The sequence below is a fragment of the Vipera berus genome, assembly GCF_964194415.1.
Source record: "Vipera berus genome assembly, chromosome: 3".
NCBI lineage: Eukaryota > Metazoa > Chordata > Lepidosauria > Squamata > Viperidae > Vipera > Vipera berus.
Window position 1 is genome coordinate 45,232,712 of NC_138204.1, and position 288,358 is coordinate 45,521,069.

Genomic DNA, 288,358 nt, shown 5'->3' on the forward strand with positions numbered 1-288,358 from the left:
GTTAAATTTATAGTTGCATTTATAAATGCTGTAAAGAAAATTGGAAGCTACTTCCTTTTTTTTCTTTTCCTATTTTTCTTTTTCTCTTTTACTTTCTTGTATTTTTAGATTTTTCTTTTCTTTTTTCTTTTTGTACTTTAGGTAAAGGTAAAGGTTCCCCCGCACATGCATGCTAGTCGTTTCCAACTCTAGGGGCCGGTGCTCATCTCCGTTTCAAAGCCGAAGAGCCAGCGCTTGTCCGAGGACAATTCCATGGTCATGTGGCCGGCATGACTAGACGCCAAAGGCGCACGGAACGCTGTTAGCTTCCCACCGTAGTGGTCCCTATTTTTCTACTTGCATTTTTTACGTGCTTTCGAACTGCTAGGTTGGCAGAAGCTGGGACAAGTAACAGGCGCTCACTCTGTTACGCGGCACTCGGGATTCAACCCACCAAACTGCCGACCTTCTGATCGACAAGCTCAGCGTCCTAACCCACTGAGCCACCGCATCCCTATTTGTACTTTATATTAGTTTATATTAGACTGTGTTTTTCAGTGTGTGTATAATTATCTAATATAATTATTAGACATATTGACTGCAATAATGTTCTTCCATCAGCGTAACAAATTTGAAAACGCATGAAATCATTTACTTCTAGACACATCTGTGAAAATAGAACCACTGCCATTCATAACCTATTATATACATATGCACATGTATAAATCATAATATTCAAAAAGAGGCAAATACTGTATGTAGTGTGCATCCAGTCATCTGGGAGAAACTTGGTGGTTATGAGAGAAGGTGAGTGGTTCCTTTCTGACTTGGAAAAAGTTTAACAACACATAGCTGTGTTCACACAGAACATTTAACAGATACATTTTCCTATTATTCTAAGTTTAATTAAGATCTAAAGTAGTTTTTTATGGCTCATCCTGATTACAAACTCAGCTCATTTTTAATTTATGGTTCAGTATATTGTATTAACACAGAAAATAGGTTACCTCAATTAAATATAACCAATTTAAAAACTCTTTCAGTCACTTTTGACTCAGGTTGCTTTACAGAAATCTTGGCAGCTATAATTGGCCATGGAACTAGGTTAAAGCTGCATCTGCAGTGGTGTATCAAAGTACTAAATTCGGATACCTATCATCATTCAGGTTAAGATTCCAGTACTTCCCAAAATGCATTTGAAACTTTTTGAGTGAAACCTTTTAGTTATAATTGGCAAGTTCATTCATAAAACATAAGTAGCTTTATTTGTTGGTTATGTAGCCTTATTTGCTGTTTTATGTAAATTTGGACCACCAATTCCTTTTTTATTTGACCATCAAATAAGTTCAGGAAAAGTGGAGTCTCTCTGGGACTGTTCTGGGAAAAGGACCATGGAGGTTAGCTCTTTGGAACTGCATTCCTCTTCAGATCCAGGTGGCCCCAATTCTACTGGGATGTAGGACAGACATTAACATCTGGATGTTCAAGATACCATAGAACAGGGGTGTCAAACTCGCAATGTCATGTGACGTGTCGCGACATATTGCAACTTTTTTCCCATTGCCGGCAATGGGGTGGGCACAGTTTCACCAAGATGCATCCAGCCTATGGGCCGGCAGTTTGACACCCCTGCCATAGAAGATATTCCCTATTTACAAGAACCTCTAGTACCAGAAGATGAAGTTATATCAGCATTCCAGGCATAAAGTCAGAAGGCTACAGGAACTGATGAAATATCCATACAAGAATCAGTAAAGGTTCTAACTGAACTACATCAGCCAATCTGGAGAACAACACAGTGGTCAACTGAATTCCAATACTGTACTCAAAAAGGGATGCAGTGGCTCAGTTGGTTAGGACACTGAGCTTGTTGATCAGAAGGTCGACAGTTTGGTGGGTCAAATCCCGAGTGCCGCATAACAGAGTGAGCGCCTGTTACTCGTCCCAGCTTCTGCCAACCTAGCAGTTCGAAAGCATGTAAAAATGCAAGTAGAAAAATAGGGACCACTACGGTGGGAAGGTAACAGCGTTCCGTGTGCCTTTGGCGTCTAGTCATGCTGGCCACATGACCATGGAGACGTCCTCAGACAAGCACTGGCTCTTCGGCTTTGAAACGGAGATGAGCACTGGCCCCTAGAGTTGGAAACGACTAGCACGCATGTGCGGGGGAACCTTTACCTTTACCTTTTTTACTCAAAAGAAGATTTAACTGTGTGCAAACTATTATACAGTGTCCTTAATTTTACATGCTAGCAAAATAATACTTAGGATCATCCAATGCGGATTAGAGCCCTGCATGGAAAAAGAGATGCCAGATGTTCAGGTTGGCTTTTGAAAGGCAAAGAAACACAAGGCATGGTTTGCAAAGCATGCTGGATAACCCTGAAAGCTAAAGAATGCAAAAAAGAAATCACTATAGGCTTTATTGATTATTAGAAAGGCTTTTGACTGTATTCACTTGAAGATGTGGAATACCAGAACATCTCATTGTCTTTATGAGAAATGCTTATACAGATCAGGAAGCTGCAGTATGGGCAGAACATGGCAAAACAGACTGGACCCAGGTTGGCAAAGGAATGCAAAAAGACTGTATATTATTCCCTTATTTATTCAACCTATATCCTGAATACATATTAAAATAAGTTAGAATAGAAATACGGTAGGTAAATGTGGTTTTAAAATTGGAGGAGAAAACATCAATAACTTATGCTTTGCTGATGACACTACTTTGATGGTTCAAAATTTATTTATAAAAATTTTTATGGCTGCCAACTCACTCTCAGTGACACCAGGAAGCTTACAATGCAAAGGATCTGCAAGCTTTAGTAATAAAAGTCAAGGAGTAAAGTGAAAACGTTGAGACTAAAATTATATATAAAGAAAACCAAACTAATGACAACATACAACAAGCAACCTTAGAACTGAGAATTAAGATATTGAAGTGATAAGTTCTGCATTTTAGGACCAACCTTCAACAGCAAAGGAACAAGCAATTAAGAAACACGTCACAGTCTTAAGATTTGATAACACAGCATGAAGGCCTTGGAAAAGTTGCTGTGGTGGGTCTATACCTACAAAGATCAGAATAGTGCAAGCCATGGTATTTCCTATGACATTCTATGGGAGAGAAACCTGGGGCATTGAAAAAGCCAGGATAGGAAGAGTATTGGCACTTTGGTGTTGGAGAATACTCTGGAAAATATTGCGGACAGCTAAGAAAACAAATAAATGGGCAATTCTCCAAATCAACCCAGAGTTCTCACTATAGGCACAAATGACCAGGCTCAAATTGTCCTACATCAAACACATGTGAAGATCTAGCTTCCTGGATCTATCTGATGCTGGGATAGGTGGAGGAAAAGAGAAGTGATGACAAGCAGCAGAATGGATGGACCTGGTTGCAGTGGTGATGTGTGCACTGTTGAAAGACCTAAGGAACAGGTTGGGGACAGATCAACAAGGAAAGGATCAATCAATGTGATTGCTAAGTGTCAACACTGACTAGATCGATCAATCAGTCAACCAAAACCTGACTTTTCAACCAGCTTTGTGGGGATATACAGGAGAATGGCATTACTTCTTTTTACAGTAAAGTATTTGTTTGACAGGATTTTAATATTCTTTGGTGCATAATTGAAAGTTACTTAGTAATGATTTGTTACTATGTTCTAATCTTATTTATGGATATTAGATATATAAGCTGTTTAGAGTGGATGTTGACTGAAGAATCTGCCCAGCAATAAATATATAAACACACACACACAAATATTTTGATGATTGCACATTTGTCTTTATTATTCAGGTTTGTGATTGTCCTCGCAATATGTGTACACCAAGTTGTCCTTGAAAGTGGATTGGATGTGAAAGCTTAAGCAGAACAGTAAATCCTTCTGCCTGATGACAATGTGAATCATAATCCAGATAATCCTGGCTTAATCTGACTTTCTCCCATTTTGGGTCCAGGACAAAACTTCAAGAGGAGCCTTGGTGGCGCAGTGGGCTAATGCCTCCTTAAGTAACACCAGCTGCCTGCAATTAGTGCAGGTTCGCATCCCACCAGGCTCAAGGTTGACTCAGCCTTCCATCCTTCCGAGGTAGGTAAAATGAGGACCCAGATTGTTGGGGGCAATTAAGCTGACTTTGTAATAATGCCTCTTGGGGTGTGTGTGAAAGCCCTAATAAGCAGGCATATACATAGAATGAAGGCTACTGCTAAGCTTGTAAGCCGCCCTGAGTCTTCAGAGAAGGGCGGGATATAAATGGAATTAAAAATAAAAAATAAAAATATTTTAAAAAGTACTGATTTTGATGTATAAAATAATCCTTTTGCAGCCAATGCACATGGGGAATTCCAAAAACAATACAAGGCCACTACCTGACTCAATATTTTTAGCTGTTTGCTATTGCCTTAATAAGTTAAACCTTGACCAATCTAGTTATCAGTGCTAGGAACTAATGATAGTATTGATGGCAGTTGAGATACTTTTAGTCTGTGCAGTCACCTCTCCTTTCATATTTTAGTGATTTTTGTCCTTTGTTCTTATATATATAGCCAACTAAAAATTAGCATGGGCTACAAATCCATGAAATTCCTTCATGAAATTCCAGTCAATACCCATGTGAGGAAAGAGGATTTTTCCAAGGAATAGAAGTGCCGAGAACCCCTTTAATGAAGACTGATGTGTGATAGCAATCACTGTAACTCAACCTCTATTGTTCTTTTAATTCTAGGTGGGAGATTGGCACTGCTCTTGTGTATCTACCTTACTTTTAAGCTGGAACCAAGGATCTGCAAAATTTGTTGTTGTTAGTTGCGAAGTCGTGTCCGACCCATCGCGACCCTATGGACAATGTTCCTCCAGGCCTTCCTGTCCTCTACCATCTTCTGGAGTCCATTTAAGCTCACGCCTACTGCTTCAGTGACTCCATCCAGCCACCTCATTCTCTGTCGTCCCCTTCTTCTATTGCCCTCAATCTTTCCCAGCATTAGGCTCTTCTCCAGTGAGTCCTTCCTTCTCATCAGGTGGCCAAAATATATGGGCCCAAATTCTATTTTGTTCTATAATGGTCCACTTACTGAAGACGTTATCTCTCATAATTGTAAGGTGCATTTCCTACTCTTTCTGCTTCAAGTTGCCTTTGGGTCTTTTGTCTTTGTAAATTAATTGACTGAAAATGTTGGATTGATCCCTAGGAAACAAAGGGAATGTTTATTGTCCATTCTGAAGGCTCTTACAAAGATAGTGATATTAAGTACTTTCAATAGCAAAGCTCTAATTCTCTTTGAATCATTAATGTGCAAATTGTTTTGCTCTTTGGGTTTGAATTTCACTCTGATAGAGTGTCTCAGCTAGATTCAAATGCAGTGAGTGATCCCCAGCCTGAGATTAGCAGGACCTATCACTTTCTGAGGCTTTATAAATAGACAGAATGCTTCTGGTAGCAGATTGCTTGCACTAAATCCAGCATTTGAGACTTCTTACAGGAGGCTGACCTTCTTCCATTCGCCTATGCCATCATATTTAATCTAATAGTGAGTAAAGAATCATCACTAGGTAGGAATGATAAAAAGGATTCACTCCCTACATAACAGAATTCTATATATAAAAATCTTAAATAAAGAATTCAAAGTATACATGGAGCAGGAAGAGAATTAGTATTCAATATTAATTGGTAGAAGATGCAAAGAGAGTCTCTAACAAATATTCAGAGTCAAGTCGTAGGCGGGTGAATACCAAAGGTGAATGAGTGCAGATATATACTCAGAAACGGAGTGATTAGAAATGAGCCTCTCTTAAACTGGGACATCCCATTTTTTAAAAAATGTAAGCCTTCATGGAACCCTCAGCAGTAGCTCTTCTTAAATAATAGATTTGTTGAGTTGGATAATTTAATTTCCTGCCTAATAGAGGATCTGCAATACAGCTATAGTGCTCCCGATCCATTGCTGTTCAACCATTGCTGAAAGACCATCAACAAAGAAGCGCCTGCCACTTCTAAGGCAGCCATTCTACAGTTGAACAGCTCTCACTACACGGCATTCTCTCCTGATGTTTATCCAAAATCTGCTTCATTACAATTTCTACCTATCAGTTCTTGTCCTGATAATTGCAGTCCATCATCTTCTGTGCATTCCTTCTTCCACAGATTCTTTATTCCATTCATCTCTCGGCAAGCAGGTCTGAACCCCATTTTACCACAGCAGTTCCACCTTCTCTTGGTAAGGGAGAACTTTCTTTAAGCAAATTAATCTGTTATAAATACCAACTCCTGGATTAGCTAACTCTGCCGAATCTTTTGCTAAGACTGAAGATCTGCTCTTCTGGGACCCACTAGAATTTTGGTTTGGCCATTCTTGTGTTTCTGAATATTTATCAGTAAACATGCTTTTTCTGCAGAAACAAAGATCCTCTGCCAGGTAAGAATCTTATCTTCCAGAATACCAAACAACTGCTTATCCCCCCCCCAAAAAAAGGACATGGAGTTTCAGGCTGAAGTTAATGTTGGGTTGCCCGAACAGGGCACTTGGGAACCAGCAAAATATCTAATAGCTGATATGTTATGCCCAGCTATCCTCAGCCTGGGAAAAGTTAAACATACCAGCTGGGAATTTCCAGGAGTTGAAATCCACACATCTCAAAATTTCCATGTTTAAGAAACTGTTCTAGAACAGGAGCGTTCAAACCTGGCAACCTTAAAAGTTGTGGACTTCAGTTCCCCAAATTCCTCAGCCACAAGTCTTAAAGTTGGCAAGTTTGGAGACTGCTTGTCTAAAAGATTGTGGCTAACCTTTTGCCCACACACCATTCAATAAATTGCTATGTATTTCTTTCCTTGTAAATAATGGCACTAACAGGCTTAATAAAGCACTTTTCTTATGCCAAAGTTTTGAATCTCATTTTATTTGGAAAAAAAAGTAAATGAAAAAGCACAGTAAATTAATCCAATCCTGCAGGGCTTGCCTGGGGCTCCTACTGAAAAAGAAATATATTATAGTATGGGGCGAGAGGGGTGGGTGGGAAAGATTCAAGCATACATAATAAATACAGTCAAACATTTTCAGAAAAGGACTATGCCTGAGGGTGAGGTTTAGATTTTAACATAGAATATCATGAGAATTCTCCATACATATATTTAAATATATAATGGTATAACTGTTGCGTGTGATAAGAATCCTAAACTAGGGTAAAGTATGCTTCAAAGATATTCAGAGGGAGAGCATATCTCTGGAGAGGACAGCAGTTCCTCCTATTCCTCAAAGCAGCTTCAAGGAGTGAATTCATCCCATTAATGGGGTGACTAAAGAGCTGCCTTTTTTCTTCAGGCTTCTGCAGAAGCCTGCAAAGGGGGTCTGTTTTAATGAACAGAAAAGAAGTATGCTTGCCTGAGGCCCAAAGTAGTTCTTCTGAATCATTTTCACAGCATACACAGATCTATCCTAAAGAGGCAGAAATTTAGGCTCAGTATGTGGCCAGTGCCACATCTAGGGAGTGAAAGGGTAGGGGGGAAACAGTACTCTGAGTCAGCTGAATCTGGGTTGGTACACGAACTATGCAATCTAAGGCCACAAAGAACTATGGCAATCAATTGTTTGCTTTTTTCCCCCCTCCAAGCTTGGAATGATCACTAGCTTTTCTCCCATCAATTTATACTTAAACTGGCTATTTCAAACATTCCAATCAACATATGTATACCATCTAATGTGTATATACATGGCATAGACAGGCCAATAGACCATTAGAGAAGGGGAGGAAAATGGAATGGAGAGTAGAAGTAAGAGACAAAAAATCCAAATATTATACTCTCCTATTGCTGTTGAAAGCAAGGAACAGCACCTAGAAACAGCACCACGAACGTCCTCTAATAAAGCAACTTCGCTTTCCGATTCACACCGTCATTTACTGACAGGGAGAAGTCAGGAACAGTGCAAAATAAGAACCACTGATGAAAGGTCCAATCCTGCACAATTACACTTTCACCACTGATAGTGGCCAACATTTGTTTTATTTTATCGTCCAGGATAGCACTTTTCTTGTCACCAACATCTCCTTTCTACCTCATTCAGCATTCATCCTAACGTCATTTAATATGTTACCCATTCAAATTACAGTATAAAACCAGATCCTTCTGTAACTGATGACAACATATGTACTGATTTCCAGACTTCTTCAATAAAATATACAAATCAAGTAGATGCCTAAATGAAGGTTGGGTTCTTCACATCTCCAGGGCAGACTGATGCTTACATTTGAGGGTGTTTTGTCTTTAGAAAAAAAGGTTCTTAGGAAAGAATCAACACTTAGGTCTCTACAGGGAAAAGAATCAGCCTCGGGCCAAAATTCCATGATGCTATTCAAACACGTGGGTCCCTTTTGGTCTCAGCTGCTTTAAGTAGAATGACTTTCCCATTTCTAAGTGCTAGCAGTGAGTAAAACGCAGGTGCTCAGAGCAGAACCAGGATGATTGTTATTTTGTCTAGAATTATTCCCGGTAGATATTTTACCAAAAAGAATCCAGGAATATTTTGCGTACTAAAGAGCAAATGTGCAGTATGGTTATAGGAAAGAAGACCAGTGAAGAGAGAATAAAATCATTGTTCTGCTAGGGTGAAGTTATTCAGCCTTTAGTAGTCCTAAGGAGAATGAAGTCAAACAGATGAACCCTTATTTATGGTCTTGATCGTGAAGAATGGAAGCAGCGATTGCAAAAATTACACTTTCATAATTTCCCTATGTTATACAGTAAACAACTCCCCTTCTACCTTGTTCACTTGTAGATGAGCATACCTACACAGATGGCAACACTAGCTTTCATTTTCCTATCTACAAGGGCTGTTCAAAGTTCTTGTAAGTGCAAAATAAACAAGGTTTTCAAACAATGTCTACACATGCGACAGAATAAAGTGGTAAAAAAGAATGAGGATAGCTATGCCATGAGTCTGAAGTGTCCACTCTCTTGGGACTCTCCCATCTCATTCTGTTAGATACTTTAGATTCCAACCTTTTAACCCTAACATACAATTAAGTCTCTCTATTGCCCAAAAGAGCAAGTATATGAGAGCAGAATAAGAGCAGATGCTAAAATATCATCTGGCATAAACTCCCTAGTTAAATCAGTACAATTTAAGCTTTCAACTTACAATAAACCAGGATCTGATAGTTTCAGTAGAAAACAAAATGGCATCAAATGAGTTGCAACAATTGCTATCTTTAAATAAGTATTGGAGAACTATTCCAGGACCAGATGATGTGTATCAGATGCTTACCCTTTTGTGAGAAAATGTCTATCAAAGAATATGATTTCTCCAAAGTCTCCAGTGACAGTTGGACAAATTATCTACTGTTCCTAGTTAATGAACGCTGTCGAATTCAAGTGGTGGCTCATTCATTTTGTGCAGATTGAGGGTTTATTGCTATTGGAGCATGTTAAAGCCCTCCATCAAGTGAAGGCAGGTGACTGCTTACTAAAGCTTGATTTTTAAAAAAATCTCTGAAATCAATAAATTAACACATGCACACTTACACACACACACACACACACACACACACTTGTAAAGGTTATAAGTATTTTTAAAGTCCATAGAAATATCAAAGAAAAGGAAAACAAATGAAAACAAAGCCAACCAAAACAGTTGAGTTTGCATCAGAAAGCTCCATGCTTTCTCCTCAGATCCTATTGTCATTAGTTCATAAACCAACCCACAAGGACAACAAATCCATGACATGAAGCAGTCCAGTTAAATATCTGGAATTCAGTTGTCCTATGGGAAAGGAAAGTAAGCTCCATGTTGTGACCTGAATTATCTTGTGTTGTATGTACAATTCTTGGATTGTTTCAGGTTCATGAGTTATAAAAAGAAAAAGACGTTCAGTGTTGAATCTTTGTCTTTGTTTTCATATATGACTACATCGATAAATGTCCCATCGTTTCTCTCCAACGCAGAAGAAAATCAATAACTACACCACTGCTTTTTAGAGAAGACCATTTTGATTGTACATGAATTACTGCCCTCATCATCACTATCCCTTTATCTGATTTAAGGAATGGATAAAATCTGAAATATTGAGCTCTTTATGGGGGTTATTTGTCTTCCCATACTGCCTTGCAAAAGCATTCCAGAAGAGAGGTGTGGCATAGTAAGCCTTTCATAAGCCCCACTGTAATTACTCTCCCTACAGCTGAGACAATGTTGGGTACAACAACAGAAGGCTCTGGAGAGGAAGCAAGTGAGAATTGCACACTCCAAATGGACATAAAACCAACTGGAAGTTGCCTCAGTTTTACTTCCTTTCTACAAGAAACAAACTCCTTCTAGCCGCAGCAACTGACTGTCAAGAAAATCAGCTAGGCAGCAGCACATGTTCCAGAAGATAAGTGATGGAGTCCCAGTGCTTCCAGAGGAGGAAGACAAAAAGCACTAGTAAGGTAGTGCTCAGGAGACGCGTGCGGGTCTTCACCAATGGAGTGATGAAACTAGCAATGGTGGAGACAAACACCAGCAGCACAGCCATTAAGGCCAAGATGACATTGATGAATTTTCCCAGTAGAGCACGGGCATTGGCGTTTTCCACTCCTTCTAGTTGCACCACTTGCTGTTGTTGCTGCTGCAGCTCTAGCTTGGTGACCCGAGTCAGGCAGGACTCCACAGCTTCCTGTGGGGGGAAAAAACAAGGTATCAAAGTTAACGTAGTTGAGAGATTAAGCAACAACGTAGCAATAAGTTTCGCATGCTTATTTTACCTAGCTGTAGTAAAATTATCATTATATTCAGTTCATTGTATCCAGTTATAGCAGACATGTCAAACTCACGACGTCACGTGACGTCGTGCAACGTATCGGGATGGTTTTGCCATTGCCGGCAATGGGGTGGGCGTGGCTTCCAGATGATGCGTCCAGCCTGTGGGCCAGCAGTTTGACACCCCTGAGTTATAGTAACCCATTAGCTGGTAAATTCATAATTGGGCCTGTGGAAAGGCACTATAAGACAGAAGAGTCAGTACTAAGATAAATGGATTCATTGCCTAGTCTAGCATAAATTAACTTTCTATTGATATGGTGCATTTCCTTCAAGGAAAGCCAACAAATTTCACAATGTTCTGGCACCGTGTGAATTGAACAACTATAATATTGTGATACTTTCTATTACGACATTCTGATGTGACCCACAGAATTAGTCACATTAGGAATTTCCACATTTGAAGATAGTACTAAAATGTAACTTGAAAATGAGCTGCATCACCAGTGGATAGGTGGATAGGATATGGACAGGAAACTACCACAAGCCTCACACAAGTGTAAGAAATGCATGTAATTAATGCATATTTTTAGATGGTCTAGTGAAGAGAGTGTGTTGGCTTTCCTTATAGTGAATGTCACTGCTGTACACAATATGGCATTGTAGTTGATGTTGGCATTTCTAAGATGGCAGCGCCTGGATCGGCTGCGGCTGCATTGGCTCTCGAAGATGAAAAGTTTTGGGAGGGATATAAGAGATATAGGCCACATGATCGGGAAGGTTTTAATGTGTTTGAGCAACATGGTGGGACTAAGCAACAAGATCTGACTGCTGGCCCAGCGACGGATTCCATTGCAAATCAGGGCTGTTTCCAAAGGAGGCAGAGGAGGAGAGGTCCCAAAGCTTATGGAGCAAAGGAACTGGATGAGGCTGTTGGCAGGCCCAGAGGAAGAGAGAGAGGCATTTGGAGGAGTTGATGGCAGCAGCAGAGTGCTCCAGGGGCAAAAAGGAGCGAGGCCTCTTTAAGGAAAAGGTGGAAGAGACAGGATCAGAAAAAGGAAAGGAGGAGAGGTTGTCCTGTAGGAATACAAGCTAATTTGAGGGCTAATTTACATGGAGTTCCGTTTCCATCTGTCCTGTTAGCCATTGTTCACTCCCTAGAGACTAAAATGAATGTTCTGAAACTTGAGCTGGCACAAACAAGGAGTGTATATCAGAGGTGGTGACCCTTTGAGAGCTGTATGCAACGGAATTTCATTTTGATGTATGCCGGTTGGTGTACATTCAAAGTGACAATAAAGTTGTTGTTGTTGTTATCCCTGTGCAGGGTTCCACAATACATATAACAGTATCACTCGGAGACACTCAGAGCATGTCCCACTGCCTTCCCATGACTCCTTCTCTTATCAGTATCACATATCAGATGGAAGCAATTGTCTCAGTTGTCCAAACAATGAGATTTCTTTTTCAAATGTTTGATTAGTATAGATGAGAGGATGGGAAAAAGATTAGAGTAACTTGTGGAAGATACTTGACATGGTTATGTACAGCATTCAGAGAGGCCCTCTAAAATCACGGTTTGAAATGATAAGGTAAATCTGTTAAGACGTGGGCTCTGGTGAGCAGGAATGATGACACGAAGCTGAGTACAGGAAAACTCATTCTTTTATTCTTGCTGCAACCGTACTGGGGCTTGGGCCGCAACCAGCCACAATATATAGTCTAGCCCCTAGGTGGCAGCCAATAGGTTTGAACCTACGCTTGCCGCCTGGGGCTGACCAATTGCAGGACCAGAGACGGTCTGTCTGGGTTGCTGGAGAGCCATTAGCTCCTTCAGCAACGCACGTGGTGTAACACCACAAGCCCAATACATTAAAAAATCCATCTCTCAAAGGTTTGTGTAGCCTTTCCCTGATTCTCTGAACATGCCCGTGCATGCATGAAAAAACTGCTGCTGAATCAAAGGAATAGAATGGTAATATCTCACAGCAATGAAAAGAAGAAGATGCACTTCTTTTGAAGCATTTTAAAGAAGATGCACTTCCTTAAAAATTCTGATGAATCTTTTTTAAAAAAACATGTAAGGGAAAAAAATAGAGGCTTTCGTCCATGAAATGTGCACTATCTCCTTAAATATGTCTGTTCTTTTTACTTATTTATTTGCTTGAAGTATTTTGATCAGTCTGAGATGTTCCTTGAATTGCCACATGGGGGCAGAACAACACATATTGGGAATACAATCCTCAATTACTTGCAATTTTATGTAATTTATAAAGAAAGAAGGGAAACATTTTTATACATCAGATTATATATTATTTACACAGAAAGAGAACAGCAGCCAATTGTGCAATGAAGCACAATACAGAGAAAAGAGGAATGGAATATCAACTCTATATCCATCTCACTGGACTGATGATGTTACCTTGCTTGGGAAATGAAATGTCTGCAAGAAAATAATCAAGCTTGGAGAACTCCAAGGATCTCTAATTTCAACCCAACAAATATTTTCCTCTGTTGACACATCTATTGAAATTATCTTCAACCTGCTATACTAACACTTTTGCTTTAGTTTCTACCATGGGATAATGAAATAAGCTCCTAATTGCTCTTTCACTCCATCTTTTTAAAATTTTCACAGCAATGTTTTTTCTCCTAACTTATAAAGAACTTGAGAAGATGTAGAGGAAGTGGAAGGAAGAGGCCTTATACTGTCAGATAATGGCTCATCAGTATTATCAACTTGATATTACATGCCATGATTCCTGAAGATTTCACCCAGGACTTTTTCTCGGGCTTCAGGAATTCAACTGGGATTGTCTGCTTTTCCTCTAACTATGACCTTTCCACAACCTGGCAAAAGAAGATAATTTATTGTAGAGTAATAAAATGAAGTTAAATCCTACAAAAAGTTTGTTCTTTAGATATGGGTCTAATTCAACATTTCTCAAACTTGGCATGCTGACTGTGGAATTCTGGACGTTTGAGATCCACACATCTCAAAGTTGGCAAGTTTGAGAAGATTTTGTCTAATTCATTTTCTTCTAGGATAAAGATGGTTGTTGTTTTTTTCACGCCATTTATCTTTTTCATCTCCAGACAGTCATATTCAGAAAACTCTTTGTGGGTATTTCTCACAGTTTCAGTCCAAAGACTTGGTTGCAAGTGCTGCCGATGTAGCATGCCACCTGAGATTTGTATAGTTACTATAAACTTTTGAAATGGTCAGAGGACATGTGCAGTTAATTCATACAGAATTATACCTCTCTGTGTGTATGTGTGTAGAACTGGTTGTTGGACCAATCACGTAAGCATCCCATGTAAGTCTGTACCTGAATGTCCCTGGCTCTTTCGTAGGACTGGTAAGCCACCTTTTCTTCCATGCTGGCCAGCTCCTGCTTCAGATTGGTCATCTCATTCTGATGAAGCTCAGTCAGGTCATTAAGCTGCTCTTCCAAGCGTTCATATCTGAATAATGAAGATAAGAGAAAACACTCAACCAAGGCTAGTGTAAAGAAGAGGAAAGCTTTAGGTGTGCCTGCAACATTTTGAGATTAACATCTGAATTTTGCTAAGTTGAAAGTAAACCTTCCTTATTTCAAGGAGATTTGCCTTCTAACAGTTATGCACAAGACCTTGCTGTAAAATTTCCAGTAATTGCTCAGGAGTTGATACAAACATGGCTATGAACGAATCATGGAAAACCAGTGCAATGCACATACTTTAAAATACATATATGCGTGTGTTTGCACGTGTGACCTCTCACATTCTGGACATAAACCATTTCAATTCCTCTCCTCAGGATACTGCTATAGGGCATTGCATGCCAAAGCAACTAGACACAAGGGCTGTTTTTTACCATGTAACATCACTCTGCTGAACACCTAATTCACACAGTACTGTCTCATGTCTAAGTATAATTACCCCTTCTTAGCCATATACTCCCCCCGCACTTACGCAAATAAGAAGCTCTTATTCGGGAGTATAGTAAGATCCTGCTAAACTCCTCTCTACCCATTCATGTTTATACCTCTGTTCTTTTAAGAGGTCGACTAAAGTCAAGAAACCCACCACTCCTTACAGCACTTAAGCTGTTGGCTGAACATCACAGCACCACACAAAAGTGGATGGAAGCATGGAATAGCTATACCTCCCAAGATATTTTTGAGCATATTAATCCTAATCATATACCTCCAGGGTTCAATTTACCCTGACACATACCCCGAGATACAATAGAATTAGAACGAGTCATGGGGTGTGTGCCGATTCTTTGTATAAATGGGGGAAGACATCTTCAGCACAATGTGATTGCGGGGCTTCCCGACAGACTATCCAACATATAGTGAGGGAATGCATTAATAGAAAAATACCCAGGAGATTTTAAGGACTTCATCTGCGTAACAACAGTAGCTACTGACTGGATTTCCAAACTCAACATCAAACTCTGAAATGTTATTTCTAGTTTCCTCTTAGGTTTTATTACTGCTTATTTTTAATTGTTTTAACTGTTTTAACTTGTAAATATGAAATGTTTTTAATATTGTGTGTGACCAGCCATACGCTAAATAAATAAATACCCCTTCTCATCTTCTCTACTATCTCCTCTTACTGGTATCATTATTATGATTGTTATTACTCTGTTGCTTGCATGTGCACCAAGAGCTTCTGCACTAGATACTAATTCCTTGTGTCTAATCACACTTGGCCAAATAAGATATTCTAATATGACATATAAACAAGAGGTAACTATAATAAAATCTGCATTGATTGCTCCAGAATCAATAATGAAAGGCTTTCTGGAAAGGGACAAGTCTTTAAAGCCATATGACCCTACATGAGGTAACCTGTTCCATAGGAAGGGAACCCATTATTTGGGCTCTTTTCCAACACACCTCCAGTTTAAGTAGGGATTCCAAGTGGCATTCCCTGATTGTCTGGGTTAAGTAGGCACTTTTGATCACAAAAAGATGATTTATTAGATAAGAACTCCAAGTCATTAAGGGCCTTAAAAATAATGATAGCATTTCTCATTATGCACTGAAATACATAGATGAGGAGAGGTATTCGTTTACAGCCTCTACTTAATAATGTAGATTTGGTAGACTTTGACTATACTGACATTATCAGTGTGATAGAACTCGTTTTAAAGTAGATCCCAAAACCATAAGTAGAGAAAATATGGTTTTCAAGTAGCAAGACTAATGTAATTGCCTTTCTACTTCTTTTCAAGTAATGCTTTTTCTACTTTACATTTTCTTGGCCTAATCCTATAGCCAGCCCTTCACCCTCAAAGTAGCAAATCTCAATAACTGTAGGCATCACATTTCTTTTCAGGAAATGAAAATGAGATGCTTAAGTTAGGTAACTCAAGAGTAAATTAACATCACAAAGATAAACATACCTCATCTCTGTATATCTGATGAGCTATAGTTGTTATAATTATTTATAATAATTATTTAGTACTATAATTGTTATATAATTGTTTAGTATTATAATTGTTATATAGCATTATGTACAACACTTATAAACATGGGCTTCCTAATTCATATTTTCGAGTTCCTTTTCTCCAAAATATAGAAAGTGGGAATAGGAAACTATTTGACTACTTGCTTGTTGGCTAATTATGTTACAACTGCTTCACTCAAGGACTGCTACTATGGTACGATGGTGGTAACAATTTAAAATTATACATCTTAACATCTCATCCTATGCATGCTTATTTGGAAATAAAAAAATAAATTACAAACTTCATAAATTCTTCAATAAAGGGTCTCCTGCACATGACAAGGTGAGATATGTGGCTGCTATACAAAAAGAGAAAAAAGGGGGAAAAAGAATTGTTTTCTTAGTAATAACACTAAAACTGAAAGACACTTCCCAAGGCAAGGCTCTAGTATACTATAATACATATGAGACTGGCTTAAGTTGGCCCAATACACAAGGTTAACTCCCCACTCATCCTTACAGCTCATTTGGGTGACTTTGAACCACTCTCTCTCACAAACCTACTGCACAGAGTTTTATTCTGAAAATAAAATTAGGGGAGATCTCATGCATGGCCCCTAATCTCTGACTCTGACTCTCCTCTCTCTAAAACCTGTTATATCTTCTTTTCAGTACTAAGTAAAGACCATTTTATTTTCTTAAGGTTTCAGACACATGGTAATTCTGATTATTGGCTTATGTTGTGTTTATGACGTTGAGGCTGTTTTGATACTTATATTTTATTTTCCAAATTATTCTGGGAATATATAAATAGGATAAATGAATGGAAAGGCAGTATGAGTAAATTTATAAAAATCCATATAGTTTTAATGTTTTAACATTTGCTAGGGTTTTTTCCCCTATGAAATGTTAAGTCTTTCCTAGTTCCTCAGATAAGACAGATGTTAAGTGAGTGGAAAACAAATGAAGCGGGGGAGAAAGGAATGTCTCTTCTGAAGTCTGCTTGCGGGAACAAAGACTTTTATTTCCATCCCTGCTGTTACTGATAACTGATTTTCAGAATATTTTGGGAAATTTTCCAGTTTGCTTTCAACAGAGCTTAGAGGGAAAAAGCCCAGAATGTAACTGATAACCGATAATAATAAGCAATGAGAACAATTATCTGACTGTCTCAGCATCACATAAACTTTGTACAGTTCCTGACTGCATGCAGATAACATGTCCATTATTACAGTACCTATATATGGACATTATATATCAGTTGACAAAATGCATTATGTTTACATTAATCTACCAATTATAATTCATAGGTAGACCTGTCATGTTTATAGTGGAGGGCCAGAATGGTGACTATAAAAGACCAATGCTTAACTTTCCCTCCCCAACTCCAATTGACCCATGAAAAACTCAAGCTCTGCAACTGCATTCAACCATTTAGATTCATTGGTTCCTTCCCACAACAAAGTCTGAATACATAATCCTTTCTTCGTGGACAAAACCCTTAGAGCCCAGAACAAAAGCCTTCTTGATTCTGGACTTCCCCATCCATGGAAGATAAAAAGCCAACATTGAGTACTGAGCCAGGAATGGATTTCCTTTCATGTATTATAAATAGAAAAATAAATAAATTAATAGGGTGTCTTTCCTCTTGAAGATAATTTGTATAGGAAATTCCAAAAGACTCTTCAAAGCTACCAGCAGCTAGGCAGGATGGATTTATTTAAATCACTGATTTAAACCAGTTTTCTCATTTGCAACTAATCTATTTTCTGAGCAAATAGGAAATAATTTCTCAAAGACTTACTTTAGCAATTAACATATAATGGTTTGCAATACATAGGATGTAAATTCATCTTTATCAGTCCTGCATATATGTACATGACAACATTCTCTCTTGCCTGGATAGAAGAAGTCAAATTTGGTATATTATGTACCTGTTTGGGTTTCTCAACCAAAAGATTTTTTTTTTAGGCTAATGGTGCAAACATATGCATGCTGAGTTAGAAGTAAGCCTCACTTTTCAAGTTTGTTCAAATAATACTTTTATATTATTCCTGGTTCTGTTCCAAGGCTGGCCCTACTATTAGACAGAATGATCCAACAACATAATAAACAATTATTTATGACTGCTTATCCTTGTTATGAAGCCAGAGGTGGAATAGAGTTTCTGGGATTTTCTGCCTAAGGTATATATTTATTTAAATGAGTAGGCTACTGTATCATCTATGTTAGGCAATGAAAAGTTTTCTGTGATCTGCTGTGGACATTTGTGGCTGAAATGTTTGTAAAACTTACTCTGTAAACTACTTTAATATAAATATACGAGTTCTGTTGACTCACTTCCAAGCCTAGTAATCTGATCTAAGTGTCCTTAATACTAGAAAAGTACAGACTGGCAATTAAGAGGAATTTTAAAAATACGTCTCTCTATAACAGGTTTGCCCAACAGGTCAAAACTCTACCTCCCATCCCAAGCCAAGTTTTGTTCACAGACTTAGAAAGTTTCTAAAAGTTGATACAAATTATAATTTTAATACAACAAGAGGGAAAATGAGGCAGAACATGTGGGGAATGGCTGCATTATTTGCATCTTAAATTAGTTTTAAGTGAAATAAATTTAGGTTTAGTCCCTGTCCCTTGATAGTTCTTTGTTCTGACTCCTCCATATTTTGGTCTGAATATATCGGCCAAAGGCAAGTTCAGTTCTTGGCTAAAAAAGCTCCCCAATTCTCTTCTATAAGGTGGAAGATAAAACCCTAAGCTATTACTGGCCACAAGTTATAATTCCTGCTGTAAAATTTACCCTAATTTCTTTGACATGTAGATTGTTGCTTATTTTACTTATTTTACTTATTAAATGCATACATAATCTATACTGTCTGTAAAGTGAGATCTACAGCTAAATTGCTGTACCACGTTCAGGAACCAACATCTTATTATTCTCCATTGCTGTGATTCTGTCACCATAAATGAACAAAAGGGCATTTTTTAAATTAGTGAGGAGTATTTGTCCCTTGGTGAGGAACAGGAAGACATTTAACAAACCTTACCTGTATCGTTCTTCCTGCAAGCACTGAGTCATGTATGTATAGTCTCGTTGCAGCTGAGCCTTGAGTTCTTCCATGGAGTCCTCGAGATGGGATTGAATGTCCTTAATATCTCTCAGGTCTTCTACAATGGTGTCAAAGTTATAATGATGACTGTCCAAGGTGTTAGATTTAGGACTGCCCAAGCCCCCAGGACCAGCCCCAGAATTGCTACCAGCGGCTGAGCCAGATGTGGCACTGGAGCACTCATCATCACTTCCATATTTGGGACTGGATACGAGGGTCGCACTGCCACTCAGAGTCCGTGAGGCCTCTTCTGGGTGTCCATCATCCAGAGTGTCCTTTAAGTGGGCAATGTTATCTGCACTGCCAAATTTGTTGCGTATTAAACTTGCAAACTCACGGGGCTTGGAAACCACAGCTGTGTGTGTTGCTTGAGTAAGGCCTGATAACCCACCCTTGACCCCCACTACCACACCGCCACCAAAACCACTAATACTGGATCGAACATTGGCTCCTACATCCTTGAGACCCTGATGCATGTCCCGGAAGACATCTTTGGGCTGACGCGTTGGCCCATTTTGTTCAATCTCCTTTAATTTTTTGTGGTAATGCTCAAGCTTCTTATGCAGCTGGGCAATGGTCTGGGCTGACTTCTGGTTCTTCTTCTCAAAGACCTGCTTGATACGAGAGGCTTGCTGTTTATCAGCATTATTAGCAAGTTTCAGATATTCAGCCACATTGTCATCTCGAGCTTCCTGCTCAATCTTTATTTGCTCAGTGATCTTAAGAATCTTCTGGTGCAGATGGTCAATGGCAGCTTTTGTCCTCTGTGGGTCAGGGTTGCCATCTGGAACATCAAGACAGATATTGCTTTCTGCATCACTGTGGCTTGTATTGGAAGGCAGGCTGAGTTGGCTCACATCTCCCTTGTCCAACTGTTGTAGGAGGCAGGAAGAGAGGAAAGAACAAGAAAAACGTGAGAAAAGTTTTGAGAAATATTTCTCTTTCTCTGGAACAAACATCAAAATGATTGGATAGAATAGTGCAAGAAATAGTAAGGAGCCACAGAAAATAATTGCAATACTTTCCCCCAATAGTGCCCTCCCAATGTATTAAAACTGCAATATCCAGAATTTCTTAGTCACCTGGAAATGCAGAGAATGATAAACTTAAACACTTCTTGAGGGAACCAGCTGGGAGAAAGTTCAATTAGTTTAAAAAGGAACAATATCTGTTAAAGTATATACGATCAAATAATCTAATCTTAAAAATGGCTTTTTAATCACCCAATTAATAAATGTATATAAAAGTTCTTGCTATCAAAAGTTCTTGCTAAAGTTTTAGATCAAAGTTCTTGATCTATTTTGAATTCTTAAAATTGAGATAACTACAAGTCCCATCAGATAAGAGCAATTTTAAATGCTAGATTTCATTTGTTTTTTCTTTTAAACTTGGAACTAGGGAACATAGAATATTTCCTATTATGGTAATATGACAGAGTCAATTAGCATAGCAAATCCTAGCAAGTTACTTTGTGGAAGATTCAGGTTTAAAAGACATGCTGTGTTTTTAGTTTCAGATTATCAGCTTCCATTCCCTTCAGTTTTTACTGCTAGACAAAAAGCTATAGCAAATTTCCCGCAAAAGGCAAATGTGCCCATGGCCTCTGACTCCAAAACCTGAATGCCCTAATGATTCTCATTAGGATCAACAATTTCACTGGAAATATTAATGACGTTTGCCCCAAGATCTTGACCTATTTTTGTTTATAGACCAATAGATTAGAACTCAGGACTCTGGACTTATGGCCCTCTAAAATTGAAATTGTTTGTACTGCTCACAGCTAAGGAACATCATAAACCTGGAAATAAGGTCAAACATTGTACCAAACTATATACAGACAAACTATGCACGTTGGGTATGCCCAGAGCATGGACTCAGCCTGTTATCCTAGAGCAGTTTTTTTTTCCTGCTGGAACTGAGGAGGGGGTGTTCCTGACATCCTTCAAGGAAGCTGTGGTCTGACCCTTCCTTAAGAATCCATCAATAAAACCTTTTAAAAATCATGAAAGTATAAGTTGTGGGGAGCATATAAAGATCTGCATTAGCCACTCTTGGTGACACAAAATACTTCTAATTCATTATTAGTAGAACTGGACTTTTGTGCACAGACTAGCTTTTGATCCTCACTTTACAAAGTTTTTTGAACCTGAGGTTCAAGGAATCTGTAACTGATGAATACTACTTGCACTTGATTAGAAAATTGGCCCAGTGGAAATGTAACTTCAATGACTACTTAATTTCTATGTCACAAGTTATATAATAAATTTCATACATCCATATGCGCATATGACAGATCTGTAACTGTTATAAATAACTATATAATCTGTTCCCCATTGGTCATTGTTTCAGAAGTATTTCCTTATCTAAACAGAGAAACAGAATGGCCAAGGGCAAAAAAAGTAAGGGGCGCAGAAGTGATTTCCTGCCAGCTTCCTCGTTGAATTTCCTTGTGAAATTCATCATAGCATCAGAAATCTCTCCTTCCCTTCCCTTGGGTGGGGGAAGGATCAAGGGATTGTAAGACTGCCTGGGAAACTGTCGTCAAAAGTTGAAAATGAAGATCATGTGATTGCAGCAGTAGCCCAGCAGTGCAGCAGCAGCCAGTAACACTGAAACAACCACAATTTCCCCAAATTTCATTCCCTCAAGAGTCATGGGTCCCGGATTTTGGGTGCATTCCATAAGTTAGCTCATTTGAGGTACCTTGGTTCAAAAATGGTTTTCCTAGGATACACCATTTCACCCAGTTAAAGTCATGAGAACAAGAGTTTTAATAGTATATAGATTGTCAGCATAAGAAATGAAAGAGCATTATCACTTCACCTTCTACAAACATGGCAACTGAGATGTTTGTTAAAATCAAATCAAAACAAGCCTCAACAGTAAGGAGCTGAAGGACACTTCCTAAAGATTACAATGAAGGAGACTGACCTTGTTTTTCTTAACCATGCAATTATACATCTATCTGTTTAAACAAGCATACAGGTGCTGTCAGATCTCAGGGCACAAATTATGACAGATTAAAAAAACATCATCCAAGAGCAAAATATTATTCGTATTTCAATATGTCTAGAACAGAAGTATCAAACATTTCCAAAAAAGGTGGTTTTTTTGGTGAGAGATAACCCCTCCGCTCCAGTTTTGAACATCAGTACCCATTAAGCATGTGCTGCAGTTTTTTATATACTGAAACACTTTATCTTAAGATCCTGGTCTAAGTTCACATTACACAAACCACTGCAGTTTGGAAAAATTTTTGCTCCTTTGATATTGGTGCTCAGAAAGCAATTAGCTGGCTTAGTTGGTCTAAGATACAGCTCCAAGGGCCTATCGGTGACCCCAGCCAGCTACCCAGCCCCACTGTCTTTCCTGGCTTTTACTGTAACCTTCAAATTACTGTTTCAGTTAATAAAAATAATACTTATACGTATACTTCCTATATTTATTTTTGTCTGCTACTGCATAGTCACCACTACTTTATAGTTATAACAGGCTTTTTTAGTTTCAATATTCACGCAAGGTAAACTTGAACTTATGCTGTATCTTTAGCACTTGTTAAGTGGCGAGGTTCCATTTAATATCAAAAATACTAGATTTTGGATAATAGGAAAACCAAATTTTGTGGATAGTCCAGAAATGCCTATTTATGATAACTCTTCTCTAGGAACAACTGGTTGGAATGCACAAGCCATACAACCTTTACGCCATACCTTACAGAGTTTATCTGGTTCCAGCACTCTCTTCTTTCTCATAGCAAAGCCTCACTGATGAGCAAGAGAAAATCCATGATAATGAGAAACTACCAGGAAACAACAGCTCCAAAAGCTACTATATACTTGTCCAGGTTTTTCTCATCTGTGCTTCACATGTCTACTGATAGGATTTGCTGGGTTACAGAGGCATGCAGGGGGAAAAACACCACCCACATACAGTACATCAGCATACAGAACAACCACAAACTTGCCTCAATCTTATATCAGCACTTTCAAAAAACAAAACAAAAAAAATGCAGACTTTACAAACTTTGCTGCTGGCCTATTCTTAGCTTCCCTGTGTTGCTCTGAGGTTTTCCAGGATGAAGAACAGAGCGAAAAGTTTCTCCTGTGCTCTTATCAATTTACGGGCATTGAACTTGCAGGAAATGAGCTTTTTGAAACTGACTGTTTTGGTTCGGTAAAGATAAAAGTTACAAATGTGAATGAAATCAATTCATTACAGAGTCTGTCCAACTTGGTTTTAATAACTGTGTAAATAGAGTTTACAGAATATGCAGAGACAAGATCATTTGGTTCTCCTTTTTTAACAAGATAGCCTGCAGACCACATGGGAACTGTGAAAGAAATAAGATTCAATCTACTGCTTTCTGATAAATTCAGAGAAGTAATCCTTAATGACAGCATGGGATGAAGATACAAATGTATTGGTTAAACAATTTTGAAAGGGTTGAGCTGTCAAGATTTGAACAACCGTCCAGAGATTTATAAACCAACTTAGCCTTGTCCCAGAATTAAAATAATCATCAAAATAGGAAACCCATCATTGTTGTTGTTGTTAGTTGCGAAGTCGTGTCCGACCCATCGCGACCCTATGGACAATGTTCCTCCATGCCTTCCTGTCCTCTACCATCTTCTGGAGTCCATCTAGGCTCACGCCTACTGCTTCAGTGACTCCATCCAGCCACCTCATTCTCTGTCGTCCCCTTCTTCTCTTGCCCTCAATCTTTCCCAGCATTAGGCTCTTCTTCAGTGAGTCCTTCCTTCTCATTAGGTGGCCAAAGTATTTGAGTTTTAGCTTCAGGATCTGGCCTTCTAAATAGCAGTCAGGGTTGATCTCCTCTAGGACTGACCGGTTTGATCGCCTTGCAGTCCAAGGAACTCGCAGGAGTCTTCTCCAGCACCATAGTTCAAAGGCTTCAATTCTTTGGCGCTCAGCCTTTCTTATGGCCCAGCTTTCACTGCCATACATTGCAACTGGGAAGACCATAGCCTTGACTATAGGCACTTTTGTTGACAGGGTGATGTCTCTGCTTTTTAGTGTGCTGTCTAGATTTGCCATGGCTTTCCTCCCCAGGAGCAAGCGTCTTTTAATTTCTTGGCTACAGTCCCCATCTGCAGCGATTTTGGAGCCTAGGAAAATAAAATCTGTCACTACCTCCATTTCTTCCCCATCTGTTTGCCAGGAATTGAGAGGGCCAGATGCCATGATCTTGGTTTTCTTAATGTTTAGTTTCAACCCAAGTTTTGCACTCTCCTTCTTCACCCACAACAAGAGGCTCTTTAGTTCTTCTTCACTTTCTGCCATTAGAGTGGTATCATCTGCATATCTTAGGTTGTTGATGTTTCTTCCGGCAATCTTAATTCCAACTTTTGATTCATCTAGCCCTGCCTTTCTCATGATGTGCTCTGCATATAAGTTAAATAGGCAAGGCGACAGTATACAGCCTTGCCGGACTCCTTTCCCAATTTTGAACCAATCAGTGGTTCCGTGTCCAGTTCTCACTGTTGCTTCTTGGCCCGCATATAGATTTCTCAAGAGACAAATAAGATGGTCTGGTATGCCCATCTCTTTAAGGACTTGCCACAGTTTGTTATGATCCACACAATCAAAGGCTTTAGCATAGTCAATGAAGAAAGAAGTAGATGCTTTTCTGGAACTCTCTAGCTTTCTCCATGATCCAGCGTATGTTAGCAATTTGATCTCTAGTTCATCTGCCTCTTCGAAATCCTGCCTGTACTTCTGGTAGTTCTAGATCCACATACTGCTGGAGTCTAGTATGTAGAATTTTAAGCATAACTTTACTAGCATGAGAAATGAGTGCAATGGTGCGATAGTTTGAACATTCTTTGGCACTGCCTTTCTTTGGAATTGGAATGTAAACTGATCTTTTCCAATCCTGTGGCCACTGTTGAGTTTTCCAAATGTGCTGGCAAATTGAGTGTAGCACTTTTACTGCATCGTCTTTTAAGATTTTGAATATCTCAGCTGGAATACTGTCACCTCCACTAGCTTTGTTGTTGCTCAGCTTTTCTAAGGCCCACTTCACTTCACATTCTAGGATGTCTGGCTCGAAGTCAGTGACCACCTCATTGTGATTATCAGGGACGTTAAGCTCATTCTTGTATAGTTCTTCTGTGTAATTTTGCCACCTCTTCTTAATCTCTTCTGCCTCTGTTAGGTCCCTGCCATTTTGGTCCTTTATCATGCCCATTTTTGCATGAAACATTCCTTTCATCTCTCCAATTTTCTTGAAAAGATCTCTGGTCCTCCCTATTCTATTGTTTTCTTCTATTTGCATCATTAGAATGTTTTATTTCCCCTGTCAATTATCACTTTATAACAATCATAGGTTTGTAGGACTCCAATTTTAATCAGAGGCTGAATCTAAAAAGATGAATTAATCTGTCTCACTGGTCATTTTATTATCTGGCTCACCCTAAAGCTGATATTGGCCTTGAAGATCTGATGAAGATACTTACCTTCTTCCTGCTGTGAGGCTTCATACGGTTTCTTACGTACGAAGGGGAGAAAAGAGTCTGCATATAGAAGCAATGATTTATCATTCTCTTTCCTAATGTTACTATTCTAAACAATATCAGAATTTGCTTTAACTTTTGAAAAGCATGTGTGTGAAGAAAAGCATGCAGCTGTGGAGTTGGAGGGGACCACAAGTATCTTCTAGTCCAATCCTCTACAATGTACAGGTAAACCATTTACATAACTCAAGAACGCTGAAGGACGTTAACCATACATTCCCCATGCTACATCTGATTCTGCCCTCAAAGAGAGATAAAGGCACTAGTTAGTCTCCAACAACCTTGCACAAAGAAAATTTCACACATCAGCACACTATGTGGATGATTACTAAGTGGGACACAAGATTTTATACCAGGCTAAGAATAACTCCACTGGCTACTGTATTCTCATAGCACATTTCTAAAGATCAGTCATGGCGTATAAAACTGGTTAGCTAAGTATTCAAAATAATTCTTTTTTTAGCATTAACCACCCCAGCCATTAAAACAAATCTTCAAAACTTTGCTTCTTCTGCCAGTTAAGTACGTAAAATTATTCTTGGCCTATTCAAGACCAGAATCTTCTCTCTAGTCCCCTACTACTTTCTCTAGAGTCTTGTGTTTTCTAAAAGTGGAAATAAAAGTAGAAGTGAAATTTTAGAAGATGGAAACTATTGATGAATGAATTTTTGTTTCACTAGCTTTCTTGCTTACAAATCATGTCTGAAGGAAGGAAAGTATACTTAAAGATGGGAAGAACAAGCATGCTGATAGAAGAAATATGTTAAACTGCCTGAGAAACCCCAACTAAGAAAGGTCAATGCCTTGAACTGAGAAAAATGTTTAAGGATTGGAGGGGAGAAGAGACATTTAATTGCACAAGCAAAGCAAAGCAAAACTAGCAAAGATCCTCAAGCTTTTCTCAGTCAGTCTTGATCATCCAAGCGCCTATTAATCAGGAATTGGCTTACTCAGCAGCAGGTTCCAGACACTACTGGTTAAATTAACTACTTTATTGTAGTTAAGAATTAAGCCATATAAACACCATATTCTGTATTTGTTCCCTGCAATATATAGCTACATACACATCAAAGCTTTATACAGATACATAGACTGTGTGGTTTACTTCAGGGTTTAAATTCTAGGATTTTTCCTCCTTCCTTTCTGAGTCAATACCCATTCTTTCAATAGGCTTTGAAGGCACCCAATCCATGTTGGCATAATAGTCCTCTCCACCCTAGGAACTGTGGCTTCCTGTTCATCAACTTCACTCTGTACAGAGATTGTGTCTTAGAATCCTAACACTGAAACTCTGAGAAGTCACAGCCTTCAGTGCTGATTGGAAAGAGCACAAGGGAAGATGGCAGCAAAGGCTTTTCTATTTATTTCCATGGACCATGGCACTCTGTCAGAAATGAGACCCGATACAGGCATGGCTCAACTATCTGTCATATTTCCTTCCCAGGTTTCCCCCCCCAGTCTATACTTTTAATCATCTTGCTTGATGCGGAGTTACCTGAAACAAAAAGTTTTGCAATTAATTGGTAAGTCATTTGGTTGAAAAAAAAATACATTAACTGAGGTAATTTTTTTCACTGAGTAAATCCAAATAATTCATCTACATCGTATCAATTTTGGAGCAAATATAGGTTCTGCCGGACAGGTAATAGTGGGCAGAATAACAGATGGCAGCAATACTTGGAGGGAAGGGAAGGAATTATGGACAACTATAGTTCTGTCAGTTCTGACAGGATCTGAAAAATGAAAACAGTGAAACTGAAAGGGAGAAGCTTACAGCAATTTTAAGGGGGCGTGGGGGGGGGAAAGCACAAGGAAAGGATATTGGTGTATCATAGATAGGGTTGCTAGGTAACAACTGAGAGATCCCCAGCATGCCTTCATTCTCTGATAAAGCAGGGAGACAAAGCATTCAAGGTTTCCTTTGAATTTTTTTTCTTTCCCAGGAGGGCATGGAGAACATGGAAAAGTACATTTTATGAGGAGAGTTTGGAGAGAAAAAGCTGTTCAAAGGAAGAATCACATTATAATATAACTTATAGTTATAATATATATAGTTATATAATATAATATAACTATAATATAATGTTACACCTCTGCTCCGCGAGCTGCATTGGCTCCCAGTTGTCTTCCGGGTGAGATTCAAGGTTCTGGTAATGGTTTTCAAGGCCCTACATAGCATGGGTCCGGAGTACCTCAGGGATCACCTGCTGCCGGCGTCAACTTCCCTCCGCCCTGTGCGTTCCCACAGAGAGGGCCTCCTCAGGGTGCCACCGGTCAGAGAATGTTGTCTGGCGGCCCCCAGGGGGAGGGCCTTCTCTGTGGGCGCCCCGGACTTATGGAATCAGCTGCCGGTTGAGCTCCGGACGGCGCCTGACCTTTGCTCCTTCCGACGCGATCTGAAGACCTATTTATTTGAACAAGCCGGCCTGGCCTGATGGGGGATGTGTTGGGGTTTTTATTGTGGGTTTTTTTTATACTATTATTTATTGTTTTAGCTCGGGCTTCTATTTAATTCTCTTTTAACTTTTGTACTGTGTATTTTATATGTGCCCTGTTCACCGCCCTGAGTCCTTCGGGAGAAGGGCGGTATACAAATATAATAAACTTAAACTTAAACTTAAACTTTTGAAGAGCAAAATTGGGGGGAAAAACCTGCACAAGAGAAGAATGGGTATTTCCATTTTCCCCAATCTGAGTCTTCCAGCTATATTGGAGTACAACTCTTGTCATCCCCATTCAGTATCACGACCGATGGCAATTTTTTAGAGAAGGATGAGTGGATCAGCAATTGCATCTATGTTGTATGCACATATGCATTAGGGTAGTGCCTCTATTTTTAAACATCACAAGTTTTGAAGCTGCAGAACACTTCAGTTTGGATGAGAGATTAATTTTGTTATATTGTAAATATTAATTTAATCCAAAAGTGATAAAAATTGCAAGGTTTAACTACCTTGATCCTATAAGGTGATAAGAATCCTCATTACTCCTAACTGACAGTGGGAAAGAAATATTATTAACAATTCTAGGGGCTTTTAGAAATGCCTCTGCACAAACTTGTCCATACAGTCAATTAACAGTTTTCCCATGATACCTAACAGATACTTTATTATTGTTGTCAAAAAAACATCTCCCTATTCCAGGTCGTTGGAAAGGATTAAATAGGTGGATAAAAATGGCAAATCCAGTCTAAACATGTAGCTTATTTGATTTTCTGTGTTCAATCAAAAACAAAATATTTGCATAAATGCATTCTAAAAAGGTGGGAATGTATGGGTAAAAACAGGGAACAATGTATGCTGGGAAATTGTCTGGTCCACCTTGACTTTTTCTCCATAGAACATTTATAAATTAGCTTCATAGAGATCCTATAAAGATAAGGACCATGCACATACTTGTAAAAATGTGACCCGCAAATCAGCACAGGGATAGTGAGATAAAAGAGCAACTTTGTAATGAGTTGTGTTTCTACTGCAGCATGATTTCTCAGTGCCGAAATAGTATTGTTTCATTACACACATATAGCTAAAATTAATTCCAGTAGCATAGGTTTCCATGGCTACGTAACCTTGCAATGGTTAACATTTTTACCAAAGGAATATTAGTCCTATTTACTTCTAAATAAAAAAACCATGTCGACAGTTATGATAATTAAAGATTATGAGAGCCAGTTTGGTGTCTAGCATCAGCCTAGAAACTGGAAAATCATGAATTCTAATCCCACTTTCAGCACAAAATCATTTGGATGACTTGAGCCAAACACTGTCTTACAGCCCTAGGAAGGAAACGATGGCAAACCACTTCTGAAAAATCTTGCCAAGAAAACTGCAGGGATTTGTCCAGATAGTCACTAAAAGTTTATACTAATTCCATGGAAAAAAATTGTTTATTAAAATTGTTGGTCCAGTTTTTATGCATCATCTACACACTTCCAAGGCAGCTACTAGGGAGAAATTAAAAGGATAATGTATTATTAAAGTTCAAAATAGAAATAGAAAGCAGACCAGCCAGAGACTAGCAGATAACCATACAAATTCGAATGAATTCTGGGATATAATACTCAGCTTGTAGCTCATTAATACAAAACTTTAAGTGTTTTGTTAAACAGTTCATTAAAACAAACATTTTATGAAATCAAGCCCATCTGAAACCAGGAATCCAAATGCATTCCTTTCAGGGATGACTGATATATTTTGACTCTTAAAACATGATCCTCCCCCCCCCATCAGTCTTGTCCTATCTGTTACACTGACTGTATCAGTTAGAGGATCAGCACATTCCAAGTAATGTGTGCAGTTGAAATTGTGTAATAAGATGAAGCCCTCTCAACAGCCCATTATAGGTCGAGAGACCCTGTGATGGGTTAGAAAGAAGTAAAAACAAACTTGTCATTTTTCAACAGATGGTAATTTCCAGCAGAATGGAAAGTGATAATCTCTGGTAGCTGTAGATCATGCTGAGCCTTCAACCCTTTAGGACAGGGGTCCCTAGCCCCCAGTCCATGGACCGGTACTGGGCTGCAGCATGCCAGCAACCAGTCCACACAAACAAGCAAAGCCCTATCCATGGGATGCAGGCAGCACACAAAACCAAGCACTCTCCGGTCCATGGAAAAACCTTTTTCCATGGAACCAGTCCCTGGTGCCCAAAAGGTTGGGGACCTCTGCTTTAGGATCATTTCCTAAACTCATTTACATTGAATGTATTTCTTGCAAACCCAGTTCCTGATTTTGAGTCAAATTTGCAGCAAACTCTCCCCCCCCCCCCAAAGAACTGTGCTCTGCAATAAAAGATCTGTGTTGGTGTCAAAAGCAATGAAGTCATGCCATAGCTCTAATAAACTTGAAATGCCTATATAATAAACTTGTGAGAAGATTAGCAAAATTTTCATTATTGTGCATGAGAAGAAGGCTGGATAATTGTTCAAGGAAATTCTCTATTATTTTTAATAGAAAGCCACTGGGCTCCTTTGATCATGTGGGAAGAAAAAGATGATCCACTCATAGTCTGAAAGAATGAAACACAAATGTAAAACTTCTACTGCAACCATTGCCACTGCAATGCAGACTCACACCAAAATAGTGTGATTAAAATAAAATGGAATGAGTAATACTGACATTAGGACAATTGCAGCATTATACTCAAAAATGGAAGTGTTTTTATGAAATTGCAACCCCCCCGCCCAATAAAAATGATAGAGCCACAGAGTTCCATTGCCACAAGGCAGGAAGCTCAGAAGTAAAAGATGCCAACTTGCAGAAACACATGGCTGAATCTTCAGATCGATTCTGTCTCTAAGCAATCTGGTACCCTCTTGCATTTCAGCTCCCCCCTTTCCATGACAGTATCTATCACACGGGAGACAGCAGGTTTGGAAGGGGGAACCTTCGTAGGGTTGTTGCTATAGGTAAAATAGGAGGAAGGAATATCATTCTGTTCTCTGAAGCACCTGAAGGCAGGACAAGAAGCAGTGGATAGAAGCTAATCAAGGAGAGAACCAACCTAGAAGGACAAATTTCCTGACAATGAGAACAATTAATCAGTGGAACAACCTGCCTCCCAGATGCTGTGGGTGCTCCAACAATGGAGGTTTTTCAGAAGAGATTGGACAACCATTCTGAAATAATATTCCTGTTTGAGCAGGGGGTTGGACTAGAAGACCTCCAAAGTCCCTTCCAATTCTGTCATTTTGCTCTGTTATTCTGTTATTAAGTATGTTCTTTGTCTCGAGTTATTTATAAAAATGTTTAAAGCTGGGATATAAATAAATGCGTCAAAGCAGCATCTGCTCTGCAAGGCAGCTTATTTCTTACCTAGATCAGGACAGTGTTGCCCTTGACAATTTCAGAGAGAATTCTCATTGATCTTTTGGAAACCAAGTTATATTTAATGTCATACTGACATATTCCTTCAGAGCAGTATTCCTTCAGGCAGCATCTATTTCCTGCCTGAAACTGCAGGGGAGAAAAGAAATGAGAACCCTATGTGTATAAAACAATTTTACTACATAATAATCATTTTTAGAGAGTACTTTAGTACTCTGTCTGAAGAGACAGCCCTAACTTTTCAACTTCAAAAGAAATTCAGAGTTGAAATTCCATGCATCCAAATTAATGGATTGTATTATCAGAGTTCAATGATAAATCAAACTGATATCAGACTATGCATGAAATGTATGATTTTGGCAATATATAAATCAAACAAAGAAATAAGATATCTATAATCAGAGAACAAAAAGGACAGGACAGAATGACTTTAAGGCAACAGAAAAATGGCTGCTTGGGATTAAGGATGCTCACTCTCTGTAGGCCTCTGCATTTAGTCCATAGCTGTAACTGCATCAGCCGCTAATGCTGTTGCTAATGCTTAATGCTACCGAGGGCTTCAAATCAGTTCTACTCTTTAAATATATGCATTTTTCAACTTAGGAAAGATAAATACGCATCATCTGCATAACCTTTCTCTTTGGTTTCTTAGTTTCTTTTCTGATTTCCCTCAATCAAAGTCAGGCTCAGAGCACTCCCAAATGAAGTACATAGTATGACCATCAAACCACAAGTCATTATGCAATTATTCTACCTCCTTTCTCATGTTAGTATTTTTTTTGTAAATAGAAGGAAAACAAGAGGCAATGAAAAAAGGGCTATAAATTAAACTGTTACTGCAATTTAAAAACATTCCTAAGGTGGTATAAAATTATTTCAACCCTCAGCCCTCCCACCAGACTTCAAAGATTTTCCCGCGCTGTCTGCATCCATACCTCCTTCACTAGTTCCATCAGAAACATTTTATGCACACATATATAGATTCATTGAGACAAACAGGGACAACTGGGGAAAGCCTTCAAATCGTCTACAGTGAACTTTCTGAAGAATGTTTCTGCACTCATGCCAATGTACTTTGCAAAGTGCCCCTTCTGAATGCTTTGCTCATGATATGTATTTAGAGGTACAGAGAGACAAAGTTTTGAAATCCCTGGAGAAGGAAAAGGAAAAAAATTTAAAAAAAGAACCACTATTCCCTATTTCCATTCCAAGTCCTGTCTTTTCTTCAAAGAAGAGGGGGGGAAAATAGAAGATAAAATGTTTTCTTATAGCACCATGTGTAAAATAGCCAAGAATGATATTCAGATATTGAAACTTTTGCTCCTCCCCAAATGATCTCTGATCACAAGGCAGGCATTTATATACAAGATTATTGAACTTCCTATGAACTCTGACACCTTAGCGGCACTTTTTCACAACAGAAGGAAGCAGCCAGTGGTTTCCTTGCATGGGTGCTGTCTTGTTCACTTTTGCAGAAACAGACATGTCCTTCTGCTAATTTGCCAGACAACTGGACAGCAGTCTGTTTATTTCTATTGGCTACAAACAAGAATGTTATCTCTCTTAGTGCTCAAGGAACATACAAAGCAATGAAGTCCCCCTCCCAGTTGTATTGAATTCCATTGAATTCTAAGAACTCTGCTTATTATAATTAGATTCTTTTAATTGAAAATGTATGGCCAAATCAGAACACATTTAAATGTATGAATAAATCACACTTTAACATTTAATATGCAAGGCATGACTCTAAGCAAATCAGATTATGTATACTTTTTCTTAAAATAAACTATAAAGGATAGTTTAATATTTTCCCTAACATCTTTTTTCCCCTCAAAGGAAAAATACCAGATACTAATGGAAGCTCTCAGATACTTGACTCCTATATGTAAATCAGCTGCAAGTAAAGCTTCATTAAGAAATCTCTTTCTGGATTTTAATTTCTTCCTTCACTTTGGTCATAATTTATTTATTTATTGATTGATTATTGGGACTTATATGCCGCCCTATCTCCCGAAGGACTCAGGGCGGCTAACAACAATAACATACAATAAATACAGAAGTTAAAATAAAAATTAAAATTAAAGGCCCCTGTACAATAAATTAAAATTAAAATTACCGTATTTTCCGGCGTATAAGACGACTTTTTAACCCATGAAAATCTTCTCAAAAGTTGGGCGCGTCATCTTATACGCCGAGTCGTCTTATACGCCGGAAAATACTATTCACCTCTCTGATCTTTTCTGCTGGATAGTGGGATCGCTGGGTGAATGGAGGTAGGCGATGGTGACCCGTGGTTAAGCGGCCAACAGCGAACGGGTGATGGAAGGCAAACTCTTGTCAGATCATGGGGTGGCTGTTGCAGCCGCCGCCATTGCTCTCTCTAGGACTGGCCATGCTGGCACTTCCAATGCTGGCTGTCAGGTCCCCGACGAGAGGATGGGCAGGCGGTCCCCAGAGGCGTGCCGCTCAACAGTAGGAAGGGAGCACCTTTGCTCCCGCCGAAGCACCGCCTGACCCGCGCCAACCAGAAGAATCGCTTGCCCAGTCACAGAGTGTGGAACTGAGAGCAGCAGCGCACCAAGCGAGAGAGCTCAGAGGAAAGAAGGCGAGGCGCCCATTTGGCGAGGAAGGAGCAAAGCTGGGCAAATCACAGAGCAGGCGGAGCAGGGAAACGTTACAGGGGAAAAGGGGGCGGGGTTTAAAAGGCAAGGCGGGCGGGACGTGGAGATGTTGTGTTAGAAGTAATGGAGGAGGCTCCGGGCGCTTTCTGGATCGGATTGTGCGAACTGAGGGTGCCGCTACAGTCCTTGTGTTTCCCAGGGTTGCCTGTCGTGCCAGAGGTATTCCCTGTAGCCCCAGATTCTTTAGCTCCCCACTTTCCTTAATTCAGGTGAATTTTGTGCTCCGTGGAGAAACATTAATATGCAAATGCCGTTTGTTTAACCGCGCAAAACACGGGGGAAACCTTGGTATTTGGGAATGGAAAGGCTTAAGCCTTTTCATTTCTGTTTTATGCACGGGCTGGGAGGGTCACGAAGTTTACCTCTTTTATTTTAGCAACATCGTGGCACTTATAAAAAAAGGGTACTAACGCTAAACGAGTTGTTAATATGCAGATTGTGTGCCAGGAAGTGAAATATTGAGTTATTAGCCCAAACCCTATAATTTAACACGAAAAGTAGGGGGTCGTCTTATACGCCGGGTCATCTTATACGCCGGAAAATATGGTAAAATAAATTAAAAATTAGAGTTAAAAATTAAAAACATAATTAAAATCCCTGTCAGTCCAGGTCAGCCAGGTGGAAAAGGAGTGTTTTGAGGCCGCGGCGAAAGGACTGGAGATCTGGGGCCATCCGAAGCTCAGGGGGAAGTTGGTTCCATAGGGCTGGCGCTCCCACAGAGAAGGCCCTTCCCCTGGGGGTCGCCAGCCGACATTATCTAGCCGACGGTATCCTGAGGAGGCCTTCTCTGTGTGAACGTACTGGGCGATGGGAAATCATTCCCGGCAGCAGATGGTCCTGCAAGTATCCCGGGCCTAAGCCATGTAGGGCTTTAAAGGTAAGTACCAGCACCTTAAATCTCACCCGGAGGGCAACCAGTAACCAATGCAGCTCACGCAGGAGGGGTGTAATATGGGACTATTGGGGTGCTCCCATCACTACACGTGCAGCTGCACTCTGCACCAGCTGAAGCCTCCGGGTGGTCTTCAAGGGCAGCCCCATGTAGAGAGCATTGCAGTAATCTATACGGGGGGTAACGAGTGTGTGGGTGACTGTGCGTAGGGCATCTCGGTCCAGAAAGGGGCGCAACTGGCGTACCAGGCAAATCTGGGCAAATGCCCCCCTAGCCATGACTCCAATATGATCTTCAAAACTGAGTCGTGAATCCAGGAGGACACCTAGATTGCGTGCTCTATGAACGGGAGGTAACATCTCTCCTCCTATAACCAAAGATGGAACCTCTTGGACTAAACGAGATGCCGGTACGTAAAGCCACTCAGTCTTGGCCGGGTTGAGCCGAAGCCTGTTCTTTCCCATCCAAATCTGTACCGCTTCCAGGCAACGGGACATCACATCGAGGACATCACTGGGTTGGTTCGGGGTGGAGATGAAAAGCTGGGTATCATCAGCATATTGATGATACCTCACCCCGAAGCCACGGATGATCTCTCCCAGCGGCTTCATATAGATGTTGAACAGGAGAGGTGAGAGTACCGATCCCTGAGGCACCCCACAACTAAGGGGCCTAGGGGTTGACCTCTGCCCCCCTGCCAACACTGTCTGCGAATGGCCCGAGAGGTAGGAGAAGAACCACCGCAAAACGGTGCCTCCCACTCCCAACCCCTCAAGACGACGCAGCAAGATACCGTGGTCGATGGTATCAAAAGCTGCTGAGAGATCTAATAGGACCAGGACAGAGGAATAACCCCTATCTCGGGCCCGCCAGAGATCATTCACCAGCGCGACCAATGCCGTCTCCGTGCTATACCCGAGCCTGAAACCCGATTGGTACGGATCCAGATATTCAGTTTCCTCCAGGACCAAAGGGAGCTGCCGTGCCACCATGCTCTCAACAACCTTCGCAAGAAAGCGAAGGTTGGAGACAGGATGAAAGTTATTTAAAATAGCTGGATCCAATGCAGGTTTCTTAAGAAGGGGCTTTACCACCGCCTCTTTCAAGGCAGCAGGGAAGTACCCTTCACTCAGTGAGGCATTGATAACTGCTAGGATCCAGCCTCATGTAACCTCCCGAGAGGCATAGACCAGCCAGGAGGGACACGGGTCCAACAAACACGTGGCGGCACTTAATTTCCCCATGATCCTGTCCACTTCATCCGGAGTCACAGGATCAAACTCTTCCCAAATGTTCTCGGCCAAACTCATCGTTTTCCTCTCGTCAGATACTGCCCAGTCAGAGTCCAGACCAGCCCGAATCTGAGCAATTTTGTCCACCAGATATTTACTAAATTCCTCGGCCCGTTCTTGTAAGGGGTCCTCTCCCGTCCCTTGATTTAAAAGGGAGCGGGCCACCCTAAACAGGGCAGCCGGGCGGTTATCTGCGGACACAATGAGGGTGGTGAAGTAAGCACGCTTTGCCACGTCCATTGCCACAAGATAAGATCTAGAAAAGGATCTTAACTGTGTTCGGTCAGGCTCGGACCGACTGGCTGTGTTCTGCTGGACCCCGATTACACCATGGGTCTTATTTGGTGGACTCCCCTGTGTGTTTTCTCTTCCCATCCATCCCAAGAAAGAAAGCCTCAACCGCTTTCCCTTCTGTGATTAAAAATTCAACTCTTTTAGGCCTCTTGTCACTTGGGCCAAAGGACAAACTAAATAGGATTCTTCTCAAATTTCAGCAATTAAAAGAGAGGGAGAGGGAATGCCAGCCATTCCCCTTTCCTCTACTGAGCCTGTAAACAATCACAAAACTAAAGTCCAGCCTTTCATGACAGCTTTGAACCAGCAACCACAAAGTGGTTGGTTGAAGGTAAACAGTAGAGACTGGCAAGGGAATGAGAAGCACAAGAACCCAGAACAGAGGTATTTGCAAAAGAGAGAATGATGCATAAACATGGACCACAGTGATTCAAGAATAGAAAATACGACTTTTGAAGCAAAATCAGAAACCTGAATAGAGAGTGCAGATCAAAGATGGACTGGTGTTGTTATAATCCATTTCTACCATCTCCAAATAGCAGCTAGAGCATCTTCATGCTGGGACAAATGCAGATCTGCCTAAATCAACTAGGGTTTCCAAACACCAACTATTCAACATATAACCAAAAATTATTTTTCACCCTAAATCAGAAACAAGTTGTGGAAGGGGTTTTTTTGAGAGGTAGGGCTGGGGGCTTATGCCTCCTGTTTTGCTGTATTGTTGTCTATGATCCAATTCAGAAGAATAATGAATATTAAGAACACTACCAGTTCATAACAGCCGCATGAATATACACTATGTACAGTACATGTTAACAGTCATTCTTGGATCTTTCAAAGCATATACTCATTGTCACTACATTAATATACAGAATATATACTTGTTATACTATGCCTCAATCTACAATATGACGAGGGAGGGAGAGAGGGAGGGAGGGAGGGAGGGAGGGAGGAAGGAAGGAAGGAAGGAAGGAAGGAAGGAAGGAAGGAAGGAAGGAAGGAAGGAAGGAAGGAAGGAAGGAAGGAAGGAAATTAAGCAGATAGCCTTTGGGGCCATTTAATAAGTCAGTAACCAAATGTTACAGAATGTATAATCACACAAAAGACAGGAACTTCCATGCATTGAATAAGGCTGGCAAAGTATGCGTTAATAAACTTTGGGAAAGAAGTCCACATTTTTTAATAAGATAAGGAAAATAAGGTCATGCAGGGGCACAACAAGTTTGCTTCTTTGCCAAAACATAGAAAATGACATCCTTGCATCCAAGACCATAACTTTGATGAATTTTATTATGGTCCCTCATGGTGCTGTTTCCCAAACATGGCTCCTCACTCATCATGGGACCACATAACCTTACCAAGTCTTATTTTCTCACCTGCTTCCCCCTTCTATTTAGAGATGACTCAAATTATGCTTCTCCTTTGGAAGAGTTCATGCCCAAGAAACACTTTGCCTTACCCAGGCAGAAGGAAGAAGGTTGTACTTACAAAGACTCCAAGGAAAGAGTGGAGCAGCAGTATCTTTTTCTCAGCACAGGAATCAGAGGAATGTGGCATGAGGAGAAGCTTTACTTATAAACTGGTGGCGTAATTGTTGCAGAGGGAAACTCCTCATCAAGTACCAAATTTTCTGTCAACAAACTGCATGGGGTATGAGACCAGCCTCCTGACATAAACTGAGTTAAGGACTAAAAAGCTACATTTTGCTGGGAGTATGCAAAGCATTTCATAAAAGAAAAGGAAGGCATGTGAGGTGAGCCTCTCTCTAGAAGCTCAGGCTCTGAATCAGCAGCCAGTACAATAAGCTCTGGCTAATACGGAGGAGAGCAGCATGAACTCAAAGCCAAAAAGAACATACAATCTCAGGAGGCACAGGGGCCCCTTGTTCCTTCTATTTAGTCTACGCCCTGTCTCTTTTCTCTCAAGTGCATTCAGAGGACAAACATCATCACAACTTAGGTCTGAATTTGGATCGTCTTTCAAGAGAAGAATTCATAAAATAAATTAATCCATTTATTTATTTATGGCAATCACTACAAAGATACGGTAGCATGGGGATCTCTGTTAAATGCAATTATTTGAACAAAATATTCTGGCTTTAGAATATTTAAACTTTTGTCTGTAGTGGATGATCTGGTTCTTGCATTACTGATAATCAAATTGTTTATCTGAAGTAACATTGAACTCAACAATCATCCTAATAAAAGTATAGTCTGAAGAACTTTTCAAATAACTTACTAAGAATCCATGCAGGTAATAATAGTCTCAGTCAAAGATTTATATGAACATAGGCTCCTAGAATTACGGTAGCTTTCAAAGTTTCTTTGTATACCAGGGATAACCAAAGAGACATGATCATATACAAACTGAAATGCTTTTTGCACACTAGCAATCAAGTTGAAGAAACAAACTCTGACTATCATATGTGTAATAACTGTTTTTGGTTAACATACATTGTATGACCATACAATATATTCCGAGAATACATTAATTTTTTTAAAAAATAAATTCCATTGTCAATAGCCTCAGAGAAGTACATTCTCAGCATTCAAATTGCTACCTATTATTATCATTATGAAAATGCTATTTTCCCCCAATGAGATGCAAAATTATAATTTTGAGCAATATCTAGAATATAGATCAATGTCTTGGAGGCTATTCAGGTAGGGAGATGTGTGCATCCTGACACCCAAATACACTTTTTATTAAGAACCAACCTTTCGATCAATAAGCAGTACCTCCAAAAAAGGGAGCAGGCATGCGTTTCAATATATATGGATTAATAAATATTTCCTTTTAATCTTCTCTAATTCATGCTTATTTTGAGAATGATTCTCTTGATGAAGTATCCTCAAAATGTAAGGTTCCAATACAGAAAGCAGACGTTCAACTCAAAAGTTTTTCCAAGAAAAAGAAAAAAGAAAGCTTGTAAACAGTATTTTAATTACTTTCTTAGTTCTTCATTTCTCTTACTGAAATAGAAACTTCCTTTTCATGCTGTTATGCAATACACTTCCTCCTAACTGAACATGTCAAAATTATTATAGTGCAAAATATTATTAATAAGGGTAGGTGGAAGAAAGCCACCATCATTCTAATTTTAAACTACAATCAATTCACACTTGGTTTTGTATTAGTTTGTTTTATATGTGCAAATATAATAGAAATTTAGTATTAAAAACATTGATTTTCTGGGCAAGGCCAAGTGGATAAGCAAATTTTAGCGTGTCATTCATCACCATAGACTTTTTTGTTTAAACTACTAATCACTGGTTCCTGCTAGTTTTCAAACTCAGATCACTCAACAATCATCAGGATGTATTGCTCTTTTGTTGGGGTTTAGGGGAAGCTATTTTGTTCTTCATGATAGGAAATTCCAGAAGCTTCACCATCACTGTTTGTGTATAGTCCAGTCCCATATAGATGATAATTCATGCTTGGACCTGCTGGCAAATCACCACCGCTCACTTTGAAGAAAGTTAGATTACCCGATAAATGCAATAGCTTGAAATGTTTATCTGTCTACATTCCTTTTTATCTGCCTTCACTTCTTATCATCTCAGTTAATTGAAGGCAATGCTAGACAGCTTCCTGTGGTTTGGCGCCACAACACACAACTGGGAGTTCATGAAATTATTATTTCATATCAGAAACCAAGTTTCACTCTGCACAGCGGAGCCTTTCCAGTTCCCATTATCAGCAATGGAACTGTCACATATTTGAATTGTGGGATCAGAGAAGCTTAGACTACTTCAACCTTGCCTTGCTGTGACCAATCAGACTAAACTGAGATTGTCAATTTTTATGGAACCATAGAGCAATAGAATACATGGAGAAATTATCTTTATTTACTCCTATTTACAACTGTTTTCAACACTGAAACCATGTCACCCTGCTGCAATTCTAAGATGAAAGATTACTACTGAAAATAAAGATGTGTTTAGAATAATAGCCCTAGTGTAGTCATTTCAAATACGCTTTCAGGGTAAAGAACTTAAAAAAACCCCCACTATTCATCACAGTAAAGAGATGCCTCTATAATAAGAACAAAAATTCCAAAGCAATACACTATTGGCTTCTGATTTTTCTTTGAATCTTATTAAATTCCAAAACAGAATTCTTCAAATAACCACAAAGTTAACTGAAAGATCCAATCTGGGTTGGTCACCGGGACCTGCCACATTATCCTGAGACATGTATATTCCCCTTCATTGACAAAGGTAATTGTTCAACATGTCAACAAAATCTAATTGTTTGCTTCAGCCTTGACTTTCATTATAGGTAGTCCTCGACTTACGACCACAATTGAGCCCAAAATTCCTGTTGCTAAGCAAGACAGTTGTTAAATGAGTTTTGCCCCATTTTATGACCATTCTTGCTGTAGTTCTTAAGTGAATCACTGCAGCTTTTAAATGAATAACACAGTTGTTACCAAATCTGGCTTCCCCATTGACCTTGTTCGTGAGAAGGTTGCAAAAGGTGATCACATGACCCTGGGACACAGCAACCATCATAAAAACATGACAGTTGCCATGTGTTCAAATTTTAATTCAAATGCTGGGGATGCTGCAATGGGTGCAAGTGTGAAAAATGGTCATAATTCACTTTTTTCAGTGCCGTTGTAAATTCAAATGATCATTAAATGAATGGCTGTTAAGTTGAGGACTTCCTGTATTTTCCTTGGGTTTCTCCTCTGTTATGTTAGAAAAAAGAAAATACATTATCTTAAGGCTAAAATTAATGGCACTTAATGTAGGAAGGGCATAAAAGAAACAGGTGTCATCACATTTAGTTGAAATTGAATAACACACAAAGGACAAGCAGTTCACCACTTGGACTGAATTTCAAAAACTTAAACCAAGTTAGGTGTGGCCAGTCCTTAAATGAGAGACTAAACTGTAGAATAGGGGAAATTATCCCCCTGCTACCCCTCCCCCTTCCAAAGTCCTGGAAAAAAGAAATGGCGATTTATATCTGTAATTGTTGTTAAGAAAACAATACGGGACTCTCCATTTAAAGTTCAGTTCAGTTCCAGGGAAAGTTTATCTTATAATTTTCATATTTAAAATATCCTAATAAATTAGTCCAAACATTTTCAGCTGTCCCCTCTCAGATAACTGGAATTTAAAAACACAGTAGGATTGCGCAAAGATCAAAATCTGAAGGTGATATGAGTTGGAGTATATGTGGACACAGATGTAGCACATGTTGGAAATTCTAAGAAAAGTTGTATCTTTACTGTACTTTCTGCACTCAAAAAAAATGCCCTTGATTTGAGGACAGGTGTTTTGTATGTGCCCTTCAAATTTGGATCTCTCTGCCACCTTCTTTACCATATTTGATATGGATTAAAGCAAAGTTATTCCAGTTTATGTCACCTTATTATAACTATTCTTTACAAGATTATCTTGTTTCTTATATCCCATACAGGAGATATAGAGAACCAGTTTGGTGTAGCAGTTAAGAATCAAGCTAGGAACTGGGAGATTGAGAATTTTAGTCCTGCAGTGGGTACAAAGTCAGGTGGGTGACTTTGTGCCAGTCATTCTCTCTCAGCCTTTGGAAGCAGGCAATGGCAAATCACTTCTGAAAAATCTTGCCAAGAAACTGCAGGGACTACCATATTTTCCAGCCGTATAAGACAACCCCCGACTTTTGAGAAGATTTTCAAGATTTTTCGTCTTATATGCCGGAAAATACTTACATGCCAGTTGCCAAGTGTCCGACACAAGCCCGATTCAGACCCGTCTGATGCAGATGGTGCAAAGCCCTGCCGGTTCCCGCCCAACGCTGGACGGCTCCGCCAGTGCCGCCTCGAGAGGGAAGGGTGTGAGGCGCCTGCCACGGCTCCCCGAGCACTCCTTAGCAGCCGGGGAGCGCGCGCGTGCGCAGGACTGCCCTGCCGGCTCCCGCCCGACACCGGACGGCTCCGCCGGTGCCGCCTCGAGAGGGAAAGGCGTGAGGCGCCTGCCACGGCTCCCCGAGGACTCCTTAGCAGCCGGGGAGCACGTGCATGCACAGGACTGCCCTGCCAGCTCCCGCCCGACGCCAGCCTGCCCTGCTTCCTCCACAGTGAGAGGGGAGGGCGTGCCTTCCTGGGCTCGTCGACACGCCGGAGCTGAAAGGGGCTTTTCCTTCCACCCACCCTTTGGAATAAACGCAAGAGCTCCCGGGGTCTGGCGTTTGCAAGGGGGAGAGGAAGGGGCTTAGGGGCTCTTGGGGGTGGGAAGGGAGAGTCACATTGGAGGGGGGACTGGACTAAGGAGGCTTGAAGTTGCTTTGCAAGAATGGGGGCGCTCGATTGATTTATGTACTATTTTCCGGTGTATAAGACGACTGGGCGTATAAGACGACCCCCCAACTTTTGAGAAGATTTTCATGGGTTAAAAAGTCATCTTATACACCGGAAAATACGGTAGTCCAGGCAATCATCAAAAGTCCAAAACTGACTTGGAGACTAATAATAATGATAACAATAGCAACAACAACAGCCCCCAAACAGAAACTCAGCTGTTTTATTTTAACAAGCTTTGCCATCCTTTTACTAGTTCACACTGTTATTTGCTCACCTCTCCATGAATACTATTATAAATCATTTGTGGTACTTCCAGACTCTGGAAGAAAAAATAAAGAGAATTTTATCAACTTACATGCAAAAGGGGTTTAACTAAATCTGCTTCTATTCATCTTAATTGTAAGATAATAAAAGGAAGGTTAGCGGATAAATATTTTTATTAATTAATTTCTCCCTGTTGTATTTCTTTCACTTTTTGGTAAAGCACTTTTTGATATTTATTAAGAAGCCATTAGATAAATATGATCACAAGTATACCTGCTAAAGACAGATGAAGGACATTTACAACTAAAATCTCAGGTTTTTGCCATATACTAATTTAAGCAAACTCTTGAACTGGAGAAATGAATCATAAACATGTCATTGTGGTTATTTTCTTGTGTACAGCACAATTAATCACTAACAATTAAGTATCCAGTTTTTAATTTATTATTTATCCCTGGTTCTCCCCTCACTTACATTTGATTCCTCTAAGGAGTAGATGGAAAAAGATTATTTTGCTTATAAAATTTAAGGATATTCTAGTTCCGTATTTTCCCCTGAATATATTGCATTATTCATTCTACTTTGTAAATGATTATTAATGTAATAATAATAATAATGATGATGATGATGATTTTTTAATCACAGCCAGGTTATTTTCTCCTAATGAGGATTATGATAGGAAAAAATATCCTTGATTATAGCTGTTATCAAATTATGAAGAAACTATTTAGATAATTTTGGCTATATTTGATGTTGCAAATTCTGTATTTATATTTTAAAATAACCTTGATCTCTGATTCTCACACCCAAGGTAGCCACTAGCATACCTGAACAAAAGCTATCTCTTTGTTTCCCAGAATTTTTTCAGGGGCTGTCATCTGCAGTGATTTCAGCCTTATGCTACTGCTAGCAACTGAGCTACTGTATTCTCTGAAAACCTTTGCTATTTTTATTATAAAATATAAACATTCTTTTCTTGATTATTCCAAAATGACTTGGAACAGATAATCTGGGGAGGAAAACTGTGACATTCATTTAAAGGCTTATTCGTAGACAAGAAAGATACTGTATATCTTTTTACTGATCGTGCAATGATTGCAGTAAAGTTATATATAGAAAAAATATTGCTATAATTAATATTATTATAAAATACAAATACACGGTTTGCATTGTCCATAAGTTTAAAATGAACTACTTCCTTTTACAGAGAAAGAAACTAGTATCATGAAACACTGCCGGTTTCTCGTTTGCTTTCTTGCGAGCCAGCAAGTCTAGGTTATGGGATCAAAGATCTCCTCTCATTTTAGCACTAAGAAAAGTAGCAAGAGAGCTCATATTACCATGATTTCATCCCCTGAATTCTGAACTCTGTGAACTCTGCAAACAAAGGTTTCATTCTGGGGAACTACAGCCATCGTCAAAAACAATAGACCTGAAATAATACAGCATACAATTGGCTAGAAATACAGTGTTTTATTTTAATCCCTATACAACATTGCTATTCTTGAGTCACCACTCAGAAGTAAGTTTACACTGTATGAAATTAACTAACCTGTTCTAATCTGGTAGGTAGAAGCAAAGGCGTCCTTAAACTTAGCTTTTTTTAAAATACAAAGTTTATTCTATTTAATGGTTGAGAAGTTTGAGGCATAGAAAAATTCAATGAGAACTGTTGAAGATATACAAAAATATTTTTGTGACTTTCATATATGTGTCCTTAATGTATAGATATTTGGAAAAAAAACAGAAGCAAACAGCAAATGTACTAATAAAAATCATATATAGATAAGATCTGCACACAAAACCACAATCTAGCACAATTCCAATCTAGAACTCCTTAAATTCCGTTGCTTTGGAAAAGAACAGAAGGTTTCTATTTTCAAGCTATAGTGCTGTATAATATAAAGGATACACTTGGAAATGCTGTGAAATTCTCCACTGTCCTTAGTCCAATATCATGGAGTGCTAGGCCAGGGTATTTTTGCTCTTCAAAATGTCTCCCAAGGAATGTCTTTTGCCTCCACCATTCTTCTTCTTGTCTGAAAATACTCTCCTAATTTAATTCGTTTGCTCTGATTCCTGCATGGTTTGTGAATAGTGCCTCTCAAAAGAGTCCAAATGTTTCAGCTCTCTGAGCCATTTTTCATTCCTGGACAGTTGTCAACTCTGACAAGTTCTTAGTAACCCAATCTTTAAAAGGGTATGAAGAGGCAGAACCCTGAAACCTAATACAGCTAGAAGTCAGCTGGCATGAAGGAACGAGCCACAGTTGCACCCAAATCCCTACCAATGAGAAAATGCCTTGTCAGAAATGACAAGCATTGTCAGTCCTTCTACAGCAACCACTTCTTGTCTGCAGCTCAGACGGTTCATTTGAGGCATCCCAGGATTTTCAAGGATGAGAACTACCCAGTCACTGAAAACCTATGGGACGAGTTTCTATTTCAGCACATGAGCATATTGTGGCCTATCATATTATATCTTCAAGAAATTAGGACACAGGCTATGGTTCTATTTCTTTTCAATTTAGTAGGGCAAAGGTTATAGAACCAGGACTCTGTCAGTTTTTCAGAAACCCAGTTCTATGAAATCTTCCAGATGGATATGGAACAAAGTCACGGAACGAAAATACCACTTTTGTTTCCTAACATTTTTCAGTATTAAGTAAGTACTATTAAAATGACCTCTATTTCAAGTCAGTATTCTTTATAGTGCAATCAAGAGGAAAGAACTGAGATCTAGTCTAGCAAAGGAACATGATAATACATTACAGAAGGCAATTTGGCAATGTAAGTCATAAAGAAGCCCACAGAATTCCACAGAAGATTTCAATTTTCAAGTACTTTAGAAAGGCCAGATAAGAGAAGAGATAGAATAAAAACCTTACTGGAAGCACAGATTTTTGGCTCCTCTTTTCTAGCTGGTTATGATAATAAAATTATAACAAATAACTAGTATATCCTTGCTTTTTGTTCTTCTTCCTTTTTTCCAATCTGTTTCCTTTTTCTTATGTCTTTTGGACTGCAAGCCTAGATGACATTGCTGATCTTAAAAAAAAATCCATTAGGAGTCTTTTTCAGCTATAAAAAGGTCAAGTCTATCAATTCTAGTTCAACCTGTTGCAACTCTATAGAGATATCCATGCACTTTCCTGTATGTATGGATGTGATTTTCCTCTGCCTTCTTGCTGGACATGCCTCAACTTCTACCTTGTGTTCTTTATATTCCCTGAGGACTCTCATCCTGGTATTAACCAGACTCAACCCTGCTTATTTTTTAAGACCAGTCAAGGTCAGTCAGATGAGGCACTTGTAGAACACTGTATAAAATGATCATAACTCTCAGACTTCTATTTTCAGAACTGTTTGTAATGGAAGTCCAAAAACACTTATGAACTCAAGATGGTTATCTTTAAGATTAGGTTACCCAATAAACAAATAATCATTTTTATCATTAAATTTTACAAAGGAAAAGGAAAAGAAAGCAAATACAAAAAAGGGGGGAAAGAAGCAAAAATGGATTTCTATTTCTATTTTTCTTCATAAAATGATTTGGTAAATAGACTGCATAAATGGTAAAAAGGGCTTCATAAATAGACTTGGTAAACAGGATTTCATAAATAGACTTGGTTGGCTTAAACCTGCTCATGCTTCCCCCTGCTGTCTAAAATAAAATGCCATGTTTTCACCCTAGAGCAGGGGTGTCAAGCTCAATTTCACTGAGGGCCGCATCAGCATTGCGGTTGCCCTCAAGGGGCCGGGTGGGTATGGCCAGGGTGGGCGTGGCCTACTGGGTGGGCGTGGCTAGAGTGCGTATGGCCTACTGGGTGGGCATGGCCAGCTCTACATCGTTTGCATCAAGGGTGCCTATGGGGGCCTGGGCAGGAGTGGGACAGATCTGAGGGTCTCTGGCAGAAGGAGGGTCTCTGGGCCAGGGCCAAGGCAGTGGGGGACGTTCCCTCACTGTTTCCAGGATGGCTTTGCGGGCCGCATGAAACCACTTAGTGGGCCGGATCTGGCCCCCGGGCCTTGTGTTTGACATGTCTGCCCTAGAGGCAATGTGATTGCATTTCATAGCTGGATGGATAGCCATCACTTTATAATTGATGGAACATTCTTTAGAGAAGCTGGAGATGAAAAATCAATCTACTTTTTCCACACCATAAGGTAATTTTGAAGGTGTTCATACTGAAGTGCTGTTTTAAATGTGGTCCATTGCCATCAGGTAATACAGGCTTCAAACTATTCTGAAGTTGATTGGATCTTTGAAACTGGATCGATTATGACTTTAGTATCTAAAGAACTTTTAAAGAAAATTGAAAAAAGGAAGAGAGTAAAGCACAGGTGCTGTTGCCATTTTTGTTAGAATCACATTTTACCAGCAAGAGAACCAAAGTTAAACCCAGCTGCAGAGAAAAATAAACTAAACCTATTTTAGGTCTAAATTAGATAAATGCAACTAAATGTTTTATATATTTACATTGCTATTTATAAAATTGAAATAGCAGCCTAGGAGGACTCAATCCCTACATTAAATAGGGATGAAATCAGTGGTGGGATTCAAATATGTGAACAACCGGTTCTCTCTGTGGATGCCAGAAGTCCAGTCTGGGCCGGGGCGACTAAAAATTAACCACTGGTTCTGCGGAAGTGGTGAGAAATGGCTGAATCCTACCAATGGATGAAATATCTTCCCATCTCTGGGAAGAATGCTACTTCACAGGCATCATGATCCTAATCCAGTTTAAAAACAGATACACCAATTGTGTTAGAGGCAAGTTTCATCTGAATGAGTTTTCTAAATAAAGAACTAATCAAGAATATAGGCATGATGTTACTAGTGAGCTTTCAGGAGAGTTTTTTTTTATGACAAATGCATTAGATTAGATCTAGTAATATTTTTCAATGTTAAATCACAATTCATTGTTTTGTTATACACTTATTCGGGTGTACTGGATGGATGGATGGATGGATGGACAGATAGACAGACAGATGGATAGATAGAACACCTAGGGAAACAATGGAAGACTGAAGACACTTCAGTGAATGAACTGGCTCCCCAAATTCCTGTCAGGGTTAAGGAGACAACTTGGGATCCTGATCCTCTTTAAAGTGCTCTTTAAAGACCCTCTCCACAATGAGACCATAAAACAGGGGTTTCTGGCAGATTTTAAGGGTCTGGGTGCTAGGATGATCAGCTTTGTCCAAGTCACACTTTGGAACCTTCAAAGGCACACACCCACTTCCCCTCTCTTCATCACTTTTACTGGAAAAAATGGCTTGTAAATTGCTTTTTAGATACCAAGAACTTTTAGAAGAACAAGAGATTTTTTCTTCAACTCTCAGCAAAAGAAGAGTAAATTTAAGAAGCTAAAGAAAACTTTTTAGATTTGGAAATAAACAGCAAAGTTGATTAGAACACTGATTTTCAAAAGTTCTAAACTACTATGGGGCCAGGTTGACTGGAAATAAGATTTTGAAATAATTATAAGTTTATTTTAAAATGTATTCAAAATATATGATTTTGAATTTAAGGATAAGAAATCATTCCTTGGGGAAGTATTGTGGATTAGAGAAAAACGTAAGAGGAGACCTTGAAGGCTGGTTACTAGAGACAACCAAAAAGAGGTAGATTATAATAAAAAGACTGTTTTAGAGTCCAAAGTTATAAAGAAATCTGAAACAGACACATATAGAATATGAAGGATTGGTTAGAATTATCAAAGTAACAAGCTTCAATTTCTCTATACTTTTGCTTCTTGACCACATAATGAAATAAAGTTAGCTGTTTCCTCAGGTTTAACATCCTTACCCTGAGTAGACCAATAATCTAATATATTATTTCTCAATGACTTCATCTATGCCAGCTGTTCCACCTATTCAATTCCTCAGTAGTGACTTATAAATTTCTTATAAATTTCTCATAACATTACCCAATCATCACTGAAGCAACATGAAGCCTGTCCTCATTACTATTATTTTGGGACAATCATTCTAGGAAGAATGTGAAGAGTTGAGCTTGGATTGTCCTCATTTGATAAGTTACAACTTATCCCAGATCTATTTATTGTGCTGACAGGAAATTATGGGGTGATTGCTATGACATGATGTCATTCCTAAAGGATTGGATGTAAAGTGTACCTTACAGTCTATATATTGCACAAATCCAAATATCATATTATAGGCTCTCAAGTGAATTACTTAGCTATTGAATCAGCATCCCTTTTTTTTATTTTAATTCCATTTATATCCCGCCCTTCTCCGAAGACTCAGGGCGGCTTACAAGCTTAGCCCCAATTTCATCAGAACTTTGCTAAGATAACTAATCTACACTATAGAACTCACCTCCTTTTAGAAAAAGAAATCAAATTATTTATCCAAGCTTTTATAAGTATCTACTTACCACACTGGCAGATCTCTGCCTCTAGTGTGATATAGCCCATCATTTACAAGTGAGTTCTCTAGATACTACATAAGATAAACAGGCCAGACTTTGTGCAAAAGAACGACACATTTGTAACCATAGCTCAAAGTGAGGACAAAGTAATAACAGGCCATTTTAACCTCCAAGGATGTTCCATTATGATCTGAAAATAGCAATTTTGGAGAAAAAGAAACTTTGCCAGTATAATTGAGTGAAATATATTGAAACATAATACCTCAATATATTTCAGCTAATTTTAGAATTTATGAACAGAATAGAAAGACTACAGTAAAGTAGTATTCTTAGGAGATATAGCAAAATAGTTAACAAGCTAATGAAAGTTATTGAAAGCCTCAATGTTCAAGCTTTTATCCTCACATATAGTATCAGTGCACAAACAAATATGCAATACACTTCATTTTTCATATCCTGATGCATGAAATATAAACTAGGCTTATCTTTTTTTTAACTATAAAGTTCCTTAGAGTCTTCTGCCCTAAAATTCATTGTCCTTAACCTTGCATTTAAAGGTACACTGAAATAGATTTAAGTAGCTTCATGGTTTCATTGATGGTTTTGTGGAAGATGTGAACACAGAGCTAGGCAAAGTTCACCTCCTTATGACAGGCTCCACAGATAACTATTCCCAATACTTGGGGGAGGGCCACAGAATTATGGTTACGGTAACTAACAAAAGTTCCCAGTTCAGTCCTTACATCTCCAAATAGAGCTGGGAGAGATTTTTGTCTGAAATTTGTGACCACCAAGTTCAACTGTGATACACAATTCTGATCTAGACAGATCAGTAGTCTCATATTCCAAACTTGGTAGCTTCCATTTGTCATCATCTATTAACAATGCTGGATGGAATTCAAAGCATCCAATGCATCTGTGCAACACAGCATTTAGGAAGTCTAAGGTAGTTTTTATTTTCTTGACAGAAATAGAAAGTCAATATTGGCTAGAATTGAGATGAGGGTGGATGGAAGCTAATTAAAACTTCTTTCTTTCTTTGAAGTGATATTTTGGTTGAATGCCAACTGAAAGTAGTCCTAGTACTTCTACTTTAACAGACACCTATCAAACAGGAATTAAAAGAACTACTGAGAATAATATCAGATGATCAAAGACTGTGAATGAGGTTACCGAGGAACTCAAAATGTCTCTGATTTAAATCCAAATTCAGAGAGGAAAAATAGACATAGTACCTTGATAAACATTTTTGTAATTTAGTTGTGAAATACTATAATAGCACTGGCTACAAAGATTATAAAGGTCAACCACCAACATCAGTGAATTACACACATGGCTGCTGAAATTGAACCACGTAATAAACTGTTGATTTTTAAAATGCTATAGAAAATCAACCAGGATGATCGTTGTAAACTTCTGTACCTTCGGTTAAATTTCTCATGGTTCTATAGGTAGCTCCTGTCTTAGACAGAATGCTGGGTTATGCATGTCGATTGGTGCCCCCCAGGGGGAGAGCGATTGGTGGCCCCCAGGGGGAGAGCGTTCTCTGTGGGCGCGCCAGACCTTTGGAACCGCTTGCCGGTTGAGCTCCGGACGGCCCCCGACCTTCTCTCCTTTCGGTGCGATCTCAAAACCTTTCTTTTTGAACAAGCTGGCCTGGTCTGATGGGTTGGGGCTGGGTTTTATAATCGGTTTTAACTTTTAATATGTATTAATTTATTACGGGCATTGTAGTTTAATTACTTTTTAATTTTTGTATCCTGGTTTTTTATTATGTATTGCCCTGTTCACCGCCCTGAGTCCTTCGGGAGAAGGGCGGTATACAAATTAAATTATTAAATTCAATTATTAAATTAAATTTAACACCATATGACTTTCATTGGTCATGGTTACCATTTGCACTTTTAGTCCTTAAAACTCTGGTCAATGAATTCAAGAGCTTTCTGGGACAACACAATTGATTATAAAAAACCAGAAACATTGTATTAAAACTTTGGACCACCTTTGCCTGATGAGAACCATTTGAGCTGTCTTTGAATAGAAACAAAGGAAAGTTAAAAAAAAGGAAGCAATCTAGAACACGAAGCCATAGCTCTCCTGCTGCAATGAGGCAAATACTGTTAATAGATCAGGACAGCTGCTCTGCCTCCTCCACCACACGAAAGGACAGCCAGCATGCTTCATCACAGGTGCAAATCATCCTACATTCTCAGTATAACCAAACATCCCTCTTCCCACTCTCTCGGTGGGCTGAAAATCACAGCATAGTTAATCTGCTGCCTTGTCTGCTCTTCTTCTGTCTCCATATCTGTACGTTATAGAACAAACACTGCTCGTAGAGGAATCTAATACACATGATAATAATGATGATGAAAATGATATTAACAATACAAATAGCAAACGTCTACCCCTCTTGATTCTACAAGCCTCTTATCCTGCATTTTCAATTAAATTTTGAATCAGTAAACACCAGTTATTTCTTTGTTCCACTTTTTAATCCTCTGCTCTACTGCTTTCTCTTTCCTGCTGCTCCTCCTCCAAGCATCCACATTTTAAAGCCAGAACAAGCTATTTCCAGGAATTTATCCTGGAGTACCGAATGGACATCCAGAAAGAATGCTCACCTGGGCATGAACCATCTCGTGGAATCATGTAGACTGCTCAATCCCAGTGGATGACCTTCTGCCCCTCTCTCCTGTAGCATTACAGATCAGTGCAGCCTGGGGCCACAGCATGCCGCAGTCCCGTCTTGTGTAGGTGAAGGGTGGAAAGGAAAAATGCTGCTTCAGCCATGCAGGCTCTTCCAAATCTACATGGAGAGTGCCTTCATTCAGCATTAATCCAGATACTGTCGCCTGACTGACAGGCAGTGAAGGTTAAGGCCCGAGAGTGAATTCCAATTATTTCCATCCCTTCCTCCTCCCCCTATGACTGTCCAGTGAAATGGATGATTCTGTCTTGGTAATTCCCTCTGTCACTCTTTTCCAAGAAAGTCTGGCAGGTCATCAAAGAAGAGATTAGTGAAATAATGGAAATGCCCCTCTTTGGAGCATTCCTAATTCCATCGCTGAGATTTGAGCACTGAAATCCTCCCTGGATGAGACAGATGGTTCAATTATCTGGTATTGGTTTGATCTCAGTATGGAGAAATCTTTATTCCTCACAACTGTACAAATTCTTCTTACAGGCTGCAGCATCATCTGCTGGCATCAGACAGAAATGCTGCACAACTTCTCTCACTGAAAATCTATTGATGTTAAAATCTTCATATATTTTCAACACACACATATAACTGCAACCATATATGAGGCAAAAATCCTGAAAAGCGTCAGTCAATAAGCTGTGGGTCTTAATCTCATAATATGTGACCTGTGTATGAATAGATTCTTAATATTATTACTGTAGAAAGGCTGCTTTAACAGCTGTTCTAGTAAAAAGATGTAACAAACATTTTCTAATTTAAAAGCCCAGACATAAAAACATAATTTATTATTTAAGTTATTCAATTTATATGGGTGCCAACCTCATTGAAGCAACTCCGGGTGGAGAACAAAGTTTAGAAACAACAATGTAAATAACAATACCCCCCCCCCCAAAAAAACCCTCCCCAAAATCAAAACAAAAGAACGACAAAGTAATAGAAGAGTAATACCTGCAGGACAAAACAAACCATGAGGCTCCATCACTCTCCTGACCCCCGTTTGACCCTATGGAACAACAGCCAGGTCTTAAGTGCTTTCTGAACTGAGCTAGCAGAGTTCAGGCCAATTTGACCTCAGGAGGCAAGAGGATCTAAAGGGCAGATTTCATGATAGAAAAGGCATGCTTCCTGAGTCCTGTGAAATGGCATTCTTTTATTTGACAGGATTTGACAGTATGCCTTTCTTGATGGGGTGGATAGAGGCAAATGGAAAGAGGCAGTCTCTCAAATAGCCTGGCTCATTCCATTCAAGTCTGCAGGACTTAATTAGTGACAAGCACCCAGAAACCTACTGAAAGCCAGTGCAGTATGTGAAGCAAAGGTATCACATCAGCAAATCAAAAGATGCCCATAGTTGCTCATGCTGCTGCATTCTGGACTAATTGCAACTTTCAGATGTTTTTCAAAGGCAGCTCCATGCAGAGTGCATAGCAGTAATCCATATACTGTAGGAGGTTACCAAAGCATGAGTAACTGTGTACAGAGCCTCCTGTAATTGGTCATACAAGTATTTGTATAATGCCATCAGTATACAGTATAATTGGTATAATGTCATCAGTGTACCTGATTCTTTATGAAAAAAGCATGTCCACGTAACAAGTGAAGGATAAGAATAGCTGTTGAAAGTTCTAAGAATGCAGCATTCTAGTGGTAGAATAGCCAAGCAGATATCATTGTACAACAAAACGTAGAACATGAATTCACCCTCCTATTCAGGTTTGCAAGGAAGTATTATTCAGAGTCACATTGCCATTTAATGCCAAAGAATGTGAGCGCCTGTTACTCATCCCAGCTTCTGCCAACCTAGCAATTTGAAAGCATGTAAAAATGCAAGTAGAAAAATAGGGACCACTACGGTGGGAAGGTAACAGCGTTCCAGCCCCTAGAGTTGGAAATGACTAGCACGCATGTGCGGGGGAACCTTTACCTTTACACACACACACACACACACACACACACACACACACACACACACATATATGTATGTGTGTGTATATATATATATATATATATTCCTTGATAAGATTAAAAATGCGAATCCCAGGCATGTTAAAATTAACAAACTAAACGAACACTGGGATGGAATAAGAAAAACTAAAACAGTTTTTATTGCTAAAAGATCAAGCTTTCATTGTCTAACTGCCAACGTCGTCAGGATGGAACACTGGGGTGGGGAGATCGTGTTTATAATTTTTATTTTTAGCAATTTGTCCATTATCTTTTAAAAATCCATACAAACTGGTAACCACTTCTAGGTTTTATGATGAGAAATTCCAATGGTAAACTGTTTACTGTATTAAGAATGGTTGGTTTCTATTATGTTTAGAATTCCTCATCAAGTTCATTAGAAGGTTCTGGACTCATATTGCAGAAGACAAACAAGAGATTTTTTCCTCTTCCCATTCTCTATGCTAGCCTTTTTTTTTTCTCCTAGGACCTCTTTCGACTTTTTAAAATTATGGAGGGGCCCAAATAACATACCTTTTCTTAGTATGTTATGATTAATATGTATCATATTAAAAATTAAAATTGACACTTTTGCTGCTACTGCTGTTTGGTCCATCACTATTGTTTGATGGATTTTAATTTTACATTATTTTTCAGCCAAGGCTGGCAACAATTTTCATCTCAGAGGGTCTTGGGACACCGGGGATCCTGGGTCAACACTTTAAGAAACACTGCTCCATGCCACGCACAATTTTAGATGCTTGGTTTGCATCCTCCTTATTCACTTTGGAGAAAAGATCTTAACTGTGATAATCATTCATTATGTTGTTGTTGTTGTTAGCTGCGAAGTCGTGTCCGACCCATCGCGACCCTATGGACAATGTTCCTCCAGGCTTTCCTGTCCTCTACCATCTTCTGGAGTCCATTTAAGCTCACACCTACTGCTTCAGTGACTCCATCCAGCCACCTCATTCTCTGTCATCCCCTTCTTCTCTTGCCCTCAATCTTTCCCAGCATTAGGCTCTTCTCCAGGGAGTCCTTCCTTCTCATTAGGTGGCCAAAGTATTTGAGTTTTAGCTTTAGGATCTGGCCTTCTAAAGAGCAGTCAGGGTTGATCTCCTCTAGGACTGACCGGTTTGATCGCCTTGCAGTCCAAGGGACTCGCAGGAGTCTTCTCCAGCACCAGAGTTCAAAGGCCTCAATTCTTTGGCGTTCAGCCTCTTTTACGGTCCAACTTTCACTGCCATACATTGCAACTGGGAAGACCATAGCCTTGACTATACACACTTTTGTTGACAGGGTGACGTCTCTGCTTTTTGGTGTGCTGTCTAGTTTTTCCATGGCTTTCCTCCCGAGGAGCAAGCGTCTTTTAATTTCTTGGCTACAGTCCCCATCTGCAGTGATCTTGGAACCCAGGAAAATAAAATCTGTCACTACCTCCATTTCTTCCCCATCTATTTGCCAGGAATATTATGTAATATTATGTAAACATTCAAATAATTTTATTTATGTTTTTCCAACTCTAGAATACTCTTTTTACATCATTATATGTTCCCTGTTTATTATTAAGTAGATATATATGGCTGTCCGACTAACACATGGTGACTCTGGGTGGCATACAACAACAAAATAAAAACCCAGAAATCCCCACCCACAATCAATCAGTTCCAATTAATTCCTATTCCTTATGAATCAGTCCTACCTTTATAAACACTGGTCCAGTTTGCATGACATGACAACCCAGTGCTTTTCCTACCTCTGTTAGTTCACTTGCTTTCATCCTGGAAGATTGTGACTGGAAGAGAGGAGAAGAATATGCAGAAGAGCTCAATGGAATGAGATTATTTAGAGTTAGGGAGAAGAAGGGATATACAAGAGGATGGTCAGTGCAGGAGGAAAAGAAGAGAAAACAAGAAGGAAGAATGATCCAGACCTGGTGTTGAGTGAAAGTAATGACCAACTGATTCTGAGATAATGACAGAAGCATCAAAGCATCATAATGTCAAAGTCCAGTTGCTGGTAAAGAAGTTGGCAGAAGTTAGATTGGCGGCAGCTGAAACTACAGAGAGGTGAAAGTAGAGAGGAGAAAGTTGGACAGAAAAATAAAAAGCACGCAGTGTGATTATCCTCCTTCAGGCTTTTGATTAGAACCAGACAAAAAGCAGCAGTTATAAGTTTAAATAATTGTCATAAATCAGTCAACCGCAATAGCAGTAAATTAGATAAGTCTCTGAATGAAAGTTATGAATAGGCACAAGGTTGCATTCAGCAAAATACTGTGCTATTGCCTACAACACATTAGTCGGATCCTGATCAAGCTTTTGACTGAAAACAGATGAAGACAAAGAGGCTGAGTTACCTAAGACAGAGTCAGTGCCAAAGAAGTCTATAAATTCCACTCCAAAGGTAAAGCTAGAAGTCTACCATAAAGGAATGAAGAAGGATCAGAGCACAAAGGAACGTCAAAATTACAATACAGTATAAAAATTCCAGCTAGTATTTTACTTTGAAATGAGATTCATATGTATAAGAGCATTTATGGCAGCAAAACCTTTCTCTGCTTTCTTAATCCTGTTATGATGAAGGAGACTGGAAGCTTGCATATGTTTCTTTTTTCCTGATGACTGCTGTTTGCTGTTTGACTTCTTAATGCAAGAAATAACTCAGTGATAGCTCATGGAGAGCAGGGTGGATGGGTGGGTTCCTGCTAGACTTGGTGCTTATTTGGGGGCATATGGCATACGATATGAACAGTCATCAGTCCTTTGGCCATAAGTCTTTAAAAAAGGATATGTAAAATGCTGAATTGTTATGGTTGGATCATTTTTGTGTTACGTTGCACTTGACTGGCTTCCTGGATTTCTGTAAGAATGAAGAACATGCTAGGATGTTCTACTCAGGTGCCTGATTAGTAGAATTGAGTTTTAAAACTTTTTAAAGTGTTTGGGAGTTTTCCAGCAATGTAGAAGGTATTTTCTCACATATCTGGTTTATTCTGACAAAAAGAGATTAGAATAGTGAATGAGATTGCCCTGGTAGGGTTCTCTCTAGTCTAGTCCAAAGATTTGCCAGATAAAAGTCATTTAGACCTTGATGACAGTTGGACAGAGCCAAGAGTAATGGTGGGAGCTCAATTTCATGTCATCTGGAATTCTTCTGAACCCTATGGAGTCTGAGGTAATGTTCTCTGCAGAGTTCTGCCATGTCTGAACTGATTTCATGATCAAACGGGCTCCTTTCAGAGCAGTGACATGATAGCAGTGTTCCAATATCTCAGGGGCTGCCACAAGGAAGAGGGAGTCAAGCTATTCTCCAAAGCACCTGAAAGCAGGACAAGAAGCAATGGATGGAAACTAGTCAAGGAGAGAAGCAACTTAGAACTAAGGAGAAACTTCCTGACAGTTAGAACAATTAACCAGTGGAACAACCTGCCTCCAGAGGTGGTGAATGCTCCAACACTGGAGGTTTTTAAGAAGAGACTGGACAGCCATTTGCCTGAAATGGTATAGGGTTTCCTGCCTGAGCAGGGGGTTGGACTAGATGACCTCCAAGGTCCCTTCCTCCTCCTCCTCCTCCTCCTCCTCATTATTATTATTATTATTATTATTATTATTATTATTATTATTATTATTATTATTATTATTATTATTATTATTATTATTATTATTATTATTATTATTATTATGTGTGGCTAGATTTAAGAAGTAACAAATGTATCTTTGAGAGAAGATGAGGTGCTATTAGTTTTGAACAAAGCACTAGTATGTCTTGTCTTGAAGAGGCCATCTCTAGATACAATTGTGTTAGACAACTTTCTCCCAATCTCCAATTGAAAATTTTGGAAAAAAGATGGTAGCTATGGAGGATCATAGATGAAGAGGATTATTTAGATCCTTTCCAATCAGGATTCAGGACCTGCAATTGAGAGAGAACTCACTGATCTGGTGGAAATGCTCTGTTGCCAGCTGGTAAAGGGAATTTACTTTAGAAACTTTCAGCAGCATTCAGTACCACTGTTTGTAATATCCTTCTTGACCACCTCTGAAGATCAAGAATGGAAGTACTCTTTACAGTGGTTCTGTTCCTACCCAAATCCTTAATTCCAGTTGGTAGCTATGATGGTGCAACAGTAAAATTCTTGGCTTTTCTACAGGACTCGATGCTCTTGCATTGTTTAATATCTATTTTTTTAAAAAAAACACCACTGGGAGTGGTCATCTATTGGTCTGGAGAAGGTATTATAAACATGCTAACAATAATGATGCAACACCTCACAATGGACTGGAAATGCTTTAGTTTTTAACTGATGTGTGGAGTAGATGTGCTACAAAAAGCTCAAATAAAACCCTAGCAAATAAGAGTTTCTGTTTATTTGGAAACACTGTGGCTAGAATTCAGTTCCAATGATAGCTTTAGGCAGATCAAGTTGCTCCTAAAAGAGCACTTCTGTAATTGGCAGCCCTTCTGTATCTCCAACTGCTGCTAGATCAGCAGGCAGAAGCTGTGGCCAAATAAACCTATGTCAGTTTGGGCTCTTTTTAGACCATGAAGCACTGGCAATACTGTAGTGACTCATGTTGTCATCTCACATTTTATTTATGGCATCACACTGAACATGGGGCTGTTTTTGAAGATTACTTGAAAGCTGCAATTCACAAAAACAGCAGCTAGGTGCTGATAGAGCTGTGTTGCTTTTTCAACTATTTCTTGCACTAGTTCCTATAACCCGTGATGGCGAACCTTTTAGAGACCGAGTGCCCAAACTGCAACCCAAAATCCACTTATTTATCACAAAGTGCCAACACGGCAATTTAATCTGAATACTGAGGTTTTAGTTTAGAAAAAACAACTCATACATTAACATCTTTTGTCTTAAAAGAAAAACACAATAACAAAGCTTTTCAATGATACAAACAACTTTTTACTGAAAGGTAAAAGTTTGCATTTGGCATGCTTTTGAACAATTAATGTGTTGTATGCATGCTGATAATTTGTCTAACTCTGGCTTATACTTTGTAAGTTTGAGAGCAACACATGCAGCACTCAGGTCATCTGTTAGTCTGTTTCTGGTGTCAGATTTGATATAATTCAAAGCTGAAAACAGCGCGCTCACTCGGGAGGCTTGTTTTGGCTAGGAAGGGGCTTGAGAAATGGCTTTTTCCTGTGAAAACATAGCCAGAGTGAGGCGCGCGTGCCCACAGAGAGGGCTCCAAGTGCCCCCTCTGGTATGCGTGCCATAGGTTCGCCACCACTGCTATAAGCTTTTGAGCCCAATTCAGAAGGCTGATATTATGTACAACCAATCCATGGGGTGCATTGCCAAGACATTTGAGGGACTATCTCCTTTAAAATGATTCTTCCTGCCTAGTGAGTTCATAGAAACAGGAGTTTCTTATGGTTCAAATCTCCACGAGGCATCCAAAGGCAAGTGTGGTAGCACTGATGTTTTGCCTATCATATTTTGAACCTGATCTTGTGCATAACTGTCAAAATAATGTTATTTAGACAGGCTTTTTAAGGGGCATGGTTGGAGGGAGGTTTGTTTCAGGCTCCTGTTACTTTATATTAGGTTTTTATACACTGTGTGTATTCAGTTATGGAATTGGGATGATACAAAAGCATATCTAATAAATGGGATTTTATACCCAGATATTTTTCATATTTTACATATCTTTGAACATATTAAATGGCAAATGGAATTTTATGCATGATTAATTGGTTTCTAAACATGTACAACGAATGGACAGATTTTTTTCCATTGCAGCTGAGGACCATTAAGTCAAATGTTAGATGAAAAGATTATTTTTAAGTACAGTTTCCCTCAAGATAAACTTCAATTACTAACATATCCATTTTGCTTTCTTGGCAACAATATGGAAGCAGTTTACCACTGCTGCTTTACCAGGCTATTTTTTTAAAAAAATTTCAGACTAGTTTACAACTTTTAGGAATTTTCATCCAAACTATAGCTAACTTTGACTCAACTTAGCTTTTTCAATATCAGCCAAGACCAACTAGATGCTGCCACCTAACCTAGCTGGGCAAATACTATAATATTTTTTTAATTACTTAAACTGTGAATGGTGCTTTTAAATCTTAAACTTGTCATATAATTTAGCTAATATTTAAATATTGAATTTGAATATTTTACACCAATCATCTGCGTGTCTCCCTTCCTTCCTTCCCTCCTTCCTTCCTTCCCTCCTTCCTTCCTTCCTTCCTTCCCTCCTTCCTTCCTTCCTTCTGCTACCCAGTTCCCTGATAGGGCAATTCTATATTTCAGAAATTGAAGTACATAAATGATTTAGTATTTAGTATATTTGCTACCAGTAGACACTAATTTTTGCTACCAGTAGAGGGAGATCTATATTAATACAACTGGCAGTGAACTCTGGTGTGGATTGAGATTAAAAAAAAGTTTTCCAGCATGCAGCATCCAAATTATGTTTGATAAGACAGGTGGTAAGTACTTAATTATGAATATTAACAGCTATTTCAAGTCCATGCTGAGGAAGAGCTGTCATATAATAAATTAATTTAGTTCTTCTACTGAAGGCATTATACAATATCGGGAGTGTTTTGGTATGCTGGCCTGACAGCCATAGATAGGAAAGTATTACAGAGGGTGGTGAGCACAGCACAAGACATTGTGGGCTGTCCCCTGACACCACTGGATGACATCGCCAGGGCTCGCTGCCTTGGAAGAGTGAGGAAAATTCTGAGGGATGACTCACACCCTGGTCAGTATCTCTTTACTCTCCTACCATCAGGTAGGAGATTCAGGAGTACAGCCAGCTGTACCAACAGGCTGAAGAACAGCTTTTATCCATGGGCTGTCAGGCTCTTGAGCAGGAAATAATTTTATAATTTTATGTATGATTGACTTGCGAGGCTGGTGTTTTGTGCAATTAGCTCACATGGTGTAACAAGATGGTGGGTCACTGTGAGTTGGGGGGGACACGGAGAGAGGCTCAGCCAATCTCAATGTATACAATAAAAGGTTCATTCAAAAATAAACACCACATGCTTTTCACTCTTCCTATCATTAAACGTATAATATCCAGATGAGCTGAATGTAGAAGTACCCACATACAGCAAGAAATGGCAGGCACCTGGTGTCAGGACAGTCAGCACTACAGAATAACAACTCTAATTGCATAGGCATGTACAAGCAGAAGGTCAAGAGACCTGATATAACAATCCAAGTAGACTTCTGTAGTGTTCAGTAGGGCTTTAAGCAGCTTCTTGGACATTAAAAAGTATTAAAATGTTGTACTTCAAATATGGGAGAAAGAGACTACTTTCTATAGTGAGAAGGAGACATTTTCCAAATCCTGAGTCCATCAGGAGCCATTTCTGCTTGGAGATGGATCTACACATGTACATGTAGAGTCTTTTCTCATGCATCGCTAAAGTATGGTTCCTATACTATGTGCTTAGAATCTCCAGGTATCCTTCAGTTGAATCATGTCTCCTTCCCTAAAGGTCATTAGAAAGAAATACTGGCCACTTATCAATATATATGAATAAATGGGTTCCTCAGGAAAAAATAAAGGCTTCAGATTGTCATATATATAACTTACATTGATTAGTTGTTTACAAGGCAAAATTTAAACCAATGTATATTTGTGCGGGAGGAGAGACTTCCATAGCAGTGTTGTTAAAATGTATACACATCAATAAACATTTCTAACTTTTTCCAATTATCCAACAAACATAAAACCATAGAGTAGGAAGGAACAACCAGGCCACCAAGTCCAACCTGCTGCTTGATATGGTTGTTTTATAAATAAGATGAACAGCATGGAACCAGACAATCAAGTACCCAATTTTCCAAAAGTCCCTAATGGCAAAACCTCACAAGCTAATTGCATGGAAATGTGTGGTATATCATTCTAGAAACTTTCCAATAACATTCCATATGCCCACAGAAACATTAATCAGTTCATGTATTACTTGCACATTAAGCCTATTTGCATTTATTTAATAACATGATATATTTTTACCAGATCAAAGCCTCAATCACAACAGCATTTATACCTGAAAAACGCTTTCAGAAATATATGGTATGTGATGGCGAACCTTTTAGAGACCAAGTGCCCAAACTGCAACCCAAAACCCACTTATGTATCGTCGGGTGCCGGGTGGGCATGGCCCATAGGGTGGGCATGGCCCACTGGGTGGGCGTGGCCCACTGGGTGGGCGTGGCTGCAGTGGTAATGGCTGACTGGGTGGGACTAAAAAGTTTGATCAATTCCAACTTTGCGAGGTCTTTTTTTTCCCGCGAGAAGGTGAAATTGATTAATTGATTAATTTTTGCACATGGAGGTGGAGGCCTAAAGCGAAAAGGTTTTATAAAACGCACCTGAAAGCCTAGGACTGGGGTGACGGCACGCGTGCCCACAGAGAGGGCTCTGTGTGCCACCTGTGGCACGCGTGCCATAGGTTCGCCACAACGGGTATATGCCATATTGTACTAGGGATCTTTCCAAACTTCCTGAAATTGCCAAACAGATAAATTCCAGGAGATCAAAACATGGTCCAACAAAACACAATGATTCCTCATGTTTTGTGGATGTGTCTCTATTTTGAGTTGCCCATCATATATGGCAGGATAATTTCTCTGCACTCGCCCCACTCCAGCTTTTAGCATATTTGTTCCCCTGGCTCCCCCATGTCCTATACCTGTTACAAAGCGAACAAATAAGTTTATTAATGAGTTCCCTGCATACAAAGGGGATGGTAGACTGGGTCCCTGCACACAAAAACTATACATTCTAGTTAACTAAAAGCAGAGACTAAGGATCTCAAACTTGTTTAATTTCCATCTTTACAAACATTTAGCAGGGTTTTAGGAGGGTTCTAACTGTTGCCAACAAGGCAGCTCAGTACTATCACAAAATGTCCAACGACTGGGTTCAATGAGTGGAGCCGACAGAATGAAAATGGTTAATCTTCACAGTTCCAATTGGTGGTACGCGTACCACCTGTAGTACATTAGCATGTGGTACATGGCAGGTGGTAGGTACATGGCCCTGCCCAGCCAAGTATAGTGGGGGAGGGAACGAGCCAACGCAGCGCAGGACTTACTGTGAGAGAGTCCTCCGGAGCCGCAGAGTGGCTGGGGCAAGGTAAAAGCCACAGGCTCACTTCCGGCTCACCCGGATGAGAAAGGAGGAGGAGAGGGGCGGAGACAGGAGAGGCTATAAAAGGAGGCAATTTGGGCAGGAGAGGGAGAAAAAGAGTCAGCTTTGGGAGGAGGTGGAGTCAGCTCTAGCTGCACCGAAGGGAAGGAAGGAGGAGGGTGGGAGGAGAGGAGATCAAGCAGGCTGGCCATGAACCAATCTACTTGTGCTGGCAGCAACAAACAGATAAGAAATTCAGTGGGGGAGGGGTCGCCCTCCACGAAGAAAGGCAGCATTGGCTGGAGGTGAGGCAGGGAGGGAGGGAGATGGAGAGTGGAAGGATTCTTATGTGCTTTTGTGACTTTGAAGTTCTGCGATTTGTGCAATGTGGGCTTTGTGTTCTTAAGGAGTGTTTGGCAATTTCTATTTGGCTGATGGCTGATGTCTATTTGGCTGATGGCTGATGTGTTAGCATCTATTGCTCTGCTATTGTTAGCTGTAAATTTTGCTGCAAGGGATTTTGAAGTATTTTTCTCCTGAATGGATTTTGCCTGTAGCATTCCTTTACTTATGAATAGAGCCATTTAGGGAGGCTGCCAATACTTATTATACATTTTTTTCTTCCTTAACTTTCCTTTCTAGCCAGTAGCTAATTCTTAAAGGAGAATGCACCTTTTTAAGCTACTTCCCTTGTCTTTTTTGTCTCTGGAGGCTTTTCCTTGTTTGATGAATATATGGAAGAGGGAAAATATGGTGTGTGTGTGAGAGATGGGAATGAGAAAGGAGATGGGAATGAGAAAGAGGGAGGCAGGGAAGGAAGTCCCGCCTTAGCACTTGGCCATCAGCAGCCGTGCCATTGACTTTGCTTGACAAAAGGTTGCAAAATTTAATTTAATTTAATTTAATTTATTACAGTAATATTTCTATACCGCCCTTCTCCCGAAGGACTCAGGGCGGTGTACAGGGCAAGAATAAAACACAGAGATTTACAAAAAATAAAAGATAATTAAATACATGCCCGATTAAAAATACAATTAATACATGGTAAAAACCCCAATAAAATAGTAAAAAGACCCCACTAATCCCCCCTCAGGCCAGGCCGGCTTGCTCGAACAAGTATGTTTTCAGGTCGCGGCGAAAGGAGCGAAGATCGGGCGCCGTCCGGAGCTCAACCGGTAACTGGTTCCATAGCTCCGGGGCGCCCACAGAGAAGGATCTCCCCCTGGGGGCCACCAGTCGACATTCTCTGACCGGTGGCACCCTGAGGAGACCCTCTCTGTGGGAACGACCCTGGGACACTGTGACCATCATAAATATGAATTAGTTGCCAAGCATTCCAATATAAATCACATGACCCTGGGCATGCTGCAATGGTCATAAGTGTGAAAAATGGTCATAAGTCATTTCAGTGCAATTGCAACTTTGAACAGTTTTTTTTGTCATCAAGTTTTTGACACCTTGCTAGGTGGTACTCAAATATTGCCATCTCTCTCTCTCTCTCTCTCTCTCTCTCTCTCTCTCTCTCTCTCTCTCTCTCTCTCTCTCTCTCTCTCTCTCTCTCTCTCTCTCTCTCTCTCTCTCTCTCTCTCTCTCTCTCTCTCTCCACCAAATGCAAACCTCCACCAAAACAGGTTGAAAATCATCTCCACACTTTATATAGTTTATCTGGTCCAATACAGATTCTGCATTATTTATTCAGCATTTCCATTGCCTAAAGGAAATCAGATGAAAAAAACAAACCAAGATGAAGATTGTCAACTTTCTAATATCTGTGAAGGCTTCTTGAAGATGCTTTCATGCAAATCATTATCAGCTTAGCAGAAATAATGGAACCCAACATAAGCCCACAATACAAGCCACAACACTAAACAGAAATCAAATAATGTTTAAACTAGGTTTTGGAATATTGATTCAGGATTTTTTGTTTGTTTGTTTATGCCCAAATTTCCAGATCATTGGAGGAGGAGAGTTGGATATTGAGTTGAATCCTAAAGTGGTGAGCTGTGGTTTCACAAGACTTGCTCAAGGCACCAAAATGAATTGGGAGAAGTAAGAATGTTAATTTCAATTGATTAGAAAAATAATGCTTCTTAGACTTGTCACATGGGGGAGTTTAGGTTTATTCAGATACAGTACATCATTTTCAATCAAAAGTTTATACATGTAATCCTTATTTACCAATCACAATTCAGACTAGTGACTCCATCACCAAGTGGTTTTAAATTCATTTTAAAATTGAAAAGTCAAGTGACAGTGGTGGACTTATGACATCAATTCATCAGTACTGGCTACAATTGTTAAGTGAATCAGTGAGGGTTGTTAAGCACAATGTCACATGACTATGAACTGAAACCTCCTGCCAACTTGGTTGATAACAACCCATCATTAGAAACATCACTAGATGTTTGTATTGCAGTGTTCCTACAACTTCAGGAACTTTAAGATGTGTGGACTACAATTCTCAGAATTCTTCTACTAGCATACCACCCCAGCTATCATCCTGGGGAATTCTGGGAGTTGGCCCATGCATCTTAAATATGCTGAGTGTCTACTGCGATATAGATAGTCCTTCACTTTACAACCACAAAATTTTCATTGCTAAGGAAGGCAGTTGTTAAATGAGTTATACCCCATTTTATGTCCTTTTTGCCATGGTTAAGTGAATCACTGCAGTTGTTACAGGAATCGTGCAGTCTTTAAATGAATTTGGCCTCCTGAATTAACTTTGCTTGTCAGAAGATCCCTAGGAAGGTTGCAAATGACAATCCCAAGACCTGGAATGCTGCAACCATTGTAAATATATGCCAGTTGCCAAGCACCCAAAGTTTGATTGCATGGTTATGTGGATGCTGCGACGATCATAAAGGTGAGAACTGGTCAGTATTATCAGTGCCTTTGTAACTTTGGTCATTAAACAAGGACTACCCGTACACCAAATGATGAGTGAAATAAGAGAAGAGAATGCAAATACTGCATCAGTCAACAAAAGGATCAAACAATCACATTTCATTCTTTCATGACATGCAGAAATAAATTCATTTCAGTTACTTAAGGAACAATTGGAGCCAGTCGTCAGCCATCTGTGTCTCTTCTCTGATTCCTTTTCTTCTGAATGTATAAATCAGGTCGCCTGGAGGTTGCTGTCCTGCTGAATGGTATCAGTATGGAACAGGAGCCTGTCACCTGAGACTCTTTCTTGCTTTTCAGGAGAGAAAAGCTCTGTTGTGGCATCTACTGTGCTGAACACAGAGACCGAATGCCTTCTCCAATGCACTAGAAGTGGCAACCAAACTGAAATGCTAGTTTATGCTTAATTTTCAGACCTTAATAATTAAGCCATCACTGTTATGGATACAATTTATACAAAAATTGTACACTATGACTATTACCCTTTTTAAAAAAAATCAATTTTAATCTATTATTGAACTAGTATGTGGGGTTTTTTTTTCCTTCACTGGACAGAATAACAGATTTGGAAGTGGACTTCCATGGAAACCTTCCATAATGAACAGCCCCTGCATACTAAAGCAAAGGACAGAAAAAGTAACGTGCTGAGTGCTAACTCCTCTATGAATGAATGGAAATATAGCCCTACAAAGAACATGGGGAAAGGAAGATGGTTTTGAATGGTTTACTGAAAAAAATGTCCTCATGGGTTCCTTGATTTCTGTTCCACACCTCACTTAGCAATTATTAGGCTGGATCACAGGTCTGCAACCCGCGGCTCCGGAGCCGCATGCGGCTCTTTCAGCTGTCTCCTGCGGCTCCCAGTCCTCTGCCATGTGCAGTCCAAAAAAAAAAGTGGGACTAAAAAAGTTCAACCAATCAATTCGGATATGCAGGGTAGGTGCATATCTCGCCTTGGCCCACTCTTCAGTCAAACCCTGTTCTGCGTATGCGCGCATGTACGCGCATGTGCACACATTTTTTGCGGCTCCCAGTTTTTCCTTTTGTGAGGGACCGGTTCCGAGTGGCTCTTTCACTGTTTCAGGTTGCTGACCCCTGGGCTGGATTAAGCAAGAAGGAGATGCCAAAGAAGCCATACTGGTTCTTTTCTTCTTATGATTTCAGCATAGAGTTTGGCTGATGAATTACGACAAGGGATTGCTGGAATACCATTGGGCACAAGAATGCTCAATTGCTTAAAAAAATATATTGTGCTTTTCCCTCCCTGCCAGGCACTTGGTTATCCATCTTTGAAATAATCAACTAAATTTGCACGGCTTGTTTATCAACATCCCCACTCCTTAGGAAATAAATGAGATGACGTCCTTTTTGTCTTTGATTTGATTGATTTATTGATTGATTTATTAAATTTATATGCCGCCCTTCTCCCTAAGGACTCAGGGCGGCTCACAACAATAAAAATTAAGAGACATAAAATACAAAAATTAAAAAAGAATTAAACAATGAATATAAGAAATACGGGACAATTTAACACAATAAAAACCAAATTAAAAACCATAGTCAGTCCAGGCCCACTTGTTGGAACAACCATGTCTTCAGGTCACGGCGGAAGGATCGAAGGTCAGGGGCCGTCCGCAGCTCCGGAGGCAGTTCATTCCAGAGGGTCGGCGCACCCACAGAGAAGGCTCTCCCCCTGGGGGTCGCCAGCTGGCACTGCCTGGCGGACGGAACCCTGAGGAGGCCGATGGGAGGTTGACATTGGCAGCAGGTGGTCTCACAAGTACCCCGGGCCTAAGCCATGTAGGGCTTTCCAATATCAAATTCACTCTAGGAGGAGTTCTGTACTTTTGCAGTTCTATCACCATCATCTCCCTTTCCACAGAGAATCAACACATCCCCAAATTGGGCATCAGGACTTTCTAGTTTCATTTCTGACATATTCTCTGGCAAGTTTAAGACAGAATAACTTCTACCTTATTTGAGATCCAGAATTTTGTAAGTATGAAAAGAGTTAAATTCCAACCAAAAAAGAAAAAAAATAACTATAGTACTACACTGAAAAAGACTCACTGGAGATAATAGGTTGCCCAGATTTTGTCCTTAGCCACATTATTTACTGCCTGTCTTTCACCAGTAGCAAGCCAAGAAGCCTTTTTTAAAAAATGAAAGAATATGACTGGATTTTGTAAAATCATAAGTAGAAGGCAAAATGGATGGATGAATGAAAATAGATATTTTCCTGTCAAAGAGAAACTGGCTGAGCTGAGTGAAGGGAATCAAATAGGGAATTAGTCTGGAATCCCTACATGGGCATAAGAGGCAAAGTGTGATACCCCTTGAGTGCCATTGAAGCTTATCTAGTCTGACCTAGGTGCAAACTATCAAACAGCTAATTAAACTCTTTGCATGTGGATCTGTTTGTTTGCCCCTAACATTATCTTCACTGGAGGGACATGCCCTTGTAAGATTCCCTGTGCTGAAAAACAGCAAAATATTTTGCCCTAGCTGGCCTGGGCAAGCAGAAATGTTTGCAGTGAGCAAACTAAATACATTTTCCCTGTGATACTGACTTATCTTTTTCTGGGTAATTCACTGTGAACCAGACAAAGCAACTTGATTGCAAATCACACTCTAGCCTTTTCTAAATCCTTTCTGAACTCCCAAGCAGTCCTTGTTTGACAAGGTTGAAATACCTAAGAACCTAATAATGAATTAAGGACAGATATGCTTATTTCACCTAAATGTTTTTTCTTGAATCAGTAGCTTACTTTCCTAGAAGTTTAGTAGAATTATAGTTTCTTACCAAAGTCTGCCTTAATAACAGCTTGCAGTGACTGCTGACTTTTGCTTTATGGAATATTCCCAAATGGTTCTCAACAATAATGTTTTACCTGCACTCATCTGCAAGGAGAACAGTTAGAGCAAGCTAGGTTATCTTATTAGAGAATTTCATTTGCTGAGTAAGGTGAAAGGTAATGATTGCCTCTTGTGCTGAGTTACATGTATAGAGAACATGAGGGAAATCATTCTCAGAAGTTGGAATTACTAGCTAATCTACAAGTATTGAATTGAATTTATTCAGTATTCAGTGCTAAAGATACTGCTATAAGAATTATGCCATTTAAAAAAGCACTGTGTAACATGGTCACTCATAATTGATAATTGACTGAAAATAAACGTTTGACGAAATAAACAATAATCCCTGAAAGTTTATAGAATAATTTAGTCTTTAAGGTGTACCAAGACTCTGTTGTGTTTTCCTTGGTTTTAACTTCAATTGTTTTTGCTCCACTCATTTTCCCTGGGTATAGTCATCAAAGTAACCCTTCCCAATCGGGAAAGATATGATGAATATAACACAAGTTGGCTGTAAAGGTAACTTAATATAATTTAGAAAGAGGACTATATTTCCTGAACATGTAAATAGGGTAATCTTTAAAGTATTTTTAGATGGAAAATGTTTAAGCATACCCTAAATTTTGATTTGCACAATGAGGATGGGAAAAAAAATCTCTACCTCCTGTAGCATGGCCTGCATAATTCAGCTGAAACAAGAAACATTTTCAATGTTTTCTCAACCATTGAAGGAATATATGATTTTTGCTAAATGATGTATTTCTTTTCTTTTCTTTTTTTTAAAGTGAACTGCCAAATTTTAGTACCAAATATCTGTATACACATATCTATGCCATACACACTCTTAACATCAGTTACTTGTCCTGTAAAATTGGATTCTAGGACCCAATTTTCTTACCAATGACAAATCCAGATGTAGAACTGAGCAATGTAAAAATGGTGTCTCCCATTTTTTCTAAGCTTTACCAAAGCCATGACCCTTTCATCTTACCTTGTCACTGAGGCATTCTGACTCCTCGGTCAGAAGGTAAACATTCCCACTTTCAGCCATAAGGGTAGCAGTGTCTGTAGTAGATGAAGATCTTGGCCGGCCTTGATGTTGATGCAGGATTGCTGTCAGGTTGCTATCCTGGGGGGCCCTCCGCACAAGATGTGGACTGCTTTTTTGTGGTTCTACAGAGCCACTCTTGGTTCGGCGACTGCCACTGTGCAAACTGGTTCCTCTCTTGATGGAAGGACGAGAGCGAATCTGCTGTAGCACCCTGTTGAAAGCGGTGGGTCGAGCTGGGAGATCATTGAGAGACACAGCATAAGAGACACGATGCATCTCAGGAGAGCGTTCTTTTTCATCAGGGGAATCATGATCAGACATGCCATGGTGTTGCTGGGATGACTCCTGGGAATTATGATGCTCCCGTTCTCGGGATCGTCTACGACTATGGAAAAGATGTTTAAGTCCATGACCAAACATAGAACCTTCAGACAGCTGTTGTATCTTCTGTTCAGGGAAAGAAGACAAAATATTGGAAAGATAGTTGCAGAAGGAGCTAAACAAAATTTGTTGTAAAAAAAACAGATGAAATATAATAAGTATGGAAAAAAATCCCATCTTGCCCATGCCACAGCGAATCACAATTTTGTAATTGTCTATTGTCACTGACTGGTGTCATTCTTTTGAAGTCCAGATTTCATCCATATGAAGTGCACATTATAATCAAGAAGCCTGGACACTATGCTTCCTCACCACATTAGTAAATTCCTGTGTTGCCTTATCTACAATATATGATACACTGTTCCCCGTCCGAAAGGTAGCCAATGTCAGTTGCTATGGAGCGCTAGGGAAATAACCATGGAGAAGAATCCAGAGGCCAGTAGGAAAACATCAAGTGAATGAAAAAATATGCATTAAATCTACAGAGGTGCAACAGCATTCTAAAAGATTAGCTCCTCATCTGACTCCCTCAGATATCTTGCAAGAATAAGTTATCTGAATAAAGTTCAGTTGTATTTTTCTGTGTAGTCTGTCTGGTTCATCTTGAAGGGATGACATCAGCAATAGTCAAAGACTTATCCTGAAGGAGTAGAGAATAAAAAAGCAGGCCTTGATGGAGATAGGAAAGATCCATTACCAAGGCAACAGTCAAATAAAGTGGCTTGAGCCCATATCAAGAAAGTGTTTTACAAAAATTCTCAGAGAATTCCCCCCCCCACACACACACACATCATATTAGAGAAAAGGAAAAAGAAAGGAACCACTTTTGGACTTGTAAGACTTGGACTGTACTATAGCTATTCTAATAATTGTCATGTTAGGACCACACAGTTTCTTATAAGGCTGATAGTAGCAAAACTCTGAGGAAGACAAAGATGAATGCTTAAGGGTAAAGTGCAAGAAAACATAAAAATCATATGATTAGAAGAACTGCAATTAATTGAGTAACCTTTAGCAACATAGAGACAAACTGTCATAATATAACTTACTACCTATTCACCATGCTATTTTGCTTTGGAATAAGCAAAGTTATGTAAAGCATAGAAAAGAAATAATGAACCAACGGAGTTAGATGTAAGAAGAAGAAAAGAAAATATAGTGGAATCTAGTTTATACCTTCAGCATTCACTACTGTTCTCCAAATCCTGCTTCCACTAGATTTACATATTGATATTGTCATTTGTTCTTTCAGATTTGTATATTATTCCTTCAAAAGATATGAGTTACTCTTATGTGATGGCAAACTTACTAAATCATGAAAGTCATTCATCATGGTTATGTGTCACTTGAAACATGGCATTGTAAGGAATATCCATGGTTGGATATTTTGAATATCAAAGCAGCTCACAGAATCCACAAGCTAAAGTGTAACTTGTATGGCAACAGTATTGTGATCACTTTTGTTTTGCATTTTAAATCTTAACAATATTTCCAAATGAAATATTTCTTTTTGCCATTCTTAATATGATTTAATTAGAAAGTGGTCCCAAAAGCTTGATGAGTCTGTTACATATATTAACTCTACTTCTGTTTCTTTACTGTTCTCCATTGGCACCAGCTATTGCCAAAGCCACTGTTTGAAAAGCCTAAGGGAGAAGTTACTCTTCCTTAAGAGCAACCTACTCTGCAGGTTCTGTTGCTTTTGCCAAACCACAAGGCCAGCTAATGATACAGATATTTGAAGGTAAGCCTAATAGAGATACATCGTATAAATAAAAAGACCAAAAGGGAAAAAAAGTTCCTACAGTATTCATAAACGAAGGACGAAATTATAGATATAAGCTGTTCCAAGCAAGGCTGCCTTTTGCCATTGACTGAGGGTGATTTTATTAATACCAATGATGGTGATGTTATTATTTTATGATAAAAATAAGCAATAAGCATTCTCAAAATAGCTTGAAAGATGCAAATTGTGAAAGACAAATCACTACTTATTTCTTCTATCAATGTTTTCTACATGTACAGAACCTTCACTGATGGAATAGGAAGCAAGAAAAAGCTAATGATGGGTCAAGAGTCATATACAAAAACAGTGATCATGTAGAAAGAGTACAGAGAAGAACAACAAAGATGATTAGGGGACTGGAGGCTAAAACATATCAGGAACGGTTGATGGAATTGGGTATGTCTAGTTTAATGAAGAGAAGGACGAGGGGTTCCAATATCTCAGCGGCTGCCACAAAGAAGAGGGAGTCAAGCTATTCTCCAAAGCACCTGAAGGCAGGACAAGAAGCAATGGATGGAAACTAGTCAAGGAGAGAAGCAATCTAGAACTAAGGAGAAACTTCCTGACAGCTAGAACAATTAACCAGTGGAACAACCTGCCTCCAGAAGCTGTGAATGCTCCAACATTGGAAGTTTTTAAGAAGAGACTGGACAGCCATTTGTCTGAAATAGTATAGGGTTTCCTGCCTGAGCAGCGGGTTGAACTAGATGACCTCCAAGGTCCCTTCCAACTTTATTATTATTATTATTATTACTGCACAAGACATTAATCAACAGAGGTTAATGGAACACTATAAAATTGCATTAAAAGCCTAGCTATTGGTTTCTTATTAAAGTTCTGAAACTTTTCAAACCTCCTTGCGACTTTCTAAAGTTATTCTACTTTTTGAGTTTTTCAAGTTAATAACCTATTCTGCAATGAAGTGGAGAGATCTTGACATAGGGTTGTGAACATATAGCCTATGTGCATACATTTCTGGATTGGAACAGTAATCCACAAAGCTTGAGAAGACAAATAGGTCAGACTGCTTCCAATTCTATCCTACCCTACAAAGTGAAACATAAGTGGGATAAATAGCTCTTCCTGCATCAGATTAGTAATATGTGGCAACAACACCACATGTCCAATATGGATTAAGGATGATTCTCTGTTATAGTATGCTCAACCCTATCATGACTACAAGTATTACTGAATAATAATTTATTTTGTGAACCAGCCTCATGTCATTGCAAACAAACTGATATTTCAATCTCTAAACATTATCTCCTTTGCTAGCTAGATAAGTTAGCAGTGAAAGATTCACTGAGCACAGCCCTTTTTCCATTAGATTCAGAATATAGGTTTTAGAATTCCAGAATTTAATATTAATTGGCCTTTGACAAAATATCTGAGGCTAAGATATGTGAAAAACAAAATCCCATGTTGTTTTGAACAAGATATAATTCCTCATCCATATCCTAGGGATTGTTATCTTAGAAAATTATTTCTGAAAGACGGGGAGATTTTTCCATTGAATTGTTGCTTTGGACATTACAATTTAAAGTTTATTCTATTTATGGTGTTTCTATGGAAACAGTGTACGTAAGATTAAAAAAGAACTACAAAACCTACAGATTTCTCCCATCACAATACAAGATGGATTTAGATTCTTCATCTGCCTTTAAAAAGACTCATGGGAACCAAAATGAACAGTTCCCACATTTTAAAAATAACTAAGTGAAACATTAAAAAGAGAAAGTTGGTGACAGAGAAGGAAAAACAAGTTATTTTGACAGTAATGTACAAAGACTAACTTAATCTCATTTTTTCCATTAAAACAGGGTGGGGGTGGAAGTGGGGGTGGATTGAGGGTGACAGATGACAACCAACATAGCAAAACAAATAATGACAGCTGAAATTTTTCTTTCCACATTATTCAGGAAGACACATACAACCTTAAAGAGAACAAGTGGTTTGTTCAATTACATCAAGTAACTCAGCCTTCCTCATACTGGTGATCTCAGATGTGTTGGAACTACAACCCCAGAACTTCCCACAGTGCAGGACTCTGCTGGGGTGTTGTAGTCCCAACACATCTGGTGATCTCAGATGTGTTGGAACTACAACCCCAGAACTTCCCACAGTGCAGGACTCTGCTAGGGTGTTGTAGTCCCAACACATCTGGTTATCTCAGATGTGATGGAACTACAACCCCAGAACTTCCCACAGTGCAAGACTCTGCTGGGGTGTTGTAGTCCCAACACATCTGGAAGATACCAGCAAACAGAAGTGGTATCCTATTTCATGCAGTGGTCGGGGTTTACAGGCTTACAAGTAGTTGATAAAGAAGCAATTGTTTCTCAAAAATACATTGCTTCTGGATAATTCACATCCCAGAGAAAGTGACTACAGACATCAGGGATTCATTCACAACACACATACTGAAGTTTATTGGTAATGTTTCTTGCTGAATTGGTACCACTATTAAGCAGAATATTACTTATTAAATGGTTAATTGGAAACCGAACTGACCTGATCTCCTTTTTTGATAGAATGACCACATTAGTCAGCCATGGGAAATGTAGCATATGTAGTGTACCTTGATTTCAACAAACATTTGACAAACTTTCACTGCAATTCTAAGTACAGACAATAGCAAAATGTGGCCTGGACTATGCAACTATTAGAAAAATACAAAGCTGGCTGAATACCTATGCCAAAGAGTATATATTAATATTCCTACATCAAACTGGAGGAAAGTATAGTTTGACTTACAATAGGGCTCCATGCTTGTCCAATATATGTCTAAATGATACAAATGAACAGTTAGAAAATACGATTTACAGATCACCTCAAATACAGTATTAAGGAGTTCCATCTGGCTGCACCCAGATGGCGTGACTTTTCTGCTGTGGCTTCTGCCCTCTCTAGAACATCATTCTACTTAAAGTGAGGTTGCTCCCATCCTTGCTTCCCCCTTAGAAAGCTTTAAAACATGGTTTTACCATCAATCTTGGGATCCCATGATGATCCTGCTTTTTTCTCCAATCTTGGGTTTTTATGTCTTTTTTATTTACATTTGAGTGTTTTAGTTTTTATTGTCACTATGTCTGTATGCCGCCCAGAGTCACATTTTATGAGATGAGCAGCTACTGTATGTAATTCTGCTAAAATAAATAAGCATTGGACAAGAAAGAATGGGTTATAATTTAAAGGAAATAGATTTCAATTGGATAGTAGGATACCCCACAATGGTAACTATTCAAAATTGCTATGCAGTTAAAAGGATAATGCTTATTTAAAACATATATAGTTACAATGTTCTATTCTTACTAACTTTTTGGAGAAAGTAGTGGATTATATAAATATAATTGTGTGACAAAACTTAAAATTTACAGAGGATAATATTCTCTTGAACTACATACCTAGTGCATGGAATTTGACAAGGTAAATGAATTTTCTATGCTCTTGTTATGGCCCAAAGACTGATACTGCAGCATTGAAAAGATAAATGTATGGTAAGGAAATATTTCACTTAATAGATTAAAGATCTGATTGTACTTGTCACCTACAAGTGGATTGCCTATAAATGTAGACCTTGTATGGACAAGTAAAATAAAATATGGGATTCATTTATACAAAATGCAATAGGTTAAAATAATGTGATATTTAGAAGTGTATTACAAATATATACATATGTGAACAATATTTGCAACAGATAAGTATATATAGAATTGTAACTGTTTTCTTTACTGTCAAAATGTTATATTCTAACATTTTGACAGTAAAGAAAACATGTATGAAGGCAAAAGGTACTGTTTGGGTACTGTGAAGCAAGCGCATGATTTTTACAACAATGTCTTAAAAGCAACCCCATCAACACTTTTGGAAGCTGCAGAGGGATCTGGAGAAGGAGAACATCAAGAGGATGAAGATGGACAGATAGACGAGAATGGTACAGGAGGAGATCAAGCTGCAACTCTTTTGGATGATCCTAGAGAACAGAGGGTGACGCGTGCTGCCTTAAAACGCTCAAAAAAGAGAAGAAAATAGGACCAGTAGAAATCTATGGAACTTCCACAACATACTGATAGTCAAGTGGTAGTTGTGTTTTTAAGAGTTTTGGGATGATATGTATGGTAACAGAATTTTTATGGAACTAATGGACAATTTACTACAGAGAAAGAGGAAGAAAGTTTTGTGGGTTAATGTGGGTTAATTTGTGTAAGAATTATCTATTATAGCCTATTTTGGCTAGAGAGGTTAATAGGGATAGGTGCTTGTGATGTGTAAATGAGAATATGTTTAGGAAATAGTGAATTGTGGAAGAACATAGATGGGAATGACGCTAGTTTTCTTTTATTTTAGTTCTTTATACATATTTAGTATTTTTAAGGATTGGTTTACTCTATATAAGCTAGAGAGTGATGGATTTTAGAGTTTATAATTGTTAGTATATGATTGTTTATGATTGCTTTTTAGATATATACCTTGTATTTTGCTCTGGGAAGTCGGGGGGGGGAGGGGGGGAGGAGGGGAAGTAGGGGGGGGAGGCAGGGGAGGGAGGAGGGAGAGGGGGAGGGGGGGGATGGGGGGAGGTAGGGAGGGGAGGAGGGAGGGGGAAGGGGGGTTTTCTAAAGGAAAACTGTATTTTAAAACTTTTCAATAAAAAAAAAAAAAAGAAATAAAAAATGTTATATTCTAGTCGTTGTTTTTTTCCCCTCTGTGTACTTTTTCACTTCTTTTAAAAAATTCTATGTGTTTTTTCCCTTGAACAATGTATGTATTTCTATCATATTAATTTTTGGTGTTTTTTTCTTTTCTTCTTTTGTCATTATTTTAAAAGCAATTTTAAAAAAACCACCCATTGCTATGTACTTCACAGGAGTTACTGAAACAGACTGGATGACCACTTATTACAGGTGAAGTAGTGATGAATTCCTGCACCGGATGTTGAACTTCATTTAGCAACCACAAGTGGGACCAACAACTGGGTTATTAAATGAAATGGTTGCTAAATAAACCATGACTGTGCTTATAATCTTCCTTCAGCTTTCCTTTGTTTTATAGACCTGCAAAGGCTAAGTGAGGATTAGTTATAAAGACACTTTTTCATCCCCAGTCACTAAACGAGGACTACCTGTACTTGATCTCCAAGTTCCTTCCAAGCCTTACATTCTTATGATTCTATGATCCTCAAATCTTGAATTTTACGATAGCTCTGCAGCTGTGGAAATGTTTCTCTTCTGAAAAATTAATGGCAAAAATCTTATTCAACAGTGGCTGCACTGACCTGCTAATCTGAGCTGAGCAACTCAACAACTGGCTTTCAACCTGAAAGAAGAAAGCAAAGAAACCTGATTCATTTTCTTTAAAATGCAAAGGAAAAATGAAGAAAAAACAATATGTGCTGTGAATAGAGTAAAGGTAAAGGTAAAGTTTCCCCCGCACATGCGTGCTAGTCGTTTCCAACTCTAGGGGCCGGTGCTCATCTCCGTTTCAAAGCCGAAGAGCCAGGCTTGTCCGAGGACGTCTCCGTGGTCATGTGGCCGGCATGACTAGACGCCAAAGGCACACGGAACGCTGTTACCTTCCCACCGTAGTGGTCCCTATTTTTCTACTTGCATTTTTTACGTGCTTTCGAACTGCTAGGTTGGCAGAAGCTGGGACGAGTAACAGGCGAGTAACTCTGCTACGCGGCACTCGGGATTCAACCCGCCAAACTGCCGACCTTCTGATCGACAAGCTCAGCATCCTAACCCACTGAGCCACCGCGTCCCTTGTGAATAGAGACAGACTTCTATTATTTTTCCTCATTTTGGGATTGATTAGGACTCTTCCATCTGCAGTATTTATGCCACCCTAACCTCAGCATTGCATTTCTGTGTTCCCATAACACTGTCCTTCTTGAACAACTAAAATAACCATTATTCCATTTCAGAACCCTGCTGGTCAAACTGCAGAATTCAGTGTTATAATTTTTAAGGTTTGAGTTCCAAAGGTTTTGGGGCAAACTATTTCCTCAGTAACAGGAACCACATATCCACATAGCCTGAATTCAGATCTCTCTGGGTAGATTTCACAAGCAGCCCTACTTAGTATATCTAATTTTTATCCCTCTATTTAGTTTATGATACCTGCCAAGCTTGATTTCCCTGCTTATACACATCAATCTTACTTTACCAAGCCTCCCCATCTCTGGAATCAAGCAAGCTGTTATTCTCTAACCCCTGCCACAAATACAGATGCTACATGGTTGCATATAATTACCACAGCTTTCACTGAAATTTATATCAACATATATTTATGTTGAAGGCTAAGCAGTTTTTCCCCCATACTGACACTTCACACTTTTTGCAAAATGACTAAGCAAATATTTATACCAAGTCCTGAAAATACTGGGGTACTAACACTCCCCCCCTTTCTGTGTGGGCAGAAGGAAAAGAGGATTTTTGTTACCCCATTATCTGCTGAAGTTCAGGAGAAGAACACTAAATGATGGTTTTTGTACATTCCTTTTTATTGGCTAGAGGAAGCACTGATTAACTCTGGATGCTATCTGCAGTTCTCAGAATTTTCATAGAACTTCAATTCACCAGGAGCAAAAACTTCCAACTGCTTTGGAATGAAAAAATATACCACGTGAACCTACCCCAAAGATTTTGCATACACAATTGATTCAAATAAATATAATAAATATGGTAGTAATAGCTTGATACTATTACAGTTTTGTTGAAAAGAAGTTCAATTGAGTAATGCTTTCTAGGTATGCATTCATATTTGGATTTTGGCTGGATTTTCTGTTAAAACACTATTTCAGTTCTAGAAGAGGCTATAAAAGGTCATGTTTCTCCCAGGGACTGAAGGAATTCTAAATATGTTTTAACGCATTTCCATAGCTGGTCCTGGGCATTTCAAGAATTGCATTTCTGTGGGTGGGTGGTGGTGGTGCAGTAGTCTTGGCACATTTCCTTGCATTCTTCACTCATTCCTCCCAGAAATAATTCCCACAACAATGAGGCAGTAGAGAAGGATTTGGGGAGAGGGCTACCACATGTATGTATGAATTACATGTATCTTTAAACCATAGATTGGAATTGGAACTTTTTCTAAAATATACTCACCAAATAAACACTATTCTCATAAATTCTTGAGTCTTTGAATGGCCCAGTCACTTTTTCCTTATTCTCTCAGCCATCTATTCATGCCATATGATAGAATAATCTTGTCCTGGAATCACTTTCATTCAGAATATTGTACAATTTTTCCTAAAATGCATCTGTGACTACTTTGTTGTTACTATCATCATTTTAGCCATTGTCTATCCACTGCAGGGTGAAGGCCTCTTCCGCATGTTTCCAACCAACATGGTCCTGAGCTTTCTTTTGCCAATTGGGCCTGCAATACTTGCTGATGTCGTCAATCCATCTTGCTTTAGGTCTTTTTCGTGGACACTTTTTGTCAAGTGGAATCCATTCTATGACTGCCTTGGTCCACCTGCTCTCAGTTCTTCTTGCTCTGTGACCAGCCCATTTCCATTTCAATTCTTTTACTCTCTTGATGATATCATATACCTTCATTTGTTTTCTAATCCATGTGCAGGGCTTTCTATCTTGTCTTTTAATGTCAAGCATGTATCTTTCCATGGCTCTTTGTGCCACTCATAGCTTTTGTATCGATTGTGGGGTTAGTGTCGTTTCATTGGCATACATTAGAGCAGGTAGCACCCACTGATCAAAGACTTTTCTCTTAAGGCAAAGAGGGAGGTTGTTCTTGAAAATTATGCTTAGCTTGCCGAATGCCTCCCAACCACATTTAACACGTCGTCAATTATCACCTTCCATTGAGATCCATGGCTAAGGTATATGTAGTGGTCTACTCCAACCAGTTCTTCTCTGGATACAAATGTTTTCCTTTCTTTGCTGAATTTATTAAACGTAACCTGGCTCTTTTTCAGTTTTATTTTTAAGCCAAATGGTTCTCCTCCTGTTTTATGCAGCTCCTGTATGTATCTTTGTAGCTCTTCTGGGTCTTGTCAGAAGAAAACAACATCATCTGCAAATCTTAAGTGATTTAAATAGGCAACATTGATTTTTATTACATCTTTTGCCCAGTCTAGTTTGCAAAATACTTCTTCAAGACAGGCTGAGAAAAGGATAGATGATATTATATCGTCTTGTCATACACCTCCATTCTATGTTGATTTCCACTTTAAGATCATTAAGGCAAATTTTTGCCATTGATTTTTTATATATTGATTGTAGTAAGTTTATATAAGCAGTGTCTACACCTTGGCTCAGCAATGCATTAATTATTGCTTGCTGGAATACTAAGTCAAACGCCTTTTCGTAGTCATGAAAGCCATGCAAAGACGCATGGTGTACTTGTTGTGCTTTTCAATGTGTCGCAGAACAATTAACAGTCCGATCAGAGGAGGATGGACCGTGGGTCATTTGCATGGTCAATATCAAAGAAAAGAAATCCAAGGCATATTCTATAGTAAAACTTTTAATGAGAAAACAAAAGACCTAAACTGACTACATTCTCTCATCAGGCAGAAGAACAAAGTAAGGTAGTAACTGTGAGAAACTTTTTCTAGGCATGCGCACAAAACTGTTTAAAACCAAAACATAGCTGGACCTAGCTGGAGTCACTATGGTTACATGATAAGATAATAACACAGGTGCAGAGCAGAAAGAGATGTACAATTAGAAATGAGCGAAGCTGGCAAAACTAAAAAAAACACGCAGTGACACAATGACTTGCTGAACAACCTGGATGTGATCCATTGAGCTGTAACCACTTCTGAACCCTCCTTGCTCCTTTAGCTGTGCATCATTTAATGTTCTCAATATTCTTTTTTGCTATTATCTTAATGAAAATCTTGTAGATGACTGAATCTACAAGACTGTTATTACTATATCCTGGAGCATATCGTGCGACTGTCACCCATTTATTAATTCAGATTCTTCTACCCACACATAAAACAATCTAAATGATAACAATTTAGCCCTTTTATTCAGAATTAAGCCATTCCCATACATGTATTCACCACTCAGGTTCAGACCACCTTAATTCATCCTTTTTCTTTCTCCTAGTTTCACCAACACACAACACACCTGTTTTTACTTTCTTTTCAGTCTTTCAGATGTGTCTTTCCCATTTCATTCTCTTACATTCCAAGTTGCAAACTTTAAACAATTATGATTTTTTTTTAAAAAAATTATTCTACATAACTGATAGGCCCGTTTAGAGACAAAAAGAAAGGCCACCTTTGGATTTCAAAACAACCAAGGAATGCAACATTATTTAGTGTACCAAATTAAAGTATTTACACTTCACTTCTCTTATTCAATCTCAAGTGGTATAACAAAGAAGCTGTTGCAGTGCCATTTCCCACTTTTGTATCCAACCCTGCCCATTGTGAGGTAATCTGAGGAGAATCCTATTGTGGGACTGAATCTTCTCTCCATCACTCCCTCCTCAGTGGAGGAACTCACCACTTTGTTCTCTTTTTAAAGACTTGAAACGTGCGCCTTCAAACATATTTTCATTCATTTTTAATATCCTTACTTTTAACATCACTTTAAGATTTTATCTTTAAGTTGCAACACACTGGGGTATTTCAGAAGTCAGTAGTATATAAAATCTAATAAAAGAAATAAAGTGCAAAAGGCAAGTTGGTTTAGCTCTCTTGAATAGGTAATCCTCGACTTACAACAGTTCATTTAGTGACTGTTTAAAGTTACAATGGCACTGAAAAAGTGACTTATGACCATTTTTCACACTTACAACCATTACAGCATCCCCATGGCCATGTGATCAAAATTCAGTTGCTTGGCACAACTGACTCATAGTTATGACAACTGTAGTGTTCCAGGGTTGTGTGATCATCTTTTGCGGCTTTCTTACAAGCAAAGTCAATGGGGAAGCCAGATTCACTTAACAATCATGACACTAACTTAATAAGTGCAATGATTCACTTAACAACTGTGGCAAGAAAAGTCGTAAAATGGATCAAATTCACTTAACAAATATTTCACTTATCAACAGAAATACTGGGCTCAATTGTGATCGTAAGTTGAGGACTACCTGTATTGAGGTCTATCAACTGCGAATAACTATACTGTGGAAGGTCTTGTCCCCAAACATCTTGTTATCATAATGGTGTCTCAGAGATTAAAGGAATAGTGCAGACTCCTTCCAAATGCGTAAAAAGGTACAAGAAACCTGATGCAAGAACAAATTCCAGAAGCTGAAAGGTGGCATTAATAAGATAGTTACTAATCATGACATTTGAGAGGCTAAGATGGTCCTGCTCCAAACTGTTTTCCAACAAATGTAACTGGGGAGGCTGAAACACAATAGATTATTCTTACTGCCTGCATATTAGAGATGTTAGCAATAGCTCTGACACTGTACATTTTACTCTTCATGGATTAAAAAAAGGCAGCATCAAATCAACTTAATTCAGCTGTCCCATGCAGCAGAAAGTTAGTGAAGAGTATTAATTTTTAGCAAAGAAAAATGTTCAAATTACTACTACTACTAGAACTACTACTACTACTACTACTACTACTACTACTGCTAAGCTTGTAAGCCGCCCTGAGTCTTCGGAGAAGGGCGGGATATAAATGGAATTAAAATAAAAATAAAATAAAAATAAAAAAATTTGTCAGAATGGATATAGATTCAGTGGCTTTAAAATAAGGACGTATGTTTAAATGTAAATATATAATGATGCATTTTAATTTAAAGTTAGGATTTCTTTTTTTTTTTGCCAAGCTTCAGTAATAGAAAAGAAGCTCATCTTCTTCAAAAGGTAAAGGTGAAAAATGAGTTATTTGTGGTCCTGAGAACATGTATAAAAATTTGGGAACTATCTCCAAATAACATAGCTTGCATATTATTTTAATGAAAATAGCAGGTGCCAGGATGCAGATGGTGGAAATATTCCCCTTCTGCAGACTCCTAATTCGAAATCCTATCATTCAGATGTGGAAGACATGAGTCAGCTGCTACAGAATCTTTTATTGCATAGATAAGTTATAGAAGCTGTAATAAGTCTGACCTCTTTTATCCATTCATGCTCTCTCACATACAGTATCATCTACTCGATCTGCATTGTTCATTATTGGTACCTGAGGACTAGATAGCTGCTTCTTTTATTCCCAGCTTAAACTGAGTTTCTTGGCACTCAAGAAAATACCTACTGAGAATAAAATAAAATGTACAGTATATACTTTTAAAATGTATACAGTTTTGATGGATACAGATAATCCCAAACAGTTTCAACAGTGCACTTCTTGACTCATCCCACCTTATTATTAATGAGGCAAGTAAGCAATTTAACTTATTCAAAAGTTATTGGATGCTTGTAATTAAGCCTCAGTAAATGCACCATATGATAATCAGAAGCATATATGCTTTTGCTGATAACTCTATCTCAGCCTTTCTCAATCTGATGCCCTCTAACTAAGTTGGGATGATAACATCCAACTGAGTGGGAAATCCAGGTAACATAATCCTAACTATTCTGGGAAGGCATCAGGTCCCACTCACTTCAAAACGTAACTTCTACAGGTAAAACCATGGCTGGATTCACTGTTCAGCCTAAGGTATAATATAATTTGTTTAGCTTTGGTTCATATTAGTAGAATGCCAATTGTGCTTTAGTCAGGAAATATTAAGTAAATCATAGCTTAATGAGATATTTGAATCCAGTCAATCAAAATTGCTTTGGATAGATCCCAGAACTGCACTTGAACTACTAGTATATAACTGAACTTTGGAATTCTCTAACCTAAGATACAGTGATGGTCCCATCAACTTAAATGCCTTTTAAAAGAAAACAAGACCAATTAATAAAGGCATTAATGACAACTAATAATGAAGCCTGCATCTACCCTCCAGAATAATAGGACCTATACCTCTAAATACTAATGGCAATGGAACATTATTGGAAAACTGCTCTTACTTTTACAGCATGCTTGTGAGCTTCCTGCTGCTATTTCATTCTAGAAACAGGTTTTAGACTAAATGGTTTGTTCTTTTGTATGAAACCACCTCACGTGTGCCACTAGTTTTCCTCTATGCAAATTAATTTAGTAGAAGAGATATCAGGAATCCTGGGGGAAGGGGGGTGGAATCTCACTGACAAGTGTAGATTCTATAAGCACCAAATATTTTTGGTTCTGGAATTGAAAAAAGGAATGGAAGACTGAAGAATGGAATTTTCTGGGGTTTGGCTTCCTTATGGCCATGTTATATTTGATATTAAATGCAGCATGGAGAAATCCCCTAGTTTTTGTAATAGCAATCATGAAGAGTGTACAATCTTAAACAAGGGACGGAAAATTTCTACTGTGTTCCCAGTGAAAATAGTACCCTCTCTAATGCTATTATCAGCAGAAAGAAAATTCATTCCCACTGAACATAATAAAGCATTGTCCTCCAAAAATGTGGGCTTTTTTTTTAAAGCAAGGAATTGACAACTTCCTAATGACATTTACTATCTTGTTTATTTTAGCTTCCAATGCTCATTTCAATAATGATGGGAAAAGCAATTAATAGTCACTCTTTTTTACCTTTACAGAAATGTTGCAGCCCATTATAACTGCAGGACTGGGTTTTTTTTTTCTTTAAAAGCTCAGCTTGCAAAGAATAATTATAATTGTATACCTCATGAAGAATAGGACCTTTGCAAAGCTGACTTTAAGCAAGGACAACAAAGCTGTTTGTACTGAATTTTGAAATTGTATGGACTTATCAGATATATATATATATATATATATATATATATATATATATATATATATATATATATATATATATATATATATATATATATATATATATATATATATATATATATATATCAGTGTGACTAAGCCTGTGGGGTAAGAAAGTGGAAGTCTCAAACTTCCTCTTCCAGATGCCTTCAAGGTCTGTCTATTCATTTTAGTTTTGCCTCCTGTCTTGGTGCAGTGGCTTGTAAGTTCTTGCTGCCACTGCCCAACTTCAGGGAATAGCTTATATGGGATCTAACTAAAGCATGTGAAACAAAAGGGGCTTTTGCAACCTGTATCATTTCTCTGGGAAATCCAAATGGGGAAAATAGAGTAAAGTAAAATAAATACTATAGTTGGCTCCATGGCACCAAGATGCATAGCTAGGGGGGGAAAAATCCTCCACTTCGGGAGCTAGATCAAACTCACAAGGACTAAACAGAATCCATGTAGCAATCATAATATTGCAATTCCCTCTTTTTAAGATAGCAAGAGTACAGTAGAAAAATATTCCTGGCAGATGCAACGCCATTTGAAAAACAAGAATATATCACTACACCTGCGAGAAAAACATTTTCAAAACTTATTTTGATCAGTAAGAACCTGGCAGAGTTGCAATAGTTAGGAAATACAGTAATTTTCCACAGAATTTTTAAATCCTATCACAATAAATGGTTGACTGTGTATTCCAAATTTTCTTACTACTCTTCTCAAATAATTATGCTTACATCATAATCACCATACTTGCAACTCCTCCATGACAGAATCCAGTCATCTATCTGCTATTGCCTCTTACCAGGACTTTTCCCAAGTCTCCACCCTTTTTCCAAGTCTCCATCCCTGCTTATAACTAGATGACCCATTTCTCTACTTAAAAAAACTAAACATGCAACACTGAACTCTTATTTTTCCATCCATGAAAATGCTATATAATAGATTCTTCACTATTCCTAATGCTTCAGCAGAACTTTAAAGCCTGAAAACTATGCAACAAGAGGGACTAAACTCTACTCTGCAGATTCTTTACAGTAACCCTTTTTGTAATAGGGGAAAAAAATACCTGGGATGTAGAGGCGAGAGTGGAACTGTTCACAGGATGCTGGAATAGAAATAATATGCAGCTAAGTATAAGTGCCCATTTCAACCTCTATTGCTGCCAAGTAAAAAGACATATATTTGACACTTCCATGTGAAGAAGCTGTAATAATTCAAATGCCTATCCAGCTCTCTATGACCCCTTAATGTTGATTGGATTTGGCAGCTGTGGATATATTTCCAGTTGAGCTGCAGCATAACCCAAATCACTAAAAACATTTTTTTTTCATTTTGCAACTGAGAAGCTCCATGAAGCTCTTGAATTCCATATTTGAAGTATTTTCCCCAGGATCAACTACCCTGTTAAAGTGAATGTTGTCTTGACTTAACAGGAAATGAGCCTGATGAGAACTACATCAGTTTTGAACTTTTCTTTAGCAGGGAAGTGCTCAACACATTAAGCACCATACTGCTTAGATTTTTTTTGTAAACAATTTATTAATTTTCCAATAATAAATACTTAATAAACAACGTGTTGTCTATCCATTGATAATTCAGTGGTACATATTCACTTTCTCAGTCTAGTTCCAATACTACACCATCCAGTGCTTCCTTGATCCTCTCTTCTTCCGGTGGTATGCATTTTTTCACACTGGGCAAATACAATTCTTGTTACTGCTAATACATATACAATTAAATATAAACATCTTCATCACATTTTTCTAGTATTACACATAATATCAATAATGTCAGTTTATAGTATCTGTTGTGATTCAGGGTCAGCCTGTGGGTTCCACAGTTGGGTCGGACGATTCAGAGGAGGAGGAGGGGGGTGTTGGACAGCCTCCAGAGAACAGCCCAGAGGCTTCACAGAGCCCTCAGCCAGGCCCCTCCCATCTGGTCACTACGCAGACCCAGCTGTGTGAGCCTGACAGTGTGGATGAAGATGACCCACAGCTGGCCCTGTTGAAGGATGCCCGACGCAGGAGGCAGTCAATCAGGAGTAAACAGAGGAAGGCAATGGGGCACCTCGGAAGGAGGTAGAGAGAAGCCACGCCCTGAACTGTTTAAAAGGGGAATGTGTGGGAGGGCTAGTTTGCTGAAGGCAACCGTTTGAATAGCTCCTGTTTCATGGTTCGTGTTTGCTCTCTTTGCTCTGTTTGCTCTGTTTTATGTTAATAAATTTGGCAGGCTTAGTTCCAGCCTCTTGCCTTCTTGTAAAGGGGTTGTCCCTGCCTTTTCTGCAGGGCCGGTAGCAGGCTGGTACAGAACAGTATCTTTTCTAGCCAAAACATATCTCAATTGCATTTGCACTTAAAATCCATTTGTTCAATCAGTATCCTGTTTTTCCTGCTTTTTTTTAAAAAAAAATTTCCCATAAATGCTCAAAATATCTCTATCGCTTATAATTTTCTCATAATATATTATATTTGGGTAACTAAAAGCTTCCCTTATTCAAACCCTTTTAGAATTTTCATATTTCCCATCTCATAACAAAATATAATATTCTAGTTAGAAATCCTATCCTTCTAGTTATAATAATACTTTTATTTCTAACAGTTATCTATTTTCTCAACCACATTCAAACATCTATTTAATAATATAATATCCCATCTCTATCGCTTATAAGGGACGTGGTGGCTCAGTGGGTTAGGACGCTGAGCTTGTCGATCAGAAGGTCGGCAGTTTGGCGGGTCAAATCCCGAGTGCCGCGTAACAGAGTGAGCGCCTGTTACTAGTCCCAGCTTCTGCCAACCTAGCAGTTTGAAAGCACATAAAAATGCAAGTAGAAAAATAGGGACCACTACAGTGCGAAGGTAACAGCGTTCCGTGCGCCTTTGGCGTCTAGTCATGCCGGCCACATGACCACAGAGACGTCCTCGGACAAGCGCTGGCTCTTTGGCTTTGAAACGGAGATGAGCACCGGCCCCTAGAGTCGGAAATGACTAGCACGCATGTGCAGGGGAACCTTTACCTTTACCTTTATCGCTTATAGTTTTCTCATAGTAAATTATATTTGGGTAACCAAAAGTTTCCCTTTTTCAGACCCTCTTGGCATTTTCATATTTCCCTTCTGGTACCAAAATATAGTATTCTAGACTTCTGATCCTGCGCAGTAGCGCAGCAGTCAAGGGATTCAGGACTCCATGCCCTTCGGCTGAGTTTCTTCCTGTTAGGGGACCCTAAATGGGCCAGAAGCTGCCCTGAAGAGGCGGCAAAGAAGGAAGGAAGCCCCGGGGACCTTGGAGAGATGGCAGACAACTTGATCAGTCCAGAAGAAGCCTTCCAGAAACCAACAGGAGAAAGGTTAGCCTAACTTCAGAGTCTAGCCCAAGCTGCAAGCAGCTGAAGTCAAAAGCACCATTTTAATCTGATTGTAAACAGTGCGTTTGAATCTGGGTAAGAACATCAATTTTCTCTATCCTACTTATCAACTTTCCTGAAGGAAAAAAAAAACACCCAAGAAACAAAAAAATCTCCAAAAGTAAAGGAGGAGGATTTTTGCCCCACCCTTTTACTAACGGAAGTGGCAAATTAAACCTTTTATGGAGGACTAAAACGTACTAAAATGAAATGACAATAAAACCTAAATTTGGATAAGTTTGAAATTACTGAATGGTTAAGATTCTCATTTTAAAGGCAATTTGTTCATTTTGAAAATTTGAAAAATAAACCAGTGCTGATATCTAGTGGTGGATGAAGACTATGACAGCTATGGCTTTCATGCAGGACTTGGCAAAATCTGGAAAAAACTAATCTCTACTTGTGACCTTCAAAGCTCTAACAATAGAGAACAGCTTTGACAAAAAAGAAAACAATCTGGGCTGCAGACAAAGTGAGACTTACAAACTTCAGGGAACAAAACAAAAAAACAAAACTTTTTTGAACTTTCTGGATTACAAGTATCTGTTTAACTCTGACCCCAAAGCTATTTGCAGAGAAAAGAAAATTTGGATTCTTGGTCATCATGGAAAATCAGAGATTTATAGAAAGAACCTATCAAGAAAAAATAAATACTTTTCAAGAAGAGACATATGATATGTTGCAACTAATTCAAATAACAATGATTTCAAACCACAAAGAAATCCAAAATAACTTTGAAAATATAAACCAATTGATCTCCAATTTGACTTTACAACAACAACCACTAAAAACAAATCCAGGAAACAACAACAGAGAAAGAACAGATAAAACAGACAACTGAATATAACTTTGAGGATAGAGACTTAAAGATGGAACCTAACAAAACAAAGAAGTATTATTTACTCCAAGTGGGGAAAAAATTACAAGAAATACTGGATTTGGAACAGACAACTTATACTTTTACACCACAAAACAAATTTGAGGATAAGAAAAAAGATTGGACAAAATGGACTGCAAAGATGCCAGGAAAAACAGAACTGGATAGAGAAAAAATGATAAGAGAAGCAGAGAGAAAAAGAAAGAAAAAGATTTTCAACAAAAATGAATGCAAATGCCTCTCACAAAGATATTGTACTTGACTTACCTTTTATATCTACACTAACACCTACAAGTATATGGAAAGATTCTTTGATTCAGCAGAACATATTAAGAAAGATACTGGGCAAAAGAAAAAGGCTAAAGTGAAAAGTAAAAAAAAATAGACAATGGAGCCTATCAGAGAGAATATTTAAAAAAGAAACACCTGATCGAATATGGTTAAAGAAATAGAAAAATTTTGGACGTGAATTTGACTTTAAGAGGGAAGAGCCCCTCAAGTAACATAGTATTTTTTCTTCTTTCTTTTTATTTTATTTCTTGATATGAGTAATATAAAAGAGTTGGAATGGCTTATATGAAGGAAATTTTTTAAATATATAAAGGTGATTGTCTTTAAGAAAATTACAATGGATTAAAAATGTTTTGAATAAGAGTTAAAAGACTAGAGGACTAGATTTATTAAATGGAATATTTAAAGATTAAATATATTTTTAATTATGGTAAAAAGAATGAAACTTTTTGGGAAATAAATATGTATTAGCTTATAGAAAATAGGAATTTTAAGTAGAATACTATCTTTTTATTTTTATTCTTTTTTCTTTTTTTAGTCTTATTTATTCCTTAAGAAAGGTAAAAGTATTTGGTTGGCTTAAATGAGAAAAAATAGACTTAAATATTTAAATGTAATTAACTTTGAGAAAATCTTAACCAGTAAGAATGTTTTGAACATTGTGGGAAAAACAAATGTAAACAAGAACTGTAAACAGGATCTATGATGAGACAACCAGAATGACTAGATAGAAAAGAAATATTATATTGATGTGATTATCTGTAGAAATATTAGAAAACTTTTATACTTAATTGTCATTCACTAAAATAACAAGAATTGTATTAACTTAAGGTTGGTAAAAGAGAACATTATGACAAAAAGAGAAAATCAAGTAAAGTTATTACCGTATGTGGATTACAGATTATAGAAATCAACTGTTAGTGAATGTTTCTTAAATGTAAACCCAGACAACACACTGTTTACCAAATATTAAGGTGATTATGTTAAAAAATTAATAAAACATATTTTAAAAAACCAAAAAAAAACCAAAATATAGATTCTAGTTGCATATCCTATCTTTCTAGTTATAGTAATACTTTTATTTCTAACAATTATCTATTCTCTTAGCCATATTCAAACATCTATTTAATAATATAAAGTCCCATCTAATGGGTCAAAACCTCTATTTTCTTCAGTTTTACTCTGGCTTTCTTTCTTTGCCAACTAACTTTCTAAGTCAATGCATTTGAGTCCTCAAGTAGTTCTTCCCCTATTTTTGTGTATATTGTTTGAAGTAAGAAAGGCAATTTGATTAAAGTATTTTTGGAAGAACCCCCAGCCCATTTATATTCATTGAACATCTTCCCTCCTTCTCCAATTTTCCACAGTTCTCCTGACAGCTTTATCTTCCATTCAATCAGCTCTTCTTCCTTATCCTCAAATGTGTTCTGAGATCTTGACAAGTAAGACATCTTTTGCATTCCTGGTATTATCGCTGCATTTTCTAATTCTTCCTTTGTCTATGTTAATTTCTTCCATTAGGACCTCCATCTTTGGATCTGATTCCTCTAATATTCCTTCTATTTTCTGGGTTATTGGTTCCTTCTTTGTAGTCATTTTCTGAATTTGTAAGTTTAGATTAAAAAGTTGTTCCTTTTATCTCCTTTGCATTATTTTTAGTCTCATCATGAGCTAGGACAATTGTCTCTTCTATTGAATTCAACATAAAAAGAATTTCTTTCTGAGATTCATCAACATTTTCTTGTTGGTATGTGAAGCTGGGGGTTTTGGAGACAAATGTTAGAGATGTTTTTTTTACCATTTAAGACTAAGTGCAGAACATCCATTTTGCTTTTGTATGTGGTCTTTATAGTCCAATTTATTTTGAGATTTTAAAAGTTTCAGTTGTCATATGAACTCCAAATTATCCAGCCAGCCTGTCAGTCCATCCTTAGGCCTCCCCTAAACAAATATAAGTAAAGTCCAGGTTTTTCTGTACAATGAAAAACATATTCTTTCTATCCAGTGAGAAAAGAGACAATTAAAAGTTATTCATAAATCAAAAGTTTATAATCCAAAGTGTTTAATCATCTCAATCAGTCATGCATGTTTTCTTCTAGAGGGGAATAGTTCCACGACACAGCTCTAGAGGTCAGTTAGTATTTATATTCATAATCCAAGCAGGCCAATTCCAAAATAGTTTATCGCCTCTGCCATACAGATAAGCAGCCCAAGAGGTTTTTTTTTTCCTTTCTCCAGCTGCAGCCTTCAAAAGTGAAAGTTTCCAAGGACACCCAAGATGTTATCTGAGTCTGGGCTTCAGGCCAAATTTCCTTTAAGCATAATAAATTGTAGTGCTGTGGTTCACCACTAGATGTCTTTAATGCCTCCTAACAGCTTCAAACTTATATTGCAAGCTTTTCAAGTCTCTTTTCTAAAAAGTCTCAAAAGCACTTTTAGTCCCCAAATTTCAAGGCTATATATCTATATTTATATTTATATATATTTATATATTTATACATGGCATGGGTCCGTATTACCTACGGGAGCACCTGCTGCCGGCGTCAACTTCCCTCCGTCCAGTGCGCTCCCACAGAGAGGGCCTCCTCAGGGTACCACCGGTCAGAGAATGTCGACTGGTGACCCCCAGCGGGAGGGCATTCTTGGTGGGCGCGCCAGTCCTTTGGAACCGCTTACCGGCTGAACTCCGGATGGCCCCCGACCTTCGCTCCTTCTGGCGTGATCTAAAAACTTATCTATTCGAACAAGCCGGCCTGGTCTGATGGGTTTGGGGTTTTAACATTGTTTTTAACTAACTTACTGCATCGGGCACAATCATTTAATTTTAAATCTTGTATCCTGTATTCTTATTTTTATTGCCCTGTACACCGCCCTGAGTCCTTCGGGAGAAGGGCAGTATATAAATCAAATAAATAAATAAATAAAATAAATATTGATTCCAAATTAACCTTATAGTTTTCTCCGTTTTCCCCCAAGCCGTTAGTTCACTGCTTTTTTTTCCCGAGGGAAAAATTCCCATTCCCTCTCTCATTGGGGAGGATTCTTTGCTTTGGGTGTTTTTTTCTAGGAAAAGTCTTAAAGTTATAAAGAGAGGATAGAGTCTCACTCAGTTTCATCCACGTTGCTCAAAAGTTGCTCATTAGTGCTTATTTCCTTCGGTTGTCAGCAGTTTCTGACTGGGTATACAAATGTAGCCAGTCTTTCCTCCACTGGTTTGGAGGGTTTCCTCAGATCAAATGAAAGGGCCGCCACCTCTCTGTGATTAACGAGGGTCCCCTCCTTCTTTGTTGCCTCTCCAGGGCAACTTTCAACCCTTTTCAGGGTCCCCAGCAGGGCAAAATCGAATATGGAAGATGGACCCCCATCTTCCTGCGCCCATTACGCCACGATGTCAAACCAGAAGTCTGCTTAGAAGGCATTTTGATTATTTCAATACAGCCCCAATGAGGATGGTGGTATAGAAATATCTTCACAATCACTAACTAATCTTTTCAGGCTGCTTATGTTTCTAATTAATAATCTCTTTCCTCACTTAGTCACTGGTTACAGACCCTAAAAAATACATTGTGACAAAATTGATAACAGACCTCCCCATAAATTAGTAATAGTGGAAGAGTGATGGTGGGAAACCAGGCAGATCATCCTTTCACAAACTTTCTGTTTTGTTTTTGTAAGATAAAGGTAAAGATTTCCCCTGTCATGTCATGTCTGACTCTAGGGGGCGGTACTCTTCTCTATTTCCTAGCCAGCAATGTCCAAAGACAATGTCCAAAGACATGGTTGGCATAACTATATGCCAAGGTGCATGGAGTGCTGTTACCTTCCCACCAAAGTGGTATCTATTTATCTACTTGCATTTGCTTGCTTTCAAACTGCTAGGTTGGCAGGGGTAAAAACAGGAGCTCACCCCATGACAGGATACTTGGGTCTCAAACTGCCAACTTTCTGGTCAACAGCCCAGCTATCTTAACTGCTAAGACCACTGTGCCTTTATTTTTGTTTTTGTAAATGGCCAGCCAAATGCATACAATGTGTACTGAAAATATGTATTGGTTGAGGGAAAGGGAGAGGTTTTTTGCTACTTCAAGTCAGGCAGTGGCTTGAGTGGAGCACCAACTGGTTGACATTTTTTTTCCAAGTTCTTACTGGACACCTAGAGCAGAGGTGTCAAACTCGCAATGTCACGTGACATGTTGCAGCGTATCACGACTTTTCCCCAGTTGCCGGAGCTGGGGTGGGCGCTGTTTCAGCATGATACATCCGGCCAGTGAGCTGGCGGTTTGACACCCCTGACCTAGAGGGACAGCATAGATTAGCTCATTGTATTCTACTGTTCTGGAGTGAGCAGTTGGAGGAATTTAGGGATAGAAGCAATGCTATGTGGAAATGCTCTACAATGCTACAGTTAAGCCAAATAAGAGTGAGGCAGACATAATTGCAAGCATGTACACTAGGTGGAGCCAGAGTAATCTTCAAAGGTGAAAGCTGCATACCATGACAGAAAACATATCTCCAAAAGAATCCCATTTCACAGAAATGTGAATGTAGACTAAAAAGCAGATTGTGTGTATATATAAAGCAGAATGAAGTGGAACTAATGTCCACATACAAAACTTCAAAGTATCTTCATTTGAGCTGCAATAAAAAGTATTTACCAAATGTAATTAAATTCTACTCCCAGGTTTTTCAAATATCCTCAAAAATGCAACAGTTTGGCATTCTAATAAAATAGCAAATTACGTGTTTTGATGGTTATGTTATTATAAGACCAGATATAAAATAGTATAGTAATTTAGAATCCCCACATTTACACAATTATTGGGAATATAATATCTTTTATATCCACCCACACTTTCTGCTTTCTCTCCCATTTACCACTTTTCCTTTTTTATTATTAAGGTTACAATTCTAGCAAATTTACAAATATATTTGTAGAGGATAAGGTCCATTGAAATAGGCACCTATACAAGCTTTCTCTACATTTTTTATGCCTCACAAAGATATACATCCTGGTATACCAACCCTTTCTAACCCTAATCCAGTTATTCTTCGGACCTTCTCTGTAGCAATTGTGGATGAGAGAAGAAAACAAGCATTTAAAAAACGAAGAAAAGAAACATAAAGTGGGGGGAAAAAGAAAAACAATTATGGGAAAATAAAGGAAGAAGACGTAGTAAATGGATGTAAAATGAAACTAATGCCAATAGCTTTTCATTTATCTTCAAAACCAAAAGGTGGCAGAAAATTTTAAAGTCACAAAACAACATAGTGTTGATTCTCTCTAATTTACCCTCAGGTTATTAACTTCAGGCCTCCTTTCTTTTCCAGGGGCTCCTTAAATACATATCACAGGTTCTCTGGTTTTCAAGGAAGAATTGAGCAAGTAAAGTGATCTAGACTTTCAGGAATATCCCAGCAAGTCAATAACAGTTGCATTCCATCAATTAAGGGAACCAATCACAGTACAACCAAAGCAGGGGTCTTCAAGCTTGGCCCTTTTATAACTTGTGGATTTCAACTCCCAAAATTCCTCAGCCAGCTATAGTTGACTGAGGAATTCTGGGAGTTGAAGTCCACACGTTATAAAAGGGCCAACTTTGAAGACCCCTGAACTAAAGTAAAAAGCAGAATGTCTTTTATTTTAGTTGAGTAGGTGGCCTTTGTTGGCCTTACTTTACAATAGCTATAATAATTGTATTATTGGGAGAAGGAGCCTTGGCTTAGACTGTTTATGTTCTCATGATATATTTAACCTGTCTGCTGATATTGATATTATACAGGGTTGCTATGTACCTGGTAATTCATATTAGACAATGGGGAAAGTCGTATTTCCTTTATCAACTACAAAACAACATTTAGGTTTACGTCTTATTTTCTCTTCCATCTAATCACTCTGTGTTTCCAGGTTGGGGGGAAAATCAAAATGATGGCCCAACTGGGGTCAAACCATTGCATATGGAGAGTGCTAGCAAGTTTGCCTGCTTCTGCCTCCATTTTGCCACCTATAGGGATAAAAAGAAAAAAACACACACAATGGAAGTGAATTAATGCTCTTGCCTCTTGTCTCCCTATTCATAGCTGGAAAGGGAGTACATTTCAATTTAAACTCCATTTCAGATTCACAAGACACAAGCTAGCTGAGTTAAAATAAAAACTAACAATCCAAATATTTTGTTTTTTAATTGGGAACTCAATTCTGAGTTCCTTGTTATATCATGACTTCCTTGTCCAATCACAATCATTATCTGACAAGAGTAACAAGAGGAAGAAAAGTAGGTTATTCATTTTAAAGTCAGGGCCCAGTATAGCAATCATGGCAGAACTGAGTCCTACCATCTCTTAGCTCTTGGCCTTGGATTAATTACAACTCTGATGAAATTTCATATACCCAAGTCCACAAAAGAGCTAGTTGTACAGACTGAGATTCAAAGAGCCGAGGGAGACAGAGGATCACTAGACTTCAAGGAAGAGCTGCATAGAAGTTGGGAATTCCTCCTGAGTAGTTCTAGATTCTATTTGAGGGCAATTAGCATCACCTGTATGTAGGTGAATACTAAAAGACTTCCTGTATAAAAACATCTACTGTAGCCATGATGAGTCAAGTTCTAGAACAGTATCAGCAACAAGCTTGCCTTATATATTCTTAGCAGTGGATTATGTAACTGATTTTTCTGGAAAACTGACCTTTACTATTGCTTAGTTATGGTGGGTTGCTTATTACTTGGATTTTGTATATCTTATCTCTGAAACATTCTTTGACCGTGTCTTATCCTGATTATTTCTACTATGAATGAATGTATAAAAATAAGTGTATTAAATTATCTTTCTGACCATCACTTGGAATGCATTCTTGCTCTAAGGGATCTGCTAAATAATATTGCTGTTGAAGGACAGCATTTTAAAAATTGTTTCCCATGAGGTCAAAAGGATTGAAGCATATTTTTAAAGCAGTTCTGTAGATTTTGAGAGAAGCAGAAACTGACATAAAGCAGGAAGCAAAGTCTGGTTGATTGTTGACAGATATAGTACTGAAACCCATTGGTTTAGTCCAGGGATAGGCAACCTTGGCTCTTTTATGACTCATGGACTCCAACTCCCAGAATGGCCCCCAGCTGGCTCAGGAATTCTGGGAGTTGGAGTCCATGAGTCATAAAAGAGCCAAGGTTGCCTATCCCTGGTCTAGTCCTTTGTCAGTTATAGCATTTATTTATTTTTACTTTGAATTTTTTATGAAGGGGGTTCTACAAATTCACCTGTCATTTTGGGACATCATAATGCTGCAAACTTTGAGGATCCTAGCTCAAAAGAGATTTTAAAACAGTTTTTGTTCTTTCCAGGGACAATAGCATTCCATTTTTTGTCTTTTTGCATATATATCTGCATGAGAGAGCCTTGGTGGAGCAGTGGGCTAATGCCTCCTTAAGTAACACCAGTGGCCTGCAATTAGTGCAGGTTCGCATCCCACCAGGCTCAAGGTTGACTCAGCCTTCCATCCTTCCGAGGTAGGTAAAATGAGGACCCAGATTGTTGGGGGCAATTAAGCTGACTTTGTAATAATGCCGCTTGGGGTGTGTGTGAAAGCCCTAATAAGCAGGCATATACATAGAATGAAGGCTACTGCTAAGCTTGTAAGCCGCCCTGAGTCTTCGGAGAAGGGCGGGATATAAATGGAATTAAAATAAAAAATAAAAAAATAAAAATGAAAGGTATTCTATTTTCATTTTAAACCACCAGTATTTTATATACTGTGATTAACATATTTTCAGCACATGACAACCAAAATATCCTTGAGTTTTTCTGAATGCTAACAATGCTACACTTGTAACTTTCCAATTCCTAGGAAATATAAAACATGGCACTGAAATTCACTAAATAGCATCCTGTACAATTTGACACTCTCTGATAAATTTATTGTGGCCTTGGTTCCTTCTGATGCCTTGTGTCTGCTGTTTTATTGGACTCTTCTATTTTTTTTTACTCAGATTTCTTTTCTTTATTGTAAACCCATCCTGTAATCACAGGATGAAGAACAGTATATAAATCTCATAGTGTTAAAGTTAAAAATGATGCAGATACTTGTTCTGGGATTATAATGCTTCCTTAGACAAGACACTTTTTTGAACTCACACATATGTAATTCTATCAGAAGAGATTAACACCTCTGGCTGATCTTCTCACCAATTGCTACATTTCAACAAGTTATATACTGGGTGCATCTTGTTCAAATGTGTTATATTTTTTTAAAAAAAATCCATATTTTTGTTGGTTGTAAATACAACTGTAAAAAGACTGCAACTGTTCTGAAAAACCTGAGTAGAATTAACATTTTTTTTAAAAAAATATGGTTGACAAGTACATCAGAAACCTAGAGACGCTGACCATGAGACACCACTGAAAAACATTTTTCTATGTTCTCACCAATGTTTTTATAAAAAAAACATAACCCAGGGCCATACAAACCGAACAGAAATGTTTAAAAAGATAAAGTATGTATTGGTGTGAGCCTAACAATTTGAGATAATTTAATAAATAATTTCCTAGGGAGAGCATTTAAATGGAAGTGGGGATGAATAGATCTTAAATGGGATGAGAGCCAAAGAATTATAGAACAGTGATAAGAGAGGCTATATTTGGTGTTCTATTCATCTTAGACAGTAGAAAAAGTATAGTTTATACATTTTAAATTATTTTATTATTTCTATCCCAAGTGTTCAACCAATAAAACCCAGAACAGTTGGAGAACAGGATTATTATAAAATGTCTGCAGGAATTCAATTGTCTTTCAAGATATAATAAAGTTCCACAGACAACACAAAAATGTACCATCCCACATCTTGGGCAAATATAAACACCAAGTAAAATCATCAATGTACAGTTACACCAATTTTGCGAAAGTGTGTACAGTAAGAGCCTTGGTGGAGCAGTGGGCTAATGCCTCCTTAAGTAACACCAGCTGCCTGCAATTAGTGCAGGTTCGCATCCCACCAGGCTCAAGGTTGACTCAGCCTTCCATCCTTCCGAGGTAGGTAAAATGAGGACCCAGATTGTTGGGGGCAATTAAGCTGACTTTGTAATAATGCCGCTTGGGGTGTGTGTGAAAGCCCTAATAAGCAGGCATATACATAGAATGAAGGCTACTGCTAAGCTTGTAAGCCGCCCTGAGTCTTCGGAGAAGGGCGGGATATAAATAGAATTAAAATAAATAAATAAAATAAAATAAATAATTACTGACCCATCTGAGAGCCCTGTACCTCAGGGCTAGCCCCCTAACCTCAGCACTAACATACCTAGATATTCCATTTTGTACATGCCACATCTTCATTAGTTTCCCTCTGTCTCATTTCTAGTAGTTTGATGTTATCTTCAGCTATTCGAGTTTTAAAACATGGTCTCCCTCTTTTCAACACATTTTTTGCAGGTGATACTTTTTAAGACACTTAATCAACCATATGGTTAATAATGTGGTATGGGCAAGGGGATCAGTTCAACTCCTATTGGCCACTTTGCACTGCTAGAGGCCTACCCCCTACTGAGCATTGCCCTTTGAGGTCATTTTAGCATGAGTTGGAGAAGATAACAGATTCCTCAGAGGGACCTTCCATGTAATGTCTGAGAGACACTTTCACTTGACCTCGTTATTGCGTACAGATGCAGTACTCTTTTGAAAAAGAATTAGATCTGTGTTGACAGGATTAGAAGTCTTTTAGCAGAGTGTAATTCTATGTTTCATTAAAGGTCAGTTTAAACTGTGAAAAAGAGATAGATGCTGTCCATTCCATATTGCTGCCTTGTCCTTATTTCCTGCGGGATAGCAGTGCCATTTTGACCATTCTACAGGTTATTTCTGGGTTCTGTCACCAATAACCTTCCCTTGTATTGCTAGCTGAGAATGGAAGTTGCTTGTTTATTCATTGTTCCTTCTTGCTTCACCTGTGCCCATCTTATCCATGTTACAGATCACAGGGACTGGAAGGCCTGAGGTGAGGTGGAAGGTAAGGAAAGCCATGATAGATTGTGGATATAGAAGAAAGCTTTTGAGGACTGTCACTCAGGCAATTTGAAAGATGGTTAAACGTTTCATCTTCTACACTTGCCCAACCCTAATCTACCATAGGTTAAGAAGAGTGATTAGCAGTGATCCCCGCTTCATCTGTGGAGATGATGCTCAGCGGAATGGGAAAAGTAGTTAGGGGAATCCAGCAATCATTTTCCTTAACCCATCCTGCAATAAAATTTTTAATATTGGCACCATTAATTGGCTCTTTCCTGAGACTAGATAAGGTTCAGGGCAACACAATTTATGCTGGCATAGTTTTCTGCTGATTCAGGAATAGTACCATAATGCAGCCATCTGGCTGTGCCCTGAAACACTCATTTATGGCTCATTAAAGTCTAAAAGAAAAGCAGCAGGAATGCTCTTCTAACTTATAAAAGGTTTTATTCTTGGTTACTTGAAGGGGAATTTTACTGTTACAAGTGAGTCGACAAACTTGCAACAGGATTCTGTTTGTAACCTATAATTTTTATATTCAAACCAGTTTAACTACTGTTTGTTAGCCTATTTGGTAGTCTGGTTTTATTAAAAATAATTCACAAAGATAACAACCCACCTGGAAAATTCTTTTGGGAACATTTTAAACTCAAAAGTAATAAATAATCCATACAAATATCATTATCACACAATCATTAGTGTAAACCATTGTTAGAAGCTATACTATGTCCTACATATTGACTCAGCCTTCCATCCTTCCGAGGTAGGTAAAATGAGGACCCAGATTGTTGGGGGCAATAAGCTGACTTTGTAATAATGCCGCTTGGGGTGTGTGTGAAAGCCCTAATAAGCAGGCATATACATAGAATGAAGGCTACTGCTAAGCTTGTAAGCCGCCCTGAGTCTTCGGAGAAGGGCGGGATATAAATGGAATTAAAATAAATAAAATAAAATATGTCGGAATAAGATTATAGTTTATAATTTGAGTATATTTTGCAGTTGTGCAGCTAATTATACCAAGTTTATTAAATCATACTCCACAATAAAGATAATCATAGCTACACTTGATCATTATCCTATTATAACAATGTCCACTGTTCAGATCAACATCTTTTGATAGTCACAGATGTCTAATAAACCGAGGGTGAAATTGCATAATTTTGTCTAAAGGTAAGGGTAAAGGTTTCCCCACATGTGTGCTAGTCGTTTCCGACTCTAGGGGCCGGTGCTCATCTCCGTTTCAAAGCTGAAGAGCCAGCGCTTGTCCGAGGACGTCTCCGTGGTCATGTGGCCAGCATGACTAGACGCCAAAGGCGCACGGAACGCTGTTACCTTCCCACCGTAGTGGTCCCTATTTTTCTACTTGCATTTTTACGTGCTTTCGAACTGCTAGGTTGGCAGAAGCTGGGACGAGTAACAGGCGTTCACTCTGTTACGCGGCACTCGGGTTTCGACCCGCCAAACTGCCGACCTTCTGATCGACAAGCTCAGCGTCCTAACCCACCGTGTCCCTTAATTTTGTCTAAGAGCTGTCTAAATTTTCACTAAATTGAGTGTTACTTTATTAAATTTTACATAGTAATTTGTATTTACTCTCTACACATAGTAAATGGCAGTCAAGGAATTACTAGATAAAATTTAAAACCAGCAATACAACTCTGTAACAGTGTCTGTTTAAATATAGGTCCCAATGGGCTCCCTGAAGTTTATTTTTGGGTATGGAACTGCAGCCTAAAGATATACATAGTTAAAAATGATGGTGTGAAATGTCAACTTAAAATGTCATTGAATATAATCAAATCAGATTCCCCAATCACTGCACCACTATAGAATATATTTATTGTTGTTAGTTGTGAAGTCGTGTCCGACCCATCGCGACCCTATGGACAATGTTCCTCCAGGCCTTCCTCTCCTCTACCATCTTCTGGAGTCCATTTAAGCTCACGCCTACTGCTTCAGTGACTCCATCCAGCCACCTCATTCTCTGTCGTCCCTTTCTTCTATTGCCCTCAATCTTTCCCAGCATTAGGCTGTTCTCCAGTGAGTCCTTCCTTCTCATTAGGTGGCCAAAGTATTTGAGTTTTAGCTTCAGGATCTGGCCTTCTAAAGAGCAGTCAGGGTTGATCTCCTCTAGGACTGACCGGTTTGATCGCCTTGCAGTCCAAGGAACTCGCAGGAGTCTTCTCCAGCACCATAGTTCAAAGGCTTCAATTCTTTGGCGCTCAGCCTTTCTTATGGTCCAGCTTTCACTGCCATACATTGCAACTGGGAAGACCATAGCCTTGACTATATTTATATTATGTTACAAAAGCGACTAACTGAAGGAAGTCTGTTATTTAAAAATGAACATATGTGAACACAAGAAAATTCAGCACTTGGGAACTTGTCATGCAAGCTGAATGGTAGAATTATTGCACTGACTGATGGACCTTTAAAAATAAGTATATGCAAATGTAGCACCTGTGACATTTTTGCACTTGTCAATAATTTATACACCTCCCACTTGGGGGTTCAGGCTCTAGTACAGTCAAATACATTTCTAAAAAGCATTTAAAAATACCTTTAAATCAGGAGGTTTGCTCCGGGTGACAGGATGGGGAGCTGGGTTTGGATTGGAGATACCCAAATCTGCCGGAGCAGTAGCTGAGTCCCCAAGTTTGGCATCCATGGCAGGCAAAAGGAGGGCATCTTCTGTCCCAGCAGAGTCTCCGTCTAACTGCTGCAGCTCATCTGACTTGCACCTCTTCATGCTGGGTGAGACGTCAGCCTCTGGTTCTTGCTTTTTCAAAGCATTGCAGATAAGAAAGGAAATCGCGGGGTGGGGTGGGGTGGGGTGGGGGAAGAAGCGAAGGACCAAGTCAGATCATCCCAGAAAGCTGAAGTTCATTTTCACCTGTGATCCGGAGGGAGGTAAGCAGACTACAGGGAGGAGCTGTGAAGAAAAACATGTCCATCCAACTCAATGCAGGACAGGACCCGCTACCACCACCCAACTTTTGACTGCCTGAGTTGAAACTGCAACTGGGGAAGAGCTGGGTGGCTGGGATTTGACTGGGAGGATGACGCGCGAGTAAACAGTATGCATTTGCTAGCGCTGCCTCCTCCTTTCACAGGCTACTCACTGCTTAGGTTAAAAGGAAGAGCGATCTTGATCTGAGCGTCCTGCATGGTTGAAAATTCACTCTCGCTGAGGGCATCTCTTCTTCTTTTCTCTTAACGCGATGGCCAGTCGTTGCTTACTTACTTCCCCCACGCATGCCAAAAGAACCCACTTTCCGCCGTTCCCTGCCGAGGCTGAAGAGCAAATCCCTCAGCCTAACCCACCCATTTAGCTAGCCGGCTGGATAGCCTGATTGATAGCCAGAACTAGCCAATCCGAGTCGTAGCTCGATCTGGAGAGCAGGAGGAGGGTATAGCCACGAGCGCTTTCCAGGTTTGGTTGGCCGGTGGCTCTCATCCTCCCCCGCCCGTCGCCCGCCCCTTCTCGCTATCAGGAGCTGTCAATAGGGGAATGGTGCTGCACTGGGCTGCGGCTTTGCAGTACGGGCGGGAGTTCGCCACGCAGCGTTGCGGGGACGGGAGGAGGACATTGGCGTGGTCTCCTCGCGTGAACCCCCTGATTGGGTCCCGCTTAGCTGTTTCGGGGGACGCGGCTGATATCAGTCATGCCAACTCTTTCTATTGCCATGGGAACTCCTCCCACCGGCAAGCCACTCACCAAGGGCTGGTTTTGCTTTGAATTTCTTCGCAGCTTCACCAGAGGAATATGTTTCACCTTTAAACATTTGGTTGCTTTTAGTTTAGTATTCTGGCTGTGCATTTCAGGTATGCATGTGAGTGTCAACAGGACGTACAGAATTCGTACTTCTATTAATACACTTCGTTATCAGTTCCATTGAAAGAAGTGGAAAGGTGTTTGATGATCGTGCATGTGAGGCCCTCCAGATACATGCAGCAAAAAGAATCCACTACAGCACCCATCCACCTCAAACCTGCAAATGTTCCTGTGCAAACGTATTTCAAATATATTCCTATTCAATTTAGTCAATCGCATTTATTATTCTATGTGCTAACATTTTCACCACATGGCATTAATATGTTGGAAGCATATCATATGTCAGATACTATTTCATTTTGTTTTCCTCCCCTGATTGAAACCTTTATCTTATGACTTTTAAAAGGCAAGGCAGCAATGTGCATAACATGCTTATATATAAATCATAACTCATATTACTGTGTTATATAAAATTGGAGTTACCATATGGCTTTTACCTTTATGGATTACTGCCTTGTCGCAGCGAAGGGGCTTGCATAACTCAATGAAGCTATGAGCTATGCCATGCAGGGGCATCCAAGACGGACAGGTCATAGCAGAGAGTTCTGACAAAACGTGATCCACTGGAGAAGGAAATGGCAACCCACTCCAGTATCTTTGCCATGAAAACCCTATGGGCAGTACCAAAAGGCAAAATGATATGACGCTGGAAGATGAGCCCCTCAGGTCGGAAGGTGTCCAATATGCTACTGGGGAAGAGCAGAGGGCTAGTACTAGTAGCACCAGAAAGAATGAAGCGACTGGGCCAAAGCCAAAAGGACGCTCAGCTGTGGATGTATCTGGTGGTGAAAGGAAAGTCCAATGCTGTAAAGATTTATTCTCCATAGGAACCTGGAAACTAAGATCCATGAATCAAGGCAAGCTGGACTTGGTCAAACAAGAGATGACAAGACTGAACATCGACATCTTAGGAATCAGTGAACTAAAATGGACAGGAATGGGTGAATTTAATTCAGATGACCATCAGGTATACTGCGGGCAAGAATCTCTCAGAAGAAATGGAGTAGCCATCACAGTCAATAAAAGAGTAGGAAAAGCAATACTGGGATACAATTCCCAAAATGACAGAATGATCACAGTGTGAATCCAGGCAAACCATGGTCATAGCAAACACTCTTTTCCAACAACCCAAGAGATGGCTCTACACATGGACATCACCAGACAGTCAACACAGAAATCAGATTGACTATGTGCTCTGCAGCCAAAGATGGAGAAGCTCTATACAGTCAGTAAATACAAGAACAGGAGCTGACTCTGGCTCAATCTTGAGCTTCTTGTTGCAAAATTTAGGCTTAAATTGAATAAAGTAGGGAAAAGCAGTAGGCCACTCAGATATGAACTAAATCATATCCCTGATGAATACACAATAGAGGTGACAAATAGATTTAAGGAATTAGTTCTGATAGACAGAGTGCCTGAAGAATTATGGATGGAGGTTCGCAACATTGTACAAGAGGTAGCAACTAAAACCATCCCAAACAAAAAGAAATGCAAGAAAGCAAAATGGCTGTCTGAGGAAGCTTTGCAAATAGCTGAGGAAAGGAGGGAAGCGAAAGGCAAGGGAGAAAGAGAAAGACACACCCAATTGAATGCAGAATTCCAGAGAATAGCTAGAAGAGATAAGAATTCCTTTTTTAAATGAACAGTGCAAAGAAATAGAAGAAAACAATAGAACAGGGAGGACCAGAGATCTCTTCAAGAAAATTGGAGAGATGAAGGGAACTTTTCATACAAAAATGGGCATGATAAAGGACCAAAATGGCAGGGACCTAACAGAGGCAGAAGAGATTAAGAAGAGGTGGCAAAACTACACAGAAGAACTATACAAGAATGAGCTTAACATCCCAGATAACCATGATGGGGTGGTCACTGACCCCGAGCCAGACATCTTAGAATGTGAAGTGAAATTGGCCTTAGGAAATCTGAGCAACAAAGCAGGTAGAGGTGACAGTATTCCAGCTGAGCTATTCAAAATCTTAAAAGACGATGCAGTAAAAGTGCTACACTCAATTTGCCAGCAAATTTGGAAAGCTGAGCAGTGGCCACAGGATTGGAAAAGATCAGTTTACATTCCAATTCCAAAGAAAGGCAGTGCCAAAGAATGTTCAAACTATCACACCATTACACTCATTTCACATGCTAGTAAAGTTATGCTTAAAATCCTACAAGCTAGACTCCAGCAGTATGTGGATTGAAAACTAACAGAAGTACAGGCAGGATTTCGAAGAGGCAGAGGAACTAGAGATCAAATTGCTAACATACGCTGGATCATGGAGAAAGCTAGGGAGTTCCAGAAAAACATCTGCTTCATTGACTATGCTAAAGCCTTTGATTGTGTGGATCGCAACAAATTATGGCAAGTTCTTAAAGAGATGGGAGTACCAGACCATCTTATTTGTCTCTTGAGAAACCTATATGTGGGTCAAGAAGCAACAGTGAGAACTGGACACGGAACCACTGATTGGTTCGGAATTGGGAAAGGAGTCCGGCAAGGCTGTATACTGTTGCCCTGCCTGTTTAACTTACATGCAGAGCACATCATGAGAAAGGCAGGGCTAGATGAATCAAAAGTTGGAATTAAGATCGCCGGGAGAGATATCAACAACCTAAGATATGCAGATGATACCACTCTAATGGCAGAAAGTGAAGAGGAACTAAAGAGCCCCTTGTTGTGGGTGAAGAAGGAGAGTGCAAAAGTGGGCTTTGTACTCAACATTAAGAAAACCAAGATCATGGCATCCGGCCCTCTCAATTCTTGGCAAATAGGTGCGGAAGAAATGGAGGTAGTGACAGATTTTATTTTCCTGGGCTCCAAGATCACCGCAGATGGCGACTGCAGCCAAGAAATTAAAAACGCTTGCTCCTGGGGAGGAAAGCTATGGCAAATCTAGACAGCATACTAAAAAGCAGATACATCACCCTGCCAACAAAAGTGTGTATAGTCAAGGCCATGGTTTTCCCAGTTGCAATGTATGGCTGTGAAAGTTGGACCATAGGAAAGGCTGAGCACCAAAGAATTGAGGCCTTTGAACTATGCTGCTGGAGAAGATTCCTGTGAGTCCCTTGGACTGCAAGGCGATCAAACCGGTCAGTCCTAGAGGAGATCAACCCTGACTGCTCTTTAGAAGGCCAGGCCCTGAAGTTGAAACTCAAATACTTTGGCCACCTAATTAGAAGGACGGACTCACTGGAGAAGAGCCTAATGCTGGGAAAGATTGAGGGCAATAGAAGAAAGGGACAACAGAGAATGAGGTGGCTGGATGGAATCACTGAAGCAGTAGGCATGAGCTTAATTGGACTCCAGAAGATGGTAGAAGACAGGAAGGCCTGGAAGAACGTTGTCCATGGAGTCGCGATGGGTCGGACACAACTTTGCAAGTAAAAACAACAACAAATGGCTTTTAAACTTTCCCTTAACCTGTAAGATTTGTCTGCTGCTTTTCCCATGTGCAGATTAGCATCATATTTATGGTGGACATTCCCCATGGCATCCCAGACCCCACACCCCATTTCAATCTCAATCAGTCCCACAAGAAATATTGGCTTTATTTCTGGTTGTTTTTAGAAGATCTTCCCAACATAGGCTCACTAGATGGGTTGGTCTACAATTCATTCCTCAGATATCAGGGCAGGTTGGCTGGACACCAATTCCTTAGACCAGGGGTAGGCAACCTCGGCTCTTTTATGACTCATGGACTTCAACTCCCAGAATTCCTGAGTCAGCTGACTCAGGAATACTGGGAGTTGAAGTCCATGAGTCATAAAAGAACCGAGGTTGCCTACCCCTGCCTTAGACCAAAATACGTCAAGGATGCCAGTAGTTCAAGAAGATTAGATCATTGAGTTTTACCCTACCTTAGCTAGGGTAGTTTTGTCTTAAGATACATTATAGTAAAAATGACATACACTGTACTAGATTCATTGAAATTTTATTAAGACTTTCAGGAAGGTCTCTTCAAGAAGGGGTTGAGGAGGAGGAGGAGGAGGGAGAGAGAGGGAGTTATCAGTCCAGCTAGTAAATCCAAAGAAAAAAACTTTCCACCCCACAACCCAGGGGTCTTCAAAATTTTCACTGTTGAAGGATATTTTTTTGAAATTAAATTACTAATCCCTGATGATTGGGTGCATGTGATTTCCCTTTGAAATTATCCATTATATGTAAAGAAGGACAATAAAATAAAAAAAAAACTACTGTCAACTGCTGCTAAAAGTTACATAATTTATCTTTGTAACTATCTTTAACTAATGTCAACTATTAAGAATGATTTATGTTCATAACAATCTCCTCAAATTTTATTGCCCTTTTAGTCAGCTGTTTGTCAGCTCTTAGTCATCTGTTTTGCTGTCATGTAGTAATGATTTTGTGGGTGCACTTATATTTCCCACAGTATTGATACTGTATTTATGTAATATATAGCCTGAATAGAGGCTTTTGCTTCTTCAACAATAAAGTCTTTGAAAATCATTTTTTTCCAATTTCTAACTCCTAAGAAAAAAACATGACCCACATTTTATATATTGCTTTGAGTCTTATTTAAAATATTCACTTTGAGCTTTGTGGTCCAAGCAGAATTTGAACAACATACCACACACAGTAACTTCCAAGACTAAATATTCAGTCATATGACTTCAGAACATAAAAAACAATATTGTTTTTGCACTATCTTTTCCTATGTCCTATCAAAACAAAATAATCCAGAAAAATAACAGTAGACTTTTTTGGATGTATATGAACCTTTCAACTAGACTTTACTCTTGTTGACTACATGGACTAATCTATAGTAAGCAGTTTTCTTGGCCATATTTTCAGCAATAGTTCTTCCTAGGGCTGAGAGGTAGTTGCTGGCACAAAGTCTGAATAATGCCCCTCTAGGAAGGGAGGTGGGATTTTTATCAAGTGATAACTCTTATCGTGTTACAATCTAGTGATCCATTTTGGTGTTTAACTGGCATAATGGATTATTCAAGTTATACATCTTCTGCAACAGTTAAAAATAGCTATTTTGACCAAATATAATGTACTATCATTTTAATATCAGAACTATCTATGCTATGTACCAAAGATTTGGAATGGGAGGGCCATTTATTATGAGATTCATTTGACAGAAAACATAGCTGAATGAACTTCCCCACATGTATATTTCATATTATTAATTGAAGTTAGTCCCACAAAAGCTGCAAAAATTAATTAACCTATGTATAACAATCCATATAAAATAACTTTGTCAGAAGACATGGTATTTCATAGGAACATGATGAAATAATACCATTTCAAATAATGAAAAGGATAAAGGCAGGAATGAATGTCTGAACGAGACTTTGCATAATGTAACTCTATAATGTCTACTCTTAGATAAATCCCAGCGTCTTTAATTAGATTACTTCTGAGAAAGTACATTTAGAACTGTAGCCTTAGTCAACAATTCTATGTTGAGATCCTTTTGAATCCAATAGAGTTTAGTCCATAGAACTGGGTGATGGATTACTATCTTAAAGTATTTGACCAAGCAAGAGGTTGTGCAGCCATTTTCTTCTCTGACTCAAGCAATACATTGTAGTAAACTAACATTAGTTTTTAAATGGTAGCTAAATTTTAGCCCTTAGGTTTCTAAGATTCACACATATTCTCTTTGCTTTTCTTCACCTCATACTTTCTATTAGAAGAACTATTTAAAGTTCTAAAAACTGAACATATATCTCTCAACAGAAAATACGTTCATTCTTTATAGCTCCATTTCAATCAAACTGTTGCAAAATATTTTAACTTAATAAATGGCAATTAACTTTTAAAAACTAGGATGCAAAACAGTTAAGGTAGAAATGTTTTTCTTGTATAATATAGACAAGAAAACCTAACTGAATATTTCAAAAATTATTTTAAATGCATACTAAAAATCATGTTTTTCAAGTAACTTAAATATTTTAAACAGTCACTCAGATCAACTTTACAGATCCAATTATGAACAATTCATAATCAAAAAGTATGATTGTCTGGTTTCATTATTTTCAAGCAAAGTCTCAATCCTATGAAGATGTTCATAATATAGTTCTGTGAGTATAAGATCACTTTCAGTCCTTTCAAATAAACCGATTACATCACTCAGAGAGAATTGCTTCAACAGACTATGGATGACTAATTTCCTTCAAAGGAAAAAGTTAAGTAGGAAATAAAATATGAATGGATATATAAATGAATAAATTCCTTTATCTTATTAAAACTTTGCCCATTTCTGATTTGCCAAATTTTGTCAGCAAGACGTTCAACTGTTCCTCTATTTTTGTAAGGCATGGTTCTAGTTTAGTTTTCAAAGAAATTCATTAAGACAACATGAGGGCCAAAATCAGAATGTGCCTGGTGCATAATTCACTAAGTCAGCAGGGCATTCATAAGCTTCACAAAGGTAATTTCCTATGGAAGTCCTTATAGGGGGGTATTCATTAATACAAATGTCTCAGCTTGGAGCCCTTTGAAATTAGTTTTGCAACATTAAAATGATCTTGGTAGCTTCTCTCAGTGTATATTAAGATATATTGGGACTGTAAATTCTAAAATTTCCATCCTGGTAGACCAAACATACCTAGAATCAACAGTTGGATAAGGTATTTACAGACAACTTAATACTGTTTCAGGGCTGCCTAGAGCATGGCTGGTTCAGGAATTTTGGGAGTTGAAGTCCACGAGTCATAAAAGAGCCAAGGTTGCCTATCCCTGGTCTAGAGGAATGAGGGAGCTGAGGAAATTGTATAAACAGAAGGTTCTCAGAAAGCAAGATACCACCTGCTTGAGTTTCCATGAAAACTAATGGACACTGCTCTTACTGTGGCATATTCCTCACCAGAGATCAACATCTGCATAGGTCTTCCCACAGGGAAATTTCACCATCTGCTACATCAGGCCTATTTTAGGTACTCTGTATAGCTCTACCACTTCTCCTGGTTTTCTGGATTTGTCACCATACCTGTATTTGATTGCCCACTTTCTATTAAAACATCAGTAGCAACAACATCAAGAGATCAACCATAATGAACTGAATAATTTCCAATATCATCTGCCAAATAACTTTAAATATCATAGTTATCTCCAGAAGGAGCTTATGAATAATGCTATATTATTTATCACATATTTCTGATCACTTTACAGGGGTCTGCTATCAAGCAAAAAGACAAAAAAGAAATACTTTAAATATATAAATAGTCTCATATATCATAACACTGATCAAGGGAGTTTAAAATTAAGGATTATGTTAAAATATTTTAGATAATTTACAGTATTAAAGTAAACAAGGTGAGCCTTCAAAATATTTATAGTCTGAAGCTTATTGTTAAAAGAAAGAATCAATTATCTGTTTTGGAATATTTGCAACATAAAGTTAGAGAGTTACCATCAATTTGAAATAATTTATCTTTTAAAATGTATACATTTTTTTCTTTAGACCCATTATCAACTTGTCCAAATCTGTTTTTTAGGTTTTTGAAATAATATAAAAACCTGCAAACCCTATTTCAGCAGAGCCAAGGATAGAACAGATATATGATTGAATAGCATAAATCATGTTTTTAAATTATCTCCAATTATTGACATTGTCCAGCCTGTTTGATCAATTATGTGGAAGGAATTGCTTGAGTGTGAATGAAATAAAATGTTCCCCATGGACCATTAAAAGCCCTTCATTCCTGCACTTCTGTTCCCAGATACTTTACCACTCAATCAAATTTCTCGTTGCCTGCATTTCTCTTACTCTAAAGTACATGAGTGCTGTTCAAGCTGAGGAGGGGCAGGGGAAAAGAGGATGCAGGGTACGTGTATGCACATAGAGGCTGGAGAAAGAGGATGTGTGGGCCAGAATGAGGGAAGAATTTTCCTATACTGCTTCTTCTAGGAGTTGTGGGGACTACCGTACATCTTGTGGGTATCAGACTGGGGAAGGCTGATGTATAACTGTTTTATTTATGTTGAAAAATCTTACAGAATTTGTAGTTGGAAGATGACTAAGGTCTAAGCTGCAATATAACAGATGACCAAAAGACTTGATTTACCAGTTCCCAAGACAACCAATTATCTTGGCCTATCAAACACAGACTTTTTTTTAATGTCTTAGATTTTAAATTCTTTGTGCAGAGAATTACTGCAATCTAAGTGAGTAAAAGAAAAGCCACGGATTCTAGCAAGATCAGGGCTGTCTGTTTTATGACACCTCATCTACAATTAGGCAAACAGTTTATCCCTGGGGAGTGCAGGGCAGTGGTCAATTCCACAGTCCATAAAGAAACACAAAGACCTAAAACCGTCCAGTGAATTCCATGAGGGTGTAGTCAGGGATTATTGTCTCTAAATGACAACCCTGAAATAATTCTCAGGTAACCACTGAAACTTTGTAATGTAAACAAACCTTCAGAGATTAAGAAGAAACCTGAACGGATCCAGAGTGCAAACTGAGTGTATTGCACCATTATTTGTTATCATATTGTGTAAAAAGAATAAGATTCCATAAGGCTTGTAGCCTTCCTCAATGCAAAGGAAGACTAAAGCAAAAAAGAAATGAGAAAAAGGACTTGTCACCCACCACCTTTGTTTATACAGTAACATTTTGGAATGATCCAGTAAGCAAACATCAACGTAAGTTAAAGACTATCACCAGAACATTAATATGTATAGAAATTATCCCTTGATTAAATGCTAGTTGTTAGGCAAGCATGCAAAAATTTAATATGTCCAGTATATGGCCCAGTAATAATAATAATAATTATGCACACACACACATATATCAGTTATCAGAATTCAGTGGGACAACGTATACAAAACATTATCTTATTATGTCAAGTACTAGTTTATTACATGTCCACTAAGAAGACATGTAATAAGAGGATAAGAAGTAACCTAATTTCTTCAGAATAAACACTTTTCATAACTTATTGATACATGTTTAAAGCATTTTGTCTGACAATTGTGGATAAGAGATGATGGGAATGAAAAAAATACAGTCCCATGCACATTCATTTAAAATTTATTAAGCACTGTGCATAATTATGAGATTTGGTTCTGTTTTTATTTGCATTGATACAACATTCAAGCCAATCAGTTAAGCAGATATAACTGTTTTAATATTGGGAGAAATGTTTTCTCCTAATAGCATTTTCTTCAGTTAAAAAAGAAAACTGAATGATCCACAAACATGGAATTTTATGGTACAGCACTTTTTGCACAAATTATCCTTTCAGCTCAGCTGAGGTCATAATGACCAAGAGGTACTGAAGGTCATTCAAAATGAAGTAGGAATAAAGGATTCCTTTTTTATCTTATGGGAATTACCCAGAGTTACATCTACCAGCAGGAAGATGGGTATGGCAAATAATTTTGTTCAGGCAAATAACTTTGTTGTTATTAAGTTATTTTGTATGTATGTCCATGGAAATCAGAACTCCACTCTTTGGATCCTAAAAATATCACGTGATAATGTTACATTGGCAGCAACTGTCCAAAATATTATTTGCATAAAGATTACTGCTTTAGGTGGTAGTCTAGGTCTAGATAACTTTGAGGAGACAATGTAATCCAAATATAAGAAACTGTAATATATCTCATTACTATTTATTTGATTTTTAATTTGTCTTTATTATTATTTACTACATCTTTGTTATGCAACCACTATTCTGTTTCTCCTAGTATTAATTTTCTATTACAAGATAGTTTGAATGATGATTTACTGATCCTATTCCTTTAGTCTTACTAAGTTTTAGGCCAATTATCTTCCAAAATTTTATAGAAGGACATGCATTTGTTCAGCAAAACAGTGTGACTTGCTATGATTTATTTGGTTTCTGTATGATGATATATGGGTTTTAATTATTCATTTAATTAAATAATACATTCATAAGGTATACTATCTTTCTAGCCTTTGCAATTGGAGAAAAGTTTAAATCCTGTTGAAAATTGATCCATCAATTATTTCATTTAGCTACACCAACATCTCTTCCAAGCTTGATTCTTGTGACTACCTGGACATATACTGTATGTTGTATTATTGGCAACAATACAGGTTTCCATTGCTTCATCCTTAATTCGATTCAGAGCAGGCATATACATAGAATGAAGGCTATTGCTAAGCACATTGATTTGTGCTTCTTAGATTGTAAGCTGCCCTGAGTCTTCAGAGAAGGGCGGGATATAAATGGGATTAAAAAAAAAAACAACAAAAAAACCCCCTGCATAACCTTCTTTTAAAATTCCCATTCACTGTTTTTTTTATTTTTTCTCCATTTATACTTAGCCTAAAAAAGTCTCTAATAAGCTGCTGCCGAATTTCAGCAAGTTAACCCTGGAAGAGAACGGAAAACATTTCAGTGTTTAGCTTGAAAACTACAAAACCCAGGATACAGTTCGGGAAAAGTGCCTATTTTCAGTGCCCTATAAAGAGAGGAACTGATATAATAGGGAAGTTCTCCCAAATTCGACTACATTCCCCATAGTTCAAGGCGACCAAAATATCCGTACGGGGTCCGCCCCTGGCCACCTCCCTCTCCCCGGCAGAGCGCCCGGATAAAGGTTCCGTTCCGTGCGCAGTGCGACTTGATGCGTCGCTGCTGGCAGGGGAGCAGGAGGTTAAGGCTGGGGAAAAGGCGGCAGCGACAGCCTGGCATCGTCCGACTCCCCACCGTGGTGGGAAGGGGACTCTGGAATTGAAGCCCCGGCGGAGGAAATGTCGGAGGGATGGGGAGGCCCCACCGTCCGCGGCTCCGGCGGAGGATTAAACCGCGAGCTATGCCGCACGTTCGGCCACTACAACCGGCACCTAGCGCGATTGCAGCACAACTTGCGCGAAACGAAGAAGTTCTTCCGCGACATCAAATATTCCCAAGGGCCCACTGTTTTCCCCGTTGCTAATGCTGGGCCTGTCGGGGAGGAGCCGCCTGAACAACACCCCGCCCCTTCGGCCGTTGATAGCGCCCCTGCTGGTGGGGGTGCCTCCCTGCAGACCGGTAAGCGTGAGGGGCGTAACAGAGACGACGGTGTGGGAGAAAAGCCTGCATTCAGGCTCCTGGGGGGGGGGGCGGGGGGCAGTTCCCGGCACCGCATCAAGCGGGACGTCTAGGAAAAAAAAACAACGACAAATCCGGACAGCTGTGGTTCTTTCCGTCTCCATCATTGAAGCGGGAAAGGCCCGCGCTTTACGGAAATCCTGTGGGCAAAATGAGGGGGTGGGCTCGACTGGAGAGAGAAAACCCCAGATTTGAGCAGCGGGTAGACACAGGGGTAGGCAACCTCGGCTCTTTTATGACTCGTGGACTTCAACTCCCAGAATTCCTGAGCCAGCTTGGCTGGCTCAGGAATTCTGGGAGTTGAAGTCCACGAGTCATAAAAGAGCCGAGGTTGCCTACCCCTGGGGTAGAGAAAAGGCAGGTGGAAGACAGCTACAGAATTGATGGAAACTGACAAGTGTTTTCGGAGGTGCCTTGAAGGCAGCAGGAAAGCACGGTTGACAACCCTGTGCTTAATAACGCCTGTTATGCACGACTTCGCAACTAACAACAACAACAACACCTCCGAGCGCAGGGGGCCTGCTGTGAATGCACAAATGACAGCTGTGTTCTCCCTTAGGGCATCTGACCTGAGAGAAGAGCTGCTGAGGCTGGCCCGTGGCTAGTTTTTATTGTGTTTTAAAGAAGGATGGGCAGTGTGATTCTGAACAGACGATATTTAAAAAAACCCAAAACAAACCTATTTTAAAACTCTTAGTTTGGAGATTTCACCTGGTTCCTGATTCTTGTGCAAGTGCTTCCTTTATATCTTGGATTAATGATCATATTTGTAGCTCAGTCTTCAAAGGAGGAGTCCTTGGTGTTCTCTGAGCTTGTTTTCTTGCACACATTTTATTACCCAAACTTAAGTAACATCATCAGTGCTGGATTGTAGATCTGTTTTCAGTAATTGTGCAGCAAAACAAAAGTCTGGGAACTTAAATTTGGAGAATATGCAGCAATTGCCAAATTAACAGCATTTATTCATTAATGGATGTTTGATCAAATTTAAGGAAAGAATGAATGGCTTCCATATTTATTATATATTATGCAGCAAAGCAAATTTTAAGCATTTAAAGTATGGCTTATTAGGGAAAAATAATTGACCAAATCAGAAATACATGAACATTTTAAATTTGCAAAAAAGATGAAAGTTGCCATCATCCTTTTGAAGCAAATATACTGAAGCATGATATATAGGCAGCAAACTTGAATACTATACTTCTCTCTCAAGTAGTGATTAGAAGATAACTATAAATTATCACAATAGAATAGTGTGTGTTTTTCACTTCCTTTTTTTTCTTTGATCCCCAAAAATACTTGAATCTGGCTTCTGGATATTTTGGTAAACAGATCATCCATTTATTAACATTGGAAGTGGTAGAATTTCTAGAGCTATTAATGAAGAAGAAATGTATGAATAAGTGGATATATCCAAAGCCTAGATGCACTGTATAGGACTTAATAGAATAATGTTTCGCTGTACAAATTGGAACAAATTTCTGAAGAAATGTGTAAGTTGAATATATGACCTGTATCTTTGAAAAATGTGATAAATTTATGCTCAGTAAATGAGTAGTCAAAATATGTTTCTGATAAAAGAAATACTTTCAGATAAGTCTTTTGGGCTGTTTGCCTTTTGTCTTGTAAGTTACATTTCAAGAAACATTAAGTATTGAATTTTTGGTTGAGAGCTATTAATAGGAAAGTTATAACAATGCTGTAAAATTGATCTGACAGTTACTTTAGGGTCAGTAGAATGTTTTGCTCTATCAAAGACAGAAATGTCATCTCTAAGGAAAAATCCTTATCTCATAACGTGTCTATTTAGAGACTTCTGTGGCTCATGCCTCATGGAGTAGACCAACATATACTAAGAAAATCTGTATTTGAAGAAATTACTGCATATACAACTGAAGCAGTATAAATTCTCCCTGGTGTGCAGATATCTATTATGGGAGAATGAGACAGTTAATAATTTATTAACTGTTTAATGTATTAAACAATTTATTAATAATTTAAACAGTTAATTTAAACATTTCTGTCCTCCTTCCCTTGTCCCTTGGGAAATAGTGTTGCTAGATGGAATAAACATACATAGAAACAGGCTGTATACCCAGCATACTGTAGTTGCCAAGTTATGTTTGATAACTGATATAATACCTGAAAGGGTAATGGAAGTAAAGGTGCTTTGTTATAGTTTGGAGCCAAAGGCTTGGGTAAGTTTGTACATGTAATACTGCTTCCAAGATGAGATGCTTCTTGTGTATTTGCAGCATTTGGATAAACTCTAGTTCCGTGGTGGCAAACCTATGGCACACGTGCTACAGGTGGCACGCAGAGCCCTCTCTGTGGGCACCTGTGCCATCGCCCCAGTCCTAGGCCTTCAGCTGGGTTTTATAAAACCTTTTCGCTTTAGGCCTCCGCCGCCGTGTGCAAAAAAAAAAGGTCCAATCAATTTCAACTTCTCGCAGGAAAACAAAGATCTCGCAAAGTTGGAATTGATTGAACTTTTTAGTCCCACCCAATCTGCCGTTACCACCACGCCCACCCAATGGGCCATGCCCACCCAGCACCCGATGATACATACATGGGTTTTGGGTTGCAGTTTGGGCACTCGGTCTTTAAAAGGTTCGCCATCACTGCTCTAGTTCATACTAAGACCATGCACAACTTGTGCTATCTGATCGTAGGAAAACGTGCAGTTGGTATAAAGCTGTGCAAACGTACATTCCTGCCCCGCTCCCTCCTGAAAAACCATTTTACCTTCAGATCTGAAGAAAGGTATGGCTCTAGTTCATACAATACCTTTTTGTTATGATTGCAAGTGGATGGAACCAGAGAATAAGCAACTATGAACCTGATATTACCATATGAAAAAAGCTTATTTTGAAATATTGAGATTAATAGAATATTTCTGTAAAAGATTAATTTCACTTTTTCCTGCAGTTCACCATTAATGGTTCATATGTTGTTGTTTTCCTTGAAATGATGAAACAAATCATTAGTTAAATTTTATACATTTATGTATTTACATTTGTACAATTAATAACTTCAGCTATTTTTTATTCAAGTTATATTTAAATAAATTTTTGTAGTATAAAGCTTATAGCCTAAGATTCCATGCTATGCATCTCTGCCACTGTGGAAAAAATGTCTTTAAATATCTTTCTAAAAATAAATCTCAAAACGATGGTATTTTTTAATTAAGTGTTTCCTAACTTGAAAACATTCCAAAAGTTTTCCCTCAAAACCTTATTAGACTAATAAAGTCAGTATGATCAAATAGTAACAAAACATTAAACAATATATGTTTAGTTGATTGCAAGTGTGCTGAGTGCCTTCAACTCAGCTAATAAAAGAAGCTACAGTTTTTCACTGCCTAAGTTTTAGGATGATTTTTGTAGAACATACTGTAATTAGGATGGAAAATATTGAATAATACATTTCTGAAGTCCCACAGCTTTTTTTAGCATATTCAAAATTATAGTAATTTTCTATGGTTTACCTGAATTTCATATCTCAATCCTTTGTGTCCTTAATAAATATTGTAAAGAGTGACTTGATAGCCTCGTCTAATTTGATCAACTAGCTTGATATGTTTCTTATTGTGAGTGGGGGGTTGTCCTGTAATAAGCAGCACAGATTTGATATTGATATGTGGTTGAATTTTGAGCTGGGTTGCTCCCTCCATTGTTTGCTATGAAATCCTCAATGGTAATAATAGATCTATTGACAAATTGGCTTGTTACATGCAAATGGAAGAAAAGTGTGCAATACCCATGATTTGATTGAAAGCTACTTCATGTAGTACAATCGTGACATGAATATAGAGTAAAAGATGTGCATAATGTTTATAAATCATCTATACATTTTGAAATTAAGCATGTGGTAAGGTCATAATTGCAGGCAAAGGATTTAACAACAGATATATTTAAGTATATTAAGCATTGCATTGCTTTACTATTATTTAATATTAAAGTTTTAAAAACAATATGAAACCTAACAAAAATTAATAGAAGGTAATGAAACAAGGGAAGAAAGAAAAAAAGATAAAAGTGCAAAGAAGAAAATATAGAAAGAAATTTCCAATTTTATTTGCAGCTAATATAATTTCAAAGGTATCTCTTACTCTATGGTAAATAAAGAAAAGCTTTCTTTTTTCTATTATCTAGTTTTTTCCTAATCATCAAAACAACAAATCATAAGTTCATTTTTTTCTTTTTATGCAAAAAGTCTATAAGGGATTTCTATTTAGCAATAAATTTTGCCTATATTTCCTTTTTCTTCAATCAGGGAAGTCAGTTCCATTTTTGAGCATATAATAATATTGCTGCAGTTATTATATATAAAAACAAAGTTCCATAACTTTTCCCCTGCTTTTTGTCCATTAATCCCAATATATCCTTTTATTATTAGATCTTCTCTTGATTTTATTTTATATTCCCTTTGAAAAAAATTCTAATATATTTAGTTTCATGTAGTTTCATAAACATAAACCATTTATGTTTGTTTTCATCTATAAATGATTCTTGTCCTGAGAGCCACAAAGATTTGTTTGGGCACAACCTAGGTTTATATTTATTACATATTTTCAGAATTGTACAGCTGAGATAATTATTTTCAAAATCTGTATTAACCTAGCTTTGTTGTATCCATTCCACCCAAATGTCAGATTACGTGCTTCCAATTTTTATATAACCTTTTCTTACTGATATCTTTAATCCAAACTAAAAATGAGCTCCAAAGTATAATTTCAAACTTGATAGATCCAATTCTCTTCTTTCTTTTTAAATCTTTCAATACCTTATATTTAATTTACTTTTTTCCCCTATCATACAAATTTAGCCATTGCTTACATGGTACATCAGTTGTCAAAGCAGGTATTGTCTGAAAGAAAAATAACATTCTAGGCAAAGCATTCACCTTAATGACAGAAATTCTGCCTAATAATGAGAGTTGTACTGTATCCCATCGTAACATTTTTTAATTTACATTCCATGTCTTCACATAATTATTTTGAAAAAAAACATACAAGTCATATTTGTCATAGTGATACACAAATATTTTACCTTCCTTTTGATCTTGAAATCAATTTTATTCATCAGTTCTTTTCTCAGGCTGTAAAGGAGATGGCAGGAAAGCTGTACTTTAAGACTAGCAAAATTCTGTTAATGTAGCCTTACAATAAAGTAGAATTAGCTCATCTGATTGTGTTTTAGCAATGACCCACTGCAGAAGCTGGGCTTGGTAGTGCATTTTGAATGTTTTGATTATGCCTTGGTTGAGAGGTTTAATTTTTGATGTAGTGTTGGAGGCAAAAATTTCAGTTTCACGTTTGTAAGATGATTCATTTGGGGATGGCTCGGACAGTTGTCCACTATAAGGAGAATGGACCTTTTTCATTTCTGGGTCAAATACATCTTATCCACTCCTCAAATAGGGCACCAGTCATCCATTCAGATTTGTTAGATTCCCGGGTAATGAGAAGGTCTTTGGGCTGCAGGTTCTTGAATGAGCATTGCTTTGTGGATTTACCAATCACCAAAGGTTTTAGCTTCTCTCTGGTTAAACTAGCACACAGCAGAACTGTGAAACGTTCTTTAGAAAGTTTTCCACTGTCCAGTTATATTTGTCATATAACTCCCTCATAACAAGGAGTGTCAGGCATTGCCTTGAAAAAGAGTCTATACTCATAAGCAATGCCGAATCAAAGTTAAAAATATTGTATTCTTTGATCTTCTTTTTGAAAGGTTTTGCTACTAATTCTGCATTTTACTTTTCTTGCCCTTGATGCAGACTGGACTCAACTGGTCTAATTATAGAGAGTAAATTAATACTATGTGTCAAGGTCCAGGTGGTCGAGATACAACTTACAGAGGTGGTCGATATAGAGAGGTTGCCATTCTATTGTGTACATATAGGTATGTCCGGTCTACAAAAATTAGGTCAACTTAGGAAGTGATCAATGTAGGGAGGTGATCAATTATGTAGGTTTCACTATATATCTGTAAATATGTTGATTGCAGGGTGGAATATTTTCTACATACACCTTAACAGCCTCTTCTCCATGAGTCAACGGATATGTGATAGGAAATTAAAATATTCATGAAGGGTATTAATTTCAGTCAACCATCTTCCTAGAGTTATTTGATGACAGTGTTCTGTCTCCCTCTATAAATCTATTCAAAGCAAAGGTGGTTGCCCAGTACTATACAGGCAAATTTAATCACTAGATTGCTTCTTGCTGCTTTGCTGTCTTTACACATTTAGACAATTTCAACCAATACCTGTGAACCCTTTGTCTCCTGAATTATATGATACTGGCAAAGCAAGTTGCATCAACAGTAAGAATTGTGATTAGAATTGGATAGTCAAATATTTATTCAGTATGCAGGTAGTACTTGCTTAGTGACCACTTGTTTAGTTATAATTTGAAGTTGCAATGGTGCTGAATAATATGTAATATGCACTTACAGCTGGTCCTGTAATTATGTATGTATGTGTGTATACACACATATACACATACCCCTAACAGTTTAAAAGCATGCAAATGCAAGTAGATAAATAGGTGCCATTTTGGTAGGAAGGTAACAGTGTTCCATCTGCCTCAGTTTATAATCATACTGGCCAAATGTGCTCAGACAATGCTGGCTTCTTGGGCAAAGTAACGAAGATGAGTTCTGTCCCCTAGAATCGGTTATGACTGGATGGGGAAACCTTTATTATCTTTGTCTGTATCCCTGTCTATCTATTGAATCTCCCACCTTTATTATTTTTACAAACAACCCCAGGTGGTGAATATATCCAGCACACCTTCCTATTTTTCCCACAACAACCCTGTGAGGTGAGTTGGGGTAAGAGAGAGTGACAGGCCCAAGGTCGCCAACTGACTTTCATGGCTAAGGCAGGACTTACGGATGACACGTCCGGCTTGCAGGCCGGCAGTTTGACACCCCTGCTCTTAAGTTATAGCCCTCACGGTGCCTCTACAGTCACATAATCACGATTAGGGTATTTGTCACTTATAATGGTTGTGATGTCCTGCAGTTACATGATCACTATTTGTGGTCTTCCCCACTGGCTTCTCACAAGGAAAATCAATGGGCAAGCCAGCAGGCAAAGTTGCAAGGTCTCTGGTAAGTCAGCCCCCTGGCATTCCTGAGCTCATGCCCCACTGGAACATCCTGCCTACAGCCCTTATGGTGCTCATATTCTATGGCGCCATCCATGTCTTGACTTTCTTGCATTCACACATGGCCTTCATTAGGCTTCCTAAGCCTTTCTCAGCCTCCCCTAACACACCCAGCCTGCGCCAGCCACCCTCCCCAAGGTTTCCCCCAACTCTCCATGCTACACCTCCATGTTCTTTACCTGAGACTTCCATCAGTTCCTGCTTAACAACTCACATATCTTGGAGTTATAAGGGCGCTAGGGACTGCTGGGATTATTACTTAGCAACAACAATTCCAGTCTCAATTGCTGTCATAATTGGAATAACCTATATTTGTATTAGGAAAAGATCACTCATGTTAATCTTAAAAAACAATCTGATTACAATTGATTTTAATAAAAGCAAATCATTGCATAGTTCTTTTTAAATAAACTTTTAGCATGATTTTTTTAAAAATGTGACTTTTAAAAGAAAAGTCTATTATGTTTTTTTTAAAGGAACCTACTAATTTGATCTTCACTGACTAATTCACTTCCAATTGCAAAATCATGATTTTCAAATTTCTTCAGGGCCTATGGGCAAAAACATTTGGTATCATGTCACACATTAGCTAAAAATAAGAAAATCTTCTCTCTGCAATTACATTTTTGGATTCAGAAAACATTTGAAATGCTACTTTATTACCAAAAGAATAGAAATTGACAATACTTGATAACTTGGCAAACAGTTTTAGATTGGTGAAAAAAATTAAGTCAACATAGTGTACTACCTGTGGTTTTAGAGATGAACTGCAGAGGAAAAAACACTCACTAACCTGTTTAGCATACAATGGGCTTAAAGTTATATTTCAACATACCTTTCATCTTCAGTTTGAAAGTTGGTTTTCAGGTTTTCCAAAAAAGCTTTCTCCTTTTACTGTGGGTGTTACAGCAATTCCATTTTAATTTCCGCAGAATGCTTTTGGCTTTTATATGCTTTCTACTGCATTAATCTGCGTACAAAATACTACTATTGCATTTTAGCATTTATAGTTGATAAACTGTATAGAAAGAGTTCTGTTTTCTATATAATTACATTTTTATAAGTGAAAGTACTGTGCTTCAATTACGAATGTGAACATTAATGTGCCTGCTTTTCTCATTGTTACTGGACCTAAGCATTGCTCTAGTGTAGTGTATCAATAGTAAATTGCTACCACAACTTTGAATAATAGCCATTATTATTCATATGGCCTGCAAGATTTTAGACCAACGTTAACACTGCAATCATATACTGTACAGATATACTAACTTCTATTGATATATGTGCACCTTGCTTCAACCAAAGACTTGCATACCAGTCCCACTATAATCAGTGTGACAAAAGTAAGGCTTACATCAAATTAATATAATTTAATCCATAGAAATGCACTTAATATTTCTGTGTTGAAGACAGATTCAAGGTGCTGGTGATGACCTATAAAGCCCTAAATGGCTTGGGTCCGGATTATCTGAGGGAACACCTGCTGCCGGCATCAACTTCCCATCGTCCTGTGCGCTCCCACAGGGAGGGCCTTAGGGTACCGCCGGTGAAGGATTGCCAGCGGATGACTCCCAGAGAGAGGGCCTTCTCTGTGGGTGCACCTGCCCTTTGGAACCAACTTCCGATGGAACTTAGGATTGTCTCCGACCTTCGCTCATTCCGCCAGGACCTGAAAACTTGGCTCTTTGAGCTGTCGGGCCTAGACTGAGGGGTTTTAATTGGGTTTTAATGTTTTAACTTTTTAAATTTTGGGCTTTAAATTTAATTAATTGTTTTAATTTTTTTAAAAACTTTTGTATGGTATGATTTTAATTGCCCTGTAAACCGCCCTGAGTCCTCCGGGAATAGGGCGGTATATAAGTCAAAATAATAAATAATAAATAAATATAGCAAACTTTTTAAGCTGTGTCTAATTTTGTCTAACGCTTTTAATGTTAAAGACTCCCTTCAGTTGAGCTTGATTCCTCTTAACTACAGGGAGATGTAGTTCTTTCGGCAGCCATAAAGAAGTAGCTTGCTATGGCCTTCCTCCTGGATGCTTTTTTCAATTTCCCAGTCTAATCAGTAGTCTTAGGATTTCCTAATTAATTCCAGTCCAACTGCTAACAAGGTCTGCCCTTGCTTAGATTTTTGGGTTACCGATAATTTTATTTGGGATACAGTGGGAAATCTTATGACGGAGGAAATAAGCTGCACAATCATGGTTTGAATATAGGAGTGTTCAAAGAGCACCCCTCTCTGAAAAACTGGCAATATGCCAAGCAACTATTTTATCTTGTTTCCATTTTATACGCTGTGTTAAAAACTACATATCATTGATAAGATTTGTATTTCTGAATTTATTAGTAGCCTATGTATTTTGATAATGTGGCAGGAAATAAACATTTTGGGGAAAATAAGTTATTCAACACATACCTCCTCACTTTTTCAGATTAACTGTCTTCAGATAGAATGGCTTGAAGGCTATAATATAATAGGATATGGAGGCAGGCAATCTGTGCACAATGGAGCGGATGGGCCAGTAGCCTTGGAAATAACAGCTGATAGCTGGAGGGAATAGAAGGGGGGGGCAATATCATTATGGATGGGAGCCTTGCTGTTGCTGCCTCTCTTTCATCAGCTGAAACTATTAAAGATAAATTCAAGTTTTAGTATTGTATTAAACTTGAAGGGGCCTGTGGAAACGATGCTTATTCAATTTCCTGCCATTATGTAAATTAAAAGCACAAGATTCTGGATTGCTGCTTTTTATCCTCCTTACTGCCTAAAATGTGTATTTGCTGGCATGGGAAGAACAGACTTGATCTGTGGGAGCAGTAGCTCCTAAGCCATATCCAGTCCTCTATGGAGATAATAGCTTGCTGTCTCTGATTTCTCTATCGTCATTTCTCTCTTCCTCTCCCCCCCGTTAAAAAAACCCCCACTGTCTATATACAAAATTCTCTTAGGGCTATAATACATTTGACAAAGTGGACAGTGATCCATGAATGCTTACACTATAATAAAAAACCCCTTCAAATATCACAATAATGTTTTGCTCTTACTTTAGAATTGATATGTCTAAGATAGGCTTCTCAATATGGGAGTCCTCCAGATCAGGGGTCCCCAACCTTTCTTCATTGGCCCGGTGCGGGGGGGGGCGGGACAGAGATGCCGTTATCTGCCCACGTGTGCAAAGGGGGCTGCAAGCACGTGCACGAACGGGGCCACAATTGCACGTGTGACACAAGTGCGGCCATGAGCGCCTGCGCAATGCTTGGGCGACAGTGCCTGGGCGCCACCACAATGCTAGCGCAAGTGGGGTGTGTGTGCTCATGATGCTAGCTAGCGCTTGCACGATGCTCACTATTGTGAGCGCCTGTGTGACATTAGTGTGAGTGGGGGACGCTTGACACACACGCACTGGCCAACCACTCAGGCAGCCCAGTGACCAATAGCCACGACCCGGTAGTGGGCCGTGGCCCACAGGTTGGGTACATCTGCTCCAGTTGTATTGGGAATATAAGCTGCAGGGGCTCTGCTTGCTGATTAATTCTGGGAATTGCCAGTCCCAACACTTATAAGAGGCCCTTCAATGGGAAGGTTAATCTTGGGGAAATCTGTGCTGAGAACCTTGCAGCATAAAATTCCTCATAATATTTATATGCTTTTTTTTTTTAGGACAGCTAAATTCAATTGCCTTTCCCCGACATGAGGAGGAATACCTCCAGCTGACAGTAAGCTGTCACCCATGCTTATTAATCTTTGGTCAAAACTGTAATGCCAAATGCCAATTACTCAACATGCTCTTGGGAAGGAGACTGCTACCTACCACCAAAATTAGCAGCGAGGAGAATTGTAAGAGACGTCGAATTCGTTTCACACATGGAAGACAAACACGGATCAGTTTAGCTCTACCAGGACAGTATGAATTGGTTCATAATTTGGCAGCTCATCAAAGTAGTTGGGAAACAATACCTGAGGAGGACTTAGAAATCCATGATGACAATGAGGATCTGGCACATCAGATTGCAGAGTTGGAGGTTACACTGAATCATACTTTATTACAGGTACCAATGAAAACAAATGTCTTTGTACATACTATTCCATGTTTAAACATAGGAAAGTAGTTTTGCCAGAAGTCTTTTAATTAATGTTACATTTTTTTTATTTTGAATGTAGATGAAGACATTCTACAGATAGAACAAATGACAACTTTCAAAATATAAGAGTTTGAGTTCACCCTTAAGTTTAATTTCAATGTGTGTGTCTGAATTTAAAACTACTGTTTGTTTTATCCGCGATTAAGATTATGAATTTACATTTATAAAATTTAAATGTTCTTTTCCTTATCCTTTATTGTATTTAAATATTGTATTCCTCAGTTGGGTATTAGTGCATTATAGATATATACTAAAGTTTCTTTTGATTTGGGCTGTCTTATCTTTTACATGAGAATCGTACTGTATTATTACTAGCCTTAGAAAATTTGCCTACAAGTCTATTTTTTAAGTATATCTTCATATTGGAATATTGCTAATATGGAATGAAATGTAATGTGAGCACAGAAAACCATTGCTTTTAATGTCATGCATTTCAACTAAATATGTTAATCTAGTTTTATTTATGTAAGTCAACTTATGGAAGACAATTCAAAGGTGTTCTGTGAACTTCTTGAATCAATCAATGAAAAAGATACTTTTGTTAAAATCAGGATATAGTTAGGACAAATTCAGTATTTGCATAATAAGGAATAGTAAATTGAGAGTTTTTTAATTCAACCCCCCATTCCCCCAAAGGACCATTGTTAGATTTCCCATTTATGGAATTTTAAATAAAAGAAATTAATTGAAATATCAATTAAAATAAGTAGGTGAAAATAGCTAATGCCACGTTTGTCATTTTTGCACAGAATTCTATCAGAGAAATGTTAAGGAACAAGATGTAGAATTGTAAAATATGAATTTATTTAACCAGATTTTAAAATGTTTGGCTTGAATAAAATTGTTTTGGTTTCCAACTGCTAGAGATACTGTTAATCTACGGTAATTCAAAGAATTGACAGTTGTTACTATGTGGTTTTTATGCCCTATGTAGCTCTGACTAAATCATTATTTTTCATTCAAACATTGTAAAAAATGCATTGCTAGGCTTTTTTAAAAAGTAGATTCTTAAAGGTATTAATTCTTTGTATGCACATTGAGATTAGATATAAGAAGGTTCTGAATTATACTCTTTTTAACCCCTATTAAGAATTGAGCATTTATACAATTATATAGTCCGTTGAGAGCGGGGGGGGGGGGGGAAGCTGTGAAGTAGATTGGGACTGCTTAACTGACTGATAACTGTGTTCCAGCCTTTTCTTCAAACTGCATTAGACTAATTCCCATATATAAAGTGTGAATAGTATTGGTCAGTTCTGGCACATTTTGGAAAAAAGGTGCAGTGTGGGAGAACACCAGTGGATTCTCAGGATAGAATGGATAAAATATAAGTTTCTCTCTTCCTGTTAACTACAAATATTGCTGATTCTTATTTGTAGGTAATTGTATTCAGGTTGCTTTTTATCATATAATGGATATATTTTTAAAAAGACTGCATACCAAAAAGGGAAACTGGCTATTAAAAAAGATGTGAACAAGGTTTCAGCTAATGATTAAAATGTATAGATTGTGTTAGCAATGTTTCCTCTTGTAAAAGAAAAATACTATTTTAAAATGGTACTTGCTATCCAGTTCCTTTATTTATAGTACTAATATATATTTAATTTAATATCAAGAATTCTTTTCCACCAGATTATTTTATTCAGCTGGAGCAATGAGTGGATGTCCTGAAGTTGTTAACTCATCAATTACATTTTTTTTTTGCAAAGTTAATTTGGTTGAGAATGTCTTAAGCTCTATAAGTTTAATTTCCAAATATTAAATCTCGTTGCAGAAATAGGTTCCACTTATACTTAGGAACTCTGTTATCCTGTATGAGAAGAGGCAAAAGCTAAAGGAAAACCACTGATAAGAGCTAGCAAGAATACTCACTTTAGCTTCTGTTCATCAAATAAGATTAGTTCTCATATTGAGATGTCTAACTCTTTCCACTTCATTGACTTTGTTTATTGCAATGAATATGAGTCACTCTCATGGCAAATGTTGATTTGCACATAAATCTTTATCTTAACTTTCACTTTTGCCTAGCAACATCAGTTTTTGTATTCTATGTTTTGAAGTCCCATGACAGTCAGGCAAACGACAATTAACAGTTTATTTTGAGAGTTGCAGGAAAAGAATTTTTGAAAACCTAGTGATGTATTGAAGTGGCTGAAATTTGCCCAATTTAATTGTTTAGTAATAGCTTTATAGGGTTATCATCGCTGTTGTGCTCAATTTTGTCTTGTTCGGGGTGGAGACAGTTGAGATGTTTGCATTGAAATGTGTGTCTCAGACAGCATGAATATTTGTTTGATGTTTGTTCAGAGACAAAACAACTTCTTTCTGAAATTTTCTTTGATCTTTTTTATATTACCAGTTCTAAGCTTATATAATGTTTTAAGAGTAATACGAATCCGAATCAACCCAAGTGATATATTTAATACCTGAAAGTTTCTTAAACCTGGCACTTTACTTCATTCTTCACAACACACTTGCATGGGGGTGGGGGCTGCAGTTGTTATTTAATATAATATTTGGCATGGTTCTGATTCTGCTGAAAATGTGATTAAAATGAGTTGCAAATTGTTTCTGTGAAAAGTCAAGCAAAATGCATCAGTTCAGGGAGTGTTTGCCAGAATCTATTACAATTCTGCTATTTGTAAACTGACAGAATATCAAAGGGACATCAAACAAATGAGCTGAATTAAACAGGCATATCAGAATAGATTTCAAAATATGCGGAGGCTATAAATATAGAGATATAGAGCTTCTGAAGTTTTACATAATTACTGTATAGATTTTTAAAAAGAATTTTTTTACAGCCAATGTAGTTTAATACACACATATAAAGTTATTACAGGCCAACCCAAGTCAATTCAGTAGCTGTAGTGCAGTTACTGGGCATGAGGCAATGACAAGGCTTTATGAAGAGCACAGATATCTGCACAAAGACTAGGCAGTTTACTTATGAAACACCTACAAAATAATTATAGCCTTAAATATGGTTCTGTTTTTCTGTTGTGAAAAATATAGGGGTAATGTATCATCCTGTTTTCTCAAACCATATAGGTATACTATATATTTAAGCTAGCCACTTTACTGAAAGCTAAATAAGTTTATCTGCTTTGCACTGAAGGATTGCACCAGATTATCTACAATTTTTGGAAGCCATCTCTTCTGTCATAGAACATGTTCTGTATCTAAATGAGGAAAAATTGGTGTCATTAATGTAAGTTTTTTTTATATTCTGAGAGTTAAAGGAAACATTAAGGGACTGTCTTCACTTATACAAAATTGAGACTTTAATTGTACTTAAAGATTATTATTATGTTTATCTTTCTCAGATTCCCCTTGAAAGCAGGAGAGATACATTTCTTGCTATGGATGTGGAAGGGAGGGAGTGCAGGATGCAAAGCTCAGATCAGCCCTTAATGTTAAATTTTTAATGCTTTGGTATCTTCAGGAAATGGATATTGTGATAGCTCCATGTCGGGGATTCCAGTCAGCCGAAGACACTTTGGGAGAATCTATCAACAGCGTTCTTCCAGTCATCACTTTTGCCATCAGTGAGGCTAAACTTTCAACACTGGACATGAACGAGCTGCAAGAGATTAAAGAGAAGTTTGCTTTACCCATCTTCTTTTTCAAAGTATTAGATTTGGGATCTGAACTAATATCTCCTCAAAATGCAGAAACTGAAAAGTCATCCCTTTTTCGGCAACTGCTAGATTTAGATTATCTTAGTAGCAACCATTGCAGTTGTGGAGCTCCTAGCCCTGATGCCAAAGCCCAAAGCATGTTGGTAGAACAGTCTGATAAGATTCGTCTGCTTAGCACTTTCTCCAAACAAGTGCTGCAACAGCGTTTGGTAGACGCTGCCACCATTTTGAACATTGTACACTACCGTTGCTTAGACATCTTCATCAACCAAGCCTTTGACATGCAACGAGACCTGCAAATCACTCCAAAGCGTTTAGAATATACACAGAAAAAAGAGGATGAGCTGTACAAATCTCTGATGAGTATAGCCAACCGCAAACAAGAAGAAATGAAAGATATGATAATTGAAACTCTCAATAACATGAAAGAAGAGCTCCTGGAAGATGCTGCTAATATGGAATTCAAAGGTAAAGCAAGTCATTCCATAAAAAATAATGACCTGCAAAGAGTATTCTATTTTGCATTTTATATTGATTTTGGAAAACCTCCTAGTTAGAGATTCCCATGTTGGTCCAGGTAAAAATGTTCATTCATATGTTTTGCTTTTAAATCTTACAAGTCAAGTGAATATGCCATCAGGATTGAAACACAATTGATAGAAATTTCATACACATTGGATCAGCATGAGTAATTTATTAATGTAGTTTCATCCAGCTGAATACTCTCCAGGTAGTATAGATATTTCTAAGAATTCTGGGAGCTGAAACCTACATGTCTGAAGTGTGCTCACATTGGGAAATGACTAGTGTGATGGCTGTCTATGACTGAAAGAGATACAGCTTTCTAACTAAGATAATGTTCTGTAAAAGCATTCTACATTGTATATATTGTACATTTTTGTACTGAATGTTATACAGACTTCATAAGGATCCTGCTTCTTGCATGTGTGTGTGCAAGTAATTGCCCTCCTAGTGCAGTCAATTAAAATAAATTAAAGGATAATTAGGACCAGACTTGACTTATATAAATCTCACAAACTTCAGCTCTCTTCAAGACAGTAGAGGAATGTCATACCCTTTTCAGAATATATTTCTGAACACCATTATAAAAAAGGAATTGATGTGCCTCAACCAAGAAGTCGATTTTAAAATTTTTCTAAAGCCTTGAAGCTTTCTGCTGATCCATAATCAGAGTAATAGTCATGAAATGTAAAAGATTTGGGGTAATACTGAATGGTTGTTCTAGTGAAATCATTTTAAGCCACAAGTCTCAAGGAATCTCAGAAAAACATTCTGAGATCTGTAGGCTTCCCTCATTAAACATGGGAAATATTCATAATTCCATTATTAGAAAATATAGGGTAAAAGTTGGATTCTGGGGAAAATAGCATAGTAGTGGTGATAGAATATCAATAGTTATCTCAAGTTTACTTAAAAGTAACTAGATACACAGCCGATTCTTTTAGGGTGGGTAGCAGAAGAAATGCCCTCGGGATTTGATGACATGCTTTCTTTGAAGGAAGAATGAATTATGCTTTGTATCAAAATTAAACCAGAGAATATCAGGCCAGTTGTCTGAAGTTTTGGGTTATGTAACAAAAACAGTAATAAACATTCAAGCAGGTTTATGAGAGAATGGATGAACAATAAATTCAGAGTTTTGAAATGGCCAAATCAAAGTTTAGTCTAAACCTGAAGGAAAAATTGTGGTAGGATCTGAAATGACTAGTTTATTTAATATTTATTTATTTGATAAATTTATATCGCTGCTCATCTCACATAGTTAAAAATACAAAAATGATACTACAAAATAACCCAAACCATAACAAGTGTCATCAAAAATCAATAAAAACTATTAAAAAACATAATCTGCAGGGGAGCGCACTCACTTGGCACTTTACAGGTTCCATACTAACATTACAGGATGTCCAGGCCAGATGGCAAAGCAATGTTTTCAGGCCCTTCTGGAAGGCCCCAGCAAGGTCAGGACCAATCTGTTCTTGGGGAAATGGTCCAAAGACTCTCTTCTTTGGTCCGTTACATGACATTCCTGTAATATTTCTTTCTTTACCAAACCTGATGGGATGAGTAGATACGATTTGGGAGATAAGAGTCCCTCAAATAACCTGGCCCCATGCTAATTTTCCTAGTTCATACTAGAAAAGCTTAATTGTTACTAGGCTGAAGCAGTTTACAAAGGAGGAGTGAGTCAGAATTCCTATACAGAGATAAAATGTATTTTAAAACTTTTCAATAAAAAAAAAAGAATTCCTATACAGATATACGAGAGACTGTTTTCACTTATAGGAAGCATTTAGTTGCAGTTATTGTAATAAAAGATAATGCAACCCGGTAAGATCAACAGGAAGCTCTAGTAACACTGAGTAGCAAAATAGGCAAAAATTGAGAAGATCCAAAAGATAGTAGACAGTTTTCCCCCAGGAATTACATTCTGTTCATTTCTCAAACCTGCTATTTGGGATGGGGCAGTGGTAACAACTACTTAAGAGCCAGAACTATGTTTATCTGTGCTTCCATTACAAGGTTCTTTTAGATAAATATAATTTTAACTATTATGAAAATCAACATGCTATAGGGAAGTAATACAGTATTTTCATTCAGGGATTTAAATAATGTATGCAGAATTCAATTGCTTAGCAGTAAAACTGAAAATTAAGTGTGGCCTGTCTTCTTTAATTTTGAAAAAAATCAAAGATAAATCTGTCTTAGCTTTCAGGAGCTATGAGAACAGCAGTAAAAAATTGACTGACTTTTAAAAATAGAAAATCTATTACAGTACAGTTACATGTTAACTTCTGCAGACTTAATTACAGAAGTTAATTTGTAAAAATGATTTGTAGAATGATTCTAACGTATTTAATGTTTAATTCAGAACAAAGCACTTTTTGATAGATCCACTTAGGACTGCAGTTTGAAGTGATTTATCACTTTTGAAGGGGCTCTGCAATGGTTATATTTTTTATTTATTGAAAAAGCAAATTTCATGTAAAGATGGAATCAATAGTACTTGATCTTAAAATTAACTTTATGCTTTTGTTTTACCTCCAATCTCCTTTTAACTGCTATCAGTATATATATAAATGCCACCAGCCAGCTTCATTCAAATACTGTTCAGTAGCACATATACAAAAATTTGAATTTATTGGCATATTGTAAAAAAAACCCAAAATATATTTAGATGTGATATACCTCAATAATACACTAGTCCGTCTTGTAAGTAACAAACAACTTTTAAGGAGTTAAGCCTAATTTTATGAACAATTTGGGGGAAGAGGGTATTCATTCTTCCTCAATGTCTGTTAAATGATAAGGTATATCATTGTAATGATATACTACATAACATCATACAAATGATGAATACCACCACAAATAAGTGTGTGCATGTCTGTTTTAAATTTATTACCTTTTTTATTGAAAAGTTTTATAAAAATTACAATATAATCCCCAAAACCAACCCACCCTAAACCCCCCCCTTCTCCCTCCCCTACTTCCCAGAGCTGAGTACAGGGTTACAAATATAATAAACATAATCTAACATTAACCAACTATATAAATAACCAAGTTCATAATGTGCTTTAACTCCCTTTTAACATAAATACAAGCAAATCAAAAGTAAACATAATAATAATAAAAACATAAACAAATTAATATCCTAGTTATTAAACAATACAATCTCCAAGTTATTAAACAATACTAATACTAAAAATAATAATAATACCATATAATTAAAACAAATAAAAATTCCCCTATAATAAACTATTAATAACAATCTAAAATTTACTCATAGGCTAAATGGAACTTTTTAGTCCCATATTTATTCTGAATATAATCTATCCATCTTCTCCAGACCGAAATGTATCTTTCTTGTGAATGATCCTTCAAATAAGCAGAAATCTTAGCCATTTCTGCTAAATTTGACACTTTAAGCCAGGGGTGTCAAACTCAATTTCATTGAGGGCCGCATCAGCATTGCGGTTGCCCTCAAGGGGCCGGGTGGGTATGGCCAGGGTGGGTGTGGCCTACTGGGTGGGCGTGGCTAGAATGCGTATGGCCTACTGGGTGGGCATGGCCAGCTCTACATCGTTGGCATCAAGGGTGCCTATGGGGGCCTGGGCAGGAGTGGGAAAGATCTGAGGGTCTCTGGCAGAAGGAGGGTCTCTGTGCCAGGGCCAAGGCAGTGGGGGCCGTTCCCTCACTGTTTCCAGGATGGCTTCGCGGGCCGCATGAAACCACTTTGCAGGCCGGATCCGGCCCCCGGGCCTTGTGTTTGACATGTCTGCTTTAAGCATCCATTCTTCTATAGTAGGCAAGCAATCCTTCTTCCAATATTGCCCTACCAATAACCTTGCAGCTGTTATCAAATTCAACATCAAGTTAGTTTCTTTAGTATCACAATCTATAATAACACCCAATAAAAATAATTGTGGAGTAAACTTTATCTTTCTCTTAAAAATCTTTTGAATGTTCCACCAAATTTTAATCCAAAAAGCTTTTATATTTCTACAAGTCCACCAAATATGAAAATAAGTAGCATCCAAACTGCCACATCTCCAACACTTGGGCTGTAAATTAGGATACATACAAGACAACTTTTTAGGATCCAGATGCCATCTATAAAACAATTTATAAAAATTTTCTCTTAAATTTTGGGCCTGGGTAAATTTTACATTTCTAACCCAAATTACCTCCCATATATCCAATGGGATCGGTTCTTGAATATTTTGGGCCCACTTTACCATACAATCTTTAACTAATTCCGTTTCTGAATCCAATTCTATTAAAGCATTATAAATCCTCTTTATATGCGCTCGATTTTGATCTTTAATCTGTTTTACCAAATTTTCATCCATTAATGTAATACCAACCTTTTGATCTAACTTCCACCTAGCTTGCAATTGAGTATACTGAAACCAGGACTGTACAATATTTTCTTGTTTTAACTCAGCTAACGACTTTAATTACCAATCATTCCCTACCAATCTAAGTAATTTCTTATAAGAAATCATATCCAAATTCACACCCATAGATACACCTTCTATCGCGTGTCCAGGAATCCCCCAAATTGGTATTTTATAATTTAACTTATAATAATACTTTTTCCAGACACGCAATAAAGCACTTCTTAAAATATGAGATTTAAAAGCCTTGTCAACTTTTTTTTATCATAAATCAAATATGCATGCCACCCATATAATAAGTCCCAACCCTCAAGATGAAGTATACTTTTATTTGTTAAATTAAGCCAATCACTAACCAGTGTTAAAACCACTGCGTCATAATATAATTTCAAATTACGCGCCTTAAGTCGTCCTCTCCCTTGCGTCCTGTAAAATCTTAAGTTTTTCCCTTGCCCAAATAAATTTATTAATACCCTTCTGCCAAATTAGCATCTTTTTTCAAAATAGGTATCATTTGAAACAAGAAGAGAAACTTTGGTAGAACATTCATTTTAACAGCTGCAATTTTCCCCAACAAAGATAATTGTAATTTTTTTCCAATTATTTAAGTCCTTTTGTACTTTTAACCATAATGTCTCATAATTATTCTTATATAATTTTACATTAGAGGCTGTAATATATACTCCCAGATATTTAACCTTTTTCACTATTTCAAAACCTGTCAATTTAACTAACATTTCCTTTTCCTTCATAGTCATGTTTTTAGATAATATTTTAGTCTTATTATTATTTACCTTAAAACCAGAAACTTTCCCATATTGAGTTATAATTTCCATCAAGTCTATAACCAATTGAGTCGGTTGAGATAATGTCACAACCAAGTCATCCGCAAAGGCTCTTAAGCTATAATCATTCTGTTTTATTTTTATTCCCTTTATTATAGTTGATTCGCGAATTTTGATCAGTAAAATCTCCAATGTTAAAACAAACAACAATGGTGATAGTGGACATCCCTGTCTTGTAACTTTTTCAATTTTAAATGTCTCTGTTAATCCCCCATTAATTATAATTTGTGCCGATTGTTGTTGATATATAGCCCTAAGAGAATATAAAAATTTGTCCCCAAAATTCATTTTATCAACAACTTTCAATAAAAATTGCCAATTCAACTGATCAAAAGCTTTTTCAGCATCCAAAAATATCAATGCCGCAGGGACTTGGTTGTTCTTATCCAAATACTCAAGTTAAATTAACAATTTGTCTTACATTATATTTCATATATCTTCGAGTTATAAATCCAGACTGATCACTATGAATCATTTGCTCCAAAACCTGCATTAATCTACTTGCCAATATTTTTGAGAAAATCTTATAATCTGTATTCAAAAGCGATATAGGTCTATAATTCTTAGGCTGGGTAAGGTCTTGGTCCTCCTTTGGAATCAGCGATATAAAAGCCCTTCTCTAAGACGGAAGCAGTTCTCCTCCAATCTGGATATTATTAAAAAGTTCCTTTAATGGTTCTATCATCTCTGTAGATAATATTTTATAATAAATTGCTGATAATCCATCTGTACCAGGAGCCTTACCCACTTTTAACTGCTTAATTTGTAAAATAATTTTCTCAGAAGTAATTAAACAATTCATCTCCTTTCGTTGTTCATTTGAAAGTCTAGGGAAATGTGCTGCCTGTAGGTACTTATCTATATCTAAAGCTTGTATATTTTCACTAGCATATAATTTTGTATAAAAATCTAAAAAACTCTTTTTAATCAACTTTTGTTGATATACCTCTTTACCTTTATATTCTATTTTCTCTATAATACGTGATTTCTGTTTCTTCCGTAATTGATAAGCCAACCACCTACCAGGCTTGTTTGCATTACAAAACGTATTATGTTTCGCATAACGCAAATTAGTTGCAACCTGATCAGCCATAACATATTAAATTGCTCTTTCAACATATTTATGGAAACCCTTAATCTATTATCTGATGGGTTCAAAATAAAACCTTTCTCCTTCGATTTAATCTCTTCTTCAAGCTCTTTACATTTTTGCATCTGCTTACGCCTATATCCATTATTCATATGAATCAAAACCCCTCTCATATAAGCTTTACTAGCATCCCAAACCATTGCCATCGATGTGCCTTTATGCATATTCAAAGCAAAAAATTCTTTCAAATGTTTATTTTTATTTATTTTATTTTAATTCCATTTATATCCCGCCCTTCTCCGAAGACTCAGGGCGGCTTACAAGCTTAGCAGTAGCCTTCATTCTATGTATATGCCTGCTTATTAGGGCTTTCACAGCGAAAGCACCTCATATCTAAATACATTTTCATTCAATCTCCAAGATCTTCTGTTCCCATCTTCAGCAAATAACTCCAACCATGCAGGGCTATGATCTGACAATGTTCTAGGAAAGATCTTAACATTCTTGGCCCTGGAGAAAAAATCAGTAGTAATTAAAAAAAATCAATTCTGGAAAACGATTGGTGCCTATCCGAAAAAAAAGTAAAGTCTCTATCTTCCACATTCCGTTCTCGCCAAATATCTCTTAATTCGAAATCATCTTTCAAATCAAAAAAAGCTTTAGGCAATTTAGAATGATTAGGAGAATTTTTGAAAGATCCCTTCTTGTCTTTACTTGAATCCAAAACACCATTCCAGTCTCCCATCATAATAACAGATTTATAATCCAATTGAGTTAGTTTGTGATGTAAAAACTTATAAAACTTTTGTTGCTGTTGATTAGGGGCATATAATCCAATAATAAGAACTTTTTTGCCTCGTAGCACTAATTCAATAATAACATATCTTCCTTGTATATCAGATTCAATTAATCTAGCCGATAAATCTCTTCTTACATAAATAACCACTCCCCCCTTTTTATCTGGGGCAGAAGCTATAAAATGTGATCCCAACTGAGAACTAATCAAATACTTTTGATCTTTCGCAGCAATATGAGTCTCCTGTAAGCAAACAATATCATTTTTATGTTGTTTCAAGTAGTGAAATACTTTCTTTTCTGTGGTGAATTCAGGCCATTAACATTCCATGTCAGAAGCTTTGCCATCCTTAGTGGCCTGGAGCCTCTGGAACACTGCTTGAAGATCAGCCATTGATCTCTTCGGTCGTGCCCCTCCCACAGGCTCTGTAGTAATCGGGCCTTGTATTGTTGGTCCAGAATAGCCTTCTGCTTCTGCTCCTTTTCTTTACATCTGTACGCAGCCCGAGTCATCCTCTGTTCCTTTGGATCATCCTTTACCTCCAAGCTCTGTTCCAGTAGGCTCAGCCTGCGGTAAATCTCCTACAACCAGTGACATTGCACCTTCAACTGGTTGTTTATCTTCCAGCCTTTCTTCTATTCTCTTAAGTCGTGGAGATGGTGGTGAACCTGCTTTCAGGACATAAGTATAAAAATCTTTTGCCTTTGAAATTGTATTAAGTCTATATCATGTCCCTGCATAATTCACCACTATTCCTATAGGTATTTCCCATCTAAACTGGACCTGTCAGTTTTTGAGCTCCTCAGACAGAAAGGCGAAATCTTTTCTTTTTCTAAGAATTTTTGGAGGTATTTCTTTTAAGATTATAATGTTTTGGTCTGCAATTTGAAATCTCTGTTTGTAAAAAGCCTGAATAATTGCATTTCGAAGTGATCTCCTGGAAAAATAAATAACCACATCTCTGGGTAAATTTTTCTGCCTCGCAATCCAGGAATTGACCCTAAATATCCATCTCTCTTGATAACTCCTCAGGTTCACATCCCAGAGTAGGAGCTATAGCTTTTGCCACCTCCTCTTTCAGATCTTCTCGTGGATCCTCCTTTAATCCTCTTATTCGCAATGCAAATTCCATATTGTGAGATGGTCACTTCATCCTCTGTTATATCAATCTTGTTTTCAACTTTGACAACTCTGCTTTCTAATTTTTCAGTATTTTCCACAACTTCATCCACCCGATCATCCAAACGTTCAATATGTGTAGCTAACCCTTGAAGTGCAAGCAATATGTCTTCCCTCATTTCTTTATTTTTATTCTCAAGAAGGTCAGCCATCTCCTTCATTTTACTGTCAAGGAGATCAGCCATCTCCTCCTTTATTTCTTGTGTTGCTTGCTTTAAAGCATCTTGAATGTCTTTAAGTGTAAATGCAGGTGGTGGGGGAGAAGGTGGAGGGGATTTAGGCTTAGATTGCACTGCAGGCTGTGCTACAGGAGAAGAGATTGTACTTTTAGAAACAGCAGAAATTCCCAAACGCTTTGAAGCCATTTTCCTGCTTATATAAATCCACTTATAAGTTTCAATTTCCCCTTCAACAAAATCAGCAGTTAAAGAGAAAAAAAAGTGAAATCCCAGAAAAAAGAAAAAAAATATTCTGTAAGAATTCTTTCTTTTAAAGAAAGAAAGAAACTGTAAATACACAAAGTCTAATACGTTGTTTAAACTTTGTTGCCAAATGTATCTCTTTCTTGACACTGTCCTTTCAAACAAAGAAACAGCATTCTGGCGCCATTTTTTCCTTTTAAGTCAACTTAAAATATGGAGAAGATTAATTCTCCCTGAGTTAAAGTTTCCAGCAGTTGCAATTTTTACTTCTCCTGGTCAGCTCTGTCTGCTGTTAAATTACAAGTCCCTTTAAATTACAAATGTGGATGTGGTGTCTTGCTTCGCTTCTGAAGCTCAGAGCAAAGGCATCCTGGAGTGCGGAGGAAGCCTCGGGCTCCGAGGGAGCTCTCACCCTCCGACCCCCAAATAATTAAGGGGGTCAAGGGGAGCTCTACCTCTACCTGAGAACTCTCCTCCCCCCTTCTCCCAAGGGGGAGGTTTTCAAGCCGCGGGACAGCTGATTTTCGCTGTCTCCGCGTGCTTTTCACACAATCGCAGGGCTGGCGGCCAGAAGAAAGCCGCCATCGGCGCGGTGTTGCCACCGGAAGTCAAATTTATTACCTTCTTAATTGTGAACATAATGAATATTGTTTTTGAGGGATATCTGGATGGAAATCTTATTTGTTATTTGTTGCATCCAAAGTTCATTAAATCAGGGTTGCTAAATTGAAGTTTCACTATTTACTTTGGGAATAATCTAGTGAAAGAGTCCAATTAATCTGAACAGTTTAGCAGTGCAGATTTGGAAATTTCTACTCCATAAGAAAGCTTAATAGGGCTTATTTTTAGGTGAGTTTGATTTTACAATATCTAAACTAGTCCTATTAGGAGAGTTAAATAAATATTTAACTCTTCTCCTAACTTCAAGGGACAAAATGCTTAATTTATGGGATATGTTACTAAAACCCAATTTAGCTAGCATGTTATATTTAATTGCACTCAAGCACAAAATGTAACATTACATTTGTTTTGAGAAGCTGCTTAAACTTCTTTTAATGTTGGTTTTTTTCTTTATCTCTCTCCTAGATATAATTATTCCTGAGAATGGGGAGCCTATAAGTTCTAAAGACATTAAGTGCTGTATTAAGCAAATTCAGGAATTGATAATCTCAAGGTTAAACCAAGCAGTTGCTAATAAACTGATAAGTTCTGTGGACTACTTGCGAGAGAGTTTTGTAGGCACTCTGGAAAGATGTCTGAAGAGTCTGGAAAAATCTCAGCAGGATGTTTCAGTACATATTACAAGCAATTATTTAAAACAGGTAAAGCAATATAAATTACTGAGATCATTTTACAGAACTTTTTCTAGGATATTAGCTGATTGAGAGGCAATGTGATGCAAAAGCAATTTGATTTGGATTGGAGAACCTTGGGTTGAATCACAACCCCTTGGGTATGACTATGGGTCAACCACTATTCCAATAACTGCCTCACAAGTTTGTTGGGAGATTAAAAGTGCATGTGTTGAAAAAAAGACAACTTCTTTGAACACTTAGAGAAAAAATGGAATATAAGTTTAATAAACAAAGAGTGCGCACACAAAGATACTGAAGTAACATATACAGAAAGAAGGTTTTTTTCCTAATAACCACCTATGTACTGGAAGACTTCATTCTATGTTTGCTGAGAACATGCTAATGGAGCATCATGTTGTTGAAAATGAGTAAATGGCAGAAGAATAGTAAGGGAATGAGTTGTCCCTTCAAGCGAAAGAGAGACTACCGTGGACAAACCACTGCCTTTGTTGTTCTTCATGTGTAAGGGGATGCATGTTTGCCATAGAAAGTCTCCTCTGTAAACTGGGGGTTTGTAACACAATAAGGACTCTTGATAGTAGTATCCTCACTTTGCAGATAACCTCCATAGATAAGAGATTTCCAAGTAGATACTTGGCCTCAGCATCTGGAATAGAATGACAGTGACTGAGCAGGAATGAAGTCCTACATGCATTTACTTAGGAGTATCAATCATTGAACTAAACAAAACTTAATATAGAGTAAGCGTGCACAGATTTCCTTGTGCTTGAAGCCCAGCACAAAGGCCTGTATCGATCTGTTATCTGTGTAAAAAGAAAGGGGGGGGAAACCCTTAATATTCTTAAGAAAAATTCTAATTTTTCCTCAATTTTCATTCCATTATATGTGAAATAAGCTGAGCTATACCAATCATTCTATCAGCATAGCAGCAGTCTATACATACTTACCTGGGGATATGAACCACTAGACTTAATGGAATCTAAGGCGGAGTAAGTATGTATAGATGTTGCTTACCAAATCCAGATTTCTTCAGACTTTGTGAACATTTGTGTGTGAGAGAATTATGCATGTGTGTGTAGATTGTGACCAATTAATTTTACATATAGGGTATCATATTTTATAAGAAATTAGTTAATATTGATTAAAATCAATCCTATTGATTTTTTTAAAGTGTGGCCTCTTCCCATTGTATTTGTGTGCATGCTATGTTTGCAGCATAACACAGTTGGGTGAGCAGTTAATCTGCACAATTGATTTCAATTGGAGTTGGCAATTCTAACTGACATATTAGAGAAGTTCGGCAATGCACAAGATTATGTATGTATATTGTTTTGATCTACATGACCTCTGGGAAATGGGTTTGCCTTAAATTCAGACTCTTCTTCCTCTTGGGTAAATTGGGAATGGACTGAATTCATACATAGACCAAAATAGTTTGCTTTTTGGCACAAAGAGTCCATGTATTGGAATTTATTTATGAAGCTCTTTCCAAGGTACTCAGTTGTTTAAATATAGTGGACAGTTATTTCAATTTGCAGGTATATAATTAATCTCTTTGCAGATATTGAATGCAGCCTACCACGTAGAAGTTACTTTTCACTCTGGTTCAACAGTATCACGGATGCTGTGGGAACAGATCAAGCAGGTATTAAATATTTTAACAGCACTGATTCATTGTAATGAAATTTATCTTAAGTACATTGTCTTCTATTAATTCATATTATCACCATCTGCATAAGTGGAAAATAGCTACATCTATTATGCATTAAGATTCAGAGGCATCTTATGTTGGAATAAAAGTCAATTGATTTTAAAAACGCAGAGATAAAATAGGGCAAGTGTGTTGGCTATAACAACAACAACAGCCACATTTATCTAGTCTCATCCATTATCTTAATTTATTGGTGCTTGCCAGATCCAAAGTTAGTGTTGGCTAAGATGAAAGCAGCACTTTAATGCTCGAGTTCCAACAGTAAGATACATGTATTTTTTCTTCTTTAGATAATACAACGGATCACTTGGGTGAGCCCTCCTGCTATCACCAGGGAGTGGAAAAGGAAGGTAGCTCAGGATGCCATTGAGAGTCTTAGTGCATCCAGATTGGCAAAGAGCATCTGCAGCCAGTTCCGAACAAGGCTAAATAGTTCTCATGAAGCTTTTGCTGCTTCTTTGCGACAGGTCAGTTTGATGTGAAAAGAACCGCAGAGAACACAAATTAGCATATTTAATCTCAGATTTTCAAGTAATATGAAGGACATCTATTGCTCATCTCTCTTCTCTTTGGCAACATAAAGAACACTTGGACACCATCTTATGTCTTGTAGTCCTTTTAACAAGAGGAGATACAGCTATAAAAACACAACTCTGCTAATTCCATTGAACTGGAGGGTTGTACTGCGTTACAGCTATTCTAGCCATTAAAATGGGTGAAAGGGAGGTGGCGATACTGTAGTGCTCATTTGCCAACTCTTAAAAATTACTGGGGAATAAACATTTTGCATTTGATATTGTGGATTGCATCTAGAGTTACATTAAAAGAGTAGATAAACCAGCTTCAACATGGGCAGAAACTGAAAATCGAACCGGCAACAGCAGAAGATGTTGCTTATTATCTCCTGCTCAAGGGATAATTATAGAGTCCTTGAGTTACGAACATTCTTTCAGTGACTGAAGTTATAGTGGCACTGAATGAAAGGATTTATGACTGGTCCTATTCAATTTTTTTAATATTAATTTTAATGGAAGGAAGTAGAATATTGGGTGAGTAATCTATCTAAATATTATCCAAAGCATGGCACAGATGTACTTATATTAGATCAATTTTGTATTAGCTAGAGGCTGGCCATTCAGGTAGGCTTGAAAAAACAGAAGATCTTTGGTTGAAGGTGCGGAAAGATCATGCCCCTCGGCTTGCCCGTCTGTCACTGGAAAGCAGGTCCTTGCAAGATGTTTTGTTATATGGTGAGCATTGCCACATTCCTTTTTTATTATTTATTAATGGTTTGGCTTCATTTTCTCCTACAATATTTTCAATTTTACAAGTAGATGGTCCTTTATTTATATTATGTACACACAGTAACTGGAATGATTGGAAAAGTTAGAGGTCACCATAACTTAGAAGGCTAATGTTTTAATTCTAACTCTGGACAGTAAGACATTCATGCAATTAGTAATCATATTTAAATAAATCAAATTGTGATCTAAATTGAGCCCATGGCTTGCATACAGTAGTTGCTGTCATCTGTGTCTGCCAGTGGTAGCTATTTGTGTTGAGCAACTAAGTCCCTTAATAAAGGGACTCAAGTTACAACTGTAATGAAGCCTGCCCATCATGGTTGTAACTCGTGATGGTTGTAAAATGGGTCAGTCATATGACAGTTTTTTGGGGGCAGTCATTAAGCAAACCATTGGTTCACTATGGTCATGAGTTTGTCAAAAACTAGAAGAAAATGGAGTTGTAAAATGCAGTTGCATGATTGTAAGGCACTGCTAATAGCCATAAATGCAGCTTGGCTGATGAATGCCTGAAATGTGATCATGGGACCCTGAACAGGGTTTCGAATTCGGGTTGTAGGTACTCCCAGGTAGGTCCATCTGTACTTTGAATGGTTGCTAAACGACCATTCGTAAGTTGAGGACTTTCTGTATATAGCATTCAGATGAGCTATAGAGTTGGAGTTAAAGACAAAGGGTTGAAACTTCAGTATAAATCGGTAGACATAGTATGAAACAACATTAACAGAACACAATTCTTTAAATTAATGTTTAATGGATTGAAGAAAAATACAGTGACTGTGTGATCTGGTGGGAGTTGCAGGTAGAAGACATTATATAGCTTAGCTTATTCTTATTACAATAATTCCCCCAAATCAAGTGATCAGTAAGGTTTTAAATGTTTTGCATTTTTAATTATCTTATAAGTTAAAATTGATTGATTTGAAATTAAAATTAGGAATTTACTTTTAAATACAAACTTCATTTAATTTGCACTAAGAGACATAAGTAGATCCAGCAACATATAAACATATTATTCTTGAATTTAGAGTGTTTATTAATGAAACTTCACTCCTAGGATTCTTTCTGCGGGATTGGGGAAATTGCCCTTTTCCCCCCCTGGAATCCACTATTTCATCTGAAAATAAGTTCTGGAAGGGTATTGGCAGAAATAAAAAACATCACTTAATCCCTCTTCTTTTAGTAGGAGGCATCCCTTTAGTTTGTAAAAGGATAACTCTAGAATGATCTAATACTGTCCAGTACTTCATTGTCCTAAGACCTGGAAATAATAGTGAAAGCAAAATAGAAAAAGAGCTGAAATATTGTACATATAGCTTGGTATAGTTTTATTAAGTTTCAGAGCAGCTATTGAAAATGTAATAAATCTAAAAATACAGCCTGATCTGATGAAACAGGAGATAACAGAATACATTTATAATTCATACCAAATAATAATGCAACTGTCAGGAAGCAGATATCCTTTACATTATATCAGTGTAACATTTGATTAACTCTGATTCAGTATGGTAGTATAAATTATATAAATTATACCGTGAAGAAATTCATTGTATAATTGAACTTATACAATTAATTAATAGTATAGTCATTAACTTTTATTAATAAAAATAGAAAAATACATACTATCAGAAAGGACCATAGAAAATACTTTACTTTGATAAAGTTGATATTTATTTCAGGTAAACCAAAGCTAGGCCGTGAATTGGGCCGAGGGCAATATGGAGTGGTGTACCTATGTAATGCCTGGGGGGGACACTTCCCATGTGCGCTGAAATCTGTTGTTCCACCAGATGAGAAGCATTGGAATGATCTTGCACTGGAATTCCACTATATGAGGTTAGTATAATTACATTTTGGGGTTAATGAGCAGGAAATAGCAAGAAACGCCTGCCAAACTACAGGTAGTCCTCAAGATAAGAAAGGTGACTTAATGGCTGTTCGAAGTTACAACAGACCCCCTACATACAACCTAGTTTCTAAGTTATGGCCACTGCAGTGCCCTGTATTCATTTGCTTTTACGACTGATTGCAGGGATGCTGCAGCACACACACACACACACAAACACACACACACACACACACACACCCGCCTCTCCTCCCCATCCCAATTGTACAGACTGCATTAATAAGGCAGGAAAACAGAGCAGTTTATCCATTGAACGCATAGCATGATTCTGGAAGTGGCAGTGATACCAGAAGGCCCTAGAGATTTCCAAAAAGCAGACTACAGTAGTGAAGGTTATTTTGTACCTCTGTTGCATGATTCAGGAGGTGGCCACCATGTTTCCAGTAGCCGAATTACATTTTGGTAGTTGTAAATATTGTCGCTGCTTCCAGAGTTATGTCACATGGCTGTGCAATGAAGCAATCCTTTCCAGTCTCTGAAATGCCTCGGAGCTCTTGAAAAAGTAAGTGATGAGGAGAGTGTTGTCCTGGTAGGGTAGGAATTGGACCTAAAGCCTATGGGGTCCCGGGGGAGTGAGAAAAGGCCTGTGGGGACCCAACTGGTGGGAAGTGGAGACAAGGTGTCCTAGGAGGATGGGGGAGACTTTGGGAGGCGGACAAAGGCCTTCCTTCCCTTCACCTTATGCTCCATTTAATGACCTGGTCTTTCATTTAATGGCCACATCAAGAAAAGCAGGGGGTGAGGATCATTAAGAAGCGCATTTCGTTTAATGTCTGTCATAACATGTGACTTTAATGGCAAGCCCCCTTAGGTTCGCATCTCAAAGATATATCAAAATCAATATAACTTGGCAAAGTGTCAAACCTTTTAGCAGATTTGCGGTAATTTGCATATTTTCATAGTTAAAATATTTATCTGTAATTTTTTCATCCTAACACTGATGAAAAACAATAGTTTAAACAAAGTGCATATTTCTGAAAGTATAGGTTAAAGAAAAATAATCTTGAAATGTTCTAGGTTAGAAAAACTGCTTTGCTTCTTTTGATAGTAATTGTCTGTTCCTAAGAAATTGAATAGGTAGAAAGATTACTTGGATCTTACTTTTGACATACCCTCTAGGTCACTGCCAAAACATGAGCGGTTGGTAGACCTTCATGGATCCGTGATAGATTATAGCTATGGAGGAGGTTCCAGCATTGCTGTTTTACTGATAATGGAACAGTTACACAGAGACCTCTATACTGGATTAAAGGTAAGGAGAAACTCTTTCAAAACAGGAAAAACTGTTTTTAAAGAAAATGAAATGCCTATGTGACTAGTGGCCCTGTGTGATAGCGATAATCTCAGTGTAATCCTTTCCACTTTCCACTCAAAAGTGTGGTTGTGATAGTATGGTTTAATTTAGTTTAGATTAGATCACATTAGGTTAGCATCTCCATGTTTTCTGCTTATGCCAGCCAATAAGGAAATGGGAATTTAGTAGGGTTATTTAGGTTTCATGCAAGGAGTCAAAAAGCAACATTTTTATTTGCTGGGTCCTATATTTCCCCACCCCATTTTGCTAAATAAATAGATATCACTATTATATTGAGAAATGGGACAGAGAGAAAAAATGCTTTTCTTTCTTTCTTTCTTTTTTCTTTCTTTCTTTCTTTCTTTCTTTCTTTCTTTCTTTCTTTCTTTCTTTCTTTCTTTCTTTCTTTCTTTCTTTCTTTCTTTCTTTCTTTCTTTCTTTCTTTCTTTCATCTATCTCTGGAACCTTCTGCTAAGTGCAAGGAGGAGACCATAATTTTCCCCACACTATTGTCTCAGGGATACCAAAAGAACAATTAACTTATTCAGTTGCCACCCTCAATATTCAGTTGCTTCAGATGGTGCTGAGAGTGTTGAGTTCTCATTGGGCTGCCCTTGAAACCTTTTCCTTCCTCCTTTTATTGCAAATATAGACTTCCCTGAGAATGTGTGTGTGTATTCCGGTTAGAATTCTCATATTCAGCCTAGCAGAATGAAATAGAACAAGCAGAACCATGCCATGACCTTTTCAACTAATCTTCTGAGAGGAACTATTCTCTTAAGAAACTTTTTCCTGAGAAAACCTTTTGTCATATACAAGAATCACTTCTTAATAGTTGGGACTACTAATCACATTAAGAGATTGCTAAAGGAGAGTTTTCTTTTCACTTAGGCTGGTTTGACACTGGAGACAAGATTACAGATTGCACTGGATGTGGTTGAAGGGATTCGTTTTCTTCATAGCCAGGGGCTTGTTCATAGAGACATCAAACTTAAAAATGTACTGGTAAGGAATAACTTTGTGCCTTTTAATGCCTATGCTCAAGTGAAATTAAATATAAGTAGGTAAAATAAGGGTTTTATTTAAATCGTTCTCTAAAACGATGCCTCTGCTTTTACAAATAAATAAGTAGAAATTATAGTGATTGTAAAATGGAGCAAAGTCCTCTTGTTCTGTTGAAGAAATATACACACACACCCCTATATATGTTTGTGCATGTAAATTATTTAAAGGCTAATACAGACATGTCAAACACAAGGCCCGGGGGCCGGATCCGGCCCGCGAAGTGGTTTCATGCGGCCCGCGAAGCCATCCTGGAAACAGTGAGGGAACAGCCCCCACTGCCTTGGCCCTGGCCCAGAGACCCTCCTTCTGCCAGAGACCCTCAGATCTGTCCCACTCCTGCCCAGGCCCCCATAGGCACACTTGATGCAAACGATGTAGAGCTGGCCACGCCCACCCAGTAGGCCATACACACTCTAGCCACGCCCACCCAGTAGGCCACGTCCACCCTGGCCACGCCCACCCGGCCCCCTGAGGGCAACCACAATGCTGATGCGGCCCTCAATGAAATTGAGTTTGACACCCCTGGGCTAATACACACACACACACACACACACACACACCATGCTCTACATAGATTACTCTTAAAGAATTATGTTACAAATTGTACTACAAATTGTAATTGCACTGTTAGCTAGTGCAAAATATAGATATTACAAATCTGAAAAGGTTACCAGTTGCTTATTGGTTGTGACCAATAAGCAATTGGTAATCTTTTCAGATTTGTAATATCTATATTTTGCACTAGCTAACAGTGCAATTACAATTTGTAATACAATTTGTAACATAATTCTTTAAGAGTAATCTATGTAGAGCATGATGCAATAACCAATATGTGATATAACCAAGTAATGGATAAACTATCACTATATGTAGTTTACTCAGGAAGATTAACAGCTCATAATCCCTTTCATGTAAAATAAAAATAATTATATCAAATTTACCTGATGCTTTTATTTATTAGTTTGTTATTTATATTCTCCCTTTTCTCCCAGGGAAGATGCATAGGGCTCCTTCCCTCATTTTTCTCCAAGAATAACAGTATCTGGTATAGAGATAGAGACTAGACTAACATCACCCAAGTAAATTTCCATGACTAAGTGTAGATTTAACTGTTGGTATTCATGGATCTCCAGTATCCAAAGCACTATATCTTTTTTATTGTACTAGCAGTAAAACAGAATGGATTTGAAAGAATTTCTTTTCTTTCATAAGAAAATTCCATCTAGTCAGTGGTTAAGACTACAACTGTATATCACCTCATGTTTGACATTTTTTTAAGAACTTAATGAGGTATGAGACTCTATGTAATAGTTAAAAGCAAAACCTCTAGTATCAAACCTGATATGATCTAGAGTTATAATAGGAACAACAAGGGTGGCTTGTTGTATACTAGTTAATTACTTCTAAGACCATGTATCTGATGCCACTGGTCGAAGTATGAGACTTCATTAACTTTATTCAGCAAAGACACTTGAAAATAGGAATTGGTTGTAGAAGTTACTGCTTGCTAAAGAGATTTGATGGCAGGATGTTTTTGATAATCGTATTGCTTGTTGTGCAATCATTGTATATTACATTTTATATTCTTTACAGCTGGATAAAAACAATAGAGCTAAAATCACTGACCTGGGATTTTGTAAACCTGAAGCAATGATGTCTGGAAGCATTGTTGGGACACCTATACACATGGCTCCTGAACTCTTCACAGGTGAACTTATCTTGAAAATCTTATTGATTGTTAGCAATGAAGAATTCTGAAGTAAAATCTTGGTAAAATACTCTATATCCAAGAAAATCAGAAAAAGTACTGTTTCTTTCAGGAAAGTTCATGTGTGTATGATAAGGAGAAGTAAACACATTGAGAACTCTGTTACATAGATCTCAATCTTGCAAAACTTTAAAAAAGGAGTTACGGTAATTTCAAGGACAACAAAATTTCATAATTTGGGGCCACTAGAGAGATTCTCTCTTTTGCTCTCTGAAACTACGAAACAAATGAAATAATTGAACGAACTTAGGTAATCCTTGGTACAAATACAAAACGATTTAGCTTAATGTTAGCATTTTATCAGAATGTGAAAATATAATCCATGAATGGTATTGTTAATCTAATTTTCATCACTGTGTTCCGAGAAGCTGCTTGTGAACACTGTGGGTTTAGGAGATGGGGGGGAGGGCAAATTAAAAGCCCTTAACCCAAATGCAATCCTCCAAGGGAAAGCACTGACTTGGTTATCCGGTGCCAAAAAGGGCAACTATCTCATTATGAAAACACTTTCTTAGGAAAACTACACTGCTTAGTACATTTAGAAGGCTAAGGAATGCATAATGCTAGGAAAGAAAAGTAACTCCTTAGAAAGAAACTATGTTACTTCTCTTTGTTCTTTCAGACTACCACTCACCTCCACCTTTATAGTCTTGTCCCATTACCTCATAGTTATACCCTAATAATCTTCCTGACTTTACTGGGCGGATGATCGGTTATATTCATTGAAATATCTGGCTGCCAAATCCAATCCCATGTAAATTATAATTTGTTTAAGTCTATAAATATAGTCTGTAGCTCCATCTCTCTTTAGGCTTGTCTTTGCTTCCAGCACCGTAAATAAACCAATTTGCACTTCAATTATAGTGTTTCCTAGTTTCTGGTTCAACTGAACATTTTTGAGGGAAATGTTTCCTATTTTATACCCAAAATGTCTTATCTCTTGGAATATGGTATGTAGATTCTTGGTATACAAACCTATGAAATTACATGATCAGTCATGTCAGTGCTCCTTAGTCTAAAAAAGAGCATTTCTGTTTGGCTGGTTATTACTTGATCCAAGAGAGTGATAAAAAAATACTTAAGTGTATATGTGGCCCAAGTTGTCACATTTGTGGTATAACATTTTGTGCCAGCCTCCATTCATTGTGCTGCTCGTGTCCTACTAGATTACCTAATGGAGGATGGATATATGTAGGTAGATTTTAACCAATATTTCTTGTTCATATTTCACAGGGAAATATGATAACTCTGTGGATGTGTACGCGTTTGGCATCCTATTCTGGTACATCTGTTCAGGACAAGTGAAATTACCAGAGGCTTTTGAGAGATGTGCAAGCAAAGATCATCTTTGGAACAATGTACGAAGAGGTAGGCATAGCTGCAACACAAATAGATTATATCAAATTGTGAAATGATGGTGAATACATAGAATTTCCTAAAGCAGAGGTTTGCTGGTCAGATTCTGTCTTCATAGTATTTCAGAATGTGAATGAAATCCAAACCAGAAAAAGATTGGTGGGTAAGTATTTTAAGTATTGGATCTCTTTTCTTACATCAACTTATGCTAAAGTTATCTTAGTGGAAACTTATTTTAACAGACATGAAGAATGGAATAGAAGGGCCCATAGCACTCATTTTAATACGGTGGCAACTATCGATATGTCATATAATAGTGTATACTTCATTATAGTATCTTGATGTGTTTACAGGAACAAATCATGTAGATTGTTTTATCATTCTTCTAGAAATGTATACCAATAACAATTTATAAAAAGCTTAAAGCAATGTTGGAGTAATAGAATGTTCTTGCATTTCTTGGTAATGCTGCCTGTTGGTCTTTCAACCTTCCATCAGGACCCTAAATCTGGGAATGATTCAGATAAGCCACATAAGTTTCTCTTTAGAAAATGAGGGAAATGTAATTCTAACCTCATTATATCTTACTGGTATCCAATTCCTCAGGAACTTTGAATCTGAAGCACTCTGAAGTGTTGGGAAATGCCAGCTAGGCATGGAGGAAGAATCAAGCAGGGAATTATAGCCTTGAGTCAAGATGCAGGACTAATACCCCCCTCCCCCAAGCTCCATGGAACCTTATTTATGTTTTCCCAAGGGAAGCAAACAGTCTGGAGAGATTTCTGTGTTATAGGCAGAATATAATAAAATTGTTACCTTGAACCCTACACATGTGGATCTGGTTGCTTGCGCCTGACATTAGATAGAGTTTAAATTGCTATTCCTAAATACTATCCAGTGTATCTCTGCTATGGTCAGAAGGACGTGCTTCTGTTGTATACTTATGATGGGAACTGTGTCATGTTTCTGAAGACAGAGATATAGCTAGCGCTAAATATACAGTATTAAAAGTGAATCACACTAATGTTTACTCATGTAAATGGTCCACTAATATGTACACTGTAACACTGTAATAAGCTACTTAATTAGAGCATCAGCAGCTGTATGTATAAATCTATCTATAAATGTCTACGCACTAGGAAAATTCTGTTTCCTTTTGCATTCTGCCTATGCAAATTGTTACTGTAATTTTAAATAGACTACTTGCGTAAGTATTCATACATATTTGAGAATATTCAAAATATTCATAATGTTTCTCTCTTTCTCCCAATTTGTATGGTTAGTCACTTGTCAAATCTGGCCTGCTAATAGAGGATTAAAAACAGCAAAACACAAGTAAGAATCAATAAAAACTGACACTACTTGGGTAAATAGATGACAATGGGTGGCACACAAATCTAATAAATAAAAATAATTCATATAGCATACACTAAAGTGGGCACGTAAAATATATTGCCACAATACCTGGGGGTGGGGGGGAACTAAAGCCTGATAGGATCAGGGCCATCTAAATCTTGGAAGCAGGGAAATGTTATTCACAGAGCAGTCAAATATCTAGGCCCTGTGCCATGTAGGGCTTTATAGATAACCACAATGCAGGTCAAAGGTAGTAGTGTTATGCAGGCCTCCTAAGCTGTATCTTCAACAACTTGTATTGCTGTATTTTTGGCTAACTGAAGCTTCTTAGAGGTCTTCAAGGACAGCCCCATGTATGTCATAGGCCAAGTGAGAGGTGAATGAAACATTAGTAACTTATTGTCAGTCAGGCCTCCCAATCCAGAAATAGGCACGGTTGGTACATAAAATGAATGTGTGCAAAGGCCCTACTAACCATGGCTGCCACTGCTCTTTAAGCAGGAGCCCTAAGAGTACAAGACTTTGACATTCTGCACTAGTTATCTGGGGAAGTGCAACCCAGTCCAGATTAATAGTGGAAGCTCTCTAGAACATAGTAGCTTCCAAATCCACAGCCACTCAGTTTTGTTAGGATTGAGCCTCAAGTCTTTTATTCCCCATCCAGATTCCAACAGATAATGTGTTACCTGAAAACCTTTTATTCTTTATAAAACTTTGGATGAAACTTATTTCCAGAAATAACAGAACAAAACCGCCGCAATTTATAGGCCAAAGGATTAACTTTGCACCTTCATTACATTACCACATTCTCCTCTTTCTCTTAGGTGTTCGCCCTGAACGTCTTCCCATTTTTGATGAGGAATGTTGGCAGTTGATGGAAGCCTGTTGGGATGGGGACTCTTCTCAGCGCCCTCTCTTGGGCATAGTCCAACCTATGTTGCAAAGAATAATGGATAGACTTTGCAAATTGTACTCTGAGCAGTTGAACAAAGGACTGGATGATTCCACTTGAAGACATTGTGAATTTGTTCAGTTATGTGAGAACCCAGGTCTCCACTTTGCCACTGGCAACTCAGTGGCTCCCTGGAACAAATCAGCCAAAAATTGAGGGTTCAGGTGAGATGATTGAAACTCCACCTTTATATAGTAGCCAGAGACTTCTGTTTTCAATACACACTACTAATGCAGCTTGCCAGTGCTTCCTTCTTCCTTAAAAATAAATTAGAAGACTGGGAACTTAGACCCCAGTCTGCAAGGGGTTTTACTTATCTGTTCAGGTTCCAGTAGAGGCAGAAAGCACTGTTAAGTTCAGAAGTCTGGCAGTCAACACAACTGCATCTTAAGCTACAGTCCCTACTAGCTAGATGCATGTACATCGGCCTTTCTGAATGTCATACGTATGAATGTGGATGATTGGAAGAAATATGATGGTGTCCCTTCCAAAGGGAGGGTAAACTTCTAATTTTTGCAGTGGAGAGAGCTGTGAATTAATTTGGACTTCTGATGATATGTGGTATTGTTTGCACAATGGGATCAGACCTCATAATGGGAAAGTCTCACTGCAAGAATATCCCGAAGTATAAGCTCACTGTCATTTATGAACCAAATTGCTTTTGGGGAAATTGACAAATAGGTTACAATGGCCTTATTTTATTATTACCATTACTTTACAAACTTTAAGACAATACTTCACTCAAAGGTTGTTGATATATTGAAATAAAAAGACAAGTAACAACTATTGCCTGTAACCAATGGACAACCAAATGTTTTTAATCATAGCAGATTTTGCTTTGCTTTTCTCCCTTTGAATCTAAAGAAAGGCAATGACTGTTTTAAACTCTTAATGTTGACTGGCTATTTTAAAACATTTTGTCAGCTTTGTATTTTTAAGTCATTCCTTTGAAGACTATTTAAGAGAAACCTGTCACTTTTCTGTGGATGTGTCTGACCATCATTTTCTTCTTTGGGCTTAATTGTTTAATATTTCCCATGTAATTTACATACTCCAGCACAAAGATTCCTTTTCATTTGTTTATACACAATTTAGTTTCATAGCACAATAATATTTTAAGAATGTTTAGCCTGAAATGCAGTGTTTCTGGCGCAGATATAGAATGGGACCAACTACCAGTACCAGTATTCCTTCAGTTGTTTGGAGAATGGGAAAAAACATTTTACTTCATCTGTATACCATGAGACATATACTGGTCCCATTGACATAGGACAACCTGTGTGCTGTGCAAACCTAATCATTTTTTCTAGGAGGCACCTTTTGTACAAAGCAGAAATGGGGCCTTTCTCCTAGTTACGTAAATCACTAAAAACAAAAGTAGCCCCTCAGTGTTACTCAGTAGTGAGATAAACCTTTGTGTGTGCGCCATAAAATCAGATATAATTCTTTTAAAATAACTGCTTCTTACTTAGTTGCATTTATGGTTCTTTTACAGTCTAAAGTTGTTTTGGCACTTCTGTCCAACAATTGTAGCATTTGGCAAATTTACCAAAATAGGCAGCCATAGCTGTGAACTTTACAGAAAAGCACCTTTTCTCAAATAAGAAGTTCAAATATTGTCACAGATGTATTTTTGGAGTACCATTCCAGTCACTTGACAGTATTACTTATTTTATATCTTTTGTTTGTACTATGGTGGCTAGTGATATTGTTTAGAATTAGGAGCATCTCGGTCAGTATTTTTGGAAGTAGAGAAATAGTTTATGTAATATAAAATGAAGCTGTTTTTGAACACATTGTGCATAGCTTTTACCAATCAGCTACTTTTTCACCGTTTATCTTGTGCCTTTAAAAATTAATCATGCTCTTTTGAGGCTGTCTTCCCTGTTGACGTAAAATTGGCTGTATCACTTCTCAGTATAAAACACGCATGCACTTTTCTGCTGGGAATATATTTTTATTTGTGCTGTTATCAGCCCCCACAAACAGATGATGTACCTGCAAAAACCAGATGAATGTTTTTGTTCCTAAAGATGCTACTAGTAAAATACATTAGGTTTGGATTTAAAAGATACATTCCATTTCACATTAGAAAGTTTATGAGTTTTCCTAGTGTTATTACTACTACTGTAGCATAAGAAATGCAGCATATATATTGTAAACACTAAATATTTTCAAAGGTGAAGGTATAGGAGCAAAATGTGGTATTATCCATAACATTGTAATGGATGATTACAACTGTCAATGAGTATAAAAAAGTCAAAGAGATTTGACAAAAGTATACTATCAGATCTCTCTAAAATCTTCCAGTTATGATAGCCTATAACTACTCCATTTCCATTAAAACATGGTTAATTTTATTCCAAATATTCCATACTCCGAATGATACTTTATTTATTGAACTGTACTACTCAAGGTTTACATATTACTACCAACTGAATGGCTAAAGCAGGTGCTCCAGAAGATTAGATTGCTATGTATGCAGATCAAAGGAAATCCAGCTAGTTTACAAAACAGATACAACTGCAGAAATTACAGCTGGCAGGTTAAATTATTTACATTGGTGCTAGTAATTGATGCTTCTTAGGTGAAACTATCTGAAGTTGTTTCATTGCTTGGATAGTCCGTTTTGATTTGGGAACTGGCCATATAAGTTCTGGACAAACACTACATAGGAGTTACATGAGCTACATTTTAGCTTACAAAACAGGGCTTGAATTCAGGGTAAGACTGCATTGTTGTAGTACTGAAGTCCTAGCCTTAGCTTGCTGGTGCATTGCTCCTACCAGTCACATTGCTATTTAAGTGGACTGACATTTTTTTTTGTATCACCTCAACCTTTTATTGCTTATAGCTTGATTGTGCAATGTGCACTGTTCTAGCTTTTCTAATTAAAAAAACAAACTCTACCATGTAACAGTTTTTATAAGCACTTCCTTTTTGTTAGTTCTTTTTTTCTGTTCCTTTCCCTCCTCTTATCAGGATTTGGAAAGTCAGGAGAGATACTTGAATCATCATTTTCTTCTTCTATTTCCAGAGCGATAGACTTAATGAGAGGAACATCAGCACTGCTTCTTTATTTAATGTGTTTTTGTGCTGAGCTCCTTTCATTTTTAGAGATGTATATAATGCTTTGTCTATATCCATTGCCTCTTAGTCAGAAGTTATCCTTTTAAAAATATTATTGGTTTATTTTTCTCCAGGGAGAGAATAAGAGCATATTTGCATATGAAACTCCCTCAGGGGCTTAAACAGTACTGCAAACATCTACATTTAGGTCTGTTAAATTGATGGTCAACTGTTACACTTGATCAGGAGCAGATGAAACAGGAGAGAGTTGTATAGTTCCACTGTAATGCCTGTAGATTTTGTACTACTTTTTATTTTTTTTAAAATGGTGTATTATAGTGTTAAAGGCAAGGTAACAAACTTACCAATTATATAGGAAAAGTGCAATAATATGGAAATTCAAGATTTAAAGACAAGTATTTTCCTTGTATTGTGTAATATTACTTTTCCACTGCTGCCCCTCTCCATAACATGTATTTTAAAACAATGTGAGAATTGATTAAGACTTCATTTAATGCCAAAATGAAGCTCTGTTTTAATAGGTGATAGAATGCACTGAAGTGCTGTTACATAATAAAGATTTCATTAACATTTTATTACTGGTGTGGTTTATTCTTTTAATAATTGTTATAGTATTAATCTGTGACATCACCAGCTGTGGTGAGGAGAGAGACAAATTGCAGTAACACTGATGACTACTAAATTGACGTTTCATTTACTTAAGTTTTGTTGCTTCCATTAATAGCATTTTTCTACTTGACAGCTGGTACTGACATATCTTGTTTCTATGCCTATAACTGTAACAAAGTAGCTACCCTAAATCAATCAATCCTACTTTTTATTCTTTCCACCTTTTTATTGTAAGCTTCCTTCCATGGTGAGGTGTCTTCCAGGAAGACAGAATGAAGTCAATTGAGCAAAGATAAGAGCCTTCATTAGGACTTATTTTGTGGCAGTATGGGGGTAAAGTGCACTTATTTCTACATCCTTATTGCACCCGCAGATAGACCAGGTTCCTCCTGAGTAAGGAGGAGCTGGTGAACTCCTACAGGCTCCTCTGAGGAATAGTTTCAGCATCTACTAGACCAGGGGTCTTCAAACTTGGCCCTTTTATGACTTGTGGACTTCAACTCCCAGAATTCCTCAGCCAGCTTTGCTGGCTGAGGAATTCTGGGAGTTGAAGTCCACAAGTCATAAAAGGGCCAAGTTTGAAGACCCCTGTACTAGACAAAGTAGGTCAACTTTGCTCAGAGTGGGATTCCAACTGAGCAAATTCTTTGGAAGTGACTGAGACATGTTAAGCCCTGCTATTTGGGAGGAGTTTGAATTGGTTGGTTGCACGGAAGTAGACAAGGTTTTGGGGCTGTAGTTTGGCCGTTTTTTAGACTCAGATTTAAAGAGTTGAGGCTTCCTGGGAGGTGGCTTGTAGATGGGTCCAAGAAGTGGTTACTGTCTGTTGGCAGGAGGAAATGATTCTATTTACTTTGAAAGACGAGGTGAATCAACCCGTTCTTAAGATGCCATTGGATTCAGACAATTTTCATCCTAACTCCATCCTTTAACATCTGTATGAAACCCTGGGTGAAGTCATTTGCCAGCAGATGGTACGGTATAGTCAGTATAAGGTATAACTCAGCTACACATCACCCCTGGTTGGGCAAGTTATCCTATTGAAGTGCAGACTGTGTGTCTGGAGGCTGTGAGGGTCTGGATAGGGAGAAGCCTATTTGGACACAACTCTGGCAAAATGGAATGTCTTTGGGTTTCTGGTCCCAGGGTCTGGTGACATGCCAGCTTTGACTATGGACAGGATGACGCTTCCTTGGATGGAGCTGGTGTGCAATCTGGGGATCCTTCTACATTCCTTCTATATCCTCTACACTCACAGCTCCTGCTCAATGAGCAATTGACAGTGATTGCTAGGAAAATTATTCTTGTGTTCCAGTTGCATCTTTCTTGGATTGGGAGATTTTGTTCACTGATTGGGAGGTTTTGTTCATGGTCACTGATGCCTTGGTCGCTTCCCATTTGGATTACGGCAACATGGTCTACATGGAGCACCCCTTGAAGACAACCCAGAAACTAAAACAGCAGTAGCAGCAGCACACAATTTTGGGCACTCCTAGGTTCATCTATTATACCCCTGTTGCACAACCTGCATTAGCTCCCAGTTTCTTTATGAATGCAATTCAAGATGCTGGTTGCTAATACTGTTACATCTGTTTGATACTTCTTAACCAATTGGGTGAAATGCTGCATCATAGAGCAACAATTTTTGAATCAACATACCTCAAGTGGGCTAATTTACAGAATGTTTCCAAAATCAAGACAGGAAGATAGAAGGGGCCTATCCCCACCCTCTTTTCTGCCTCCATCTGCCCCCTGTGCACAGTTGGATGGCAGCAAGGCCCAACAGGTGAGTGGCCATTAACTGCTTTGGAACCAAGACCCAAATTTGAAATCTCTTAACAGCAATGGCAGTTATGTGAGAGAAGAATGAAGGAGAGATTTGGATGCCTGCTGGCAAAGTAGAGTTGACTGGGGTGGGTGGGGGGCTGCTGGTTGACAGGTGTGCCCTTAGGGACACACTGGAATGGGAAGGGGGTGTGCAGCTTTTCCTCCCTTTGTTTCCCCTCCGCCCCAGTAAAGTGGCAGGCAGTTCCCTGGCAGAGTAAGCAGAGGAGGATGAGGCGGCTTCATTGCTGCTCTCCTGGGAATTATGGGGGGGAAGGGAAATAGTGCTATATATGGAATGAGGAATATATGGAATCATTCATATATGGAATGAGGAAACAAAGGAGCAACTTGGCTGGCTGGCTGGCCGGCAACAACTCCCTGGAGGGATGGGCCCTTGGGACATACTGTAATGGGAAGTGGGAGTGCACTTTGTTCCCCCCTCCCGCTAGCAAGGTGGCAAGCAGTTCCATAAGTCAGAGGAAAAGGAGGAGGAGGAGGCTTTACTATATGCTGCCCATCCAGAGAGACTGGGCAGCTTACAAAGGCATACAAATATAAAAGTGTTAAAATTAACAACGGGAAAACATCAAGAATATAGTGAGACAATACTTTTGTTAATAGATTGGATAACCATTTAATTAGGATGATATAATGTCTCCTGCCTTAAGCAGGGGGTTGGACTAGAAGACCTCTGAAGTCCCTTCCAGCCTGAGGATTCTATGTTCTATGACTCTCCTGAGGAATGTGAGACAGAATGGCACAAGCCTAACGTCCCATAAAACATTTCCCTTAGACTAACTTAAGCAATGGTTCATTTTTTTAAAGGCTAACTTTTTTGAGAGTCAGAGATTTAGCATATTAAATTCAAGAGCTAACTAAACTGCTTCCAAAGTGGTATAACATGGAATTTGAGCTGGGAGCATGAACTGTTTGCTTACAATACATAGATTTTGCATACAAAAGTTACCAGTCCTGATTCTTAAACTACACAGGACTGGAAAAGATTTTTAACACTGAGAACAGTATAATCCAAAAACGAACAAGTTATACAACTTTATAAAAGGGAGTATAATATTTTTTTTATTCAAAACATGCTATGATAACCATTTCCTTGTATTTGATTCCCTTCCTCAGTCCTTTTGGTCAGTCTAAGTTTGATTATGTGTTATCAAATTGTTTTGACCCCTAGTGACCATATACATAGATTTCTATCTATATCTCTAATCTGTTGTTTGAAGTCTCCCAATGATCTAAATTAAGCAACATGATTTTTTTTAAAGAAAATGGCATCCACTTGTCCCAATATCATTCTGCTTCCAGTACATCTAGTTGACCCTGAAAATTACAGCATCTGAGGAATATTGTTGGGGGGAAAAGTTAATGAATTTGGTATAAAAGAGTTCATTACAAATACTTTAATCATTACCCATGAAAGCTTAAGTTGTAACAAATATCTTTGCCAATAAATTTAGCACAATATTTAATTATGTTCTTCTAGACATCAGAGAGGCTAACAACTCTCTTACCTTATTTAGAGGTCAGCCTCACAATATCATCTTGTCCAATTCTTACTGAATAATCTGCCATGGATACAACTAATACTGTATTTGTGCATTTTGATATTTATGTCCCTGTTCACCGCCCTGAGTCCTTGGGGAGAAAGGCGGTATACAAATCAAATAAATAAATAAAATAAATAATACAGTGGTTCATGATTTTGCTGTTTGTTTGGATATAGGACCTGTATCTGTGACTTGTTGATAATTGCTTCTATTCCTGCCTGCCTCAAAATCCTCATCAAAACTGTCATTTGTTCAGAAAGACTTGGAACAACCAAAACAAAATGGGTTAGTACATTTTCAACTGTAACTAAGCTTTCAGCAGTAAATTTATTTGGGGGTCTGTGAAAATGTTCTGGAGATACAGCAAAAATAGTTAATTTAGATCATCATACTTTTTGAACCGTTGTGCCCACAGTACAAAAATTACAATAAAGGTTATCTTATCTTTGAACTGTTTCACCTCACTCTATCAAGCTTCTACCATATTCATACAGGTAGTTCTTATTTAGCAACTGTCATTTAAGCAATTGTTCATAGTTACAATACTGTAGTGATGAAATATTTCATATTTACAACATTCAAAAGATATGCAATGCAAAGGAAAGCTGAAGTATGATCATAAGCAAAATCATGTTTTCACTTAGTAACCACTTCACTTATCATCTAAGTTGCTGGTACCAGTTGTGGTCACTAAATGAGAACTATCTGTATTCAAGTGAGATTGCTGAGGTCCTGCCCCAATGTTTGGAAGTGGTGAATGTATCATCAGAAGAGAACAGGCTTAAACTAAATCCTAATAAGACAGGTTTTGCTTGCCTTGATGGCTCCAGTAGTGATTAGAAACACTAACCTTGATGGAACAGATGTATAATTTGTGGGACTGTTACTTGGAATTTCAAGCTTCATTATTAGCTTTTTAATAAAGGTATATTTAGCATGGCACCCATGTCTGCTTTTGAAGTTCAGGAAACCATGTTTTCTTTTTAGCCAAAGCCATTTTACATGCAAAAACTAGACTATAAACTAAACAACAGTGAGTATTTTATGGAAGTTCTTGAATACATTTGCAAATATTAAGAAAAATACAAACTTGGCTGGGAAGGGGATGATGTAACACAAGGGTGTCAAACTTGCCACGTCACATGATGCGACGTATCGCAACTCTTTTTGCATTGCCAGCAATGGGGTGGGCGTGGCTTCAGTATGATGAAACCGGCTCACGGGCCGGGAGTTTGACACCCCTGATGTAACCCATAAAGTTCCTACTTGTGGAATGTTATCTAAGATCAATGGTTTCTATTGTCTAATGCTCATATCTAATGTCTTCTATTGTTTGATTTGTTGCTTTCTGTTGCATCACATATACCAAATGCATGTATTATTTCAAAAGATGGATATTTTAAAAACGTGAAATATAAATAAATAAATTCCATATAAATGCTTCGTTTCTTTGACTGAATTACTTGTGATTTGTGCTGTTGGTAAGGGTGGAAAAGCCACTTTACAAGACTAGTCTCTCAAATTTAGGGATTAGATTTTTATCAGTTCCACACCAAACTCAATTGCCTGAGTTTCTAGGTAACGTGTCTTCCTGGACTTGTGGTTCCTGTTTGCCCATAGGTGGAAATCATGGCAGAAGGAGCATTAGACCAGCTTTGGCTAGTACACAATTATGGCATTACCTAGGCCAGGGGTAGGCAACCTCGGCTCTTTTATGACTCATGGACTTCAACTCCCAGAATTCCTCAGTCAGCATAGCATAGCTGACTCAGGAATTCTGGGAGTTGAAGTCCATGAGTCATAAAAGAGCCGAGGTTGCCTACCCCTGACCTAGGCTAAGAGGACATGGCTACAGTGACTCATATCTTGTTCCAACTCACGACTACTGAGTTTTTGTTCACCACATTCATTCTTGACCCCATCTCACCTTGGTCTACCACACAACATATATATCCCATTCACACCAATTTTGATTTACTTTCACAAGAGCATAACATGCAATTATCAGCAATCATAAGCTGCCACAATACCAGTTCAGTGTTGTTCTTTCACAATTATTTCTTTGTATTTATCAAATTTACAGACACCCCCTCCCAACACACAGAATTAAACCTACACCTTCTTTCATTGCATATATTTAACTCCATTCTACAAAATCAGGCAACTTTCATTTAGATCTGTTGTACCCTTTCCCCATTTTTTTAAAGTTTTAGGTACCTACACAGTGGCTTTGATTTGATTTATTATTCAGACATTACTTATGCTTCTTATATTTTAAGCCAAATACTAGGTACATAAACACTGACTTCCACTGCTCATTAAGGCCTTGTTCAATGAAGCTTTCTTATAGCGCTTTTCATTAAGATAGACTAGGTTTTCAGCATTGTCTGTAGCTGTGTCACATGTAGCATTCCCTGCTATGTCTAAATTATTGGCCCGTTTGGGCAGTAAATCACAAGAGTGGCACAACCCCACGTTTAATCAAAGCAGACTCAACAGTGTTCTGCACAAGATTTCTAATACTGTATAAAGATTTACTTGCATACTGTTAGCGGCATCCCCAAAGCTCAGAGGTACACATAGTTCCTGACATTCATTCACGATCGTGAACTGTTTAAATCAGGAGTCTTCAAACTCGGCCCTTTTATGACTCATGGACTTCAACTCCCAGAATTCCTCAGCCAGCATGCCTGGCTGAGGAATTCTGGGAGTTGAAGTCCATGAGTCATAAAAGGGCCGAGTTTGAAGACCCCTGGTTTAAATTTTAGATTCCGCGGCTACCTCGGTCGGCTCCTTTCCCCAGCCAGTTCCCCATCTCTCTTCCTCTTTGCTCTCTTTGCTTCTTTCTCCTTTCATTATCCCTCGTTTCCACTTCCCTCTCTGCCTCTTTCGAATCCGTAATCGGAACTCCTTTCACCTCGCTTTGTTTCAGCACGGTTTATATTAGCAGGTTGTGTTGATGCCGGTCTGTCCACGGCGCTGCCTGTTTTCTCCACACCCTCCAAAATGGCTCTCGCCATGTTGTTCTCCGCTTTTAGGAAATTTTTGGGTACGTAAAACGGTGAGCAATTATTTTGTACGACGCAGAGAAGGACGGAAGCCGTGAGGAAATAAAAAAACGTTTTCATCAGGCTCAGTGATGGCGGCATCCCCTTCGGGTGGGGGCCTTTGGGTCTTTGCGTCCGAAGCGGGATCGGACGGAAGAAGAGTGTGAGCAAGATGAACCTGGAGCTGCTCGGTGCGTGGGGAGAAGGCGCTTTGGTCGCCGCTCTTTCCTTGGGGCTGGGATGCGTGGACGGGGCAGGCGGAGGGGGGGGACGATGAGCAGACGAGCTGCGGGATAAACCCGGGAAGGCGCGTTTGTGGGCGGTAAAGCATCGCGGTGTTGGAACTGGCTGGGGGGGGGGAAAGAAAGGGCCCCTGGGTTGCTTCTTTGACTGGAACGCGGGAAGCGGCGGCGGCGGCGGCGGCGGCGGGGGGGCGCATTTCCCTTCATCCCGTTTGCAGAACCGGGCACAGCTGTCCGGCGATGCGGAAAGGGCGGGACGCTGCTTCCCTCCCGGTCGCTTCAAAACCATTTGGGGCGGTTGAAATGCAGAAGAGTCCAGGAGACGAGAGGCAGATTTTATGCTGTTGGTTGGAGTTCCGAGCTTGGCAATTGGGTTGCGAACGTTTCGTCAACCAGTCGAGGAGACGTCGTCAGGGCGCTTGGAATTGTGCTCGTCTGTCGGTGCGCTGGCCTTTTTTTTTGCAATACCTTTTGCGTGAGGCAAGTTGGTATGGATATGTTTTTTTTTTAAATTCCATTTATATCCCGCCCTTCTCCAAAGACTCAGGGCGGCTTACAAGCTTAGCAGTAGCCTTCATTCTATGTATATGCCTGCTTATTAGGGCTTTCACACACACACCCCAAGCGGCATTATTACAAAGTCAGCTTAATTGCCCCCAACAATCTGGGTCCTCATTTTACCTACCTCGGAAGGATGGAAGGCTGAGTCAACCTTGAACCTGGTGGGACTCGAACCTGCACTAATTGCAGGCAGCTGGTGTTACTTAAGGAGGCATTAGCCCACTGCTCCACCAAGGCTCATTTTAAATCAGACCGTGACTCAGAAATATCCGAATGAACAACATCCGTACCAATTTGCATCACGTAAAAGGTATTGCAAGGCCAGCGTTCCGACAGACGAGCACAATTCAAAGCGCCCTGACGACGTCTCCTCGACTGGTGACGAAACGTTTGCAACCAAATTGCCAAGCTCGGAGCTCAAAACAACAGCCTAACTAACTACCAATCCGAGGTACTGATATTCAAACATATATCAGGCAGAGTTATGCCGCGGGCGCCTGCATGGGAACCCCATGGACCCGGTTTTGAGAATTGTTTTAGATGGGCCGGGTCTTTTCTCTTTTGCTGGTCCCCCCCCCCCCCCGAGAAAAATCCATCATATATAGCGAGGAACCTCTTTAATGTAATATTGAGGTCAGGTTATTTCACTACTGTATTTTAACTTTCGAAGTATTGTGTTGATGAGTTACAAATGATTTAAGTAGTATAAATTACGTGATAAAGGAATATCTGGCGAAAGTACCAGCTTCCTAACATTTTGAAACAGGCAGTGCATCTTTTTCTAGACCAGTTAAGGCAGTCCTGTACGTGCCTATTTCACTTGAGGTGAAGTTACGGTTAAAGGGTTTGGAGTATAAATGAGAATTAATGGACCTCGCTAGATAATTACTTCCAAAGTGATCTGTCAAAAACAAAAACCTATGTATGTTTCTTTTTTAAAAAAAAGTCATATTTACTAATTGCTTCCCCTTCAGGCATGGTAATATTCCATTTTTGAACATTTCTAACTTTAAGAAGTACTTTAATTTTTGATGATTATATAGTTGTTGGAATCCAAAAAGTAATTTTGGATAAAATGTTGAGATTCCTGCAGCAAGGAATTTATATTTTGCTCACCCCAAAATAGTAAATATTGTTTAATTTTACCAATATAGCAAATAAGATTTAAATTTTTCAATTTAAACATATTAAATTACTTGAACCTCATTGCTAAAAATTCCTTCAATTTCTGGATAGCAGATATAATATTGTAATACATGCTACTGATTTATTATTTCAGTACATTCCCCTATCATTAGATCTTCAGTAATATAGCATGCAACAATGAGGCATTTTTGAATTTCCTTCATATTTCCTTCTTTTTTTCAGAATCCTTTGGGCAGAACTATCCAGAGGTATATATTTATATATATATATATGTATTTACCCTTGTATAAATATTTTGTAATATTGTTTGTGACTATTTCGCTGAAATAGAAAGGAGAATTCTTGGTATATGCTCATACACATGAAATAGACTGTGTGACTTAAATCTTCAATTTATTACATGAACATTGCGACAAGTTATTTACTGTATTTGCATTTCATGGGGTGAAGTAAGATGGTTATGTAACCTATACATGAAACCTCTCCATTGTTTCTATCCCTTTTTTGTTTTCAGGAAGCTGATGGCACATTGGACTGTATTAGTATGGCTCTTACATGTACTTTTAACAGATGGGGCACTCTTCTAGCAGTGGGTTGTAATGATGGTCGAATTGTCATTTGGGATTTCTTGACAAGGGGCATTGCAAAAATAATAAGTGCCCATATTCACCCAGTTTGTTCATTATGGTAAGGAATTATGCTAATACAAATTTAATTTGCTTTATGGATGATGTGCCTGCAGATGAGGTCAGAAAAAAGAACTCTGCATGCATTTATTGTACAATTTTCATACATTTAAACTTTGGGCATTTTATTAGAATATTACTAGTTTTTATTACTGGATGCTACAATTCAGGAATGTGCATAGATGACAGCTAGGCAGCTCAAAACTTTGGGTGAACTTTACATTAGCAGCTGTACCAAAAAAATGAATTGGATTGAAGTGTTCAGTATTTTGGGTAGTGAAAGTTGTTCCAATAAAAATTTCAGTGACAGCTTAAGCTGCAATTTGATTCTCAAATACATATGCAGTCAGTTTTGATACCAGCTAATAGGTCCGTGGTGGCGAACCTATGGCACAGGTGCCACAGGTGGCACTCAGAGCCCTCTCTGTTGGCATGCGCGCCATCGCCCCAGTCCTTGGCCTTCAGCTGGGTTTTATAAACCTTTTCGCTTTAGGGCTCCGCTGCCGTGTGCAAAAAAAAAAAGAAAAAAAAGGTTCAATCAATCAATCAATTTCAACTTCACGCGGGGAAAAAAGATCTCGCAAAGTTGGAATTGATAGATTGAACTTTTTAGTCCCACCCAGTCTGCCATTACCACCGCAGCCATGCCCACCCAATGGGCCACACCCACCCAATGGGCCATGCCCACCCAGCACCCAATGATACATAAGTGGGTTTTGGGTTGCAGTCTCTAAAAGGTTCGCCATCACTGTAATAGGTGACACATAAAGATGCATTAAGGTTGTAATACGTGATTTTTCCATTGAACTTACAAGGCATTTGGTTCTATAAATGTTTTTTGGAAATTAAAGATTGGGAGTGCTGCAGAAGGCTTGTCAACATATTTGATCAGGATGGTGAAGGTTGTACTGAGAGGCTATCTAGATCTTTCTCTTTCAGTTGGAGTCGAGATGGTCATAAGTTAGTGAGTGCATCAACTGATAATATGGTGTCTCAGTGGGATGTTTTGACTGGTGATTGTGATCAGAGGTTTCGTTTTCCTTCTCCTATTTTGAAAGTCCAGTATCATCCCCGTGATCAGTAAGTAATATTAACACCTTTTTAAAAAAAACAGTAGTAATCTAGATAATTTCTTTGAAGTATATGCAAGTTATAATACCTTTTCATGGGTTGTAGTCAAAACAATTTTTTTTACTATGCAGCTTAAGAACAAAAACAAAAATTGGCTAGGTTGGGCATACAGTGTGATCACCACTGTAAATATATTGGCTCCAGGAATAAGAAAGTATATCTGAAAAACTGTGGGTCAGTGCATCAATAGGTTGATAGCATTGAGATCTAAGGTTCTCAGAATTCAGTATTGTTTTTTGAAGCGCATGCTTCAAAATGTTAGGTGATAGAGAAAAATCTTGCCTTTCATTCCCACTATCAATATCTGTGTTACTCTTGCTTGTGAATCTTGATACTGTTCTAAACTTTGTGGAATTTCCCTAGGAATTTTTCTTCCATATGTATTTTCCTAAATACATATGGAAATACAAATGTGCAAAATGCAAATATACAAAATACAAAGTCTCTTAATCTGGCAGTTTGAGAAGATGTGAGGTTCCCTGCAAGGTTCACGTCCCCGTTTTGCTGTTGTTTAGAATAGCCATGAGAATTTGGGTCTTCATCTAGGACCTTGATGACAGAAAGTGAGACCATTACTTCATTCCACTTGGTCTGTTTGCTTGTCATCTTTTATCATTATATTTCATTAAATGTTTTGAAATTTCTTTGTAGTGAGCCATCTAGAGTTGAGAGTCAGGCAGCATACATTTAAACATTATTATTGTAGGTGGTCACACAGCTGTCTACGTGTTTATTATATTTAAGGTATAAATTATTAATTATAATTATTATTATTTCCTGTGCTGGCATGCCAAGTTGCCAGGAGGCAAAATAGCAGGCATAGAATCTGCCTTAGGCCCAGTATAAATAGGCTCAGACTCTGTAACAGCAAACTGTATTAATACAGCCTATGAAAAAATCATTTTGCAATGTCTTTTGAGGTCAAACTCATGGTCAAACAGGAAAGCAGGGTTTGAAACTAGTATGTTATCGCTAGGCAGTAAATCCACAGAAGATGCAAAAAACAAGATTAGAGAAATTCCTAGATGCAGCAATGCCGGATATTTATAAGAGATATTGACAAATTGTTCTTAACACTGCCCAAAAGGAGTGAGCACATTAAATAAACTTTGCTGAACCTCCATTCAGTAAACAGCAGAGACTCATTAAAGAGTCACTGCAGAGTTTGTTCTCCTGTCAGCACTTACATGCCTATTGACTAGTCTCTCACTTCTGTGAAGCTCAATCCCTAGTCCTGGATTTTCATTAAGCAATTCTTTCTATGATTAAATAGCTAAACCTCTGGTTTTCAGTTATTGTCAACAGATACAAGCAAGAGATTCTGTGAATTTGTTGAGTTTAAGAATAGGATCACTAGTTCCAATATTGTTAGAATCATGAGTGACAGGAATACTGTCACTTAATTGTTTCTAGCTTCATTTCTCCTCATTCTTCTCATCCCCTAGCCAGATCACATCAAATACCTTTACTGGATCACTAATTCTGCTGAATAATCACTGTTACATTTCATGAGGGCCTGACCTGAAAGGTTATTCAGAAGGTTTCCTCATTAGAGAATGTCATCTTTGTCCCTTTATTTTATTGATTTCTTGGATGACATATGGAATAAAAATGAAATGAATGTATTTGTGTATGGGGAAATGAAAACATAATTACCAGATGTAAGAATTGTATTAACTAGAATATGAACGATACTGAATTGATTTATTAATCCCGCTTGTTTATGAGTACAAAATATGACTCATTTTTTTTCAGGGGAAAAACATACTTCCCTTGTGTCTTTCGTGTTCTTGATGATGTGTTGCTTGATGTTTGGGAATTTTTCTTTGTTTCTTGTTTTTCTATTTCTTTAGAAACAGAGTATTAGTATGTCCAATGAAATCTGCCCCAGTAATGCTAACATTGTCTGATTCGAAGCATGTTGTCCTACCAGTAGATGATGATTCTGATCTCAATGTGGTAGCTTCTTTTGATCGACGAGGGGAATATATCTACACAGGGAATGCTAAAGGGAAGGTGAGAAATAATTATATTGTTTTGTTTGTTCTATACCCTAAACCTGTCTCAAAGGTAAAACCCATGGACATAAGTGGGATTTGTATCTGGTAAATAAAAATTAGTTCTGCAGCATAGGGATGCAGTCCTTGCTCTTGTCATATTAATCCCATTGAATTCAATGAAGCTTTTCAATAATCACAGAGGAGTCTGCTTTAATGATAAGGCTGAATGATCATACTTTGGACACATTATGCATAGACATAGCCCTCTGGAGAAGTCTATAATGCTGGGAAAGATGGCAGGAGAGAAAAGAAAGGGATCACAAGCAATAAGTTGTTTGGACTTAATTACAGCAGTGATGGATAAACTATTGGAAAAGTTGGGGACAGATCTGTCTGTCGGAAAAAGTCAGCATTGAGTTGATGACCCATAATCATTCAATGTGTTTGGCCACACTTATTCACCAGTTTGTTTGAAGGGTTGTTGTATTTGCCATATGTCCACTAGATGTCATGCAGTGAATATTTTATTGCTCAGAGAGATACCACACATTCATGAACAATAGATAAATGCAGAAAAAGTATATTACCCTACTACATTGATCAAGGATTCTACATGACTACTGTCTTAAATGCTATTGTATAACCATACATCTGGTTTTGTTTGGGCTGATCTAGGTCTTGTTCCAGAGAATTCACAAAACTGTTAATTAGTCTGTCACTTGAGGCTTTTAACAATTGAGTTTTATGATATAACATGTAATATATAATACAGAAAAAATTCTAGCTTACTCAGGAGTGAGGATGTTTGTTGGCATGTGACTGGTAAAGATAACTGACATTGGACAATATGAAGGGCATTTTATCCTTCCTGGTGAACTTGTAAAAATGCCAGAAATTTTTGGGTTCAAACATTCAATTGAAATTTCTTATAGTAATTCTGTAAAACATTTCTTAATGATGCTATTCTCATTTGGAAAGATACTACTGTGCAAAATGATATCTATACTATTGGCAGCCTATGTTGAGTTTTTAATACCTGCTGTAATATTGCAATGTTAAATGTAAAGCTTTGTTTCATTTTTAATGTTTTAAGATCCTTGCTTACTGTTTGATAAGTTATGGAGTAAAATAAAATTGCAAGGGTATATAGTTGGGGTGAACTGTATACCCTTGCAATTCATTGATTTTTCGTACAAGTTTTAGGTAGTAAGATGGTACACATTTTTTCTTTCTTTTTCAGATCTTAGTGTTAAGGACAGACACTCAGGACCTTGTTGCTTCCTTCAGAGTGACAACAGGAACCAGCAACACTACTGCAATTAAATCTATAGAATTTGCTCGAAAAGGAAGGTGAGTTGAAGTCAGTCAGAGCTTTACAATTTATTCACTGAAAGCATAATGGTGAAAAGCTTTTCCCCCCACAAATTCCATTTGTGTAGACAATTTTAAATTGTTCCCACTTGTGATATGGAGTGGAATTACTGAATATAATTCTGTTCCTCTCAACACACGTTCTGTGAGTGTTCTGCAACGATGACAATAATTCATTTCAAAATGAGGTTAAATTATGAGAGTATCTGGATTTATGAGAAAAGCATAGGAAATTGCCCGGTATGCAGGATCTTGTTTGTCTAGGCTGGTATTGTTTGTTCTGGTCAAACTCATATAGTATTATTTCCTGTCACTTAGTTCTTTATCTTTTAACAAGGACTTGAATTTGAAGGTTTCTTTACACATCTCATATATTGTAGAATAAAGCTATGTTCCTTCCCTAATTAGCTATGTTAGTTCACCAGATGTCCTGATTGGTACCACCTGCAGCTAAAATTTAATTTAAATTCTCTAGAGTTGCCAAATGCCCATTTATATCAATGGATTAATACTTGGGCTTATTTTTCAGAATGGCTTTCTTTTGCCTTTTGAAATGTTTCGAGACGTCTTTTAGATAAGGACAATTTTAGAATTTTGAGTTTGCATTAGATTGTATGATCTTCAGCTAAGTTTGTTCGTATAGCTTTTAGGCTATCATTGTAGCATATTAATATATTTCCATGTTCCAGTTGCTTTCTCATAAATACTGCTGATCGCATAATCCGAGTTTATGATGGCCGGGAAATCTTGACCTGTGGTAGAGATGGGGAACCAGAACCCATGCAAAAACTGCAAGATTTGGTGAACAGGTAAATGTGTAAAGTAGCTTAAGTATTTTAAGGCATCAGAATATATTTCCTTTGTAATATTCAGTATTTAATTGAATAGCTAATAATAGTTAAGCCTCTTACATAGCTGTTTGCTTTGTGACCTTCCAAAACAATAATTATTCATTCAAATATTCAACTTGTCCTATATGACAGGCTTCCCTGACCATTGATCCCTCACTACTGATCCCCCATTTACAAAAAGAAGACCTCAATCTACATGGGTAGGATTGTATAATTATTAGTAGTAACTCTTTCAAAAACTGAAACTTACTTTTACAACATAATCCTATGAAGATTACTCAAATTTCTAAATGTCAGGCTCAGCTTCTAGTAATTACATGGATTTATCCATGTTGTTTTCTTAACAATAAAATGAAATGGTTGTGTCTTTTTTTCCCTACTTACTGGTTTGATTTATAGCCCTAGAATTTGCTGTTGGTCCCCCATCCTAGTCCTAACTGGGGGAATTGCTGCTTAGGCCATTTGAGATCAGCCAGTCACTTGGGTCTTCCTATTAGCTATTGATTTATTTGAAAAATGTATATAGTGCCTACCTTGCAACAAGTTCTGGGTGGCTCTTAATAAAAAAAGCTCAAATTATTGATGCAGATAATTCTGTGACAAGATAAACCAACAAATGATTTTAGACAGATTTGCAGAGTTGTTTGCTTTTATGTCCATTTTCATTTGTATATTTTAAAGGCTGTTTCTGTTGAAACAGAACCTTCTTTTTATTAATCTTGTGTAAGCCCAGATCTGTCCTGAGCAGAACTTTAGAGTCTTGAAAAGTACAGCGATGCAGTTTATTTTTATATTTTCTATTACACTTTGCAATAGCTTTTCTAAATAATCACCCAAGGATTGATGGTCCAGTTAATCAATTTGGGAAATATAACTTGACTTGAATAGTTTACATTTACATAGCAGAATTTGCAATGTGCATTTTCGGAATAATATGTCATTGTCTCCAGAGAAAGCTTTGTTAGAGGGGGATGGGACTTAGGGGGGGGGTTGGAATCTTTTATTTTTCCTGCTCTTGAAAGAATCAATTAAATTTTTCTGCTAATTCCTTTTCTGTAGGACACCTTGGAAAAAATGCTGTTTCTCTGGTGACGGGGAATATATTGTTGCAGGGTCAGCCCGTCAGCATGCTCTGTACATTTGGGAGAAAAGTATTGGCAACCTTGTGAAAATCCTGCATGGCACTAGGGGAGAGCTGTTGCTGGATGTGGCAGTAAGTGTTCCATCTTTCCATTCTATTTTGTCAGAATAATTGACCTGAATTTTTTTAATATATGTGCCACTGTTCTCCTTCTTACTGCAATTCTAGTGGCATCCTGTCCGACCAATCATTGCTTCTATTTCCAGTGGAGTGGTATCTATATGGGCACAGAATCAAGTGGTAGGTAGAATTCTGCTGCATTTTATTAGTCTTTTACATTTTGATTTTGGGTGGCGACTCTGTTTTTCATTTATTCTAAATATTTTTACAATATGCATAAACGTCACTAGGATTTGTATTCTAAATAAATACAGAATACAGAATAATATAAAAGAATGCAAGAACCATCTAGATTCTAAATGTTTTTAAAAATCCTAATATGGAAAGCAATTTGACAGTAGAACCAATTATACAGAGAGATGATAGACTCTCCTTCATTGGATGTGCTTAAGGTGAAAGCTTGACAGCTGTTTGTCTTCTTGTTTAATTTTTTTGCACTGAAGGAGAACTTGACCATGATGACTTAGATCAGACCTGTCAAGCTGACGACGTCACGTGACGTCGCGCAATGTATCGGGACGGTTTTGCCATTGCTGGCAATGGAGTGGGTGCGGCTTCCGCATGACGCATCCGGCCCGCGGGCCGGCAGTTTGATACCCCTGACTTAGATTACCTCTTCTGTTATGTTACAGAACAATCAGGGACACCCAGAAAAGTTGAGGTGCTAGACTTTCACTTCATATTTAAGCAAAGACAAGCACCAGCAGGCAGGGTTTTTGTGCAAGCATACAGAAGTTTAATCAAACAAGTTCAAATCACAAGAGTCCAAAGCACAGGGTGACAACATTATTAGGTTGTGGGAGAGTGGCTGTTTCAGGAAGCAGGAGGTTTCAGGCTTTTGGTGCAAAGACCAGGATCGAAGGGTTGGCCCAAACTGGCTTTTGAGTAGAACCTTTATGTAGTGAGTCACAATCAACACTGGAAACACCTTTTTTGGACCAGGAGGGCCATAGTGTGAGTTTGCTGCTCAGTATATAGCATGGTATGATTGAAAAGCTGTTGCTCATTGCTTACATGTTGCTTATCTGTTACATGGCATCACAAGTTTGAAATGGTTTTTTTTGGGGGGGGGGATTTATGGTTTAGGAAAACTGGAGTGCCTTTGCACCTGATTTTAAAGAGCTGGATGAAAATGTAGAATATGAAGAACGGGAGTCTGAATTTGACATTGAAGATGAAGATAAAAGTGAGCCAGAACAGACAGGTAATTAATATATTATTTTAAATTTTAAAACAAGAATAACTGCTGGAAATGTCAATGCCCATTTGAATCCAGCATTTTTTCCCTTATCATGGCAAATTGGATATCTTTGTGGTAGGAGATGAAAACATACTGCTTTTTTTGAATCGTCCAACCAACAGATGATGGTTGTCTTCATCTGCTGACAGCCACAGCTGCTAGCAGCTTGCTTGGAGCCCAGCTACTATAAGAAAGCCGTGTGAAGCTTCAGAACTGGGGTCCATGCTAAGTGAATATATGTGACCTAACCTTAATCTTTAAAATAGTGAAGGTAGTGTAAAATTAAAGAAGCTCTGCACTGCTGTGCTTTAAAGAATGTTTGGTATGAGTCATTTCACATTTATAAGTAGAGCAGTTTGTCTTTTTGTTAATATGGTACAATTGTCAGAAATTATACTTTATAAAATAAAACACATCTTTGCCCATACAGGTTATACCAAGTCCCAGTTATATTGATATGTATAGAGAAAGTGTATAACTTTGCCACATAAACTTTAGAACGTGTGTGTGTGTGTGTGTGTGTGTGTGTGTGTGTGTGTATCTCCAATATTGGCTTACTCTTTGATAATGTTAGCAGCGGCTAACGAAAGCTTAGTGTGAAATATATCTTCTCTCCCGGAGATCAATCTGTCTTCCTTTTTACAAATAAATACACCTGGGACTCCGATATTTAAAATAAATATGAGTCTTGGGTATATTCTAAAAAATTATTTAAAACTTAGCTTTCGTCAGTGTGTGATGACATTATCAGAGTTTAAGCCAGGATTGAGGAGCACGTTCTTATAGTCTCTGCAAAGCCAATCGTTTAGCTAATGAGCATGTTACGGGTCTGTTCGGCTCCCGCCTTCCCGTAATCAATTGCCCCGTTCTTGTTTCCGTCAGGCTTATTGACAGCTGTTTGAATTTTGGCGCTCTGCTTCTCTCCTCTCGCCCCGCCTGTGTGGAATGTGCATAAATAAATTTTTAGTCTTGGTGATCTGTGTTTTTCATTTTGAATATATATATAGTGTAAAAGTTTTATGTGGCAAAGTTACACAAATAGAGCATTTTTCTAAGCTTGCATTAAGATGATTTAAAAAAAAACTTCTATAAAGAATGACATCTATGTGTCTGCTTTATTTGTTGTTTTCTTTCATTGTATAAGTTTACTGCTATGGATCCAGACTAAAAACTTTAAAGGCCTAGTTACCTTTAACATGTTTTTCTGATTACGGTACCTGATGTCCCTCATTCAAATTAGCAATATAGAGTACAGCCTTCTAACTTGGGTGATCACAATATGTATAATTAATCTTCTGTAATTACTGATTATTGTCTTAGTATTAATTGTTGTAATCCCTGCCGAATAAATTGTTCTTGGGTATATCTGAACACACTTTTAAATACTACCTTGTAAATTATATATTAGGGTGGATTATTTGTAACAATCCTTTCTGGGGAACAAGAAACATTGGTGGATGGGACTTATTTCCGACAATATTCATGACTTCATCCTTCTATCTGAAAATGTATACCTTATGCCAGGGCTTTATCTTTCTTAGCTTTTCCTTTCTCTATTGTTTATAATTTCTGAGCCTATAATCAGGACTGTTTTAAGATAAACAATTAATTGCCTACTTTGGAATAATGAATGGTATGACTTTTGTTGTGATTGTTTCATTGCATTTATTGTTTCATTTTATTTTTTTTAAATGATTCTGTAAATGTTTAATGTTTAAAAGTTTATTGTTTTATTGGACACATAAAAAGTATGCATATACAAATATAGAACTGTTCTGTAATATATTATATATTATATTATATTATTATATTATATTATATTATATTATATTATATTATATTATATTATATTATATTATATTATATTATATTATATTATATTATATTATATTATTACATTACATTACATTACATTACATTATATATTATATTATATTGAATCAAGCAACATTACATGAAACATCTATTAAAAGCATAATAAAGTTTATTATTATTTATTATTCATTCAGTTTATATAGCGCCCTACTCCCGAAGGACTCAGGGCGGTTTACAAGGCAAAATTTAAAAACAATACAATATAAAATAAAAATTAAATTAAATTAAGTCTAGCCCCAAAAAATTAAAATCACAATTTAAAAACATTAAAACCCCTCAGTCCAGACCAGATAGCTCAAAGAGCAAGGTTTTTAGGTCCCGGCGAAATGAACGAAGGTCGGGGGCAGTTGAATGTGTTACTTAAAAATATAGCCATTGTTTAAATAATCTAATAAATCTTTCAAGGAGATTGTCATGGTTCCGTCAGATGAAACCCTTTAAAAGAACTTCGAGGCATTGTTTACCTTAAATTATCTTTTATTCGGGAAACAAAGTATTGGCACTACATAGTTGAACCCAAAAACTAAATTCCCCTCCCCTGGATACAAAGTAACAAAGGACAAGTCCCACCTCCAATAAACAGTCATAAATCACATTCCCCAATTAGCTTGAAGCGTGTGCTTCTTCCCCAGCTCTCCAACCCACCAAAATGGTATCAGCTCTGGGCCCAATGTCCTTGGGTTCCCCACAACAAAGTTATTATTGTTATGACTAGCTGGGCTCTCATCCCATTCCCTCCTCCCAGTATCAACTAATTCTAAAAGCATAGAGAAAATGGCTGCATTTTCATCTGTTGTCAGAGCAAGAACATCCGATGTTAGCAGCGTTAACAGATTGCTAGAGGATAGCAAACATTGTCAATGCCTATTTTTATGAGAAGTTTTATTTAATGCTTTTGCGCTCAAAAGAGCCCAAAGCAGTATAGGGGAAAAGTAATAAAGAATGATTAAAAAAAAATTCAGTAATAAATTTCCATAAACAAAAGAGTAAAACATTTTAAATGCTCCAATTTAAGAGAGTTCTATTAAATAACATTTAATTCTGGATGCTTTGTTACTTTGCAAATGTTTTACATGAGCGACTTAGTGTTAATGATATTTTAAACAGAACAGCATCTGAATTAATGGTGCATCCCTTAGGAGGGCATTCTATTACCTAGAAGCAATAACAGTATATGTTTAATATTATGGTTTACTATCCTTTGGTCTCCACTGATTTGCTAGTGCAGAACAGCGCTTATCAAGTAAATGCTAATGGTCCCCTAATTTGTGATTCTGACTTTCATTGCTTGACAGGTGCTGATGCTGCAGAAGATGAGGAAGTGGATGTAACTAGTGTAGACCCTATTGCAGCTTTTTGTAGCAGGTAAATTGGTAACGGCCCAGCTATTACAAGACTATAAAGAAATTTTAGTTGATTAAAATTATGAGCATGAATTATTTGTCTGTGTATATTTCAGAATCAAGTCCTGTCCATTCAGTAATGTTTACTGAAGCAGATTAACCTTGAAGCTCTAAAAGATCTGTGATATGAATAGGAAGCCAGTTCTGATCAAAAATACCCTCGTCCAAGAGTCTTTTTTAAATAGCATCTATTTAAATATCCTTCTTCCAAGTTTCCGAACAATGCTTTTCTCTTATAAAAGTTGTGTGATTAATGTAATTTGTGGTGAAACTTATTAGCAAACCAGGACTGTTATTGAGAGGGGTTTTCTTTTTTGCCATATGCGAGATGCCTTCACAGCGTGCATTTGAATGGTTAATGTAGAGGTGATAATACTCTAGGAGAGGCAAGAATACAAAATCAAATGAAGGAACATTCCTTCCCTCATGAGCTGTGTGTTGCTAATGAGCAAAATAAATTATTTCTCTGACAGTGATGAAGAACTAGAAGACTCTAAAGCTTTACTCTACTTGCCTATTGCTCCTGAGGTGGAAGACCCAGAGGAAAATCCATATGGGCCTCCACCAGATGCAGTTCAGACTGCTTTACCTGATGAAGGAATAGGCTCTGAGAAGAAGCGGCCATCTTTGTCTGATGGACCTCAGCCTCCAAAGAAGAAACCTAAAACAACCACCATAGAACTGCAGGGAGTACCTAATGATGGTGCGTAGGGATTTCTTTTCATTCCTTTATAGTTAGATAGACATATTAAAAGAATCATGATCTGTCCTTCAGTCCATACTGCCAACAGGATTAATTTTCAGTAGTCTGCAGAATAGATGCTCACATTTTTTCTGAATTACTGGACATTATGATTCATTTAAGAAATGAAGGGATAGTATATTTACTTTTCAAGAAAGCAGAATTCTGACATTTATTATTGCTCTTATTTTCTATGGGACCAGCTTATCACCCAGAAAAGAATGCTTCTGAATTGGACGTCTTCCCCACCCTTTACCTCATTACATAAAATTTAAAGTTATTTCATATGTTACTTCTCTTTACTCTGATTCACAAAGCTTTGGCAAGAATTGTGAGAGCACTCTGCCTTCTCCAGGTGGTTCACCAAAAGCTTTTGGAAAGAGCACATCTCTCTAAATATTGATCAGTGAAGGCATATAATGTCTCCTCTGGATTGCCAAAAGATGGTGTGAGTGCTTCAGAGGAAGCAAATGGCTCAACCTTCACAGCACTCACCAGATCTGCGAGAAATTTTTGGCACACGGTGCAGACCAAGCATTGCAAGAATAACATGTGCTTTGGAGGGTATGCCATTTAATTCTTCTCGATTATTTGCCAAAACCTTAGGGGAACAGGGTGGACAGTGCCTTTAGCATAAGTCATCAAAGATGCAGCAGGCCTTGCCAGAAAATAATCACCTTCAGAATTCCCTTGCCAAATTCCAAAGAAATGACTGAAGTGACTATAGGGGATGGACAAAGCTCTTTTGAAGCAAATTGCATTGTCTCTGCTTCAGTGAAGAGAATCAGGTCATCTCGTCTTAAGATGGTGATGCAGTTGCTGAAATGCCTAACTTCTTTTCAGGGGTAGATTAGGTGCAGGGGAAAGGAAGAATGGCTTCAGTTAAAATCATCATATCCTGAAAGCTAATGTCTCATAATCAGGTAAAAAAATGAAGGTGAAAAGAGGTGGCTGTTTCAACAAGACAGTGATCTCAAATATAGTTCTAATGCGTCTGGGAAGTTCTTATAGAAAAGAAAGCTAAAAGCTTTGGAGTGGTCTTCAGAGCCCCCAGACTGGATAGATAAATAAATTCTCTGGGGAGAATTTAAACATGCAATGCATACAAGGAGACTTGTGAATGTTCCTGCAAGGATAATTAACAGAAAGAAAATTCAAAAGCAAGGTGGAAAAAGCTCTTAGCTGACTACAAGAAATGTTTGGAGTCTATTAATTCAGCTGTCCAAAGTTTTGCCACTAACACATTCACTGTTTACTTACTTTGAATCTGTAAAGACCTGCACATAAATTATAAGTAGGTATGTTTGCAGAAACATATACTTTGTACCATGGTGTCAGTTTTTGTTCCTATAGTTCAGTTCATTGACATTTGACCATAGGTGCCTAAACTTTTACATACAACTGTGTGCCTTGATCTGCACAGATTTGGAAACAAGAGAATGAATAGATTAGTTTCCTCTCTCTCTCTCTCTCTCTCTCTCTCTCTCTCTCTCTCTCTCTCTCTCTCTTTTTAATGAAAATACACTTATGTTCTAAACTTTTACAGAAGTCCATCCACTGCTGGGTGTAAAAGGAGATGGTAAATCCAAGAAGAAGCAAGCAGGGAGACCTAAAGGATCAAAAGGTAAAGAGAAAGATTCTCCATTTAAACCGAAACTCTACAAAGGGGACAGAGGTTCTTTACCTCTGGAAGGAGCAGCGAAGGGTAAAGTGCAGGCGGAGCTGGGACAGCCTTTGCCAGGTAAGGACCCACCATGAGCATCTGCTTGCTTGGTGACCTTGCTTTGTACAGAAATGGCCTATTCTGAGCATTTGAACTTCTCAAACACTACCTTGCTTGCTAAATGTTTAGTTTCTGCACTCTCAAGGATAGACAGAATTGTACTTTTCCAATTCATCCCAAATATTGGTAGGTTCTATAACACGCATTCTTCAAGAATGTGAACCCTAAAAAAATAATAATGCAATTTTACCATAAGGAGAAGCAAGCTGTTGCTGTTGATTCTCTTTAGTTCATTATTATTTCACAATTTCCAAATTTGCTGTTAAAGGAAGTCCCAGAAGCCGAAAATAAAGTGATAGAAATAGTGGAAACTAAGATTCTTTTCAGAATGCAACTGCTATCATTTTTTAAATGTCATACTCTTTGCAGATGCTAAAAATTAAGAGTATTTTAAAAGGCTTTTGAAAGGCTCTGTGTGTGTGTGTGTGTGTGTGTGTGTGTGTGTAATATATACCTTTCTTTATGTGTACTTTGCCTATAGTTGAGAAGGGCATTCTGAAAAACCTGTTTGCTCCTCCCTTTGCTCCGCTAGGCAGGAATAAAAAAAATGCAACAGCTGCTAGAGTAGGGAAGAGCATCCCTTGAACCTTACTTATGTTCCTGCAAACTCCATTTTCAGCAGGTTGCTAAGAACTTTGTTGAGCATTTATCTTGTCTTATTTCTAAGCTGTGGAATTTATTAGACACTTTGAAGCATCTTTCTAACATTTCTTGAACTCGGCCTCCAGCTGTGAGCTCTAGCAATGGCAGTAGAGGCTTTGATTGCAAACTGCATGCTATCACGTACTGCTACTCTGTTGGCCAAAACATGCAGGATCCACCATTTAGTCTTTAACAAGGATGTTTTACCAGTTCAAACCAGAAAAGATGGTTGCATAAACAAGCATAATGTAGATAACACTTTTCTTCTACCTCTCCTTTCTCACCATTTTAATTATTGTTGCTCTGGCATTGCTAGAAGCAACAGACTGCCATTGCTTTTAGTGGCACCAGCCTTTTGCTTATGGATGCAAATGCCCCCAATTCTTTGTACTTTTGGAAATATATTATAGGGAATTTCTAAAAATAAATCCTTGAATATTATTCTTTTTCTAATGTATTGAAAGTGAAAAACTTAAAATTTGAACAAATCTATATCTTTTTCCAGTGTGTGTCTCTGCCCAGCCTCTACTCACCAGAGAAACAATATTTTTGTTTGTTTATTTTTGTTTTCAATTATTTAATCTGCCTTTAGCAGATCACCTGATAGGTCTTCCATACCTAGCTCATTTTTTGTGGCAAATGTAGCCAGTTTGCTTTTTTCCCTCCCTGTGACTCCCTATCTATAAAGTTACTACATGGGCTTTTATTACGTCCTTTGTTAAGGGAATTCCTGAAGTTCTCATAGAACAATATATCACATCCTCTTAGCAATTATTTTTGTATGTCCCAATTTTGAAGATTCTCTTCTCAATGTTGAAAAGTAGAGCATTGGATTTGCCATGAAGGATCTTTTTCATGGGTAGAAGATAACCATCCTTCCCCGATGAGACAATGAATTCTGTCTGACCTTTTCCCCTAGAATTTGCTTTGAAGTTCCTGTCGCTTTTCAGTGTTACTACTGGGAGGGAGGAACTACTTTCCCTTGTGCTGGGTATTGTTCGAAATACCCCTAGAAATCCTGGAGCAATTGGGAGGAGCAACCCATTCTCCCTATGGGAAACCTTAATGTTCCGCTCTAAACTCTTAGGGAGAAAAATCACCTTTCTGCTACTGGGCTACTAGCAGAGAATCTCGGTGCTAAGATGTTTGCTTTCCTCAAGTTCAACGATACTAATTGACAAAGGGGCAGGGTTTCAAACTGATTCCATTACATTGAATTTTTAAAAATTCTGTACAGGTAGTCCTCGATCTACGACCACAACTGAGACCAAAATTTCCATTGCTAAGTGAAACATTTGTTAAGCGAGTTTTGTCCAATTTTACAAACTGTCTTGCCACAGTTAATCAATGCAGTTGTTAAGTTAGTAACATGTTTGTTAAACAAGCATGGCTTCCCTATCGATTTTGCTTGTCGGAAAATCACACGAAAAATGATCATGTGACCCCAGGGACGCTGCCAGCCGCCATAAATGCGCGTCAGTTGCCAAGCGTCTGAATTTTGATCACACAACCATGGAGATGCTGCAATGGTTGTAAGTGTGAAAAATGGTTCACAAATCACTTTTTTCAGTGCCGTTGTAATTTTGCATGGTCACTAAATGAACTGCTGTAAGTCGAGGACTACCTGTACTCACTTGCTTCGCCTTTCAGACTGAGTAAAACCATTTTTATCCTTCCAATCTGTATACAGATGACAAGACTATTTTCTGCTCAATTGCTTGATAAGGCTCAATGATAAAAGAAATGGGTATAAGTGAAACATTAAGTGATTTTGACATTTTTTTGTAATAGCTGTTAAGTTGATACTCAAAGGTAACTCAGCCTAAAATATTTTGTGTGTCCTTGAAGCTCAGTAGCTATTGCTGTGAATTTTACAATTCCCAGAACCTTCTTTTCCTCATTGCTGGCCCACTGTTACCCAGCTTGCTCATTGTCCTTCCTGCTCTGCTCCTGTTTTGTTGCTTTTATGATATTATCCCCTGAATTGTTGCTTACGAAAGACGATTAGGAAGCTTGGCAGCTTTCCAAGTCATAAAGTTGTTTCCATATTTTTTTCCCTGAGAGCTAATTTTAGTTTTTAAACTGTTCAACATTTGTTCAGAAATAATCAGAAGCTTTTTATTTGTGTGCGTGTGTATATATGTGGGTGTCTGTATAAAAGCTATCCTGTTCCTATGTAGAAATAAAAGTGTGATTAAATGACATTAAAGGGCACTTTCCTAATGGTTTCTACGGGACCTATTAATCCCTGAGTTTCATTGAAGCCAGCCCCAATGAGCAGGCAGGGTTTTTCCACCACCAGCCCAGAGATCAGCTCTAGAAGGTTGGAGAGGGATCCTGTGGAACATCTGTTGTTGTTAGCTGCGAAGTCGTGTCCGACCCATCGCGACCCCATGGACGACATTCCTCCAGGCCTTTCTGTCCTCTACCATCTTCTGGAGTCCATCTAGGCTCACGCCTACTGCTTCAGTGACTCCATCCAGCCACCTCATTCTCTGTCGTCCCCTTCTTCTCTTGCCCTCAATCTTTCCCAGCATTAGGCTCTTCTCCAGTGAGTCCTTCCTTCTCATTAGGTGGCCAAAGTATTTGAGTTTTAGCTTCAGGATCTGGCCTTCTAAAGAGCAGTCAGGGTTGATCTCCTCTAGGACTGACCGGTTTGATCGCCTTGCAGTCCAAGGAACTCGCAGGAGTCTTCTCCAGCACCATAGTTCAAAGGCCTCAATTCTTTGGTGCTCAGCCTTTCTTATGGTCCAACTTTCACTGCCATACATTGCAACTGGGAAGACCATAGCCTTGACTATACGCACTTTTGTTGGCAGGGTGATGTGTCTGCTTTTTAGTGTGCTGTCTAGATTTGCCATGGCTTTCCTCCCCAGGAGCAAGCGTCTTTTAATTTCTTGGCTACAGTCCCCATCTGCAGCGATTTTGGAGCCTAGGAAAATAAAATCTGTCACTACCTCCATTTCTTCCCCATCTGTTTGCCAGGAATTGAGAGGCCCGGATGCCATGATCTTGGTTTTCTTAGTGTTAAGTTTAAACCCAACTTTTGCACTCTCCTTCTTCACCCACAACAAGAGGCTCTTTAGTTCTTCTTCACTTTCTGCCATTAGAGTGGTAACATCTGCATATCTTAGGTTGTTGATATTTCTCCCGGCGATCTTAATTACAACTTTTGATTCATCTAGCCCTGCCTTTCTCATGATGTGCTCTGCATATAAGTTAAATAGGCAGGGCGACAGTATACAGCTTTGCCGGACTCCTTTCCCAATTTTGAACCTATCAGTGGTTCCGTGTCCAGTTCTCACTGTTGCTTCTTGACCCGCATATAGGCTTCTCAAGAGACAAGTAAGATGGTCTGGTACTCCCATCTCTTTAAGAACGTGCCACAGTTTGTTGTGATCCACACAATCAAAGGCTTTAGCATAGTAAATGAAGCAGAAGTAAATGTTTTTCTGGAACTCCCTAGCTTTCTCCATGATCCAGCGTATATTGGCAATTTGATCTCTAGTTCCTCTGCCTCTTCGAAATCCTGCCTGTACTTCTGTTAGTTTTCAATCCACATACTGCTGGAGTCTAGCTTGTAGGATTTTAAGCATAATTTTACTAGCATGTGAAATGAGTGCAATGGTGTGATAGTTTGAACATTCTTTGGCACTGCCTTTCTTTGGAATTGGAATGTAAACTGATCTTTTCCAATCCTGTGGCCACTGTTGAGCTTTCCAAATTTGCTGTCAAATTGAGTGTAGCACTTTTACTGCATTGTCTTTTAAGATTTTGAATAGCTCAGCTGGAATACTGTCACCTCTACTAGCTTTGTTGTTGCTCAGATTTCCTAAGGCCTATTTCACTTCACATTCTAAGATGTCTGGCTCGGGGTCAGTGACCACCCCATCATGGTTATCTGGGATGTTAAGCTCATTTTTGTATAGTTCTTCTGTGTAGTTTTGCCACCTCTTCTTAATCTCTTCTGCCTCTGTTAGGTCCCTGCCATTTTGGTCCTTTATCATGCCCATTTTTGCATGAAACGTTCTCTTCATCTCTCCAATTTTCTTGAAGAGATCTCTGGTCCTCCCTATTCTATTGTTTTCTTCTATTTCTTTGCACTGTTCATTTAAGAAGGCATTCTTATCTCTTCTAGCTATTCTCTGGAATTCTGCATTCAATTGGATGTATCTTTCTTTTTCTCCCTTGCCTTTCACTTCCCTCCTTTCCTCAGCTATTTGCAAAGCTTCCTCAGAGAGCCATTTTGCTTTCTTGCATTTCTTTTTCTTTGGGATGGTTTTGGTTGCTACCTGTTGTACAATGTTGCGAACCTCTGTCCATAGTTCTTCAGTCACTCTGTCTATCAGATCTAATTCCTTAAATCTATTTGTCACCTCTACTGTATATTCAACAGGGATATGATTTAATTCATACCTGAATGGCCTAGTGCTTTCCCCTACTTTCTTCAGTTTAAACCTAAACTTTGCAACAAGAAGCTCATGGTCTGAGCCACAGTCAGCTCCTGGTCTTGTTTTTACTGACTGTATAGAGCTTCTCCATCTTTGGCTGCAGAGCACATAGTCAGTCTGATTTCTGTGTTGACCGTCTGGTGATGTCCAGCCGTCTCTTGGGTTGTTGGAAAAGAGTGTTTGCTATGACCATCGTATTCTCTTGACAAAATTCTATCAGCCTGTGCCCTGCTTCATTTTGTACTCCAAGGCCAAACATGCCTGTTATTCCGGTTATCTTTTGGCTTCCTACTTTAGCATTCCAATCCCCCATGATGATAAGGACATCATTTTTTTGGTGTTAGTTCTATAAGGTGCTGTAGGGCTTCATAGAACCGGTCAATTTCATCCTCTTCAGCACTGGTGGTTGGGGCATAGACTTGGACTATTGTGATATTGAATGATTTGGGATTGTATCCCAGTATTGCTTTTCCTACTTTTTTATTGATATGATGGCTACTCCATTTCTTCTGACGGATTCTTGCCCGCAGTAGTATACCTAATAGTCATCTGAATTATATTCACCATTCCTGCCCATTTTAGTTCATTGATTCCTAAGATGTCAATGTTCAGTCTTGTCATCTCTTGTTTGACCACGTTCAGTTTGCCTTGGTTCATGGATCTTAGATTCCAGGTTCCTATGGAGAAAAAATCTTTACAACATGAGACTTTCCTTTCACCACCAGATGAATCCACAGCTGAGCATCCTTTCGGCTTTGGCCCAGTCGCTTCATTCTTTCTGGCGCTACTAGTACTAGCCCTCTGCTCTTCCCCAGTAGCATATTGGACGCCTTCCGACCTGAGGGGCTCATCTTCCAGCGTCATATCATTTTGCCTTTTGGTACTGTCCATGGGGTTTTCATGGCAAAGATACTGGAGTGGGTTGCCATTTCCTTCTCCAGTGGATCACGTTTTGTCAGAACTCTCTGCTATGACCTGTCTGTCTTGGGTGGCCCTGCATGGCATAGCTCATAGCTTCATTGAATTACGCAAGCCCCTTCACTATGACAACAAGGCAGTAATCCATGAAGGGGTGGAACATCAGGATAGTCAATAAATCAGCAGGACCGTCATCTTTTGTAGACACTCATATCCTAGTGTCTTCAGGGTGCATTTCCTGGTTTTAGATAAAAGTATTTTTCATCATGAAAGTCATCCTGATTCTTGGCTGGGAGGATATTTAGGGACCTGATAAGTGGCCAGGCAGATCTCCAAAAAGACTACAATGTTGTCCTTGCCCAGCAATGTCTTAGTAATATGCCAGTTCCGCTAGGTTCCATACAGAGTACATGCTTCATTGTCTAGAACTTGGTACTTTCCACTCTTTTTTTAATCAGCTTGTCCAAAATTGACTGTGGATTATGAGAGATCCACTATTTTATAATAACCAGAATGGTGAGGCCAAATTAATATCAGGTTGGATGGCTAAATTAATGGCTGGCTCCTCATTATTCTAGCTATAGTTCATTTCCAACCTCCACAACCTGATTTTAAGATACAGTGGTCATGATTTAGGAAAAAGAGTAGAAATGGGTTGGCTCTCTGTTTGCCAGACCCATATAAAATGTAGAGGAAAAAGAGCCACATTCATAAAGTAAAAATAATTGCAAAGGAATACCTGGTGCACTTTTCAACTGTAGTGGTTTGGCAGAGTTAACTTTAAAAAATACCAGTGGTCCACATAGACTTTTTGTTGTGCCACATGTGACCTGTGTGCCATATGTCATGCAAGCCTGCTCTGTACGATTGTAAATTAGTTTATGAGGCCATAATTGTGTGAATTATTTTTGAAATTGTGAACATGTCCTGGCAAATTGAATCTCGTGGGAAAGAATGCTTCCTTGTCACACAAACAAGAACTGCCTTCCCTGTGTAGAGCTTAATTAATAAACTGATCTTGAGATAAGATTGCCATATTGCCCCTGCCTCTGTCATCTGAGTTTCTGATCCTCACTTTCCTTAACTACAGAGTACTCTGACAAGGGAATAGTGAGTTTTTCTCAAATTTATTTAGTTTTGCAAAAGTTTGGAAAAGCTAAAAAGAGGAAACGTGTTAAATGTTGAGGAAGAACCTTCTTTTACTTCTACACCAGGTGTGGATGATCTTTGTTGTGTTTATATTTTCTGCAAACTATCTGAATTCTGTTGGGAATATCAGTAATACTTGAGTTTTCTTTTCTTTTGGTTTTGATTTTTAGCAGGTGGTGGAATCTCGGAGTTGTTATGAAAGCTTCCCTCCTCATTCCGTCTTTTTTCTTACTTTGGCGTCATTACGTGGAATAAGGACAAATGTTAAGTCAGATAATGGACTGCCTTCATGTGGGGAAAAAATATGACTAAACGGCCTGCATCTCCAGGGGACAATTGATGCAAATTATGGAAGAGGAACATTTTGTCCCTAGTCGTTTCTTTTTACTGATAGTAAACGGACAAGGAAAGATTTGTATAAAATCTGATGGGAAAGAGCTATTTTTTGCCCACAATCTTCTTAGAGTTCCCTAAAGGACAAAGTATGGAACAAGATAAGAAGCATGTACACTGAGTCCTGGGTTACTTTATGTTACGTGGCTTAATGCTGGAATCTCATTGAATTCCTGCAACAGGCTATTGCATTGTGACCAGCTAAAGCAAACTGCTCTGACCCTTGTTGTGGCTTGTTTCTCAACCATCTTGAATTGTAAATGCAGTTAGTGCTTAGCTTACTATCCTACAGCTATGATATATTGTAAATTGATCTAGTTGTCAAATGGGTTGCTGAAATCCAGATGTCTGTGATGTATAAGAACAAGAACTATTTTTCCAAGGGAGAAAAGGAGCGTATAAAATAGTTAAGTAGACTGAGCAAAAACACGAGGGACTCTTGTTTCTTCTCACCTTGTTTGGATCACATCCAGAGATGCTTGTCTGCAGAACCCTTCAGGGGTCTAGGGAGAGCAAACCTTTCCTAGACTCTGTAGAGGAAGTGTATAAAAATGGAAAACCCGGACTTATATTAAATGGATTCATTTTGTTCATGTTCTCTGAAAACAATTTGAGGATGTGAATGTTGATCCTGGGTCTATTTTAGAAAACAGGCCTTTCGTTCAAGAGATTTAAAGACAGTGATGTCTTCAAAGTATAACTAAAGGATATACAGGTGATTTACATACTTAGATCTGTCGGTAGAATGGATAGAGGTGTTTTAAAAATGCCTTTTGGTTTAATTGTTTTGTTTTCTGCATAGTGTCCTGTGGTATGTTTCTTCTAAATATATCCTGCGTTGAAATCTCATATTTTGTATAGTATTATTATTATTTATGCCATCCTCACTTCTAGAATTTTATGCAACTTTCCCTTATATAATCTGGTCATCTACAGAGCTTTCCAGTGCTTATAAGAATAATAGAAAAGCTGGTTGGATAATGACTGTTGTATTGTTTATGTGGTATTGTGAATTCAAATCAGATCTACAGTTTTCTACAGTTTAGAGTGCTTTGTTTTATTTTACAGTTTTCTATTATTATTTTTCTTACTATTGTAGTTTGTACATAACCTGAAAAATAATTGCTTTGTAGCTACTGTAAAGTACTGTTGTGATGTTAGCATCTCTATTTGTAAATAAAGAGGTACGTTTTATTTCTTAAATGTTGTAATCTGCTCTTTTTTTTGTACTAGCTTTATTCAAACAAGTTGTAGAATATTTTCTTCAATCTAGCCCTTAATTGATAAATTGATTGAATATGTGCCATCAAGTTACTTTTGGCTCGTAACAAGTAAATGCTATTATGGTAATTTATGATGTACTCTGGTCATTTTAACTGAAGTGCAAACATTATTCTGAAGAAACCAATGGCTTGTAACTGGCCTCTTCAAAACTGAGAAAATGAAAAATATTGCAAACTAAATAGTGGGAATTATAGGAAGCTTATATAAGACTATTGAATGTACTATAAAATTCTAATAAGAACAAAGAGGAAGAGTAAGGAAGGATAGCTTCTGTGATACATGTACTTTTATAACTTTAATTTGAGCAAGATGTTTGTCATGCATTGATCAGCCACTTCATGTCACATCAGAATCATGCAGCGATTAGTAAAATAATATTTTAACATCCAAGGATAAAAAATGAATAACTGCCAATCCAAAATTACAGGTAGTCCTCAATTTACAATTAATTTAGTAACAGCACTGAAAAAAATGACTTATGTTTTTTCACATGACTGTTGCAGCATTCCCATGGTCACATGATCAAAATTCAGATGCTCATATTTATGACGGTTGCAACATCCCGGGGTCATGTGATCACCTTTTGCGACCTTCTGAGAAGCAAAGTCAATGGGGAAGCCAGATTCACTTAACAACCATGTTACTAACTTATCAACTGCACTGATTCACTTAATAACTGGCAATAAAAGTTGCAAAATGAAACAAAATTCACTTAACTGTCTCAGCAACAGAATTTTTGGGCTCAATTATGGTTGCAAGTCGAGGACTATTTGTACTATAGCAATCTTCGATCATGAACTTCATTCTGAAGACCGTTCCCGCAAAACATCAATTATTGTGGAGCAGTAATGTAATCTAAAGTCTGACAGTGTTTAGGCACTGTTTTCTTTTTCCCACCACTTTTGTTAAAGATCAGTCAGCAAAGCTAATCCTCTGCTTTCTGATTTTTTTTCTAACTTTGATGCCATAGTTGGGTAACTCCAAAAATGTTACGAGGAATTTTGGTGTACAATATCTATTTCTGGAACTTAGGTTCCTTCACAGTTTTGCTCTATACATTGCCAGTATTTTCAGTATAATATGTAAGTCTTGTTTTAATGAGTTCCATCTTATCATCGCTTCCATTCATCTTACTGCATTTCAACTGTCATTTCTTTTTATTTGTGTTTTAGGTATATTGTACATATACAGTACATAGAACCACACAATTGTCATTGCAGTCCAGATATACTAAATATGCAACTAATTCCTAACTAGGTATGTTGTTTAATTACAGTTAAAACATTTCTACTTATCCCACCCGCATCTCTTGTTTAGGTCCAGCCCACTGCAGTCATGCTGCTGAAATTTTGAAGGAAAAAGAATACAGTACTGCAATCAATAGTAGAATTGTTGGTCTTTTTAACAATTTTATAACAGCTTCATATTCTCAAGAAAAAATAGGTTAAAATGATTTCCCTATACCATAATGACATGTATTGCTTCACTGCCATATTATTTGCAGCTACTGAAGGACAAAATTGCTGTTGAAATTGCCATTCCTGAGTGAGAGAAGCACTAGGATTGGGAAAACATGTTGGAAACTGACAAAATCCTCTTTGATATTTTGGAGAAGCAAGATGGGAAAGGGAAAAAAGTAAGACAAGATCCTAGAAAGGCCAATTTGGGGCTTGGACCAGGGGTGTCAAATTGCCAGCATGTGGGCCGGTTGCATCATATGGAGGCCGCGCCCACCCCAGCTCCAGCAATGCAAAAAAAGTCACGATACGTCTCGACACATCACGTGATGCAGCGAGTTTGACACCTGTGGCTTAAACCATTCCAGGCATTCAATTCCTTGAATGTCATGCTCCAAACTACCTTGGAGAATCACAATAGAGCCTTGGTGGAGCAGTGGGCTAATGCCTCCTTAAGTAACACCAGCTGCCTGCAATTAGTGCAGGTTCGCATCCCACCAGGCTCAAGGTTGACTCAGCCTTCCATCCTTCCGAGGTAGGTAAAATGAGGACCCAGATTGTTGGGGGCAATAAGCTGACTTTGTAATAATGCCGCTTGGGGGTGTGTGTGAAAGCCCTAACAAGCAGGCATATACATAGAATGAAGGCTACTGCTAAGCTTGTAAGCCGCCCTGAGTCTTCGGAGAAGGGCGGGATATAAATGTAATAAAAATAAATAAAAATAAAAACAATGAGTATTCAGTTTCTGCCTTGATAATTATGTAATCTCTGATTCTTTTAATATATATTTTAAGTACACTTCAGATAAGTTTTGATTATTCATATTACCTTTCTGTAACTGGAAGCACTATTCAGACAAAGATGCATTATGCAGTTTTGTTATAGAATGGTTCTTTATGACATCACAATTTTAAAACTGACTGAATGCTGCAGTGGCAAAAGCTGTTGAATGAGCATCATGAGCCAGACAGTCATTCCTTTTTTAATAGTTTATGCTTACCATGGAGAATGACAGCCCAATTTACATGTTTCTAATACCCTTAATATAGGGTATGTCTTTTTCATTACAAATATTTACAATGTTTTATGATTCCCAAGTTTGGTTTAAATTTGAATACATAATGTGGATGTCAGCTTTACGTAAGTACTGCTTCTGCTCTCCCCCTTGTCTGCATCCAATATTTTCTACATTAGGGGATTTTGGAACAAAAAAATTTTGTGGGAAGGGTAGCCATATCTTCATGAAAGAATTGGGTTATGATAAAGGTAAAGGTAAAGGTTCCCCCGCACATGCATGCTAGTCGTTTCCAACTCTAGGGGCCGGTGCTCATCTCCGTTTCAAAGCCGAAGAGCCAGCGCTTGTCCGAAGACGTCTCCGTGGTCATGTGGCCGGCATGACTAGACGCCAAAGGCGCACGGAACGCTGTTACCTTCCCACTGTAGTGGTCCCTATTTTTCTACTTGCATTTTTACGTGCTTTCGAACTGCTAGGTTGGCAGAAGCTGGGACGAGTAACAGGCGCTCACTCTGTTACGCGGCACTCGGGATTCGACCCGCCAAACTGCCGACCTTCCGATCGACAAGCTCAGCGTCCTAACCCACTGAGCCACCGCGTCCCTGGGTTATGATGCTAAATACTAAAGCTGAGACACTGGTATGGACAAGTGTTTTCATTGCAGATCTTTTTTTTAACCATGACTGAAAACATTGTGTCCATTTAGAAACTGAGACTGAAATAGTGTACTTGCTGATAAAGATGGTTGTAACTGATTTTCCTGGTTTGGCTGCTTCAGGTATCACACGATCAATTAAGGACCAATATATACATTTAAAAATATGGGGGAAAAACAATTTTTATGTGGAAGTTTATTACATTCTTATGTTTTACTAAGAGAATAATTTTATCTATTTATATAAAACTTTCCATTTCAAGCATTTTTTTTAAAAAAGTTAATAAATTGATTTTTAATATACAATAGCAGTTGTACTGTATCTGTATCACCTGCAGACTGGCTTTTATGAACGTCCACCTTTTACCAGGTTAATCTGCTTTCTTTTGGCAGTATGTCAAAGAGTGGTCTTTGATTCTTGTGGATTCCTCATGTCCAGGGACTTCACTGATATTTTAAATTAATGGCACTTAGGTCATTTGTTCAGACAACTGAATGGACCCTAAAAGGACTCTTCAGGTATGATGATGGCAGAAGCCTATTTTGTTGCTAAATTGTTAGTATTTGCTTTCTGACTACCTGTTTCCATGGCTTCTATTGGAACAATTACCATTCCTGTCAAAATGAGAACTGCTACTGCCAGAATTTCCGTCAGTTCTACCAGCTGCAGCGTGACCTGTGGCATGGGTTACAAAGTTGAAGAAACATGTCAGATTGGGCCTAATGGTGAAAGAAGATACTGTGATATTCAAAAAGTGGAGTGCTTGACCAACTGGCTCTGTGGGATGCTCCATTTCACTATTCTTGTAGGTAAGCCTTTTGAATTCCAGTGCTTGTCTCCTACAGAAATTGGCCCAGAAATCAACAGCTTCAGTTATTCATGGAGGATAGCCAGAGGCATCATCACCACTGATGATGCTCTCTTTAAACCATTCAAGACTACTGGCTTTGTCATTAAGCTTTCCCCAGCCATGGAATATGATGCAGGGACATACCGGTGTGATGTGCAGTTCATGAGAACCTATAAGATTGTCAAAAGAATCTACTTTGGAATTCGTGTGATCCCTGGTCACTTGGTGGATCTGAACTTTGACAAATCCTTGACTCTGGAACAGCACTTGGCAAGTGAGAGGGAAAAAACCCAGCAGAATGCCACCAGTGTTCCTGTCCAGAAGCAGCAGCACTTTTGGCGCCAAAGAACTCTTTTTGTATTTTTAATAGGCATTGGAAGCGGGGTGGTAGGAGGAATCTTGTTGCACATTTTCTACTATTTTGTGAAGGTTCCCAATAATTATGGCTACGTGGAGGAGTAAAATGTTCTTGTCTTGCTGTATGCTGATTGCTGTATTTAATCATTTTGCTGTATTGTTTATGGTTATTAAGATTATGTTGTGAAATCACATGGTTTCACTTTATTTATAAAACAATAACATATCTTGTTCCTTAATTATATTTCATAAAACTTTAAAGACAGTACAAAACATGTAAATCAGTACGTCTTTGGATGTGAGTTCAGTCATTACATGCTTTCCATATAGGAAATCCTAATTTCAGTTTTCAGGGCCAGAAAGAATCCCTACAACACTGGAATATCTTCCAAGTCAACATAGATCAGTTTTTTATATTGTGAGACCACATATCTCAGAATTCCTAGCAGGTTAGTCAACAACTAGGCTCACCCAGTTGGAAGAACAGTGTGAGCTAGAGATGAGCATTGAAGATGAGATTGAAATAACCCATTTCACATTCTAATGCAGCATTTCTCAGATTTGGCAACTTAAGACGTGGATTTCAATTCCCAGAATTCTCCAGCAGATAAAGTAAGAGGGGAGAGGTGCATTCACGCAGGCAAGATTCTGTTATTGTAACCTCATAATAAACATAATATTCATCACTTTGGTTTCCTAATCTAATTTAGGACTGACATCAGTCTTACAAGTCCCTCTGTGTGTGTGTGTGTGTGTGTGTGTGTGTGTGTGTGTGTGTATAGTGTGTATATGTATATGTATATGTATATATGTATCTCATATAAAATATACATACATACACATATATGTATATACAAATACATATACACATGTGTGTGTGTGTGTGTGTATAGCTATACATATAAAATCTTTCTTGAAAGTTTTTAACTACAATAAGCAAAACAAACTGGTAGAACAAAGAAAAGAAAAGTGCAAAAAGAAAAAATAGAATAAAAGTAGAGACAAAAAAGACACAAAGATATAAAGAAGAGCTTCCAATCTTCATAGCAGTTATAAATACAATTATATTATAACCTCTCTTAAGTTTACATCATGACTCTTCTAGAATCTAAGCTGCAATGATTGAAAATAATTTTCCCAATGATTTCTTAATTTTTAAAAATGTTTTGATATTGCATCTTTCATTTGAAATCATAAGAATGACAATTGGGGAATGTGAACTAACAGATTTACTTGACATCTGAAGTGAAACAAGCACCCTTTATTTTCCTGTCAATTTTGGGATTTGTAAAATGCACAGAGCCAACCCTGAGCTTCAGACTGAAGGCTTTTTAAAGGCTTGATTAAGTAAGAATAGAAAAGCAGAGTATTACTTGTAATCCCCTGTATTAATGTATACATAAGTCATAAATCATTTCAAAATGGGCACAAAGATAGGAAACATTTAACGATTTAAACCCTGAGATTAGAAAGAAGAAAGGGAAATAGGTAGCTGCCCTATGTAATAGCTGAGAAGGTGGGCAATTGAAGTCAAGTTATTCCATTTCCATCATCTATTCAAATTGTGCTTCTATTTCTTAAAAATAACAATTACATTTGGAGAAATTTGCTAGAATGTTTGTAGAATTTTATTTAAGAACGGGTGCTACAACATCAGAAAATAATATAGTTTACTTAAAATGCTTATTCCCTTTTGTTCACTTTAAAAAAATAGCATTCATCAAAATTACTGGGTAAATATTGTTCCGTATTTGAAGAAATTAGTAGAGGAGTTAAATTAAAAGCAAGGGATGTTCCTAAGCTGAAGTTGGCAATGGCAGGATAATGTTTGGGGGTTGTGTCAAATCAGATTCATAATTAAATCAGTTCTTTGTAGAGTTTGTGGTAGCTACTGAAACTTTGTAGAACACCACATTTATTTTATGTCCAATTAATGGTCATGTGGGAGAACAAGTGAGTAAGGAAAGATGTCTTTTTTCAATATATAGTATTTAACTAGCAAAACACACATCTATATTGTAGGATATGGTCTCTAAACAAGGGTGAGCATATGGCAGGAATATTCTGGAGACCTAGCCAGTTATTCAAAATTTGAAAGGACTAAGAGCAACAGGCATAGGTGATGTTCTCCTTCTAGCTGTAGCTTCCATTATTTAGGTACAAGATCTAAGAAAAAGTAGATTTGGGTTGAGTTTGGTCACTGAACTCTGGTGGTCGGGCATCCTACCCTTTCAACATTCCCTATTACTAGGAATGATTCTGTGGCAGAATTAAATAGAAAACGGATGCAAATTTCCTTTAAGCACGTAAGTTATAATGGCATAGACATCCCCCGTTCTCTGTACTTAAAAATGTTGACCTGAAGAATACTTTTATCTTTACTAAAACCATGAGATTTTCCAATAAAGCAACAGTTTTGCTGTCCATTCCTGCTGTAAAGGATAGATTTAGGCATATGTACAGGCTTCTACAGCATCTTTTAAATTTTCTAATGGGCACTGAATTGCTTCCTAAATTAGAACAAAAGGTTCCCATAAAGTAGTTTACTGTACATATCAGAAGTATTAATTACATTCTTTAATTTCCTTGTAAATGGATGTTTAAATCAGTTGAAAAATGTCTTAACAACCGGCAGTGGACAACAATAGTAAAAAGGTGGGCAAAATATAATTCTAGTTTTTTAAGAACAGAAATAGCTGTTGTGGCTGAATGTTGTCGTGGCAACTGGACTTCTTTTCTTTATGGGTTTGAAACATTTTGTTGCTTATCCAAGTGGTTTCTTCAGTATGAGCAAGATGGTTAGGGGAACCCCATATACTGTATGTCTTCCAGTATACTGTATGTCTTCTGGTTTCATTTCTCAGCTAATCTGAATAGGCTTGTTAGGTGAGCAGGCAAAGAGTCATTCAGAGTCTTTGCTCCTAAATCCTTCCCTTAGGTGGGTCATTAAGTGTAATCTCCCTGGTGAACCTGTGATCTATTCTAGATCATAAAAAATGGGTGGTGGTGGGGGGAGAGAGGTTGTGTCTGAGACCTCCACTAGAGGTGCTCTTGCATCAGATCTCAGGTTACCAGTGAGGTCTCACTTAACCACCCACCTAAGAGAAGGATTTAGGAACAAGAACTCTTAATGACTCTTTGCCTACTCGCCCAATGAGCTTATTCATATTAGGTCAGAAATGAAACCACCTTGGAGGACATATATGAAATCCTCCTAACCAATTTGCTCAGCCTGAAGAAGCTACTAAAATAAGCAGCAAAACATTTCAAACCATAAAAAGAAGTCCAGTTGCTCAATTTCCAGATAACGCTACCGTCCTAGATGACTGAGAACCTTCATCAAAATAAGGGTTGTGGTACATAAACATGATCAAAACTAAAAAAAAAAATCATACAAAACAATGCTCGATAAACTGAATAACATTAAACTTATTATAAAAACTCCTGTTCATCAAATTCTGCACTAGTGACAAAAATGAAGTGAATGAGATTGTAATGGAATGAGATTGCCGCATTTTCTTCTGCTCTTAAAAACACATTTCTGATAAAATTCAATCAAAGTCAGTCTCATTTGATTAGAGTATGTTCATGTCTTTCAAAAAGGGATTTTAGTCTTGTCCACAATCATATGTGGTGGCTCAGCAGTTAACACACTGGGCTTGTCGGCTGGAAAGCCGGCAGCCCAGTTTCGAGATCCAAGCACCATGCAATGGGGTGAGCTCCTGTCCTCACCCAGCTCCTGCCAACCTAGCAGCTTGAAAGCATGCAAATGCAAGTAGATAAATAGGTACTACAGTGGGAAGGTAATAGTGCTCTGAAATGTCATGTTGTCCACATGACCGCAGAAATGTCTTTGGACAGTGATGGCTCAATGGCCTTGAAACAATGAGCACCGCCCCCTATAATCAATGATTAGCAGAGTAAAATCCGTAGGGACTCTACCTTTACCTTTACCTTTTACAATCATATAATTAAAGGTTACATTAAAGACCATGGTTAGGACAGTGGATCTTCTAAGGATGGGAGAGATGTCTCTCTTATATAGTCCAATTCTTGAATTTCTCTAGAAATCTCTTCCAACATGGCGTATTTGAAAAGATGGAGAGCGGGATGAGATTTCAAGTGTAGCTTTATGCCATGAATGGATATATATGCCAACCTTCCTCAAGATGGGTGCCTTCCAAGCATGTAGTTGCTATTTTAGAAATAGCTGAGTAACCATGGCCATTGCTGAAAATTACAGGAGTCAAATACCATACCTCTGGAGATTATCCATATTGGGAAAGACAGATATATTTTATTTGTTTAGTAAATATATATGCCACCCATCTCACTGCTGAAGTGCCTCTGGGTGGCTTACAAAATTATGTTTTTTCATTCGTGCAATAGAGTAGAAATTGTTCAAATGGTATGAGATAGCAAGGTGCCAAGATAAGAATGGAGGAAAAATCATACTTTCCTTCAAGATGCCTTTGAATAGAGAAATTTGTCTACCTTTAGATTTCTTTGCTACTTATAGTCAGCTTATAAGAACTCCAATGCAAAAAAAAACAAAAGAAAAAAACCTGTAAGAACCCTTACAAATCTGCTAATCTCTTAAGAAATGTATGAAAGGCCTACTTGTCTTTGGCTTAAAATACTGATACATCTTAAAATCTGACTACAAACTGTATTTTTATTTATATGTGAAAAGCTGGGTTGTGAATGTAAATGAAAGAGAACTAATGTATTTTAATGAATGAGGCAAAACAATACAAGTTACAAATGCACATATAAATATATACAAACATACAGACACACAAAGTAATTACATAGGACTATAATAATACATAGTGTAACTTTATATTGCAAAATGCAGATCATTTTTTAATTATATGAGACTGTATGTTTGAAGTCATGAGTGACACTCATGGAAAAAAAAGTGAACTGAAATAGGCTTTCCATTCAATGTGTCACTTAAAGTTTGCCAGTACAGGTAGTCCTAGATATAAAACAGTTCATTTAATGTCTGTTCAAAGTTACAAAGGCACTGAAAAAAATGACTTCTGACCGTTTTTCACACTGATGACTGTTGCAGCAGCCCCGGGTCGCATGATCAAAATTCAGATGTCTGGCAACTGACTCATATTGATGAAGGTTGCGGTGTCCCCCGGAGTCATGTGATCACCTCTTGCAAACTTCTAACAAGCAAAGTCAATGGGGAAGCGGGATTCACTTAATAACTATGTCACTAACTTAGCAACTATTGGGTCACCTAATAGGTGTGGCAAGAATGGTTGTAAAATGGGGCAAAATTCATTTAACCACTGTCTCTCTTAGCAACAGAAATTTTGGGTTTAATTGTGGTTGAGGACTACCTGTACTATAGAAATAGTTGAGAACTAGGGCAAGAAATATGGAAAAAATAAGGATTTATCCACCTTTTACCCCAAGGCAATACTAAAATTTGTAAATGTTAAAAGAAGCTATGTTTTTTATTTGTCCAATTTTTATCCCATCTGTATGTTGCTTAGGTGTTAACAATATATTTTATGAATGTAGCCACTGTTATGAGCAAAAGGGTTGATGCAAAAGTTGGTTTCTTTAAATCCAAGCACAAGCAAAATATTCTGGCTTGAATGTTAGAATACAAAAAAAGAGTGCTTTGCTACCTGGAGAAATTCCTTTGGAGCTGTCTAAAATACATTCTGCAATGACGTATTTATACACCACATACCTTCCACATGTTTTTAAATAAGAGCATGAAACACCCTCATCCAAACTGTTCTAGGGATATAATTTGCCTTTCTCATTGTTATCTCTGTTGCATAGAACACCCCCTAAGCCCATTTTTCCCAACTTTTCTTTCTACACTGATTCAGTTCTCTTGCTGCTATCCAAAATGTTCTTTCAGATCAACACCAATGGGAATAAAACAATATACTAATCTATACCTCCCGTATAGATTACTGCAATGCTCTCTGCATGGGGCTGCCCTTGAAGACCACCCGGAGGCTTCAGCTGGTGCAGAGTGCGGCCGCGCGGGTAGTGATGGGAGCACCCCGATACTCCCATATTACACCCCTCCTGCGTGAGCTGCATTGGTTACCTGTTGTCCTCCGGGTGAGATTTAAGGTGCTGGTACTTACCTTTAAAGCCCTACATGGCTTAGGCCCGGGATACTTGCAGGACCATCTGCTGCCGGGAATGACTTCCCATCGCCCAGTGCGCTCACACAGATAAGGCCTCCTCAGGGTACCGTCGGCTAGACAATGTCGGCTGGCGACCCCCAGGGGGAGGACCTTCTCTGTGGGAGCGCCAGCCCTATGGAACCAGCTCCCCCCTGAGCTTCGGATGGCCCCAGATCTCCAGTCCTTTCGCCGCGGCCTCAAAACACTCCTTTTCCACCAGGCTGACCTGGACTGACAGGGATTTTAATTATGTTTTTAATTTTTAACTTTAATTTTTAACTTATTTTAATTTTAATTTATTCTACAGGGCCATTAATTTAATTTTCTTTTAACTTCTGTATTATTGTATGTTATTGTTGTTAGCCGCCCTGAGTCCTTCGGGAGATAGGGCGGCATATAAGTCCCAATAATTAATTAATAAATAAATAAGTAAGTAAGTAAGTAAGTAAGTAAGTAAGTAATTGGAAAATCTATCATGGCTTTCAGACTTCAGAGTGCTCCTCAGACAATGTCTTGGAATTCATAAGTAACCTTTACTGCAAGTCAGCATTGTTACTATCTCCCTCATACAGGTGAGGCACAGGAGTCAAGAGGCTGTGATTTGTCTAAAGCCACCTGCAATGTCTGTGACATAGATAAGGTGACGTGGTTCACAGGTCAAATCTCTGAGTCATTCATTATACTCCATTAGCTCTCAAGAGAAAAGCTTCTAAATGGAGAATACTATTTTATTTATATCAGAATAAGTTGATGTAAAAATATACTGATCCCTTATGTGAAAGAGAAGTGAGCATCACATATATCCTCATAAGACAATCAGCAAAGGAACATGATACATCTGAACACTGAGTAGCATTTTTTAGCTTAGAATTAGGGCACATATCCTATTATTCATATGTACATACATACATTCATATGTATCTCCTTTGCAAGCAAGGAATATTTTTTTCAGATTCTTGAAAAGTGGCAACTTTCTACTGTATCAAACACAATAGAGTTGAATGACAACATGACTTCTTGAACAAAATACAAGTAGAAAAATATTGGCATAATATTAATACACAACACTAGACAACTTAATTCTGTTTTTCTTTTTTAGTTTTCATGTTATCCAGAACAGAAGGAAAAATTAGGTGAAAATAAACAATTATTAACAATATAGTACATTACTAGGAACTGGGCTATTTTGCATTTCCCCCTTTAAAAAAAAATCTGAACATCATGTTGATGCCCAGAGAAGACAGATGTAAATTCCTTGCAACGAAGCATCAGCTTTCTTATAAAATAGTGAATGAATGGCCTGTCATTTTGCAATGTTGCAAAATGCTTAATTTATAAGGATTGCCCCTTTTTCTTTGCGCTTGTGCCTCTGGACTCTAATCTATAACTATATGGCAGAGATGTTAATGTATTTCACAGGTTCAAAAAATGACTGTTAGGTAAATAACATTTAAATTCCCAGACAGAATTTTGGCTAAAATTTATTTTAATCTTGGTTTCTTAACCTGCAGGGCAGAACTATTGATGATGTCTCTGAAGAGATCATATTTTGTGAGAGCGCACCTGCATGAAATCTCAAATTAATTATCACATGTTTTTAGTTTATAAAAACTTTTTAAATTAAAGGGCTAGCTAGCAGAATGCTTCACATCCCCAGTGAGTTGTTGCTAGTCAGAGTAGGCAATCTCCATAAAGTGTGATGGTGACCACTATGTTGGATAGCCTTTTAGTCCCAACCAGTCTGCGGTTACCACTGCAGCCATGCCCACCCAATGGGCCACACCCACCCAATGGGCCATGCCCACCCGGCACCCGACAATACATAAGTGGGTTTTGGGTTGTAGTTTGAGCACTCGGTCTCTAAAAGGTTCGCCATCACTGCTCTATAACATCTGCATTATTTTATACTCCTTTATTCATTCATTTGTTCATTCATTCATTTATTTATGAGTACACATAGTTTCTGAAGATTAATAGGCAGAAGAGGCAATATTCCAGTTCTGTAAAATTTCTGGAATATCAAAACAATATATAAGCTACCATGTTGGGAAATTAACAAGGGGCAAGGTTGTTTGTTAAACTCAGTTTGGCATCAAAGTAAATTATTTCTCTAACATTTTTGGAAAAAAACTGAATATATGTGGGTGAGAGTTTTTTTAGATTATTTTTTCCCCAAGATAAAGTGAACTTGTAGTAAAATGGAAGTAACTCTTACATTGTCTACATCTGTCGGACAAAATCGCTCGGATTCGGACCGGTCTGGACTCCAACTGGGCAGAGTCTGACGATCAGGACACGGGCGGTCTTGTCGATGTTATCTGGGAGGAGTTTGATTCTGTGACCCCTGAGGAAGTGGACAGAACTATGGGAAGGTTGAGCTCCACCACATGTTTATTGGACCCGTGCCCTTCCTGGCTGGTTTATGCAGCTCGGGAGGGGACACGAGGCTGGTTCCAGGCGGTTATATCTGCCTCTTTGAGTGAGGGTAGTTTCCCCGCTGTCTTGAAGGAGGCGGTGGTGAGACCTCTCCTCAAGAGGCCTGCCTTGGACCCAGCTGTGTTAAATAACTTTCGTCCGGTCTCCAACCTTCGCTTTCTTGCAAAGGTTGTTGAGAGTGTGGTGGCGCATCAGCTCCCTCTGGTACTGGATGAAGCGGATTATCTAGACCCATGCCAATCGGGTTTCAGGCCCGGGTACAGCACGGAGACGGCATTGGTCGCTCTGGTGAATGATCTCTGGAGGGCCCGGGACAGGGGATATTCCTCTGTCCTAGTCCTATTAGACCTCTCAGCGGCTTTTGATACCATCGACCATGGTATCCTGCTGCGGCGTCTCAGGGGATTGGGAGTGGGAGGCACAGTTCTTCAGTGGTTCTCCTCCTATCTCCTGGGACGTTTGCAGTCGGTGTTGGCAGGGGGGCAGAGGTCGACCCCGAGGTCTCGTTTGTGGAGTTCCTCAGGGGTCGGTCCTCTCGCCTCTCCTGTTCAACATCTACATGAAACCGCTGGGTGAGATCATTCGTGGTTTTGGAGTTGGGTATCATCAGTATGCTGATGATACCCAGCTTTTCATTTCGACCCCAAACCACCCCAGTGATGCCCTCGACGTGATGTCCCGTTGCCTGGAGGCGGTTCAGGTCTGGATGGGGAGGAACAGACTTCCACTCAACCCCGACAAGACTGAGTGACTGTGCATACCAGCATCCCGGGATATTCAGAATATTCCACCTCTTTCCATGGGGGGTGAGCTTTTACCCCCCGTAGATAGGGCTCGCAACTTGGGGGGAGTCCTAGATTCGTGGCTTACTTTGGAAGATCATATAGTGGCTGTGACTAGGGGGGCTTTCGCCCAGGTTCGCCTGGTGCGCCAGTTGCGGCCCTATCTAGACCGGGATGCCCTGTGTACGGTCACTCATGTGCTCGTGACCTCTCGTCTGGACTACTGCAACGCTCTCTACATGGGGCTTCCCTTGAAGACCACTCGGAGGCTCCAGCTGGTACAGAATGCAGCCGCGAGAGTTGTCTTGGGAGTTTCCCGGTACTCCCATGTTACACCTTTGCTCCGCGAGCTGCATTGGCTACTAGTTGTCTTCCGGGTGAGATTCAAGGTTTTGGTAATGGTTTTCAAGGCCCTACATGGCATGGGTCCGGAGTACCTCGGGGATAACCTGCTGCAGGTGTCAACTTGCCTCCGCCCTGTGCGTTCCCACAGAGAGGGCCTCCTCAGGGTGCCATTGGTCAGAGAATGTCGGCTGGTGGGCCCCAGGGGGAGGGCCTTCTCTGTGGGCGCCCCGGCTTTATGGAATCAGCTGCCGGTTGAGCTCCGGATGGCACCTGACCTTCGCTCCTTCCGACGTGGTCTGAAGACCCATCTATTTGAACAAGCCGGCCTGGCCTGATGGGGGATGTGTTGGGGTTTTTATTGTGGATTTTTATATTACTATCTATTATTTTAGCTCGGGCTCCTATTTAATTCTTTTTTAATTTTTGTACTCTGTATTTTTATATGTGCCCTGTTCACCGCCCTGAGTCCTTCGGGAGAAGGGCGGTATACAAATATAATAATTAAATTAAATTAAATTAATTGTCTAAAATGTACAAACTATAAGGTTGAAGAAAGTATAGCTATTGAAATATTATTTAAGGGAGCATTAGGTATCAAATTGGTTTTGTCAATGTGCCATTAGTTTTGGGCTTGTTACAGGAGCTAATTCTATACGTCTGGAGGGCACTAGCCTGGAAAAGAAACAAAGGATATTTCTTTAGAGGTTAGCATGCTGGCAAAAACTAAGAATCTGAATAAACATGAGGCCAATGAGCCATGATCAGTTTTTCTCTTCCTTTCTTGAAATGCTTGTATCATTTTTCTCTTTCTCAAACAAAAGGAAATGTACAACTGGAAATGCACAATTGGGCGCATATGAAGTATCTTGTTTCCAGGTACAAATAATTCCATACCACCACTTCACATCTTATAACTTTTTAAAGGCAGCAAGCCTATCTTGAAAAAATAGGTGTCCCACATTCAGCAGTAACAGTAACTGACTGTGGTCTTAGCAAAAGTCAATATTTTAAAAAGTGGGAGATGAACAGGCTTTCTAATGGAGCTAAATGTTCTCCTTGAATTTGAAAGGCAGAACTTGGCAAAATAGCACAAGCTATTAAAATTATGTTTAAGATATACTTAATAGAATGAGTTGCTGCCCTCATGCTACCAGCATAATACATAAGATAACAAGATATATAATGGCATAGATACGTAATACTCTCCAACACATCAAAATCCAAAACTAAGGCAGGATTTTTACCAACTGCCCTTTTTAAGTCTTCAGTTTAGTAAGGTATTAGAAGATTATTAGGAACAAGGAAATGAGAGTTTGCTACTTTATAATCTGAAGAATACCAGTTTTGGTCATGAGAAATTCTGCTTGGATTGCCCTATGGGTATCTTATGAATTCTAGTTGTAATAACAGAAAACAAGCAATGCTCCAAGAGAAAGAACAGGGAAATGCAAAATGTGCATCTGGAAAACTACTGAACATGGCCAATAGATTGGAAAAAGTCAATTTGCATTCCAATACCAAAAAAAAGAGAGTGCATACTATTGTACAATATCATTAATTTCACATGCTAATAAAATAGTGCTTAGGATCATTCATTGCAGAATTGAGCCCTACACTGAAAAAAAATGACCAAGCTGGTTTAAGAAAAGACCAAGGAACATTATTGCCGATTCATGCTGGAGAAGTGACAAAGCCAAAGAATAACAAAAAGAAGTCACTATGTGTTTCATAGAAAGTCTTTGATGGTGTCAATCACAGCAAGTTGTAGTAAGTGCTAAGAAAAAAATGGAACTCTCAAGAACATCTTATTCTCAAGCGAAACTTATGTAAAACTCAGGAAGCCACAGTACAACCAGAATAGAGTGAAATAGACATTCCATGTTGACAACTAAATGCAACAAGGCTGTATATACTTTTCCCTTCTTTATTCAACTTATAAGGTAAATATATATTAAGGGAAGCTAGATAGGAAGAAGATTAATGTTTAAAACTGGATGAAGAAAAACATCGAGAACCAAACCCAAGCTGATAATACTGCTCTAATAGCCAAAATGTAAAGGATTTGCAAGCCCTAGTAATAAAAAGTCAAGGAGAACAGTGAAAAATGAGACTACAGTAAAATGTAAATAAACCCAATCAAATAGACAGATCAGTTAGCCTTACAATTGGCAATGAAGATATCAAGGTGGTGAATAGTTTCTGCTTTTTAAGATCAACCATCAAAGTAAAGGAACAATCCAGAAATATGCCACAAAGTAGCACTTTACAGAGTATCCTTCATAGACTTGAAAAAGTATTCAAATGCTTTGATCTGTCTATATCTACAAAGATCAAAATCATGCAAGCCATAGTATTCCCGATGATTCTATACGGAAGTAAAGGTTGGACTTTGAAGAAGCAAGCTAGGAAAAGTACTGACACTTTTGAACTCTGATGTGGGAGAAGATGCCTGATTATATTGTGGATAGCCAGGAAAAGAAATCAATGCATCTTTAATCCAGCTCAAACTGTCTTACTTCAGACATATTATGGGAAGACCCAACTCTCTGAAGAAGGCTTTAATGCTGGGAAAGATGGAAGGAAAGAGAAGAAGAAAATGAGCAGAGCAAGATGGAGAGACTCAATTAAAATAGTGATGAATACACTGTTGGAAAAGCTGAAGGGTCAGGTTAGGAAAAGATCCTTCTGGAGAAAATCGTTGTCACTAAGAGTTGATAATGGCCAGATGGCATCATCATCATCTGTAGAATGCATATTTTATGTTAATGTTGGGTAATTTTCTAGTGGCAAGAAGCTGCACAGGGGAAAGGATGAGGGTGCAAAAGGGATGGGTTCAAATTTCAAACTTCTACTTTTCCTCAATCTTTCTCTGCATAAACCTTTCTGCATATAATATAGAGTTTTACATTTTAAAAATATTTTCTAAGGTTAACCCTTCATTTTCCATTACTTCACATTTAAAAATGATGGGCATCACCACACTGAGCCTTGGCTATTATTAATTATGGGTGTTCGGTCCTTAGAAATGCCTTTTTAAATATAGAATAGGATCTAATCCTAAATGCAAGTGTGGAAAAATTAAGCCTCCGATTCCTTTTCTGCATGTAAGATTTGGTAAGGGAAAAGACAAAGGAAGCTTTAATGGATTTAACAGACTTTAAATCTGCATCTAAACATCTCTAAAGCAAGAGATAAAGTCCATTGTATCTGAAGTAGTCATCTAAATTCACTTACATTTATAATTAGTCAGTTTATGTCATTCTATCAATTTATGCCCATTACTTAATATATAATTATGAAATATTATAAACTGTCATAAATTGATTCAAATAATGTACATTCAGATTTAACAAACATTCAAGGACAGCCCTGCCTTGCCAAATGGTTTGCTACATCACAGTTTTGCTGTAGTTGGAAAATTTCCATTTAGAAATTTTCCTATCCTGCTGAGTTTAGGAAAGCAGGATGGTGTTTTAAAAAAGTGTGGCAGTATTTCAAGACTGATATTGGGAATGTCTCCTTCCTTTATTCAAACCAAAAACAATTAAGCAAATACATTGTCAGCAAAATTAAATGTCTGAAGAACAACCTGAAAAATCAATACTGTCATTTGGCAAAATTAAACTCAAGTTAAAATGTTAATTATTGTTATCAACTATCATGTCAACTCATTTTTTTTCCCCAGCTTCAAATTGGGCTGGTGAATTTTGGATAAATGATACTGTGCGTCTCCTGACAAGGTGGAATAAAAGTTCTGTAGTAACTTTCCTGTTCAAATGTCTTTATGACCCATTTCCAAAGCTTTCCTTCCTGCCATAAACCCCCCACTACTGAGGAACCATAAGAAAATGCAAGAACCAATGAACTGTTTTTGAGTTTTGAATGCATAAACAATGTACCTCTTCAAGAAGCAAAGATGAACTGTCACAGGAAATGCAAAGTAAAAGCCAAAGTACAAGGCAAATTATTATTACTTTTTGGTTTCACCAGCGAGCCATCAATATCCCACTTTCAGCAAACTAGATTCAACATTGTTTTGTTCATCAAAAGATTTTGCAGTGTGAGATGTCTGAGTTTCTATTGGCTTTTGTCCTCCAGCCAGATGCCTTGAAAAAAGTTTACTGGAACAATATTGCCCTTCAATAAGTTCCATTTTAACATTAAATACTGGAGTCCTTGGCACGATACTGGCTGCAGTTGGGAATGATACGGAACATGCTCATCCTTTGAGACACACCTTCTCTTGGAAGATATGCATTATTCTCGTTTATCTTTTGTTTCTTGTACTTTAAAAAAAATCAAGTTTTAAGTGTCATTACTTTTGCACGTGGCTTTGTAAGGCAGAAAAATCTACTGAATACGGTAATATGAAAGACACATCCAGTTTCCAGAAATCACCTCTTGTTTTGTCAGTTTTAAAAAAAATCTGATTGATCAAAGACTCATGTCTTGTATGAAATGTTATATATTCTTTAAAAAAAGAAAGAAAAAAGTATATTTTTCTTCTCAAGTCCTTTTCCACTAAGTACTGTCTATAATTAGATAGTTGTGGTAGGAATTTGTAGTCCAAATGGTGACCTGTGGATTTGCTAGATTATGAAAAATCTTATCTAATAGCTTTCCATTTTAGTAGTTAATATCAGAGCTCTGAGGAGCCAAATAGGGCAAGCATTATTAATGCATGAGTTAGAGCAACCATTGTATGAAGCACTGGGTGATCTGAAGAATTTTGCACCATCATACCTGTACCTGCAAAAAAAAAATAGTTGTGCAGATTTATTTAAAAAACAACAACCCCCTTTTCTTACAAACAGGAAATTTAGCAAATGTGTTATCGAATTCATATTTTACATTTTCTGTTAGATGTTTTAAATTCATAAACTAGTACTGTAATATTTATCTCAAATATTAGCTGAAAACTGCAACCCCATAATTCTTCTCCATCTTAAATTTGAATCTAAAGAGATTTAGATTACCATTATTTAGTTCCAAGGAACAAGAAATTCTAAGTTCTTGATACATAACCAGATGTTCATGAGATGGTTTCTCTAATTTCCCTGAATGTATAATAACTTCATCATTTTTTCTACCAACCACGATACTCTTGAGATTCAGTCATGTACAGTAAATTGGATGATGTTCAGAAATGAAAGTGTGGAAATTGTGCTATTATTTATTCTAATATAGAAGGGGAAAAACGGATTGGTCACCCCTGAAATGTTATTTTTTTCTGAATCATTTGTTCTTAATTTTATTAATATCACACCAGGTAGAAAATTAAGGAAAATAGAATCAAGAAGAGGAAAATGAATATGCTTGCCCTGGACGACAACAACTTGATGTTTTAGAAAACTGGTAAAATGCTGACTCTACTGGAAAAACAAAATATAGCAAGCAGTTTAAGATTTTTTTTCTGAAAACAATATGCAAATGTTCTAAATAAATGAATAAAATACAAAATAACAAGGAAAAGAAAGGTAGACGCACCACTGTTTCTCAGAATGTGTACATCTGCTGGATCACCATCTCCACCTGGGCCTGTTGTCCTAATTTGCACCAGTGCATGAGTTGAATCTTCTCGGATTGGGATCTCAATCCAGTTATTGTTGGCTATGTATAGAACAGGAGCTGAGTGTGTATCAGCATGATATAGCATCTGTGGAGGAAAGCACTTTGAGTTTATTGTTAGTCTCTCCCATGTTTTAATTTCTTCCTCTTTCTTGTTTAGCAATCAGTACCCAGAAAATTCTTCAACAACCTGAAATATGTCCGTCTTGATTATATATATATATATATATATATATATATATATATATATATATATATATATATATATATTTGCTCATGGGGAAAATGCTAGATTATAAATACCTTGTAGCCAGTGACAACAGATTCATCTGCGTTGGCAATCACAGGATCCCACTTAATGCTTACACTGGAGCTGGAAAATGTCCAGGTAATGTTGCCAGGCGGTATTTTTGGTGCTAGAAAATGTAAAAAGTAGATATTTAAAGAGAGTGAACAGAAGGCAAACTGTAGCTTGTGTACTGCAGCCAACCATTTCATCTCTCTAAAGACTATTAATGTTTTATTTTAGTGACTCACAGATGTACCAAGTTTCTTTTCCTGGCTCATTTGGAAAATGGAAGAATTTAAACATCTCCATTGTATTGATCTTTATTCCTAGATACTTCACAAATGATTTTTTTTTTAAGAACAGGGTTTACGCGTGAGCATAAATTGTGATTTTCCAGACTGAAAACAGCCACTGCCATACCAGATCTCTACCTGTCCTTTTCCTTTGGAAATCAAAAAGGCTAAACCCTAGTTTGGGAACTGCAGAAAGATGGCTGGCAAACTGCAGTGGGCTTGGGCCTGTCATACATTCTGTTTTACCCATCTTTTCTCAGGAGGGAAAGTGCCATAATTCCTATGGAGCTGATAAAACAATGGTTAGATAAATGGTGATTTTGACATTTCTGCCTGGCCTGGATTACCCTCTCTTTGAGTAGACTCATCTTCTTGCTGATATCCTCTTCTGAGCATATTCTTGCCATATATTTCTGGTTCCAAATACTCCCTTGTTTTATATTCAAGGGAACAATCCTGATATTATTTGCATGGTTTAAGAAGCACTCAAAAGTATCCCCACCAACATGAAACAGCAGAGAGATAATATATATTAAAATAGATCTCCACTGCAAAGTAATAGGTCTAGAAAATAATACGCATGCATATTACATGCAGCTGAAATACACGAAAAACAGAGGAGTAGTTGCTATTTGATCAAATGTTCACTTACGTGGCTTTTTTGTCCAGAAACTGGTGGGGGAGCTTGCTGGCCCAGTCCCTGCCCCATTGTATGCTCTGACTGACACATGGTAATTTGTGTTGGGATGGAGGTCAGTCACATGTGCCAAGTTGACAAGGCCTGCTGTTCTTACTCTGTCAGCGGCTTCTTCTTTGTCACCATGTTTCCAGTATCGGATCTGAAGTCAATAATATACAGGTTCAGTTGATCCTAAGCGACAACCCTGGCTTCTTAGGCACTGAATAATTTCTATTGACTTAGCATTACATGAATATAACTGAATAGCCCATGTTATCATTCAATAAGAACAGTGTGTCATTTTATAAGACAATTCATATTTGCCAATTCAGTGAAGTGGCTTGCTTCATCAGGAGTTGAGACTTCAAAGCAACTGATCTGTTTCTTATTCTGCCTTGTTCTGCCTTGTGCCAGTTTCAGTCCTATCTCTTACCTCATAACCCAAGAGGACTCCATTCATATCATGATGTTCCACAGAATTCCAAGAAACATCCATTTCTGTAGCCATTACTGCCTTGACTGTAACATTTGAGGGAGCCACTCTTGGTTCTGTCAAAGTAAAACAATTTAGTAGGCAAAATTCTTTTACATATAAAAGCAAATCTAATCCAGTTTTAAAGATGAAGATCAGAAGCCAGACTCTTGGTCAAAATGTAAAAGACCAAGCAGCAGATCAAATATGCTAGATTAATTTTGTTAAAGTGCTTTTAGGAGAAACAAAAGATAATTAAACTGATTCTAACCCAGAATGTGTAGAACAAATTATTGCTGGCTATATATTATTACTTAGAATGTTACTTTTATAACTATTAGAGGAAATCCATATACTTTTCCAGTCTCTATGGCCATCATTAACTCATAATATCTTGGAAACTGCCAGATAGCAGTATAACTGGAAATCAAGAACATCTGTAACAGAACTTTTAAAATCTTTTTAATGCCAGCCTACCTTCTTCTGCAGAATGCACAATAGATACTAGGCTCTCTGGCCCTTCTCCTTTCCTGTTGAAGGCCTTGATCTTCACTTCAAATGGTGTATAAGGAGAAATGCTCTCATTGCGATAAACATAATGTAGTGACTCTGCATGGGGCACATTTGCAATCTTCCAGGACTGGGTACCTTCTTTCCGGAAATAGAGCCTATATCCAAAGTCACCTCCATTTTGGTACTCTCGTTGCATCGGCTAAGATGAAGGTTGTAATATAGGGTGGGCAGGAAACAACCAGTGAATAAAACAGAAATACTGAACAACACTTATATAGTTAAGATTTTATGATGCCAATATATTACAGGTTAATATATACAACAATATGAAACATCCAAATGAGTAAAAATAAAACACAAAAACCCCTCTAGCAGGTAAAAATCAGAAACCAGTAACAGTATGTGAAATTATGCTTCATATATGTATATAGCATATACAGTACAAATTATTCCTCTGCTCACTATATTAATTCACTACTACAATATTCTCAACAGATAGTTCCCAATCTAGATAAACGTCATTGTGCTATTTTCTAAGATAATCTGTTTCACTGTTGAATCGCTCTCTGTACTGGGAATTGTTGTTGGGTGGTTTTTTGTTGTTGTTGTTTTTATATCCAACCATTCTACTTTCTTGTAATTTAAATCCATTTTTTTTCTTGTCCAACCTTCTGGGACAGCTCTGAAAACTTTTGCTCTATCCTTTCATGACACTTTGCAGATTGTTGAAGACTGCTATCATGTGTCCCTACAGTCTTCCCTTTTCCTGGTTAAGTATATTCAGTGCTTCAAATCATTCCTCAAATAAATGGGGGCATTTTTTTCAGGCCCTTAATAATCTTGGTTTCTGTCTTCTTGACATGTTTATCTTTGTCCTCTCTAAAATATGATGCTCAAAACTGGGCCCCATATTTTTAGCATGATCCCACCAATGCCAATCAGGGAGAAATTATTTTATTTATTTATATTTCATGTTTCTAGATCTCCCACCTCCCATAGGAATTATTCTCTAGATATAGTCCTGACACTGACATTATATTGCAGCTCCTTCACATTGTTGGCTCACATTCAATTTGCAATCCACCAAGACAATTTTACCACATTCTCCTATTCAGTATGAACAGCTGCTACATCCTACATTTTAACCCAATTTAATGCACCCATGTATTTTAATCCAATTTCTATAAAATTTTACAGGTGGGTGAAAGCCTATTCTGCACAGTAGCTTTAATATAATATTCAATATCCATTAAACAATATGTGTTTGCATTTTTATAAAGTTTTCCATGCAAAGTTTATAGAGAAAATAATTTCTCCATGATTTCACAAGGAAATACAGGAATTGTAATACCAGGTAACATTTTTACTGCTTGACTATTTTAATATCACATAGGAGTCAGATCTGTTTAAAGTAGTATCAACATTCATGTGTTTTGAATAGCTGCTTCTATGTTCCTAAAATTCCTGTTAAATAGAAACTATATTACATTAATTATGAAAATGTATGCTTCTGTGACCAACTTACTGTCCAATTGATAATGAGTTCCCCTGGTGCTCCTCCTCCTCCACTGAGTCCTGATGGTGCAACTGTAGGGGCTGTTGTGTTCCCAGTAAGGAAGAGAGTGTGTAGGTCAAATTAGGGGAAAAAGGCAAATAACAGTGAAAAAAACCATTTCATAAAGATATAACCAGCTGCTCTGAACTGAATCAGAGCATTTGAATTGTTCAGATCTGTGGTTGAAATTTTCTATATTCAAAATATCTGCTCTATCACTGAACCTTGTCCCCCTCCTTTCACTCTACCAAGTGAAAGATAAAATGACATAAATGAGATTTAGATTGACTGGTCTTTTGCTTCATGATTTATCTGACATGATTATTATTTTTGAATACTTAAAAATGGATTCTCAAACTATAGATTGGGAACCTTTGGGGTTCATGAGCAACTTAGAAGAAGGTCCCCCCTTGTTAATGACACCCAAGGTATGGGATTTGAGCTTGGACTTCTGAATGTTGCTAAGCCTAATGCATTAATTAGTTAAGGAGTGGGGTCACACAAAGTAATGTATAATTTTAAGCTGTTGTGGAATAACACAGTTAAAGCTAGATAAGGAAGCCAAAATACCATGCAGTAAAAAAAGATTTTAACTAACATGCATTTTTCAAAAAGAGAAGTTTAGTCCCCAGAAAGTATGAAAACCATACAAGTTATGATTAAAAAAATTTCAACACCAGCTGGCTGCTGAATCCAATGGAAGAAGAGGATAATGCATATGGGCCATTACCTTAGTATGAGAATGCTATTAATGTTATGCAGCTGATTCCACATTTTATTATTTCATGTTTTACATATACTCACCAGCCTCTTTGGTTCGAATTTTCGTAGATGGCACACTGGGCTCTCCACTACCAAGGATGTTGCTAGCCTGGACACGGAATTCATAATCCATCCACGGTATGAGGTTGATAACTTGGGCTGTTTCTGCATTACCTTCGATATTTGTGGGATCTATAACCCAAAAGCACAAAAACAGGATAAACAGAGCAATCAGCACTAAAGGGAGAAAAGGTTAACTATATTTAAACCTACTTAGTGCAGGCCACTGCCCTCAAGACACTTACTGGTACGCATTTGCTTCCATTGTGGGAAAAGTGGAGTGCGGGCCTGGATGACATATTTAGCTATGGGGCTATGGTTAGCAGAACCTTGACTCCAACTTAGCTGTATCGTGGTGTCCTTTATATCCCTCACCACCAATCCCCCAGGAGGGCCTGGAGGACCTACAAAAAAGAAACAACAGAAATCGCATTAAAAAGTCTGGCTCAAAAAATCCATGGGTTTGCTGGAGGAAGGAAGATCACTATCCCATCGCCTTTCCCTGCCATAATGGCAGTCCATTAAGTATTACTCTGAATTCAAATGAGAATGCTCAAATTGTCCTTTAAGGTACAATTTTCAAAGCTGCAACAACAACAAAAGAAGAGAATAGAACATGTCACTGTGTAAGAAATTTTATGAACTGGAATAGCCATAGCAACAAACCAGCCAATGAGAACTGTTTTTGATTAAGACACAATATTGGCTGTGTGAGGCATGTCATCCAGCCTAGGTCTGGGCGTGTCTTAGTCTTCTCTCTGTTTTTTCTGATCTCTAAGTTAAGAGTTGTTGATGTTCCCCAGAGCTGAAGGAAACTGTATGTATCATGTTTATATATATTTTATGCCTCCTGCTCATTTTGAATGTGTGCTTATTTTGGGGGCTTATTTTTGCGCTGGGTGAGCTGTAAACTCTTAACAGAACACAATATATGTTACACTTTGTCCGGAGTGGATAGGTGCAGATTTCATAGAGAAATGGCAAATAGCACCTATAGCTGAGGAATATGATGGATTATAGTTAGTGCATGCCTCAGACTGCACAAATACAAACCAACCATCAACCACACCCGCCAAAAATTGGAGTAAATCTAGAGCATGTAACAAAGAAAACTGCAGCCATCGAAAACAAGATAAAAACAAGCTAAAAAACCCCCAAACAAACTAAAAACCAAAATATGGAAATTGATAGCAACAAGAAGGATGAAACTGAACTGGAATGGCAATATTCTAGTCACCACTTATTGTATCACAGCGTAATGCCTTCCAAAAAGGTTTAAACTGTAATACAGAAAAAATGGATATACTGCAATTCTCTGCATGCTTAGAAACAGCATTAAAATGTATGAAATAAATAAAAAAGCAGGAAGATATATCATAGACTTATAAGCTATAAGCACAGACAATATGATTTTAACATAAAAAAGCAAAGACATAAGTTGTCACAATGCATCAGTATCCTCTCAACTGACAAAGCACATAGCACAGTCATCACAAACACAACACAGAGTATCCCAAAAGCAAAATAAATACTTGGCAACAGGAAAAACACTCTAAACAAGTAGCAGTCATGTAAACCTAAACTCTATCAAATGCCCAACATTAGTACATCAGTTCCACATACATTTCATTTACCAGCTCTTCACAAATCTGAAGTAGAGCAAAACTATTTCAAAACTTATGATTGTAGGTAATATTCATAAGATTTCTTTTTTTAAAAAAAACCCGTTCACATTATAAGAAAGAATCTCCACATGCCTCTTATTTTACTTCTGAATTCAATGTACATTTAAATGACTATATTTACTTAAAGTGATGTGCTTGTGTGCTCATAAGACTGAAGCCTTTAATACTACAACACAGTAATTTATATTATGTGGGGTGAGTTTGTATACACGCAACAAAATATACTTCTATCTCTTATAGAAATACTGTAAGAGGCACTTTGAAATCACAGAAGTCAGCTATCTCTCAGACAAAGCAGAAGCAATTAAAATGGAAATTGTTATTTCAAGAAAAAGGAATCAAGAAAAAAATACCTCTTACAACTAGTACAGCTGATTCAGAGGCACTGTCCACCACTGTCTGGGCTGTGCAAGTATATCGGCCAGCATGTTTCAGTTGAGCGTTCAAGACTACAAGATCTCCAATATTCTCTTTCTGTCCATGGGAGAAACAAACCATCAGCAACAGTGTCAGAATCAAAAAGGAGTTTTGCAATGCATACGTTCAAAAAGATGGTTTAAAAACAGTGCATTATCTTGGAAGTAGACACAGCTCTGACAGTAAGACTTAAGACCATCATACCTTACAATCAATTCACTAGTGGGGGGAAAAATAGCATCAGGTACTCACTGTACTAGCTCGTTTATAATGGCCTTCAGACTTGCTGAAGTCAATTAAAATGTCATCCAGGGACCAAGTAAAAGTGAGGTCCATTGTCGGGTCATGGGAGGCATGGCATTGGAGGGTAATATCTTCACCTAAGTTGATGTCAGCACTGGATGGTGCAAGAGTGATTTTAGTAGCATCTGCAAAAGTTAAGTAAAACAATAATTCTTAATGGAAAGCCATTTGTATGCATATGAAGGTAAAACACACCTTGGGAACTTGCATGGGGGCTGAGTTTTCTGGTATCACGTTCCGCTCTTAGAGAGGAAAAGGATTTTAAAAAACCCATGGTTCCTGGTAGGTTCCATAGGACTGTGGAGAGAGTAATTTAATGATGTATTCTTCTCCTCCAGAGAAGAATTTCTATAGACAAAATGTACTACTACCCTGTCCAGTATTATTGCATTTGTCCCCATAGAAATAAAGCATTTATCCTTACCACGGACTGACAGAATTCCTGTGCTGTTTGCTTTGCCCATGAAATTCTCAGCAAAGCAAGTGTATTTCCCTTCATCGGGCTTGCTAATATTTCGAATGATCAAGGTGCCCTCTGGAGTAATAATTATGCTGCAATGAAAGCAGAGACCAACAGTAAACACATAGATATGACAGTCACAGAAGCCTGGGTTAAAGAACAGGAAACAAAGCATCAAGATACGGATGAGTTTTGCCCTACAGAAAAAGGAAAGTGTCAACAATAACATTCCATATAAAATAGAACTTCAATGAAATGAGTGGAGTCACTGACGGCTTACATCTTCTCATCAGTAAGACTGCAATACTATTGTGGTTAGGATGTCATTTTTAAGAGATAAAAAGAAAGAAAAGAGGATAATTAGATGATGGCAGGTCATTCAAACCAAATCCTGTAAAATACCCTCTGCTCACTGGCTTACTTTAAAGTGATCTGGAAGAGTAGAGCCAGTGTATATTTCAGTTACAGTGCTATATTAAGACTCAGGGGACTTAAGTCCACCCAACCATGATGCTGACTTTGCCCGTTCTTTCTCTCTCTGTCTTTCTGCCTCTGTATCTCTGTCTCTCTCTCTCTGAATGTGTGTGTCTGTGTCTGTGTATCTCTGTGTTTATGTCTTTATCTCTCTGTTATAAAAAAGTGTGCACACAATTAGTTCAAATAGTTTGGCACAGCCAACCAAAAACTTTCTCTGTTCTATTCTATTCTATTCTATTCTATTTATTCTATTCTATTCTATTCTATTCTATTCTATTCTATTCTATTCTATTCTATTCTATTCTATTCTATTCTATACAACATGCTGCCATCTGGATGTCACTGCACATTTAAATCAATTAATGGGCTTCAAGCAAAGCCACAACAGATTATATGTCTTTGAACAATTATCCTTAACTGGAAGTAAGGCCAACAGAAGACAATTTCAAGGAAGCATGGATGGGATCAGAACTTGCATTAAAATCAGTCCCATATTTGGACTAACTAGAGCTTGCATTAACTAAAATATTTGTAAAGTTATTGACCCTAAGGTAGAAATTGGAATGGGTTTCTCCTACCTGGAACTGTTTCTCAGAAGTTCAGTCCCTTTGGTCCAAAGAATTATAGCCTTTGGGGCAGCTCTGGGCTGACAATGAATAATAATTTCTCCACCTCGAGCTGCTGGTATCAATTGCCTGACAGGGTTTAGTCGAAAATCTGGAGCAAAGGCTAAAGAGAAAAAGCAATTAATGAGTTTCTACAAAAAAAGTCACAAAAGCAATTATTTCTTGGTCATTAAAAATAATTTGTAATAAGATGGCCTAATGTACCATGAAAGAATAACCACTTTAAATTCATTGCCCCTGGTTAATTGAATAATTGTAAATATTATAATAGTGTAAAAGCCAATGTGGTTAGCATGAAGATCCTGAAAAGTTGCCCAATTCTTGTCAAAGTTTCACCAACACCTTTCTGCCTTTTGCAAGTGATTTCTAAACATTCTTTTCTATATAAAATCTACAGCAACTATTAAACAATTTGACTAAGTGCCTACTCTATCCAGCTTTTTAAGCAGAACAACCTGCAGTTTTCAAAACCACACTCACAAACAAACAATAAGATGTTCAATTCAGGACAACTGATTTAACATAGTTAGTACTGAGGGCTAGGAAAATTAGCTTCCCTATCTTATTAATAGGGCAACTCTCATTTAATTCTCGGAAAACCAGAAATTACCTTGGACATACAATTCCGCACTTGCATAGATTTTGCCATGTTTGTTCTCTCCTATACACTGGTACATCCCTGAATCTTCCACTTTTAACTTTAATATCTTTAAATTCCCACCATTCACTTCAATGCGATTCTGTTTAAACAAAGGAATGTCAAAGATGACATTATTATGAAAAATAATGTTATTAAACTAAAAGAAAAAATAGAAAAATTGTAAGGAAAAATGAAGAAGAAAAAACATACTCCCCAAAATAGCAGCTTCCCATTCTCATCGTGGCAGATAATTTCATAATCTCTTTACCTTCTTTTACGTAACAAATATAAAACATTTAATCCCATAACCCATCTGTTAATAATAAGCAAATCAAGTAAATAATGTCATTCTCCAATCCAGTTATCAGCAAAAGATCCAAACAAATCTCTAACATTTTAACATTAATGAACCTATACAAACTCAACATTCCATATCTCAACTTAAGTACAAAAAAATCTGATATAAATATTGTCAATATATTAATGTAAATGGCCTAAAAAAGACTAGTCCACTTTAATGTGACAAAGAGAGACTCTTTTTTTCCTTTACAAAAGACAAGCTGGAAAACAGCATTCTAAATAACAACTTATTTCATTCAAATATACACTTCATGTCTCCACTCTAATCCGTTAGTAAAGTCACATTTCAGAAATATAAAGTAATCCCACTATCCTAATATAAACCAGAGACTAAAATTTAACATAACAAAGAGAAATAATTCCTCCTTTAAAATAACAAGTTTTCCAAAGTAATGAGTTGAACTTGAAATTCCTTACTTCAAAGTAAGGAATAAAAAGAAACAGTTAATGCAAAGCCATCTTAAAGCCATCCTTGGTGGAGCAGTGGGCTAATGCCTCCTTAAGTAACACCAGCTGCCTGCAATTAGTGCAGGTTCGCATCCCACCAGGCTCAAGGTTGACTCAGCCTTCCATCCTTCCGAGGTAGGTAAAATGAGGACCCAGATTGTTGGGGGCAATTAAGCTGACTTTGTAATAATGCCGTTTGGGGTGTGTGTGAAAGCCCTAATAAGCAGGCATATACATAGAATGAAGGCTACTGCTAAGCTTGTAAGCCGCCCTGAGTCTTCGGAGAAGGGCGGGATATAAATGGAATTAAAATAAAAAAAAATTAAAAAATACTCTAAAGTTATAATTTAAAAAAGTAACTAGGGAAGACTTTTGCATCATATTAAATGTATGCAACTCTAGTACATCACTGAAAAGGAAAGCTGAAATAAAATTGTAAGCACAATCACAGTCATGTGATTTTTCCACTTAGCAAACAAGTTGTTGGTCCCAATAGTGGTCACTAAATGAGGACCACTTGTACAAATAAAAAAAACACATACTCCTGCGTTATGTTGGAGGAAAAAAAACTGAGATACCCAGATATATGTTAAATACTCTTCATACGTAACATAAAATTACATGTTACATAGTTTTCAGGATGTTGACACAAGGGTCAATGATACAGGTAGAACTTATTCATTCATCATATGTACCTGGGAAGTTAATGGTTGCCCATTCCGTAGCCACCTTAATGTAGGCCTTGGTTTGCCAGCTGCAGCACAGCTCCAGTGGAGATTTGATCCAATGTCAGCTTCTTTGTCTGTGATGACTTTTAGCCATTCTGGCTGAGCTAAAAAAAAAAGAGTAAAAAAGGAGCAGGTTTCATTGCATTTCAAACAGTGCAAGATGATGATGATAATGATGATAATCTAGTGAAGATTTGCTACAACTTCATTGTTGTACCTTTCATTTTTAAAAACCCGAATGATAGCACTTGTGCATAAACATGTGTCTCTTCACTAAGAAAGGATAGGTTTCTGCTCCAGATGATTCACTTACCAAGCAAATAGCTTAGGTGTTATCACAACAATAAAATGGCCATTTTTGCCAATGCAATTAAATGAAAAAAAATCTTCACCAATGTGAAAATCAGATGTAGACAGAAGGATTATTTGCTCAGTTCATTTCTGGGATTGAGACAAAAATCCAAAACTCAGATTATGTTCACATGCATACTGTCATTCCATTAAATAAAGTCGATCTGAAACAAGCCAGAAAATGGTTTTCTCTATTTCATAATGCCGTTTTTGTTAAAGCTAAATAAATATGGAACTTAAGAATGTTTTAATAAATAAATATAAGGGAGCTCCAAAGAGTTCTAAAAACATAACAAACTAAAAGTTGTGACTTTACCTTGGATAATGAGGCGGCCCTTAAAAGTATCTCTTCCTTGGCCATTCTCAGCTTCACACTCGTAAGTGCCTTCATCATCAAAGCTCGCCTCTTTAAACTGAAGCACAGGTTCAGATGAGATCCATCTGGAGGACTGGCTACCATCCACCTTTCGCCATTTTATTTGAGGGACAGGGCTATATTGTAAAAGAAACATCTGTCAAAGGATACTTAAACACGGTCCCATTCCGCTCAAGCATCAGGGGCAATGCAACATGTTGCACACTGGTAAATTTTCCTTTCCTTATTATGTGTAGCATTTTGTCCATTACTTTTATATAGGGCTATCCTATGTGTGCCATAAGATCTAGTTACTGTATAGAGGGAAATCACACGATGCCAGGAAAATACAAAGTTGCTCTAAAGTATTACTAAAGGTACTATGTGAGTGTCTCTGCACTCTCTGAAGCATATTTTTCCCTTGATTGGAAACTACTGTGTGACCTACTTTTAACCTTCTCAACTTTATTTCTTCTTTTATCAAAATATAAAAATATACAGGAGACTGGCTGGCAAATTGTCACATCACATTCCCCCTCTTGTTTGTACTTGCTTCAAAACACCCTTATCACATCACCCAGTCCAGGGCAAATGAGTAGCGCTGATAGAATAAAACAAACATCTGTTAGCTCTAACTCAATCCAGTTGGCATTTATTGTTTTAGTAGTCAAATGATAGTGAGTAAATAATAATCAAATTATTAAAACCCTGGTTCATTCATTTAATAGGCAAACACATCACAAAACTCTGCATAAATCAGCCACTCTATAACAAAAAAAGAATGGGCCCAATTAAATGTGCTATAGTTTAGAAGGGTTAATACTTTCAGCTCTCCATACTTTTCCTATGATAGTTATCTGTTCCTTAAAAGTGATAGGTCACATTTCCCTTCCCTTCTATAAACTTGATTCTTTTAAGTAGGTACCATAGCATGTAACCAGTGACAATGAGAACTGGGAATGTTTATGTTGTCAACAACATGGAATTAAATGCATTGATACAGCTACTCACTTTCCAAAGGCAAAACACTCCAAAGCCACCACTTGCCCAGTCAAAGCGTAGGTATCAGAAGGAAACTTGGCTTTAATGGTTGGGGCATGAGGTCTGGAATCTGAGGAGAGAAAGAGAAATGACTGCAAAGATGTTAGTCATGAAAAAGAAGTCATCATAAAGCAGAGATCAATAGTAATGCATCTCCAACTTAAAATTCAAGGAAGTACAATAATTGCAGAACTTTATTTCAATGCCTGTGGCAGCAGACTCAATACGTTACTGGAACTACCATATGGTCTATCCCCCACTCCTCTGGTTTAAACATTTTTAAAATCTCAAAATTTTTCAACCAAAAAGTCTTGATTCAGCTACTTTCAGCAGAACCGAGCCCTGGCATTCTAGTTCAACAATACCTACCCTGTGCAAGCACCAACTCTCTAAAATTTCTAAAGCAAGCTTTTTCCAGCCATATTGGAAGGTACCAAGGATTGAATTAGGCTTTTGTTGTGCCCAACAGACAAGCTGCAGTCCTTTCCTAATCTCAGCTCTACTTCTATCTTCAGTAAAAAAAAAAAGGAATAAGACAATTGTAAGTAAAGGGAATTTTAAAAAATTAAGCTACTTGCAATGTTAAGAGACATAAACTGAAGAAGTGAAGAACCTAAACTAGGCTGACAGAAGAATAACTTTTACTTGATGACTTTAAAGCAGACTCTATATCTTAACTTCTGTTATAAAAATGCTTCCAGGAACAATGAGATATATTATAATAATAATAATATTCTGTTATCTCCAGGCACTGCCATGTCCACTATTCAGACTTTTTTGTCTTTCTTATTGACGGGCTTAACAACTGTTGATAAGAAAGACAAAAAAGTCTGGATAGTGGACGTGGCAGTGCCTGGAGACAGCAGAATAGACAAGAAAGAACTGGAGAAGATAACAAAATACAAAGACCAACAAAGACTGTGGCAAAGGCAAGCAAGGGTAGTACCAATAGTAATAGGCGCCTTGGGTGCAATCCCAAAACAACTGGAGCACCACTTGAACACCACTGGCATTGACAAATTCGCCATTAGTCAATTGCAAAAGGCGGCCTCACTAGGAACTGTTTCCATTCTGTAATGATATCTATAATACCATCAAACGTCCACATCTGCCTATCTGTAAGGACTCGATAGGCAGACAAAAATGCCAAATTCAGTCTGAACATCTGGCTGACTGCGATGATCAACAACAACAACCACAACAATAAAAATCAAATCAATTCTACATTCTAAAAATTGATGGCATGATGTGCTAAGCAGAATATTTGCTTATATTTCTCTGCTTTGGTTTCTATTAAATTATAAGACAAGGAATAAGACCTTGTTATGAAGATAATTTGACCTAAAAATATAAAATATTGTAGAGTGTTAATTGGAGAAGCAGCAGTTTCCCAGAATGTAAGGAGCAGATTCCAAGAAGAGAGGCAAGACAAGAAGCAACATAACCTGGAGCTGAATAGGAGCAAAGGAGAATCTCCCAGGGTGTATCCATTAGGATAAGAGTAGTAAAGGTTTAGTCTATCAAGAATCCATCTATTGAGTGTAAGCAAATAAAAGACTGAAATTTGTTTGGATTGGTCTATGTCATTCTTGGGCTGAGCCAACAGGTGGCAACTGACAGGTATCCAGCTAAATGGCAGTGACTTGACTGATCTCAGAAAAATAAACAGAACTGGATCTTGTCAGCATTTGGATAGAAGACCAACAAAAATGCCAGACCTGTAAACTAGTCTGTCTCCTTGCAAAAACATTCCAGAAGAAAATGACAAACCACTTCCATACTGCTGCCAAATAAACTACACCAATGTTTTCATGTGAGCAACAAGAGTCAAGTTTCATTCAAAGGAGATATTACTTTGAGTGATGGGTATTCTCCTTTGCATTTGAATGTGCTAGGGCTAGGTTATGTGGTGTCCAGTTCAGTCTTGGGTATCTCCAGGATCTGATATTTGGAAGAGGCAATGCCATTCACCATAAACATGAGCTAGAGAGATTAGTAGTGATCTGATTTAGTAAAAGATAATTTTCAATGTTCCTAACTTCATCAAAAAATAATGGCCTCGGTGAAAGGTGTTTTTTTAAATAAAGGTCAAAACTAGAAGTGATACATATTTTATTCTTTTGTCTGTGGTATTCACCTATAAAGTGTGAAGTAGAGGAAATCATGGAATCAGACTTATTGGTAAGAGAAGTGAAGCCAGAAGGATATTGTCTGATTAGAATAGGTTCAAAGGAGTGCAATAAAAAATACAGTGATATAAAGTCAGGATAAAAGAATTTGAGTTGTTGAATCTGAAGGAAAAAAACTGAGGAAAAACATGGAGTCAGGGTTGAGATACATAAAAAGACGCCATAGAGAACATGGTGCGGAACATTTTTCCATTGCCACAGAAGCTAGGAAGAGACACAATGGATATAATTTCTGTTTAAATATAAAGAAAACCATCCTGATGTTACCATATACTGTAGAATAGTGGAACAGTGTATCAATGATGGTTGTGGGTTCTTGTTCTCTAGAGGTTTTTAAGAACCTGGAGAACCATCTCTCTTGGCTGGACTAGATGATCCTTATGATCCCTTCAAATATAAGCATTGAATCAAACTATCAAATAGAGTGATATAACGCACAAAGGAGCAAAGTTTACCCCCTTATCCATGGGCTTCATTTAATGATCTTTTCCGGCCAGTCATAGAAATAACACTCTCCCCTAGCCTCACTGTGAATGATGCAAAGAGACAAAAACAAACACAAACACCCACTCAGCAAACATATTAATCAAGCACATTAAACTTGTGTAGGTACATTTTATTTTTTATTTTATTTTAATCCCATTTATATCCCGCCCTTCTCCGAAGACTCAGGGCGGCTTACAATCTAAAGCACAAATCAATGTGCTTAGCAATAGCCTTCATTCTATGTATATGCCTGCTTATTAGGGCTTTTGCCCCCCCCCCAAGCGGCATTATTACAAAGTCAGCTTATTGCCCCCAACAATCTGGGTCCTCATTTTACCTACCTCGGAAGGATGGAAGGCTGAGTCAACCTTGAGCCTGGTGGGATGCGAACCTGCACTAATTGCAGGCAGCTGGTGTTACTTAAGGAGGCATTAGCCCACTGCTCCACCACTGCTCCAATGACTAGCAAATTATATGTGATTAAGTGGGACATATTTTCCACAATAAAGAAAACTTTAGAGATACACACAGTTAGAGAAAACCCACCTTGCAAACCCCTGAAAATGATTGGCTTAGTGGATGCCCATTATAGATAGACAGACAGGTAAGAGCCTTTAAATGCTGACCTTCTCTTACAAGAATGAGTTGAGAAGACGTGCTAAAAACATTTCTTTTAACAGAGCCAATAGGGCCCGTAGCAAAACAGGAGTAGCTGCCAAGATCAGAAGCCTCAGTCTTAGCAATGTAAAGGTTTCCAGTTGTCTGAGAGATGAAGTGCCTGCCATCTGCTGGAATGAAGTTTGGGAAATCATTCAATAACCAGCGATATTCAAGTCCTGTATATGCAGAGAGAGAGAGAAAGAGAAACAGGGGAAGGGGGAGAATGGTTTTTTATATCATATGATAGTTACAGTGAAAGCTTGACCTCAGCCGGTTATTTTCTAGACAGACCTATTACTAACTCCAGTTGCTATGAATTCATTCTGCACTCTATCTATCTATCTATCTATCTATCTATCTATCTATCTATCTGTCTGTCTGTCTGTCTGTCTGTCTGTCTATCTATCTATCATCCATCTATCTCAATGCCTGGTGATATATATTGATGTCTTATGCAGAATGAAATGAGCATATTTGTCCTTTTAGAGAGGATGTGTAATTGTCCCACAATATTCTTTAAAATATTGAATCCAGTATCTTAAATTAGAAACCCCTTTATTTCTGGATGGAAACATTTAGCATAATCCCTTTTCAAGAAATGCAATACAGTATCCTATTATTCAAATTCTGTAGGATAGTCAGAGAAATATGCACACATAGATTTGTGCTACTAAACTGATAAATGCCATTTCTGTCTATAACAAAATTCTGTTTTGACATGGGGAATTTGCAGCAGCAGTTAGCATCCAATTCCTGATTTCAGGGAAGAATTTCAGAGATAAGGTCTGTAATAATTTGAAAATTTCATACTTTTCAGAACCTTTCTCACTGTAATTGTCTGCACTTAACAGAAAGTGTAGCAACTTTTATTAATATTTGGCAACACTCTGCACTGCTAATTAGGTCCAAATTATTCTGAAACAATTCTAAAGAATAAGAATTAAAGGTTAGTGGTATATCGAAAAATAATTACAAAGTGGGTTCAATACCAAACAATTATTTATTTTTTTGGACTTTATTGTTACTCAAAAAGGAACAATAATAATGTCAATAAAGACAACATTAAAGAAATAACAGCAACCAAATATTAACATTCTAGCAGGCCAAATGTTATGGTCTAACACCAATTTCTGATGTATCATTCCTCAAATATGGATGCTTTGTACCCTTTCAGTGAAAGCCTTACTTCTAATGCATTGCTATTTCCTCACCTGGATAGTGTGGTGGTGGGCTGCATGTCAACATCACCCCCCAGCCCTCTGTAGCCCTGACTGGATCTCGTTCTTCTGTAGAGAATTCCTGCAGATCTAAGACATACAAACAGGCCAGTGTTTCAGATGTGAGCTAGGATGACTAGCATTTTTTACAAATTGGTTCTTAGGGGAAATATTGCTTACTACAGGTAATCATGTTCCCATCCTATCAAAAGGAAATTGTGAAAATAACAGCAGGTGTCTTCAGGAGCAGCCTTTAGAGAGTCTGCTGTTTTTGAATTAGAGAAGTCAATGCTATCTTTCTATCCTTTTTTCTTATTGGTAATTCCAATTCTAAGCAGCTGTTTAAAAGAAGTCACACCTGTTTGTTTGTAATCAATACACATATAATCCCAATGTTTATCAATAAAATATAAAAGCAGCAGCAAGCTTTCTGTACAGAAAAAAGTAATGAGTATCCTGGACTTGGAAACTCTGTGATATGATAAATAATTTTGCAACTCTTTTTGAGCTTTTAGTAAATTAGTTAGATCTGAAAAAGTACAGTTTTGGATAAGAAATATTACACAGCAAAGATAAGCATTAAATAGATAAGCATTAAATAAAGATAACAAAGATAAGCATTAAATAAAGCATTAAATGTTAGAAGAATGATGCACAGTTAGCATTTATGCACAGTATCATCTCATGATTTTATGAAAGAAGGAAATCAGTGTGGAAGAAGACAGTCCTTAAATCTAACTTTTATTTATCCTATTTACAACAAAAGGCAGCTACTGCCATTAGGTAGTCTCCTAGGGGCCCGCCTCATTTTTACAGGCTTGTATTCAGAATCATGCACCCCAAAATAAAGTGATTTCTTCACACCTACATATTCATTAAAACAGCTCATGTCTCCAGCATCTTGATTAAAAATTTAAAATCATGGTTATAAGAGGAACTATAAAATAAATTTACGAAGAATTCTGTCTGGTTATAGGCTAAATCCTGATCATCCTTGCAAGAGACTGAATCATGCACAAGGTGTAGTCTGATCCAGCTATATGTTAGTACTTTACTTCTGCCCCAACTGCACTGATTTTCAATCAGGTTGCTTATGTTAGCCTAGCATGCTGTCACAACAATTTGGGTGGCAGAAGTCTTGACACTGCTGTCCTTTTTGTACAGAGAATGTATTCAAAATGAGAGAAATTACTTACAGCTGAAGCGAACATGAGCTTCTCTACTTATTATTGTGCCCATGGAGTTGGATGCTATGCACTGGTAGGATCCAGCATCTTTAGCTTTCACTGGGTTTCTTATTACCAAGTTGCCACCATTTAACCTGTATCGTGAATCTGGCTCTATTTTGATCTCTGTTCCATTCATCTTCCACCTGCCAGAAACAATGATATCGGGATGGAATGAGAACACACTAGAAGACCCACAGCTGCACATTAGCACTATCTTGAATGGTCAATAGAGCCTATTGTTTGATAGTAGTTGAATGGGAAATATTGTCTGTCTATTTCTATAAAACCCATCAAAACCAGGCCAAATTATGATTGTATAACTCAGTGCTTAAATATTGTTTAAGCATAACCAGAAGCATATTTTGCACAAAGATTAGGACAGAGATCCATGACTGTTTCTAAATAGAGAAGCTAGAATATCTGAAAATTCACTCTGGTTCCTAATTTTTTCTGCAACCTATATTTTTCTGCTTTCTATTGTTTTGGGTTGAGATGTTGGTTCTTTCCTTGTTTACTGTAATCCTATGAAGGCTGCTCAGACTTGCAATTGTGAGTTGAGCAGTTATATATATCAATGTAATTCATTCCAAAAGATCACACACTTGTCTATAATATATAGAATATAGTCCAGAAGATCAAAGAACCATAATTTCAAACAGCTTACTTACAGACCTTGGTAAATCATTCATATTCTTCAAATGTTTTATGATTATTACATACAGTATAATATGTATAATGTTTAAAAATAAAATCAAATGTATTTGCTTAGAGGTTGATACTTTTGCAAAATATGTTTGGGGTGATCTCTTTAAGATAGTTAACAGGCAATTTCTGATTTGAAAGTGAGATTTGCAAACTTAAGTGTCCTTTAAAAGAGGACAAGATAAAGTACAGAATGTGAAATTACAAATGACAGACCAAGAGAAAAAGGATGGTTTTACTGGATATACCCAAAAAAGTAGTTAGTTTTTAGTATTGTAATTAAAATTCTTACTCAAAATTATATTTTTAAAAATTAAGTCAGGGCTACCTGTATTGTGTTTTGAAGCACATTTTAAACAACTTGTTTATCAGCAGATTTCCTTTTTTAAACACAATGTGGATACAATATTTGGTTGTTTTTATCTATTGAATCATATTTTAAGTTCAGAAGTTTTCAAAGCATAAAACCTAATCCAGGAAATAAAACAGGCAGCATCAGATTCAGTTACTTGGAAGTAAGCACAATGAATCTATATTTGGTTTACTTCTAAAGAGGCATGAACAAGCTTGCACTAATATGTTAAATGTAATTAAATTCCCCTGGATGTGAATTAAAAATAATTAGTTCTATGCTTTGCTAATGCATTCAGTACTTCATTTAACTGAATGGAATATGAAATGTTTGCCTTTGTCTACATTATTAGCAGCCTAGGCAAACATATAATGCCATTTGACACAAAATGTGCCCTCTGATTTTGCAATCATGTTTTCCATTAAACAAAGCAGGTGCTAGAAGTGACATCACCTGTAATTTGCAGGAGGACTCGCTCGTGCCCGGCACACCAACAAAATTTGCTCCTCTGTTGACCGTTCTGGAAAAAGGATATTGTGTGGCTGGTCTTCAAAGACAGGCCCATAGTTTCTTATCATAGTCTCAGCTGACTTCCAGACTACATAGGAAGACAGGAAAAAAAACCTTAAAATGTACACAGTTGAATTTAATTCAGAAATAATGAGCACTTGAAATGAACTCTGGCTGCCCTACACTCTGCATTAATAACCCCTCACTTTTCTTTTATGAAAAAGGAAAAGTTATGATGAAGCTCAAGCCCTTGCATAATTGTATCTCATCAGATGACTATTCTTACTCTGTATTTTGTATTTTCTGCCCTTTGGAATTAACAACCACAGGCCAATTTCTGTTAAACTTTCATGTGCTCTACATGGGACTTCCTGATTCACACAGAACATAAAACACCAGACAAATGAAGCCCTAAGAAAAGTTTAATATTCCATTCTCCAGTCAGTTGTTTGCCTTCTTACTTCCAACAGTAACATGCTGTTTAAGCATTTTTTTAAAAAAAAACACCAAAGTATTTTATGCTAGAGTGACTTCCAGCTGGGGAGAATACAGAAGGATAAAGGTACTCATTTTATTCTGAGCTCCTACTCTTCCATTTATGCCCATGAAAAATATAGAAAAAAATCCATGCATTTATATTTATGTGGAAGTGAAAGTGGTTGACAGTGTGGAATAATACATCAGACATACATCTCACTAAGTGGGGCCTTCTGCATCTCAATCTGAGCAATCTGTCTTCTCTTAAGTTAGCAAGATATACACATCCATATGCTGATAATAAAGCATTGCTGGATTAATTAAAATAATTGCAGGACCCTTTGCTCCCTCTTAAGCATATTTATCCTATCTCAGCTGGAAATGGTCTTGTCCTTGACACTGATGGAGCAAAGGAAGGAATATTGGCTTAGGAAGATTGTCATCTTCTAATGACATTTCAATAGCTAAAAGCAGATGTACTCAAGGCTTAGAGTTTTTTGGTTGGGGTGGGGAGGACTGGCTAAGAGTACTCAGAATTCAATAAATAATTCATGATAATTGCACACTTAAAAGCCATTTTTGTTAAACCTCAGATTTCTGCCTCTAAATATCAATGGTATATTTTCTTAAGCGAGAAAAGCCAATCTTGGCTAAATTTGTTTTTTGATTTTACATGACTCTGCTTTCCCTGTTGTTTTTTTGTTGCCCTCATCTTTTCCTCTAATGGCTATGAATTGGAGTTGTGAAAAGTGCAAAAAGACTAGGAAGATTTGTACCTGAGATTTCAAGGCAAAATAACATGCATTTGGTATCTTTATGAAGCACTTATGATGTTGTTAGGTTCTTATAGAGTAAATATTGGGATGGGATGGCAGAAATCTCTCATGTTCACATCTTTTTTTTCTATTTATATCTATTATATCATTAAAGCATAAACTCAGGATCTGTGGCACAACTAAAAGCTGACATAATGAGGAAGATTGCATAGGATACTTCTAAGAACAGAGATAAAATAGTTTTGCAGGTGTGCTTCAGTTGTTGCTGAATTGCAGTTCTCAGCAGGCCCAGCTGGAAAATTGGAATGTTAAAAATTGTTCAGTAACATGTGGAGGGATAAAATAATTTCGGCCCTGTTTTAGTAGTATCTCAATAAAAAAACAATTAGCAAGTAACATAAAACTTAGAATTAAATGAGTTGATAAGGGTTATTTGTTAATGCCTTCCTATGTGGTGAAAAACATCAGGAATCTGATACATTGGGGAAGGCTAAATCTATCTCCATGAAACAATTTTATCAACTATTCCTGGTTGCTTAAAAATAAAGGAGTTGTGGACAAAGCATTTTTCTTCATTAAACTGAATTATTCAAGCTTATGTAAAATTTCTAATAAGTAATATACAAAATAAGTGCTGCCGCTAACAATGCTATTTTAAAATAAGATTAGCAGAAATCCCAGCACAAAAACCAGGAAAGTATATTCAGTAGTTAAGACTACAATGCTGTGCAGTTATGTTAAATAAGAACAAGTCCTGCTGAAATCAGAAGTCTCTACAGCTGAGGAAGCCTTTTCAGGATTGTGCTATAAGGCTGTCTAGTCTCTTCTTAAAAAAAAAAAAACCTCCAGTGATGGAGTGACCACGATTTCTGAAGGCAAGCTGTTCCACTGGTTAATTGTCCTCACTGTTAGAAAGTTTCTCCTTAATTCCAGGTTGCTTGTCTCTTTGGTCAGTTTCCAACCATTGTTTGTCTTACCCTCTGGTGCTTTGGAGAATAGTTTGACCCCCTCTTCTTTGTGGCAGCCCCTCAAATACTGGAATACAACTATCACGTCACCCCTATTTCTTCTTTTCTTTAGACTAGCCCAGGGGTAGGCAACCTCGGCTCTTTTATGACTCATGGACTTCAACTCCCAGAATTCCTGAGCCAGCTTGGTTGGCTCAGGAATTCTGGGAGTTGAAGTCCATGAGTCAGAAAAGAGCTGAGGTTGCCTACCCCTGGACTAGCCAAACCCAGGTCTTGCAGCCATTCTTCATATGTTTTAGTCTCCAGGACTTTGATCATTTTAGTTGCTCTTCTCTGAACTTTTTCCAAGGTCTCAACATCTTTTTTGTAGTATGGTGACCAAAATTGATTCCAGTATTCCAGGTGTGGTCTTACTAGGGTACTAATAATAGGGTGCTAATAAAGCGGTACTAATACTTCATGTGATCTTGATGCTATGCCTCTGTTTATACAACCCAGGATTGTATTAGCTTTTTTGGCTGCTGCTGCACACTGCTGGCTCATAGTCGTGATCGTCCACTAGTACTCCAAAGTCCCTCTCACAGTTGCTGTTTTTGAGCCAGGTCTCACCTAATATGTACTTAAACCTTTGGTTTTTCCTTCCTAAATATAAAACTTTGCTTTTCTGTACATTAAAACTCATTTTGTTGGATAGGGCCCATTATTCAAGTTTGTCAAGATCTTTTTGAATCCTGAGCTTGTCTTCTGGGGTGTTGGCTATTCCTGCCCGTTTGGTGTCATTTGCAAATCTGATGGGTTCCCCTTGTATTCCCTCATCTGAGTCATTAATGAAGATATTGAAGAGTGCTGGGCCTAAGATGGAGCCTTGTACCCCACTGCTTACTTTTCTCCATGTGGATGTAGTACCATTGAGGACTACTTACTGAGTATGGTTTGTCAGGCTGCAGGATATTTCTTTGGAAAGAAATCCTATACTACACATAATTCTGAGTGATCGTAGGTAGAACAGCCTACATCCATATGGCAAAGAAAGTAGAAAATCAGAATACAACAAATTGAGCTTCAGTAGAGAACAGAAGGATGGGCAAATTAGCTTTGCCTTCAACATTTTTCTGAAACACTTCTTCGGATCTATTTATAAGTTCTTTTAACAATTATTTCACATGCGGTTTATTAGATAATGTTTTCAATGTAGTACATAAGAACCTTGGTCCTGTTGCTGCAGTTTTTTGGCATTATATAGCACTGCAGAGAAGTTTGTGGTTAGCCAGATCTGAGTAACAGTCCCTTCAGTTCCAAATGCTGCCAAGCAAGTGGTGAAGAGAGTCATCACCCATTTTAGAACAACGCATCTTTTATTTTCTGCAGCTGTAATAGCCCTGTATATGCGCTTAGGATAGGGAGGGAGGGAGGCTTCTGGAGCTGCTCAACTTTCTAGAGCTGAAGACCTGAGCTATGTATTGAAAATAATATTGACATTGATGAAAATATCTAGGTATTTTTTACAAATCCAGATTTTTATTCTCAAAAAGGTTGATCTCCCAATGGGATCAATTGGTGGCTTTTCTTCTGCCTGGCTCCTTTTCATGCTCCCCCTGAGGTATTTCCAGCCTTCTGGCCATCATTATACTAATCTTTTATGTCATATCAACTATTAGAAAGTGCTCCTGTAGGGCTTTGTAAATGATTTAATCCTTATGGTCTCTGCTTGAATGCAAAAAAAGAAGTCTCCTAACTTCAGCTGGTTAATAGAGAAACCTTCTAGCATTGCCTTGATGTCATTGACATATGTGGGCCAGACTAGCTTCTACACAAGCTAATTGCCTCCTGATCTAGGCCAACTATCTTCCCAAGAGACCCCAAAAACATTAAAATGTAATTAGATATTTATAAGGGACATAGAAGTTGCCTCTCCCAAGATGACAAATTAGCACCAAAGCATTATCTAATTCTCAGCCATCTGAAATGAAATGCCTTCCCATTGAGAGATCAACCTTTTAAAGCATAGCATGAAACTTCTATGAATAATTTGAATTAAATGAAAAGCAGAAGATTGTGCATTAGGTGAAGGACAGAAAATGCAAAAGGATTCTGATATTTGGAATATCATAAATAGATAAATAATGACATTAAAAAACTTCTATGTAACTCCCCCAAAAATAAAGATATTTTTCTAATAAGGTGGTTATACAATGTCTGATTCTTTAATTTTGGTTTTCCTACTTAGTACAAAAATCATTATAAACAGCTTTATAAATTCTGTTTGTAGATATATCTAAGTTACATTGTAAGTACATGACTTAAAAGAAAAACATATGGAAGTTCATATTAGCTGAATTATCCTTCTTGTATAACTTAATATCCTGAATGCTAGATGAAAATACAAATAATTTTGTTACTTAACTGGCATTAATTCGATCAGTCCTTATGCTCACCTAAATATGAATGAACCCTTCAAAGAAACTCTTACCTGTAGAAGACATAGTTACTAATGAAAATAAGAGAAGTTCTGCAGACTTTCCCATTTATAGGCTTCAGTAGGTGAAAGACAATTCAGCAAACAGAAGAACAGTGTGAATCTGTAAGAAAACATGTGTGCAATTGTTGATAATTCTATCAAGCAACTGAAGCTACATTTGCAAATTACTACTTTACTATTATTTACTAGCCAGCAGTATAATCTCTTATCTGTTAAATTGAATTGCTTAAACAATCGTTTGCAATTAGTAAGACTTTAATAATGTTATGCTTTGTTCTTTAAATATGCTCTAATCCAGTTCTAGGATCTTCCTTCCATTTTCCTGTGAAATATCTATTAAGAATATTAAAATATTGGAAACACACCCACACATACATAAACACACCCACACACACACACACAGAGTTCCTTGCATAACCCAAAAAGTATAGTACAGTCGTGCAGTTTAGCAAAGATGAGAGGCAAGATGTTGCTGATCAGATAACTCAGCTTTAAAATAGTCTTCACTGAGAGAAAATGTTAAGACATTACAGACGCTTCTGGAGCTCAATCAAGTGATTCCAAAAACTGCTCTGAATATGCTTATGGTTCACAATTTCTTTTTAAGAGAAAATAAAAAAATAGCATTCAAATTAGGATTTGGGATAGTTGTAAATATCTAAATGGTTAAAAGTCCACAACAAAATGCTATCCATGAATAGCATGGCTATCACAAATGCTTACAATAAGGCATATATTCAAAATGTGCAGCTCTTGTTTCTCTTGCTAAATGTTTATATATTTCCAAAACACATGCCACATTTTTATTAAAGGAACAATTTATTCATGTAATAATATGAATAATATACAAGGATAAAAAAATTAAATTCTGTAATATACTGACAATGAATTGACAATAAAAAGGAATAGGAATTTTTTTATAAAGGGAAAAGGCACAAAGCAAAGTAATTTAATTAATTAATAAGTAATGTAATTTAATTGGAACAAAGCAATATCAGAAGCAAATACAAAATACTTAGGGAATTTAGTCAATAAAAGGCAATAATTGATACTATTTGATTTTTTTCCCTTCCTTTATTCTAATATCTTAATATAGCCCAGGAACAGAACAAAAGCTAATTGACAAGAAACTATTCTAGTCTAGATGGACCTTTCCATGTTTCATTTTGGCATCCTTGACAGACATCCTTGATCATTAACTGTTATACTTTCCCATGTATTCCCTTTGGAGACTGATTTCAAATGTCTCTCTTATAGGATCAATCTTTGCACACAGCTGAAAAGATTCTTCTAAGCTACAAGGGGAAACTTGTTGCCCCATAACAGAGAATTCTCTATAATAGAATATTTTAGAATCCTTTCAAACATGCAAATTTTGCCATTAGGAACGCATCTTCATTGGATCCAGAATAAAGATGAACAGTTGTATATCAGCATGTTAATGATACCATATTCTGAACCAACAAATTGCCTTCTGCAAAGACTTTATGTAGAAGTTAAACAGGATGGAGAAAGGATTGAATTCTGGGCCACAGGACTAAAGTCCATAGCAGAATGTCAGATGGTTAGTTCCCTAGCTGACTGCCTTAATAACTGTAGCCACCCAGTCAGGTAGAAATGGAACAACTGTAATATGCTAATTCCACCTGCCAATTTTTGTAAGAGGTCCAGAAAGATGCTGTAGTTGACAATAACTAAATCTACCAGGAAATGTAGAAGGACAAGGAGGGTCATGTTCCATAAGTCCAAGGCCTACCAAAAGTCATCCATTAGAAAAGCCACTAAAGATCTCTGTCTCTATTCCATGCCTCATCTGAAACCAGATTCCTATACGTAAATAATACCATCTAGAAGTCTCTGTTGTTGCAGCCTTAGCTCTTTCTCAGCAACCTTCCCTAGAAAGGGGAGTTGGTGATAGGATGGAAGTTATTCAGGCTATGGAATCTAGGCCTGGCTTCTTATGAAGTAGAAAGACCAGCTGCTTTTTCAGGCTCCTGGAATCTCCTCTTCCGGAAACATGGGCAACCAAAACAGTCAGTTGATCTTTCAAAGCTAAACATGGCTAGATCTAATTAATACTTGGACTGGAGACCATATGGAAATAACAGGTGATAGCAGAAAAGTTGTAAAAAAAATTGCAGGGCAACCTCTGCATTATTAATACCAAGTAAGTTAAATGGATATATCCATGAAGCCATTGCCTGGTTTCTCCCAAGCATGCTGGACTACAAACATTTAATAGGCATACAAGAATCCAGATGTCAACATCCAGATGTTTCCCATGTAACTGGGAAAGTTCAAGGAGGGAGTATTACAAACATTTCAGCAATATACCTTTAATGTGAGTCTAGGGCAGGGATGTCAAACTGGCATTCCACGGGCCAGATGCGTCATGTGCAGGCCCGTGGAGTCGGGGTGACTCCACAAAGGCAAAAATCATCACGATGCATCATGATACGTCACGTGACACGATCGAGTTTGTCAACTGTGGTCTAGGGTAAATACCAAATCTTAAAAAACTGTGAGAGGAAATTCACAACTCAATTACAGTGAGTTAATTAGTGCTGATAGGGACGCGGTGGCTCAGTGGGTTAGGACGCTGAGCTTGTCGATCGGAAGGTCGGCAGTTTGGCAGGTCAAATCCCGAGTGCCGCGTAACAGAGTGAGCGCCTGTTACTCATCCCAGCTTCTGCCAACCTAGCAGTTCGAAAGCACGTAAAAATGCAAGTAGAAAAATAGGGACCACTCCGGTGGGAAGGTAACAGCGTTCCGTGCGCCTTTGGCGTCTAGTCATGCCGGCCACATGACCACGGAGACGTCCTCGGACAAGCGCTGGCTCTTCGGCTTTGAAACGGAGATGAGCACCGGCCCCTAGAGTCGGAAACAACTAGCACGCATGTGCGGGGGAACCTTTAACTTTACCTTTAATTAGTGCTGAGTGATTTAACATCCAGTCTCCTAGATTTCTTTCCTCCTGTGGACTAAGTTGCCATTTGTGAGATACAATGTTAACTGGTGTGCCCACTATCTCTTGCCTATGTTTATGTCTATGTTCTCTCCCATGGGTTTCCCAGCTTCCTAACAATCACTCACACCAGGCTCTGATAAGAAATTTTATTGCAGAAGAGTTCAAAAGCTATTACAAAGAATTCCAGTGATTGTTATGTATCGAAACTAACTCCAGTGTACAGTGAATTTGTGGTATTGCTTTAGCATCTCTTATTTCCATCATGCTATCCAATGATAAATAAGACCCTCTCTTTTGGCCATGAGGTCTGGCTTTGATTACATTCATATAGGATATAAGATTGTTCTCTAGCTATGTTAAGAACAACCTCTATCACTAGCACTAGCTAGTGCTAGCACTAGCATTGTCTACAACAAACAGTAATAACAACAAAACAATATGTATACATCAAGCAATGGTACAATTACATACTTGTGTCATGTTTTCTGATGGGAGTATGGGAAATATGGCATTTATGTGATGATGTCATCTCAAACAATGGCTAACCTATGCTGGCTGGAAATTTTAAGGGGTTTTCTGACATAAACTACAATAACTTGAGCTTTATTATAATGTAAAAGTTGCTAATGCAAGATGGAAAGAGACATGACAATTCTAAAAAAACAGGTACATTTTAACTCCCATAGATCTGCTATCTGAATTTAGGATATGCAGGTATAATAACACTGAACCCACCCACTTGAAGAAGCTGTCCAAATTTTACATTATTATTTTATTTAAATTCTTTAATTCTCTATTTACATCATTATTTGCTTTCCACTGTGTATACCATGCAAGAAAGGCTTGCTGAATCCACAATGTTACCAAATGCTACACTTACCACCTGCATAACATTTTCTCACTCAGCTCTTTCTTCTAAAAGAAAAAGTAAGCAAAAACGCTTTCAACGTTAGGGCAAGCAAATTTGAAGTGGAAACCAGAAGAGAGGGGAAAGAAAGGGCAATTTGAAAATGTTCTTGTTATTTGCACATCAATGGGATAATTCTGAAAATTTTTGCTCTAACTCTTTGGCACATTATTTTAAACTCTAATGTAGAAATTATACTTAGCCATACTAAGTGCTGAAAAAGGAAATATGCAATGCGCCACAAATGAAAGATGGTATGCAGTTGTTGTTGTTGTTTTTTTACTTCTATTGCATCTTCATGCTCAATATGCTTGGTTTACATTGTAGAAAGACAATATTATAGAGTGATTGCTATGGGATTACGAGAATCAGCCACCTGAGCCCTACTGTCTTACCTCCACCATAGCAACAAAATCTTCTCTCTCTCTCTCTCTGTGTGTGTGTGTGTGTGTGTGTGTGTGTGCACTTAAAATGCAACCTGATTAGCTTTTATCGGTCCGCAGCTGCCTCCACGCGAACATGCCGCTTGCAAAGGACCTCCTGCACCCCTCGCTCGAGAAGCAGAAGCACAAGAAGCACCTGGTGCAGAGCCCCAACTCCTGCTTCATGGACATCAAGTGCCCGGGTTGCTACAAAATCACCACGGTTTTCAGTCACGCCCAGACAGTTGTGTTGTGTGTTGGCTGCTCGACTGTGCTGTGTCAGCCCACTGGTGGAAAGGCAAGGTTGACAGAAGGGTGCTCTTTCCAGCGAAAGCAACATTAAACAGTGGGCACATGGCACGGGATGGCGGGTGGGACTATGCGAACAGTGGCTGGCTGCGATCCTGAGCCCTGGAGCACCAATGGAAGTATATTATGCAACCTGATTAGAAATTCTTCTTCTAACATTATCTTAAAAGGATACCTTTATACAGTTTGTGAACAGCTAAGAACTGAATAAAACAGAGCTAAGATATTCAAAATGCAGGGCATCTGTGAATAGACAATATTTTATCGCGATCTTTCCACAATTTTTATTTAAAAGACTAAAAAATAAATAAATCAGAATCTTGCCTGGTTTTTCTCAGAAGGTCAATCAGTAAAGGAATAACTACATTTAAGCTAGTGAAATTTGAAGGTTTTTGCCAGAGAAAGCAGGTATATAATTGTGTTCGTTCTGTCTCTCACTTGTTTGCTTTATAATATAAGAAGTAAGAAATGGCCATCTCACTCAAGCTTCAGTGATTTTTAAAATGATACTTAAATCGGCATACCTTCCCTTCAAAACCTTTACTTTCTTGTATGTTCTGTTGGTTAAAAATCTACTTTCGATAAGAGCGAGTTTTCCTCTTCTCACCTGCTTATAGATCAAGTGAAGCATTATCTACCTGAAAATATAAGAGACTAATGTGGCAGGTATTTTTGGCTATGATGTACGTAGTTCCTTGTGGATCATCCGTAAACACTGTCCTCCTGACTTAAAAGTCAGGCTAGGCACCCGTTTGCTTGGCTGTGCCTCACTGGTCACCATTTGTCATATAGTCCCAGGGTGGCATTGGTCCCATCTGTTCATAGCTGGTTGGCAATGAGGGTAGATGTGTGCAGTCATCCGTCAATCTTTGGTGCCTCAGGATGTTTAACAACTAAATTAAGTAACAGCTAAGATGTGTGAACTTTCTGCCAGCTGTGACCATGTAAGTCAAGTGGATAAAAATCATCCAACCCATATGAATGTGGTTAGCAGGAGGAAAAAAGTGTTGCTAAACCCAATTAAGAGATACCCCCATAATTCTTATAACCACAAAGGAGAGCGAGAATGTGGACTCAGGGCTGGCAAGAGCCACATCATCTCTATCAGAGAAGCAGCTAAACTTCCATTGGATAAACACATCTATATGTCATGTGAATGACAGCTCAGTGTCTTGCCCTAAAAGGGAGAAGGCGAAACACAGTCACTTTAACAAGTGAATACGATTTTCCTACAATTTTCTTCTGGCAAATTTTAAGCTTGTTTCATAAAGCAACAACTGTACACTGAGGAAGAATCAGCAGGCAGTTTAGCTTTCTGACAGTCTCTAGCTCTTCATATAAACTTTCAAACATAAGGTTGTCACACTCACAGAAAATATTTTAAATATTTACATTTAAAATAAAAACTTGTGGATGGCAAATGACATGCTTTAACATGCCAGAACAAATAAAATACTTGTTTTCCTCTAAAGCTAGAAGAAATCACTTCATTTTTTCCTCCTCTGAGAGATCACTCCAGAATTATCTCTGTGATAAGGAAAGTGTGCAGTCAGTGGGCCACATACAGACTACTAGCACCAATTCTGTGGCTTCCAGGGATTCAAGAATGGATGGAAGAAAGCATTTGGTCATTTGTGGAGAGGCTGGTGGGCTTTAAGTGGCACAATAGATGCCATAATTTTTTTTGAAGGCATTCACTTATTTTCAAATTTCCCCAGCCCCAAATTGGACCCTGGGTCCACCCGCATTTGGACAGCAGTTTTCAAAATGCCACACAGCACCAGGTACGGCTTTAACTTGTGGGTCTTTATCTTGTAGGAAATGAGATGGACTGATGAATGCCAATGCTAATGCTTCCATTCCCTGGATTAACAAATGACACTTAGGAAAGTTCCACTAATCGTCAAAGATTAACTGTTTCAGAAGCTCCGATGGGATACAGGAAGGGTACATGATCAAGGAACTGATGTAATAGCCAGAGCCTCTGTAGTTTTCGGTCTGTTCCATGCATGATTAAAGTTCTCAGACAAGCTGACTCTGTCTTTGTCAAATAGCCTGGGGAAGAAAAACGGCACAAAACAGACTTTTTTCAGGACTATAGTTTTACACACTGTATCAGGAGTAGCCTAAAATAGCATTATTAATAAGGCTAACTAGAGCACAGATATATCTGACAGTAAACTCCAATGGAAAAAATCCTAACACTAACAGTAGTTTGACAATGGAACCAATTGTTCAGACAGAAAAGCTCTCTGGGCGTGTTCAAGCACAGGCTAGACTAGACAGCCATCTATCAGGGACACTTTAATTCAGGTTCCTGCACTGAGGATTGCTGAAGATCTGGCTGTTTCCCTAGACATTTGTTTCATCCTTGCCATGGTTGTATGTTGCCATGGGTATCCTAGGTTGTATGCTGTCATTCACGTTTTAATTTTTGAATATTACCTAGAGTTAGTTTTATGAGATGGACAACTATATAATTAATTTAAATTAAAAACAAAAACAAAAATTCAACAGAAAACCTACTCTCAGGCAGCTTAGATTTTAACCTGTTTTGATGGATATAATAGTTGTTGTCTTTTTTGTTTGCTCAACATCAGTTTTTGACAGTGGACAAGTTTACCTATAAAAATGAGCAAATACATCAGTGGCTAAAGAAAAATTATTTGTCCAGACAGAGCAGTTTACCCTAATCACTGCTATGTGTACTTTAATTCACTATGTAAATGTTAAAAAAAGTATATATTTTGGCTCAGAATTAAGAACTCCACATTTTTCCTAGCTCCGCTCTTGTGTCTTTAACAATAGCATCCCATAGAAATTAACCAATGTTATTTATTCCATCCCTGGGAAAGCTCCTGTTTTCCTAAAAGTGCATGAACAAAGTCAGAAAAATAGAATCGTAGCAGATGTAGAATTAAAAATGCATAAATGCAAATGTGTTCATTATTACTAAATTACAGAGTTTGGAAAATGGAATACAAGAGTCAAATGATTGGCATAAAAGTGATTAATTTATCAAACTAACCCTAGAGAAATTCTTGAATAGAGTTATGAAAATAATGCTGCAGCCCTTCAAATAGTATTCAAAGTTGTTTTACTTTTTTAAATTTATAGTGTTTTTATTTTAGTTTTATATGGATATAGAAACAGTTAATCTGGACATTCTTTTTTTACCATTGACAGGAAAAAATATTGGAGCTAAAGACATTCTTGTATCATTGCTGTCTCTTTCTTCTAAAAAATCATATAAATATCCTGACCTCCACAATAATAATAATAATAATAATAATAATAATAATAATAATAATAATAATAATAATAATAATAATAATAATAATAAAGTTGGAAGGGACCTTGGAGGTCATCTAGTCCAACCCCCTGCTCAGGCTTCAGGAACCCTATACCATTTCAGACAAATGGCTGTCCAGTCTCTTCTTAAAAACCTCCAGTGAATCTTCAGTTCACACTTAATAGCAATCTGCAGAATGATCAAGACAGTAACAAACATGACTGGGGAACCCAGAATGCAATACCATCCCATACTATGGACAAACTATAAATAGTCTTCAGTGCTCAAATGTACAAAAGAGGAAATTTGGAATTCACAGTAAGAAAGATGTTGTCAGGACCCACCTCAATCCACATCTTAGGAAATAAGAACTCTTGGATGCAAGTTTAGTCCAAAAGCAAAATGTTTACTAGGATGGAATCGATTGTGGGAATACAAGACGGAATCTGACAAAAGTTACATTTCAATCCTATATAAAGCATTCCCATTTCAGCCCCTCCCCTCATCCATTTGGTCAGGCTGTCATCAGTTGCTAGGTGTCAGGTCCTTCCATGGGAAAGGGAACTCTCCTTGGTTTTATGGTTATTGCTTTCCTTTTCAGTTGTAAATGAAGATACAATCCAGACCTGTCTGTCCCCCTCCTTCCCCCAGTTAAAACATCCCCTGTTGTTTGAAAATCGCTTTAGTAACCATCCTCTCCCCCCCCCTCGGAGAGATGGCAGAATCCCCAGAAATAGCACGTTGTTCTACCTATACAATTATGAAATGTGATATAAATGGATTCTGACAGATGTAGTAACAATTCCTGAAAAGCATCTAAGCCCATAATCATGGATATGAAATCAGATGTGACCCACAGTAGAGGCACACCATTAAAATGCATCACAGATCTTAACATGAGATGGAATTCATGAAATTCAGTCTAGGATCTATCTGCAAAATCAGTTGGGATTAATTTCAGAATCATGAAATAAAGCCTATTTCTGAACAAAGAACCACACGTCAGCTTTGTAGAGAATTAGTAGATACCATCCCCCATCCTACCCGATTGGAGAGTAAGCATTTGGTTTGGACCTAAAATGAATCTTCTACTATTACCTTTATGGACTCCTTTGCTCAAGCTTCTTAACTAACTCCTTAGCCTCTAATTCCTAAGGTAAAACAGAGAGTTAAGCAGAGCAATCCTAGGTTACTTAGGAGTAACTGTTTCCTTGTGAGTAGCTGCTATGCCAAATACTAAGGAATACAAGCTGAATTGGGTCCAAGTGTAAAAGCACACATGGGCAGTTCTATACTTGTAAAAAAAATGCCCAACATTTGTGACAACCTGTCTTGCTTACCTGGATTTCTTAACTCTCCACTGCATTTCAACTAACCTTTCCACTGATGACATGGAAGATTTCCTAACAGTGAGAACAATTAACCAGTGGAAAGCTTGCCTTCAGTTGTAGATGCTTCATCACTGGAGGTTTTTAAGAAAAGACTGGCCAACCACCTATCTGAAATGATATAAGGTGTCCTGCTTGAGCAGGGGGTTGGACTAGAAGACCTTCAAGGTCCCTTCCACATCTATTCTGATTGATATGGTATCGTACTTTCAGCCTGGACTGGATCATACTTTGTGGGGACTTAGTGACTTTGTGGGGACTGTGTCAATCTTGGCCTCTTGACTTTTTCTGCAAGTGTGAGATAGAACAAAGAAAGTTCATTAGCATGTGGGAGGCAGCTATAATTCAGCTAGGAAAAAAGGGGGTAAAGCCTCAATGCTTTTTGCTTATGTGATGCTGTATTACCAATTTCCTTTCCTGTTTTGCATACTCTATAGAGCAGTTCTTTGCATTTGGAATCTTCTGGTGACAGATTTTCTCACTGACTGAAAGAGCAGAACTAAAACCTGTTCAATTCTCCTACTTGTTTTTCAATTAGTTCAAAGATGCACTAGGGATTTATCTCTGGTTCTGCTTATTGTATGCTGCAGATCACTGATTTTTTTTATTTTCTTAATGGAAGTTGACTGATGATCAAAATCAGATACTGATTAATATCTGCTGGCTTCCCTTCATAAAGGTCATGGAACGTTCAGCTGTTTTAAGGCTGTAAAGGCTTCAAGAAAATTACAACATTCATAGTAGAGTAATGCCCTTATTGATTAATTCAAAGTCACAAAGGAATGTAGGACCTTTCCAATTCCCTACCACCTTTAATATGGCAAGATGATAATCAAAGGGGGGGGGGAAGAAGAAGGGGTTAGTTAACAGAGATTGAAGCCATGGGTTTGCCTTGATCTCCTCTATTCAAATTAGATAATCTAGCTCTTATTTGGATCCATATTCACTTTAGAACAACGCATACAGGTGGGCAGGAGGAGACTTGTTTCTATTATTAAATAAAACAGAAGCCAATTTTAGATTATGCACAGGATACAAAAAGGTCAATAAAAATCAATTTGCCATAGTGACTGGAAATGATTTATTCTCAGAGAATGAATATGACCATGAATTAAGATAGAGATCTATCAGACTGACAACATTTCTGATATCATTTTCAAAATTTAAATTATTCTTTCTGCTCTTCTGTGCAAGTGATGTTTTAAGATGACAGTAAAAGATAAGTAAAGATTAAGAATATTTGAGATATGAATTGCTGCTGCTACAGTAAGTGGATGAGATTGTTTATGGGGAGCGAAAAGTAGAAAAGAGCATGAAACAATTCAGGAAAACTTGTTTGAATGGCAACAAGAGGACAGAGCGACTCAAAAGCAAGAGCAGTGAATAAAGAGCAAAAGAGATTTGAAGTGAAAGGAATAAAGAAGCCATAAGAGACTGTTTAGAATGACAGGAGGATATACAGAACATGATGCAGCCACATGCAGCACCATATAATGGGTTTCATTGGCTCAGGAGTGTCTGCACGGTATGGTCAAAAAAGTCAAGATGGCAATGCACATAAAACCCTGGTTTTTTCTCCCCTTCCTTTGGCTTCCTGTGTTTAGCCTGGAGATGTAACTGAACAAGGGCTATGAGATAAGAGAAATAAATTTGGAAGATCAGTTCAGCGTGGAAATAATTTAACTGAAATGCTTTCAGATCCAACCTCTTTTTATATCCCTAACATAAATAATGAAGTATAGCTAAGCTAACGATGAGGAATTAGCTGTTTCAAATTCCAGAAAAAACTACAAAAAATAACTCATGGAGAAAAAAAGAGAGAATTATAACATTAATCTCCTTTTCAAGACCTCACCTGATCACCTCACTTAAAGAGATGGCTCTGTTGTTGTTGTTCCTTCTTTACAATCATATTGTTAGGGACACTAGCCATGTTTGTTGTCTGGGAGCATTCATAGTTTTAAGTACATACCATTGAAAATGTTTTGATAATATTTTCAATCATATTGTTTTGATAATTTGAGAGTTGTTAATAAGTATAATGTCCCCCTCACCCTGGATAATTCAACAATATAATGCAGTCCCCTGAAGATGGATTGATTATATCCAGAATAAATATGGGACTAAAAAGTTTCACTTAGCATTTGAATAAGTAGTGGATTTATATGATGTATAACTAGCTTGTAGTTATTTTATTAAGAGTTAAAGTGCGATAGAATTTAATATTTTATTGTTTGCATATTTTAGATTATGTTTGTTTGTATTTTTATACCCTGTATTTAGCTCTGGGAAATCGGGGAGGGGGGAGGGGAGGGGAGAGTTGGGGAGGTTTGGGGAGAGGGGAGGGGGAGGGAAGGGGTTTTGTATTCAAAAATGTACTGTAAAACTTTTCAATTAAAAAAAATGCAGTCCCCTGTGTTTCTACTATATGACCACTCTATGGCTTTCCCTGATACAATTTCCTTCCATACAGTGTCACAATTCCAGAAAGGGCAGACCAAAATGACACACACACACACACACATATATACATATATACATATATATACATATATATACATATATATACATATATATACATATACATATACATATACATATACATATACATATACATATACATATGGCTTTTTTTCTCATCGAACGCTCAGAACGGAGTTCCGGCACCTTTTTCGGATGGAACCTTGTAGGTTAGGCAAGGCACTCAGGGTGGCTAACAACAATAAAATACAAAATACAAATATTAAAAAAAAATAAACTATCACAAAGCCCCACTGAAACCAATAAAAACATTAAAAACATAATTAAAAACCCTTATCATCAGTCCAGGTCGGCCCGTTGGAAAAGGTATGTCTTGAGGTCACGATGAAAGGACCGGAGATCTGGGGCCATCCGGAGCTCCCGAGGGAGCTGATTCCACAAGGCAGGTGCCCCCACAGAGAAGGCCCTCCCCCTGGGGGTCACCAGCCGACATTGTCTGGCAGACGGCACCCTGAGGAGGCCCTCTCTGTGTGAGTGCACAGGGCGATGGGAAGTCGTTTCTGGCAGCAGACGGTCCTGCAAGTAACCCAGGCCTAAGCCATATACAAAAGTCAATGCTTCTGGAAAAGGATTTGGGCTTAAAGAGCAAGATAAGTAATGGAAAGTGTCATGCTTATTATTCATTCAGCGAAGCAAAGATTCTCCTAGAATCCCTTTTCAAAAGAACTGTCCACTCTCACTAACTAAACTTCAGCACATGACTTAATAATGCTTTCATATTTGGTTTAGACAGCTATTCCTGTCTTTTGGATCATCAGAAACTTTATTATGGTAAGACCTTTTCTGAAACCTGGCCTCAAAGTCTGAACACAGAAGCAAGCAAGGTTTGAAATATTCTTAAATTGCATGTGTTTATGAATTGCATGATCTTAGCAGATAAAGGTTTCACCAAAGTGCAACCATGTTTTGACTTTGATTCTGAAGGAAAAAAAATAATTGCTATACTTCATGAAACAAAGAATTTTTTTGTTAAAGGGCTCAATAGTATTTCTTTCTCCCTGAAAATCTCTCTAACTTGAAAATAGCCTAAGTTAGAGAGATTTAAGGCTATTTTCTGCTAAACAAATATAACTGCTTAAAAATAATTGGGATACATCACCATCCAATCAAAAAAGAAAGCTGTGATTTTCACAACAAGCACAGAGCAGATGGGATCATTTGGTTCCATCAAAAGTATAGCTTCTAGCAATTTCAAGAAAAAGAAGGGCAATCGTGGTTGTACAGAAAATACCCCCCCCCCCCCATGTTTTTATACTCCACAAGCGATCAGAGATACTATTGAATGCTTAGACTAACTTTTCTAAACTGGTACTTTTACATTTGCTGGATCATCTCTCATACTCTCCAACAAACGAATCCCAAATCATTGTGTCAGCAAATTAAAAATTAGGATCACAAGTTATGCAGGATAAGTTAAAATAATAATTTTCAAGTTTGATATAAAGGAACATCAGGGAAAGGAGTGTTAAGATAACATGATTGAAAATCTGCTTTTTTTGCTATTCTTTAAATGGAACAAATTAACTATATATGGTAGGACCCCACCTTCCTGACAGAATTGCATTCAGGGCAATATTTTTTTGTCATTAGGTCTTCATGCTGGGGAAAGGCTTCTCCTACTGAGTCACAAGCTTTTTGAAAAACATACAGCAATCATACCGATACATAATTTGCTAGGCCTAAGTAGCCCCTGCATCATAAGTGTATCTCTCTAGTAGATGAGGAATGGCTAGAAATAAACAAAAAGATGCAGGACTTTCAAATTTCTCCTGCATTTTGAGTTGCCTGAAATCCCACTGAATCATTACTAGCTATACCAAAAAAATGTAGATATCAATAGTATATATCTATGGCTCAGGACTCCGGTATAGTACAACTTCCCTAACTAGCCCATCAGGTAATGCATTTTTCATCAAGCAGTTGCATTCTGCTCACATTAATTCATGTTTCAGGCTGTTTCCTGCATATTTATAGTAATCTCACTTCTTGCTACACATTCTTAGCAAGATTTTTAGTAGCTGTGTGTACATGAATGAAGGAAAAGGACCGAGTGTTTTTGCTTGTAGCCAGACAGGTAAATGATTCTTAGAGGAACAGAAATGTGACATAGTGAATCTCCAAGATCACTTCATTCTGTCATCCAGATAACAATTCATAGATCAAATTAATGGTTAAATAAGCAGAGTCTGGCTTGGAAGATGAGGATGTGATAATAAAGCCCGCTCTTTCAGTGTGTGGTGTGATATACAGTATGATTACTTTTAAACAGCCTGAAGATTTGTAATTTGATTTTTATAATGCTTTATAAGCAATCAATATTTATCCACTTGCTGATATTTGCTAGATTAAAAACTTACACATTGTTTTTATTTTCAAATTAGAATATATAAAACTAAAGTTGAATTTAGGGAAAATGTAAAGTACATCATATATAGAGCTAGTTTGGTCTAGTGGTTAAGGCACAAGGCTAGAAACCGGGAAACTGTGAGCTCTAGTCCTGCCTTAGGCATGAAAGTCAGGTGGGTGACTTTGGAGGAGAAAGAAATATTGGGTATGTTTGGTGCCTTGAGCTATAAACAAACAAACAAACAAATCAGAAGCAGTGACTGAGAAGATTTAGAGCCCCAGGCTTATGCTTAAGCAAATGTAATAGCTTTAGCTAGTTTATCCAGAAATTGATTGAACCTTCATTCCACCAAATTTCTGTTAGCCCATTTAAAATAAGTAAGTGTTCTATGGCACCTTAAATGCTAAGATAAATTTCTACATTATTAGAAGGTGGAATCTTACAGAGGAAGATACTTTGTCAGTCCCCACTAATATAAAGAAGCTCCATCGGCAGGAAAATACTATTATAATATATGATACCTGAAGTTTATAACAGTTAAAGCTATAGATGGGTTTCCTGGCATGATGCTTTTCTAGGTCCAAGCCTGCTTCACTTACGAGAAAGATCCAATCAAAGTCCTCTTTCCAGCTAAGGAAAATTCCCTCCTATTGCAACCAACAGGAAACGAAAAGAGGGGATCCTAGTATACCAAGGGGAAGGTAATATCTTCCACTTAACTAGCATTTAAGTTTTATAGACAAATCTGTTTTGGAAGCCTGTTGTCTTATCACCAGGCACTAGGATGCATCTATATAGCATGGATATGTAGATTTAACAAGAGAAAATTGAAAAAAAGCTTTTGTAAAGAACAGTACTCCAAATACATTAAATGTAAAGAGATTAAAAAGATCTTATTCTTGGATTGAAGTGATAACAGATGTGTGGACATCATGGCAGGTAAATTATTTTCAGCACAGAAGACGTTAAGAGTTTTCGGGTCAGCAGAGCAAAATGAGAAGAAGCTCAAGGTGGAGAGTGACACTTTCTAAGTTTAATCTGAAATGTTAATCTTCAAAATCGACAGATGACCTATGCAATTTATGATCTACCACGCCAAATGTACACATTGACCGAATATTGTTCCCTTTCTCTTTCTACACTTAATTATCCCCCCTTTCTCCAGCGCTTAGAAGTTCCAGGCACCAAAACCAGCAAGCTTTCCTAGCTTTTGGTTGGCCTCCTTGTAAACCCGGATGGACTCTTCAGCTTGGCAGATCACAAGAAGTGCAGGCCTGGTTTAAGAAGGTCCAAACTAAACATGCAATCCATGGATGAAAGGCTATTTGGCACAAGAGCCCTTTCCTCCACTCCGCTGCACAAAGGCCGTCTCTCATCGCAAAATGCCCCTTCCCGCAAACCCCTTCCCCAGCTACTGTCTGCATTTCCAGTTGCCCTCTGCAGGAGGGCTTAACAGACGACCCCCCCACGCCTCCCAAAAGGGGAACTCCCGCACATCTCAGAAACCCGCGCTCCCTTTAAGCGAGGAGAGGAAGACAGACGCTGCCCGTATCCCGAGGGCGTCCTTGGGTTCTCCCCGGTGCCAAAGGGGTCCCCTCCGAAGTATGGCCAGTCAGGCGTCCAAGCCGAGAAGCCCTCACTTTCTCCCCCGTCCCACCACCGCTTCTCGTAGGCAAGGGTCTTCAAACTTGGCCCTTTTATGACTTGTGGACTTCAACTCCCAGAATTCCTCAGCCAGCTTTGCTGGCTGAGGAATTCTGGGAGTTGAAGTCCACAAGTCATAAAAGGGCCAAGTTTGAAGACCCCTGTCGTAGAGCAACACTTTTTACAGGATCCTTCCTTTCCGCCTCGGTGTCCTGGCTTCTTCCTCCTTTCGCCGCCGCCGCCGCCGCCTCCTCTTTCCGTCTCCAGGACGGCCCGCTACGGTTATTTTGGCACGCGCGGGCTCTCGAGCAAACCCCAGCCATCTCTCCCCGCGTGGGATGCTTCGCTGATGTCATGCTCTCGCTCAGCTGCCTGCACACAAGCGCCCGGCCTCTCCCTCCCTCTCTCCCTCCCTTTTCTCGAGAACGGGCTCCGCCAAGAGAGGGCTAGAAAGTTAGCCGATACCCTCCGTGGCTTCCGGGAAGCAAAAGTCTGGAGAATAAACAAGCCGCCCGCCCTCCTTACCTCAGGCACAGAGTGGCTGGATCGGCACGTGTTTGCGCGTGGCGTCGCCGGGGCGAGGAACGCCTCAGAAGCTCCGGCGCAGCGGCAAACGCCTCTCGCTCTGCTGCCGGTCCTCCCTTTGCGGGTGAGCCTTTCCCTGTTCCTCCTCCTCCTCCTCCTCCACCACCTTCTCCACCTCCCGCTGTTGCGACTGCCGCCGCTGCCCGCTTGCCCGTGTTGTGCGTTCGCGCCCTGAGCCACTGCAGCATCTCTGCATCAGGATGTGCTCCTCCCTGCCCCTCCCTCTTCCCTGCGCGCGTCCGCCCTCCAGCAGCGTTCAAGGGGCTAAAGAGGGGTTCCCCCCCCTCCCTCCCTCCCTCCCTCCCTTTCCACTCTGCCTTTCCCTTGTTTGCCAGCACCAGGCAAGGGCTCGAGGCAGAGTGACTTGCAGCTCCAGCCGTAATTGTCGGGCTTCAGCTGCGCGGCTGCCACTGCCTCTTTTGGCGCCCTTCTCGTTTCAGGGAGACCGTCTCCTTCAACACTTCTCTGAACTAGGGCCGGTTGCTTTGGGTTCCTCCGGCCTCTAGGCCGTGGTGTGGGGGGGCGGGAAACAAAATGGTTTTAACGGTTGGTGTTAGAAGCCGATCTCTGCCCACGTCCCTTCTCAAGCAGTCACGGTGGCAAAAGAAATTCCGGCTTCGAACCTGAGAGAACATTTGATATCTCGAAATTGCTCGTCCAGCAAGCGACGTCTTGCTGAAGGACTTTGACCGGCATCTTCCTTCCGCCACCCCAAATGTTGCCGCTCCCAATTGCTAGGATTCATAGCAAAATGAACAATACTTCATTACCTCTTCTTGGCTGTAGTATGTTCAAAGCTGCAACGATAGCAACTCTTGACAGAAAGCAGAACTTAATTTGAGATTTTAATGTTGTGCTTCCCAATATAACTAACTGTAGCTGCGTGTTTCTTTTTTCTTTCTTTTTTGTTTCACAATCATTTTATTAAGGATTAGATTTATATTATATAGATAAAAGTGATTCAAAGTGCAAAAGATTAAAAAAATTTAGAAAAAGTAAAATGTGCAGAAAAGAAAAATAAAGTCACAAGAGAAAAAGCCTCCCCCTTCATCTCCAGCAAGTATAGTTAGCATTAACAATTTATTATGTTTTAAAATACAACTTCCCATATCTTACCCCATTCAAATATTTAAACAAATCTTTAAAGCCTCTTTAAGGTAAAGGTAAAGGTTCCCCCGCATGTGCGTGCTAATCGTTTCCGACTAGGGGCCGGTGCTCATCTCCGTTTCAAAGCCGAAGAGCCAGCGCTTGTCCGAGGACGTCTCCGTGGTCATGTGGCTGGCATGACCAGACGCCAAAGGCGCATGGAACGCTGTTACCTTCCCACCGGAGTGGTCCCTATTTTTCTACTTGCATTTTTACGTGCTTTCGAACTGCTAGGTTGGCAGAAGCTGGGACGAGTAACAGGCGCTCACTCTGTTACATGGCACTCGGGATTCGACCCGCCAAACTGCCGATCTTCTGATCGACAAGCTCAGCGTCTTAACCCACTGAGCCACCGCATCCCTAAAGCCTCTTTACTCCATCCTAAATTAGTAAAAAAAAAGTCCATTAAGGGTTAGCCGAAGCAACAATGCAACTATTTTTAACTATATTTAATACACTTTGAATTTTTCCTTTTACATTTCTATTTTATTTTTGTATTTAATCCAATCCCCTGAATCTTACCAACAAAACCTTTAAAATGCTGTCGTCTCGTCCTAGTTAGCATAAACGTATAAACATTACTAGAAATAGCAACCCATTTATTTTAGCCTTGATCAAATAAATCAACTTCATGTTCTTTTCCCTTTCTCACAATTTTAGTCCCCTCATATAATGTCTGTTTCCTTTTCATGCTCTATTTGTCTCTTCTCATAAAATCATCGGCAACTTTAACAAGTTACTTTTGTACATCAAGTGTGAGGAAATTATCCATGTCACTTTTCATATTTTCACTGTCTCTTCTCAAGAAATCATTGGCAACTTTAACAATTTATTTTTATAAATACAATATAAAAAGGTAATCCACATCACTCTTCTGCTTTAGTATTTGTATGTCATTTTTGATTATTAAAAATCATCCAGTTTCATTTGTATATCCAACTATTCATCTTTTTGTGTGTCCTCTATTAAATCTTTTCCCATCTCCTTCTTATAAGCTGTTGTTCTAAAATCCACATTTAAATCAATTTCAGCTTTATTCGGTGGAACTTGTTCGTCTTCCATGACACCATCTAGTTCTAGTATATCTATAATAGCAGATGTCTTTAAAGTTATTTTTCTGAAGCCAATACAGGTAGTTCTTAACTTATGACCAGTATTGAGCCTAAAATTTCTGTTGCTAAGCAAGACAGTTGTTAAATGAGTTTTTTTTTAATCCCATTTATATCCTGCCCTTCTCCGAAGACTCAGGGCGGCTTACAATCTAAGCACAAATCAATGTGCTTAGCAATAGCCTTCATTCTATGTATATGCCTGCTTATTAGGGCTTTCACCCCGCCCCCAAGCGGCATTATTACAAAGTCAGCTTATTGCCCCCAACAATCTGGGTCCTCATTTTACCTACCTCAGAAGGATGGAAGGCTGAGTCAACCTTGAGCCTGGTGGGATGCGAACCTGCACTAATTGCAGGCAGCTGGTGTTACTTAAGGAGGCATTAGCCCACTGCTCCACCAAGGCTCTTTTACCTCATTTTATGACCTTTCTTGACACAGTTGTTAAATGAATCACTGCAGTCGTTAAGTTAGTAACACGGTTGTTAAGTGAATCTGGCTTCCCCATTGACTTTGCTTGTTAGGTCGCAAAAGGTGATCACATGACCCGGGGACACTGCAACCATCTTAAATACATGCCAGTTTCCAAGCATCCAAATTTTGATCACTTGACCATGGGGATGCTGCAACAGTCATAAGTGTGAAAAAAGGTCCTAAGTCACTTTTTTCACTGCTGTTTTAACTTTGAATGATCACTACATGAATGGTTGTAAATCGAAGAATTTCTGTAGTAACAGATTTCTCTCAATGGATAATTGATATATTCATTTCCTTCTGGAGCCCTCTAGTGATCAGCCTTCAAAGTTACCTTGTTTTTTTCAAGATGTGAACATACAAACTTTCCCATGGGAAGGATTCTTATAATTAATTTTAAAGTCTTCATGCAAGTTCATTTAGACATTAATCTAGTTAAAATTTTATAAAATCAACACTCTGATCACCCTTAGTGGTATAGTCACAATATTTCTGCAAAACCCTAAGCTCATAATTAAATTTTCTTTCTTAAACAATTGAAGAAAAACTCACCCAATGAATGTAATAAAATTTGCTGTTCTGAAGAATCTTAAAAAGCAGTTTAAAAAACAGAAAATCCAAAATTATTTCGGTTCAGTTGAGTTCATAAAGGCTACATTGATAGCAATGAGTTCAGTGGAATCCCATGATTCCCAGCCATTTGCTGACTGTGAAAACCTCAGTTCCTACCATCTATTCACAAAAAACAGCTGTCCACTAATATGTACTGGCAATCTCGAGATCTCTCCTTTGTTTGGAGAGATTTTGGCAGTCAAGATCCAGTATCCAGCCACCATTTGCAATTGTCAATTTGTCTGTAGGAATTCCGTTTGCTATTTCCTCACTAGAGGAAATGTGTGTTCCTTTTCTAATGCCTGTGTTCATATGCATGTATTTCTGAGCCTGCGCAGATCACTCTGTTCCTCACTGCTAAAGTATCAAATGATGATACTAGTAGATGATCCTAGGGAAGAGAATTATAATAGATTGTATTGACTGCTGAGGATAAGTGCAAAAGGAGCACGTGATCTGGTTGATACACTACACTATAAAATCACAAGCTAAAAAGGGGTGCATGATCTGGTTCCACACGATACACTACACTATAAACTCACAAGCTATATTTTATCCTGATGTGTGAATTTTGCTTGATTATTTAATGACTCAGGCTATGATATGAAGTTAGGCAATTTGATTAACTGATTTAGTTTAGTTATCATGACAGCTACAATGTTCATTATATGAATGGGCCACCTCTGAACAAAAGAGATTTTGTTATCAGTGCTTTGCTACAGAAGACCAAACAGCCTTGGCACTCTTACCTTTTTGCAGCGATCTTCTTGGCTACTGCTTTTAAAGGATGATGTAGAAGCAATGATTTGGCTAAAAATTGGAAATGGTTTAGAGAAGAAGGCATCAGATAGATGGAGGAGACAGGGGACATCCAAATGCAGAGACATACACTAAGAACAAGTTTAAAGACTTAAAGAACTGCTCCAGGAAAAAAATATAATACCAAAAATCAAGTTGATCTTTTGATTGATTATGATTCAGAGTGCTCTTAAAAAGCTATTCAAAATGTAATGAACTAAAGAAATTTCTGAACATCTGGATCTTCTCCCTAAAATATGGGCAAGTCTTGGATGGGGGTTCTGAATTTCATTGAGGCTTTATATTGTCTTCCCAAACTTTAAACATTAACTTTTGCCATTTGGTAACCCAATGTATGCATGTAAAATATGCAATCAACAATCTAGTTAGAGGAGGAATTTCATACAGCACATCAAATCTTCATTTAGCAACTGCCTCCAACAGCGAATACAGTTATGACAGTGGGGAAAAAGTGAGTTGATTTCCAGAAAACTTCCTTATCATTTGTACTCACCCAGCTGTGTGGGATTGTACCTTTCTGATGCTGTAAAGCAAAGGAAAACTGAAGTAAAATTGTAAGTAGACTTACAATCACATAATTTTTCACTTGCTGCTTTGCTTAATGACCAATTTTTTGGTCCCAATGGTGGCCACTAAACAAGGACAACCTCTACACCTCTGTATTTCCAATAATGGAGGAAACTCATAGAAGACACAGTGGACATTTCCAAACAACTTAAAAGAGAAGCTTTATTCCATATCTGTCTTGAAAGAAAGAAAGAAAAGAAAAAGGATAGATTTTTTTTTCAGAGCAAGACTGTCCGAAGAGATGATAATGGGATAAATCAGTTCTGGAACCTGATTCTGGGAAATAAAAATAAGCAACTTTTATTTCTGAATGTTTTATTAAAATGTGAATTTATTCCATATTTTTAAAAATTCTAGAAGTCATAAACCACAGGTGTTTAAAGATACCCTATAAAAATTTTAATTCAGTATGTTATTACTAAACTATGGATATTTGTTTTAAGTAGCTATTAAAATACTGCATTTGAACCTGTAATTCTGTTAATTGTACATACAAAATTTCATTTCTGTGGAAATTCAATGAAGTAGGATATGGTCTGTCTTGAATTTAGTAGTTCCTAGAGTTTCTTTGCGGGACGTGGTGGCTCAGTGGGTTAGGACGCTGAGCTTGTCGATCAGATGGTCGGCAGTTTGGTGGGTTGAATCCCAAGTGCCGCATAACAGAGTGAGCGCCTGTTACTCGTCCCAGCTTCTGCCAACCTAGCAGTTCAAAAGCACGTAAAAAATGCAAGTAGAAAAATAGGGACCACTACGGTGGAAAGGTAACAGCGTTCCGTGTGCCTTTGGCGTCTAGTCATGCCGGCCACATGACCACGGAGACGTCCTCGGACAAGCGCTGGCTCTTCGGCTTTGAAACGGAGATGAGCACCGGCCCCTAGAGTTGGAAACGACTAGCACGCATGTGCGGGGGAACCTTTACTTTTACCTTTTAGAGTTTCTTTGGGAGATGGGCAGCTTCGTAAATTTGTTAAGAAACAAGCAAATACTGATTTCTTACAGGCCAATTTTGGCAGAAAGTTCCCAGCAAGAAAAGAAAGCAGCAGCAAGAATGAACATACATTCATCACCTGATGGTTGAAATAATACATCAACACCAAGACTAGCAGCCAGTGATTGTCTTATTCCTCATTAACTTGTCTGGATCCAAGGTAAAGCCACCAAACTTGGTGGCCATCACCAGGTACAGCTATGGCTTTCAGAAGCTGATGGTGCAGAGTGAACTACACTCTTTTTTTTGGTCTGAATATTTTCTGAGCTAAACATAGAGATGTCGCGCTGGTTCCTCAATCATTTTGGATGCTTTTGTTTTTTAAAAAACAAACCTGCATGTTTCCAAGCTTTAGAGTTTTCTTTTTGAAGTCTGAGAGCCAAAATGATATTCCGTATGCCTAGTGGGATTGCCCTGTAGACCCTGTCCTACTGCAAGGTCTGTGACCTTTGGGAGCCATTAGGCACTTTTAGAATTTGAGAGCCTGTTACAGTATCTCACAAAATGGATATAATGGTGTGTGGGCTGTCACAAAACACCCATATGCCAGGAGGCAAGCCAAATAGTGGGCAGCTGCCATCTGCCATTTTATTTTCTAAGATTGCTCCTGGTAGGGTATTCTTGGAAATTCAGGTTATGCTGGAGGCTGGTGCTTTGCTTTGCAACATACTAATTGCCCACACATTTTTTTTAAAAGCTAAAAGTCTTTTTTTAAAAAAGCTGGTAGTTTAGCACACAGCAAAGAATATATCAGTGAACAAATTGTTGCCTCTGTAGTCACAGTGGAGATTTGGGGTGTACAGCTAGTCCTTAACTTACGACCACAATTGAGCCCAAAATTTCTATTGCTAAATGAGACATTTTGTTAAGTTTTGCCTCATTTCATGACCTTTCTTCCCATAGTTGTTAAGTGAATCACTGCACTTGTTAAATTAGTAACATGGTTGTTAAGTGAATCTGGATTCCCCATTGACTTTGTCAGAAGGTCACAAAAGGTGATCACATGACCCCATGACACTGCAACTGTCATAAATATGAGTCAGTTGCCAAGCATCTGAATTTTGATCACATGACCATGGGGATGCTGTAATGGTTGTAAAACTGTCATATGTCAATTTTTTAAGTGGTGTTGTAACTTTGGACGGTCACTAAATGAATTGTAAGTCAAGGACTACCATCTCCTATGCTACCAATTAAAAGGCTGCTTTGAACCTTTGATCAGGTTGTCACAAAGCCTACTTTGGCCTTATTTTCATTTCAGCCCCAATGAGGATGTACATTTCAACGGTTGTGGATCATCCATAGATGGGAGAGAGAAAGAGGGAGATGCCGACTCATTAAACTCATTGGGATTTATTTCTGAATATACTTTATGGAGTTGTACTGCTAAAGATGTGTTGGCTTTTGGCTTTTAACAGGTAATCTATGGGAAAAAATATTTTTGTAACTTTGAAGGTGCTGGTACTTACCTTTAAAGTCCTACATGGCTTAGGCCCGGGATATCTGCAGGACCGTCTGCTGCCGGGGACGACTTCCCATCGCCCAGTGCGCTCACACAGAGAGGGCCTCCTCAGGGTGCTGTCGGCCAGACAATGTCGGCTGGCGACCCCCAGGGGGAGGGCCTTCTCTGTGGGAGCGCCAGCCCTTTGGAATCAACTCCCCCTTGAGCTTCGGATGGCCCCGGACCTCCGGTCCTTTCGCCGTGACCTCAAAACGTTCCTTTTCCATCAGGCTGACCTGGATTGATGATGGGTTTTTAAAAGTTTTAATTTTTAACTGTGTAATTAATATTTGGGGCTGTTATTTAATTTTTTCTTAACTTTTGTACTGTTGTTTTTTATTGCTGTTAGCCGCCCTGAGTCCTCTGGGAGATAGGGCGGCATATAAGTCCCATAATAAATAAATAAATAAATAAATAAATAAATAAATAAATAAATAAATAAATAAATAATTGGATTTCTATATTTTGATTAGAATATTCACCATCATATTAAAATACAGATTGTTCTTGAGGCTTTTTTTCCCTTCCATGAGTTGGAAACTTTTCTTTAAAGTGCGCCTACACTTTAATTCAGTTTATTTCAATTTAGTGCACATCAACTTTGTTGGCTCCTTTCAGTGCTTTGCATCTTATCTTATTCTACTACAAGAGCCTGGAGCATGTGCTCCTCCAAATTGCATTTCATTTCAGTTCTCATAACCACTAATCACTGGGACTATAAATGATCAGAACTAAATGCAACAACATCTGGAAGATGGTTATGTTACCCTCCATCTTCTGCAGAAGCAGCATTGTCTCTAAGGATATTACTTCGGCTCCTGATCAGCTCCCTGGCGACTGCGACTTCTCCGCGGATCAGCTGTTCGCCTATTCAGGGAGCCGGCAGCGACGGTATCGGTGGCGGCAGGGCCTCTCCAAGCCCGCCCCTGGTCCACGACAACCATCACAGCCATCCAGGGGGGGCCGGAGGCTCTGCTCTGCCCCGGCCCCCTGACCGGCTCCCGGGCGACGGCGGCAACATCTCTGCCCTGCCCCAACCCCCGCACCTGTTCGACTCCTCCGGCGGCGTCCCCAAGCGACCAACGGAGGCGCTGTGGACCAGCTGGGTAGCGGAGGCGGCAGCATCGTCGGCAGCGGCGACGGCGAGTACCCCGCGGGGCCCTAACCTGTCATCTCCCCACGGGCCCGAAGACCGGCGGGGGCAGTGGCGATGGGGCGCCTCTAACCCGCCCCCGAGCCGCTGCAACTGCTGCAGCCATCCAGAGTGGGGCCGGTGCCTCCACCCTCGGCTCCCTATTATGCCTCCCTGGCCAACAGCGACGCCAGGGATGATCAGGAAAGACCCCGCGGATCAAATGGATCAGCTAGGCGGCGGAAGAGACAGCCGCAGCAACCGCCCTGAGCGGGGCCGGGGTCGTTGCCCTGCTTCGACCTCCTGGCCTGCTCCTGAACAACGGCGGCATCTCCCTGGGATCAAGGAGGTGCCGCAGACCGGCTATGCGGACCCGATCGACCACCACCGAGGAGCCTTGATAGCGGCGCTGAACTTCTCCAGGCCCCGGTCACCCAATCTCACCGAAAACCCCCCGACGGCAGCACCACTAGATGCGGCGTGGCGATCTCCGTGCCGATCAACACCCCTAAAGACGCCAGGATGCAGCTGACCGTTGGAGATGACGGCGGCTAGACCACCGAGGCCATCAACATCTGGCCTCCTCCAGCTCCGAACCCCCCTGCCCTCCCTCGCCCCACAGGACATGATGGGCCTGGGTGCAAGCCACGGTGGCAGAGTGGCCTGTCCTACACCTGCAGCCCCATAGAGGTGAGAGCTCTATGGGGTATGCTTCACCCAGAGTGGGTCCTGGACCACCCCCAGAAGCAGAATCACAATCCATCGTGAGAGGATGGGGAGTGGACTGCTTCTGGGGTTCACCCAACCAAGTGGCAGTGGCTGGGTGACGGTCCAGATACCCACCTACCCGACTACACCCTCCTTCTAATGCTCCACCCAGGGGACCGCCTTCCCAATGCTCCCCAATGCTCCCTATGCGGCTTCAATATTCTTGCATAGATCTACTCGCCCTCAGGAGTTCCCCCCTCTCCTGGGTTCGTCCTGCCTTCAACTCATCATACCTCGATGACGGGCCCGACCATTGGGCCTCTGAGAGATGGCCAGGCAGGGTCAGGGGCCTCCATCACAAGACCAACAAGAGGCCCCTGGTTAAGTTTCTTGTTAAGTTTTTTGTCGGGTTAGGGAGGGGGGCGGGAAAAGAGTATGGCTGCTCGGGGAAGGCAGACCTTCCGGGTGCCATAACGCAGGCCAGGCTTACGACCATTCGCCATGGTGAGAAACGAGGACCAGTCGCCGACAATAACCGATGGCGTACTGACGAACATCCTATTCCCAGGATGGTGGGGAATGGCAGAAGGTGCACAAACAGAGGGCCGTATCGTCACCGGGAGTGTCATCTCCGCTCTGTACAAGCGGTGAGACGCTCCGACCCTCTGTACTTCCCCGGAGGTCCCGGGAGCGAAGGTGTGCAGCCTCCCATGCTAAGGCTGGTCTACCTGAATGCCAGGTCCGTAGCTAACAAGGCACACCTTGTTCGTGACCTAGTGGAGAGCGAGCACGCGGACCTGGCTTGCATCACGGAAACCTGGCTGGGCCAAGAGGGTGGTGTCCCTCTAGTTGACCTCTGCCCGCCAGGTTTCCAGGTGCTGCACCAGCCTCGGGCCCATGGGAGGGGCGGGGGAGTGGCAGTTATCATCAGGGAATCCCTTAGCCCGCGAGAGATCACCGTCCCTCAGATGGTCGGGTGTGAGTCTCTCCTACTGAGATACGGCCCGGGGGCGCAGTTGGGCCTGCTGCTGGCATACCTACCACCTAATCGTGCAGCGGCAGCCCTGCCCGAGCTACTCGATGTCCTCTCAGGGTTGGTGGTTGAATTCCCAAGACTCATGGTCTTGGGCGACTTTAACCTACCGTCCTTGGGAGGATCGTCCGATCTGGCTCGGGAGTTCATGGCTTCCATGGCGGCCATGGACCTGTCGCAAATAATTTCTGGACCGACTCATGAGAGAGGCCACACCCCAGACTTGGTGTTCTTATCTGGACGGTGGCGCGATGATATCGGTGGGGGTGCCACGACTATTATGCCCCTGTCATGGACCGATCATCACCTCGTGCGGCTAGACTTCCCCTTTGCCACCCCCCGCCGTGGGTGCGCGGTGCCAACCAGATGGTACCGCCCTAGGCGCCTAATGGACCCTGATAGGTTCCAGGCAGCGCTTGGGGACGCACATGCACTCCCTGCTCACAGCTCGGCGGATGCCTTAGTGGAAGCCTGGGAGAAGGCAGCCACGGAGGCTCTGGACCGAGTTGTACCCTTGCGGCCTCTGACCCGGTGCAGATCCCAGCGAGCCCCATGGTTCACCGCGGAGCTCCGGGAAATGAAGCGTCGGAGACGGGGCCTAGAGAGCCGTTGGAGATCCAGTCGATCCGAATCCGACCGATTGCGATTAAGAATCCTCACCAGGTCTTATCTCGCTGCGATAAGGGTGGCAAAATCCAACTACTTTTCCACCCTCATCGCGTCCGCAGATAATCGCCCGGCTGCCTTGTTCAGGGTGACTCGCTCCCTACTGAACCAAGAGGTGAGGGAGGAACCCTTGCAGGGTCGAGCCGAGGAATTCGGTCAGTATCTGCTGGATAAAATTGCTCGGATCCGAAACGGCCTGGACTCCAACTGGGCTGAGTTGGAAGAACAAGGCATGGACAGTCTTGTCGACGTCATCTGGGAGGAATTTGATCCTGTGACTCCTAAGGAAGTGGACAGGATTATGAGGAGGTTGAGCTCCTCCACATGCTTACTGGACCCGTGCCCTTCCTGGCTGGCATATGCAGCTCGAGAGGGGACACGAGGCTGGTTCCTGGCGGTCATCTCCGCTTCTCTGAGGGAGGGTCACTTCCCCACCGCCTTGAAGGAGGCGGTGGTGAGGCCTCTCCTCAAGAAGCCCACCTTGGACCCATCCTCATTGAATAACTTTCGTCCAGTCTCCAATCTTCGCTTCCTTGCGAAGGTTGTTGAGAGCGTGGTGGCGCACCAACTCCCTCAGATCCTGGATGAAGCGGTTTATCTAGACCCGTACCAATCGGGCTTCAGGCCGGGCTACAGCACGGAGACGGCATTGGTCGCTCTGATAAATGATCTCTGGAGAGCCCGGGACAGGGGCCATTCCTCTGTCCTAGTCTTATTAGACCTCTCGGCGGCTTTCGATACCATCGACCATGGTATCTTGCTGCGACGCCTCAGGGGACTGGGAGTGGGAGGCACGGTTCTGCGTTGGTTCTCCTCCTTTCTCCAGGGTCGCTCGCAGTCGGTGTTGGCAGGGGGACAGAGGTCGACCCCGAGGCCTCTCGCTTGCGGAGTCCCTCAGGGGTCGGTCCTCTCGCCTCTCCTGTTCAACATCTACATGAAACCGCTGGGCGAGATCATTCGCAGCTTTGGAGTAGGGTACCATCAGTATGCTGATGACACCCAGCTTTTCATCTCAACTCCAAACAACATCAGTGATGCCCTCGACGTGATGTCTCGCTGCCTGAAAGCGGTCCGGGAATGGATGGGGAGGAACAGGCTTCAACTGAACCCGGACAAGACTGAATGGCTGTACGTACCGGCAAGCCAGGATACTCAGAACATCCCATCCCTTAACATCGGGGACAAGTTACTACCCCCTGTTGATAGGGCCCGCAACCTGGGTGTCCTCCTTGACTCGCAGCTCTCCCTGGAAGATCACATAGGAGCTGTGACCAAGGGGGCCTTCTCCCGGGTTCGACTAGTTCGCCAATTACGGCCTTATCTGGACCTGGATGCCTTACGTACAGTCACCCATGCTCTTGTGACCTCTCGCCTAGACTACTGTAACGCTCTCTACTTGGGGCTGCCCTTGAGATCCACTCGGAAGCTTCAACTGGTGCAAAGTGCAGCGGCACGGACACTCTTGGGAGCCTCCCGATACTCCCATATCACACCTCTCCTCCGTGCACTGCACTGGCTTCCAGTTGCCTTCCGTGTGAAGTTCAAGGTGCTAACAATGACTTACAAAGCCCTACATGGCATGGGTCCGGACTACCTACGGGAGCACCTTCTGCCAATGTCAGCACCCCACCGTCCTGTGCGCTCCCACAGAGAGGGCCTCCTCAGGGTGCCACCGCTCAAGGAATGTCGGCTGGTGGCCCCCAGGGGGAGGGCATTCTCAGTGGGTGCGCCAGCCCTCTGGAACAGCTTACCAACCGAAATCCGGATGGCCCCCGACCTCCGCACCTTCCGGCGCGAATTAAAAACTTATCTGTTCCAGCAGTCTGGCCTGGCCTGATAGCTCTAATCTGGGGTCCCAGCTTGTATTTTACTATTGTTTGTTTTCACTATTGTTCATTCTGTATGCCTACCTTATTCTGTACACCGCCCCGAGTCCCTCGGGAGAAGGGCGGTTTATAAAAACAAATAAAACAAATAAAAACAAAACAAATACTTCATCTTTATTGTCATCCTGCCTGTTTTTTTTTCTAGGCAATTATTGAAATAGATGGATCATGACAGAGGAGTCGCAAATTCAAATCCATGGGAATTTCCTTGGGCGAGTCTGTCATTCACTTTCTGCTAACTTGTTTATGAAGTTATGTACTATGGATGAAAATGGTAGCAGAGAAAAAAATGAGCTTTTAGATTTAGAGGAAGAGTGAAATATAGTGAAAATATGAAAATAGGCTCTGGAAAGCAGTGTCTGGTTTGGGAAATCTGTCCTTTTTTCCACAGTCTTGATTTCATTTAATTGCTACAAAGATCCTTCAGAAATCTGGTACTCAGCTTTTCTGTCAACATTGATGGGATACATAGGGGAACATCTGTCACAAGTAGCTGGCATGTACGATTTGTGAGGTGTTTTTTTTCCTGCTGACTTCCTAGAGTCAGTTACAAATTTCTGCTGTCCTGAGCCCATGCCATCTAACCCAGCTTCCTTCATTTACTCCCTTCTCCTAATGATTCTGTCACAGCAAATGGTCCCCAAAGTAGTGAAACTTAACGCTGCTCCCAGATGGGGCCTTTCTCTTTCCATGAACACAGCCTTCAGGGTGAACTGCAAAAAGGTGAATGATCCCATGCATTCCCTGTCAGAGAGCTTCCACCAGTCTCCAGTCATACAAGCAGTAAATCTGAGATGTCTTCCCTTATTTGTGAGAATTAACTGGAGTAGGCAATAGAAAGAAAGCTGTAAAAAACACCACTCACCATTTGCCATCCATTGCATCTGGCCCACCCTCACAGCACCATTGTCAGGCTATTAATAATGTAGAGAGATCAGTGGAGACATTGGGATACTCTAAGAGATTAGTTGGTATGGAAAGTAGTGTAATTAATATATTGGTTTCACATAATCCTGTTAGCCCTGTATTGATTGTAAAGACACAGGTTTCTTTTACTACCAGAGGGTGATCTTAAGTATATGAAAGTCGTCTGGCAAATGGATAATTATTTGCTGTAGTTAATTTCTTATTTGCCTTTCTCTGCCTGTCATACTCATGGCATTGTTTATTGCCTTTGATGGATAGAAATTGGTGGCATTGTTTCATGCATGTCACTTTTTCTGTTCTCCTTTCCTAAGTACCTAATTATCTTTTTCCTTCTTCCTTTTTGCTCAATCTTCTTAAAAAATATAATTCAATTTCCTAGTAAGCACTGCTTGGGTGGACATGATGTAATCAGGCAGGTTGCAATTATCCTGGATACATAAAATGTCCACATTGTGTGTAAATGTAATATTATCAACCAAAAAGGGCTAAACTAAATGTGTGCTACTGTTTTAAAAAGCCTTCCTCAATCAAGCGTCCGTTAAATTTGATGAAATCATGGGAGTTTGAAATTCAACTCACCTGAAAAGTGACAGGTGGCAGAATATACTGTCAATCTTGAATGTTCATATGCAGAATGAATGCTGTGAGACTTGCTCTGAGCTGATAGCACAAATTATGTCAAATCGAACTTTAGATTACTATATTGCTTTATATAAACAAAGTATGTATGAGAAAGAAGGTGGGTTTTCAGATCACATTAGTATCTTAATATTCTGATTAGTAAATGAAATGCTGAATATAAAGAGTTTGTAATGAAGTTCAACATAGGATTTTTAAAAAATATGTAAACTTATCAAAATTGCATCCTGAGTGTACAGGTAATACTTGGTTAACAACAGTTCGTTCAGTGACTGAAGTTGTAGTGGGGCTGAATGAATAGTGTTTACAGCCAGCTCGTGAATTTCTGGCCATTGCAACACCTCCATGGTCACGTGATCACAATTCACATTTGGGCACGAATGTACCCTTAGTTTTAAATGCCAGTGTCATCATGTTAGCGAAGAATCTGAATGCTTTGCAGTGAATGTTAAATGGACTGTATGATGCACTGAGAAGTATGAATCTTAAAAGGATTGTACTTGACAAAGAAAATGGAGTGAATAATTGTATGCAGTGCTTTTTTTGTAAAAGAAAAAGGTGCCGGAACTCACACATGTCATACAACCCACCTTGCCTACCCTACAAGGTTCCATCCAAAAAAGGTGCCAGAACTCCGTTCTGAGCGTTCTGTGAGAAAAAAAAGCCCTGATTGTATGCTATATATAAAAGATAAAAAAGTACAGCAACTAAATAACTTCATGTATCTTAATAGAATTGGGTAAATACAGTAGATGGTAAAATAATCAGCCTAAATGTGGTAGAAAGTGAGTGGTATCTGTTTAGTTATATAGAAATGAGAGTAGATAGGTTAAAAGAAACAAAAATTGAATATGTTTGGAATGCATGTGATAAAACAAGAAGAGAATAGATGCTGAATTTATGTAGATTAAATATTATGTTCATACACGATACACAGCTCATACAAAAGAGGTGCATTAGAGTTGGTTGATTTATACAAAATGAAGATTGAATTGTGGAACAAATGTATAAAGTGAGAAGAAATAGAAGATTAATAGATTAGATGGAGCTGATCAGATCTTTAGAGGAAAAAAGATGTGAAGTTTAAAAAAACAACAGTGAATGAAACTGAATATGGACATGGTGAAAGCAAGGAATGGTTTCCCACGATAAAGAAAGATACAGAGAAGTGAATGGTGTTGGTATAAAGTGGAATTAGTGATGTTTCTTTTGTTTATCTCAGGTATTTAGTTTATTTGTCCTATTGTTTCTTACTTTCTGCATTTCCATATTCCTTACTTTGAAAAGGAATAGCACATTGGATATGTATCTGTGAATGCCTATGGATATGAATTGCATTTATATTAATGCAATTGCATTTATATTTATATTAAATTTTGATTAGATGTTTTTGTCAATTCATTGCCAATTCATTTCTTTAATGATAAGAGCTAAGACTGAGTTGTAGATCACAACATCTAAAATAAAGGTGTGCTTTCCAAAGAAGAAATAAGATTGCAGGAAAGGTAGCTTCTTTCCCATGGCTTGGTCTGTTCCTCTTCTTGGACTGTGAGAAAAATTGACTCCATTGATTGGGTTTACAGCCAGAACCAATTTCATGAGCAAATGCATCTGTTCTGTTTCCAAAGAGATCAGTAGTTAAAGTGACTTACCACAAGGGGAACATTGCAAACCAATTGAAGGCAGTTCAGGATTGCCATGGGCACAACTGCTGAATAGACCAATGAGTTATTTTTAAAAAGGGCACAATGTTATTTCCAGGAAAAAGAAGGATATTTTCTGGATGAGTCTTACTAATATGTGTGAATTTTATTGGACAATACTGTGGACATTCAAGAAAACAGACCAATGGATCATCAGACAAATCAACCCAGAGTTCTTAGTCAAGGCACAGATGATCAGGCTCAAATTATCCTACTTGGGACACATTATGTGAAGACCCAGCTCTCTGAAAAAGTCTCTAATACTTGGAAAGATGGAAAGAAAGAGAAGAGGATGATAACCAACAGCAAGGTAATAATAATAATAATAATAATAATAATAATAATAATAATAATAATAATAATAATAATAATAATAATAATAATAATAAGAAGAAGAAGAAGAAGAAGAAGAAGTTGGAAGGGACCTTGGAGGTCATCTAGTCCAACCCCCTGCTAAGGCAGGAAACCCTATACCATTTCAGACAAATGGCTGTCCAGTCTCTTCTTAAAAACTTCCAGTGTTGGAGCATTCACCACTTCTGGAGGCAGGTTGTTCCACTGGTTAGTTGTTCTAACTGTCAGGAAGTTTCTCCTTAGTTCTAGGTTGCTTCTCTCCTTGACTAGTTTCCATCCGTTGCTTCTTGTCCTGCTTTCAGGTGCTTTGGAGAATAGCTTGGGTCCCTCTTCTTTGTGGCGGCCCCTGAGATATTGGAACGCTTGCTATCATGTCACCCCTCACCCTTCTCTTCATTAAACTACACATACCCAATTCCAGCAACCATTCCCTATATGTTTTAGCCTCCAGTCCCCCAATCATCTTTGTTGCTCTTCTCTGTACTCTTTCTAGAGTCTCGACATCTTTTTTACATCTTTTTTACTGGATGGACTCAGTTACAGCAGCAATTAGTGCATCATTGAGAGACCTGAAAGACCAGATTAGGGACACATTGTTCTGAGGAAAGTCTATTTATGTGGTTGCTGAGAGGCAACAACAACTTGATGGCATATAATCAATCAATCACTCACTCAATCAATCAATCATAGCAGTAGAAGTTTACCTACAGACTATTATGGCCAGTTATTCATGGGGAACATTTAATTCTGTACGGAAACATCTTTTCATTCCTGATTTCAGCTGGTTGCAGAAAATACGTATCTCTGCTGTTTAAAGTCCCTGCTGCATATATTGGCCATCTTTCATCTAGCTGAGATTGGCAGTACTGCCGGTGGGAGAAAGCCACTTGCGGTGAGATATGCAGCTGGCAATGTTCAACAGGCATTACTTTTCTGTACGGCAAATGAAACAAACTGTGATCACTGCATCAATCACTACAAAGAAACAGGCCATTAAGCAGTCATCATGAAGAATGACCAGAGCCTGGCCTTGCATTTTTGTAGTCTGTGGCTTTGAACATGTGTTTGGCCATCCTGACAATAGGAGCAAAAGTAAATGTACTTATTGAGAAGTAAACTTCTTTCCTGCCCACCCCTTTTTTCCCTCAGCTCAGGAAGTACTGCAGACAGTTGGGTGTATTTTAGTGTGCACTCCTTACACCTTTTACAGAGGTGTAAAAGTGGGAGAATGGGAGTGGAAACAAAAGACCCACAGCTTTTTCCAATCAGGAGATGGGGAAATGAAGGAGGTCATTGACATCTGGCTTTATATATATAAAAAAATCAGTGGTAAATTCTTTATGTTAAACTGTAATGCAAGTAGTTATTTTAGGTTCTAGACATCAGACTGCTAGAGTGTCCCTTCCTCCAGATTACACTTCTTTAACCTAAAGACTAATAGGAAATGCTAGGGCTGTAAATCAGATTGAAATGTTAAAAAAAAGTATCCTGGAAAAAGTCAGTATCAAACCATTTCCACGTTGTTGCCAAAAACATAATTTTAGACCCAGTCATGGTGTTTTTTTAAAAAAATTCCATTTATATCCCGCCCTTCTCCGAAGACTCAGGGCGGCTTACAAGCTTAGCAGTAGCCTTCATTCTATGTATATGCCTGCTTATTAGGGCTTTCACACACACCCCAAGCGGCATTATTACAAAGTCAGCTTAATTGCCCCCAACAATCTGGGTCCTCATTTTACCTACCTCGGAAGGATGGAAGGCTGAGTCAACCTTGAGCCTGGTGGGACTCGAACCTGCACTAATTCCAGGCAGCTGGTGTTACTTAAGGAGGCATTAGCCCACTGCTCCACCAAGGCTCATGTTGTCACCAAGAGTCAAGATTTTACATAAATCTTAAAAAATTAATTAAAATAAATTAATAAATAAGTCCACTAATGGGAGAAGATGGTGAGGAGGTGATGGGTGGCAGGGAGAAAGCAGAACTGCTTAATTCCTTCTTTGCATCTGTCTTCACAAAAAAGGAAAAAAATAGTCCAACCTACCAAAAGCAGTGCTGTAGGAGGTTTTGAAGGAGGTGGCTGAAGTAATCTTGGAACCACTGAACATAATCTTTCAGAGCTCCTGGAACCTGGAGGAACTATCAGATGGGTTTCTTCAGTTGGACAATGGCATCCATCCAGACCTCTTCTGTTGCAGCACCTGCTCTCTGGAATGAGATTCCCTCTGGAATCTGGTGTTTTAAGAGGGCCTTGAAGACTTGGTCTTTACCGAGGCCCTGGGCTGGAGTGGTTGAAGCCACTTCAGAATAGGATCATCTCTCCTTGCCTGGTTTGGGTTTTTTGTTTCTTGCCTTTTGTTTTGTTACTATTTTTATTTTGTGAATTTCCTGGAGTTACTGCATGGTATACAAATTAATAAAGAACAGTAATTGGTCTTGTTCTAGGTCAGAGTCAAATATGTGTGGCTTTATTTCCAAGTGGGATCAATGACTGAGCAAAGAGACCACAGTATCTAAGGTTTAATTCAAGGTGTTTCTTCCATGAAAATTTTTCTGTCAGGATCAGATGGGCTAGAATCTATTAGAGAACTTTTACTTTAAACAAAATCTGAAATGATAAGTGGAGAAATTACGGATCTCTAGGGAGATTAACCCCATAGTTTAGGTACAAATTGAAGTTGGAGACATTTCAGAGGCAGCATTGGCTTTTAAAAATCAACATTGTAATTCTTTTAGGAGTCTTAAATCTTGTAGTAACAAATCCATGAGCTGTAAAGCAAGAGGCAAATTACCTTTGTTATAAAGATGCTTACAACAGCAGGCACAATTGTTATTCTGTTGCTGGCAAAACAATGAATTACATTGGTAGTACCACTTGTCTAATTGGTAGCAGATTTAATCTGTTCATTCTGCACTGCATGATTGACTCCCAAATATTTGCCTTGAAATGATCTGTATGGCTATCAGCAGTAATTACAATTTACATGCCTTTTAATAAGTTTTCTTTTGGGCTGATGACTAGTTTTTTTTTCTTATTACAATGCAAAGCAAGGTTTAAAAGCTTCTTCTTAAACCTACTTCCATCATAGAAAGTAATACTGCATCATTATCACAAAGAAGAACCGAAATAGATTCATTTGCCCACTTTGGGGGAGGATTAGAATTAAAAACATAAAAATTCTGGAAAAGGGATTTCAACTCTATTGTTACTTCAGCAAATCTATGTGTGTAAAAATATTGAAACTTTGTCTTCTGGAAATAAGAAACAACCCAGAAATTCAGCATTCCCCCGCCCCCCATTGTGCTAAATTTCTGGCTTCTATCATTACTTCCACTCACAAGAGCAGCCACATCTGAGTGAACAGTATGTATTACTGATAACAGAAAATAATCAGTGTGATATTTTAAGGAAAGAAGGCTGAAGTGGCGTGCCCTCTTACCATATTACTTCACTTCTCTCTCTTAAAAATATCTCTCACTTCTTTTTATTGAATGAAGTTCATTTTATCTTTTGTGTGAAGTCTGAATAACACTGATCTCAAATTCCCATTACTGGATTTTTTTTGCCACTCTATAGACTTTAAAATGTCATGGAATGTGACTAAGCAGCACAGTACCCATACAAGGCAATTCATGAGTGCTTGCAAGTGATGAACGAGGAACATGAATTATATTCCCATGCATTATTTTTATTTTATTTTTATATTATCATCATCATCATCATCATCATCATCATCATCATCTGGTCTTTATCTTCATTTTAAGTCATAAAATCAAGAAATATAACAAATGGCCAGCCTGCATCCAGTGTGGGCTTAGTAGGTTTTTTGTTGATTCCTTAGGCTCTACAGCTCCTATTTATCAAAAAGTGCACAATCTTGCTTGTATATTTTTGTTCCAAGCTAATGAAACTTTTTGGACTAAATAAAATAAAAATTTCTGTATATATCCTTTACCACTTGGTTAATGCCACTTAATAAAATCATAACAGATGTGGAATTTGTACTAAAAACTTCCTGGCTGATAACTCAGTCTAAGAGCTTTTTAAAAATAAATCAGTTGCCCAGTTAAATCTGGGAGCTTTTTCTACTTAATTCAGTTTTTATCATTAATCATTCTAACTGGTTGGTGCTTGCTGGTTGGGAATTGAAGTTAGTCAGCAAGGAGTTACCCATAAAATATATTGTCAATCAGAAAGGAAAACTTAACACCTAGGATTGCCATTATTTTGGCATCTACATCAAGGAGATTTTCACTATATTTCTCCTTACATTCCTCAGTGTCATGGAAGAATGAAAAAAGTGCTGCACACTGAGCTTGGTGACACTGTTTTGGCACAAGATGGTTGAAATACACAAGATGTCGAAGTAGTGACTGTTATTTGCCCACTGAGCTTGAATTATCATCTTCTGAATGCATATATGGAAATAAGACAACCTTGTGCATGTTTACTCAAAGATAACACTCACTGCATTCAGTGGGACATATTCTCCAAAGAAGGCTGGGGGTGGGCGAGATCACTGCCTAATTTGTTTTGTGTATAGGCTTGTTTAGTTGATACTATTTTTGAAGCAGAGGCCAGTTGGATATCCCTAGGTTGCCTTGGAAAAGAACATGATTTTTCTAAAACTACTATGGCAATATGATTGTCAGAACCCTATGTTCTATGTGCATGGGATTTCTTATTCTTTTCAGGTTCTGCCATTCTCATGGGGGGTGGAGGGAATGGGGAAGCTTGAGGTGCCGATGTGTATTTGCTTTGCTCTGTCTTTTGCTCTATCCTCTTTGATTAACGGGGTGAGAATGGAATGTACCTCTGGCCATCTGCCTTATCTCTGAGCATGGAAAAAATGGTGCAGACATCTAGCAGCCTTGGAAGCAGAGCCTTATCACTCTGTTCCCATGGTGTTTTCAAACCTGCGGATTGGCCTGTTTGAACCGTCCAGATGGACAGTTTGGGTGGGGTTACTATGGACACTTTTAATTACTTGATTCATGCGGGAAACCCTCAGATCCTGCCTTCTATTCCCCACTGTCAACACCTCCCAATAAAAGTTCTTTTTGAAATGATGCCGTTTCAAGAGTTCTGCTTTCATGGGAGAACTGATTGAGGCAGGTCCTTATAAAGATTCCCTTTGAGTGGGCTCCCATCAATTGTGCTGGGATGGGAAGGGGAGGGGGGGGAAAGGAGATATCTCTGTCAGTCAGATACAGTATTGGAAGTACTGCAAGAACATTCTGACTTTTAAAAATAAAATTAAAAAAAAACTTTTGGCAATCTAAGACCCTGATGGTAACAATAACAAGGCCTTTATTGCTTCTCATCTAATCATGCCCTGAAAATTATCTTTTGTCTCACTGATGAGACAAAAAACTAATCAAGGAGAGAAGCAACCTGGAATTAAGGAGAAACTTCCTAACAGTGAGGACAATTACCGGTAACCAGTGGAACAGTTTGCCTTCAGACAATGTGGGTGCTTAATCAGTAGAGGTTTTTAAGAATAAACTGGACAGCCAGCTTATTCTTAAAAACCTTATTTCTGAAATGGTGTAAGGTCTCCTGCTTGAGGAGGGGGCTGGATTAGATCTCCAAGGTCCCTTCCAGCTCTATTCTGATTGATGTCCATTTTCATTAGTCAAGAGATGACTATTTTTTTGTTGAAAAGAAGGCTGTGGCTGCAAAGAAGCCTGTCTTGGTTGGGATAAACAGCAATAGCCCCACAAACTATTTACAACAGCATCTGTGTGTGGGATGCTCCATCTGTGAATACAGTTTTTTTTTAGAAAGCAACATTTAAATCAGACTGTCTATGGTGCCAATGCATTTATTACCTGCTAAGCTTGCTTGTCTCTCACTGGTACTATATCTGGACGTATGCGTGTGGATTATGGATGATTTCCCTTTGCAGTCATTTGTCATACAGTATATGCCATTTTGAAATGGCAGAAGGCCAGAGAACATATTCAAATTGCAGGGCTAAACCTTTATAAGGCAGCATTTGGAAAATTACTTTACTGTTTCCATTAGGTCTCTAGTTTTTCACTAAGGTTGGTTTTGATTTCTATGTATTTCTATTATGAATGAAAAACTGCTTCACAGATGACACGACATTCCCTTTAGCTTGATTATATGTGATAAATGATATCTTTCCATCTCATTTTTTCCTATAATACTGTGGAAATGCAAGATACTTTTATGAAAATACAGAATACAACACTGTGTTTTTGTCAATCATCCTTAGCAAACCAGATGCTCAAATAAATTGTTACATTACAAATCATTAGAAACAAGAACATGCAGCATTGATGATGCAAACAAATATCACTACAAGTAAGCTAATAGTTCATCATCCACTTTGGGCTGCTTAACCCTGTTTCAGCATTTTCAAAAATGGAGTAATACTGTTTAGGGGAATGGGTGAAGTGTAACCATTAAAAAAAATGTCTAAGTGGCAATCTAATCTGGTCCAATCATTTCATTTCTCCACTCTGCATTTAATATCCTTAAAACCACCTTTGGCAGATGTTTCTGTAGTCCTTTTTTAAAGGCTCCTTGGCAACTGTCAGCAGTGAAAGCATTAGCCTGCTTCTCAATAGCATTATTAAAAGCATTAGTGACAGGAGAAAAAGGAAAAGGAATTAGTTTAATCCTTCTAAGTTCCTTCCACCTCCCATTATAACTATGGGGCCATTTTTCCTCTTTTGTGTAGGAGAAAAATGAATGTCATGCTTAGCCTATCCTTTGAATAATTCTTTATTATACTTAGTTTTTCTATAAAAACAAACAAAAATATACTTTTTTCAGTGATTAAAAACTGAACTATGCTTGGGTCTTTTTCATATTGTCCATGCAATCTGAACATTAAACTTGTCTTCAGAATTTGGAAAATAATCATTGTAAACCATTTTTTGCAGCCAGTTATGTATTCATCTGGAAAGGGAATAAAACACTTTAAAACAACAAAACAAACATATAAGATTGATGAGAATCAGGATTGGGACATTATTAGACAAAGGGGATAAGTATGACTATTCTCATTAATAAGTGAAAGCCTAATCCAAATAGGTCCAACAAATAATCTTTCAAAGTGCAAAGGAAGTTCACTGAGTCTCTGTAAGTTCAGTGTAAAGGATCTAAAAGTAACTTTTCACATCACAAGCATAATAAGAGATGGGCTTATCTGTAGTATATGAAGAGCCAAACAATATCCTGGATTTTCTACTACCTGAAAAATTGCCACCTTCATATGAGCTACAATGAATTAGATTTGAAATACATTTCATGTTTTATTACTATGCTAATGATGATTATTGCTGAGCTGAAGATTTTGACAGCAGTCAAGAATTAAACTTGGTGCAAACTCTGCTTCCTTTATAGGTCAAAGTCATGAATCTGATTTCTTCCATCCCTCCAATTCTCTGCATGCCAGGAAATGAGCCTAAGCTTGTTCCTGCAGCTACCAGCAGGAATGGGAAGAAAGACCACAGTATGTCATGGGAGTCAGGTATAAGATACAAACAAGAGGCTGAGTCCTAATGGAAATCAATATTATATAGCATCTCCCTTGGATATTTCTAATAGGTAATTGGGGCATGGATTCAGGTTACTGCAGATAGATTGATAAGGCGAGGTCAGGCTCTACTATTCTAGCGGAGCTGTGGGACACTTCTATAGGATTGAACTTGAGTTGGATGAAAAATGTTAGGAAGACTCTAGGCCATTTTTCCCCATTAGTTTCATCTCAGTATCAGTTGTGCAAGGGTTCAATGAATGTGATTATCCAGTCACCCATATCTGTAATGAAAATGTACCAATCTTAACCCCAGGAGCACATTAGATAAATCTGGCTCCTGCCCACATGAAGGGAAATAGATTCATTTCTTTTCTAGTTCAAAATGCACAAAGGAGAATAACATTTTCATTCCTTCTGGCTTAGTCATATGGTTGACTATGCTGGCTCAGATAATAATCTCTGAATTTCACTATAGTTGACGGGAACTGCAGTCCAGCATAGGTGAATGGCATTAGTTTGGGAAATGTTATTTTAAAATATCAGCAATGTCAGATCTGTCATTCTAAAAATTGAACTTACCCAAACTGTAAAATGTGCAGAGGAGCAATAACATTGTTTTAGAACTTACGTCATATAGAGTAAATTAAGCAAATTTGAACAGCGCCTTGCCAAAATGTCACACTTGATGCAGATCTATGGCCAGGGAAGTGATGGGCACTGTTTCATGTTATATTGATTGGGTGGACTTTTGAAAACTTTTTCAGTGCTTCTTCTCAAAGTGACAGAATATCAGGAGCCTTTGCAGATGGAGAGCAAACAATGGATAAGAGGCACAATGCATGGTTTAACAGTATTTGCCTTCTTGTCTGTTTTAGTGCTTAGGCTGGCTAAAACCCTTAAATCTAAATGACCAGAACAATTTAGTAATAAAATTCATGTTGACAGTCCTATGGAGAAGAGAAAGCCATTCCACAACATGGTATCATAGATATAAAAAAGTGACCAGAATTTTAACTAGCATCGTGACCCATAAGCCTAATATTTCATGAATGTATTTTCCGCTCTTATCTCTGATCACACCAAGTCTGGAGATGATTGGGGTATATGTCTGGAGTTCAAATGAAGACTTTCCATAGAACAATTTTCTCTCAGCAAAATTAGTACTTTGCAGAATAGACTATTATCAGTTGTAATAGTAGAGACTCCTTAGAGAGTTCCCTTTTTGATTTAGAAAACATCCAAACTGATTGCACAATCACTGGAGTCCTTTCTTGCAATTGAACACTTGAACCCAAACCTATCAAACGCCTTCCCATCCCTCTCAGTTATTTAATATTAAACCAGTATTACGAATGTCAAATCTCATTGATCTTTCAAAATTAGGGGATACTTGTTCCATTCACATGACATCTTAAAGCTTTCCTAATATTCGCATTTCTGTTTCTTTATAGTGGATTTAGATGTACAGTATTTATTGTAAAATATTTCTATTGTTGGAAACTATTCAAAATGTTGCAAGTGCATCATCTCCTTTAATAAAATCTTAGCAAGAGTCCTTGGTTTTTGTTTTTAATAGACTATATAGAGCTTTAATTGTGGTGCATAACCCCCATTTTTAAAACACCTGTTCCCAAGGTTATTCTACTGAGGATAACAAGTTTTCCACTGTAAGTAATTTTCTGTTATTAGAAAATAACTATTCATTAGACAAAACTTTTGATAATATTGTTATATACTGTATACAAACTATTTAAATATACCTGAAAAATGAGATTCTTGCCCATTACTCGTGTGGAACAAACCCCCCCCCACCACCACCCTCAGTCTGAAAAGCTGGAAAGATTGGGGAACTCTGCTCTAGAGCCATGGAAAGTTAACCACATACCTTGCTGTTTTCTTCAAATATATGGGCTGGCAAAGTGGGTGCACACACACATACTCATTCATTCAGATCTAATGGACAGACATTCTGCACAGAAGTGATTAAATGTATCAGGAATACTCGTGTTATCTGGTGAGCCTCAAGCCATTTCTGTAAAATGGAATATTCCTTTAAATCCTCGGAGTCTCTACACATAGGATTACTGAGAATTGTGGACAGGTTTAGAAACAATATGTGCATTTATCATTTTCTACTGAAAACAAACATTTAAATTTATATAGTCTATGTCAAACATTTTGACACTGTGGATGTTTCAGTGTCCTGTTAGCAGTAGAACACACGCTTTTCCTGCAAATGATTTTTTTAAAAAAATCCCTGATAGATTTAGGTAGTGGTGTGAAAAGCTCCTTTTTGAAACCCTGGGGAACTATTGCTACTCTACTGACTAAGTGTGACTTGCTTCCTATGTTCCATAATGCAACAGGTTCAACAGTGAACCAATAGAGATTAGAAGTTTCCTTTAACCCTAGATAATAGCCAGTTAAGAAAGAGCATGATTTATGGAATTGTTTCCCACCTCTTAATAATAGCCCTGTTCTTGATGAAATAACTGGGAAGGAACAAGGAAAGATGGCTCAACAACACTCCAAGTCACTGGCCACCTGCCTCTGCCACGGGGGATTTCTTCACAGCTCCCAAGCCAGATCCAAACAATTTTTGAACTGCAATTTCTTTTGTAAGCTTCATTCTCTCTCCCAATCCAACATTAAATTTAGTCAAGTTCTATTCGGATTTTCAGGGAATTATCTACTTGGACAGGTAGATCTTGATGGACAGGCAGCCAGCATCCTAAACAACCTTATAAAATTTATTTCCTTCATTTACTATTGAGTTGGAAAGAATAAAATTACATTTACTATGAAGCTATAGATACAAAGACAGCCAGTTGATGTAATGGTTAAAATACTGTGCTAGAAACTGGGAGTCCTGCCTTAGGCACAAAGTCAGCTGTATGACTTTGGGCAAGTCACCCTCTCTCAGCCCTAGGAAAGAGGACTTCCAAACCAGTTCCCAAATCTTGCCAAGAAGACTGCAGAGCCTTGTCCAGGCAGCCTCCAGGAATCAACACTAACTTGAAGGCATGAAAAACAAAGATGCAAAGGTTAACTGGGAGCCAGTTCTATTTACCATTCACTCAGTACAGGTAGTCCTCAAGTTAAAACAGTTCGTATAGTGACCGTTCAAATTTACAACAGTACTGAAGAATATGACTTATGACCGTTTTTCACAGTTACAAGCTTTGCAGCATCCCCATGGTCATGTGATCAAAATTCAGATGCTTGGCAACCGGTTCATGTTTATGACCATTGCTGTGTCTCAAAGTCATGTGATCCTCTTTTGCGACCTTCTCACAAGTAAAGTCATTTGGAAGCTAGATTCACTTAACAAATGAGTTACTAATTTATCAACTGCAGTGAATCACTTAACAACAGTGGCAAGGAAGGTCATAAAATGAGGCAAAACTCACTTAACAAATGTCTCACTTAACAGAAAAGTTGGGAATCAATTGTGGTCGTAAGTCAAGGACTACCTGTATATCATATAGCCTGTTTTTTCAAGGAGGTACAGTCAATTCAATGTTTGGAATTAACACTATTCTACGCCACCCAAAAGACTTCATTTGGTTGCCTTTTTGTTACACAATACAGACTGGCTGCATTAAAATGTTCATTTAGCTGACTTTAAAAATTTTAAAATGACAGTATTTTATGAAGTATGCTAAACTGTTTGCTTCTTGAGATTTATGCATGTTAGCAAAATTGCTTCTACAGTAAGTCAACAGAAACATTTACCCATATTTATGTTTCCATTTGAGCATGATTATTAGGCAGATCTTCAAAATTCTCCTAGATGTTATTTTCTAGCTATGCAACTGTTGTAGGAGCCAAACTGCTTCTTTTAAATACCTTTGGTTTGAAAAATGTAGGGCATAAAGAGAAGACATACGACATTTTGCTAAACACAGTACATTGTAAATCTCTAACTTCTACAACTATCCATGCTTCTTTCTTATTCTGCCAAGCTGTAATAGTCTTGTTTAAAATGCATGGACAGATTACAGACCATCACACAAAGGGCTTAATCTATGGATAAATATTCATAGTTTATTAAGCTTCAGGGAATGCATGAAGCTGTTTAAGGCATATATGGAAGAATAATGTCACAATAGAATCTGCATCTGGGGAAAACAGGGTTATTGCAGGTTAGGAAATTAGCTTGAGTGTTTTTGATGTGCAACTAATAGAATGTGAGTTCCATGCTGCTGCTTATTTAGCAATGGAAAGACTGCCTTTAGGCTGACAGAAGGGGTGTGAGCAAGAAGATGTCCCAACATGTATTGGAGACTGCTTCGCCTTGAAAATGCAAAGTAGACACCCATGGATTCATTTGGGATTTATTCTATGTGCATACGTACTTTTGAATCAAACATATACACCTAGGAAATCCCAGATTTTTTTCATAGACTTGCAGGTTACTTTGTTGTTGTTTTTTTAGTAGGGAACTACTTTCCTCTTTTAATTAGCAATAGGAAAGACCAGGCTGGCTGGCTTTCTCTGGTTACCGTTGCTCCCTTTCCTGTTTCATGCAGGATTTAGGGATGGTAATTAAAACCATGTGCACGCATTGTGAGGAATGGCTGTTTTTAATAAGAATGAACAACAAATTTCCTCCAATAATTCTCTTCTGAAAAACAGCAATCCAATCCTGTTTTCCTATTCTTGCTTGTTTTGGCAGAGATACAACTTTTCCATTAAACTCTTTGATAGCATGGGTAGAGCACAACTTCATTTTGCTATTTCTCGGGGAAGCAGAAATTGAAATACAGAGCTAAAAGTGAGATCTTCAGTCGATGCAACAATCCTGCCTTTCCCACTTGATAGCTTCCACACTGAAGCCTATTATGGAACCATGTTATCTCATAGGAAGAAGCAGCATATACCTTGCTTAGTGAAAAGCATAGGCTAGGGCCTGTCTACAATGATCTCCAATAGAAATAAATGTTCAGAAAAGTTCCTGTTTATAAAACAGTTCATCATTTAAATCAATAACTGATTCTGCAATGTGGTTTCATGCTGTTTTAGCAAGGGGCGTGCCATTATGTGCTCAGCTTTATCACCACTCCCTATTCCAGTTCCCCCCCACGTTCAGACGTTTCTTTTTCTGAGGACAACATCAAATCCTTAAAAAAAAAGGATCCCCCTCCCCAGGTCAGATGTATACATTATTAATGAAGGAAATTGCATTATCTCACAAATCAGACAAAGGGGGTATTGAGGGATGTTTATTTCAGTCCAAGTTCCGAAGCCTGGGGCACAGAATCTTTGCATTCTGCTCTTCAGCTGACCTCTGGTGGGTTAGCTCAGATTTCAGCTGCAGTATGATTACTTCAGCAGTCAGTGCATCTATACCATTTGCTAAAGAGATGGTGGCACTGGTTGGGTTTGTGTGTTTGGCCTTTGTTGCCCTACCCTGATTGCATTCTCTTGTTCATGGTGACTCTGCTGACCCATACCAACTTATTTATTTAGCTGCTGTTGCTTCAATATATAGTGTTATGCCAGGGAATAGATAGCATTTACTGGTGATGTGGCTTCTGAGCTCTCATTGCCTTCTGTCTCCTCTTTGTCCTTCTTAACTGTGTACTGGCCAATAAAGGATCCATCTTCATTGAACTGTCCTTCACCTCCTTCTCCATAGTCCACCAAGCTGTCATCACTTTCTTGTTGCTTTATTGTGCCATCTAAGGAGGTCTGACTGCCTTGCAGTGGCTTGTTGTCTTCATCACTGGCATTAAAAGGAAAAGGAGAGGCATCAGAAATGAGAAAATATGGTTTAAAAGAAAAGCATAACCATGGAATTTGAAAGCAGTGTCCAAATGATGATACACAAAAAGGCAACAACTGTGCATAAAGATCTAGGAAAATATGGTGAGATGTTTGCAAATACAGATGCCTGGAAATATTTAGGGGCAAAAAGTAACATTTCCCAAAGAACCTACAGAAATTAGGAGAAGGAAGTCCCTAAATGTTATGATAGGGAAAGTCATCTTGAAGAGCCAAAAACATAAAAGTTAGCAAGCCATATAGGAGAATAATATATCACAGTTCTGAGCGTTCTAGTTTATATAAATCCCATTTCATCAAAGATACACTTGGTCCAAAGTGCACTCACTGACAAGTTAGTTGAAAGTCTTTCAGTAGATCTAAAGAGGACAGAAGTCTTTTTAGCTTCATTTTGGCCATTTCATATGAATGCAATTTTTTAAAAAATGATGCAGGCCTGATCTCAAAAAACAAAAGAAAAGAAACAAGGAAACAAGAAGAAAATTACGCAATGTCTTAAGTCAAATCTTGTTACCGTATATACTTGAGTATAAGCCGAATTTTTCAGCCCACTTTTTGGGCTGAAAAATTCCACTTCGGCTTATACTCCAGTCAACAAAAAAAACTTACCGAGGACTTGTGCGCGGCCGAGGCTTTGGTGCTTCCGGGATCGCCCGCACCTCTCCCAAGCCACCGCCGTCCGAGACCTGCCGAAGTTTGGGGAGGTTTGGGGAGGTGCGCGCGCACCTCCCCAAACTCCGCGCCTTGCCTGCCTGCTTCTTTCCGCAGCGGAAAGAAGCAGGCAGGCAGGGCGCGGAGGAACGGAGACTTGCCGACGTTTGGGGAGGTTTGGGCGCCTCCCCAAACCTCGGCAGGTCTCCGTTCCTCCGCGCAGACCTGCCGACGTTTGGGGAGGTTTGGGCGCCTCCCCAAACCTCCCCAAACGTTGGCAGGTCTCCGTTCCTCCTGCCGACCTTTGGGGAGGTTTGGGCGCCTCCCCAAACCTCCCCAAACCTCGGCAGGTCTCCGTTCCTCCTGCCGACCTTTGGGGAGGTTTGGGCGCCTCCCCAAACCTCGGCAGGTCTCCGTTCCTCCTGCCGACCTTTGGGGAGGTTTGGGCGCCTCCCCAAACCTCCCCAGGTCTCCGTTCCTCCTGCCGACCTTTGGGGAGGTTTGGGCGCCTCCCCAAACCTCCCCAGGTCTCCGTTCCTCCTGCCGACCTTTGGGGAGGTTTGGGCGCCTCCCCAAACCTCCCCAGGTCTCCGTTCCTCCTGCCGACCTTTGGGGAGGTTTGGGCGCCTCCCCAAACCTCGGCAGGTCTCCGTTCCTCCTGCCGACCTTTGGGGAGGTTTGGGCGCCTCCCCAAACCTCGGCAGGTCTCCGTTCCTGTTTGGGGAGGTTTGGGCGCCTCCCCAAACCTCCCCAAACCTCGGCAGGTCTCCGTTCCTCCGCGCAGACCTGCCGACCTTTGGGGAGGTTTGGGCGCCTCCCCAAACGTCCCCAAACCTCGGCAGGTCTCCGTTCCTGTTTGGGGAGGTTTGGGCGCCTCCCCAAACCTCCCCAAACCTCGGCAGGTCTCCGTTCCTCCGCGCAGACCTGCCGACCTTTGGGGAGGTTTGGGGAGGCGCCCAAACCTCCCCAAACAGGAACGGAGACCTGCCGAGGTTTGGGGAGGTTTGGGGAGGCGCCCAAACCTCCCCAAAGGTCGGCAGGTCTGCGCGGAGGAACGGAGACCTGCCGAGGTTTGGGGAGGTTTGGGGAGGCGCCCAAACCTCCCCAAACAGGAACGGAGACCTGCCGAGGTTTGGGGACGTTTGGGGAGGCGCCCAAACCTCCCCAAAGGTCGGCAGGTCTGCGCGGAGGAACGGAGACCTGCCGAGGTTTGGGGAGGTTTGGGGAGGCGCCCAAACCTCCCCAAACAGGAACGGAGACCTGCCGAGGTTTGGGGAGGCGCCCAAACCTCCCCAAAGGTCGGCAGGAGGAACGGAGACCTGCCGAGGTTTGGGGAGGCGCCCAAACCTCCCCAAAGGTCGGCAGGAGGAACGGAGACCTGGGGAGGTTTGGGGAGGCGCCCAAACCTCCCCAAAGGTCGGCAGGAGGAACGGAGACCTGCCGAGGTTTGGGGAGGCGCCCAAACCTCCCCAAAGGTCGGCAGGAGGAACGGAGACCTGCCGAGGTTTGGGGAGGCGCCCAAACCTCCCCAAAGGTCGGCAGGAGGAACGGAGACCTGCCGAGGTTTGGGGAGGCGCCCAAACCTCCCCAAACAGGAACGGAGACCTGCCGAGGTTTGGGGACGTTTGGGGAGGCGCCCAAACCTCCCCAAAGGTCGGCAGGTCTGCGCGGAGGAACGGAGACCTGCCGAGGTTTGGGGAGGTTTGGGGAGGCGCCCAAACCTCCCCAAACAGGAACGGAGACCTGCCGAGGTTTGGGGACGTTTGGGGAGGCGCCCAAACCTCCCCAAAGGTCGGCAGGTCTGCGCGGAGGAACGGAGACCTGCCGAGGTTTGGGGAGGTTTGGGGAGGCGCCCAAACCTCCCCAAACAGGAACGGAGACCTGCCGAGGTTTGGGGACGTTTGGGGAGGCGCCCAAACCTCCCCAAAGGTCGGCAGGTCTGCGCGGAGGAACGGAGACCTGCCGAGGTTTGGGGAGGTTTGGGGAGGCGCCCAAACCTCCCCAAACAGGAACGGAGACCTGCCGAGGTTTGGGGAGGTTTGGGGAGGCGCCCAAACCTCCCCAAACGTCGGCAGGTCTGCGCGGAGGAACGGAGACCTGCCGAGGTTTGGGGAGGTTTGGGGAGGCGCCCAAACCTCCCCAAACAGGAATGGAGACCTGCCGAGGTTTGGGGACGTTTGGGGAGGCGCCCAAACCTCCCCAAAGGTCGGCAGGTCTGCGCGGAGGAACGGAGACCTGCCGAGGTTTGGGGAGGCGCCCAAACCTCCCCAAAGGTCGGCAGGAGGAACGGAGACTTGCCGAGGTTTGGGGAGGTTTGGGGAGGCGCCCAAACCTCCCCAAAGGTCGGCAGGAGGAACGGAGACCTGCCGAGGTTTGGGGAGGTTTGGGGAGGCGCCCAAACCTCCCCAAAGGTCGGCAGGAGGAACGGAGACCTGCCGACGTTTGGGGAGGTTTGGGGAGGCGCCCAAACCTCCCCAAAGGTCGGCAGGAGGAACGGAGACCTGCCGACGAGCCGCGGCCACACAGGGTATTCCTGTGTATTCAGGCTTGCAGAACGGCGGATCGGCTTATACTCGAGTCAATAACTTTTTCCAGTTTTGGGGGGTGAAATTGGGGGTCTCGGCTTATACTCGAGTCGGCTTATACTCAAGTATATACGGTAATTGTACACCAGGACACCACCAGAAAAGCTCAGGACTGTAGGAGCTAAATTGGAAACTTTAAAAAAAATGGCAAAGACAAATGATGACCATATTGGCGTCAAGAAAATGCATTAATATATAGTAATCAAGCTCAATTTAAGGGAATATTTGTTTTTAATAGACATATGATAACATTTCTCTTTGCCACCTTGAGAAAGCTTCTGCAAAATTTGTAAGATGGGTTAACTATTTTGAGTCTTTTTAAAAAAGATGAGAGAGACTCCCAGGACTAAGTCTTGTTGATAGTTATGAATTTGGATTTGATTGCCAAAATGCACTTTAAAGTGCACAGAAGTGTGAACACAGCACTTCTCTGCAACACCTTAAAGCAGCTACATTTTACTCAGGGCACTATAGCTGTCCTCTCTAGGCACTGCACAATTTCAAGAAAAGATATGGTTGCTTTCAGAGTTGCAGACTAATGCCATATTCGTGCATTTTCTCTCTTCCAGAGGCATGACCAACACCCCTGCACTTAACACTTTTTGTCTTTAAGTCTGAACTGCCTAAAGGCTTTACTGGATACTCATGTGAGATGTATTCCTTTAATTGTTTGCAAGTTGTGCAAATATTAATAGCTATATTAACATCACAAATTTATTTATTTATTAGTTGGATTTATATACTGCCCTATTCCTGAAGGACTCAGGGCAGTTAAAACAGTACAAATGACTTTTGGTTTCCAGTATTGCCATTTCATTGCTCTTTCTCAACATGTCCAGTAGATCAGTACTATAATATTGAAAGTTACATCTTGCTCTGATGTGATCTGAATTGCCAGCAGATAGATAATCATTCTAGGTTACTTGCAGTCCCAGGTACAATGTTCTTTATTGAAATGAGAAGAGGAATTTCTTTTTCTTCTGGAAGGAGCAAATGTTCAAAAGTGCATACATATTGCTTTTGAATATCTTAGTAAACTGTAAATCTCATGTTTTGCAAACGTGGATTAACATGCTTGTAACGGCACAAGTTAATTTTATTATCAGGAATTGGGTAAGTAATTGAACCTAAGTCAAGAGGAGCTTTGAGACAGAATGGTTTAGCATTATAAAAGAAGGCATAAAGACAAGAACAGCAAAAGCCACATATGCTAGAGGTCTTTGTTTTCAAGTTAAAACAAGTATTTAAATAAAATGTAATTGCAATGAAAATTTTCCCCTTCCATATTTAATGGCAGTAAAGTTTTCAAGGGATTTCCTATTTTGATCTCCCAAAGGCTAGATTCCAGAGAACCACACAGCAATGTATCCTGTATGAAGTCTTTCGTTTTATGTTTTGTCTTTTTCCATAAAGCCATCCCATCCTTATTCTAGAGGACTGCTATTGAAAAGCAGATGTTAAGAAATGCTGTTTGACATACCCCAAATACTCTGATGTTCTGCACATGGCTCTCTAGATTGCAAGCCAAAAAAGTAACCATACTGCCTTGTTAATACATTAGGAAAATAGGTGTATTCAGCCTTTAATGCACAAATACAATGTACTTATTAAATAAATCCTGTAGCTTATTTAATATATTAAATACAGTCAGCCAAGCCACTAGTGAAATTGGTTTAGGAGCATTATGTTCAAGAGTTGCATTACATTGGAAGGAATAATTTGTGAGTGAAAGATCTTCAATCTGAACTTCTGAACTGCTGGCTTCTTCTTGACCATGCTTCTTTTGTTTTAGCATTGAGTAAGTGAAGTCAGTTATAATTGCTTTTAAAATACCAGTAGCTTACCAGATAATATGGAACTACTTAAAGTCTCTAATCCAGTAGACCCTTTTTCATGACAGTAATTACCACTCAAGTGTGCAGATTCCCATTGCACATATAAATATTAGTCAAGAAAAAGGAATGAAGCTAGGGCCACTGTAATATCATTGGATATGATGTTGGCTCTCAATCTAGAGCCAGAATGCAACTCTATGGACACAGGACGCCTGAATCTCAGAATAAGAAAGAAATTACTCTTTAACTCTGTTAGATGAAAACCGTTGGAACAGAAACATGGAAGGAAGTTAGAAATTAGATATGCTTAAAAACGGTGAAAGAAAGTGTGTGCAAGGGTTTGGGTCATTCCTACCTTTCAAGAGACCTTCATGGTCCATGTAGAAGGATAAGGTGAAAATGACAAGAACAGATGAAAATAAAACAAGGAGAGAAGCAAAAAGAGCCTGATCAGAGAGCAAAATAATATAGATTTGAATTTTAGGGATCAATGCTAAATAAATAATAATAATAGTAAATAGTTATTTCTTTTTGGAAGGGCTAAGAAAGTACCAAATGAAAGCCAATTTAAAACACAAACTGCTAATTGTGTGCAATAACTTAAAAAAAACACACCAAGTTGTTGATAAATGTCAATGATACCCCCCTTCCTCACCAGGTGAGCACTGTCAAACCTGAGCCATGGTGGCAGGCTCTCACTGCCACTCCAGACATGTCCTCATTCTAGCAATTTTACTCCAACTAAACAAGCCACTATATCCGAAGGCTTTAATCACACTCTCTCAGAGATGTAAAACAAAATATGGTCTTGCAAAATAAAAAATAAAAAAAGCGTTTCCAGGAAAGGTCTCAACCTTAGATAAAATGGACCAAAGAGGAAGGGGGATGAAAAAGAATTATGTATTGGAGTTTCCTCCATGGAGAGAGTTTTAGATGAGCAGATTGGAAGGGAAGTAGATATCATAGGTCTAGAGGGGAAAGCTCACCTCTTTTGTATATTCACATAAAAATTTGCTCATATAGAAATAAAGTGGGAAACGGGAAAAAAGCATATTGGCTGTTTCTTAGAACATTTTCATTGAGTTCTAGACAGACACTCCAGCTTCCTTTAAAGAAAACAGGAGTGATTAGCATTATGAGGAGGAAGAGCCCTGAAAATTAAGTAACAGATCTTATCTGAATATTTCCATCTAGGTGCCAGAAAGTAATAACAAAAATCACTGGAGTGCAGAAAGGCTATCTTGAGGTCATATGAAATCACTTATCAACAGTCAGGGAACATTGTGCTAAGCACATTGATTTGTGCTTCTTAGGTTGTAAGCCGCCCTGAGTCTTCGAAGAAGGGTGGGATATAAATGGGATTTTTAAAAAAAGAGAGATTGGGTGAAAATAATACAGTAAGTCCTCTAGCCTTTAATAAGCAATGCTCAAGTTCTGGCTTCACTATCACCAGGACTATTTTCTATGTCTTGAAATTGGCACTGCAATTGAAAATACCAGGATTAGTCTGATTTGGACCCTGGTAGAGATATACTGTATTAAAACATGAAGAGTGAGAGGAGAAGGATACTGAACAAGTACAATGGATATAATGTTTTAGTTGTTCCCTTTCCTTTTCTCTCCCTCTCTCCCTCTCCTCTCTTGTCAAATGTCTAATAGAATGAGCACTATTAATGGCTAAAGACTTTATAGCTTATTCCTCTTATAAGGAGACTATTAGTCTGGCAGCAGAGTAGAAAGAAATGACAGTATATCTCTTAATTATAGCCCGTAGCTATTGGCGTGCTCTATGGATACACTTTTACAGGTCTGAAGGACATGATCAGAGTGTGTCAGACATATTTCTGTGAATTAGGAAGAGAACAAATTAAAGAAAACATGCTAGCTTATATCCTGTTCACTTTAAAAAGCTATCTGTCACATCTCAATGGCCGTGAATCTTAATTAGCCACATTTCTCTGTCAGCTAGTCATTTTCTCTTTTATTCTGATTTCTTGTGATGTGTCAGTTCTTTAATACCCTGCCTTAAGTTGTCCATCCATGTTTTGGGGGGAAAAACACTGAAAAGCCTTTTTTCCAAGGCTCCAATGGAAGAAAGCATAATATTTTATATCACAGCTTTTTTTCCTCTTGCACATATAACACTGATATTTGTAAAATAAAATGATTCAGCCAGTTCATTGCTATAGATGAATATTCAACTCAGCCCAGATTTAACTATTAAAGATAGTTTCCTAGTAATCAGGACAAACAAAAACAATCATAAGAATACTTCAGTAATTAGTCAAGACAGGCAGTTCTTAATGTTAAGAATTGCTTCTATGTCATTGACCCAATCTTTATTCTGCCATAAACTGAAGCTACAATGTTGTACTTTATCTGCATGCATTTTTTCCCCAAGAATGTTTTATTCTTTTATTTTTAAGAAGCAAGATAACATCATTTACAAGTTTAACTATGTTTTGGAAAGAAGATGGTTAAGTTAGAGTACTTCTGCTGGTGAAATTGGACCTTTCTTCACTCTCATATTTTGTCATGTACAATTCTGATACAAGGAATCCTCTGACACACACAAACATCCCCACCCCCGAGGAGATTTGGAATATGTATAGGGAAAATGTAGGTTTTAATAATATGTTTCCATCAGCAGAATAACACAACTTTATTCAGCTCTAGCTGAAGAGGAAGACTACAATGTGGCTTTTCCCCCCACAGTAGAAAAAGAAAAATAGTGGCTATCCATGTCCTGAAGAAATTTTACTTATTCATTCCATCAATATCCTGTTGTAACCCAATTAACTGTTGATGATTTGCATGATATAAAAAGTTTAAAACATCCAAATGAATATTAAAAATAAAACAGTTAAAAACAAGCAAATCCTAGCTACAAATATTCTCTTATCAGCAACTGAGGCTGAGGAGCATGATACAGTATTCACATTGCTAAATACTCCTGCAAAGTGAGGATTCATCTCAGGGTCAACACTTTTGATGGCTGGTATTAAGGAATCTTCCTCCATTTTGTGCTACAGTGTCCTTTGCTATAATGTAACATATTTGCAACTTTCATTTCTTCACATCTCATGAGTCAAGATAGTGTCTTTCAAGTTAGCTAAGAATACTTGAGTATACTTTCATCTAGATAATTCATTAATGGTTTATGATATTTCCCAAGGAACTCATTTATTCAATCTACTAAATGGACCCAAAATAGTTTTTAGTTTGATTTGAGCAGCCTGAAGAATTCTTAATCATAATTAATATATTTTGGAATTGTGACTTCGCTGTTTAAAAACAACCCTGGAAGGGAACAAGTTTGGAATGGCTATTATTAGAGCAACTCTGATGCTTAAAACACATAGCTATTAAATTAACCAAGTAGTTTAATTAATATGATCTGGCACTATAAGATTTACACACTGCTGTTTTTTTCAAAGTCCTGTAGACAATTCTCTATACAGTTTCATATACACAATGCCAGACCTTGCACTGCAATTTTAATAAAGATTTTTTTATCATTTTTATTCTTGTTAGCTATAAAATAAGAGTACTGAAGTTGTGAGGATAGCAATTGTATTTTAAATAAATCATCCTAGAGTTTTAGAATAGCTGGACATTTATTTTTGTTTGCTTGTTTGTTTATTTTAATAGCAAGCAAGGGACTGAAGCACCAAGTTACACAGACTCACAATGAATGGTTAATTTAGCAAGTGGTAGCAGTGTTACCTGTTTCAGTTCCTTGGAAGTAAAGGTGTAACAAATGTAAACCTTGAATGCAGGACCCATCTGTGAACAGCCAAAGAACACACTTTTGCTTTGAAAAATCAAGAGAAAAAGTGGCTGTGGTCCTTAAAAAGATGTCTTTGATTTATATGAAGTAGTGATGGTGTTAGAAGTTATAGCACGGTAATTGTCAGAAAGATTTAATATGCTACATATCCTTCAGTAAATCAGAAATATGAAGCTTCTCATTGGTTTTTGAAAATGTAGGCTTATTCTTCCTAAGAATAACCTACTGGCTGTTTATTCTTCCCATTTCTGAGGTGGACTAGCAGAATGAGCCATATGTTTTTACTCAGATCTGGTTTTGCACTACAGACCAAAAAAGATTCTGGAAATTGCTAACTCTCCAACAGTGCCTATCTTTCTTATCTGATGTAATGATCCCCACTCAACAGAGCTCATTATTCAATATTCAAAAGTGATTAAATTCTCAATAAGAAAACTATGTTATCCTTTCAGATTTCAAAAGGTTGGAACTGATCTACGTGTATAGATAAATCAGATGATACGAAATTATTGGAACTACATTACTGAGTCAGAAAATGAAAGATTAAATTTCATGTATATTTGTATGACTCAGCCTAGGGGATTTCCATCCTTCATGAGGATGGTTCTGACATGCAGAAATATATCTCTATGTGTATGCATGTGTTTATATATATACCTACATATCTTTCACTCATAACCTTCAGTGGACCAATTTTAAAAATACTGATTTCATTTTTATATTTTTTGAATACATAGACTGGTTCTTCTTTTGGTAGAGATTTTAAGCAACACTGGAAGGATACAGAAGAGTAAGATATAAATTCATGAAAATGAAATTAGAAAGGAGTTATTTGTAATGGCAAGCAGATAGCAAATGCCTGATATATACGTTGAGTGAGAAACATACCTGTAATCAAATGATCCATTATCTACCTTCTGGTCATCAGGATCCAGGGGCACATCTTTATTTGCTCGCACTGTGAAGTTATATGTAAACAATTAAAAACTCAAAAGGATTGATTCAATCTGCATATTTTGTAGACTCCAAGCCTGAATGCCTCAGTGCCAAAGTCCACGATGCATCAAATCAAGTGCACACCAGAAGGAAAGCTAAAGCTTCTGCCTTAGCCAGTTACAATGATACTTATATAGCTAAAGATGTAT

General features: G+C 38.6%; 7 protein-coding genes across 21 annotated transcripts in view; 4 read left to right on the plus strand and 3 right to left on the minus strand.

Moving 5' to 3' along the window:
• Window positions 1-6,779: 6,779 nt before the first annotated feature.
• Window positions 6,780-70,763, minus strand: TMCC2 (transmembrane and coiled-coil domain family 2). Of its 7 annotated transcripts, none has more exons than XM_081323928.1 (7): window positions 45,258-45,494; window positions 44,898-44,967; window positions 43,356-43,400; window positions 19,207-20,141; window positions 16,459-16,515; window positions 14,044-14,179; window positions 6,780-10,631 (listed from the first exon to the last, which is right to left on the minus strand). In XM_081323928.1, the coding sequence occupies exons 3-7, from the start codon at window positions 43,380-43,382 to the stop codon at window positions 10,320-10,322; spliced, it is 1,467 nt and encodes a 488-aa protein (XP_081180054.1). In that variant the 5' UTR covers window positions 43,383-43,400; window positions 44,898-44,967; window positions 45,258-45,494; the 3' UTR covers window positions 6,780-10,319. The 7 variants fall into 7 exon arrangements, with proteins under 7 accessions (XP_081180054.1, XP_081180051.1, XP_081180053.1 ...); XM_081323925.1 differs by having other exon boundaries at window positions 44,686-44,967; XM_081323927.1 differs by lacking the exons at window positions 44,898-44,967; window positions 45,258-45,494 and adding an exon at window positions 52,366-52,565.
• A 43,468-nt stretch (window positions 70,764-114,231) lies between these two features.
• On the plus strand, window positions 114,232-156,591 carry DSTYK (dual serine/threonine and tyrosine protein kinase). 2 transcript variants are annotated; one of them, XM_081324112.1, is made up of 14 exons: window positions 114,232-114,632; window positions 125,527-125,915; window positions 129,454-130,117; window positions 139,987-140,222; window positions 141,778-141,861; window positions 142,218-142,394; window positions 143,048-143,177; window positions 144,911-145,067; window positions 146,257-146,389; window positions 147,323-147,436; window positions 149,090-149,204; window positions 150,498-150,632; window positions 151,904-151,955; window positions 152,801-156,591. In XM_081324112.1, exons 1-14 carry the CDS (start codon window positions 114,353-114,355, stop codon window positions 152,811-152,813), a joined length of 2,679 nt encoding a protein of 892 aa, XP_081180238.1. In that variant the 5' UTR covers window positions 114,232-114,352; the 3' UTR covers window positions 152,814-156,591. The 2 variants fall into 2 exon arrangements, with proteins under 2 accessions (XP_081180238.1, XP_081180237.1); XM_081324111.1 differs by lacking the exon at window positions 151,904-151,955.
• Window positions 156,592-163,154: 6,563 nt separating this feature from the next.
• RBBP5 (RB binding protein 5, histone lysine methyltransferase complex subunit) lies at window positions 163,155-190,747 on the plus strand. Of its 8 annotated transcripts, none has more exons than XR_014026023.1 (15): window positions 163,155-163,254; window positions 165,235-165,260; window positions 165,527-165,699; window positions 166,638-166,778; window positions 168,683-168,845; window positions 170,070-170,179; window positions 170,890-171,009; window positions 172,111-172,264; window positions 172,361-172,432; window positions 173,399-173,516; window positions 176,723-176,792; window positions 177,304-177,533; window positions 179,119-179,313; window positions 186,686-189,449; window positions 189,697-190,747. XR_014026023.1 is itself a non-coding variant. In XM_081324578.1 (14 exons), the coding sequence occupies exons 1-14, from the start codon at window positions 163,236-163,238 to the stop codon at window positions 186,712-186,714; spliced, it is 1,620 nt and encodes a 539-aa protein (XP_081180704.1). In that variant the 5' UTR covers window positions 163,155-163,235; the 3' UTR covers window positions 186,715-190,747. The 8 variants fall into 8 exon arrangements, 6 of the variants coding, with proteins under 6 accessions (XP_081180704.1, XP_081180705.1, XP_081180707.1 ...); XR_014026024.1 differs by having other exon boundaries at window positions 179,119-179,196; window positions 189,365-189,449; window positions 189,697-190,742; XM_081324578.1 differs by having other exon boundaries at window positions 186,686-190,747.
• A 174-nt stretch (window positions 190,748-190,921) lies between these two features.
• TMEM81 (transmembrane protein 81) lies at window positions 190,922-193,828 on the plus strand. The gene has a single exon (XM_081322542.1). The coding sequence runs from the start codon at window positions 191,907-191,909 to the stop codon at window positions 192,630-192,632; it is 726 nt and encodes a 241-aa protein (XP_081178668.1). The 5' UTR covers window positions 190,922-191,906; the 3' UTR covers window positions 192,633-193,828.
• Window positions 193,829-206,628: 12,800 nt separating this feature from the next.
• Window positions 206,629-232,390, minus strand: CNTN2 (contactin 2; the record flags this gene model as incomplete). Its single annotated transcript, XM_081325453.1, has 22 exons — window positions 206,629-207,009; window positions 207,748-207,916; window positions 208,132-208,244; window positions 209,063-209,249; window positions 209,523-209,638; window positions 210,039-210,273; window positions 211,600-211,670; window positions 212,434-212,583; window positions 212,697-212,855; window positions 214,490-214,610; window positions 214,806-214,981; window positions 215,281-215,408; window positions 216,372-216,522; window positions 217,030-217,159; window positions 218,562-218,698; window positions 219,262-219,437; window positions 220,312-220,411; window positions 223,643-223,852; window positions 224,888-224,983; window positions 226,090-226,265; window positions 227,630-227,774; window positions 232,378-232,390. The coding sequence occupies 22 exons, from the start codon at window positions 232,388-232,390 to the stop codon at window positions 206,900-206,902; spliced, it is 3,069 nt and encodes a 1,022-aa protein (XP_081181579.1). The 3' UTR covers window positions 206,629-206,899.
• Window positions 232,391-236,780: 4,390 nt separating this feature from the next.
• Window positions 236,781-237,085, plus strand: LOC308664690 (small ribosomal subunit protein eS27-like; the record flags this gene model as incomplete). The annotated part of the gene is made up of 1 exon (XM_081322142.1): window positions 236,781-237,085. The coding sequence occupies one exon, from the start codon at window positions 236,781-236,783 to the stop codon at window positions 237,024-237,026; it is 246 nt and encodes an 81-aa protein (XP_081178268.1). The 3' UTR covers window positions 237,027-237,085.
• Window positions 237,086-277,968: 40,883 nt separating this feature from the next.
• Window positions 277,969-288,358, minus strand: part of NFASC (neurofascin) — a gene marked incomplete at its 5' end in the record, with an annotated part of 146,907 nt that continues 136,517 nt past the window's right edge. Inside the window, 2 exons of the mRNA XM_081323164.1 lie at window positions 277,969-278,293; window positions 288,084-288,171. Of these exons, the coding sequence (XP_081179290.1) occupies window positions 278,062-278,293; window positions 288,084-288,171 (320 nt within the window). The 3' untranslated portion in view covers window positions 277,969-278,061. The remainder of the gene's footprint in view (window positions 278,294-288,083; window positions 288,172-288,358) is intronic.

Excerpts from the sequence above, each read along its gene's own strand:
- DSTYK (XM_081324111.1), top strand. The coding sequence starts at position 114,353 with ATGTCGGAGGGATGGGGAGGCCCCACCGTCCGCGGCTCCGGCGGAGGA. Across the intron at positions 125,916-129,453 it reads TGAATCATACTTTATTACAG|GAAATGGATATTGTGATAGC; the intron begins GTACCAATGAAA and ends TGGTATCTTCAG. Across the intron at positions 142,395-143,047 it reads TTGCTGCTTCTTTGCGACAG|CTAGAGGCTGGCCATTCAGG; the intron begins GTCAGTTTGATG and ends ATTTTGTATTAG.
- TMEM81 (XM_081322542.1), top strand. The coding sequence starts at position 191,907 with ATGGCTTCTATTGGAACAATTACCATTCCTGTCAAAATGAGAACTGCT.
- TMCC2 (XM_081323924.1), bottom strand. The coding sequence starts at position 70,748 with ATGTTTGGTCATGGACTTAAACATCTTTTCCATAGTCGTAGACGATCC. Across the intron at positions 20,142-70,268 it reads CAGAATGCCTCAGTGACAAG|TTGGACAAGGGAGATGTGAG; the intron begins GTAAGATGAAAG and ends CTCCTACAACAG. Across the intron at positions 10,632-14,043 it reads AAAGAGCCAGGGACATTCAG|GAAGCTGTGGAGTCCTGCCT; the intron begins GTACAGACTTAC and ends TTCCCCCCACAG.
- RBBP5 (XM_081324577.1), top strand. Across the intron at positions 165,261-165,526 it reads TTGGGCAGAACTATCCAGAG|GAAGCTGATGGCACATTGGA; the intron begins GTATATATTTAT and ends TTTTGTTTTCAG. Across the intron at positions 166,779-168,682 it reads CAGTATCATCCCCGTGATCA|AAACAGAGTATTAGTATGTC; the intron begins GTAAGTAATATT and ends CTATTTCTTTAG.